This window comes from Phalangium opilio, unplaced genomic scaffold (genome assembly GCF_054372755.1).
Source record: "Phalangium opilio isolate 3A_F unplaced genomic scaffold, DU_Popi_V2 ptg000082l_1, whole genome shotgun sequence".
Lineage (NCBI taxonomy): Eukaryota > Metazoa > Arthropoda > Arachnida > Opiliones > Phalangiidae > Phalangium > Phalangium opilio.
This window is the reverse complement of record NW_028324189.1, coordinates 15208379-15484343: the sequence shown is the minus strand read 5'-3', so window position 1 is coordinate 15484343 and position 275965 is coordinate 15208379. Positions and strand designations below refer to the sequence as shown.

Here is a 275965-nt window from a genome sequence, read left to right as displayed (position 1 = left end):
TGACGAACATTTAATTTTTGGGGTTCCTTGGGGCAATGGTTAGCGCGTTCGGCTGTTAACCAATAGGTTGGTGGTTCGAGCCCACCCGGGAGCGGTTGGTGTGGAATCTCAAATGTAACGTAGAAAGCCAAAGTTTTGCCACAATACCTGACGACCATTAAATTTTTGGGCTTTCTTGGCGCAATGGTTAGCGCGTTCGGCTGTTAACCGAAAGGTTGGTGGTTCGAACCCATCCGGGAGCGGTGTTGTGAGGTCTCAGATGTAACGTAAAATGTCAGAGTTTTTCCACAATACCTGACGAACATTTAATTTTTGGGCTTCCGTGGCGCAATGGTCAGCGCGTTCAGCTGTTAACCGAAAGGTTGGTGGTTCGAGCCCATCCGGGAGCGGTGTTGTGACGTCTCAGATGTAACGTAAAATGTCAGAGTTTTCCCACAATACCTGACGAACATTTAATTTTTGGGCTTCCGTGGCGCAATTATTAGCGCGTTCAACTGTTAATCGAAAGGCTGGTGGTTCAAGCGCACCCGGAAGAGGTGTTGTGGGGTCTCAGATGTAGCGTAAAAAGTCAAAACTTATCCACAATACGTGACAACCATTTAATTTCTGAGCTTCCGTGGCTCAATGGTTAGCGCGTTCGGCTGTTAACCAATAGGTTGGTGGTTCGAGCCCACCCGGGAGCGGTTGGTGTGGGATCTCAAATGTAACGTAGAAAGCCAAAGTTTTGCCACAATACCTGACGACCATTAAATTTTTGGGCTTTCTTGGCGCAATGGTTAGCGCGTTCGGCTGTTAACCGAAAGGTTGGTGGTTCGAGCCCAACCGGAAGAGGTGTTGTAGGGTCTCAGATGTAACGTAAAAAGTCATAACTTATCCACAATACCTGACAACCATTTAATTTCTGAGCTTCCGTGGCTCAAAGGTTAGCGCGTTCGGCTGTTAACCAATAGGTGTGTGGCTCGAGCCCATCCGGGAGCGGTGTTGTGACGTCTCAGATGTGACGTAAAAAGTCAAGGTTTTTTCCACAACACCTGACGACCATTTAATTTTTGGGCTTCCGTGGCGCAATGGTTAGCGCGTTCGGCTGTTAACCAATAGGTTGGTGGTTCGAGCCCACCCGGGAGCGGTGGTGTGGGATCTCAAATGTAACGTAGAAAGCCAAAGTTTTGCCACAATAACTGACGACCATTAAATTTTTGGGCTTCCTTGGCGCAATTGTTAGTGCGTTCGGCTCTTAACCGAAAGGTTGGTGGTTCGAGCCCAACCGGAAGAGGTGTTGTAGGGTCTCAGATGTAACGTAAAAAGTCATAACTTATCTACAATACCTGACAACCATTTAATTTCTGAGCTTCCGTTGCTCAAAGGTTAGCGCGTTCGGCTGTTAACCAATAGGTGTGTGGTTCGAGCCCATCCGGGAGCGGTGTTGTGACGTCTCAGATGTGACGTAAAAAGTCAAGGTTTTTTCCACAACATCTAACGACCATTTAAATTTTGGGCTTCCGTGGCGCAATGGTTAGCGCGTTCGGCTGTTAACCAATAGGTTGGTGGTTCGAACCCATCCGGGAGCGGTGTTGTGAGGTCTCAGATGTAACGTAAAATGTCAGAGTTTTTCCACAATACCTGACGAACATTTAATTTTTGGGCTTCCGTGGCGCAATGGTCAGCGCGTTCAGCTGTTAACCGAAATGTTGGTGGTTCGAGCCCATCCGGGAGCGGTGTTGTGACGTCTCAGATGTAACGTAAAATGTCAGAGTTTTCCCACAATACCTGACGAACATTTAATTTTTGGGCTTCCGTGGCGCAATTATTAGCGCGTTCAACTGTTAATCGAAAGGCTGGTGGTTCAAGCGCACCCGGAAGAGGTGTTGTGGGGTCTCAGATGTAGCGTAAAAAGTCAAAACTTATCCACAATACGTGACAACCATTTAATTTCTGAGCTTCCGTGGCTCAATGGTTAGCGCGTTCGGCTGTTAACCAATAGGTTGGTGGTTCTAGCCCATCCGGGAGCGGTATTGTGACGTCTCAGATGTGACGTTAAAAGTCAAGGTTTTTCCAAAATACCTGACGACCATTTAATTTTTGGGCTTCCGTGGCGCAATGGTTATCGCGTTCAGCTGCTATTCAAAAGACTGGTGGTTTGAGCCCTCCCGGGAGCGGTGTTGTGACGTCTCAAATGTAACATAAAATGTCAGAGTTTTTCCACAATACCTGTCGAACATTGAATTTTTGGGCTTCCGTGGCGCAATGGTTAGCGCGTTCAGCTGTTAATCGAAAGGTTGGTGGTACGAGCCCACCCGGGAGAGGTGTTGTGGGGTCTCAGATGTAGCGTAAAAAGTCAAAACTTTTCCACAATACGTGACAACAATTAATTTCTGAGCTTCCGTGGCTCAATGATTAGCGCGTTCGGCTGTTAACCAATAGGTTGGTGGTTCGAGCCCACCCGGGAGCGGTGTTGTGGGATCTCAAATGTAACGTAAAAATTCAAGGTTTTTCCACAATACCTGACGAACATTTAATTTTTGGGGTTCCTTGGGGCAATGGTTAGCGCGTTCGGCTGTTAACCGAAAGGTTGGTGGTTCGATGCCAACCGGGAGAGGTGTTGTAGGGTATCAGATATAACGTAATAAGTCATAACTTATCCACAATACCTGACGAACATTTAATTTTTGGGCTTCCGTGGCGCAATGATTAGCGCGTTCAGCTGTTAATCGAAAGGTTGAAGGTTCGAGCCCACCCGGGAGAGGTGTTGTGGGGTCTCATATGTAGCGTAAAAAGTCAAAACTTATCCACAATACGTGACAATCATTTAATTTCTGAGCTTCCGTGGCTCAATGGTTAGCGCGTTCGGCTGTTAACCAATAGGTTGGTGGTTCGAGCTCATCCGGGAGCGGTGTTGTGAGGTCTCAGATGTGACGTAAAAAGTCAAGGTTTTTTCCACAACACCTGACGACCATTTAATTTTTGGGCTTCCGTGGCGCAATGGTTAGCGCGTTCGGCTGTTAACCAATGGGTTGGTGGTTCGAGCCCATCCGGGAGCGGTGTTGTGAGGTCTCAGATGTAACGTAAAATGTCAGAGTTTTTCCACAATACCTGACGAACATTTAATTTTTGGGCTTCCGTGGCGCAATGATTAGCGCGTTCAGCTGTTAATCGAAAGGTTGAAGGTTCGAGCCCACCCGGGAGAGGTGTTGTGGGGTCTCAGATGTAGCGTAAAAAGTCAAAACTTTTCCACGATACGTGACAACCATTTAATTTCTGAGCTTCCGTGGCTCAATGGTTAGCGCGTTCGGCTGTTAACCAATAGGTTGGTGGTTCGAGCCCATCCGGGAGCGGTGTTGTGAGGTCTCAGATGTGACGTAAAAAGTCAAGGTTTTTACACAATACCTGACGAGCATTTAACTTTGGGCTTCCGTGGCTCAATGGTTAGCGCGTTCGGCTGTTAACCAATAGGTTGGTGGTTCGAGCCCATCCGGGAGCGGTGTTGTGAGGTCTCAGATGTAACGTAAAATGTCAGAGTTTTTCCACAATACCTGTCGAACATTGAATTTTTGGGTTTCCGTGACGCAATGATTAGCGCGTTCAGCTGTTAATCGAAAGGTTGAAGGTTCGAGCCCACCCGGGAGAGGTGTTGTGGGGTCTCAGATGTAGCGTAAAAAGTCAAAACTTTTCCACAATACGTGACAACCATTTAATTTCTGAGCTTCCGTGGCTCAATGGTTAGCGCTTCGGCTGTTAACCTATAGGTTAGTGGTTCGAGCCCATCCGGGAACGGTGTTGTGAGGTCTCAAATGTAACGTAAAAAGTCAAGGTTTTTACACAATACCTGACGAGCATTTAATTTTTGGGGTTCCTTGGGGCAATGGTTAGCGCGTTCGGCTGTTAACCAATAGGTTGGTGGTTCGAGCCCACCCGGGAGCGGTTGGTGTGGGATCTCAAATGTAACGTAGAAAGCCAAAGTTTTGCCACAATACCTGACGACCATTAAATTTTTGGGCTTTCTTGGCGCAATGGTTAGCGCGTTCGGCTGTTAACCGAAAGGTTGGTGGTTCGAGCCCAACCGGAAGAGGTGTTGTAGGGTCTCAGATGTAACGTAAAAAGTCATAACTTATCCACAATACCTGACAACCATTTAATTTCTGAGCTTCCGTGGCTCAAAGGTTAGCGCGTTCGGCTGTTAACCAATAGGTGTGTGGCTCGAGCCCATCCGGGAGCGGTGTTGTGACGTCTCAGGTGTGACGTAAAAAGTCAAGGTTTTTTCCACAACACCTGACGACCATTTAATTTTTGGGCTTCCGTGGCGCAATGGTTAGCGCGTTCGGCTGTTAACCAATAGGTTGGTGGTTCGAGCCCATCCGGGAGCGGTGTTGTGAGGTCTCAGATGTAACGTAAAATGTCAGAGTTTTTATCACAATACCTGACGAACATTTAATTTTTGGGCTTCCGTGGCGCAATGATTAGCGCGTTCAGCTGTTAATCGAAAGGTTGAAGGTTCGAGCCCACCCGGGAGAGGTGTTGTGGGGTCTCAGATGTAGCGTAAAAAGTCAAAACTTTTCCACAATACGTGACAACCATTTAATTTCTGAGCTTCCGTGGCTCAATGGTTAGCGCGTTCGGCTGTTAACCAATAGGTTGGTGGTTCGAGCCCATCCGGGAGCGGTGTTGTGAGGTCTCAGATGTGACGTAAAAAGTCAACGTTTTTACACAATACCTGACGAGCATTTAACTTTGGGCTTCCGTGGCTCAATGGTTAGCGCGTTCGGCTGTTAACCAATCGGTTGGTGGTTCGAGCCCATCCGGGAGCGGTATTGTGACGTCTCAGATGTGACGTTAAAAGTCAAGGTTTTTCCAAAATACCTGACGACCATTTAATTTTTGGGCTTCCGTGGCGCAATGGTTATCGCGTTCAGCTGCTATTCAAAAGACTGGTGGTTTGAGCCCTCCCGGGAGCGGTGTTGTGACGTCTCAAATGTAACATAAAATGTCAGAGTTTTTCCACAATACCTGTCGAACATTGAATTTTTGGGCTTCCGTGGCGCAATGGTTAGCGCGTTCAGCTGTTAATCGAAAGGTTGGTGGTACGAGCCCACCCGGGAGAGGTGTTGTGGGGTCTCAGATGTATCGTAAAAAGTCAAAACTTTTCCACAATACGTGACAACAATTAATTTCTGAGCTTCCGTGGCTCAATGATTAGCGCGTTCGGCTGTTAACCAATAGGTTGGTGGTTCGAGCCCACCCGGGAGCGGTGTTGTGGGATCTCAAATGTAACGTAAAAATTCAAGGTTTTTCCACAATACCTGACGAACATTTAATTTTTGGGGTTCCTTGGGGCAATGGTTAGCGCGTTCGGCTGTTAACCGAAAGGTTGGTGGTTCGATGCCAACCGGGAGAGGTGTTGTAGGGTATCAGATATAACGTAATAAGTCATAACTTATCCACAATACCTGACGAACATTTAATTTTTGGGCTTCCGTGGCGCAATGATTAGCGCGTTCAGCTGTTAATCGAAAGGTTGAAGGTTCGAGCCCACCCGGGAGAGGTGTTGTGGGGTCTCATATGTAGCGTAAAAAGTCAAAACTTATCCACAATACGTGACAATCATTTAATTTCTGAGCTTCCGTGGCTCAATGGTTAGCGCGTTCGGCTGTTAACCAATAGGTTGGTGGTTCGAGCTCATCCGGGAGCGGTGTTGTGAGGTCTCAGATGTGACGTAAAAAGTCAAGGTTTTTTCCACAACACCTGACGACCATTTAATTTTTGGGCTTCCGTGGCGCAATGGTTAGCGCGTTCGGCTGTTAACCAATGGGTTGGTGGTTCGAGCCCATCCGGGAGCGGTGTTGTGAGGTCTCAGATGTAACGTAAAATGTCAGAGTTTTTCCACAATACCTGACGAACATTTAATTTTTGGGCTTCCGTGGCGCAATGATTAGCGCGTTCAGCTGTTAATCGAAAGGTTGAAGGTTCGAGCCCACCCGGGAGAGGTGTTGTGGGGTCTCAGATGTAGCGTAAAAAGTCAAAACTTTTCCACAATACGTGACAACCATTTAATTTCTGAGCTTCCGTGGCTCAATGGTTAGCGCGTTCGGCTGTTAACCAATAGGTTGGTGGTTCGAGCCCATCCGGGAGCGGTGTTGTGAGGTCTCAGATGTGACGTAAAAAGTCAAGGTTTTTACACAATACCTGACGAGCATTTAACTTTGGGCTTCCGTGGCTCAATGGTTAGCGCGTTCGGCTGTTAACCAATAGGTTGGTGGTTCGAGCCCATCCGGGAGCGGTGTTGTGAGGTCTCAGATGTAACTTAAAAAGTCAAAGTTTTTCCACAATACCTGACGACCATTTAATTTTTGGGCTTCTTTGGCTCCATGGTTAGCGCGTTCGGATGTTAAACAAAAGGTTGGTGGTTCGGGACCACCCGGGTGCGGTGTTGTGAAGTTTCAAATGTAACGTAAAAAGCCAAAGTTTTTCCACAATACCTGACGAACATTTAATTTTTGGGCTTCCGTGTTGCAATGGTTAGCGCGTTCAGCTGTTAATCGAAAGGTTGTTATTTCGAGGCCACCCGGGAGCGGTGTTGTGAGATCTCTGATGTAACGTAAAAAGTCAAAGTTTTTCCACAATACCTGACGAACATTTAATTTTTGGGCTTCCGTGTTGCAATGGTTAGCGCGTTCAGCTGTTAATCGAAAGGTTGGTGGTTCGAGCCCACCCGGGAGCGGTGTTGTGAGGTCTCAGATGTGACGTAAAAAGTCAAAGTTTTTCCATAATACCTGACGGCCATTTATTTTCTGAGCTTCCATGGCTCAATGGTTAGCGCGTTCGACAGTCAATCGAAAGGTTGGTGGTTCGAGCCCATCCGGGAGCGGTGTTGTGAGATCTCAGATGTAACGTAAAAAGTCAAAGTTTTTCCACAATACCTGACGACCATTTAATTTTTGGGCTTCTTTGGCTCCGTGGTTAGCGCGTTCGGATGTTAAAGAAAAGGTTGGTGATTCAGGCCCACCCGGGTGCGGTGTTGTGAAGTTTCAAATGTAACGTAAAAAGCCAAAGTCTTTCACAATACCTGACGAACATTTAATTTTTGGGCTACCGTGTTGCAATGGTTAGCGCGTTCAGCTGTTAATCGAAAGGTTGGTGGTTCGAGCCCACCCGGGAGCGGTGTTGTGAGATCTCTGATGTAACGTAAAAATCCAAAGTTTTTCCACAATACCTGACGAACATTTAATTTTTGGGCTTCCGTGTTGCAATGGTTAGCGCGTTCAGCTGTTAATCGAAAGGTTGGTGGTTCGAGCCCACCCGGGAGCGGTGTTGTGAGGTCTCAGATGTGACGTAAAAAGTCAAAGTTTTTCCACAATACCTGACGACCATTTATTTTCTGAGCTTCCATGGCTCAATGGTTAGCGCGTTCGGCTGTTAATCGAAAGGTTGGTGGTTCGAGCCCACCCGGGAGCGGTGATGTGAGATCTCAAATGTAACGTAAAAAGCCAAAGTTTTTCCACAATACCTGACGAACATATAATTTTTGGGCTTCCGTTGCGCAATGGCTAGCGCGTTCAGCTGTTAAGAGAAAGGTTGGTGGTTCGAGCCCACTCGGGAGCGGTGTTGTGAGATCTCAAATGTAACGTAAAAATTAAAAAAATTTTCCACAATAACTGACGAACATTTAATTTTTGGGCTTCCGTTGCGCAATGGTTAGCGCGTTCAGCTGTTGAAAGAAAGGTTGGTGGTTCGAGCCCACTCGGGAGCGGTGTTGTGAGATCTCAAATGTAACGTAAAAATCCAAAGTTTTTCCACAATACCTGACGGCCATTTATTTTCTGAGCTTCCATGGCTCAATGGTTAGCGCGTTCGGCTGTTAAGCGAAAGGTTGGTGGTTCGAGCCCATCCGGGAGCGGTGTTGTGAGATCTCAGATGTAACGTAAAAAGTCAAAGTTTTCCCACAATACCTGACGGCCATTTAATTTTTGAGCGTCCATGGCTCAATGGTTAGCGCGTTCGGCTGTTAATCGAAAGGTTGGTGGTTCGAGCCCACCCGGGAGCGGTGATGTGAGATCTCAAATGTAACGTAAAAAGCCAAAGTTTTTCCACAATACCTGACGAACATATAATTTTTGGGCTTCCGTTGCGCAATGGCTAGCGCGTTCAGCTGTTAAGAGAAAGGTTGGTGGTTCGAGCCCACTCGGGAGCGGTGTTGTGAGATCTCAAATGTAACGTAAAAATTAAAAAAATTTTCCACAATAACTGACGAACATTTAATTTTTGGGCTTCCGTTGCGCAATGGTTAGCGCGTTCAGCTGTTGAAAGAAAGGTTGGTGGTTCGAGCCCACTCGGGAGCGGTGTTGTGAGATCTCAAATGTAACGTAAAAATCCAAAGTTTTTCCACAATACCTGACGGCCATTTATTTTCTGAGCTTCCATGGCTCAATGGTTAGCGCGTTCGGCTGTTAAGCGAAAGGTTGGTGGTTCGAGCCCATCCGGGAGCGGTGTTGTGAGATCTCAGATGTAACTTAAAAAGTCAAAGTTTTTCCACAATACCTGACGACCATTTAATTTTTGGGCTTCTTTGGCTCCATGGTTAGCGCGTTCGGATGTTAAACAAAAGGTTGGTGGTTCGGGCCCACCCGGGTGCGGTGTTGTGAAGTTTCAAATGTAACGTAAAAAGCCAAAGTTTTTCCACAATACCTGAAGACCATTTATTTTCTGAGCTTCCATGGCTCAATGGTTAGCGCGTTCGGCTGTTAACCGAAAGGTTGGTGGTTCGAGCCCACTCGGGAGCGGTGTTGTGAGATCTCAAATGTAAGTTAAAAATCCAAAGTTTTTCCACAATACCTGACGAACATTTAATTTTTGGGGCTTCCGTTGCGCAATGGTTAGCGCGTTTAGCTGTTAAAAGAAAGGATGGTGGTTCAAGCACACTCGGGAGCGGTGTTGTGAGATCTCAAATGTAACGTAAAAATCCAAAGTTTTTCCACAATACCTGACGGCCATTTATTTTCTGAGCTTCCATGGCTCAATGGTTAGCGCGTTCGACTGTCAATCGAAAGGTTGGTGGTTCGAGCCCATCCGGGAGCGGTGTTGTGAGATCTCAGATGTAACGTAAAAAGTCAAAGTTTTTCCACAATACCTGACGGCCATTTAATTTTTGGGCTTCTTTGGCTCCATGGTTAGCGCGTTCGGATGTTAAAGAAAAGGTTGGTGGTTCAGGCCCACCCGGGTGCGGTGATGTGAAGTTTCAAATGTAACGTAAAAAGCCAAAGTCTTTCCACAATACCTGACGACCATTTCATTCCTGAGCTTCCTTGGCTCCATGGTTAGCGCGTTCGGATGTTAACCGAAAGGTTGGTAGTTCGATTCCACCCGGGTGCGGTGTTGTGAAGTTTCAAATGTAACGTAAAAAGCCAAAGTTTTTCCACAATACCTGACGACCATTTACTTTTTGGGCTTCCGTGGCGCAATGGTTAGCACGTTCGGCTGTTAACCGAAAGGTTGGTGGTTCGAGCCCACTCGGCAGCGGTGTTGTGAGATCTCAAATGTAACGTAAAAATTAAAAAATTTTTCCACAATACCTGACGAACATTTAATTTTTGGGCTTCCGTTGCGCAATGGTTAGCGCGTTCAGCTGTTAAAAGAAAGGTTGGTGGTTCGAGCCCACTCGGGAGCGGTGTTGTGAGATCTCAAATGTAACGTAAAAATCCAAAGTTTTTCCACAATACCTGACGGCCATTTATTTTCTGAGCTTCCATGGCTCAATGGTTAGCGCGTTCGGCTGTTAAGCGAAAGGTTGGTGGTTCGAGCCCATCCGGGAGCGGTGTTGTGAGATCTCAGATGTAACTTAAAAAGTCAAAGTTTTTCACAATACCTGACGACCATTTAATTTTTGGGCTTCTTTGGCTCCATGGTTAGCGCGTTCGGATGTTAAACAAAAGGTTGGTGGTTCGGGCCCACCCGGGTGCGGTGTTGTGAAGTTTCAAATGTAACGTAAAAAGCCAAAGTTTTTCCACAATACCTGACGACCATTTATTTTCTGAGCTTCCATGGCTCAATGGTTAGCGCGTTCGGCTGTTAATCGAAAGGTTGGTGGTTCGAGCCCACCCGGGAGCGGTGTTGTGAGGTCTCAGATGTGACGTAAAAAGTCAAAGTTTTTCCACAATACCTGACGACCATTTATTTTCTGAGCTTCCATGGCTCAATGGTTAGCGCGTTCGGCTGTTAATCGAAAGGTTGGTGGTTCGAGCCCACCCGGGAGCGGTGTTGTGAGGTCTCAGATGTGACGTAAAAAGTCAAAGTTTTTCCACAATACCTGACGACCATTTATTTTCTGAGCTTCCATGGCTCAATGGTTAGCGCGTTCGGCTGTTAACCGAAAGGTTGGTGGTTCGAGCCCACCCGGGAGCGGTGTTGTTAGATGTCAAATGTAACGTAAAAATTCAAAGCTATTCCACAATACCTGACGAACATATAACTTTTGGGCTTCCGTTGCGCAATGGTTAGCGCGTTCAGCTGTTAAGAGAAAGGTAGGTGGTTCGAGCCCACTCGGGAGCGGTGTTGTGAGATCTCAAATGTAACTTAAAAATCCAAAGTTTTTCCACAATACCTGACGAACATTTAATTTTTGGGGCTTCCGTTGCGCAATGGTTAGCGCGTTTAGCTGTTAAAAGAAAGGATGGTGGTTCAAGCACACTCGGGAGCGGTGTTGTGAGATCTCAAATGTAACGTAAAAATCCAAAGTTTTTCCACAATACCTGACGGCCATTTATTTTCTGAGCTTCCATGGCTCAATGGTTAGCGCGTTCGACTGTCAATCGAAAGGTTGGTGGTTCGAGCCCATCCGGGAGCGGTGTTGTGAGATCTCAGATGTAACGTAAAAAGTCAAAGTTTTTCCACAATACCTGACGGCCATTTAATTTTTGGGCTTCTTTGGCTCCATGGTTAGCGCGTTCGGATGTTAAAGAAAAGGTTGGTGGTTCAGGCCCACCCGGGTGCGGTGATGTGAAGTTTCAAATGTAACGTAAAAAGCCAAAGTCTTTCCACAATACCTGACGACCATTTCATTCCTGAGCTTCCTTGGCTCCATGGTTAGCGCGTTCGGATGTTAACCGAAAGGTTGGTAGTTCGATTCCACCCGGGTGCGGTGTTGTGAAGTTTCAAATGTAACGTAAAAAGCCAAAGTTTTTCCACAATACCTGACGACCATTTACTTTTTGGGCTTCCGTGGCGCAATGGTTAGCACGTTCGGCTGTTAACCGAAAGGTTGGTGGTTCGAGCCCACTCGGCAGCGGTGTTGTGAGATCTCAAATGTAACGTAAAAATTAAAAAATTTTTCCACAATACCTGACGAACATTTAATTTTTGGGCTTCCGTTGCGCAATGGTTAGCGCGTTCAGCTGTTAAAAGAAAGGTTGGTGGTTCGAGCCCACTCGGGAGCGGTGTTGTGAGATCTCAAATGTAACGTAAAAATCCAAAGTTTTTCCACAATACCTGACGGCCATTTATTTTCTGAGCTTCCATGGCTCAATGGTTAGCGCGTTCGGCTGTTAAGCGAAAGGTTGGTGGTTCGAGCCCATCCGGGAGCGGTGTTGTGAGATCTCAGATGTAACTTAAAAAGTCAAAGTTTTTCACAATACCTGACGACCATTTAATTTTTGGGCTTCTTTGGCTCCATGGTTAGCGCGTTCGGATGTTAAACAAAAGGTTGGTGGTTCGGGCCCACCCGGGTGCGGTGTTGTGAAGTTTCAAATGTAACGTAAAAAGCCAAAGTTTTTCCACAATACCTGACGACCATTTATTTTCTGAGCTTCCATGGCTCAATGGTTAGCGCGTTCGGCTGTTAATCGAAAGGTTGGTGGTTCGAGCCCACCCGGGAGCGGTGTTGTGAGGTCTCAGATGTGACGTAAAAAGTCAAAGTTTTTCCACAATACCTGACGACCATTTATTTTCTGAGCTTCCATGGCTCAATGGTTAGCGCGTTCGGCTGTTAATCGAAAGGTTGGTGGTTCGAGCCCACCCGGGAGCGGTGTTGTGAGGTCTCAGATGTGACGTAAAAAGTCAAAGTTTTTCCACAATACCTGACGACCATTTATTTTCTGAGCTTCCATGGCTCAATGGTTAGCGCGTTCGGCTGTTAATCGAAAGGTTGGTGGTTCGAGCCCACCCGGGAGCGGTGTTGTGAGATCTCAAATGTAACGTAAAAATTAAAAAAATTTTCCACAATAACTGACGAACATTTAATTTTTGGGCTTCCGTTGCGCAATGGTTAGCGCGTTCAGCTGTTGAAAGAAAGGTTGGTGGTTCGAGCCCACTCGGGAGCGGTGTTGTGAGATCTCAAATGTAACGTAAAAATCCAAAGTTTTTCCACAATACCTGACGGCCATTTATTTTCTGAGCTTCCATGGCTCAATGGTTAGCGCGTTCGACTGTCAATCGAAAGGTTGGTGGTTCGAGCCCATCCGGGAGCGGTGTTGTGAGATCTCAGATGTAACGTAAAAAGTCAAAGTTTTTCCACAATACCTGACGGCCATTTAATTTTTGGGCTTCTTTGGCTCCATGGTTAGCGCGTTCGGATGTTAAAGAAAAGGTTTTTGGTTCAGGCCCACCCGGGTGCGGTGATGTGAAGTTTCAAATGTAACGTAAAAAGCCAAAGTCTTTCCACAATACCTGACGACCATTTCATTCCTGAGCTTCCTTGGCTCCATGGTTAACGCGTTCGGATGTTAACCGAAAGGTTGGTAGTTCGATTCCACCCGGGTGCGGTTTTGTGAAGTTTCAAATGTAACGTAAAAAGCCAAAGTTTTTCCACAATACCTGACGACCATTTACTTTTTGGGCTTCCGTGGCGCAATGGTTAGCACGTTCGGCTGTTAACCGAAAGGTTGGTGGTTCGAGCCCACTCGGCAGCGGTGTTGTGAGATCTCAAATGTAACGTAAAAATTAAAAAAATTTTCCACAATACCTGACGAAAATTTAATTTTTGGGCTTCCGTTGCGCAATGGTTAGCGCGTTCAGCTGTTAAAAGAAAGGTTGGTGGTTCGAGCCCACTCGGGAGCGGTGTTGTGAGATCTCAAATGTAACGTAAAAATCCAAAGTTTTTCCACAATACCTGACGGCCATTTATTTTCTGAGCTTCCATGGCTCAATGGTTAGCGCGTTCGGCTGTTAAGCGAAAGGTTGGTGGTTCGAGCCCATCCGGGAGCGGTGTTGTGAGATCTCAGATGTAACTTAAAAAGTCAAAGTTTTTCACAATACCTGACGACCATTTAATTTTTGGGCTTCTTTGGCTCCATGGTTAGCGCGTTCGGATGTTAAACAAAAGGTTGGTGGTTCGGGCCCACCCGGGTGCGGTGTTGTGAAGTTTCAAATGTAACGTAAAAAGCCAAAGTTTTTCCACAATACCTGACGACCATTTATTTTCTGAGCTTCCATGGCTCAATGGTTAGCGCGTTCGGCTGTTAACCGAAAGGTTGGTGGTTCGAGCCCACCCGGGAGCGGTGTTGTGAGATCTCAAATGTAACGTAAAAATTCAAAGTTTTTCCACAATACCTGACAAACATATAATTTTTGGGCTTCCGTTGCGCAATGGTTAGCGCGTTCAGCTGTTAAGTGAAAGGTTGGTGGTTCGAGCCCACTCGGGAGCGGTGTTGTGAGATCTCAAATGTAACGTAAAAATCCAAAGTTTTTCCACAATACCTGACGAACATTTAATTTTTGGGGCATCCGTTGCGCAATGGTTAGCGCGTTCGGCTGTTAACCGAAAGGTTGGTGGTTCGAGCCCACCCGGGAGCGGTGTTGTGAGATCTCAAATGTAACGTAAAAATTCAAAGTTTTTCCACAATACCTGACGAACATATAATTTTTGGGCTTCCGTTGCGCAATGGTTAGCGCGTTCAGCTGTTAAGAGAAAGGTTGGTATTTCGAGCCCACCCGGGAGCGGTGTTGTGAGATCTCTGATGTAACGTAAAAATCCGAAGTTTTTCCACAATACCTGACGGCAATTTATTTTCTGAGCTTCCATGGCTCAATGGTTAGCGCGTTCGACTGTCAATCGAAAGGTTGGTGGTTCGAGCCCATCCGGGAGCGGTGTTGTGAGATCTATGATGTAACGTAAAAAGTCAAAGTTTTTCCACAATACCTGACGGCCATTTAATTTTTGGGCTTCTTTGGCTCCATGGTTAGCGCGTTCGGATGTTAAAGAAAAGGTTGGTGGTTCAGGCCCACCCGGGTGCGGTGATGTGAAGTTTCAAATGTAACGTAAAAAGCCAAAGTCTTTCCACAATACCTGACGACCATTTCATTCCTGAGCTTCCTTGGCTCCATGGTTAGCGCGTTCGGATGTTAACCGAAAGGTTGGTAGTTCGATTCCACCCGGGTGCGGTGTTGTGAAGTTTCAAATGTAACGTAAAAAGCCAAAGTTTTTCCACAATACCTGACGAACATTTAATTTTTGGGCTTCCGTGTTGCAATGGTTAGCGCGTTCAGCTGTTAATCGAAAGGTTGGTATTTCGAGCCCACCCGGGAGCGGTGTTGTGAGATCTCTGATGTAACGTAAAAATCCAAAGTTTTTCCACAATACCTGACGAACATTTAATTTTTGGGCTTCCGTGTTGCAATGGTTAGCGCGTTCAGCTGTTAATCGAAAGGTTGGTGGTTCGAGCCCACCCGGGAGCGGTGTTGTGAGGTCTCAGATGTGACGTAAAAAGTCAAAGTTTTTCAACAATACCTGACGACCATTTATTTTCTGAGCTTCCATGGCTCAATGAGATCTCGAATGTAACGTAAAAATCCAAAGTTTTTCCACAATACCTGACGACCATATGTTTTCTGAGCTTCCATGGCTCAATGGTTAGCGCGTTCGGCTGTTAATCGAAAGGTTGGTGGTTCGAGCCCAAACGGGAGCGGTGTTGTGAGATCTCAAATTTAACGTAAAAATTCAAAGTTTTTCCACAATACCTGACGACCATTTTATTTTTGAGCTTCTTTGGCTCCATAGTTAGCGCGTTCGCATGTTAAACAAAAGGTTGGTGGTTCGAGCCCACCCGGGTGCGGTGTTGTGAGATCTCAAATGTAACGTAAAAATCCAAAATTTTTTTACAATACCTGACGAAAATTTAATTTTTGGGCTTCCGTTGCGCAATGGTCAGCGCGTTCGGCTGTTAATCGAAAGGTTGGTGGTTCGAGCCGATCCGGGTGCGGTGTTGTGAGGTCCCAGATGTGACGTAAAATCAAAGTTTTTCCACAATACCTGACGACCATTTCATTTTTGAGCTTCTTTGGCTCCATGGTTAGCGTGTTCGGATGTTAAACAAAAGGTTGGTGGTTCGAGCCCAACCGGGAGCGGTGTTGTGAGATCTCCCGGGTGGGCTCGAACCACCAACCTTTCGATTAACAGCTGAACGCGCTACCATTGCAACACGGAAGCCCAAAAATTAAATGGTCGTCAGGTATTGTGGAAAAACTTTGACTTTTTACGTTACATCTGAGATCTCACAACACCGCTCCCGGATGGGCTCGAACCACCAACCTTTCGATTGACAGTCGAACGCGCTAACCATTGAGCCATGGAAGCTCAGAAAATAAATGGCCGTCAGGTATTGTGGAAAAACTTTGGATTTTTACGTTACATTTGAGATCTCACAACACCGCTCCCGGATGGGCTCGAACCACCAACCTTTCGATTGACAGTCGAACGCGCTAACCATTGAGCCATGGAAGCTCACAAAATAAATGGCCGTCAGGTATTGTGGAAAAACTTTGGATTTTTACGTTACATTTGAGATCTCACAACACCGCTCCCGGGTGGGCTCGAACCACCAACCTTTCGGTTAACAGCCGAACGCGCTAACCATTGAGCCATGGAAGCTTAGAAAATAAATGGTCGTCAGGTATTGTGGAAAAACTTTGACTTTTTACGTCACATCTGAGACCTCACAACACCGCTCCCGGGTGGGCTCGAACCACCAACCTTTCGATAAACAGCTGAACGCGCTAAGCATTGCAACACGGAAGCCCAAAAATTAAATGTTCGTCAGGTATTGTGGAAAAACTTTGGCTTTTTACGTTACATTTGAAACTTCACAACACCGCACCCGGGTGGGCCCGAACCACCAACCTTTTGTTTAACATCCGAACGCGCTAACCATAGAGCCAAAGAAGCCCAAAAATTAAATGGTCGTCAGGTATTGTGGAAAAACTTTGACTTTTTACGTTACATCTGAGATCTCACAACACCGCTCCCGGATGGGCTCGAACCACCAACCTTTCGATTGACAGTCGAACACGCTAACCATTGAGCCATGGAAGCTCAGAAAATAAATGGCCGTCAGGTATTGTGGAAAAACTTTGGATTTTTACGTTACATTTGAGATCTCACAACACCGCTCCCGAGTGTGCTCGAACCACCAACCTTTCTTTTAACAGCTGAACGCGCTAACCATTGCGCAACGGAAGCCCCAAAAATTAAATGTTCGTCAGGTATTGTGGAAAAACTTTGGATTTTTACGTTACATTTGAGATCTCACAACACCGCTCCCGAGTGGGCTCGAACCACCAACCTTTCTCTTAACAGCTGAACGCGCTAACCATTGCGCAACGGAAGCCCAAAAATTATATGTTCGTCAGGTATTGTGGAAAAACTTTGAATTTTTACGTTACATTTGAGATCTCACAACACCGCTCCCGGGTGGGCTCGAACCACCAACCTTTCGGTTAACAGCCGAACGCGCTAACCATTGAGCCATGGAAGCTCAGAAAATAAATGGTCGTCAGGTATTGTTGAAAAACTTTGACTTTTTACGTTACATCAGAGATCTCACAACACCGCTCCCGGGTGGGCTCGAAATAACAACCTTTCGATTAACAGCTGAACGCGCTAACCATTGCAACACGGAAGCCCAAAAATTAAATGTTCGTCAGGTATTGTGGAAAAACTTTGGCTTTTTACGTTACATTTGAAACTTCACAACACCGCACCCGGGTGGTCCCGAACCACCAACCTTTTGTTTAACATCCGAACGCGCTAACCATGGAGCCAAAGAAGCCCAAAAATTAAATGGTTGTCAGGTATTGTGGAAAAACTTTGACTTTTTAAGTTACATCTGAGATCTCACAACACCGCTCCCGGATGGGCTACAACCACCAACCTTTCGCTTAAAAGCCGAACTTGCTAACCATTGACCCATGGAAGCTCAGAAAATAAATGGCCGTCAGGTATTGTGGAAAAGCTTTGGATTTTACAATACATCTAAGACCTCACAACACCGCTCCCGGATGGGCTCGAACGACCAACCTTTCGGTTAACAGCCGAACGCGCTAACCATTGCGCAACGGAAGCCCAAAAATTAAATGTTCGTCAGGTATTGTGGAAAAACTTTGGATTTTTACGTTACATTTGAGATCTCACAACACCGCTCCCGGGTGGGCTCGAACCACCAACCTTTCGATTAACAGCTGAACGCGCTACCATTGCAACACGGAAGCCCAAAAATTAAATGGTCGTCAGGTATTGTGGAAAAACTTTGACTTTTTACGTTACATCTGAGATCTCACAACACCGCTCCCGGATGGGCTCGAACCACCAACCTTTCGATTGACAGTCGAACGCGCTAACCATTGAGCCATGGAAGCTCAGAAAATAAATGGCCGTCAGGTATTGTGGAAAAACTTTGGATTTTTACGTTACATTTGAGATCTCACAACACCGCTCCCGGGTGGGCTCGAACCACCAACCTTTCGATTGACAGTCGAACGCGCTAACCATTGAGCCATGGAAGCTCACAAAATAAATGGCCGTCAGGTATTGTGGAAAAACTTTGGATTTTTACGTTACATCTGGGACCTCACAACACCGCACCCGGATCGGCTCGAACCACCAACCTTTCGATTAACAGCCGAACGCGCTGACCATTGCGCAACGGAAGCCCAAAAATTAAATTTTCGTCAGGTATTGTAAAAAAATTTTGGATTTTTACGTTACATTTGAGATCTCACAACACCGCACCCGGGTGGGCTCGAACCACCAACCTTTTGTTTAACATGCGAACGCGCTAACTATGGAGCCAAAGAAGCTCAAAAATAAAATGGTCGTCAGGTATTGTGGAAAAACTTTGAATTTTTACGTTAAATTTGAGATCTCACAACACCGCTCCCGTTTGGGCTCGAACCACCAACCTTTCGATTAACAGCCGAACGCGCTAACCATTGAGCCATGGAAGCTCAGAAAACATATGGTCGTCAGGTATTGTGGAAAAACTTTGGATTTTTACGTTACATTTGAGATCTCATTGAGCCATGGAAGCTCAGAAAATAAATGGTCGTCAGGTATTGTTGAAAAACTTTGACTTTTTACGTCACATCTGAGACCTCACAACACCGCTCCCGGGTGGGCTCGAACCACCAACCTTTCGATTAACAGCTGAACGCGCTAACCATTGCAACACGGAAGCCCAAAAATTAAATGTTCGTCAGGTATTGTGGAAAAACTTTGGATTTTTACGTTACATCAGAGATCTCACAACACCGCTCCCGGGTGGGCTCGAAATACCAACCTTTCGATTAACAGCTGAACGCGCTAACCATTGCAACACGGAAGCCCAAAAATTAAATGTTCGTCAGGTATTGTGGAAAAACTTTGGCTTTTTACGTTACATTTGAAACTTCACAACACCGCACCCGGGTGGAATCGAACTACCAACCTTTCGGTTAACATCCGAACGCGCTAACCATGGAGCCAAGGAAGCTCAGGAATGAAATGGTCGTCAGGTATTGTGGAAAGACTTTGGCTTTTTACGTTACATTTGAAACTTCACATCACCGCACCCGGGTGGGCCTGAACCACCAACCTTTTCTTTAACATCCGAACGCGCTAACCATGGAGCCAAAGAAGCCCAAAAATTAAATGGCCGTCAGGTATTGTTAAAAAACTTTGACTTTTTACGTTACATCATAGATCTCACAACACCGCTCCCGGATGGGCTCGAACCACCAACCTTTCGATTGACAGTCGAACGCGCTAACCATTGAGCCATGGAAGCTCAGAAAATAAATTGCCGTCAGGTATTGTGGAAAAACTTCGGATTTTTACGTTACATCAGAGATCTCACAACACCGCTCCCGGGTGGGCTCGAAATACCAACCTTTCTCTTAACAGCTGAACGCGCTAACCATTGCGCAACGGAAGCCCAAAAATTATATGTTCGTCAGGTATTGTGGAAAAACTTTGAATTTTTACGTTACATTTGAGATCTCACAACACCGCTCCCGGGTGGGCTCGAACCACCAACCTTTCGGTTAACAGCCGAACGCGCTAACCATTGCGCAACGGATGCCCCAAAAATTAAATGTTCGTCAGGTATTGTGGAAAAACTTTGGATTTTTACGTTACATTTGAGATCTCACAACACCGCTCCCGAGTGGGCTCGAACCACCAACCTTTCACTTAACAGCTGAACGCGCTAACCATTGCGCAACGGAAGCCCAAAAATTATATGTTTGTCAGGTATTGTGGAAAAACTTTGAATTTTTACGTTACATTTGAGATCTCACAACACCGCTCCCGGGTGGGCTCGAACCACCAACCTTTCGGTTAACAGCCGAACGCGCTAACCATTGAGCCATGGAAGCTCAGAAAATAAATGGTCGTCAGGTATTGTGGAAAAACTTTGGCTTTTTACGTTACATTTGAAACTTCACAACACCGCACCCGGGTGGGCCCGAACCACCAACCTTTTGTTTAACATCCGAACGCGCTAACCATGGAGCCAAAGAAGCCCAAAAATTAAATGGTCGTCAGGTATTGTGAAAAACTTTGACTTTTTAAGTTACATCTGAGATCTCACAACACCGCTCCCGGATGGGCTCGAACCACCAACCTTTCGCTTAACAGCCGAACGCGCTAACCATTGAGCCATGGAAGCTCAGAAAATAAATGGCCGTCAGGTATTGTGGAAAAACTTTGGATTTTTACGTTACATTTGAGATCTCACAACACCGCTCCCGAGTGGGCTCGAACCACCAACCTTTCTTTTAACAGCTGAACGCGCTAACCATTGCGCAACGGAAGCCCAAAAATTAAATGTTCGTCAGGTATTGTGGAAAATTTTTTTAATTTTTACGTTACATTTGAGATCTCACAACACCGCTGCCGAGTGGGCTCGAACCACCAACCTTTCGGTTAACAGCCGAACGTGCTAACCATTGCGCCACGGAAGCCCAAAAAGTAAATGGTCGTCAGGTATTGTGGAAAAACTTTGGCTTTTTACGTTACATTTGAAACTTCACAAAACCGCACCCGGGTGGAATCGAACTACCAACCTTTCGGTTAACATCCGAACGCGTTAACCATGGAGCCAAGGAAGCTCAGGAATGAAATGGTCGTCAGGTATTGTGGAAAGACTTTGGCTTTTTACGTTACATTTGAAACTTCACATCACCGCACCCGGGTGGGCCTGAACCACCAACCTTTTCTTTAACATCCGAACGCGCTAACCATGGAGCCAAAGAAGCCCAAAAATTAAATGGCCGTCAGGTATTGTGGAAAAACTTTGACTTTTTACGTTACATCTGAGATCTCACAACACCGCTCCCGGATGGGCTCGAACCACCAACCTTTCGATTGACAGTCGAACGCGCTAACCATTGAGCCATGGAAGCTCAGAAAATAAATGGCCGTCAGGTATTGTGGAAAAACTTTGGATTTTTACGTTACATTTGAGATCTCACAACACCGCTCCCGAGTGGGCTCGAACCACCAACCTTTCTTTCAACAGCTGAACGCGCTAACCATTGCGCAACGGAAGCCCAAAAATTAAATGTTCGTCAGTTATTGTGGAAAATTTTTTTAATTTTTACGTTACATTTGAGATCTCACAACACCGCTCCCGGGTGGGCTCGAACCACCAACCTTTCGATTAACAGCCGAACGCGCTAACCATTGAGCCATGGAAGCTCAGAAAATAAATGGTCGTCAGGTATTGTGGAAAAACTTTGACTTTTTACGTCACATCTGAGACCTCACAACACCGCTCCCGGGTGGGCTCGAACCACCAACCTTTCGATTAACAGCCGAACGCGCTAACCATTGAGCCATGGAAGCTCAGAAAATAAATGGTCGTCAGGTATTGTGGAAAAACTTTGACTTTTTACGTCACATCTGAGACCTCACAACACCGCTCCCGGGTGGGCTCGAACCACCAACCTTTCGATTAACAGCCGAACGCGCTAACCATTGAGCCATGGAAGCTCAGAAAATAAATGGTCGTCAGGTATTGTGGAAAAACTTTGGCTTTTTACGTTACATTTGAAACTTCACAACACCGCACCCGGGTGGGCCCGAACCACCAACCTTTTGTTTAACATCCGAACGCGCTAACCATGGAGCCAAAGAAGCCCAAAAATTAAATGGTCGTCAGGTATTGTGAAAAACTTTGACTTTTTAAGTTACATCTGAGATCTCACAACACCGCTCCCGGATGGGCTCGAACCACCAACCTTTCGCTTAACAGCCGAACGCGCTAACCATTGAGCCATGGAAGCTCAGAAAATAAATGGCCGTCAGGTATTGTGGAAAAACTTTGGATTTTTACGTTACATTTGAGATCTCACAACACCGCTCCCGAGTGGGCTCGAACCACCAACCTTTCTTTTAACAGCTGAACGCGCTAACCATTGCGCAACGGAAGCCCAAAAATTAAATGTTCGTCAGGTATTGTGGAAAAATTTTTTAATTTTTACGTTACATTTGAGATCTCACAACACCGCTGCCGAGTGGGCTCGAACCACCAACCTTTCGGTTAACAGCCGAACGTGCTAACCATTGCGCCACGGAAGCCCAAAAAGTAAATGGTCATCAGGTATTGTGGAAAAACTTTGGCTTTTTACGTTACATTTGAAACTTCACAACACCGCACCCGGGTGGAATCGAACTACCAACCTTTCGGTTAACATCCGAACGCGCTAACCATGGAGCCAAGGAAGCTCAGGAATGAAATGGTCGTCAGGTATTGTGGAAAGACTTTGGCTTTTTACGTTACATTTGAAACTTCACATCACCGCACCCGGGTGGGCCTGAACCACCAACCTTTTCTTTAACATCCGAACGCGCTAACCATGGAGCCAAAGAAGCCCAAAAATTAAATGGCCGTCAGGTATTGTGGAAAAACTTTGACTTTTTACGTTACATCTGAGATCTCACAACACCGCTCCCGGATGGGCTCGAACCACCAACCTTTCGATTGACAGTCGAACGCGCTAACCATTGAGCCATGGAAGCTCAGAAAATAAATGGCCGTCAGGTATTGTGGAAAAACTTTGGATTTTTACGTTACATTTGAGATCTCACAACACCGCTCCCGAGTGTGCTTGAACCACCATCCTTTCTTTTAACAGCTAAACGCGCTAACCATTGCGCAACGGAAGCCCCAAAAATTAAATGTTCGTCAGGTATTGTGGAAAAACTTTGGATTTTTAAGTTACATTTGAGATCTCACAACACCGCTCCCGAGTGGGCTCGAACCACCAACCTTTCTCTTAACAGCTGAACGCGCTAACCATTGCGCAACGGAAGCCCAAAAGTTATATGTTCGTCAGGTATTGTGGAAAAGCTTTGAATTTTTACGTTACATTTGACATCTAACAACACCGCTCCCGGGTGGGCTCGAACCACCAACCTTTCGGTTAACAGCCGAACGCGCTAACCATTGAGCCATGGAAGCTCAGAAAATAAATGGTCGTCAGGTATTGTGGAAAAACTTTGACTTTTTACGTCACATCTGAGACCTCACAACACCGCTCCCGGGTGGGCTCGAACCACCAACCTTTCGATTAACAGCCGAACGCGCTAACCATTGAGCCATGGAAGCTCAGAAAATAAATGGTCGTCAGGTATTGTGGAAAAACTTTGACTTTTTACGTCACATCTGAGACCTCACAACACCGCTCCCGGGTGGGCTCGAACCACCAACCTTTCGATTAACAGCCGAACGCGCTAACCATTGAGCCATGGAAGCTCAGAAAATAAATGGTCGTCAGGTATTGTGGAAAAACTTTGGCTTTTTACGTTACATTTGAAACTTCACAACACCGCACCCGGGTGGGCCCGAACCACCAACCTTTTGTTTAACATCCGAACGCGCTAACCATGGAGCCAAAGAAGCCCAAAAATTAAATGGTCGTCAGGTATTGTGAAAAACTTTGACTTTTTAAGTTACATCTGAGATCTCACAACACCGCTCCCGGATGGGCTCGAACCACCAACCTTTCGCTTAACAGCCGAACGCGCTAACCATTGAGCCATGGAAGCTCAGAAAATAAATGGCCGTCAGGTATTGTGGAAAAACTTTGGATTTTTACGTTACATTTGAGATCTCACAACACCGCTCCCGAGTGGGCTCGAACCACCAACCTTTCTTTTAACAGCTGAACGCGCTAACCATTGCGCAACGGAAGCCCAAAAATTAAATGTTCGTCAGGTATTGTGGAAAAATTTTTTAATTTTTACGTTACATTTGAGATCTCACAACACCGCTGCCGAGTGGGCTCGAACCACCAACCTTTCGGTTAACAGCCGAACGTGCTAACCATTGCGCCACGGAAGCCCAAAAAGTAAATGGTCGTCAGGTATTGTGGAAAAACTTTGGCTTTTTACGTTACATTTGAAACTTCACAACACCGCACCCGGGTGGAATCGAACTACCAACCTTTCGGTTAACATCCGAACGCGCTAACCATGGAGCCAAGGAAGCTCAGGAATGAAATGGTCGTCAGGTATTGTGGAAAGACTTTGGCTTTTTACGTTACATTTGAAACTTCACATCACCGCACCCGGGTGGGCCTGAACCACCAACCTTTTCTTTAACATCCGAACGCGCTAACCATGGAGCCAAAGAAGCCCAAAAATTAAATGGCCGTCAGGTATTGTGGAAAAACTTTGACTTTTTACGTTACATCTGAGATCTCACAACACCGCTCCCGGATGGGCTCGAACCACCAACCTTTCGATTGACAGTCGAACGCGCTAACCATTGAGCCATGGAAGCTAAGAAAATAAATGGCCGTCAGGTATTGTGGAAAAACTTTGGATTTTTACGTTACATTTGAGATCTCACAACACCGCTCCCGAGTGTGCTTGAACCACCATCCTTTCTTTTAACAGCTAAACGCGCTAACCATTGCGCAACGGAAGCCCCAAAAATTAAATGTTCGTCAGGTATTGTGGAAAAACTTTGGATTTTTAAGTTACATTTGAGATCTCACAACACCGCTCCCGAGTGGGCTCGAACCACCAACCTTTCTCTTAACAGCTGAACGCGCTAACCATTGCGCAACGGAAGCCCAAAAGTTATATGTTCGTCAGGTATTGTGGAAAAGCTTTGAATTTTTACGTTACATTTGACATCTCACAACACCGCTCCCGGGTGGGCTCGAACCACCAACCTTTCGGTTAACAGCCGAACGCGCTAACCATTGAGCCATGGAAGCTCAGAAAATAAATGGTCTTCAGGTATTGTGGAAAAACTTTGGCTTTTTACGTTACATTTGAAACTTCACAACACCGCACCCGGGTGGGCCCGAACCACCAACCTTTTGTTTAACATCCGAACGCGCTAACCATGGAGCCAAAGAAGCCCAAAAATTAAATGGTCGTCAGGTATTGTGGAAAAACTTTGGATTTTTAAGTTACATTTGAGATCTCACAACACCGCTCCCGAGTGGGCTCGAACCACCAACCTTTCTCTTAACAGCTGAACGCGCTAACCATTGCGCAACGGAAGCCCAAAAGTTATATGTTCGTCAGGTATTGTGGAAAAGCTTTGAATTTTTAAGTTACATCTGAGATCTCACAACACGCTCCCGGATGGGCTCGAACCACCAACCTTTCGCTTAACAGCCGAACGCGCTAACCATTGAGCCATGGAAGCTCAGAAAATAAATGGCCGTCAGGTATTGTGGAAAAACTTTGGATTTTTACGTTACATTTGAGATCTCACAACACCGCTCCCGAGTGGGCTCGAACCACCAACCTTTCTTTCAACAGCTGAACGCGCTAACCATTGCGCAACGGAAGCCCAAAAATTAAATGTTCGTCAGTTATTGTGGAAAATTTTTTTAATTTTTACGTTACATTTGAGATCTCACAACACCGCTCCCGAGTGGGCTCGAACCACCAACCTTTCTCTTAACAGCTGAACGCGCTAGCCATTGCGCAACGGAAGCCCAAAAATTATATGTTCGTCAGGTATTGTGGAAAAACTTTGGCTTTTTACGTTACATTTGAGATCTCACATCACCGCTCCCGGGTGGGCTCGAACCACCAACCTTTCGATTAACAGCCGAACGCGCTAACCATTGAGCCATGGACGCTCAAAAATTAAATGGCCGTCAGGTATTGTGGGAAAACTTTGACTTTTTACGTTACATCTGAGATCTCACAACACCGCTCCCGGATGGGCTCGAACCACCAACCTTTCGCTTAACAGCCGAACGCGCTAACCATTGAGCCATGGAAGCTCAGAAAATAAATGGCCGTCAGGTATTGTGGAAAAACTTTGGATTTTTACGTTACATTTGAGATCTCACAACACCGCTCCCGAGTGGGCTCGAACCACCAACCTTTCTTTCAACAGCTGAACGCGCTAACCATTGCGCAACGGAAGCCCAAAAATTAAATGTTCGTCAGTTATTGTGGAAAATTTTTTTAATTTTTACGTTACATTTGAGATCTCACAACACCGCTCCCGAGTGGGCTCGAACCACCAACCTTTCTCTTAACAGCTGAACGCGCTAGCCATTGCGCAACGGAAGCCCAAAAATTATATGTTCGTCAGGTATTGTGGAAAAACTTTGGCTTTTTACGTTACATTTGAGATCTCACATCACCGCTCCCGGGTGGGCTCGAACCACCAACCTTTCGATTAACAGCCGAACGCGCTAACCATTGAGCCATGGAAGCTCAGAAAATAAATGGTCGTCAGGTATTGTGGAAAAACTTTGACTTTTTACGTCACATCTGAGACCTCACAACACCGCTCCCGGGTGGGCTCGAACCACCAACCTTTCGATTAACAGCTGAACGCGCTAACCATTGCAACACGGAAGCCCAAAAATTAAATGTTCGTCAGGTATTGTGGAAAAACTTTGGATTTTTACGTTACATCAGAGATCTCACAACACCGCTCCCGGGTGGGCTCGAACCACCAACCTTTCGATTAACAGCTGAACGCGCTAACCATTGCAACACGGTAGCCCAAAAATTAAATGTTCGTCAGGTATTGTGAAAGACTTTGGCTTTTTACGTTACATTTGAAACTTCACAACACCGCACCCGGGTGGGCCTGAATCACCAACCTTTTCTTTAACATCCGAACGCGCTAACCACGGAGCCAAAGAAGCCCAAAAATTAAATGGTCGTCAGGTATTGTGGAAAAACTTTGACTTTTTACGTTACATCTGAGATCTCACAACACCGCTCCCGGATGGGCTCGAACCACCAACCTTTCGATTGACTGTCGAACGCGCTAACCATTGAGCCATGGAAGCTCAGAAAATAAATGGCCGTCAGGTATTATGGAAAAACTTTGACTTTTTACGTCACATCTGAGACCTCACAACACCGCTCCCGGGTGGGCTCGAACCACCAACCTTTCGATTAACAGCTGAACGCGCTAACCATTGCAACACGGAAGCCCAAAAATTAAATGTTCGTCAGGTATTGTGGAAAAACTTTGACTTTTTACGTTACATCAGAGATCTCACAACACCGCTCCCGGGTGGCCTCGAAATAACAACCTTTCGATTAACAGCTGAACGCGCTAACCATTGCAACACGGAAGCCCAAAAATTAAATGTTCGTCAGGTATTGTGGAAAAACTTTGGCTTTTTACGTTACATTTGAAACTTCACAACACCGCACCCGGGTGGTCCCGAACCACCAACCTTTTGTTTAACATCCGAACGCGCTAACCATGGAGCCAAAGAAGCCCAAAAATTAAATGGTCGTCAGGTATTGTGGAAAAACTTTGACTTTTTAAGTTACATCTGAGATCTCACAACACCGCTCCCGGATGGGCTACAACCACCAACCTTTCGCTTAACAGCCGAACTTGCTAACCATTGAGCCATGGAAGCTCAGAAAATAAATGGCCGTCAGGTATTGTGGAAAAACTTTGGATTTTACAATACATCTAAGACCTCACAACACCGCTCCCGGATGGGCTCGAACCACCAACCTTTCGGTTAACAGCCGAACGCGCTAACCATTGCGCAACGGAAGCCCAAAAATTAAATGTTCGTCAGGTATTGTGGAAAAGCTTTGGATTTTTACGTTACATTTGAGATCTCACAACACCGCTCCCGGGTGGGCTCGAACCACCAACCTTTCGGTTAACAGCCGAACGCGCTAACCATTGAGCCTTGGAAGCCCAAAAATTAAATGTTCGTCAGGTATTGTGGAAAAACTTTGGATTTTTACGTTACATCTGAGATCTCACAACACCGCTCCCGGGTGGGCTCGAACCACCAACCTTTCGATTGACAGTCGATCGCGCTAACCATTGAGCCATGGAAGCTCAGAAAATAAATGGCCGTCAGGTATTGTGGAAAAACTTTGGATTTTTACGTTACATTTGAGATCTCACAACACCGCTCCCGGGTGGGCTCGAACCACCAACCTTTCGATTGACAGTCAAACGCGCTAACCATTGAGCCATGGAAGCTCACAAAATAAATGGCCGTCAGGTATTGTGGAAAAACTTTGGATTTTTACGTTACATTTGAGATCTCACAACACCGCTCCCGAGTGTGCTCGAACCACCAACCTTTCTTTTAACAGCTGAACGCGCTAACCATTGCGCAACGGAAGCCCCAAAAATTAAATGTTCGTCAGGTATTGTGGAAAAACTTTGAATTTTTACGTTACATTTGAGATCTCACAACACCGCTCCCGGGTGGGCTCGAAATACCAACCTTTCGATTAACAGCTGAACGCGCTAACCATTGCAACACGGAAGCCCAAAAATTAAATGTTCGTCAGGTATTGTGGAAAAACTTTGGCTTTTTACGTTACATTTGAAACTTCACAACACCGCACCCGGGTGGGCCCGAACCACCAACCTTTTTTTTAACATCCGAACGCGCTAACCATGGAGCCAAAGAAGCCCAAAAATTAAATGGTCGTCAGGTATTGTGGAAAAACTTTGACTTTTTAAGTTACATCTGAGATCTCACAACACCGCTCCCGGATGGGCTCGAACCACCAACCTTTCGGTTAACAGCCGAACGCGCTAACCATTGTGCAACGGAAGCCCAAAAATTAAATGTTCGTCAGGTATTGTGGAAAAACTTTGGATTTTTACGTTACATTTGAGATCTCACAACACCGCTCCCGAGTGTGCTCGAACCACCAACCTTTCTTTTAACAGCTGAACGCGCTAACCATTGCGCAACGGAAGCCCCAAAAATTAAATGTTCGTCAGGTATTGTGGAAAAACTTTGGATTTTTACGTTATATTTGAGATCTCACAACACCGCTCCCGAGTGGGCTCGAACCACCAACCTTTCTCTTAACAGCTGAACGCGCTAACCATTGCGCAACGGAAGCCCAAAAATTATATGTTCGTCAGGTATTGTGGAAAAACTTTGAATTTTTACGTTACATTTGAGATCTCACAACACCGCTCCCGGGTGGGCTCGAACCACCAACCTTTCGATTAACAGCTGAACGCGCTAACCATTGCAACACGGAAGCCCAAAAATTAAATGTTCGTCAGGTATTGTGGAAAAACTTTGGCTTTTTACGTTACATTTGAAACTTCACAACACCGCACCCGGGTGGGCCCGAACCACCAACCTTTTGTTTAACATCCGAACGCGCTAACCATGGAGCCAAAGAAGCCCAAAAATTAAATGGTCGTCAGGTATTGTGGAAAAACTTTGACTTTTTAAGTTACATCTGAGATCTCACAACACCGCTCCCGGATGGGCTCGAACCACCAACCTTTCGGTTAACAGCCGAACGCGCTAACCATTGCGCAACGGAAGCCCAAAAATTAAATGTTCGTCAGGTATTGTGGAAAAACTTTGGATTTTTACGTTACATTTGAGATCTCACAACACCGCTCCCGAGTGTGCTCGAACCACCAACCTTTCTTTTAACAGCTGAACGCGCTAACCATTGCGCAACGGAAGCCCCAAAAATTAAATGTTCGTCAGGTATTGTGGAAAAACTTTGGATTTTTACGTTACATTTGAGATCTCACAACACCGCTCCCGAGTGGGCTCGAACCACCAACCTTTCTCTTAACAGCTGAACGCGCTAACCATTGCGCAACGGAAGCCCAAAAATTATATGTTCGTCAGGTAATGTGGAAAAACTTTGAATTTTTACGTTACATTTGAGATCTCACAACACCGCTCCCGGGTGGGCTCGAACCACCAACCTTTCGGTTAACAGCCGAACGCGCTAACCATTGAGCCATGGAAGCTCAGAAAATAAATGGTCGTCAGGTATTGTTGAAAAACTTTGACTTTTTACGTTACATTTGAGATCTCACAACACCGCTCCCGGGTGGGCTCGAACCACCAACCTTTCGATTGACAGTCAAACGCGCTAACCATTGAGCCATGGAAGCTCACAAAATAAATGGCCGTCAGGTATTGTGGAAAAACTTTGGATTTTTACGTTACATTTGAGATCTCACAACACCGCTCCCGAGTGGGCTCGAACCACCAACCTTTCTCTTAACAGCTGAACGCGCTAACCATTGCGCAACGGAAGCCCAAAAATTATATGTTCGTCAGGTATTGTGGAAAAACTTTGAATTTTTACGTTACATTTGAGATCTCACAACACCGCTCCCGGGTGGGCTCGAACCACCAACCTTTCGGTTAACAGCCGAACGCGCTAACCATTGAGCCATGGAAGCTCAGAAAATAAATGGTCGTCAGGTATTGTTGAAAAACTTTGACTTTTTACGTCACATCTGAGACCTCACAACACCGCTCCCGGGTGGGCTCGAACCACCAACCTTTCGATTAACAGCTGAACGCGCTAAGCATTTCAACACGGAAGCCCAAAAATTAAATGTTCGTCAGGTATTGTGGAAAAACTTTGGATTTTTACGTTACATCAGAGATCTCACAACACCGCTCCCGGGTGGGCTCGAAATACCAACCTTTCGATTAACAGCTGAACGCGCTAACCATTGCAACACGGAAGCCCAAAAATTAAATGTTCGTCAGGTATTGTGGAAAAACTTTGGCTTTTTACGTTACATTTGAAACTTCACAACACCGCACCCGGGTGGGCCCGAACCACCAACCTTTTGTTTAACATCCGAACGCGCTAACCATGGAGCCAAAGAAGCCCAAAAATTAAATGGTCGTCAGGTATTGTGGAAAAACTTTGACTTTTTAAGTTACATCTGAGATCTCAGAACACCGCTCCCGGATGGGCTACAACCACCAACCTTTCGCTTAACAGCCGAACTTGCTAACCATTGAGCCATGGAAGCTCAGAAAATAAATGGCCGTCAGGTATTGTGGAAAAACTTTGGATTTTTACGTTACATTTGAGATCTCACAACACCGCTCCCGAGTGTGCTCGAACCACCAACCTTTCTTTTAACAGCTGAACGCGCTAACCATTGCGCAACGGAAGCCCCAAAAATTAAATGTTCGTCAGGTATTGTGGAAAAACTTTGGATTTTTACGTTACATTTGAGATCTCACAACACCGCTCCCGAGTGGGCTCGAACCACCAACCTTTCTCTTAACAGCTGAACGCGCTAACCATTGCGCAACGGAAGCCCAAAAATTATATGTTCGTCAGGTATTGTGGAAAAACTTTGAATTTTTACGTTACATTTGAGATCTCACAACACCGCTCCCGAGTGTGCTCGAACCACCAACCTTTCTTTTAACAGCTGAACGCGCTAACCATTGCGCAACGGAAGCCCCAAAAATTAAATGTTCGTCAGGTATTGTGGAAAAACTTTGGATTTTTACGTTACATTTGAGATCTCACAACACCGCTCCCGAGTGGGCTCGAACCACCAACCTTTCTCTTAACAGCTGAACGCGCTAACCATTGCGCAACGGAAGCCCAAAAATTATATGTTCGTCAGGTATTGTGGAAAAACTTTGAATTTTTACGTTACATTTGAGATCTCACAACACCGCTCCCGGGTGGGCTCGAACCACCAACCTTTCGGTTAACAGCCGAACGCGCTAACCATTGAGCCATGGAAGCTCAGAAAATAAATGGTCGTCAGGTATTGTTGAAAAACTTTGACTTTTTACGTCACATCTGAGACCTCACAACACCGCTCCCGGGTGGGCTCGAACCACCAACCTTTCGATTAACAGCTGAACGCGCTAAGCATTTCAACACGGAAGCCCAAAAATTAAATGTTCGTCAGGTATTGTGGAAAAACTTTGGATTTTTACGTTACATCAGAGATCTCACAACACCGCTCCCGGGTGGGCTCGAAATACCAACCTTTCGATTAACAGCTGAACGCGCTAACCATTGCAACACGGAAGCCCAAAAATTAAATGTTCGTCAGGTATTGTGGAAAAACTTTGGCTTTTTACGTTACATTTGAAACTTCACAACACCGCACCCGGGTGGGCCCGAACCACCAACCTTTTGTTTAACATCCGAACGCGCTAACCATGGAGCCAAAGAAGCCCAAAAATTAAATGGTCGTCAGGTATTGTGGAAAAACTTTGACTTTTTAAGTTACATCTGAGATCTCAGAACACCGCTCCCGGATGGGCTACAACCACCAACCTTTCGCTTAACAGCCGAACTTGCTAACCATTGAGCCATGGAAGCTCAGAAAATAAATGGCCGTCAGGTATTGTGGAAAAACTTTGGATTTTACAATACATCTAAGACCTCACAACACCGCTCCCGGATGGGCTCGAACCACCAACCTTTCGGTTAACAGCCGAACGCGCTAACCATTGCGCAACGGAAGCCCAAAAATTAAATGTTCGTCAGGTATTGTGGAAAAACTTTGGCTTTTTACGTTACATTTGAAACTTCACAACACCGCACCCGGGTGGGCCCGAACCACCAACCTTTTGTTTAACATCCGAACGCGCTAACCATGGAGCCAAAGAAGCCCAAAAATTAAATGGTCGTCAGGTATTGTGGAAAAACTTTGACTTTTTAAGTTACATCTGAGATCTCACAACACCGCTCCCGGATGGGCTCGAACCACCAACCTTTCGGTTAACAGCCGAACGCGCTAACCATTGCGCAACGGAAGCCCAAAAATTAAATGTTCGTCAGGTATTGTGGAAAAACTTTGGATTTTTACGTTACATTTGAGATCTCACAACACCGCTCCCGAGTGTGCTCGAACCACCAACCTTTCTTTTAACAGCTGAACGCGCTAACCATTGCGCAACGGAAGCCCCAAAAATTAAATGTTCGTCAGGTATTGTGGAAAAACTTTGGATTTTTACGTTACATTTGAGATCTCACAACACCGCTCCCGAGTGGGCTCGAACCACCAACCTTTCTCTTAACAGCTGAACGCGCTAACCATTGCGCAACGGAAGCCCAAAAATTATATGTTCGTCAGGTATTGTGGAAAAACTTTGAATTTTTACGTTACATTTGAGATCTCACAACACCGCTCCCGAGTGTGCTCGAACCACCAACCTTTCTTTTAACAGCTGAACGCGCTAACCATTGCGCAACGGAAGCCCCAAAAATTAAATGTTCGTCAGGTATTGTGGAAAAACTTTGGATTTTTACGTTACATTTGAGATCTCACAACACCGCTCCCGAGTGGGCTCGAACCACCAACCTTTCTCTTAACAGCTGAACGCGCTAACCATTGCGCAACGGAAGCCCAAAAATTATATGTTCGTCAGGTATTGTGGAAAAACTTTGAATTTTTACGTTACATTTGAGATCTCACAACACCGCTCCCGGGTGGGCTCGAACCACCAACCTTTCGGTTAACAGCCGAACGCGCTAACCATTGAGCCATGGAAGCTCAGAAAATAAATGGTCGTCAGGTATTGTTGAAAAACTTTGACTTTTTACGTCACATCTGAGACCTCACAACACCGCTCCCGGGTGGGCTCGAACCACCAACCTTTCGATTAACAGCTGAACGCGCTAACCATTGCAACACGGAAGCCCAAAAATTAAATGTTCGTCAGGTATTGTGGAAAAACTTTGGATTTTTACGTTACATCAGAGATCTCACAACACCGCTCCCGGGTGGGCTCGAAATACCAACCTTTCGATTAACAGCTGAACGCGCTAACCATTGCAACACGGAAGCCCAAAAATTAAATGTTCGTCAGGTATTGTGGAAAAACTTTGGCTTTTTACGTTACATTTGAAACTTCACAACACCGCACCCGGGTGGGCCCGAACCACCAACCTTTTGTTTAACATCCGAACGCGCTAACCATGGAGCCAAAGAAGCCCAAAAATTAAATGGTCGTCAGGTATTGTGGAAAAACTTTGACTTTTTAAGTTACATCTGAGATCTCACAACACCGCTCCCGGATGGGCTACAACCACCAACCTTTCGCTTAACAGCCGAACTTGCTAACCATTGAGCCATGGAAGCTCAGAAAATAAATGGCCGTCAGGTATTGTGGAAAAACTTTGGATTTTACAATACATCTAAGACCTCACAACACCGCTCCCGGATGGGCTCGAACCACCAACCTTTCGGTTAACAGCCGAACGCGCTAACCATTGCGCAACGGAAGCCCAAAAATTAAATGTTCGTCAGGTATTGTGGAAAAACTTTGGATTTTTACGTTACATTTGAGATCTCACAACACCGCTCCCGAGTGTGCTCGAACCACCAACCTTTCTATTAACAGCTGAACGCGCTAACCATTGCGCAACGGAAGCCCCAAAAATTAAATGTTCGTCAGGTATTGTGGAAAAACTTTGGATTTTTACGTTACATTTGAGATCTCACAACACCGCTCCCGAGTGGGCTCGAACCACCAACCTTTCTCTTAACAGCTGAACGCGCTAACCATTGCGCAACGGAAGCCCAAAAATTATATGTTCGTCAGGTATTGTGGAAAAACTTTGAATTTTTACGTTACATTTGAGATCTCACAACACCGCTCCCGGGTGGGCTCGAACCACCAACCTTTCGGTTAACAGCCGAACGCGCTAACCATTGAGCCATGGAAGCTCAGAAAATAAATGGTCGTCAGGTATTGTTGAAAAACTTTGACTTTTTACGTTACATTTGAGATCTCACAACACCGCTCCCGGGTGGGCTCGAACCACCAACCTTTCGATTGACAGTCAAACGCGCTAACCATTGAGCCATGGAAGCTCGCAAAATAAATGGCCGTCAGGTATTGTGGAAAAACTTTGGATTTTTACGTTACATTTGAGATCTCACAACACCGCTCCCGAGTGTGCTCGAACCACCAACCTTTCTTTTAACAGCTGAACGCGCTAACCATTGCGCAACGGAAGCCCCAAAAATTAAATGTTCGTCAGGTATTGTGGAAAAACTTTGGATTTTTACGTTACATTTGAGATCTCACAACACCGCTCCCGAGTGGGCTCGAACCACCAACCTTTCTCTTAACAGCTGAACGCGCTAACCATTGCGCAACGGAAGCCCAAAAATTATATGTTCGTCAGGTATTGTGGAAAAACTTTGAATTTTTACGTTACATTTGAGATCTCACAACACCGCTCCCGGGTGGGCTCGAACCACCAACCTTTCGGTTAACAGCCGAACGCGCTAACCATTGAGCCATGGAAGCTCAGAAAATAAATGGTCGTCAGGTATTGTTGAAAAACTTTGACTTTTTACGTCACATCTGAGACCTCACAACACCGCTCCCGGGTGGGCTCGAACCACCAACCTTTCGATTAACAGCTGAACGCGCTAACCATTGCAACACGGAAGCCCAAAAATTAAATGTTCGTCAGGTATTGTGGAAAAACTTTGGATTTTTACGTTACATCAGAGATCTCACAACACCGCTCCCGGGTGGGCTCGAAATACCAACCTTTCGATTAACAGCTGAACGCGCTAACCATTGCAACACGGAAGCCCAAAAATTGAATGTTCGTCAGGTATTGTGGAAAAACTTTGGCTTTTTACGTTACATTTGAAACTTCACAACACCGCACCCGGGTGGGCCCGAACCACCAACCTTTTGTTTAACATCCGAACGCGCTAACCATGGAGCCAAAGAAGCCCAAAAATTAAATGGTCGTCAGGTATTGTGGAAAAACTTTGACTTTTTAAGTTACATCTGAGATCTCACAACACCGCTCCCGGATGGGCTACAACCACCAGCCTTTCGCTTAACAGCCGAACTTGCTAACCATTGAGCCATGGAAGCTCAGAAAATAATTGGCCGTCAGGTATTGAGGAAAAACTTTGGATTTTACAATACATCTAAGACCTCACAACACCGCTCCCGGATGGGCTCGAACCACCAACCTTTCGGTTAACAGCCGAACGCGCTAACCATTGCGCAACGGAAGCCCAAAAATTAAATGTTCGTCAGGTATTGTGGAAAAACTTTGGATTTTTACGTTACATTTGAGATCTCACAACACCGCTCCCGAGTGTGCTCGAACCACCAACCTTTCTTTTAACAGCTGAACGCGCTAACCATTGCGCAACGGAAGCCCCAAAAATTAAATGTTCGTCAGGTATTGTGGAAAAACTTTGGATTTTTACGTTACATTTGAGATCTCACAACACCGCTCCCGAGTGGGCTCGAACCACCAACCTTTCTCTTAACAGCTGAACGCGCTAACCATTGCGCAACGGAAGCCCAAAAATTATATGTTCGTCAGGTATTGTGGAAAAACTTTGAATTTTTACGTTACATTTGAGATCTCACAACACCGCTCCCGGGTGGGCTCGAACCACCAACCTTTCGGTTAACAGCCGAACGCGCTAACCATTGAGCCATGGAAGCTCAGAAAATAAATGGTCGTCAGGTATTGTTGAAAAACTTTGACTTTTTACGTTACATTTGAGATCTCACAACACCGCTCCCGGGTGGGCTCGAACCACCAACCTTTCGATTGACAGTCAAACGCGCTAACCATTGAGCCATGGAAGCTCACAAAATAAATGGCCGTCAGGTATTGTGGAAAAACTTTGGATTTTTACGTTACATTTGAGATCTCACAACACCGCTCCCGAGTGGGCTCGAACCACCAACCTTTCTCTTAACAGCTGAACGCGCTAACCACTGCGCAACGGAAGCCCAAAAATTATATGTTCGTCAGGTATTGTGGAAAAACTTTGAATTTTTACGTTACATTTGAGATCTCACAACACCGCTCCCGGGTGGGCTCGAACCACCAACCTTTCGGTTAACAGCCGAACGCGCTAACCATTGAGCCATGGAAGCTCAGAAAATAAATGGTCGTCAGGTATTGTTGAAAAACTTTGACTTTTTACGTCACATCTGAGACCTCACAACACCGCTCCCGGGTGGGCTCGAACCACCAACCTTTCGATTAACAGCTGAACGCGCTAACCATTGCAACACGGAAGCCCAAAAATTAAATGTTCGTCAGGTATTGTGGAAAAACTTTGGATTTTTACGTTACATCAGAGATCTCACAACACCGCTCCCGGGTGGGCTCGAAATACCAACCTTTCGATTAACAGCTGAACGCGCTAACCATTGCAACACGGAAGCCCAAAAATTAAATGTTCGTCAGGTATTGTGGAAAAACTTTGGCTTTTTACGTTACATTTGAAACTTCACAACACCGCACCCGGGTGGGCCCGAACCACCAACCTTTTGTTTAACATCCGAACGCGCTAACCATGGAGCCAAAGAAGCCCAAAAATTAAATGGTCGTCAGGTATTGTGGAAAAACTTTGACTTTTTAAGTTACATCTGAGATCTCACAACACCGCTCCCGGATGGGCTACAACCACCAACCTTTCGCTTAACAGCCGAACTTGCTAACCACTGAGCCATGGAAGCTCAGAAAATAAATGGCCGTCAGGTATTGTGGAAAAACTTTGGATTTTACAATACATCTAAGACCTCACAACACCGCTCCCGGATGGGCTCGAACCACCAACCTTTCGGTTAACAGCCGAACGCGCTAACCATTGCGCAACGGAAGCCCAAAAATTAAATGTTCGTCAGGTATTGTGGAAAAACTTTGGATTTTTACGTTACATTTGAGATCTCACAACACCGCTCCCGAGTGTGCTCGAACCACCAACCTTTCTTTTAACAGCTGAACGCGCTAACCATTGCGCAACGGAAGCCCCAAAAATTAAATGTTCGTCAGGTATTGTGGAAAAACTTTGGATTTTTACGTTACATTTGAGATCTCACAACACCGCTCCCGAGTGGGCTCGAACCACCAACCTTTCTCTTAACAGCTGAACGCGCTAACCATTGCGCAACGGAAGCCCAAAAATTATATGTTCGTCAGGTATTGTGGAAAAACTTTGAATTTTTACGTTACATTTGAGATCTCACAACACCGCTCCCGGGTGGGCTCGAACCACCAACCTTTCGGTTAACAGCCGAACGCGCTAACCATTGAGCCATGGAAGCTCAGAAAATAAATGGTCGTCAGGTATTGTTGAAAAACTTTGACTTTTTACGTCACATCTGAGACCTCACAACACCGCTCCCGGGTGGGCTCGAACCACCAACCTTTCGATTAACAGCTGAACGCGCTAACCATTGCAACACGGAAGCCCAAAAATTAAATGTTCGTCAGGTATTGTGGAAAAACTTTGGATTTTTACGTTACATCAGAGATCTCACAACACCGCTCCCGGGTGGGCTCGAAATACCAACCTTTCGATTAACAGCTGAACGCGCTAACCATTGCAACACGGAAGCCCAAAAATTAAATGTTCGTCAGGTATTGTGGAAAAACTTTGGCTTTTTACGTTACATTTGAAACTTCACAACACCGCACCCGGGTGGGCCCGAACCACCAACCTTTTGTTTAACATCCGAACGCGCTAACCATGGAGCCAAAGAAGCCCAAAAATTAAATGGTCGTCAGGTATTGTGGAAAAACTTTGACTTTTTAAGTTACATCTGAGATCTCACAACACCGCTCCCGGATGGGCTACAACCACCAACCTTTCGCTTAACAGCCGAACTTGCTAACCATTGAGCCATGGAAGCTCAGAAAATAAATGGCCGTCAGGTATTGTGGAAAAACTTTGGATTTTACAATACATCTAAGACCTCACAACACCGCTCCCGGATGGGCTCGAACCACCAACCTTTCGGTTAACAGCCGAACGCGCTAACCATTGCGCAACGGAAGCCCAAAAATTAAATGTTCGTCAGGTATTGTGGAAAAACTTTGGATTTTTACGTTACATTTGAGATCTCACAACACCGCTCCCGGGTGGGCTCGAACCACCAACCTTTCGGTTAACAGCCGAACGCGCTAACCATTGAGCCATGGAAGCTCAGAAAATAAATGGTCGTCAGGTATTGTGGAAAAACTTTGACTTTTTACGTCACATCTGAGACCTAACAACACCGCTCCCGGGTGGGCTCGAACCACCAACCTTTCGATTAACAGCTGAACGCGCTAACCATTGCAACACGGAAGCCCAAAAATTAAATATTCGTCAGGTATTGTGGAAAAACTTTGGATTTTTACGTTACATCAGAGATCTCACAACACCGCTCCCGGGTGGGCTCGAAATACCAACCTTTCTCTTAACAGCTGAACGCGCTAACCATTGCGCAACGGAAGCCCAAAAATTATATGTTCGTCAGGTATTGTGGAAAAACTTTGAATTTTTACGTTACATTTGAGATCTCACAACACCGCTCCCGGGTGGGCTCGAACCACCAACCTTTCGGTTAATCGCCGAACGCGCTAACCATTGAGCCATGGAAGCTCAGAAAATAAATGGTCGTCAGGTATTGTTGAAAAACTTTGACTTTTTACGTCACATCTGAGACCTCACAACACCGCTCCCGGGTGGGCTCGAACCACCAACCTTTCGATTAACAGCTGAACGCGCTAACCATTGCAACACGGAAGCCCAAAAATTAAATGTTCGTCAGGTATTGTGGAAAAACTTTGGATTTTTACGTTACATCAGAGATCTCACAACACCGCTCCCGGGTGGGCTCGAAATACCAACCTTTCGATTAACAGCTGAACGCGCTAACCATTGCAACACGGAAGCCCAAAAATTAAATGTTCGTCAGGTATTGTGGAAAAACTTTGGCTTTTTACGTTACATTTGAAACTTCACAACACCGCACCCGGGTGGGCCCGAACCACCAACCTTTTGTTTAACATCCGAACGCGCTAACCATGGAGCCAAAGAAGCCCAAAAATTAAATGGTCGTCAGGTATTGTGGAAAAACTTTGACTTTTTAAGTTACATCTGAGATCTCACAACACCGCTCCCGGATGGGCTACAACCACCAACCTTTCGCTTAACAGCCGAACTTGCTAACCATTGAGCCATGGAAGCTCAGAAAATAAATGGCCGTCAGGTATTGTGGAAAAACTTTGGATTTTTACGTCACATCTGAGACCTAACAACACCGCTCCCGGGTGGGCTCGAACCACCAACCTTTCGATTAACAGCTGAACGCGCTAACCATTGCAACACGGAAGCCCAAAAATTAAATATTCGTCAGGTATTGTGGAAAAACTTTGGATTTTTACGTTACATCTGAGATCTCACAACACCGCTCCCGGGTGGGCTCGAACCACCAACCTTTCGATTAACAGCTGAACGCGCTAACCATTGCAACACGGAAGCCCAAAAATTAAATGTTCGTCAGGTATTGTGGAAAAACTTTGGCTTTTTACGTTACATTTGAAACTTCACAACACCGCACCCGGGTGGGCCTGAACCACCAACCTTTTCTTTAACATCCGAACGCGCTAACCATGGAGCCAAAGAAGCCCAAAAATTAAATGGTAGTCAGGTATTGTGGAAAAACTTTGACTTTTTACGTTACATCATAGATCTCACAACACCGCTCCCGGATGGGCTCGAACCACCAACCTTTCGATTGACAGTCGAACGCGCTAACCATTGAGCCATGGAAGCTCAGAAAATAAATGGTCGTCAGGTATTGTTGAAAAACTTTGACTTTTTACGTCACATCTGAGACCTCACAACACCGCTCCCGGGTGGGCTCGAAATACCAACCTTCCGATTAACAGCTGAACGGGCTAACCATTGCAACACGGAAGCCCAAAAATTAAATGTTCGTCAGGTATTGTGGAAAAACTTTGGCTTTTTACGTTACATTTGAAACTTCACAACACCGCACCCGGGTGGGCTCGAACCACCAACCTTTCGATTAACAGCTGAACGCGCTAACCATTGCAACACGGAAGCCCAAAAATTAAATGTTCGTCAGGTATTGTGGAAAAACTTTGGCTTTTTACGTTACATTTGAAACTTCACAACACCGCTCCCGGATGGGCTACAACCACCAACCTTTCGCTTAACAGCCGAACTTGCTAACCATTGAGCCATGGAAGCTCAGAAAATAAATGGCCGTCAGGTATTGTGGAAAAACTTTGACTTTTTACGTTACATCTGAGATCTCACAACACCGCTCCCGGATGGGCTCGAACCAGCTACCTTTCGGTTAACAGCCGAACGCGCTAACAATCGCGCCACGAAAGCCCAAAAATTAAATGGTCGTCAGGTATTGTGGAAAAACTTTGGCTTTTTACGTTACATTTGAGATTCCACACCGCTCCCGGGTGGGCTCGAACCACCAACCTTTTGGTTAACATCCGAACGCGATAACCATGGAGCCAAGGAAGCTCAGGAATGAAATGGTCGTCAGGTATTGTGGAAAAACTTCACATCTGAGAACTCACAACAATGCTCCCGGGTGGGCTCGAACCACCAACCTTTCAGTTAACAGCCGAACGCGCTAACCACAATACCTGACGAACATTTAATTTTTGTTCTTCCGTGGCGCAAAGGTTAGCGCGTTCAGCTGTTAACTGAAATTTTGGTGGTTCGAGCCCACCCGGGAGAGGTGTTGTGGGGTCTCAGATGTAGCGTAAAAATTCAAAACTTTTCCACAATACGTGATAACCATTTAATTTCTGAGCTTCCGTGGCTCAATGGTTAGATCGTTCGGCTGTTAACCAAGAGGTTGGTGGTTCGAGCCCACCCGGTACCGGTGTTGTGGGATCTCAAATGTAACGTAAAAAGCCAAAGTTTTTACACAATAACTGACGAACATTTAATTTTTGGGCTTCCGTGGCGCAATGGTTAGCGCGTTCAGCTGTTAACTGAAATTTTGGTGGTTCGAGCCCACCCGGGAGAGGTGTTGTGGGGTCTCAGATGTAGCGTAAAAATTCAAAACTTTTCCACAATACGTGATAACCGTTTAATTTCTGAGCTTCCATGGCTCAATGGTTAGCGTGTTCGACTGTTAACCAATAGGTTGGTGGTTCGAGCCAACCCGGTACCGGTGTTGTGGGATGTCAAATGTAACGTAAAAAGCCAAAGTTTTTCCACAATACCTGACGACCATTTAAGTTTTGGGCTTCCGTCGCGCAATGGTTAGCGCGTTCGGCTGTTAACCGAAAGGTTGGTGGTTCGAGCCCATCCGGGAGCGGCGTTGTGAGGTCTCAGATTTGACGTAAAAAGTCAAGGTTTTACCACAATACCAACGACCATTTAATTTTTGGGCTTCAGTGGCGCAATGGTTAGTGCGATCAGCTGTTATTCAAAAGACTGGTGGTTTGAACCCTCCCGGGAGCGGTGTTGTGAGGTCTCAGATGTAACGTAAAATGTCAGAGTTTTTCCACAATACCTGACGAAAATTTAATTTTTGGGCTTCCGTGGCGCAATGGTTAGCGGTTCAGCTGTTAATCGAAAGGTTGGTGGTTCGAGCCCACCCGGGAGTGGTGTTGTGGGGTCTCAGATGTAGCGTAAAAATTCAAAACTTTTCCACAATACGTGATAACCATTTAATTTCTGAGCTTCCGTGGCTCAATGGTTAGCGCGTTCGGCTGTTAACCAATAGGTTGGTGGTTCGAGCCCACCCGAGAGCGGTGTTGTGGGATCTCAAATGAAACGTAAAAAGCCCAAGTTTTTCCACAATACCTGACGACCACTTATTTTTTGGGCTTCCGTGGCGCAATAGTTAGCGCGTTCGGCTGTTAACCGAAATTTTGGTGGTTCGAGCCCACCCGGGAGCGGTGTTGTGAGGTCTCAGATGTAACGTAAAAAGTCAGAGTTTTTTCCACAATACCTGACGAACATTTAATTTTTGTTCTTCCGTGGCGCAATGGTTACCGCGTTCAGCTGTTAACTGAAATTTTGGTGGTTCGAGCCCACCCGGGAGAGGTGTTGTGGGGTCTCAGATGTAGCGTAAAAATTCAAAACTTTTCCACAATACGTGATAACCATTTAATTTCTGAGCTTCCGTGGCTCAATGGTTAGAGCGTTCGGCTGTTAACCAAGAGGTTGTTGGTTCGAGCCCACCCGGTACCGGTGTTGTGGGATCTCATATGTAACGAAAAAGCCAAAGTTTTTCCACAATACCTGACGACCATATTATTTTTGGGCTTCCGTGGCGCAATGGTTAGCGCGGTTGGCTGTTAACCGAAAGGTTGGTGGTTCGAGCCCATCCGGGAGCGGTGTTGTGAGGTCTCAGATTTGACGTAAAAAGTCAAGGTTTTTCCACTATACCTGACGACCATTTAATTTTTGGTCTTCTGTGGCGCAATGGTTAGCGCGGTCAGCTGTTATTCAAAAGACTGGTGGTTCGAGCCCACCCGGGAGCGGTGTTGTGAGGTCTCAGATGTAACGTAAAAAGTCAGAGTTTTTTCCACAATACCTGACGAACATTTAATTTTTGTTCTTCCGTGGCGCAATGGTTAGCGCGTTCAGCTGTTAACCGAAACGTTGGTGGTTCGAGCCCACCCGGGAAAGGTGTTGTGGGGTCTCAGATGTAGCGTAAAAATTCAAAACTTTTCCACAATACGTGATAACCGTTTAATTTCTGAGCTTGCATGGCTCAATGGTTAGCGTGTTCGACTGTTAACCAATAGGTTGGTGGTTCGAGCCAACCCGGTACCGGTGTTGTGGGATCTCAAATGTAACGTAAAAAGCCAAAGTTTTTCCACAATACCTGATGACCATTCAATTTTTGGGCTTCCGTGGCGCAATGGTTAGCGCGTTCGGCTCTTAACCGAAAGGTTGGTGGTTCGAGCCCATCCGGGAGCGGTGTTGTGAGGTCTCAGATTTGACGTAAAAAGTCAAGGTTTTACCACAATACCAACGACCAATTAATTTTTTGGCTTCCGTGGCGCAATGGTTAGCGCGATCAGCTGTTATTCAAAAGACTGGTGGTTTGAACCCTCCCGGGAGCGGTGTTGTGAGGTCTCAGATGTAACGTAAAATGTCAGAGTTTTTCCACAATACCTGACGAAAATTTAATTTTTGGGCTTCCGTGGCGCAATGGATAGCGGTTCAGCTGTTAACCGAAAGGTTGGTGGTACGAGCCCACCCGGGAGTGGTGTTGTGGGGTCTCAGATGTAGCGTGAAAATTCAAAACTTTTCCACAATACGTGATAACCATTTAATTTTTGAGCTTCCGTGGCTCAATGGTTAGCGCGTTCGGCTGTTAACCGAAATTTTGGTGGTTTGAGCCCACCCGGGAGCGGTGTTGTGAGGTCTCAGATGTAACGTAAAAAGTCAGAGTTTTTCCACAATACCTGACGAACATTTAATTTTTGTTCTTCCGTGGCGCAATGGTTAGCGCGTTCAACTGTTAACTGAAATTTTGGTGGTTCGAGCCCACCCGGGAGAGGTGATGTGGGGTCTCAGATGTAGCGTAAAAACTCAAAACTTTTCCACAATACGTGATAACCGTTTAATTTCTGAGCTTCCATGGCTCAATGGTTAGCGTGTTCGAATGTTAACCAAGAGGTTGGTGGTTCGAGCCCACCCGGTACCGGTGTTGTGGGATCTCAAATGTAACGTAAAAAGCCAAAGTTTTTCCACAATACCTGACGACCATATTATTTTTGGGCTTCCTTGGCGCAATGGTTAGCGCGGTTGGCTTTTAACCGAAAGGTTGGTGGTCCGAGCCCATCCGGGAGCGGTGTTGTGAGGTCTCAGATTTGACGTAAAAAGCCAAAGTTTTTCCACAATACCTGACGACCATTTAATTTTTGGGCTTCCGTGGCGCAATAGTTAGCGCGTTCGGCTGTTAACCGAAAGGTTGGTGGTTCGAGCCCACCCGGTACCGGTGTTGTGGGATCTCAAATGTAACGTAAAAAGCCAAAGTTTTTACACAATAACTGACGAACATTTAATTTTTGGGCTTCCGTGGCGCAATGGTTAGCGCGTTCAGCTGTTAACTGAAATTTTGGTGGTTCGAGCCCACCCGGGAGAGGTGTTGTGGGGTCTCAGATGTAGCGTAAAAATTCAAAACTTTTCCACAATACGTGATAACCGTTTAATTTCTGAGCTTCCATGGCTCAATGGTTAGCGTGTTCGACTGTTAACCAATAGGTTGGTGGTTCGAGCCAACCCGGTACCGGTGTTGTGGGATGTCAAATGTAACGTAAAAAGCCAAAGTTTTTCCACAATACCTGACGACCATTTAAGTTTTGGGCTTCCGTCGCGCAATGGTTAGCGCGTTCGGCTGTTAACCGAAAGGTTGGTGGTTCGAGCCCATCCGGGAGCGGCGTTGTGAGGTCTCAGATTTGACGTAAAAAGTCAAGGTTTTACCACAATACCAACGACCATTTAATTTTTGGGCTTCAGTGGCGCAATGGTTAGTGCGATCAGCTGTTATTCAAAAGACTGGTGGTTTGAACCCTCCCGGGAGCGGTGTTGTGAGGTCTCAGATGTAACGTAAAATGTCAGAGTTTTTCCACAATACCTGACGAAAATTTAATTTTTGGGCTTCCGTGGCGCAATGGTTAGCGGTTCAGCTGTTAATCGAAAGGTTGGTGGTTCGAGCCCACCCGGGAGTGGTGTTGTGGGGTCTCAGATGTAGCGTAAAAATTCAAAACTTTTCCACAATACGTGATAACCATTTAATTTCTGAGCTTCCGTGGCTCAATGGTTAGCGCGTTCGGCTGTTAACCAATAGGTTGGTGGTTCGAGCCCACCCGAGAGCGGTGTTGTGGGATCTCAAATGAAACGTAAAAAGCCCAAGTTTTTCCACAATACCTGACGACCACTTATTTTTTGGGCTTCCGTGGCGCAATAGTTAGCGCGTTCGGCTGTTAACCGAAATTTTGGTGGTTCGAGCCCACCCGGGAGCGGTGTTGTGAGGTCTCAGATGTAACGTAAAAAGTCAGAGTTTTTTCCACAATACCTGACGAACATTTAATTTTTGTTCTTCCGTGGCGCAATGGTTACCGCGTTCAGCTGTTAACTGAAATTTTGGTGGTTCGAGCCCACCCGGGAGAGGTGTTGTGGGGTCTCAGATGTAGCGTAAAAATTCAAAACTTTTCCACAATACGTGATAACCATTTAATTTCTGAGCTTCCGTGGCTCAATGGTTAGAGCGTTCGGCTGTTAACCAAGAGGTTGTTGGTTCGAGCCCACCCGGTACCGGTGTTGTGGGATCTCATATGTAACGAAAAAGCCAAAGTTTTTCCACAATACCTGACGACCATATTATTTTTGGGCTTCCGTGGCGCAATGGTTAGCGCGGTTGGCTGTTAACCGAAAGGTTGGTGGTTCGAGCCCATCCGGGAGCGGTGTTGTGAGGTCTCAGATTTGACGTAAAAAGTCAAGGTTTTTCCACTATACCTGACGACCATTTAATTTTTGGTCTTCTGTGGCGCAATGGTTAGCGCGGTCAGCTGTTATTCAAAAGACTGGTGGTTCGAGCCCACCCGGGAGCGGTGTTGTGAGGTCTCAGATGTAACGTAAAAAGTCAGAGTTTTTTCCACAATACCTGACGAACATTTAATTTTTGTTCTTCCGTGGCGCAATGGTTGGCGCGTTCAGCTGTTAACCGAAACGTTGGTGGTTCGAGCCCACCCGGGAAAGGTGTTGTGGGGTCTCAGATGTAGCGTAAAAATTCAAAACTTTTCCACAATACGTGATAACCGTTTAATTTCTGAGCTTGCATGGCTCAATGGTTAGCGTGTTCGACTGTTAACCAATAGGTTGGTGGTTCGAGCCAACCCGGTACCGGTGTTGTGGGATCTCAAATGTAACGTAAAAAGCCAAAGTTTTTCCACAATACCTGATGACCATTCAATTTTTGGGCTTCCGTGGCGCAATGGTTAGCGCGTTCGGCTCTTAACCGAAAGGTTGGTGGTTCGAGCCCATCCGGGAGCGGTGTTGTGAGGTCTCAGATTTGACGTAAAAAGTCAAGGTTTTACCACAATACCAACGACCAATTAATTTTTTGGCTTCCGTGGCGCAATGGTTAGCGCGATCAGCTGTTATTCAAAAGACTGGTGGTTTGAACCCTCCCGGGAGCGGTGTTGTGAGGTCTCAGATGTAACGTAAAATGTCAGAGTTTTTCCACAATACCTGACGAAAATTTAATTTTTGGGCTTCCGTGGCGCAATGGATAGCGGTTCAGCTGTTAACCGAAAGGTTGGTGGTACGAGCCCACCCGGGAGTGGTGTTGTGGGGTCTCAGATGTAGCGTGAAAATTCAAAACTTTTCCACAATACGTGATAACCATTTAATTTTTGAGCTTCCGTGGCTCAATGGTTAGCGCGTTCGGCTGTTAACCGAAATTTTGGTGGTTTGAGCCCACCCGGGAGCGGTGTTGTGAGGTCTCAGATGTAACGTAAAAAGTCAGAGTTTTTCCACAATACCTGACGAACATTTAATTTTTGTTCTTCCGTGGCGCAATGGTTAGCGCGTTCAACTGTTAACTGAAATTTTGGTGGTTCGAGCCCACCCGGGAGAGGTGATGTGGGGTCTCAGATGTAGCGTAAAAACTCAAAACTTTTCCACAATACGTGATAACCGTTTAATTTCTGAGCTTCCATGGCTCAATGGTTAGCGTGTTCGAATGTTAACCAAGAGGTTGGTGGTTCGAGCCCACCCGGTACCGGTGTTGTGGGATCTCAAATGTAACGTAAAAAGCCAAAGTTTTTCCACAATACCTGACGACCATATTATTTTTGGGCTTCCTTGGCGCAATGGTTAGCGCGGTTGGCTTTTAACCGAAAGGTTGGTGGTCCGAGCCCATCCGGGAGCGGTGTTGTGAGGTCTCAGATTTGACGTAAAAAGCCAAAGTTTTTCCACAATACCTGACGACCATTTAATTTTTGGGCTTCCGTGGCGCAATAGTTAGCGCGTTCGGCTGTTAACCGAAAGGTTGGTGGTTCGAGCCCACCCGGGAGCGGTGTTGTGAGGTCTCAGATGTAACGTAAAAAGTCAGAGTTTTTCCACAATACCTGACGAACATTTAATTTTTGGGCTTCCGTGGCGCAATGGTTAGCGCGATCAGCTGTTATTCAAAAGACTGGTGGTTTGAACCCTCCCGGGAGCGGTGTTGTGAGGTCTCAGATGTAACGTAAAATGTCAGAGTTTTTCCACAATACATGACGAAAATTTAATTTTTGGGCTTCCGTGGCGCAATGGTTAGCGGTTCAGCTGTTAACCGAAAGGTTGGTGGTTCGAGCCCACCCGGGAGTGGTGTTGTGGGGTCTCAGATGTAGCGTAAAAATTCAAAACTTTTCCACAATACGTGATAACCATTTAATTTCTGAGCTACCGTGGCTCAATGGTTAGCGCGTTCGGCTGTTAACCAATAGGTTGGTGGTTCGAGCCCACTCGGGAGCGTTGTTGTGAGGTCTCAGATGTAACGTAAAAAGTCAGAGTTTTTCCACAATACCTGACGAACATTTAATTTTTGTTCTTCCGTGGCGCTATGGTTATCGCGTTCAGCTGTTAACTGAAAGGTTGGTGGTTCGAGCCCACCCGGGAAAGGTGTTGTGGGGTCTCAGATGTAGCGTAAAAATTCAAAACTTTTCCACAATACGTGATAACCGTTTAATTTCTGAGCTTCCATGGCTCAATGGTTAGCGTGTTCGGATGTTAACCAAAAGGTTGGTGGTTCGAGCCCACCCGGGGGGGGGGGTGTTGTGGGGTCTCAGACGTAGCGTAAAAAGTCAAACCTTTTCCACAATACGTGACAACCATTTAGTTTCTGAGCTTCCGTGGCTCAATGGTTAGCGCGTTCGGCTGTTAACCTATAGGTTGGTGGTTCGAGCCCACCCGGGAGCGGTGTTGTGAGGTCTCAGATGTAACGTAAAAAGTCAGAGTTTTTTCCACAATACCTGACGAACATTTAATTTTTGTTCTTCCGTGGCGCAATGGTTAGCGCGTTCAGCTGTTAACCGAAACGTTGGTGGTTCGAGCCCACCCGGGAAAGGTGTTGTGGGGTCTCAGATGTAGCGTAAAAATTCAAAACTTTTCCACAATACGTGATAACCGTTTAATTTCTGAGCTTGCATGGCTCAATGGTTAGCGTGTTCGACTGTTAACCAATAGGTTGGTGGTTCGAGCCAACCCGGTACCGGTGTTGTGGGATCTCAAATGTAACGTAAAAAGCCAAAGTTTTTCCACAATACCTGATGACCATTCAATTTTTGGGCTTCCGTGGCGCAATGGTTAGCGCGTTCGGCTCTTAACCGAAAGGTTGGTGGTTCGAGCCCATCTGGGAGCGGTGTTGTGAGGTCTCAGATTTGACGTAAAAAGTCAAGGTTTTACCACAATACCAACGACCAATTAATTTTTTGGCTTCCGTGGCGCAATGGTTAGCGCGATCAGCTGTTATTCAAAAGACTGGTGGTTTGAACCCACCCGGGAGCGGTGTTGTGAGGTCTCAGATGTAACGTAAAAAGTCAGAGTTTTTCCACAATACCTGACGAACATTTAATTTTTGTTCTTCCGTGGCGCAATGGTTAGCGCGTTCAACTGTTAACTGAAATTTTGGTGGTTCGAGCCCACCCGGGAGAGGTGATGTGGGGTCTCAGATGTAGCGTAAAAACTCAAAACTTTTCCACAATACGTGATAACCGTTTAATTTCTGAGCTTCCATGGCTCAATGGTTAGCGTGTTCGAATGTTAACCAAGAGGTTGGTGGTTCGAGCCCACCCGGTACCGGTGTTGTGGGATCTCAAATGTAACGTAAAAAGCCAAAGTTTTTCCACAATACCTGACGACCATATTATTTTTGGGCTTCCTTGGCGCAATGGTTAGCGCGGTTGGCTTTTAACCGAAAGGTTGGTGGTCCGAGCCCATCCGGGAGCGGTGTTGTGAGGTCTCAGATTTGACGTAAAAAGCCAAAGTTTTTCCACAATACCTGACGAACATTTAATTTTTGGGCTTCCGTGGCGCAATGGTTAGCGCGATCAGCTGTTATTCAAAAGACTGGTGGTTTGAACCCTCCCGGGAGCGGTGTTGTGAGGTCTCAGATGTAACGTAAAATGTCAGAGTTTTTCCACAATACATGACGAAAATTTAATTTTTGGGCTTCCGTGGCGCAATGGTTAGCGGTTCAGCTGTTAACCGAAAGGTTGGTGGTTCGAGCCCACCCGGGAGTGGTGTTGTGGGGTCTCAGATGTAGCGTAAAAATTCAAAACTTTTCCACAATACGTGATAACCATTTAATTTCTGAGCTACCGTGGCTCAATGGTTAGCGCGTTCGGCTGTTAACCAATAGGTTGGTGGTTCGAGCCCACTCGGGAGCGTTGTTGTGAGGTCTCAGATGTAACGTAAAAAGTCAGAGTTTTTCCACAATACCTGACGAACATTTAATTTTTGTTCTTCCGTGGCGCTATGGTTATCGCGTTCAGCTGTTAACTGAAAGGTTGGTGGTTCGAGCCCACCCGGGAAAGGTGTTGTGGGGTCTCAGATGTAGCGTAAAAATTCAAAACTTTTCCACAATACGTGATAACCGTTTAATTTCTGAGCTTCCATGGCTCAATGGTTAGCGTGTTCGGATGTTAACCAAAAGGTTGGTGGTTCGAGCCCACCCGGGGGGGGGGTGTTGTGGGGTCTCAGACGTAGCGTAAAAAGTCAAACCTTTTCCACAATACGTGACAACCATTTAGTTTCTGAGCTTCCGTGGCTCAATGGTTAGCGCGTTCGGCTGTTAACCTATAGGTTGGTGGTTCGAGCCCACCCGGGAGCGGTGTTGTGAGGTCTCAGATGTAACGTAAAAAGTCAGAGTTTTTTCCACAATACCTGACGAACATTTAATTTTTGTTCTTCCGTGGCGCAATGGTTAGCGCGTTCAGCTGTTAACCGAAACGTTGGTGGTTCGAGCCCACCCGGGAAAGGTGTTGTGGGGTCTCAGATGTAGCGTAAAAATTCAAAACTTTTCCACAATACGTGATAACCGTTTAATTTCTGAGCTTGCATGGCTCAATGGTTAGCGTGTTCGACTGTTAACCAATAGGTTGGTGGTTCGAGCCAACCCGGTACCGGTGTTGTGGGATCTCAAATGTAACGTAAAAAGCCAAAGTTTTTCCACAATACCTGATGACCATTCAATTTTTGGGCTTCCGTGGCGCAATGGTTAGCGCGTTCGGCTCTTAACCGAAAGGTTGGTGGTTCGAGCCCATCTGGGAGCGGTGTTGTGAGGTCTCAGATTTGACGTAAAAAGTCAAGGTTTTACCACAATACCAACGACCAATTAATTTTTTGGCTTCCGTGGCGCAATGGTTAGCGCGATCAGCTGTTATTCAAAAGACTGGTGGTTTGAACCCACCCGGGAGCGGTGTTGTGAGGTCTCAGATGTAACGTAAAAAGTCAGAGTTTTTCCACAATACCTGACGAACATTTAATTTTTGTTCTTCCGTGGCGCAATGGTTAGCGCGTTCAACTGTTAACTGAAATTTTGGTGGTTCGAGCCCACCCGGGAGAGGTGATGTGGGGTCTCAGATGTAGCGTAAAAACTCAAAACTTTTCCACAATACGTGATAACCGTTTAATTTCTGAGCTTCCATGGCTCAATGGTTAGCGTGTTCGAATGTTAACCAAGAGGTTGGTGGTTCGAGCCCACCCGGTACCGGTGTTGTGGGATCTCAAATGTAACGTAAAAAGCCAAAGTTTTTCCACAATACCTGACGACCATATTATTTTTGGGCTTCCTTGGCGCAATGGTTAGCGCGGTTGGCTTTTAACCGAAAGGTTGGTGGTCCGAGCCCATCCGGGAGCGGTGTTGTGAGGTCTCAGATTTGACGTAAAAAGCCAAAGTTTTTCCACAATACCTGACGACCATTTAATTTTTGGGCTTCCGTGGCGCAGTGGTTAGCGCGATCAGCTGTTATTCAAAAGACTGGTGGTTTGAACCCTCCCGGGAGCGGTGTTGTGAGGTCTCAGATGTAACGTAAAATGTCAGAGTTTTTCCACAATACATGACGAAAATTTAATTTTTGGGCTTCCGTGGCGCAATGGTTAGCGGTTCAGCTGTTAACCGAAAGGTTGGTGGTTCGAGCCCACCCGGGAGTGGTGTTGTGGGGTCTCAGATGTAGCGTAAAAATTCAAAACTTTTCCACAATACGTGATAACCATTTAATTTCTGAGCTACCGTGGCTCAATGGTTAGCGCGTTCGGCTGTTAACCAATAGGTTGGTGGTTCGAGCCCACCCGGGAGCGTTGTTGTGAGGTCTCAGATGTAACGTAAAAAGTCAGAGTTTTTCCACAATACCTGACGAACATTTAATTTTTGTTCTTCCGTGGCGCTATGGTTATCGCGTTCAGCTGTTAACTGAAAGGTTGGTGGTTCGAGCCCACCCGGGAGAGGTGTTGTGGAGTCTCAGATGTAGCGTAAAAATTCAAAACTTTTCCACAATACGTGATAACCGTTTAATTTCTGAGCTTCCATGGCTCAATGGTTAGCGTGTTCGGATGTTAACCAAAAGGTTGGTGGTTCGAGCCCACCCGGGGGGGGGTGTTGTGGGGTCTCAGACGTAGCGTAAAAAGTCAAACCTTTTCCACAATACGTGACAACCATTTAGTTTCTGAGCTTCCGTGGCTCAATGGTTAGCGCGTTCGGCTGTTAACCTATAGGTTGGTGGTTCGAGCCCACCCGGGAGCAGTGTTGTGAGGTCTCAGATGTAACGTAAAAAGTCAGAGTTTTTCCACAATACCTTACGAATATTTAATTTTGGTTCTTCCGTGGCGCAATGGTTAGCGCGTTCAGCTGTTAACTGAAATTTTGGTGGTTCGAGCCCACCCGGGAGAGGTGTTGTGGGGTCTCAGATGTAGCGTAAAAATTCAAAACTTTTCCACAATACGTGATAACCATTTAATTTCTGAGCTTCCGTGGCTCAATGGTTAGCGCGTTCGGCTGTTAACCAATAGGTTGGTGGTTCGAGCCCACCCGGGAGCGTTATTGTGACGTCTCATATGTAACGTAAAAATCCATAGTTTTTCTACAATAGCTGACGAACATTTAATTTTTGGGCTTATGTTGCGCAATGGTTAGCGCGTTCGGCTGTTAACCGAAAGGTAGGTGGTTCGAGCCCACCCGGGAGCGGTGTTGTGAGATCTCAAATGTAACGTAAAAATCCAAAATTTTTCCACAATACCTGACGAACATTTAATTTTTGGGCTTCTGTTGCGCAATGGTTAGCGTGTTCGGCTGTTAACCGAAAGGTTGGTGGTTTGAACCAATCCGGGAGCGGTGTTGTGAGGTCTCAGATTGGACGTAAAAAGTCAAGGTTTTTCCACTATACCTGACGACCATTTAATTTTTGGGCTTCTGTGGCGCAATGGTTAGCGCGGTCAGCTGTTATTCAAAAGACTGGTGGTTAGAACCCTCCCGGGAGCGATGTTGAGAGGTCTCAGATGTAACGTAAAATGTCAGAGTTTTTACACAATAACTGACGAACATTTAATTTTTGGGCTTCCGTGGCGCAATGGTTAGCGCGTTCAGCTGTTAACCGAAACGTTGGTGGTTCCAGCCCACCCGGGAAAGGTGTTGTGGGGTCTCAGATGTAGCGTAAAAATTCAAAACTTTTCCACAATACGTGATAACTGTTTAATTTCTGAGCTTCCATGGCTCAATGGTTAGCGTGTTCGACTGTTAACCAATAGGTTGGTGGTTCGAGCCAACCCGGTACCGGTGTTGTGGGATCTCAAATGTAACGTAAAAAGCCAAAGTTTTTCCACAATACCTGACGACCATTTAATTTTTGGGCTTCCGTGGCGCAATGGTTAGCGCGTTCGGCTGTTAACCGAAAGGTTGGTGGTTCGAGCCCATCCGGGAGCGGTGTTGTGAGGTCTCAGATTTGACGTAAAAAGTCAAGGTTTTACCACATTACCAACGACCAATTAATTTTTGGGCTTCCGTGGCGCAATGGTTAGCGCGATCAGCTGTTATTCAAAGGACTGGTGGTTTGAACCCTCCCGGGAGCGGTGTTCTGAGGTCTCAGATGTAACGTAAAATGTCAGAGTTTTTCCACAATACCTGACGAAAATTTAATTTTTGGGCTTCCGTGGCGCAATGGTTAGCGGTTCAGCTGTTAACCGAAAGGTTGTTGGCTCGAGCCCACCCGGAAGTGGTGTTGTGGGGTCTCAGATGTAGCGTAAAAATTCAAAACTTTTCCACAATACGTGATAACCGTTTAATTTCTGAGCTTCCATGGCTCAATGGTTAGCGTGTTCGGATGTTAACCAAAAGGTTGGTGGTTCGAGTCCACCCGGGGGGGGGGGTGTTGTGGGGTCTCAGACGTAGCGTAAAAAGTCAAAACTTTTCCACAATACGTGACAACCATTTAATTTCTGAGCTTCCGTGGCTCAATGGTTAGCGCGTTCGGCTGTTAACCAATAGGTTGGTGGTTCGAGCCCACCCGGGAGCGGTGTTGTGGGATCTCAAATGAAACGTAAAAACCAAAGTTTTTCCACAATGCCTGACGACCATTTAATTTTTGGGCTTCCGTGGCGCAATAGTTAGCGCGTTCGGCTGTTAACCGAAAGGTTGGTGGTTCGAGCCCACCCGGGAGCGGTGTTGTGAGGTCTCAGATGTAACGTAAAAAGTCAGAGTTTTTCCACAATACCTGACGAACATTTAATTTTTGTTCTTCCGTGGCGCAATGGTTAGCGCGTTCAGCTGTTAACTGAAATTTTGGTGGTTCGAGCCCACCCGGGAGAGGTGTTGTGGGGTCTCAGATGTTGCGTAAAAATTCAAAGCTTTTCCACAATACGTGATAACCATTTAATTTCTGAGCTTCCGTGGCTCAATGGTTAGCGCGTTCGGCTGTTAACCAATAGGTTGTTGGTTCGAGCCCACCCGGGAGCGTTATTGTGACGTCTCATATGTAACGTAAAAATCCAGGGTTTTTCTACAATACCTGACGAACATTTAATTTTTGGGCTTCTGTTGCGCAATGGTTAGCGCGTTCGGCTGTTAACCGAAAGGTTGGTGGTTCGAGCCCACCCGGGAGCGGTGTTGTGAGATCTCAAATGTAACGTAAAAATCCAAAATTTTTCCACAATACCTGACGAACATTTAATTTTTGGGCTTCTGTTGCGCAATGGTTAGCGTGTTCGGCTGCTAACCGAAAGGTTGGTGGTTCGAGCCCACCCGGGAGCGGTGTTGTGAGGTCTCAGATGTAACGTAAAAAGTCAGAGTTTTTCCACAATACCTGACGAACATTTAATTTTTGTTCTTCCGTGGTGCAATGGTTAGCGCGTTCAGCTGTTAACTGAAATTTTGGTGGTTCGAGCCCACCCAGGAGAGGTGTTGTGGGGTCTCAGATGTAGCGTAAAAATTCAAAACTTTTCCACAATACGTGATAACCATTTAATTTCTGAGCTTCCGTGGCTCAATGGTTAGCGCGTTCGGCTGTTAACCAATAGGTTGGTGGTTCGAGCCCACCCGGTACCGGTGTTGTGGGATCTCAAATGTAACGTAAAAAGCCAAAGATTTTCCACAATACCTGACGACCATATTATTTTTGGGCTTCCGTGGCGCAATGGTTAGCGCGGTTGGCTGTTAACCGAAAGGTTGGTGGTTCGAGCCAATCCGGGAGCGGTATTGTGAGGTCTCAGATTTGACGTAAAAAGTCAAGGTTTTTCCACTATACCTGACGACCATTTAGTTTTTGGGCTTCCGTGGCGCAATGGTTAGCGCGGTCAGCTGTTATTCAAAAGACTGGTGGTTAGAACCCTCCCGGGAGCGATGTTGAGAGGTCTCAGATGTAACGTAAAATGTCAGAGTTTTTACACAATAACTGACGAACATTTAATTTTTGGGCTTCCGTGGCGATATGGTTAGCGCGTTCAGCTGTTAACCGAAACGTTGGTGGTTCCAGCCCACCCGGGAAAGGTGTTGTGGGGTCTCAGATGTAGCGTAAAAATTCAAAACTTTTCCACAATACGTGATAACCGTTTAATTTCTGAGCTTCCATGGCTCAATTGTTAGAGTGTTCGACTGTTAACCAATAGGTTGGTGGTTCGAGCCAACCCGGTACCGGTGTTGTGGGATCTCAAATGTAACGTAAAAAGCCAAAGTTTTTCCACAATACCTGACGACCATTTAATTTTTGGGCTTCCGTGGCGCAATGGTTAGCGCGTTCGGCTGTTAACCGAAAGGTTGGTGGTTCGAACCCATCCGTGAGCGGTGTTGTGAGATCTCAGATGTAACGTAAAAATCCAAAGTTTTTCCACAATACCTGACGAACATTTAATTTTTGGGCTTCCGTGTTGCAATGGTTAGCGCGTTCGGCTGTTAACCGAAAGGTTGGTGGTTCGAGCCCACCCGGGGGCGGTGTTGTGAAGTCTCAAAAGTAACGTAAAAAGCCAAAGTTTTTCCACAATACCTGACGAACATTTAATTTTTGGGCTTCCGTGTTGCAATGGTTAGCGCGTTCGGCTGTTAACCGAAAGGTTGGTGGTTCGAGCCCACCCGGGAGCGGTGTTTTAAGATCTCAAATGTAACGTAAAAAGCCAAAGTTTTTCCACAATACCTGACGACCATTTCATTCCTGAGCTTCCTTGGCTCCCTGGTTAGCGCTTTCGGATGTTAACCAAAAGGGTGGTGGTTCGAGCCCACCCTGGAGCGGTGTTGTGAAGTCTCAAATGTAACGTAAAAAGCCAAAGTTTTTCCACAATACCTGACGACCATTTAATTTTTGGGCTTCCGTTGCGCAATGATTAGCGCGTTCAGCTGTTAAAAGAAAGGTTGGTGGTTCGAGCCCACTCGGGAACGGTGTTGTGAGATCTCAAATGTAACGAAAAAATCCAAAGTTTTTCCACAATACCTGACGGCCATTTATTTTCTGAGCTTCCATGGCTCAATGGTTAGCGCGTTCGGCTGTTAACCGAAAGGTTGGTGGTTCGAACCCATCCGTGAGCGGTGTTGTGAGGTCTCAGATGTGATGTAAAAAGTCAAAGTTTTTCCACAATACCTGACGACCATTTCATTCCTGAGCTTTCTTGGCTCCATGGTTAGCGCGTTCGGATGTTAACCAAAAGGTCGGTGGTTCGAGCCCACCCGGGGGCGGTTTTGTGAAGTCTCAAATGTAACGTAAAAAGCCAAAGTTTTTCCACAATACCTGACGACCGTTTAATTTTTGGGCTTCCGTGGCGCAATGGTTAGCGTGTTCGGCTGTTAACCGCAAGGTTGTTGGTTCGAGCCCATCCGGGAGCGGTGTTGTGAGGTCTCAGATGTGACGAAAAAAGTCAAGGTTTTTCCACAATACCTGACGTCCATTTAATTTTTGGGCTTCCGTGGCGCAATGGTTAGCGCGTTCAGCTGTTAACCGAAAGGTTGGTGGTTAGAGCCCACTCGGTAGCGGTGTTGTGGAATCTCAAATGTAACGTAAAAAGCCAAAGTTTTTCCACAATACCTGACGACCATTTCATTCCTGAGCATCCTTGGCTTCATGGTCAGCGCGTTCGGATGTTAACCAAAAGGTCGATGGTTCGAGCCCACCCGGGAGCGGTGTTGTGAAGTCTCAAATGTAACGTAAAAAGATAAAGTTTTTCCACAATATCTGACGACCGTTTAATTTTTGGGCTTCCGTGGCGCAATGGTTAGCGCGTTCAGCTGTTATTCAAAAGACTGGTGGTTCGAGCCCACCCGGGAGCGGTGTTTTAAGATCTCAAATGTAACGTAAAAAAGCCAAAGTTTTTCCACAATACTTGACGACCATTTAATTCCTGAGCTTCCGTGGCTCAATGGTTAGCGCGTTCGGCTGTTAACTGAAAGGTTGGTGGTTCGAGCCCACCCGAGAGCGGTGTTGTGAAGTCTCAAATGTAACGTAAAAAGCCAAAGTTTTTCCACAATATCGACGACCATTTCACTCCTGAGCTTCCTTGGCTCCATGGTTAGCGCGTTCGGATGTTAACCAAAAGGTTGGTGGTTCGAGTCCATCCGGGTGCGGTGTTGTGAGGTCCCAGATGTGACGTAAAACGTCAAAGTTTTTCCACAATACCTGACGACCATTTCATTTTTGAGCTTCTTTGGCTCCATGGTTAGCGCGTTCGGATGTTAAACAAAAGTTTGGTGGTTCGAGCCCACCCGGGTGCGGTGTTGTGAAGTTTCAAATGTAACGTAAAAAGCCAAAGTTTTTCCACAATACCTGACGACCATTTACTTTTTGGGCTTCCGTGGCGCAATGGTTAGCACGTTCGGCTGTTCACCGAAAGGTTGGTGGTTCGAGTCCACCCGGGAGCGGTGTTGTGAGATCTCAAATGTAACGTAAAAATCCAAAGTTTTTCCACAATACCTGACGAGCATTTAATTTTTGGGCTTCCGTTGCGCAATGGTTAGGGCGTTCAGCTGTTAAAAGAAAGTTTGGTGGTTCGAGCCCACTCGGGAGCGGTGTTGTGAGATCTCAAATGTAACGTAAAAATCCAAAGTTTTTCCACAATACCTGACGAACATTTAATTTTTGGGCTTCCATTGCGCAATGGTTAGCGCGTTCGGATGTTAACCGAAAGGTTGGTGGTTCGAGCCCATCCGGGAGCGGTGTTGTGAGGTCTCAGATGTAACGTAAAATGTCAGAGTATTTCCACAATACCGGACGACCATTTATTTTCTGAGCTTCCATGGCTCAATGGTTAGCGCGTTCGGCTGTTAACCGAAAGGTTGGTGGTTCGAGCCCACTCGGGAGCGGTGTTGTGAGATCTCAAATGTAACGTAAAAATCCAAAACTTTTCCACAATACCTGACGAGCATTTAATTTTTGGGCTTCCGTTGCGCAATGGTTAGGGTGTTCAGCTGTTAAAAGAAAGTTTGGTGGTTCGAGCCCACTCGGGAGCGGTGTTGTGAAATCTCAAATGTAACGTAAAAATCCAAAGTTTTTCCACAATACCTGACGAACATTTAATTTTTGGGCTTCCATTGCGCAATGGTTAGCGCGTTCGGTTGTTAACCGAAAGGTTGGTGGTTCGAGCCCATCCGGTAGCGGTGTTGTGAGGTCTCAGATGTAACGTAAAATGTCAGAGTATTTCCACAATACCGGACGACCATTTAATTTTTGGGCTTCCGTGTTGCAATGGTTAGCGCGTTCAGCTGTTAATCGAAAGGTTGGTGGTTCGAGCCCACCCGGGAGCGGTGTTGTGAGGTCTCAGATGTGACGTAAAAAGTCAAAGTTTTTCAACAATACCTGACGACCATTTATTTTCTGAGCTTCCATGGCTCAATGGTTAGCGCGTTCGGCTGTTAACCGAAAGGTTGGTGGTTCGAGCCCACCCGGGAGCGGTGTTGTGAGATCTCAAATGTAACGTAAAAATTCAAAGTTTTTCCACAATACCTGACGAACATTTAATTTTTGGGGCTTCCGTTGCGCAATGGTTAGCGCGTTCAGCTGTTAAAAGAAAGGTTGGTGGTTTGAGCACACTCGGGAGCGGTGTTGTGAGATCTCAAATGTAACGTAAAAATCCAAAGTTTTTCCACAATACCTGACGGCCATTTATTTTCTGAGCTTCCATGGCTCAATGGTTAGCGCGTTCTGCTGTTAACCGAAAGGTTGTTGGTTCGAATACCCGGGAGCGGTGTTGTGAGATCTAAGATGTAACGTAAAAATCCAAAGTTTTTTCCACAATACCTGACGAACATTTAATTTTTCGTCTTCCGTTGCGCAATGGTTAGCGCGTTCGGCTGTTAACCGAAAGTTTGGTGGTTTGAGCCCACCCGGGAGCGGTGTTGTGAGATCTCAAATGTAACGTAAAAATCCAAAATTTTTCCACAATACCTGACGAACATTTAATTTTTGGGGTTCCGTTGCGCAATGGTTAGCGCGTTCGGATGTTAAACAAAAGGTTGGTGGTTCGAGCCCACCCGGGTGCGGTGTTGTGAGATCTCAAATGTAAGGTAAAAATCCAAAATTTTTCTACAATACCTGACGAACATTTAATTTTTGGGCTTCCGTTGCGCAATGGTCAACGCGTTCGGCTGTTAATCGAAAGGTTGGTGGTTCGAGCCCATCCGGGTGCGGTGTTGTGAGGTCCCGGATGTGACGTAAAAAGTCAAAGTTTTTCCACAATACCTGACGACCTTTTCATTTTTGAGCTTCTTTGGCTCCATGGTTAGCGCGTTCGGATGTTAAATAAAAGGTTGGTAGTTCGAGCCCACCCGGGTGCGGTGTTGTGAAGTTTCAAATGTAACGTAAAAAGCCAAAGTTTTTCCACAATACCTGACGACCATTTACTTTTTGTTCTTCCGTGGCGCAATGGTTAGCACGTTTGGCTCTTAACCGAAAGGTTGGTGTTTCGAGCCCACTCGGGAGCGGTGTTGTGAGATCTCAAATGTAACGTAAAAATCCAAAATTTTTCCACAATACCTGACGAACATTTAATTTTTGGGCTTCCGTTGCGCAATGGTTAGCGCGTTCCGCTGTTAAAAGAAAGTTTGGTGGTTCGAGCCCACTCGGGAGCGGTGTTGTGAGATCTCAAATGTAACGTAAAAATCCAAAGTTTTTCCACAATACCTGACGAACATTTAATTTTTGGGCTTCCATTGCGCAATGGTTAGCGCGTTCGGCTGTTAACCGAAAGGTTGGTGGTTCGAGCCCATCCGGGAGCGGTGTTGTGAGGTCTCAGATGTAACGTAAAATGTCAGAGTATTTCCACAATACCGGACGACCATTTATTTTCTGAGCTTCCATGGCTCAATGGTTAGCGCGTTCGGCTGTTAACCGAAAGGTTGGTGGTTCGAGCCCACTCGGGAGCGGTGTTGTGAGATCTCAAATGTAACGTAAAAATCCAAAACTTTTCCACAATACCTGACGAGCATTTAATTTTTGGGCTTCCGTTGCGCAATGGTTAGGGTGTTCAGCTGTTAAAAGAAAGTTTGGTGGTTCGAGCCCACTCGGGAGCGGTGTTGTGAAATCTCAAATGTAACGTAAAAATCCAAAGTTTTTCCACAATACCTGACGAACATTTAATTTTTGGGCTTCCATTGCGCAATGGTTAGCGCGTTCGGTTGTTAACCGAAAGGTTGGTGGTTCGAGCCCATCCGGTAGCGGTGTTGTGAGGTCTCAGATGTAACGTAAAATGTCAGAGTATTTCCACAATACCGGACGACCATTTAATTTTTGGGCTTCCGTGTTGCAATGGTTAGCGCGTTCAGCTGTTAATCGAAAGGTTGGTGGTTCGAGCCCACCCGGGAGCGGTGTTGTGAGGTCTCAGATGTGACGTAAAAAGTCAAAGTTTTTCAACAATACCTGACGACCATTTATTTTCTGAGCTTCCATGGCTCAATGGTTAGCGCGTTCGGCTGTTAACCGAAAGGTTGGTGGTTCGAGCCCACCCGGGAGCGGTGTTGTGAGATCTCAAATGTAACGTAAAAATTCAAAGTTTTTCCACAATACCTGACGAACATTTAATTTTTGGGGCTTCCGTTGCGCAATGGTTAGCGCGTTCAGCTGTTAAAAGAAAGGTTGGTGGTTTGAGCACACTCGGGAGCGGTGTTGTGAGATCTCAAATGTAACGTAAAAATCCAAAGTTTTTCCACAATACCTGACGGCCATTTATTTTCTGAGCTTCCATGGCTCAATGGTTAGCGCGTTCTGCTGTTAACCGAAAGGTTGTTGGTTCGAATACCCGGGAGCGGTGTTGTGAGATCTAAGATGTAACGTAAAAATCCAAAGTTTTTTCCACAATACCTGACGAACATTTAATTTTTCGTCTTCCGTTGCGCAATGGTTAGCGCGTTCGGCTGTTAACCGAAAGTTTGGTGGTTTGAGCCCACCCGGGAGCGGTGTTGTGAGATCTCAAATGTAACGTAAAAATCCAAAATTTTTCCACAATACCTGACGAACATTTAATTTTTGGGGTTCCGTTGCGCAATGGTTAGCGCGTTCGGATGTTAAACAAAAGGTTGGTGGTTCGAGCCCACCCGGGTGCGGTGTTGTGAGATCTCAAATGTAACGTAAAAATCCAAAATTTTTCTACAATACCTGACGAACATTTAATTTTTGGGCTTCCGTTGCGCAATGGTCAACGCGTTCGGCTGTTAATCGAAAGGTTGGTGGTTCGAGCCCATCCGGGTGCGGTGTTGTGAGGTCCCGGATGTGACGTAAAAAGTCAAAGTTTTTCCACAATACCTGACGACCTTTTCACTTTTGAGCTTCTTTGGCTCCATGGTTAGCGCGTTCGGATGTTAAATAAAAGGTTGGTAGTTCGAGCCCACCCGGGTGCGGTGTTGTGAAGTTTCAAATGTAACGTAAAAAGCCAAAGTTTTTCCACAATACCTGACGACCATTTACTTTTTGGGCTTCCGTGGCGCAATGGTTAGCACGTTTGGCTCTTAACCGAAAGGTTGGTGTTTCGAGCCCACTCGGGAGCGGTGTTGTGAGATCTCAAATGTAACGTAAAAATCCAAAATTTTTCCACAATACCTGACGAACATTTAATTTTTGGGCTTCCGTTGCGCAATGGTTAGCGCGTTCCGCTGTTAAAAGAAAGTTTGGTGGTTCGAGCCCACTCGGGAGCGGTGTTGTGAGATCTCAAATGTAACGTAAAAATCCAAAGTTTTTCCACAATACCTGACGAACATTTAATTTTTGGGCTTCCATTGCGCAATGGTTAGCGCGTTCGGCTGTTAACCGAAAGGTTGGTGGTTCGAGCCCATCCGGGAGCGGTGTTGTGAGGTCTCAGATGTAACGTAAAATGTCAGAGTATTTCCACAATACCGGACGACCATTTATTTTCTGAGCTTCCATGGCTCAATGGTTAGCGCGTTCGGCTGTTAACCGAAAGGTTGTTGGTTCGAATACCCGGGAGCGGTGTTGTGAGATCTAAGATGTAACGTAAAAATTCAAAGTTTTTCCCACAATACCTGACGAACATTTAATTTTTCGTCTTCCGTTGCGCAATGTTTAGCGCGTTCGGCTGTTAACCGAAAGTTTGGTGGTTTGAGCCCACCCGGGAGCGGTGTTGTGAGATCTCAAATGTAACGTAAAAATCCAAAATTTTTCCACAATACCTGACGAACATTTATTTTCTGAGCTTCCATGGCTCAATGGTTAGCGCGTTCGGCTGTTAATCGAAAGGTTGGTGGTGCGAGCCCAACCGGGAGCGGTGTTGTGAGATCTCAATTGTAACGTAAAAATTCAAAGTTTTTCCACAATACCTGACGAACATTTAATTTTTGGGGTTCCGTTGCGCAATGGTTAGCGCGTTCAGCTGTTAACAGAAAGGTTGGTGGTTCGAGCCCACTCGGGAGCGGTGTTGTGAGATCTCAAATGTAACGTAAAAATCCAAAGTTTTTCCACAATACCTGACGAACATTAAATTTTTGGGCTTCCGTTGCGCAATAATTAGCGCGTTCGGCTTTTAACCGAAAGGTTGGTGGTTCGAGCCCATCCGGAAGCGGTGTTGTGAGGTCCCAGATGTGACGTAAAAATCCAAAATTTTTCTACAATACCTGACGAACATTTAATTTTTGGGCTTCCGTTGCGCAATGGTCAGCGCGTTCGGATGTTAATCGAAAGGATGGTGGTTCGAGCCCATCCGGGTGCGGTGTTGTGAGATCTCAGATGTAACGTAAAAAGTCAAAGTTTTTCCACAATACCTGACGACCATTTAATTTTTGGGCTTCTTTGGCTCCATGGTTAGCGCGTTCGGATGTTAAAGAAAAGGTTGGTGGTTCAGGCCCACCTGGGTGCGGTGTTGTGAAGTTTCAAATGTAACGTAAAAAGCCAAAGTTTTTCCACAATACCTGACGACCATTTACTTTTTGGGCTTCCGTGGCGCAATGGTTAGCACGTTCGGCTCTTAACCGAAAGGTTGGTGGTTCGAGCCCACTCGGGAGCGGTGTTGTGAGATCTCAAATGTAACGTAAAAATCCAAAATTTTTCCACAATACCTGACGAACATTTAATTTTTGGGCTTCCGTTGCGCAATGGTTAGCGCGTTCCGCTGTTAAAAGAAAGTTTGGTGGTTCGAGCCCACTCGGGAGCGGTGTTGTGAGATCTCAAATGTAACGTAAAAATCCAAAGTTTTTCCACAATACCTGACGAACATTTAATTTTTGGGCTTCCATTGCGCAATGGTTAGCGCGTTCGGCTGTTAACCGAAAGGTTGGTGGTTCGAGCCCATCCGGGAGCGGTGTTGTGAGGTCTCAGATGTAACGTAAAATGTCAGAGTATTTCCACAATACCGGACGACCATTTATTTTCTGAGCTTCCATGGCTCAATGGTTAGCGCGTTCGGCTGTTAACCGAAAGGTTGTTGGTTCGAATACCCGGGAGCGGTGTTGTGAGATCTAAGATGTAACGTAAAAATCCAAAGTTTTTCCCACAATACCTGACGAACATTTAATTTTTCGTCTTCCGTTGCGCAATGTTTAGCGCGTTCGGCTGTTAACCGAAAGTTTGGTGGTTTGAGCCCACCCGGGAGCGGTGTTGTGAGATCTCAAATGTAACGTAAAAATCCAAAATTTTTCCACAATACCTGACGAACATTTATTTTCTGAGCTTCCATGGCTCAATGGTTAGCGCGTTCGGCTGTTAATCGAAAGGTTGGTGGTGCGAGCCCAACCGGGAGCGGTGTTGTGAGATCTCAATTGTAACGTAAAAATTCAAAGTTTTTCCACAATACCTGACGAACATTTAATTTTTGGGGTTCCGTTGCGCAATGGTTAGCGCGTTCAGCTGTTAACAGAAAGGTTGGTGGTTCGAGCCCACTCGGGAGCGGTGTTGTGAGATCTCAAATGTAACGTAAAAATCCAAAGTTTTTCCACAATACCTGACGAACATTAAATTTTTGGGCTTCCGTTGCGCAATAATTAGCGCGTTCGGCTTTTAACCGAAAGGTTGGTGGTTCGAGCCCATCCGGAAGCGGTGTTGTGAGGTCCCAGATGTGACGTAAAAATCCAAAATTTTTCTACAATACCTGACGAACATTTAATTTTTGGGCTTCCGTTGCGCAATGGTCAGCGCGTTCGGATGTTAATCGAAAGGTTGGTGGTTCGAGCCCATCCGGGTGCGGTGTTGTGAGATCTCAGATGTAACGTAAAAAGTCAAAGTTTTTCCACAATACCTGACGACCATTTAATTTTTGGGCTTCTTTGGCTCCATGGTTAGCGCGTTCGGATGTTAAAGAAAAGGTTGGTGGTTCAGGCCCACCTGGGTGCGGTGTTGTGAAGTTTCAAATGTAACGTAAAAAGCCAAAGTCTTTCCACAATACCTGACGAACATTTAATTTTTGGGCTTCCGTGTTGCAATGGTTAGCGCGTTCAGCTGTTAATCGAAAGGTTGGTGGTTCGAGCCCACCCGGGATCGGTGTTGTGAGGTCTCAGATGTGACGTAAAAAGTCAAAGTTTTTCCACAATACCTGACGACCATTTCATTTCTGAGCTTCCTTGGCTCCATGGTTAGCGCTTTCGTATGTTAACCAAAAGGTTGGTGGTTCGAGCCCACCCGAGAGCGGTGTTGTGAAGTCTCAAATGTAACGTAAAAAGCCAAAGTTTTTCCACAATACCTGACGACCATTTCATTCCTGAGCTTCCTTGGCTCCATGGTTAGCGCGTTCGGATGTTAACCGTAAGGTTGGTGGTTCGATTCCACCCGGGTGCGTTGTTGTGAAGTTTCAAATGTAACGTAAAAAGCCAAAGTTTTTCCACAATACCTGACGACCATTTACTTTTTGGGCTTCCGTAGCGCAATGGTTAGCACGTTCGGCTGTTAACCGAAAGGTTGGTGGTTCGAGCCCACTCGGCAGCGGTGTTGTGAGATCTCAAATGTAACATAAAAATTAAAAAACATTTCCACAATACCTGACGAACATTTAATTTTTGGGCTTCCGTTGCGCAATGGTTAGCGCGTTCAGCTGTTAAAAGAAAGGTTGGTGGTTCGAGCCCACTCGGGAGCGGTGTTGTGAGATCTCAAATGTAACGTAAAAATCCAAAGTTTTTCCACAATACCTGACGGCCATTTATTTTCTGAGCTTCCATGGCTCAATGGTTAGCGCGTTCGGCTGTTAAGCGAAAGGTTAAGGTGGTTCGAGCCCATCCGGGAGCGGTGTTGTGAGATCTCAGATGTAACTTAAAAAGTCAAAGTTTTTCCACAATACCTGACGACCATTTAATTTTTGGGCTTCTTTGGCTCCATGGTTAGCGCGTTCGGATGTTAAACAAAAGGTTGGTGGTTCGGGCCCACCCGGGTGCGGTGTTGTGAAGTTTCAAATGTAACGTAAAAAGCCAAAGTTTTTCCACAATACCTGACGAACATTTAATTTTTGGGCTTCCGTGTTCGATTTTTAAAAACATTTTCAAAATTGACGTTTCTCGGCCAGAGAAGCACATTTTGAGAATTTTTTGACTATTTTCAAATATAACCACTGAAACCATTATTTTTGTACTTTTTTCTTTAATTCAAGCAAATATAACAATATTCGTTCAAAAAACTGTTCAAATTCAATTTTCAATAAGAAATCGTTGTAACGGATTTTGTTTCTTGAAGAAAAAAACATGCGATTTTTTCGGTACACTTTTGAATGCATTTTTTTCTGGACAAATTTTTGACCGAATTCAGCTTAATTACCTATAAAATACTCATTAAAAGTGATTTCATCTCGATTGATCAATAAATAAAAATGTACCTCGATTTTTAAAAACATTTTCAAAATCGACGTTTCTCGGCCAGAGAAGCACATTTTGAGAATTTTTTGACTATTTTCAAATATAACCACTGAAACCATTATTTTTGTACTTTTTGCTTTAATTCAAGCAAATATAACAATATTCGTTCAAAAAACTGTTCAAATTCAATTTTCAATAAGAAATCGTTGTCACGGATTTTGTATCTTGAAGAAAAAAACATGCGATTTTTTCGGTACACTTTTGAATGCATTTTTTTCTGGACAAATTTTGGACCGAATTCAGCTTAATTACCTATAAAATACTCATTAAAAGTGATTTCATCTCGATTCATCAATAAATAAAAATGTACTTCGATTTTTAATAACATTTTCAAAATCGACGTTTCTCGGCCAGAGAAGCACATTTGGAGTTTTTTTTCACTATTTTCAAATATAACCACTAAAACCATTATTTTTGTACTTTTTGCTTTAATTCAAGCAAATGTAACAATATTCGTTCAAAAAACTGGTCAAATTCAATTTTCAATAAGAAATCGTTGTAACGGATTTTGTTTCTTGAAGAAAAAAACATGCGATTTTTTCGGTACACTTTTGAATGCATTTTTTTTGGACAAATTTTTGACCGAATTCAGCTTAATTACCTATAAAATACTCATTAAAAGTGATTTCATCTCGATTGATCAATAAATAAAAATGTACCTCGATTTTTAAAAACATTTTCAAAATTGACGTTTCTCGGCCAGAGAAGCACATTTTGAGAATTTTTTGACTATTTTCAAATATAACCACTGAAACCATTATTTTTGTACTTTTTTCTTTAATTCAAGCAAATATAACAATATTCGTTCAAAAAACTGTTCAAATTCAATTTTCAATAAGAAATCGTTGTAACGGATTTTGTTTCTTGAAGAAAAAAACATGCGATTTTTTCGGTACACTTTTGAATGCATTTTTTTCTGGACAAATTTTTGACCGAATTCAGCTTAATTACCTATAAAATACTCATTGAAAGTGATTTCATCTCGATTGATCGCAACACGGAAGCCCAAAAATTAAATGTTCGTCAGGTATTGTGGAAAAACTTTGGATTTTTACGTTACATCAGAGATCTCACAACACCGCTCCCGGGTGGGCTCGAACCACCAATCTTTCGATTAACAGCTGAACGCGCTAACCATTGCAACACGGAAGCCCAAAAATTAAATGTTCGTCAGGTATTGTGGAAAGACTTTGGCTTTTTACGTTACATTTGAAACTTCACAACACCGCACCCGGGTGGGCCTGAACCACCAACCTTTTCTTTAACATCCGAACGCGCTAACCACGGAACCAAAGAAGCCCAAAAATTAAATGGTCGTCAGGTATTGTGGAAAAACTTTGACTTTTTACGTTACATCTGAGATCTCACAACACCGCTCCCGGATGGGCTCGAACCACCAACCTTTCGATTGACAGTCGAACGCGCTAACCATTGAGCCATGGAAGCTCAGAAAATAAATGGCCGTCAGGTATTGTGGAAAAACTTTGGATTTTTACGTTACATTTGAGATCTCACAACACCGCTCCCGGGTGGGCTCGAACCACCAACCTTTCGGTTAACAGCCGAACGCGCTAACCATTGCGCAACGGAAGCCCAAAAATTAAATGTTCGTCAGGTATTGTGGAAATTTTTTTTAATTTTTACGTTACATTTGAGATCTCACAACACCACTGCCGAGTGGGCTCGAACCACCAACCTTTCGGTTAACAGCCGAACGTGCTAACCATTGCGCCACGGAAGCCCAAAAAGTAAATGGTCGTCAGGTATTGTGGAAAAACTTTGGCTTTTTACGTTACATTTGAAACTTCACAACACCGCACCCGGGTGGAATCGAACCACCAACCTTTCGGTTAACATCCGAACGCGCTAACCATGGAGCCAAGGAAGCTCAGGAATGAAATGGTCGTCAGGTATTGAGGAAAGACTTTGGCTTTTTACGTTACATTTGAAACTTCACAACACCGCACCCGGGTGTGCCTGAACCACCAACCTTTTCTTTAACATCCGAACGCGCTAACCATGAAGCCAAAGAAGCCCAAAAATTAAATGGCCGTCAGGTATTGTGGAAAAACTTTGACTTTTTACGTTACATCTGAGATCTCACAACACCGCTCCCGGATGGGCTCGAACCACCAACCTTTCGATTGACAGTCGAACGCGCTAACCATTGAGCCATGGAAGCTCAGAAAATAAATGGTCGTCAGGTATTGTGGAAAAACTTTGGATTTTTACGTTACATCAGAGATCTCACAACACCGCTCCCGGGTGGGCTTGAACCACCATCCTTTCTTTTAACAGCCGAACGCTCTAACCATTGCGCAACGGAAGCCCAAAAACTAAATGTTCGTCAGGTATTGTGGAAAAACTTTGGATTTTTACGTTACATTTGAGATCTCACAACACCGCTCCCGAGTGGGCTCGAACCACCAACTTTTCACTTAACAGCTGAACGCGCTAACCATTGCGCAACGGAAGCCCAAAAATTATATGTTCGTCAGGTATTGTTTAAAAACTTTGAATTTTTACGTTACATTTGAGATCTCACAACACCGCTCCCGGGTGGGCTCGAACCACCAACCTTTCGGTTAACAGCCGAACGCGCTAACCATTGAGCCATGGAAGCTCAGAAAATTAATGGTCGTCAGGTATTGTGGAAAAACTTTGGCTTTTTACGTTACATTTGAAACTTCACAACACCGCTCCCGGGTGGGCTCGAACCACCAACCTTTCGATTAACAGCCGAACGCGCTAACCATTGAGCCATGGAAGCTCAGAAAATAAATGGTCGTCAGGTATTGTGGAAAAACTTTGGATTTTTACGTTACATCAGAGATCTCACAACACCGCTCCCGGGTGGGCTCGAACCACCATCCTTTCTTTTAACAGCTGAACGCGCTAACCATTGCGCAACGGAAGCCCCAAAAACTAAATGTTCGTCAGGTATTGTGGAAAAACTTTGGATTTTTACGTTACATTTGAGATCTCACAACTGGTCAAATTCAATTTTCAATAAGAAATCGTTGTAACGGATTTTGTTTCTTGAAGAAAAAAACATGCGATTTTTTCGGTACACTTTTGAATGCATTTTTTTCTGGACAAATTTTTGACCGAATTCAGCTTAATGACCTATAAAATACTCATTAAAAGTGATTTCATCTCGATTCATCAATAAATAAAAATGTACTTCGATTTTTAATAACATTTTCAAAATCGACGTTTCTCGGCCAGAGAAGCACATTTTGAGAATTTTTTCACTATTTTCAAATATAACCACTGAAACCATTATTTTTGTACTTTTTCCTTTATTTCAAGCAAATATAACAATATTCGTTCAAAAAACTGTTCAAATTCAATTTTCAATAAGAAATCGTTGTCACGGATTTTGTATCTTGAAGAAAAAATCATGCGATTTTTTCGGTTCACTTTTGAATGCATTTTTTTCTGGACAAATTTTTGACCGAATTCAGCTTAATTACCTATAAAATACTCATTGAAAGTGATTTCATCTCGATTCATCAATAAATAAAAATGTACTTCGATTTTTAATAACATTTTCAAAATCGACGTTTCTCGGCCAGAGAAGCACATTTGGAGTTTTTTTTCACTATTTTCAAATATAACCACTGAAACCATTATTTTTGTACTTTTGGCTTTAATTCAAGCAAATGTAACAATATTCGTTCAAAAAACTGGTCAAATTCAATTTTCAATAAGAAATCGTTGTAACGGATTTTGTTTCTTGAAGAAAAAAACATGCGATTTTTTCGGTACACTTTTGAATGCATTTTTTTTGGACAAATTTTTGACCGAATTCAGCTTAATTACCTATAAAATACTCATTAAAAGTGATTTCATCTCGATTGATCAATAAATAAAAATGTACCTCGATTTTTAAAAACATTTTCAAAATCGACGTTTCTCGGCCAGAGAAGCACATTTTGAGAATTTTTTCACGATTTTCAAATATAACCACTGAAACCATTATTTTTATACTTTTTGCTTTAATTCAAGCAAATATAACAATATTCGTTCAAAAAACTGGACAAATTCAATTTTCAATAAGAAATCGTTGTCACGGATTTTGTATTTGAATGCATTTTTTTCTGGACAAATTTTTGACCGAATTCAGCTTAATTACCTATAAAATACTCATTAAAAGTGATTTCATCTCGATTCATCAATAAATAAAAATGTACTTCGATTTTTAATAACATTTTCAAAATCGACGTTTCTCGGCCAGAGAAGCACATTTTGAGAATTTTTTCACTATTTTCAAATATAACCACTGAAACCATTATTTTTGTACTTTTTCCTTTATTTCAAGCAAATATAACAATATTCGTTCAAAAACTGTTCAAATTCAATTTTCAATAAGAAATCGTTGTCACGGATTTTGTATCTTGAAGAAAAAATCATGCGATTTTTTCGGTTCACTTTTGAATGCATTTTTTTCTGGACAAATTTTTGACCGAATTCAGCTTAATTACCTATAAAATACTCATTGAAAGTGATTTCATCTCGATTCATCAATAAATAAAAATGTACTTCGATTTTTAATAACATTTTCAAAATCGACGTTTCTCGGCCAGAGAAGCACATTTGGAGTTTTTTTTCACTATTTTCAAATATAACCACTGAAACCCATATTTTTGTACTTTTTGCTTTAATTCAAGCAAATGTAACAATATTCGTTCAAAAAACTGGTCAAATTCAATTTTCAATAAGAAATCGTTGTAACGGATTTTGTTTCTTGAAGAAAAAAACATGCGATTTTTTCGGTACACTTTTGAATGCATTTTTTTCTGGACAAATTTTTGACCGAATTCAGCTTAATTACCTATCAAATACTCATTAAAAGTGATTTCATCTCGATTGATCAATAAATAAAAATGTACCTCGATTTTTAAAAACATTTTCAAAATTGACGTTTCTCGGCCAGAGAAGCACATTTTGAGAATTTTTTGACTATTTTCAAATATAACCACTGAAACCATTATTTTTGTACTTTTTGCTTTAATTCAAGCAAATATAACAATATTCGTTCAAAAAACTGGACAAATTCAATTTTCAATAAGAAATCGTTGTCACGGATTTTGTATTTGAATGCATTTTTTTCTGGACAAATTTTTGACCGAATTCAGCTTAATTACCTATAAAATACTCATTAAAAGTGATTTCATCTCGATTCATCAATAAATAAAAATGTACTTCGATTTTTAATAACATTTTCAAAATCGACGTTTCTCGGCCAGAGAAGCACATTTTGAGAATTTTTTCACTATTTTCAAATATAACCACTGAAACCATTATTTTTGTACTTTTTCCTTTATTTCAAGCAAATATAACAATATTCGTTCAAAAACTGTTCAAATTCAATTTTCAATAAGAAATCGTTGTCACGGATTTTGTATCTTGAAGAAAAAATCATGCGATTTTTTCGGTTCACTTTTGAATGCATTTTTTTCTGGACAAATTTTTGACCGAATTCAGCTTAATTACCTATAAAATACTCATTGAAAGTGATTTCATCTCGATTCATCAATAAATAAAAATGTACTTCGATTTTTAATAACATTTTCAAAATCGACGTTTCTCGGCCAGAGAAGCACATTTGGAGTTTTTTTTCACTATTTTCAAATATAACCACTGAAACCCATATTTTTGTACTTTTTGCTTTAATTCAAGCAAATGTAACAATATTCGTTCAAAAAACTGGTCAAATTCAATTTTCAATAAGAAATCGTTGTAACGGATTTTGTTTCTTGAAGAAAAAAACATGCGATTTTTTCGGTACACTTTTGAATGCATTTTTTTCTGGACAAATTTTTGACCGAATTCAGCTTAATTACCTATCAAATACTCATTAAAAGTGATTTCATCTCGATTGATCAATAAATAAAAATGTACCTCGATTTTTAAAAACATTTTCAAAATTGACGTTTCTCGGCCAGAGAAGCACATTTTGAGAATTTTTTGACTATTTTCAAATATAACCACTGAAACCATTATTTTTGTACTTTTTTCTTTAATTCAAGCAAATATAACAATATTCGTTCAAAAAACTGTTCAAATTCAATTTTCAATAAGAAATCGTTGTAACGGATTTTGTTTCTTGAAGAAAAAAAAACATGCGATTTTTTCGGTACACTTTTGAATGCATTTTTTTCTGGACAAATTTTTGACCGAATTCAGCTTAATTACCTATAAAATACTCATTGAAATTGATTTCATCTCGATTCATCAATAAATAAAAATGTACTTCGATTTTTAAAAACATTTTCAAAATTGACGTTTCTCGGCCAGAGAAGCACATTTTGAGAATTTTTTGACTATTTTCAAATATAACCACTGAAACCATTATTTTTGTACTTTTTTCTTTAATTCAAGCAAATATAACAATATTCGTTCAAAAAACTGTTCAAATTCAATTTTCAATAAGAAATCGTTGTAACGGATTTTGTTTCTTGAAGAAAAAACATGCGATTTTTTCGGTACACTTTTGAATGCATTTTTTTCTGGACAAATTTTTGACCGAATTCAGCTTAATTACCTATAACATACTCATTAAAAGTGATTTCATCTCGATTGATCAATAAATAAAAATGTACCTCGATTTTTAAAAACATTTTCAAAATCGACATTTCTCGGCCAGAGAAGCACATTTTGAGAATTTTTTCACTATTTTCAAATATAACCACTGAAACCATTATTTTTATACTTTTTGCTTTAATTCAAGCAAATATAACAATATTCGTTCAAAAAACTGGTCAAATTCAATTTTCAATAAGAAATCGTTGTAACGGATTTTGTTTCTTGAAGAAAAAAACATGCGATTTTTTCGGTACACTTTTGAATGCATTTTAGACCGAATTCAGCTTAATTACCTATAAAATACTCATTAAAGGTGATTTCATCTCGATTCATCAATAAATAAAAATGTTGCGCAATGGTTAGCGCGTTCGGCTGTTAACCGAAAGTTTGGTGGTTCGAGCCCACCCGGGAGCGGTGTTGTGAGATCTCAAATGTAACGTAAAAATCCAAAATTTTTCCACAATACCTGACGAACATTTAATTTTTGAGCTTCTTTGGCTCCATAGTTAGCGCGTTCGGATGTTAAACAAAAGGTTGGTGGTTCGAGCCCACCCGGGTGCGGTGTTGTGAGGTCTCAAATGTAACGTAAAAATCCAAAAATTTTTTACAATACCTGACGAACATTTAATTTTTGGGCTTCCGTTGCGCAATGGTCAGCGCGTTCGGCTGTTAATCGAAAGGTTGGTGGTTCGAGCCCATCCGGGTGCGGTGTTGTGAGGTCCCAGATGTGACGTAAAAGTCAAAGTTTTTCCACAATACCTGACGACCATTTCATTTTTGAGCTTCTTTGGCTCCATGGTTAGCGCGTTCGGATGTTAAACAAAAGGTTGGTGGTTCGAGCCCACCCGGGTGCGGTGTTGTGAAGTTTCAAATTTAACGTAAAAAGCCAAAGTTTTTCCACAATACCTGACGACCATTTACTTTTTGGGCTTCCGTGGCGCAATGGTTAGCACGTTCGGCTGTTAACCGAAAGGTTGATGGTTCGAGCCCACTCGGGAGCGGTGTTGTGAGATCTCAAATGTAACGTAAAAATCCAAAACTTTTCCACAATACCTGACGAACATTTAATTTTTGGGCTTCCATTGCGCAATGGTTAGTGCGTTCGGATGTTAATAGAAAGGTTGGTGGTTCGAGCCCACTCGGGAGCGGTGTTGTGAGATCTCAAATGTAACGTAAAAATCCAAAGTTTTTCCACAATACCTGACGACCATATGTTTTCTGAGCTTCCATGGCTCAATGGTTAGCGCGTTCGGCTGTTAATCGAAAGGTTGGTGGTTCGAGCCCAACCGGGAGCGGTGTTGTGAGATCTCAAATGTAACGTAAAAATTCAAAGTTTTTCCACAATACCTGACGAACATTTAATTTTTGGGCTTCCGTTGCGCAATGGTTAGCGCGTTCAGCTGTTAAAAGAAAGTTTGGTGGTTCGAGCCCACTCGGGAGCGGTGTTGTGAGATCTCAAATGTAACGTAAAAATCCAAAGTTTTTCCACAATACCTGACGAACATTTAATTTTCGGGCTTCCGTGGCGCAATGGTTAGCGCGTTCGGCTGTTAACCGAAAGGTTGGTGGTTCGAGCCCATCCGGGTGCGGTGTTGTGAGGTCCCAGATGTGACGTAAAAAGTCAAAGTTTTTCCACAATACCTGACGACCATTTCATTTTTGAGTTCTTTGGCTCCATGGTTAGCGCGTTCGGATGTTAAACAAAAGGTTGGTGGTTCGAGCCCAACCGGGAGCGGTGTTGTGAGATCTCAAATGTAACGTAAAAATCCAAAACTTTTCCACAATACCTGACGAACATTTAATTTTTGGGCTTCCATTGCGCAATGGTTAGTGCGTTCGGATGTTAATAGAAAGGTTGGTGGTTCGAGCCCACTCGGGAGCGGTGTTGTGAGATCTCAAATGTAACGAAAAAATCCAAAGTTTTTCCACAATACCTGACGACCATATGTTTTCTGAGCTTCCATGGCTCAATGGTTAGCGCGTTCGGCTGTTAATCGAAAGGTTGGTGGTTCGAGCCCAACCGGGAGCGGTGTTGTGAGATCTCAAATGTAACGTAAAAATCCAAAACTTTTCCACAATACCTGACGAACATTTAATTTTTGGGCTTCCATTGCGCAATGGTTAGTGCGTTCGGATGTTAATAGAAAGGTTGGTGGTTCGAGCCCACTCGGGAGCGGTGTTGTGAGATCTCAAATGTAACGTAAAAATCCAAAGTTTTTCCACAATACCTGACGACCATATGTTTTCTGAGCTTCCATGGCTCAATGGTTAGCGCGTTCGGCTGTTAATCGAAAGGTTGGTGGTTCGAGCCCAACCGGGAGCGGTGTTGTGAGATCTCAAATGTAACGTAAAAATTCAAAGTTTTTCCACAATACCTGACGAACATTTAATTTTTGGGCTTCCGTTGCGCAATGGTTAGCGCGTTCAGCTGTTAAAAGAAAGTTTGGTGGTTCGAGCCCACTCGGGAGCGGTGTTGTGAGATCTCAAATGTAACGTAAAAATCCAAAGTTTTTCCACAATACCTGACGAACATTTAATTTTCGGGCTTCCGTGGCGCAATGGTTAGCGCGTTCGGCTGTTAACCGAAAGGTTGGTGGTTCGAGCCCATCCGAGTGCGGTGTTGTGAGGTCCCAGATGTGACGTAAAAAGTCAAAGTTTTTCCACAATACCTGACGACCATTTCATTTTTGAGTTCTTTGGCTCCATGGTTAGCGCGTTCGGATGTTAAACAAAAGGTTGGTGGTTCGAGCCCAACCGGGAGCGGTGTTGTGAGATCTCAAATGTAACGTAAAAATCCAAAGTTTTTCCACAATACCTGACGAACATTTAATTTTCGGGCTTCCGTGGCGCAATGGTTAGCGCGTTCGGCTGTTAACCGAAAGGTTGGTGGTTCGAGCCCATCCGGGTGCGGTGTTGTGAGGTCCCAGATGTGACGTAAAAAGTCAAAGTTTTTCCACAATACCTGACGACCATTTCATTTTTGAGTTCTTTGGCTCCATGGTTAGCGCGTTCGGATGTTAAACAAAAGGTTGGTGGTTCGAGCCCAACCGGGAGCGGTGTTGTGAGATCTCAAATGTAACGTAAAAATCCAAAACTTTTCCACAATACCTGACGAACATTTAATTTTTGGGCTTCCATTGCGCAATGGTTAGTGCGTTCGGATGTTAATAGAAAGGTTGGTGGTTCGAGCCCACTCGGGAGCGGTGTTGTGAGATCTCAAATGTAACGTAAAAATCCAAAGTTTTTCCACAATACCTGACGACCATATGTTTTCTGAGCTTCCATGGCTCAATGGTTAGCGCGTTCGGCTGTTAATCCAAAGGTTGGTGGTTCGAGCCCAACCGGGAGCGGTGTTGTGAGATCTCAAATGTAACGTAAAAATTCAAAGTTTTTCCACAATACCTGACGAACATTTAATTTTTGGGCTTCCGTTGCGCAATGGTTAGCGCGTTCAGCTGTTAAAAGAAAGTTTGGTGGTTCGAGCCCACTCGGGAGCGGTGTTGTGAGATCTCAAATGTAACGTAAAAATCCAAAGTTTTTCCACAATACCTGACGAACATTTAATTTTCGGGCTTCCGTGGCGCAATGGTTAGCGCGTTCGGCTGTTAACCGAAAGGTTGGTGGTTCGAGCCCATCCGGGTGCGGTGTTGTGAGGTCCCAGATGTGACGTAAAAAGTCAAAGTTTTTCCACAATACCTGACGACCATTTCATTTTTGAGTTCTTTGGCTCCATGGTTAGCGCGTTCGGATGTTAAACAAAAGGTTGGTGGTTCGAGCCCAACCGGGAGCGGTGTTGTGAGATCTCAAATGTAACGTAAAAATTCAAAGTTTTTCCACAATACCTGACGAACATTTAATTTTTGGGCTTCCGTTGCGCAATGGTTAGCGCGTTCAGCTGTTAAAAGAAAGTTTGGTGGTTCGAGCCCACTCGGGAGCGGTGTTGTGAGATCTCAAATGTAACGTAAAAATCCAAATTTTTTTTACAATACCTGACGAAAATTTAATTTTTGGGCTTCCGTTGCGCAATGGTTAGCGCGTTCGGCTGTTAACCGAAAGGTTGGTGGTTCGAGCCCATCCGGGTGCGGTGTTGTGAGGTCCCAGATGTGACGTAAAAAGTCAAAGTTTTTCCACAATACCTGACGACCATTTCATTTTTGAGTTCTTTGGCTCCATGGTTAGCGCGTTCGGATGTTAAACAAAAGGTTGGTGGTTCGAGCCCAACCGGGAGCGGTGTTGTGAGATCTCAAATGTAACGTAAAAATCCAAAACTTTTCCACAATACCTGACGAACATTTAATTTTTGGGCTTCCATTGCGCAATGGTTAGTGCGTTCGGATGTTAATAGAAAGGTTGGTGGTTCGAGCCCACTCGGGAGCGGTGTTGTGAGATCTCAAATGTAACGTAAAAATCCAAAGTTTTTCCACAATACCTGACGACCATATGTTTTCTGAGCTTCCATGGCTCAATGGTTAGCGCGTTCGGCTGTTAATCGAAAGGTTGGTGGTTCGAGCCCAACCGGGAGCGGTGTTGTGAGATCTCAAATGTAACGTAAAAATTCAAAGTTTTTCCACAATACCTGACGAACATTTAATTTTTGGGCTTCCGTTGCGCAATGGTTAGCGCGTTCAGCTGTTAAAAGAAAGTTTGGTGGTTCGAGCCCACTCGGGAGCGGTGTTGTGAGATCTCAAATGTAACGTAAAAATCCAAAGTTTTTCCACAATACCTGACGAACATTTAATTTTCGGGCTTCCGTGGCGCAATGGTTAGCGCGTTCGGCTGTTAACCGAAAGGTTGGTGGTTCGAGCCCATCCGGGTGCGGTGTTGTGAGGTCCCAGATGTGACGTAAAAAGTCAAAGTTTTTCCACAATACCTGACGACCATTTCATTTTTGAGTTCTTTGGCTCCATGGTTAGCGCGTTCGGATGTTAAACAAAAGGTTGGTGGTTCGAGCCCAACCGGGAGCGGTGTTGTGAGATCTCAAATGTAACGTAAAAATCCAAAACTTTTCCACAATACCTGACGAACATTTAATTTTTGGGCTTCCATTGCGCAATGGTTAGTGCGTTCGGATGTTAATAGAAAGGTTGGTGGTTCGAGCCCACTCGGGAGCGGTGTTGTGAGATCTCAAATGTAACGAAAAAATCCAAAGTTTTTCCACAATACCTGACGACCATATGTTTTCTGAGCTTCCATGGCTCAATGGTTAGCGCGTTCGGCTGTTAATCGAAAGGTTGGTGGTTCGAGCCCAACCGGGAGCGGTGTTGTGAGATCTCAAATGTAACGTAAAAATCCAAAACTTTTCCACAATACCTGACGAACATTTAATTTTTGGGCTTCCATTGCGCAATGGTTAGTGCGTTCGGATGTTAATAGAAAGGTTGGTGGTTCGAGCCCACTCGGGAGCGGTGTTGTGAGATCTCAAATGTAACGAAAAAATCCAAAGTTTTTCCACAATACCTGACGACCATATGTTTTCTGAGCTTCCATGGCTCAATGGTTAGCGCGTTCGGCTGTTAATCGAAAGGTTGGTGGTTCGAGCCCAACCGGGAGCGGTGTTGTGAGATCTCAAATGTAACGTAAAAATCCAAAACTTTTCCACAATACCTGACGAACATTTAATTTTTGGGCTTCCATTGCGCAATGGTTAGTGCGTTCGGATGTTAATAGAAAGGTTGGTGGTTCGAGCCCACTCGGGAGCGGTGTTGTGAGATCTCAAATGTAACGTAAAAATCCAAAGTTTTTCCACAATACCTGACGACCATATGTTTTCTGAGCTTCCATGGCTCAATGGTTAGCGCGTTCGGCTGTTAATCGAAAGGTTGGTGGTTCGAGCCCAACCGGGAGCGGTGTTGTGAGATCTCAAATGTAACGTAAAAATTCAAAGTTTTTCCACAATACCTGACGAACATTTAATTTTTGGGCTTCCGTTGCGCAATGGTTAGCGCGTTCAGCTGTTAAAAGAAAGTTTGGTGGTTCGAGCCCACTCGGGAGCGGTGTTGTGAGATCTCAAATGTAACGTAAAAATCCAAAGTTTTTCCACAATACCTGACGAACATTTAATTTTCGGGCTTCCGTGGCGCAATGGTTAGCGCGTTCGGCTGTTAACCGAAAGGTTGGTGGTTCGAGCCCATCCGAGTGCGGTGTTGTGAGGTCCCAGATGTGACGTAAAAAGTCAAAGTTTTTCCACAATACCTGACGACCATTTCATTTTTGAGTTCTTTGGCTCCATGGTTAGCGCGTTCGGATGTTAAACAAAAGGTTGGTGGTTCGAGCCCAACCGGGAGCGGTGTTGTGAGATCTCAAATGTAACGTAAAAATCCAAAGTTTTTCCACAATACCTGACGAACATTTAATTTTCGGGCTTCCGTGGCGCAATGGTTAGCGCGTTCGGCTGTTAACCGAAAGGTTGGTGGTTCGAGCCCATCCGGGTGCGGTGTTGTGAGGTCCCAGATGTGACGTAAAAAGTCAAAGTTTTTCCACAATACCTGACGACCATTTCATTTTTGAGTTCTTTGGCTCCATGGTTAGCGCGTTCGGATGTTAAACAAAAGGTTGGTGGTTCGAGCCCAACCGGGAGCGGTGTTGTGAGATCTCAAATGTAACGTAAAAATCCAAAACTTTTCCACAATACCTGACGAACATTTAATTTTTGGGCTTCCATTGCGCAATGGTTAGTGCGTTCGGATGTTAATAGAAAGGTTGGTGGTTCGAGCCCACTCGGGAGCGGTGTTGTGAGATCTCAAATGTAACGTAAAAATCCAAAGTTTTTCCACAATACCTGACGACCATATGTTTTCTGAGCTTCCATGGCTCAATGGTTAGCGCGTTCGGCTGTTAATCCAAAGGTTGGTGGTTCGAGCCCAACCGGGAGCGGTGTTGTGAGATCTCAAATGTAACGTAAAAATTCAAAGTTTTTCCACAATACCTGACGAACATTTAATTTTTGGGCTTCCGTTGCGCAATGGTTAGCGCGTTCAGCTGTTAAAAGAAAGTTTGGTGGTTCGAGCCCACTCGGGAGCGGTGTTGTGAGATCTCAAATGTAACGTAAAAATCCAAAGTTTTTCCACAATACCTGACGAACATTTAATTTTCGGGCTTCCGTGGCGCAATGGTTAGCGCGTTCGGCTGTTAACCGAAAGGTTGGTGGTTCGAGCCCATCCGGGTGCGGTGTTGTGAGGTCCCAGATGTGACGTAAAAAGTCAAAGTTTTTCCACAATACCTGACGACCATTTCATTTTTGAGTTCTTTGGCTCCATGGTTAGCGCGTTCGGATGTTAAACAAAAGGTTGGTGGTTCGAGCCCAACCGGGAGCGGTGTTGTGAGATCTCAAATGTAACGTAAAAATTCAAAGTTTTTCCACAATACCTGACGAACATTTAATTTTTGGGCTTCCGTTGCGCAATGGTTAGCGCGTTCAGCTGTTAAAAGAAAGTTTGGTGGTTCGAGCCCACTCGGGAGCGGTGTTGTGAGATCTCAAATGTAACGTAAAAATCCAAATTTTTTTTACAATACCTGACGAAAATTTAATTTTCGGGCTTCCGTGGCGCAATGACTAGCGCGTTCGGCTGTTAACCGAAAGGTTGGTGGTTCGAGCCCATCCGGGTGCGGTGTTGTGAGGTCCCAGATGTGACGTAAAAAGTCAAAGTTTTTCCACAATACCTGACGACCATTTTATTTTTGAGCTTCTTTGGCTCCATAGTTAGCGCGTTCGGATGTTAAACAAAAGGTTGGTGGTTCGAGCCCAACCGGGAGCGGTGTTGTGAGATCTCAAATGTAACGTAAAAATTCAAAGTTTTTCCACAATACCTGACGAACATTTAATTTTTGGGCTTCCGTTGCGCAATGGTTAGCGCGTTCAGCTGTTAAAAGAAAGTTTGGTGGTTCGAGCCCACTCGGGAGCGGTGTTGTGAGATCTCAAATGTAACGTAAAAATCCAAAGTTTTTCCACAATACCTGACGACCATATCATTTTCGGGCTTCCGTGGCGCAATGGTTAGCGCGTTCGGCTGTTAACCGAAAGATTGGTGGTTCGAGTCCATCCGGGTGCGGTGTTGTGAGGTCCCAGATGTGACGTAAAAAGTCAAAGTTTTTCCACAATACCTGACGACCATTTCATTTTTGAGCTTCTTTGTTTCCATGGTTAGCGCGTTCGGATGTTAAACAAAAGGTTGGTGGTTCGAGCCCACCCGGGTGCGGTGTTGTGAGATCTCAAATGTAACGTAAAAATCCAAATTTTTTTTACAATACCTGACGAAAATTTAATTTTTGGGCTTCCGTTGCGCAATGGTCAGCGCGTTCGGCTGTTAAACGAAAGGTTGGTGGTTCGAGCCGATCCGGGTGCGGTGTTGTGAGGTCCCAGATGTGACGTAAAAGTCAAAGTTTTTCCACAATACCTGACGACCATTTCATTTTTGAGCTTCTTTGGCTCCATGGTTAGCGCGTTCGGATGTTAAACAAAAGGTTGGTGGTTCGAGCCCACCCGGGTGCGGTGTTGTGAAGTTTCAAATGTAACGTAAAAAGCCAAAGTTTTTCCACAATACCTGACGACCATTTACTTTTTGGGCTTCCGTGGCGCAAAGGTTAGCACGTTCGGCTGTTAACCGAAAGGCTGGTGGTTCGAGCCCACTCGGGAGCGGTGTTGTGAGATCTCAAATGTAACGTAAAAATCCAAAACTTTTCCACAATACCTGACGAACATTTAATTTTTGGGCTTCCATTGCGCAATGGTTAGCGCGTTCGGATGTTAATAGAAAGGTTGGTGGTTCGAGCCCACTCGGGAGCGGTGTTGTGAGATCTCAAATGTAACGTAAAAATCCAAAGTTTTTCCACAATACCTGACGACCATATGTTTTCTGAGCTTCCATGGCTCAATGGTTAGCGCGTTCGGCTGTTAATCGAAAGGTTGGTGGTTCGAGCCCAACCGGGAGCGGTGTTGTGAGATCTCAAATGTAACGTAAAAATTCAAAGTTTTTCCACAATACCTGACGAACATTTAATTTTTGGGCTTCCGTTGCGCAATGGTTAGCGCGTTCAGCTGTTAAAAGAAAGTTTGGTGGTTCGAGCCCACTCGGGAGCGGTGTTGTGAGATCTCAAATGTAACGTAAAAATCAAAAGTTTTTCCACAATACCTGACGAACATTTAATTTTCGGGATTCCGTGGCGCAATGGTTAGCGCGTTCGGCTGTTAACCGAAAGGTTGGTGGTTCGAGCCCATCCGGGTGCGGTGTTGTGAGGTCCCAGATGTGACGTAAAAAGTCAAAGTTTTTCCACAATACCTGACGACCATTTTTATTTTGAGCTTCTTTGGCTCCATGGTTAGCGCGTTCGGATGTTAAACAAAAGGTTGGTGGTTCGAGCCCACCCGGGTGCGGTGTTGTGAGATCTCAAATGTAACGTAAAAATCCAAATTTTTTTTACAATACCTGACGAAAATTTAATTTTTGGGCTTCCGTTGCGCAATGGTCAGCGCGTTCGGCTGTTAATCGAAAGGTTGGTGGTTCGAGCCGATCCGGGTGCGGTGTTGTGAGGTCCCAGATGTGACGTAAAAGTCAAAGTTTTTCCACAATACCTGACGACCATTTCATTTTTGAGCTTCTTTGGCTCCATGGTTAGCGCGTTCGGATGTTAAACAAAAGGTTGGTGGTTCGAGCCCACCCAGGTGCGGTGTTGTGAAGTTTCAAATGTAACGTAAAAAGCCAAAGTTTTTCCACAATACCTGACGACCATTTACTTTTTGGGCTTCCGTGGCGCAAAGGTTAGCACGTTCGGCTGTTAACCGAAAGGCTGGTGGTTCGAGCCCACTCGGGAGCGGTGTTGTGAGATCTCAAATGTAACGTAAAAATCCAAAACTTTTCCACAATACCTGACGAACATTTAATTTTTGGGCTTCCATTGCGCAATGGTTAGCGCGTTCGGATGTTAATAGAAAGGTTGGTGGTTCGAGCCCACTCGGGAGCGGTGTTGTGAGATCTCAAATGTAACGTAAAAATCCAAAGTTTTTCCACAATACCTGACGACCATATGTTTTCTGAGCTTCCATGGCTCAATGGTTAGCGCGTTCGGCTGTTAATCGAAAGGTTGGTGGTTCGAGCCCAACCGGGAGCGGTGTTGTGAGATCTCAAATGTAACGTAAAAATTCAAAGTTTTTCCACAATACCTGACGAACATTTAATTTTTGGGCTTCCGTTGCGCAATGGTTAGCGCGTTCAGCTGTTAAAAGAAAGTTTGGTGGTTCGAGCCCACTCGGGAGCGGTGTTGTGAGATCTCAAATGTAACGTAAAAATCCAAAGTTTTTCCACAATACCTGACGACCATATCATTTTCGGGCTTCCGTGGCGCAATGGTTAGCGCGTTCGGCTGTTAACCGAAAGGTTGGTGGTTCGAGCCGATCCGGGTGCGGTGTTGTGAGGTCCCAGATGTGACGTAAAAAGTCAAAGTTTTTCCACAATACCTGACGACCATTTTTATTTTGAGCTTCTTTGGCTCCATAGTTAGCGCGTTCGGATGTTAAACAAAAGGTTGGTGGTTCGAGCCCAACCGGGAGCGGTGTTGTGAGATCTCAAATGTAACGTAAAAATTCAAAGTTTTTCCACAATACCTGACGAACATTTAATTTTTGGGCTTCCGTTGCGCAATGGTTAGCGCGTTCAGCTGTTAAAAGAAAGTTTGGTGGTTCGAGCCCACTCGGGAGCGGTGTTGTGAGATCTCAAATGTAACGTAAAAATCCAAAGTTTTTCCACAATACCTGACGACCATATCATTTTCGGGCTTCCGTGGCGCAATGGTTAGCGCGTTCGGCTGTTAACCGAAAGGTTGGTGGTTCGAGCCGATCCGGGTGCGGTGTTGTGAGGTCCCAGATGTGACGTAAAAAGTCAAAGTTTTTCCACAATACCTGACGACCATTTTTATTTTGAGCTTCTTTGGCTCCATAGTTAGCGCGTTCGGATGTTAAACAAAAGGTTGGTGGTTCGAGCCCACTCGGGAGCGGTGTTGTGAGATCTCAAATGTAACGTAAAAATCAAAAGTTTTTCCACAATACCTGACGAACATTTAATTTTCGGGCTTCCGTGGCGCAATGGTTAGCGCGTTCGGCTGTTAACCGAAAGGTTGGTGGTTCGAGCCCATCCGGGTGCGGTGTTGTGAGGTCCCAGATGTGACGTAAAAAGTCAAAGTTTTTCCACAATACCTGACGACCATTTCATTTTTGAGTTCTTTGGCTCCATGGTTAGCGCGTTCGGATGTTAAACAAAAGGTTGGTGGTTCGAGCCCAACCGGGAGCGGTGTTGTGAGATCTCAAATGTAACGTAAAAATTCAAAGTTTTTCCACAATACCTGACGACCATATCATTTTCGGGCTTCCGTGGCGCAATGGTTAGCGCGTTCGGCTGTTAACCGAAAGGTTGGTGGTTCGAGCCGATCCGGGTGCGGTGTTGTGAGGTCCCAGATGTGACGTAAAAAGTCAAAGTTTTTCCACAATACCTGACGACCATTTTTATTTTGAGCTTCTTTGGCTCCATGGTTAGCGCGTTCGGATGTTAAACAAAAGGTTGGTGGTTCGAGCCCACCCGGGTGCGGTGTTGTGAGATCTCAAATGTAACGTAAAAATCCAAATTTTTTTTACAATACCTGACGAAAATTTAATTTTTGGGCTTCCGTTGCGCAATGGTCAGCGCGTTCGGCTGTTAAACGAAAGGTTGGTGGTTCGAGCCGATCCGGGTGCGGTGTTGTGAGGTCCCAGATGTGACGTAAAAGTCAAAGTTTTTCCACAATACCTGACGACCATTTCATTTTTGAGCTTCTTTGGCTCCATGGTTAGCGCGTTCGGATGTTAAACAAAAGGTTGGTGGTTCGAGCCCACCCAGGTGCGGTGTTGTGAAGTTTCAAATGTAACGTAAAAAGCCAAAGTTTTTCCACAATACCTGACGACCATTTACTTTTTGGGCTTCCGTGGCGCAAAGGTTAGCACGTTCGGCTGTTAACCGAAAGGCTGGTGGTTCGAGCCCACTCGGGAGTGGTGTTGTGAGATCTCAAATGTAACGTAAAAATCCAAAACTTTTCCACAATACCTGACGAACATTTAATTTTTGGGCTTCCATTGCGCAATGGTTAGCGCGTTCGGATGTTAATAGAAAGGTTGGTGGTTCGAGCCCACTCGGGAGCGGTGTTGTGAGATCTCAAATGTAACGTAAAAATCCAAAGTTTTTCCACAATACCTGACGACCATATGTTTTCTGAGCTTCCATGGCTCAATGGTTAGCGCGTTCGGCTGTTAATCGAAAGGTTGGTGGTTCGAGCCCAACCGGGAGCGGTGTTGTGAGATCTCAAATGTAACGTAAAAATTCAAAGTTTTTCCACAATACCTGACGAACATTTAATTTTTGGGCTTCCGTTGCGCAATGGTTAGCGCGTTCAGCTGTTAAAAGAAAGTTTGGTGGTTCGAGCCCACTCGGGAGCGGTGTTGTGAGATCTCAAATGTAACGTAAAAATCCAAAGTTTTTCCACAATACCTGACGACCATATCATTTTCGGGCTTCCGTGGCGCAATGGTTAGCGCGTTCGGCTGTTAACCGAAAGGTTGGTGGTTCGAGCCGATCCGGGTGCGGTGTTGTGAGGTCCCAGATGTGACGTAAAAAGTCAAAGTTTTTCCACAATACCTGACGACCATTTTTATTTTGAGCTTCTTTGGCTCCATAGTTAGCGCGTTCGGATGTTAAACAAAAGGTTGGTGGTTCGAGCCCACCCGGGTGCGGTGTTGTGAGGTCTCAAATGTAACGTAAAAATCCAAAATTTTTTTACAATACCTGACGACCATTTTATTTTTGAGCTTCTTTGGCTCCATAGTTAGCGCGTTCGGATGTTAAACAAAAGGTTGGTGGTTCGAGCCCAACCGGGAGCGGTGTTGTGAGATCTCAAAAGTAACGTAAAAATTCAAAGTTTTTCCACAATACCTGACGAACATTTAATTTTTGGGCTTCCGTTGCGCAATGGTTAGCGCGTTCAGCTGTTAAAAGAAAGTTTGGTGGTTCGAGCCCACTCGGGAGCGGTGTTGTGAGATCTCAAATGTAACGTAAAAATCCAAAGTTTTTCCACAATACCTGACGACCATATCATTTTCGGGCTTCCGTGGCGCAATGGTGAGCGCGTTCGGCTGTTAACCGAAAGATTGGTGGTTCGAGTCCATCCGGGTGCGGTGTTGTGAGGTCCCAGATGTGACGTAAAAAGTCAAAGTTTTTCCACAATACCTGACGACCATTTCATTTTTGAGCTTCTTTGGCTCCATGGTTAGCGCGTTCGGATGTTAAACAAAAGGTTGGTGGTTCGAGCCCACCCGGGTGCGGTGTTGTGAGATCTCAAATGTAACGTAAAAATCCAAATTTTTTTTACAATACCTGACGAAAATTTAATTTTTGGGCTTCCGTTGCGCAATGGTCAGCGCGTTCGGCTGTTAAACGAAAGGTTGGTGGTTCGAGCCGATCCGGGTGCGGTGTTGTGAGGTCCCAGATGTGACGTAAAAGTCAAAGTTTTTCCACAATACCTGACGACCATTTCATTTTTGAGCTTCTTTGGCTCCATGGTTAGCGCGTTCGGATGTTAAACAAAAGGTTGGTGGTTCGAGCCCACCCGGGTGCGGTGTTGTGAAGTTTCAAATGTAACGTAAAAAGCCAAAGTTTTTCCACAATACCTGACGACCATTTACTTTTTGGGCTTCCGTGGCGCAAAGGTTAGCACGTTCGGCTGTTAACCGAAAGGCTGGTGGTTCGAGCCCACTCGGGAGCGGTGTTGTGAGATCTCAAATGTAACGTAAAAATCCAAAACTTTTCCACAATACCTGACGAACATTTAATTTTTGGGCTTCCATTGCGCAATGGTTAGCGCGTTCGGATGTTAATAGAAAGGTTGGTGGTTCGAGGCCACTCGGGAGCGGTGTTGTGAGATCTCAAATGTAACGTAAAAATCCAAAGTTTTTCCACAATACCTGACGACCATATGTTTTCTGAGCTTCCATGGCTCAATGGTTAGCGCGTTCGGCTGTTAATCGAAAGGTTGGTGGTTCGAGCCCAACCGGGAGCGGTGTTGTGAGATCTCAAATGTAACGTAAAAATTCAAAGTTTTTCCACAATACCTGACGAACATTTAATTTTTGGGCTTCCGTTGCGCAATGGTTAGCGCGTTCAGCTGTTAAAAGAAAGTTTGGTGGTTCGAGCCCACTCGGGAGCGGTGTTGTGAGATCTCAAATGTAACGTAAAAATCAAAAGTTTTTCCACAATACCTGACGAACATTTAATTTTCGGGCTTCCGTGGCGCAATGGTTAGCGCGTTCGGCTGTTAACCGAAAGGTTGGTGGTTCGAGCCCATCCGGGTGCGGTGTTGTGAGGTCCCAGATGTGACGTAAAAAGTCAAAGTTTTTCCACAATACCTGACGAACATTTAATTTTTGGGCTTCCGTTGCGCAATGGTTAGCGCGTTCAGCTGTTAAAAGAAAGTTTGGTGGTTCGAGCCCACTCGGGAGCGGTGTTGTGAGATCTCAAATGTAACGTAAAAATCCAAAGTTTTTCCACAATACCTGACGACCATATCATTTTCGGGCTTCCGTGGCGCAATGGTGAGCGCGTTCGGCTGTTAACCGAAAGATTGGTGGTTCGAGTCCATCCGGGTGCGGTGTTGTGAGGTCCCAGATGTGACGTAAAAAGTCAAAGTTTTTCCACAATACCTGACGACCATTTCATTTTTGAGCTTCTTTGGCTCCATGGTTAGCGCGTTCGGATGTTAAACAAAAGGTTGGTGGTTCGAGCCCACCCGGGTGCGGTGTTGTGAGATCTCAAATGTAACGTAAAAATCCAAATTTTTTTTACAATACCTGACGAAAATTTAATTTTTGGGCTTCCGTTGCGCAATGGTCAGCGCGTTCGGCTGTTAAACGAAAGGTTGGTGGTTCGAGCCGATCCGGGTGCGGTGTTGTGAGGTCCCAGATGTGACGTAAAAGTCAAAGTTTTTCCACAATACCTGACGACCATTTCATTTTTGAGCTTCTTTGGCTCCATGGTTAGCGCGTTCGGATGTTAAACAAAAGGTTGGTGGTTCGAGCCCACCCGGGTGCGGTGTTGTGAAGTTTCAAATGTAACGTAAAAAGCCAAAGTTTTTCCACAATACCTGACGACCATTTACTTTTTGGGCTTCCGTGGCGCAAAGGTTAGCACGTTCGGCTGTTAACCGAAAGGCTGGTGGTTCGAGCCCACTCGGGAGCGGTGTTGTGAGATCTCAAACGTAACGTAAAAATCCAAAACTTTTCCACAATACCTGACGAACATTTAATTTTTGGGCTTCCATTGCGCAATGGTTAGCGCGTTCGGATGTTAATAGAAAGGTTGGTGGTTCGAGCCCACTCGGGAGCGGTGTTGTGAGATCTCAAATGTAACGTAAAAATCCAAAGTTTTTCCACAATACCTGACGACCATATGTTTTCTGAGCTTCCATGGCTCAATGGTTAGCGCGTTCGGCTGTTAATCGAAAGGTTGGTGGTTCGAGCCCAACCGGGAGCGGTGTTGTGAGATCTCAAATGTAACGTAAAAATTCAAAGTTTTTCCACAATACCTGACGAACATTTAATTTTTGGGCTTCCGTTGCGCAATGGTTAGCGCGTTCAGCTGTTAAAAGAAAGTTTGGTGGTTCGAGCCCACTCGGGAGCGGTGTTGTGAGATCTCAAATGTAACGTAAAAATCAAAAGTTTTTCCACAATACCTGACGAACATTTAATTTTCGGGCTTCCGTGGCGCAATGGTTAGCGCGTTCGGCTGTTAACCGAAAGGTTGGTGGTTCGAGCCCATCCGGGTGCGGTGTTGTGAGGTCCCAGATGTGACGTAAAAAGTCAAAGTTTTTCCACAATACCTGACGACCATTTCATTTTTGAGTTCTTTGGCTCCATGGTTAGCGCGTTCGGATGTTAAACAAAAGGTTGGTGGTTCGAGCCCAACCGGGAGCGGTGTTGTGAGATCTCAAATGTAACGTAAAAATTCAAAGTTTTTCCACAATACCTGACGACCATATCATTTTCGGGCTTCCGTGGCGCAATGGTTAGCGCGTTCGGCTGTTAACCGAAAGGTTGGTGGTTCGAGCCGATCCGGGTGCGGTGTTGTGAGGTCCCAGATGTGACGTAAAAAGTCAAAGTTTTTCCACAATACCTGACGACCATTTTTATTTTGAGCTTCTTTGGCTCCATGGTTAGCGCGTTCGGATGTTAAACAAAAGGTTGGTGGTTCGAGCCCACCCGGGTGCGGTGTTGTGAGATCTCAAATGTAACGTAAAAATCCAAATTTTTTTTACAATACCTGACGAAAATTTAATTTTTGGGCTTCCGTTGCGCAATGGTCAGCGCGTTCGGCTGTTAAACGAAAGGTTGGTGGTTCGAGCCGATCCGGGTGCGGTGTTGTGAGGTCCCAGATGTGACGTAAAAGTCAAAGTTTTTCCACAATACCTGACGACCATTTCATTTTTGAGCTTCTTTGGCTCCATGGTTAGCGCGTTCGGATGTTAAACAAAAGGTTGGTGGTTCGAGCCCACCCAGGTGCGGTGTTGTGAAGTTTCAAATGTAACGTAAAAAGCCAAAGTTTTTCCACAATACCTGACGACCATTTACTTTTTGGGCTTCCGTGGCGCTAAGGTTAGCACGTTCGGCTGTTAACCGAAAGGCTGGTGGTTCGAGCCCACTCGGGAGAGGTTGTGAGATCTCAAATGTAACGTAAAAATCCAAAACTTTTCCACAATACCTGACGAACATTTAATTTTTGGGCTTCCATTGCGCAATGGTTAGCGCGTTCGGATGTTAATAGAAAGGTTGGTGGTTCGAGCCCACTCGGGAGCGGTGTTGTGAGATCTCAAATGTAACGTAAAAATCCAAAGTTTTTCCACAATACCTGACGACCATATGTTTTCTGAGCTTCCATGGCTCAATGGTTAGCGCGTTCGGCTGTTAATCGAAAGGTTGGTGGTTCGAGCCCAACCGGGAGCGGTGTTGTGAGATCTCAAATGTAACGTAAAAATTCAAAGTTTTTCCACAATACCTGACGAACATTTAATTTTTGGGCTTCCGTTGCGCAATGGTTAGCGCGTTCAGCTGTTAAAAGAAAGTTTGGTGGTTCGAGCCCACTCGGGAGCGGTGTTGTGAGATCTCAAATGTAACGTAAAAATCCAAAGTTTTTCCACAATACCTGACGACCATATCATTTTCGGGCTTCCGTGGCGCAATGGTTAGCGCGTTCGGCTGTTAACCGAAAGGTTGGTGGTTCGAGCCGATCCGGGTGCGGTGTTGTGAGGTCCCAGATGTGACGTAAAAAGTCAAAGTTTTTCCACAATACCTGACGACCATTTTTATTTTGAGCTTCTTTGGCTCCATAGTTAGCGCGTTCGGATGTTAAACAAAAGGTTGGTGGTTCGAGCCCACCCGGGTGCGGTGTTGTGAGGTCTCAAATGTAACGTAAAAATCCAAAATTTTTTTACAATACCTGACGACCATTTTATTTTTGAGCTTCTTTGGCTCCATAGTTAGCGCGTTCGGATGTTAAACAAAAGGTTGGTGGTTCGAGCCCAACCGGGAGCGGTGTTGTGAGATCTCAAATGTAACGTAAAAATTCAAAGTTTTTCCACAATACCTGACGAACATTTAATTTTTGGGCTTCCGTTGCGCAATGGTTAGCGCGTTCAGCTGTTAAAAGAAAGTTTGGTGGTTCGAGCCCACTCGGGAGCGGTGTTGTGAGATCTCAAATGTAACGTAAAAATCCAAAGTTTTTCCACAATACCTGACGACCATATCATTTTCGGGCTTCCGTGGCGCAATGGTTAGCGCGTTCGGCTGTTAACCGAAAGATTGGTGGTTCGAGTCCATCCGGGTGCGGTGTTGTGAGGTCCCAGTTGTGACAAAAAAAGTCAAAGTTTTTCCACAATACCTGACGACCATTTCATTTTTGAGCTTCTTTGGCTCCATGGTTAGCGCGTTCGGATGTTAAACAAAAGGTTGGTGGTTCGAGCCCACCCGGGTGCGGTGTTGTGAGATCTCAAATGTAACGTAAAAATCCAAATTTTTTTTACAATACCTGACGAAAATTTAATTTTTGGGCTTCCGTTGCGCAATGGTCAGCGCGTTCGGCTGTTAAACGAAAGGTTGGTGGTTCGAGCCGATCCGGGTGCGGTGTTGTGAGGTCCCAGATGTGACGTAAAAGTCAAAGTTTTTCCACAATACCTGACGACCATTTCATTTTTGAGCTTCTTTGGCTCCATGGTTAGCGCGTTCGGATGTTAAACAAAAGGTTGGTGGTTCGAGCCCACCCGGGTGCGGTGTTGTGAAGTTTCAAATGTAACGTAAAAAGCCAAAGTTTTTCCACAATACCTGACGACCATTTACTTTTTGGGCTTCCGTGGCGCAAAGGTTAGCACGTTCGGCTGTTAACCGAAAGGCTGGTGGTTCGAGCCCACTCGGGAGCGGTGTTGTGAGATCTCAAATGTAACGTAAAAATCCAAAACTTTTCCACAATACCTGACGAACAATTAATTTTTGGGCTTCCATTGCGCAATGGTTAGCGCGTTCGGATGTTAATAGAAAGGTTGGTGGTTCGAGCCCACTCGGGAGCGGTGTTGTGAGATCTCAAATGTAACGTAAAAATCCAAAGTTTTTCCACAATACCTGACGACCATATGTTTTCTGAGCTTCCATGGCTCAATGGTTAGCGCGTTCGGCTGTTAATCGAAAGGTTGGTGGTTCGAGCCCAACCGGGAGCGGTGTTGTGAGATCTCAAATGTAACGTAAAAATTCAAAGTTTTTCCACAATACCTGACGAACATTTAATTTTTGGGCTTCCGTTGCGCAATGGTTAGCGCGTTCAGCTGTTAAAAGAAAGTTTGGTGGTTCGAGCCCACTCGGGAGCGGTGTTGTGAGATCTCAAATGTAACGTAAAAATCAAAAGTTTTTCCACAATACCTGACGAACATTTAATTTTCGGGCTTCCGTGGCGCAATGGTTAGCGCGTTCGGCTGTTAACCGAAAGGTTGGTGGTTCGAGCCCATCCGGGTGCGGTGTTGTGAGGTCCCAGATGTGACGTAAAAAGTCAAAGTTTTTCCACAATACCTGACGACCATTTCATTTTTGAATTCTTTGGCTCCATGGTTAGCGCGTTCGGATGTTAAACAAAAGGTTGGTGGTTCGAGCCCAACCGGGAGCGGTGTTGTGAGATCTCAAATGTAACGTAAAAATTCAAAGTTTTTCCACAATACCTGACGACCATATCATTTTCGGGCTTCCGTGGCGCAATGGTTAGCGCGTTCGGCTGTTAACCGAAAGGTTGGTGGTTCGAGCCGATCCGGGTGCGGTGTTGTGAGGTCCCAGATGTGACGTAAAAAGTCAAAGTTTTTCCACAATACCTGACGACCATTTTTATTTTGAGCTTCTTTGGCTCCATGGTTAGCGCGTTCGGATGTTAAACAAAAGGTTGGTGGTTCGAGCCCACCCGGGTGCGGTGTTGTGAGATCTCAAATGTAACGTAAAAATCCAAATTTTTTTTACAATACCTGACGAAAATTTAATTTTTGGGCTTCCGTTGCGCAATGGTCAGCGCGTTCGGCTGTTAAACGAAAGGTTGGTGGTTCGAGCCGATCCGGGTGCGGTGTTGTGAGGTCCCAGATGTGACGTAAAAAGTCAAAGTTTTTCCACAATACCTGACGACCATTTTTATTTTGAGCTTCTTTGGCTCCATAGTTAGCGCGTTCGGATATTAAACAAAAGGTTGGTGGTTCGAGCCCACCCGGGTGCGGTGTTGTGAAGTTTCAAATGTAACGTAAAAAGCCAAAGTTTTTCCACAATACCTGACGACCATTTACTTTATGGGCTTCCGTGGCGCAATGGTTAGCACGTTCGGCTGTTAACCGAAAGGTTGGTGGTTCGAGCCCACTCGGGAGCGGTGTTGTGAGATCTCAAATGTAACGTAAAAATCCAAAACTTTTCCACAATACCTGACTAACATTTAATTTTTGGGCTTCCGTTGCGCAATGGTTAGGGCGTTCAGCTGTTAAAAGAAAGTTTGGTGGTTCGAGCCCACTCGGGAGCGGTGTTGTGAGATCTCAAATGTAACGTAAAAATCCAAAGTTTTTCCACAATACCTGACGAACATTTAATTTTTGGGCTTCCATTGCGCAATGGTTAGCGCGTTCGGATGTTAACCGAAAGGTTGGTGGTTCGAGACCATCCGGGAGCGGTGTTGTGAGGTCTGAGATGTAACGTAAAATGTCAGAGTATTTCCACAATACCGGACGACCATTTATTTTCGGAGCTTCCATGGCTCAATGGTTAGCGCGTTCGGCTGTTAACCGAAAGGTTGTTGGTTCGAATACCCGGGAGCGGTGTTGTGAGATCTAAGATGTAACGTAAAAATCCAAAGTTTTTCCACAATACCTGACGGCCATTTATTTTCTGAGCTTCCATGGCTCAATGGTTAGCAAGTTCGGCTGTTAATAGAAAGGTTGGTGGTTCGAGCCCACCCGGGAGCGGTGTTGTGAGATCTCAAATGTAACGTTAAAATCCAAAATTTTTCCACAATACCTGACGAACATTTATTTTCTGAGCTTCCATGGCTCAATGGTTAGCGCGTTCGGCTGTTAATCGAAAGGTTGGTGGTTCGAGCCCAACCGGGAGCGGTGTTGTGAGATCTCAATTGTAACGTAAAAATTCAAAGTTTTTCCACAATACCTGACGAACATTCAATTTTTGGGGTTCCGTTGCGCAATGGTTAGCGCGTTCAGCTGTTAATAGAAAGGTTGGAGGTTCGAGCCCACTCGGGAGCGGTGTTGTGAGATCTCAAATGTAACGTAAATATCCAAAGTTTTTCCACAATACCTGACGAACATTAAATTTTTGGGCTTCCGTTGCGCAATAATTAGCGCGTTCGGCTTTTAACCGAAAGGTTGGTGGTTCGAGCCCATCCGGAAGCGGTGTTGTGAGGTCTTAGATTTAACGTAAAATCCAAAGTTTTTCCACAATACCTGATGACCATATCACTTTCGGGCTTCCGTGGCGCAATGGTTAGCGCGTTCGGCTGTTAACCGAAAGGTGGGTGGTTCGGGCCCATCCGGGTGCGGTGTTGTGAGGTCCCAGATGTGACGTAAAAAGTCAAAGTTTTTCCACAATACCTGACGACCATTTACTTTTTGGGCTTCCGTGGCCCAATGGTTAGCACGTTCGGCTGTTAACCGAAAGGTTGGTGGTTCGAGCCCACTCGGGAGCGGTGTTGTGAGATCTCAAATGTAACGTAAAAATCCAAAAGTTTTCTACAATACCTTACGAACATTTAATTTTTGGGCTTCCGTTGCGCAATGGTTAGCGCGTTCAGCTGTTAAAAGAAAGGTTGGTGGTTCGAGCCCACTCCATTACCATTGAGCCATGGAAGCTCAGAAAATAAATGGCCGTCAGGTATTGTGGAAAAACTTTGGATTTTTACGTTACATTTGAGATCTCACAACACCGCTCCCGAGTGTGCTCGAACCACCAACCTTTCGGTTAACAGCCGAACGCGCTAACCATTGCGCCACGGAAGCCCGAAAATGATATGGTCGTCAGGTATTGTGGAAAAACTTTGACTTTTTACGTTTCATTTGAGATCTCACAACACCGCTCCCGAGTGGGCTCGAACCACCAACCTTTCTCTTAACAGCTGAACGCGCTAACCATTGCGCAACGGAAGCCCAAAAATTATATGTTCGTCAGGTATTGTGGAAAAACTTTGAAATTTTACGTTACATTTGAGATCTCACAACACCGCTCCCGGTTGGGCTCGAACCACCAACCTTTCGGTTAACAGCCGAACGCGCTAACCATTGAGCCATGGAAGCTCAGAAAATAAATGGTCGTCAGGTATTGTGGAAAAACTTTGGCTTTTTACGTTACATTTGAAACTTCACAACACCGCACCCGGGTGGGCCCGAACCACCAACCTTTTGTTTAACATCCGAACGCGCTAACCATGGAGCCAAAGAAGCCCAAAAAATAAATGGTCGTCAGGTATTGTGGAAAAACTTTGACTTTTTACGTTACATCTGAGATCTCACAACACCGCTCCCGGATGGGCTCGAACCACCAACCTTTCGGTTAACAGCCAAACGCGCTAACCATTGCGCAACGGAAGCCTAAAAATTAAATGTTCGTCAGGTATTGTGGAAAAACTTTGGATTTTTACGTTACATTTGGGATCTCACAACACCGCTCCCGGGTGGGCTCGAACCACCAACCTTTCGGTTAACAGCCGAACGCGCTAACCATAGAGCCATGGAAGCTCAGAAAATAAATGGTCGTCAGGTATCGTGGAAAAACTTTGAATTTTTACGTCACATCTGAGACCTAACAACACCGCTCCGGGGTGGGCTCGAACCACCAACCTTTCGATTAACAGCTGAACGCGGTAACCATTGCAACACGGAAGCTCAAAAATTAAATGTTCGTCAGGTATTGTGGAAAAACTTTGGCTTTTTACGTTACATTTGAAACTTCACAACACCGCACCCGGGTGGGCCCGAACCACCAACCTTTTGTTTAACATCCGAACGCGCTAACCATGGAGCCAAAGAAGCCCAAAAATTAAATGGTCGTCAGGTATTGTGGAAAAACTTTGACTTTTTACGTTACATCTGAGATCTCACAACACCGCTCCCGGATGGGCTCGAACCACCAACCTTTCGATTGACAGTCGAACGCGCTAACCATTGAGCCATGGAAGCTCAGAAAATAAATGGCCGTCAGGTATTGTGGAAAAACTTTGGATTTTTACGTTACATTTGAGATCTCACAACACCGCTCCCGGGTGGTTTCGAACCACCAAACTTTCGGTTAACAGCCGAACGCGCTAACCATTGCGCAACGGAAGACGAAAAATTAAATGTTCGTCAGGTAATGTGGAAAAACTTTGGCTTTTTACGTTACATTTGAAACTTCACAACACCGCACCCGGGTGGGCCCGAACCACCAACCTTTTGTTTAACATCCGAACGCGCTAACCATGGAGCCAAAGAAGCCCAAAAATTAAATGGTCGTCAGGTATTGTGGAAAAAGTTTGACTTTTTACGTTACATCTGAGATCTCACAACACCGCTCCCGGATGGGCTCGAACCACCAACCTTTCGATTGACAGTCGAACGCGCTAACCATTGAGCCATGGAAGCTCAGAAAATAAATGGTCGTCAGGTATTGTGGAAAAACTTTGACTTTTTACGTTTCATTTGAGATCTCACAACACCGCTCCCGAGTGGGCTCGAACCACCAACCTTTCTCTTAACAGCTGAACGCGCTAACCATTGCGCAACGGAAGCCCAAAAATTATTTGTTCGTCAGGTATTGTGGAAAAACTTTGAAATTTTACGTTACATTTGAGATCTCACAACACCGCTCCCGGTTGGGCTCGAACCACCAACCTTTCGGTTAACAGCCGAACGCGCTAACCATTGAGCCATGGAAGCTCAGAAAATAAATGGTCGTCAGGTATTGTGGAAAAACTTTGGCTTTTTACGTTACATTTGAAACTTCACAACACCGCACCCGGGTGGGCCCGAACCACCAACCTTTTGTTTAACATCCGAACGCGCTAACCATGGAGCCAAAGAAGCCCAAAAATTAAATGGTCGTCAGGTATTGTGGAAAAACTTTGACTTTTTACGTTACATCTGTGATCTCACAACACCGCTCCCGGATGGGCTCGAACCACCAACCTTTCGGTTAACAGCCAAACGCGCTAACCATTGCGCAACGGAAGCCTAAAAATTAAATTTTCGTCAGGTATTGTGGAAAAACTTTGGATTTTTACGTTACATTTGGGATCTCACAACACCGCTCCCGGGTGGGCTCGAACCACCAACCTTTCGGTTAACAGCCGAACGCGCTAACCATTGAGCCATGGAAGCTCAGAAAATAAATGGTCGTCAGATATCGTGGAAAAACTTTGAATTTTTACGTCACATCTGAGACCTAACAACACCGCTCCCGGGTGGGCTCGAACCACCAACCTTTCGATTAACAGCTGAACGCGGTAACCATTGCAACACGGAAGCTCAAAAATTAAATGTTCGTCAGGTATTGTGGAAAAACTTTGGCTTTTTACGTTACATTTGAAACTTCACAACACCGCACCCGGGTGGGCCCGAACCACCAACCTTTTGTTTAACATCCGAACGCGCTAACCATGGAGCCAAAGAAGCCCAAAAATTAAATGGTCGTCAGGTATTGTGGAAAAAGTTTGACTTTTTACGTTACATCTGAGATCTCACAACACCGCTCCCGGATGGGCTCGAACCACCAACCTTTCGATTGACAGTCGAACGCGCTAACCATTGAGCCATGGAAGCTCAGAAAATAAATGGCCGTCAGGTATTGTGGAAAAACTTCGGATTTTTACGTTACATTTGAGATCTCACAACACCGCTCCCGAGTGTGCTCGAACCACCAACCTTTCTTTTAACAGCTGAACGCGCTAACCATTGCGCAACGGAAGCCCCAAAAATTAAATGTTCGTCAGGTATTGTGGAAAAACTTTGGATTTTTACGTTACATTTGAAACTTCACAACACCGCACCCGGGTGGGCCCGAACCACCAACCTTTTGTTTAACATCCGAACGCGCTAACCATGGAGCCAAAGAAGCCCAAAAATTAAATGGTCGTCAGGTATTGTGGAAAAACTTTGACTTTTTACGTTACATCTGAGATCTCACAACACCGCTCCCGGATGGGCTCGAACCACCAACCTTTCGATTGACAGTCGAACGCGCTAACCATTGAGCCATGGAAGCTCAGAAAATAAATGGCCGTCAGGTATTGTGGAAAAACTTTGGCTTTTTACGTTACATTTGAAACTTCACAACACCGCACCCGGGTGGGCCCGAACCACCAACCTTTTGTTTAACATCCGAACGCGCTAACCATGGAGCCAAAGAAGCCCAAAAATTAAATGGTCGTCAGGTATTGTGGAAAAAGTTTGACTTTTTACGTTACATCTGAGATCTCACAACACCGCTCCCGGATGGGCTCGAACCACCAACCTTTCGATTGACAGTCGAACGCGCTAACCATTGAGCCATGGAAGCTCAGAAAATAAATGGCCGTCAGGTATTGTGGAAAAACTTCGGATTTTTACGTTACATTTGAGATCTCACAACACCGCTCCCGAGTGTGCTCGAACCACCAACCTTTCTTTTAACAGCTGAACGCGCTAACCATTGCGCAACGGAAGCCCCAAAAATTAAATGTTCGTCAGGTATTGTGGAAAAACTTTGGATTTTTACGTTACATTTGAAACTTCACAACACCGCACCCGGGTGGGCCCGAACCACCAACCTTTTGTTTAACATCCGAACGCGCTAACCATGGAGCCAAAGAAGCCCAAAAATTAAATGGTCGTCAGGTATTGTGGAAAAACTTTGACTTTTTACGTTACATCTGAGATCTCACAACACCGCTCCCGGATGGGCTCGAACCACCAACCTTTCGATTGACAGTCGAACGCGCTAACCATTGAGCCATGGAAGCTCAGAAAATAAATGGCCGTCAGGTATTGTGGAAAAACTTTGGATTTTTACGTCACATCTGAGACCTCACAACACCGCTCCCGGGTGGGCTCGAACCACCAACCTTTCGATTAACAGCTGAACGCACTAACCATTGCAACACGGAAGCCCAAAAATTAAATGGTCGTCAGGTATTGTGGAAAAACTTTGACTTTTTACGTTACATCTGAGATCTCACAACACCGCTCCCGGATGGGCTCGAACCACCAACCTTTCGATTGACAGTCGAACGCGCTAACCATTGAGCCATGGAAGCTCAGAAAATAAATGGCCGTCAGGTATTGTGGAAAAACTTTGGATTTTTACGTTACATTTGAGATCTCACAACACCGCTCCCGAGTGTGCTCGAACCACCAACCTTTCTTTTAACAGCTGAACGCGCTAACCATTGCGCAACGGAAGCCCCAAAAATTAAATGTTCGTCAGGTATTGTGGAAAAACTTTGAATTTTTACGTTACATTTGAGATCTCACAACACCGCTCCCGGGGGGGCTCGAACCACCAACCTTTCGGTTAACAGCCGAACGCGCTAACCATTGAGCCATGGAAGCTCAGAAAATAAATGGTCGTCAGGTATTGTGGAAAAACTTTGACTTTTTACGTCACATATGAGACCTCACAACACCGCTCCCGGGTGGGCTCGAACCACCAACCTTTCGATTAACAGCTGAACGCGCTAACCATTGCAACACGGAAGCCCAAAAATTAAATGTTCGTCAGGTATTGTGGAAAAACTTTGGATTTTTACGTTACATCAGAGATCTCACAACACCGCTCCCGGGTGGGCTCGAAATACCAACCTTTCGATTAACAGCTGAACGCGCTAACCATTGCAACACGGAAGCCCAAAAATTAAATGTTCGTCAGGTATTGTGGAAAAACTTTGGCTTTTTACGTTACATTTGAAACTTCACAACACCGCACCCGGGTGGGCCCGAACCACCAACCTTTTGTTTAAAATCCGAACGCGCTAACCATGGAGCCAAAGAAGCCCAAAAATTAAATGGTCGTCAGGTATTGTGGAAAAACTTTGACTTTTTACGTTACATCTGAGATCTCACAACACCGCTCCCGGATGGGCTCGAACCACCAACCTTTCGATTGACAGTCGAACGCGCTAACCATTGAGCCATGGAAGCTCAGAAAATAAATGGCCGTCAGGTATTGTGGAAAAACTTTGGATTTTTACGTTACATCAGAGATCTCACAACACCGCTCCCGGGTGGGCTCGAAATACCAACCTTTCGATTAACAGCTGAACGCGCTAACCATTGCAACAAGGAAGCCCAAAAATTAAATGTTCGTCAGGTATTGTGGAAAAACTTTGGCTTTTTACGTTACATTTGAAACTTCACAACACCGCACCCGGGTGGGCCCGAACCACCAACCTTTTGTTTAACATCCGAACGCGCTAACCATGGAGCCAAAGAAGCCCAAAAATTAAACGGTCGTCAGGTATTGTGGAAAAACTTTGACTTTTTAAGTTACATCTGAGATCTCACAACACCGCTCCCGGATGGGCTCCAACCACCAACCTTTCGCTTAACAGCCGAACTTGCTAACCATTGAGCTATGGAAGCTCAGAAAATAAATGGCCGTCAGGTATTGTGGAAAAACTTTGGATTTTACAATACATCTAAGACCTCACAACACCGCTCCCGGATGGGCTCGAACCACCAACCTTTCGGTTAACAGCCGAACGCGCTAACCATTGCGCAACGGAAGCCCAAAAATTAAATGTTCGTCAGGTATTGTGGAAAAACTTTGGATTTTTACGTTACATTTGAGATCTCACAACACCGCTCCCGGGTGGGCTCGAACCACCAACCTTTCGGTTAACAGCGGAACGCGCTAACCATTGAGCCATGGAAGCACAGAAAATAAATGGTCGTCAGGTATTGTGGAAAAACTTTGACTTTTTACGTCAAATCTGAGACCTAACAACACCGCTCCCGGGTGGGCTCGAACCACCAACCTTTCGATTAACAGCTGAACGCGCTAACCATTGCAACACGGAAGCCCAAAAATTAAATGTTCGTCAGGTATTGTGGAAAAACTTTGGATTTTTACGTTACATCTGAGATCTCACAACACCGCTCCCGGGTGGGCTAGAAATACCAACCTTTCGATTAACAGCTGAACGCGCTAACCCTTGCAACACGGAAGCCCAAAAATTAAATGTTCGTCAGGTATTGTGGAAAAACTTTGGCTTTTTACGTTACATTTGAAACTTCACAACACCGCACCCGGGTGGGCCCGAACCACCAACCTTTTGTTTAACATCCGAACGCGCTAACCATGGAGCCAAAGAAGCCCAAAAATTAAACGGTCGTCAGGTATTGTGGAAAAACTTTGACTTTTTAAGTTACATCTGAGATCTCACAACACCGCTCCCGGATGGGCTCCAACCACCAACCTTTCGCTTAACAGCCGAACTTGCTTACCATTGAGCTATGGAAGCTCAGAAAATAAATGGCCGTCAGGTATTGTGGAAAAACTTTGGATTTTACAATACATCTAAGACCTCACAACACCGCTCCCGGATGGGCTCGAACCACCAACCTTTCGGTTAACAGCCGAACGCGCTAACCATTGCGCAACGGAAGCCCAAAAATTAAATGTTCGTCAGGTATTGTGGAAAAACTTTGGATTTTTACGTTACATTTGAGATCTCACAACACCGCTCCCGGGTGGGCTCGAACCACCAACCTTTCGGTTAACAGCGGAACGCGCTAACCATTGAGCCATGGAAGCACAGAAAATAAATGGTCGTCAGGTATTGTGGAAAAACTTTGACTTTTTACTTCAAATCTGAGACCTAACAACACCGCTCCCGGGTGGGCTCGAACCACCAACCTTTCGATTAACAGCTGAACGCGCTAACCATTGCAACACGGAAGCCCAAAAATTAAATGTTCGTCAGGTATTGTGGAAAAACTTTGGATTTTTACGTTACATCTGAGATCTCACAACACCGCTCCCGGGTGGGCTCGAACCACCAACCTTTCGATTAACAGCTGAACGCGCTAACCATTGCAACACGGAAGCCCAAAAATTAAATGTTCGTCAGGTATTGTGGAAAAACTTTGGCTTTTTACGTTACATTTGAAACTTCACAACACCGCACCCGGGTGGGCCCGAACCACCAACCTTTCTTTTAACAGCTGAACGCGCTAACCATTGCGCAACGGAAGCCCCAAAAATTAAATGTTCCTCAGGTATTGTGGAAAAACTTTGGATTTTTACGTTACATTTGAGATCTCACAACACCGCTCCCGAGTGGGCTCGAACCACCAACCTTTCTCTTAACAGCTGAACGCGCTAACCATTGCGTAACGGAAGCCCAAAAATTAAATGTTCGTCAGGTATTGTGGAAAAACTTTGGATTTTTACGTTACATCAGAGATCTCACAACACCGCTCCCGGGTGGGCTCGAAATACCAACCTTTCGATTAACAGCTGAACGCGCTAACCATTGCAACACGGAAGCCCAAAAATTAAATGTTCGTCAGGTATTGTGGAAAAACTTTGGCTTTTTACGTTTCATTTGAAACTTCACAACACCGCACCCGGGTGGGCCCGAACCACCAACCTTTTGTTTAACAGCCGAACTTGCTAACCATTGAGCTATGGAAGCTCAGAAAATAAATGGCCGTCAGGTATTGTGGAAAAACTTTGGATTTTACAATACATCTAAGACCTCACAACACCGCTCCCGGATGGGCTCGAACCACCAACCTTTCGGTTAACAGCCGAACGCGCTAACCATTGCGCAACGGAAGCCCAAAAATTAAATGTTCGTCAGGTATTGTGGAAAAACTTTGGATTTTTACGTTACATTTGAGATCTCACAACACCGCTCCCGGGTGGGCTCGAACCACCAACCTTTCGATTAACAGCTGAACGCGCTAACCATTGCAACACGGAAGCCCAAAAATTAAATGTTCGTCAGGTATTGTGGAAAAACTTTGGCTTTTTACGTTACATTTGAAACTTCACAACACCGCACCCGGGTGGGCCCGAACCACCAACCTTTTGTTTAACATCCGAACGCGCTAACCATGGAGCCAAAGAAGCCCAAAAATTAAATGGTCGTCAGGTATTGTGGAAAAACTTTGACTTTTTAAGTTACATCTGAGATCTCACAACACCGCTCCCGGATTTGCTCCAACCACCAACCTTTCGCTTAACAGCCGAACTTGCTAACCATTGAGCCATGGAAGCTCAGAAAATAAATGGCCGTCAGGTATTGTGGAAAAACTTCGGATTTTACAATACATCTAAGACCTCACAACACCGCTCCCGGATGGGCTCGAACCACCAACCTTTCGGTTAACAGCCGAACGCGCTAACCATTGCGCAACGGAAGCCCAAAAATTAAATGTTCGTCAGGTATTGTGGAAAAACTTTGGATTTTTACGTTACATTTGAGATCTCACAACACCGCTCCCGGATGGGCTCGAACCACCAACCTTTCGGTTAACAGCCGAACGCGCTAACCATTGAGCCATGGAAGCTCAGAAAATAAATGGTCGTCAGGTATTGTTTAAAAACTTTGACTTTTTACGTCACATCTGAGACCTAACAACACCGCTCCCGGGTGGGCTCGAACCACCAACCTTTCGATTAACAGCTGAACGCGCTAACCATTGCAACACGGAAGCCCAAAAATTAAATGTTCGTCAGGTATTGTGGAAAAACTTTGGATTTTTACGTTACATCTGAGATCTCACAACACCGCTCCCGGGTGGGCTCGAACCACCAACCTTTCGATTAACAGCTGAACGCGCTAACCATTGCAACACGGAAGCCCAAAAATTAAATGTTCGTCAGGTATTGTGGAAAAACTTTGACTTTCTACGTCACATCTGAGACCTCGCAACACCGCTCCCGGGTGGGCTCGAACCACCAACCTTTCGATTAACAGCTGAACCCGCTAACCATTGCAACACGGAAGCCCAAAAATTAAACGTTCGTCAGGTATTGTGGAAAAACTTTGGATTTTACGTTACATCAGAGATCTCACAACACCGCTCCCGGGTGGGCTCGAACCACCAACCTTTCGACTAACAGCTGAACGCGCTAACCATTGCAACACGGAAGCCCAAAAATTAAATGTTCGTCAGGTATTGTGGAAAAACTTTGACTTTCTACGTCACATCTGAGACCTCGCAACACCGCTAACGGGTGGGCTCGAACCACCAACCTTTCGATTAACAGCTGAACCCGCTAACCATTGCAACACGGAAGCCCAAAAATTAAATGTTCGTCAGGTATTGTGGAAAAACTTTGGCTTTTTACGTTACATTTGAAACTTCACAACACCGCACCCGGGTGGGCCCGAACCACCAACCTTTTGAATAACATCCGAACGCGCTAACCATGGAGCCAAAGAAGCCCAAAAATTAAATTGTCGTCAGGTATTGTGGAAAAACTTTGACTTTTTAAGTTACATCTGAGATCTCACAACACCGCTCCCGGATGGGCTCGAACCACCAACCTTTCGCTTAACAGCCGAACGCGCTAACCATTGAGCCATGGAAGCTCAGAAAATAAATGGCACTCAGGTATTGTGGAAAAACTTTGGATTTTTACGTTACATTTGAGATCTCACAACACCGCTCCCGAGTGTGCTCGAACCACCATCCTTTCTTTTAACAGCTGAACGCGCTAACCATTGCGCAACGGAAGCCCCAAAAATTAAATGTTCGTCAGGTATTGTGGAAAAACTTTGGATTTTTACGTTACATTTGAGATCTCACAACACCGCTCCTGAGTGGGCTCGAACCACCAACCTTTCTCTTAACAGCTGAACGCGCTAACCATTGCGCAACGGAAGCCCAAAAATTATATGTTCGTCAGGTATTGTGGAAAAACTTTGAATTTTTACGTTACATTTGAGATCTCACAACACCGCTCCCGGGTGGGCTCGAACCATAAACCTTTCGGTTAACAGCCGAACGCGCTAACCATTGAGCCATGGAAGCTCAGAAAATAAATGGTCGTCAGGTATTGTGGAAAAACTTTGACTTTCTACGTCACATCTGAGACCTCACAACACCGCTCCCGGGTGGGCTCGAACCACCAACCTTTCGATTAACAGCTGAACCCGCTAACCATTGCAACACGGAAGCCCAAAAATTAAACGTTCGTCAGGTATTGTGGAAAAACTTTGGATTTTACGTTACATCAGAGATCTCACAACACCGCTCCCGGGTGGGCTCGAACCACCAACCTTTCGATTAACAGCTGAACGCGCTAACCATTGCAACACGGAAGCCCATAAATTAAATGTTCGTCAGATATTGTGGAAAAACTTTGGCTTTTTACGTTACATTTGAAACTTCACAACACCGCACCCGGGTGGGCCCGAACCACCAACCTTTTGTATAACATCCGAACGCGCTAACCATGGAGCCAAAGAAGCCCAAAAATTAAATGGTCGTCAGGTATTGTGGAAAAACTTTGCCTTTTTAAGTTACATCTGAGATCTCACAACACCGCTCCCGGATGGGCTCGAACCACCAACCTTTCGCTTAACAGCCGAACGCGCTTACCATTGAGCCATGGAAGCTCAGAAAATAAATGGCACTCAGGTATTGTGGAAAAACTTTGGATTTTTACGTTACATTTGAGATCTCACAACACCGCTCCCGAGTGTGCTCGAACCACCATCCTTTCTTTTAACAGCTGAACGCGCTAACCATTGCGCAACGGAAGCCCCAAAAATTAAATGTTCGTCAGGTATTGTGGAAAAACTTTGGATTTTTACGTTACATTTGAGATCTCACAACACCGCTCCCGAGTGGGCTCGAACCACCAACCTTTCTTTTAACAGCTGAACGCGCTAACCATTGCGCAACGGAAGCCCAAAAATTAAATGTTCGTCAGGTATTGTGGAAAAATTTTGGATTTTTACGTTACATTTGAGATCTCACAACACCGCTGCCGAGTGGGCTCGAACCACCAACCTTTCGGTTAACAGCCGAACGTGCTAACCATTGCGCCACGGAAGCCCAAAAAGGAAATGGTCGTCAGGTATTGTGGAAAAACTTTGGCTTTTTACGTTACATTTGAAACTTCACAACACCGCACCCGGGTGGAATCGAACCACCAACCTTTCGGTTAACATCCGAACGCGCTAACCATGGAGCCAAGGAAGCTCAGGAATGAAATGGTCGTCAGGTATTGTGGAAAAACTTTGACTTTCTACGTCACATCTGAGACCTCACAACACCGCTCCCGGGTGGGCTCGAACCACCAACCTTTCGATTAACAGCTGAACGCGCTAACCATTGCAACACGGAAGCCCAAAAATTAAATGTTCGTCAGGTATTGTGGAAAAACTTTGGCTTTTTACGTTACATTTGAAACTTCACAACACCGCACCCGGGTGGGCCCGAACCACCAACCTTTTGTATAACATCCGAACGCGCTAACCATGGAGCCAAAGAAGCCCAAAAATTAAATGGTCGTCAGGTATTGTGGAAAAACTTTGCCTTTTTAAGTTACATCTGAGATCTCACAACACCGCTCCCGGATGGGCTCGAACCACCAACCTTTCGCTTAACAGCCGAACGCGCTTACCATTGAGCCATGGAAGCTCAGAAAATAAATGGCACTCAGGTATTGTGGAAAAACTTTGGATTTTTACGTTACATTTGAGATCTCACAACACCGCTCCCGAGTGTGCTCGAACCACCATCCTTTCTTTTAACAGCTGAACGCGCTAACCATTGCGCAACGGAAGCCCCAAAAATTAAATGTTCGTCAGGTATTGTGGAAAAACTTTGGATTTTTACGTTACATTTGAGATCTCACAACACCGCTCCCGAGTGGGCTCGAACCACCAACCTTTCTTTTAACAGCTGAACGCGCTAACCATTGCGCAACGGAAGCCCAAAAATTAAATGTTCGTCAGGTATTGTGGAAAAATTTTGGATTTTTACGTTACATTTGAGATCTCACAACACCGCTGCCGAGTGGGCTCGAACCACCAACCTTTCGGTTAACAGCCGAACGTGCTAACCATTGCGCCACGGAAGCCCAAAAAGGAAATGGTCGTCAGGTATTGTGGAAAAACTTTGGCTTTTTACGTTACATTTGAAACTTCACAACACCGCACCCGGGTGGAATCGAACCACCAACCTTTCGGTTAACATCCGAACGCGCTAACCATGGAGCCAAGGAAGCTCAGGAATGAAATGGTCGTCAGGTATTGTGGAAAAACTTTGACTTTCTACGTCACATCTGAGACCTCACAACACCGCTCCCGGGTGGGCTCGAACCACCAACCTTTCGATTAACAGCTGAACGCGCTAACCATTGCAACACGGAAGCCCAAAAATTAAATGTTCGTCAGGTATTGTGGAAAAACTTTGGCTTTTTACGTTACATTTGAAACTTCACAACACCGCACCCGGGTGGGCCCGAACCACCAACCTTTTGTATAACATCCGAACGCGCTAACCATGGAGCCAAAGAAGCCCAAAAATTAAATGGTCGTCAGGTATTGTGGAAAAACTTTGCCTTTTTAAGTTACATCTGAGATCTCACAACACCGCTCCCGGATGGGCTCGAACCACCAACCTTTCGCTTAACAGCCGAACGCGCTTACCATTGAGCCATGGAAGCTCAGAAAATAAATGGCACTCAGGTATTGTGGAAAAACTTTGGATTTTTACGTTACATTTGAGATCTCACAACACCGCTCCCGAGTGTGCTCGAACCACCATCCTTTCTTTTAACAGCTGAACGCGCTAACCATTGCGCAACGGAAGCCCCAAAAATTAAATGTTCGTCAGGTATTGTGGAAAAACTTTGGATTTTTACGTTACATTTGAGATCTCACAACACCGCTCCCGAGTGGGCTCGAACCACCAACCTTTCTTTTAACAGCTGAACGCGCTAACCATTGCGCAACGGAAGCCCAAAAATTAAATGTTCGTCAGGTATTGTGGAAAAATTTTGGATTTTTACGTTACATTTGAGATCTCACAACACCGCTGCCGAGTGGGCTCGAACCACCAACCTTTCGGTTAACAGCCGAACGTGCTAACCATTGCGCCACGGAAGCCCAAAAAGGAAATGGTCGTCAGGTATTGTGGAAAAACTTTGGCTTTTTACGTTACATTTGAAACTTCACAACACCGCACCCGGGTGGAATCGAACCACCAACCTTTCGGTTAACATCCGAACGCGCTAACCATGGAGCCAAGGAACCTCAGGAATGAAATGGTCGTCAGGTATTGTGGAAAAACTTTGGCTTTTTACGTTACATTTGAGACTTCACAACACCGCTCTCGGGTGGGCTCGAACCACCAACCTTTTGGTTAACATACGAACGCGCTAACCATGGAGCCAAGGAAGCTCAGAAATGATATGGTCGTCAAGTATTGTGGAAAAACTTTGGCTTTTTACGTTACATTTGAGATCTTAAAACACCGCTCCCGGGTGGGCTCGAACCACCAGTCTTTTGAATAACAGCTGAACGCGCTAACCATTGCGCCACGGAAGCCCAAAAATTAAACGGTCGTCAGGTATTGTGGAAAAACTTTGGCTTTTTACGTTACATTTGAGACTTCACAACACCGCTCCCGGGTGGGCTCGAACCACCGACCTTTTGGTTAACATCCGAACGCGCTGACCATGAAGCCAAGGAAGCTCAGGAATGAAATGGTCGTCAGGTATTGTGGAAAAACTTTGACTTTTTACGTCACATCTGAGACCTCACAACACAGCTCCCGGGTGTGCTCGAACCACCATCCTTTCGTTTAGCGCGTTCGGCTGTTAAACGAAAGGATGGTGGTTCGAGCCCACCCGGGAGCGGTGTTGTGAGGTCTCAGATGTAACGTAAAAATCAGAGTTTTTGCACAATACCTGACGAAAATTTAATTTTTGTTCTTCCGTGGCGCAATGGTTAGCGCGTTAAGCTGTTAACTGAAAGGTTGGTGGTTCGAGCCCACCCGGGAAAGGTGTTGTGGGGTCTCAGATGTAGCGTAAAACTTCAAAACTTTTCCACAATACGTGATAACCGTTCAATTTCTGAGCTTCCGTGGCTCAATGGTTAGCGCGTTCGGCTGTTAACCAATAAGTTGGTGGTTCGAGCCCACCCGGGAGCGGTGTTGTGAGATCTCAAGTGTAACGTAAAAATTCAAAGTTTTTCCACAATACCTGACGACCATTTATTTTCTGAGCTTCCATGGCTCAATGGTTAGCGCGTTTGGCTGTTAATCAAAAGGTTGGTTTTTCGAGCCCAACCAGGAGCGGTGTTGTGAGATCTCAAGTGTAAAGTAAAAAGTCAGAGTTTTTCCACAATACCTGACGAACATTTAATTTTTGTTCTTCCGTGGCGCAATGGTTAGCGCCTTCAGCTGTTAACTGAAATTTTGGTGGTTCGAGCCCACCCGGGAGAGGTGTTGTGGGGTCTCGACCATTTAATTTTTGGGCTTCCGTGGCGCAATGGTTAGCGCGTTCGGCTCTTAACCGAAAGGTTGGTGGTTCGAGCCCATCCGGGAGCGGTGTTGTGAGGTCTCAGATTTGACGTAAAAAGTCAAGGTTTTACCACAATACCAACGACCATTTAATTTTTGGGCTTCCGTGGCGCAATGGTTATCGCGATCAGCTGTTATTCAAAAACTGGTGGTTTGAACCCTCCCGGGAGCGGTGTTGTGAGCTCTCAGATGTAACGTAAAATGTCAGAGTTTTTCCACAATACCTGACGAAAATTTAACTTTTGGGCTTCCGTGGCGCAATGGTTAGCGGTTCAGCTGTTAACCGAAAGGTTGGTGGTTCGAGCCCACCCGGGAGAGGTGTTGTGGGGTCTCAGATGTAGCGTAAAAATTCAAAACTTTTCCACAATACGTGATAACCATTTAATTTCTGAGCTTTCGTGGCTCAATGGTTAGCGCGTTCGGCTGTTAACCAATAGGTCGGTGGTTAGAGCCCACTCGGTAGCGGTGTTGTGGAATCTCAAATGTAACGTAAAATGCCAAAGTTTTTCCACATTACCTCACGACCACTTCACTCCTGAGCTTCCTTGGCTCCATGGTTAGCGCGTTCGGATGTTAACCAAAAGGTTGGTGGTTTGAACCCTCCCGGGAGCGGTGTTGTGAGCTCTCAGATGTAACGTAAAATGTCAGTTTTTCCACAATACCTCACGACCACTTCACTCCTGAGCTTCCTTGGCTCCATGGTTAGCGCGTTCGGATGTTAACCAAAAGGTTGGTGGTTCGAGCCCACCCGGGAGCGGTGTTGTGAAGTCTCAAATGTAACGTAAAAAGCCAAAGTTTTTCCACAATACCTGACGACCATTTCATTCCTGAGCTTCCTTGGCTCCATGTTTAGCGCTTTCGGATGTTAACCGAAATGTTGGTGGTTCGAGCCCACTCGGCAGCGGTGTTGTGAGATCTCAAATGTAACGTAAAAATCCAAAATTTTTCCACAATACCTGACGAACATTTAATTTTTGGGCTTCCGTTGCGCAATGGTTAGCGCGTTCAGCTGTTAAAAGAAAGGTCGGTGGTTCGAGCCCACTCGGGAGCGGTGTTGTGAGATCTCAAATGTAACGTAAAAATCCAAAGTTTTTCCACAATACCTGACGGCCATTTATTTTCTGAGCTTAAATGGCTCAATGGTTAGCGCGTTCGGCTGTTAATCGAAAGGTTGGTGGTTCGAGCCCATCCGGGAGCGGTGTTGTGTGATCTCAGATGTAACGTAAAAAGTCAAAGTTTTTCCACAATACCTGACGACCATTTAATTTTTGGGCTTCTTTGGCTCCATGGTTAGCGCGTTCGGATATCAAACAAAAGGTTGGTGGTTCGGGCCCACCCGGGTGCGGTGTTGTGAAGTTTCAAATGTAACGTAAAAAGCCAAAGTTTTTACACAATACCTGACGAACATTTAATTTTTGGGCTTCCGTGTTGCAATGGTTAGCGCGTTCAGCTGTTAATCGAAAGGTTGGTGGTTCGAGCCCACCCGGGAGCGGTGTTGTGAGATCTCAGATGTAACGTAAAAATCCAATGTTTTTCCACAATACCTGACGAATATTTAATTTTTGGGCTTCCGTGTTGCAATGGTTAGCGCGTTCAGCTGTTAAGAGAAAGGTTGGTGGTTCGAGCCCACTCGGGAGCGGTGTTGTGAGATCTCAAATCTAACGTAAAAATCCAAAGTTTTTCCACAATACCTGACGAACATTTAATTTTTGGGGCTTCCGTTGCGCAATGGTTAGCGCGTTCAGCTGTTAAAAGAAAGGTTGGTGGCTCGAGCACACTCGGGAGCGGTGTTGTGAGATCTCAAATGTAACGTAAAAATCCAAAGTTTTTCCACAATACCTGACGGCCATTTATTTTCTGAGCTTCCATGGCTCAATGGTTAGCGCGTTCGGCTGTCAATCGAAAGGTTGGTGGTTCGAGCCCATCCGGGAGTGGTGTTGTGAGATCTCAGATGTAACGTAAAACGTCAAAGTTTTTCCACAATACCTGACGACCATATCATTTTGGGCTTCCGTGGCGCAATGGTTAGCGCGTTCGGCTGTTAACCGAAAGGTTGGTGGTTCGAGCCCATCCGGGTGCGGTGTTGTAAGGTCCCAGATGTGACGTAAAAACTCAAAGTTTTTCCACAATACCTGACGACCATTTCATTTTTGAGCTTCTTTGGCTCCATGGTTAGCGCGTTCGGATGTTAAACAAAAGGTTGGTGGTTCGGGCCCACCCGGGTGCGGTGTTGTGAAGTTTCAAATGTAACGTAAAAAGCCAAAGTTTTTCCACAATACCTGACGACCATTTACTTTTTGGGCTTCCGTGGCGCAATGGTTAGCACGTTCGGCTGTTAACCGAAAGGTTGGTGGTTCGAGCCCACTCGGGAGCGGTGTTGTGAGATCTCAAATGTAACGTAAAAATCCAAAGTTTTTCCACAATACCTGACGAACATTTAATTTTTGGGGCTTCCGTTGCGCAATGGTTAGCGCGTTCAGCTGTTAAAAGAAAGGATGGTGGTTCGAGCAGACTCGGGAGCGGTGTTGTGAGATCTCAAATGTAACGTAAAAATCCAAAGTTTTTCCACAAAACCTGACGGCCATTTATTTTCTGAGCTTCCATGGCTCAATGGTTAGCGCGTTCGGCTGTTAAGCGAAAGGTTGGTGGTTTGAGCCCATCCGGGAGCGGTGTTGTGAGATCTCAGATGTAACTTAAAAAGTCAAAGTTTTTCCACAATACCTGACGACCATTTAATTTTTGGGCTTCTTTGGCTCCATGGTTAGCGCGTTCGGATGTTAAACAAAAGGTTGGTGGTTCGGGCCCACTCGGGTGCGGTGTTGTGAAGTTTCAAATGTAACGTAAAAAGCCAAAGTTTTTCCACAATACCTGACGAACATTTAATTTTTGGGCTTCCGTGTTGCAATGGTTAGCGCGTTCAGCTGTTAATCGAAAGATTGGTGGTTCGAGCCCACCCGGGAGCGGTTTTGTGAGATCTCTGATGTAACGTAAAAATCCAAAGTTTTTCCACAATACCTGACGACCATTTATTTTCTGAGCTTCCATGGCTCAATGGTTAGCGCGTTCGGCTGTTAACCGAAAGGTTGGTGGTTCGAGCCCACCCGGGAGCGGTGTTGTGAGATCTCAAATGTAACGTAAAAATTCAAAGCTTTTCCACAATACCTGACGAACATATAATTTTTGGGCTTCCGTTGCGCAATGGTTAGCGCGTTCAGCTGTTAAGAGAAAGGTTGGTGGTTCGAGCCCACTCGAGAGCGGTGTTGTGAGATCTCAAATGTAACGTAAAAATCCAAAGTTTTTCCACAATACCTGACGAACATTTAACTTTTGGGGCTTCCGTTGCGCAATGGTTAGCGCGTTTAGCTGTTTAAAGAAAGGATGGTGGGTCAAGCACACTCGGGAGCGGTGTTGTGAGATCTCAAATGTAACGTAAAAATCCAAAGTTTTTCCACAATACCTGACGGCCATTTATTTTCTGAGCTTCCATGGCTCAATGGTTAGCGCGTTCGACTGTCAATCGAAAGGTTGGTGGTTCGAGCCCATCCGGGAGCGGTGTTTTGAGATCTCAGATGTAACGTAAAAAGTCAAAGTTTTTCCACAATACCTGACGGCCATTTAATTTTTGGGCTTCTTTGGCTCCATGGTTAGCGCGTTCGGATGTTAAAGAAAAGGTTGGTAGTTCAGGCCCACCCGGGTGCGGTGTTGTCAAGTTTCAAATGTAACGTAAAAAGCCAAAGTCTTTCCACAATACCTGACGACCATTTCATTCCTGAGCTTCCTTGGCTCCATGGTTAGCGCGTTCGGATGTTAACCGAAAGGTTGGTGGTTCGATTCCACCCGTGTGCGGTGTTGTGAAGTTTCAAATGTAACGTAAAAAGCCAAAGTTTTTCCACAATACCTGACGACCATTTACTTTTTGGGCTTCCGTGGCGCAATGGTTAGCACGTTCGGCTGTTAACCGAAAGGTTGGTGGTTCGAGCCCACTCGGGAGCGGTGTTGTGAGATCTCAAATGTAACGTAAAAATCCAAAGTTTTTCCACAATACCTGACGAACATTTAATTTTTGGGGCTTCCGTTGCGCAATGGTTAGCGCGTTCAGCTGTTAAGAGAAAGGTTGGTGGTTCGATTCCACCCGTGTGCGGTGTTGTGAAGTTTCAAATGTAACGTAAAAAGCCAAAGTTTTTCCACAATACCTGACGACCATTTACTTTTTGGGCTTCCGTGGCGCAATGGTTAGCACGTTCGGCTGTTAACCGAAAGGTTGGTGGTTCGAGCCCACTCGGGAGCGGTGTTGTGAGATCTCAAATGTAACGTAAAAATCCAAAGTTTTTCCACAATACCTGACGACCATTTATTTTCTGAGCTTCCATGGCTCAATGGTTAGCGCGTTTGGCTGTTAATCAAAAGGTTGGTGGTTCGAGCCCAACCAGGAGCGGTGTTGTGAGATCTCAAGTGTAAAGTAAAAAGTCAGAGTTTTTCCACAATACCTGACGAACATTTAATTTTTGTTCTTCCGTGGCGCAATGGTTAGCGCCTTCAGCTGTTAACTGAAATTTTGGTGGTTCGAGCCCACCCGGGAGAGGTGTTGTGGGGTCTCGACCATTTAATTTTTGGGCTTCCGTGGCGCAATGGTTAGCGCGTTCGGCTCTTAACCGAAAGGTTGGTGGTTCGAGCCCATCCGGGAGCGGTGTTGTGAGGTCTCAGATTTGACGTAAAAAGTCAAGGTTTTACCACAATACCAACGACCATTTAATTTTTGGGCTTCCGTGGCGCAATGGTTATCGCGATCAGCTGTTATTCAAAAACTGGTGGTTTGAACCCTCCCGGGAGCGGTGTTGTGAGCTCTCAGATGTAACGTAAAATGTCAGAGTTTTTCCACAATACCTGACGAAAATTTAACTTTTGGGCTTCCGTGGCGCAATGGTTAGCGGTTCAGCTGTTAACCGAAAGGTTGGTGGTTCGAGCCCACCCGGGAGAGGTGTTGTGGGGTCTCAGATGTAGCGTAAAAATTCAAAACTTTTCCACAATACGTGATAACCATTTAATTTCTGAGCTTTCGTGGCTCAATGGTTAGCGCGTTCGGCTGTTAACCAATAGGTCGGTGGTTAGAGCCCACTCGGTAGCGGTGTTGTGGAATCTCAAATGTAACGTAAAATGCCAAAGTTTTTCCACATTACCTCACGACCACTTCACTCCTGAGCTTCCTTGGCTCCATGGTTAGCGCGTTCGGATGTTAACCAAAAGGTTGGTGGTTTGAACCCTCCCGGGAGCGGTGTTGTGAGCTCTCAGATGTAACGTAAAATGTCAGTTTTTCCACAATACCTCACGACCACTTCACTCCTGAGCTTCCTTGGCTCCATGGTTAGCGCGTTCGGATGTTAACCAAAAGTTTGGTGGTTCGAGCCCACCCGGGAGCGGTGTTGTGAAGTCTCAAATGTAACGTAAAAAGCCAAAGTTTTTCCACAATACCTGACGACCATTTCATTCCTGAGCTTCCTTGGCTCCATGTTTAGCGCTTTCGGATGTTAACCGAAATGTTGGTGGTTCGAGCCCACTCGGCAGCGGTGTTGTGAGATCTCAAATGTAACGTAAAAATCCAAAATTTTTCCACAATACCTGACGAACATTTAATTTTTGGGCTTCCGTTGCGCAATGGTTAGCGCGTTCAGCTGTTAAAAGAAAGGTCGGTGGTTCGAGCCCACTCGGGAGCGGTGTTGTGAGATCTCAAATGTAACGTAAAAATCCAAAGTTTTTCCACAATACCTGACGGCCATTTATTTTCTGAGCTTAAATGGCTCAATGGTTAGCGCGTTCGGCTGTTAATCGAAAGGTTGGTGGTTCGAGCCCATCCGGGAGCGGTGTTGTGTGATCTCAGATGTAACGTAAAAAGTCAAAGTTTTTCCACAATACCTGACGACCATTTAATTTTTGGGCTTCTTTGGCTCCATGGTTAGCGCGTTCGGATATCAAACAAAAGGTTGGTGGTTCGGGCCCACCCGGGTGCGGTGTTGTGAAGTTTCAAATGTAACGTAAAAAGCCAAAGTTTTTACACAATACCTGACGAACATTTAATTTTTGGGCTTCCGTGTTGCAATGGTTAGCGCGTTCAGCTGTTAATCGAAAGGTTGGTGGTTCGAGCCCACCCGGGAGCGGTGTTGTGAGATCTCAGATGTAACGTAAAAATCCAATGTTTTTCCACAATACCTGACGAATATTTAATTTTTGGGCTTCCGTGTTGCAATGGTTAGCGCGTTCAGCTGTTAAGAGAAAGGTTGGTGGTTCGAGCCCACTCGGGAGCGGTGTTGTGAGATCTCAAATCTAACGTAAAAATCCAAAGTTTTTCCACAATACCTGACGAACATTTAATTTTTGGGGCTTCCGTTGCGCAATGGTTAGCGCGTTCAGCTGTTAAAAGAAAGGTTGGTGGCTCGAGCACACTCGGGAGCGGTGTTGTGAGATCTCAAATGTAACGTAAAAATCCAAAGTTTTTCCACAATACCTGACGGCCATTTATTTTCTGAGCTTCCATGGCTCAATGGTTAGCGCGTTCGGCTGTCAATCGAAAGGTTGGTGGTTCGAGCCCATCCGGGAGTGGTGTTGTGAGATCTCAGATGTAACGTAAAACGTCAAAGTTTTTCCACAATACCTGACGACCATATCATTTTGGGCTTCCGTGGCGCAATGGTTAGCGCGTTCGGCTGTTAACCGAAAGGTTGGTGGTTCGAGCCCATCCGGGTGCGGTGTTGTAAGGTCCCAGATGTGACGTAAAAACTCAAAGTTTTTCCACAATACCTGACGACCATTTCATTTTTGAGCTTCTTTGGCTCCATGGTTAGCGCGTTCGGATGTTAAACAAAAGGTTGGTGGTTCGGGCCCACCCGGGTGCGGTGTTGTGAAGTTTCAAATGTAACGTAAAAAGCCAAAGTTTTTCCACAATACCTGACGACCATTTACTTTTTGGGCTTCCGTGGCGCAATGGTTAGCACGTTCGGCTGTTAACCGAAAGGTTGGTGGTTCGAGCCCACTCGGGAGCGGTGTTGTGAGATCTCAAATGTAACGTAAAAATCCAAAGTTTTTCCACAATACCTGACGAACATTTAATTTTTGGGGCTTCCGTTGCGCAATGGTTAGCGCGTTCAGCTGTTAAAAGAAAGGATGGTGGTTCGAGCAGACTCGGGAGCGGTGTTGTGAGATCTCAAATGTAACGTAAAAATCCAAAGTTTTTCCACAATACCTGACGGCCATTTATTTTCTGAGCTTCCATGGCTCAATGGTTAGCGCGTTCGGCTGTTAAGCGAAAGGTTGGTGGTTTGAGCCCATCCGGGAGCGGTGTTGTGAGATCTCAGATGTAACTTAAAAAGTCAAAGTTTTTCCACAATACCTGACGACCATTTAATTTTTGGGCTTCTTTGGCTCCATGGTTAGCGCGTTCGGATGTTAAACAAAAGGTTGGTGGTTCGGGCCCACCCGGGTGCGGTGTTGTGAAGTTTCAAATGTAACGTAAAAAGCCAAAGTTTTTCCACAATACCTGACGAACATTTAATTTTTGGGCTTCCGTGTTGCAATGGTTAGCGCGTTCAGCTGTTAATCGAAAGATTGGTGGTTCGAGCCCACCCGGGAGCGGTTTTGTGAGATCTCTGATGTAACGTAAAAATCCAAAGTTTTTCCACAATACCTGACGACCATTTATTTTCTGAGCTTCCATGGCTCAATGGTTAGCGCGTTCGGCTGTTAACCGAAAGGTTGGTGGTTCGAGCCCACCCGGGAGCGGTGTTGTGAGATCTCAAATGTAACGTAAAAATTCAAAGCTTTTCCACAATACCTGACGAACATATAATTTTTGGGCTTCCGTTGCGCAATGGTTAGCGCGTTCAGCTGTTAAGAGAAAGGTTGGTGGTTCGAGCCCACTCGAGAGCGCTGTTGTGAGATCTCAAATGTAACGTAAAAATCCAAAGTTTTTCCACAATACCTGACGAACATTTAACTTTTGGGGCTTCCGTTGCGCAATGGTTAGCGCGTTTAGCTGTTTAAAGAAAGGATGGTGGGTCAAGCACACTCGGGAGCGGTGTTGTGAGATCTCAAATGTAACGTAAAAATCCAAAGTTTTTCCACAATACCTGACGGCCATTTATTTTCTGAGCTTCCATGGCTCAATGGTTAGCGCGTTCGACTGTCAATCGAAAGGTTGGTGGTTCGAGCCCATCCGGGAGCGGTGTTTTGAGATCTCAGATGTAACGTAAAAAGTCAAAGTTTTTCCACAATACCTGACGGCCATTTAATTTTTGGGCTTCTTTGGCTCCATGGTTAGCGCGTTCGGATGTTAAAGAAAAGGTTGGTGGTTCAGGTTCACCCGGGTGCGGTGTTGTGAAGTTTCAAATGTAACGTAAAAAGCCAAAGTCTTTCCACAATACCTGACGACCATTTCATTCCTGAGCTTCCTTGGCTCCATGGTTAGCGCGTTCGGATGTTAACCGAAAGGTTGGTGGTTCGATTCCACCCGTGTGCGGTGTTGTGAAGTTTCAAATGTAACGTAAAAAGCCAAAGTTTTTCCACAATACCTGACGACCATTTACTTTTTGGGCTTCCGTGGCGCAATGGTTAGCACGTTCGGCTGTTAACCGAAAGGTTGGTGGTTCGAGCCCACTCGGGAGCGGTGTTGTGAGATCTCAAATGTAACGTAAAAATCCAAAGTTTTTCCACAATACCTGACGAACATTTAATTTTTGGGGCTTCCGTTGCGCAATGGTTAGCGCGTTCAGCTGTTAAGAGAAAGGTTGGTGGTTCGAGCACACTCGGGAGCGGTGTTGTGAGATCTCAAATGTAACGTAAAAATCCAAAGTTTTTCCACAATACCTGACGAACATTTAATTTTTGGGGCTTCCGTTGCGCAATGGTTAGCGCGTTCAGCTGTTAAAAGAAAGGATGGTGGTTCGAGCACACTCGGGAGCGGTGTTGTGAGATCTCAAATGTAACGTAAAAATCCAAAGTTTTTCCACAATACCTGACGAACATTTAATTTTTGGGCTACCGTGTTGCAATGGTTAGCGCGTTCAGCTGTTAATCGAAAGGGTGGTGGTTCGAGCCCACCCGGGAGCGGTGTTGTGAGATCTCTGATGTAACGTAAAAATCCAAAGTCTTTCCACAATACCTGACGACCATTTCATTCCTGAGCTTCCTTGGCTCCATGGTTAGCGCGTTCGGATGTTAACCGAAAGGTTGGTGGTTCGATTCCACCCGGGTGCGGTGTTGTGAAGTTTCAAATGTAACGTAAAAAGCCAAAGTTTTTCCACAATACCTGACGACCATTTACTTTTTGGGCTTCCGTGGCGCAATGGTTAGCACGTTCGGCTGTTAACCGAAAGGTTGGTGGTTCGAGCCCACTCGGCAGCGGTGTTGTGAGATCTCAAATGTAACGTAAAAATTAAAAAAATTTTCCACAATACCTGACGAACATTTAATTTTTGGGCTTCCGTTGCGCAATGGTTAGCGCGTTCAGCTGTTAAAAGAAAGGTTGGTGGTTCGAGCCCACTCGGGAGCGGTGTTGTGAGATCTCAAATGTAACGTAAAAATCCAAAGTTTTTCCACAATACCTGACGGCCATTTATTTTCTGAGCTTCCATGGCTCAATGGTTAGCGCGTTCGGCTGTTAAGCGAAAGGTTGGTGGTTCGAGCCCATCCGGGAGCGGTGTTGTGAGATCTCAGATGTAACTTAAAAAGTCAAAGTTTTTCCACAATACCTGACGACCATTTAATTTTTGGGCTTCTTTGGCTCCATGGTTAGCGCGTTCGGATGTTAAACAAAAGGTTGGTGGTTCGGGCCCACCCGGGTGCGGTGTTGTGAAGTTTCAATTGTAACGTAAAAAGCCAAAGTTTTTCCACAATACCTGACGACCATTTATTTTCTGAGCTTCCATGGCTCAATGGTTAGCGCGTTCGGCTGTTAACCGAAAGGTTGGTGGTTCGAGCCCACCCGGGAGCGGTGTTGTGAGATCTCAAATGTAACGTAAATATTCAAAGCTTTTCCACAATACCTGACGAACATATAACTTTTGGGCTTCCGTTGCGCAATGGTTAGCGCGTTCAGCTGTTAAGAGAAAGGTTGGTGGTTCGAGCCCACTCGGGAGCGGTGTTGTGAGATCTCAAATGTAACGTAAAAATCCAAAGTTTTTCCACAATACCTGACGGCCATTTATTTTCTGAGCTTCCATGGCTCAATGGTTAGCGCGTTCGGCTGTTAAGCGAAAGGTTGGTGGTTCGAGCCCATCCGGGAGCGGTGTTGTGAGATCTCAGATGTAACGTAAAAAGTCAAAGTTTTTCCACAATACCTGACGGCCATTTAATTTTTGGGCTTCTTTGGCTCCATGGTTAGCGCGTTCGGATGTTAAACAAAAGGTTGGTGGTTCGGGCCCACCCGGGTGCGGTGTTGTGAAGTTTCAAATGTAACGTAAAAAGCCAAAGTTTTTCCACAATACCTGACGACCATTTATTTTCTGAGCTTCCATGGCTCAATGGTTAGCGCGTTCGGCTGTTAACCGAAAGGTTGGTGGTTCGAGCCCACCCGGGAGCGGTGTTGTGAGATCTCAAATGTAACGTAAAAATTCAAAGCTTTTCCACAATACCTGACGAACATATAACTTTTGGGCTTCCGTTGCGCAATGGTTAGCGCGTTCAGCTGTTAAGAGAAAGGTTGGTGGTTCGAGCCCACTCGGGAGCGGTGTTGTGAGATCTCAAATGTAACGTAAAAATCCAAAGTTTTTCCACAATACCTGACGAACATTTCATTTTTGGGCTACCGTGTTGCAATGGTTAGCGCGTTCAGCTGTTAATCGAAAGGTTGGTGGTTCGAGCCCACCCGGGAGCGGTGTTGTGAGATCTCTGATGTAACGTAAAAATCCAAAGTCTTTCCACAATACCTGACGACCATCTCATTCCTGAGCTTCCTTGGCTCCATGGTTAGCGCGTTCGGATGTTAACCGAAAGGTTGGTGGTTCGATTCCACCCGGGTGCGGTGTTGTGAAGTTTCAAATGTAACGTAAAAAGCCAAAGTTTTTCCACAATACCTGACGACCATTTACTTTTTGGGCTTCCGTGGCGCAATGGTTAGCACGTTCGGCTGTTAACCGAAAGGTTGGTGGTTCGAGCCCACTCGGCAGCGGTGTTGTGAGATCTCAAATGTAACGTAAAAATTAAAAAAATTTTCCACAATACCTGACGAACATTTAATTTTTGGGCTTCCGTTGCGCAATGGTTAGCGCGTTCAGCTGTTAAAAGAAAGGTTGGTGGTTCGAGCCCACTCGGGAGCGGTGTTGTGAGATCTCAAATGTAACGTAAAAATCCAAAGTTTTTCCACGATACCTGACGGCCATTTATTTTCTGAGCTTCCATGGCTCAATGGTTAGCGCGTTCGGCTGTTAAGCGAAAGGTTGGTGGTTCGAGCCCATCCGGGAGCGGTGTTGTGAGATCTCAGATGTAACTTAAAAAGTCAAAGTTTTTCCACAATACCTGACGACCATTTAATTTTTGGGCTTCTTTGGCTCCATGGTTAGCGCGTTCGGATGTTAAACAAAAGGTTGGTGGTTCGGGCCCACCCGGGTGCGGTGTTGTGAAGTTTCAAATGTAACGTAAAAAGCCAAAGTTTTTCCACAATACCTGACGACCATTAATTTTCTGAGCTTCCATGGCTCAATGGTTAGCGCGTTCGGCTGTTAACCGAAAGGTCGGTGGTTCGAGCCCACCCGGGAGTGGTGTTGTGAGATCTCAAATGTAACGTAAAAATTCAAAGCTTTTCCACAATACCTGACGAACATATAACTTTTGGGCTTCCGTTGCGCAATGGTTAGCGCGTTCAGCTGTTAAGAGAAAGGTTGGTGGTTCGAGCCCACTCGGGAGCGGTGTTGTGAGATCTCAAATGTAACGTAAAAATCCAAAGTTTTTCCACAATACCTGACGAACATTTAATTTTTGGGCTACCGTGTTGCAATGGTTAGCGCGTTCAGCTGTTAATCGAAAGGTTGGTGGTTCGAGCCCACCCGGGAGCGGTGTTGTGAGATCTCTGATGTAACGTAAAAATCCAAAGTCTTTCCACAATACCTGACGACCATCTCATTCCTGAGCTTCCTTGGCTCCATGGTTAGCGCGTTCGGATGTTAACCGAAAGGTTGGTGGTTCGATTCCACCCGGGTGCGGTGTTGTGAAGTTTCAAATGTAACGTAAAAAGCCAAAGTTTTTCCACAATACCTGACGACCATTTACTTTTTGGGCTTCCGTGGCGCAATGGTTAGCACGTTCGGCTGTTAACCGAAAGGTTGGTGGTTCGAGCCCACTCGGCAGCGGTGTTGTGAGATCTCAAATGTAACGTAAAAATTAAAAAAAATTTCCACAATACCTGACGAACATTTAATTTTTGGGCTTCCGTTGCGCAATGGTTAGCGCGTTCAGCTGTTAAAAGAAAGGTTGGTGGTTCGAGCCCACTCGGGAGCGGTGTTGTGAGATCTCAAATGTAACGTAAAAATCCAAAGTTTTTCCACGATACCTGACGGCCATTTATTTTCTGAGCTTCCATGGCTCAATGGTTAGCGCGTTCGGCTGTTAAGCGAAAGGTTGGTGGTTCGAGCCCATCCGGGAGCGGTGTTGTGAGATCTCAGATGTAACTTAAAAAGTCAAAGTTTTTCCACAATACCTGACGACCATTTAATTTTTGGGCTTCTTTGGCTCCATGGTTAGCGCGTTCGGATGTTAAACAAAAGGTTGGTGGTTCGGGCCCACCCGGGTGCGGTGTTGTGAAGTTTCAAATGTAACGTAAAAAGCCAAAGTTTTTCCACAATACCTGACGACCATTTATTTTCTGAGCTTCCATGGCTCAATGGTTAGCGCGTTCGGCTGTTAACCGAAAGGTTGGTGGTTCGAGCCCACCCGGGAGTGGTGTTGTGAGATCTCAAATGTAACGTAAAAATTCAAAGCTTTTCCACAATACCTGACGAACATATAACTTTTGGGCTTCCGTTGCGCAATGGTTAGCGCGTTCAGCTGTTAAGAGAAAGGTTGGTGGTTCGAGCCCACTCGGGAGCGGTGTTGTGAGATCTCAAATGTAACGTAAAATTCCAAAGTTTTTCCACAATACCTGACGAACATTTAATTTTTGGGGCTTCCGTTGCGCAATGGTTAGCGCGTTTAGCTGTTAAAAGAAAGGATGGTGGTTCAAGCACACTCGGGAGCGGTGTTGTGAGATCTCAAATGTAACGTAAAAATCCAAAGTTTTTCCACAATACCTGACGGCCATTTATTTTCTGAGCTTCCATGGCTCAATGGTTAGCGCGTTCGACTGTCAATCGAAAGGTTGGTGGTTCGAGCCCATCTTGGAGCGGTGATGTGAGATCTCAGATGTAACGTAAAAAGTCAAAGTTTTTCCTCAATACCTGACGGCCATTTCATTTTTGGGCTTCTTTGGCTCCATGGTTAGCGCGTTCGGATGTTAAAGAAAAGGTTGGTGGTTCAGGCCCACCCGGGTGCGGTGTTGTGAAGTTTCAAATGTAACGTAAAAAGCCAAAGTCTTTAAACAATACCTGACGACTATTTCATTCCTGAGCTTCCTTGGCTCCATGGTTAGCGCGTTCGGATGTTAACCGAAAGGTTGGTGGTTCGATTCCACCCGGGTGCGGTGTTGTGAAGTTTCAACTGTAACGTAAAAAACCAAAGTTTTTCCACAATACCTGACGACCATTTACTTTTTGGGCTTCCGTGGCGCAATGGTTAGCACGTTCGGCTGTTAACCGAAAGGTTGGTGGTTCGAGCCCACTCGGCAGCGGTGTTGTGAGATCTCAAATGTAACGTAAAAATTAAAAAATTTTTCCACAATACCTGACGAACATTTAATTTTTGGGCTTCCGTTGCGCAATGGTTAGCGCGTTCAGCTGTTAAAAAAAAGGTTGGTGGTTCGGGCCCAACCGGGTGCGGTGTTGTGAAGTTTCAAATGTAACGTAAAAAGCCAAAGTTTTTCCACAATACCTGACGACCATTTATTTTCTGAGCTTCCATGGCTCAATGGTTAGCGCGTTCGGCTGTTAACTGAAAGGTTGGTGGTTCGAGCCCACCCGGGAGCGGTGTTGTGAGATCTCAAATGTAACGTAAAAATTCAAAGTTTTTCCACAATACCTGACAAACATATAATTTTTGGGCTTCCGTTGCGCAATGGTTAGCGCGTTCAGCTGTTAAGTGAAAGGTTGGTGGTTCGAGCCCACTCGGGATTGGTGTTGTGAGATCTCAAATGTAACGTAAAAATCCAAAGATTTTCCACAATACCTGACGAACATTTAATTTTTGGGGCATCCGTTGCGCAATGGTTAGCGCGTTCAGCTGTTAAAAGAAAGGATGGTGGTTCGAGCACACTCGGGAGCGGTGTTGTGAGATCTCAAATGTAACGTAAAAATCCAAAGTTTTTCCACAATACCTGACGGCCATTTATTTTCTGAGCTTCCATGGCTCAATGGTTAGCGCGTTCAACTGTCAATCGAAAGGTTGGTGGTTCGAGCCCATCCGGGAGCGGTGTTGTGAGATCTCAGATGTAACGTAAAAATCCAAAGTTTTTCCACAATACCTGACGAACATTTAATTTTTGGGCTTCCGTGTTGCAATGGTTAGCGCGTTCAGCTGTTAATCGAAAGGTTGGTGGTTCGAGCCCACCCGGGAGCGGTGTTGTGAGGTCTCAGATGTGACGTAAAAAGTCAAAGTTTTTCCACAATACCTGACGACCATTTATTTTCTGAGCTTCCATGGCTCAATGGTTAGCGCGTTCGGCTGTTAATCGAAAGGTTGGTGGTTCGAGCCCACCCGGGAGCGGTGTTGTGAGATCTCAAATGTAACGTAAAAAGCCAAAGTTTTTCCACAATACCTGACGAACATTTAATTTTTGGGCTTCCGTGTTGCAATGGTTAGCGCGTTCAGCTGTTAATCGAAAGGTTGGTATTTCGAGCCCACCCGGGAGCGGTGTTGTGAGATCTCTGATGTAACGTAAAAAGCCAAAGTTTTTCCACAATACCTGACGACCATTTCATTTTTGAGCTTCTTTGGCTCCATGGTTAGCGCGTTCGGATGTTCAACAAAAGGTTGGTGGTTCGGGCCCACCCGGGTGCGGTGTTGTGAAGTTTCAAATGTAACGTAAAAAGCCAAAGTTTTTCCACAAAACCTGACGAACATTTAATTTTTCGTCTTCCGTTTCGAATTGGTTAGCGCGTTCGGCTGTTAACCGAAAGTTTGGTGGTTCGAGCCCAACCGGGAGCGGTGTTGTGAGATCTCAGATGTAACGTAAAACGTCAAAGTTTTTCCACAATACCTGACGACCATATCATTTTCGGGCTTCCGTGGCGCAATGGTTAGCGCGTTCGGCTGTTAACCGAAAGGTTGGTGGTTCGAGCCCATCCGGGTGCGGTGTTGTAAGGTCCCAGATGTGACGTAAAAACTCGAAGTTTTTCCACAATACCTGACGACCATTTCATTTTTGAGCTTCTTTGGCTCCATGGTAAGCGCGTTCGGATGTTCAACAAAAGGTTGGTGGTTCGGGCCCACCCGGGTGCGGTGTTGTGAAGTTTCAAATGTAACGTAAAAAGCCAAAGTTTTTCCACAATACCTGACGACCATTTATTTTCTGAGCTTCCATGGCTCAATGGTTAGCGCGTTCGGCTGTTAACTGAAAGGTTGGTGGTTCGAGCCCACCCGGGAGCGGTGTTGTGAGATCTCAAATGTAACGTAAAAATTCAAAGTTTTTCCACAATACCTGACAAACATATAATTTTTGGGCTTCCGTTGCGCAATGGTTAGCGCGTTCAGCTGTTAAGTGAAAGGTTGGTGGTTCGAGCCCACTCGGGATTGGTGTTGTGAGATCTCAAATGTAACGTAAAAATCCAAAGATTTTCCACAATACCTGACGAACATTTAATTTTTGGGGCATCCGTTGCGCAATGGTTAGCGCGTTCAGCTGTTAAAAGAAAGGATGGTGGTTCGAGCACACTCGGGAGCGGTGTTGTGAGATCTCAAATGTAACGTAAAAATCCAAAGTTTTTCCACAATACCTGACGGCCATTTATTTTCTGAGCTTCCATGGCTCAATGGTTAGCGCGTTCAACTGTCAATCGAAAGGTTGGTGGTTCGAGCCCATCCGGGAGCGGTGTTGTGAGATCTCAGATGTAACGTAAAAATCCAAAGTTTTTCCACAATACCTGACGAACATTTAATTTTTGGGCTTCCGTGTTGCAATGGTTAGCGCGTTCAGCTGTTAATCGAAAGGTTGGTGGTTCGAGCCCACCCGGGAGCGGTGTTGTGAGGTCTCAGATGTGACGTAAAAAGTCAAAGTTTTTCCACAATACCTGACGACCATTTATTTTCTGAGCTTCCATGGCTCAATGGTTAGCGCGTTCGGCTGTTAATCGAAAGGTTGGTGGTTCGAGCCCACCCGGGAGCGGTGTTGTGAGATCTCAAATGTAACGTAAAAAGCCAAAGTTTTTCCACAATACCTGACGAACATTTAATTTTTGGGCTTCCGTGTTGCAATGGTTAGCGCGTTCAGCTGTTAATCGAAAGGTTGGTATTTCGAGCCCACCCGGGAGCGGTGTTGTGAGATCTCTGATGTAACGTAAAAAGCCAAAGTTTTTCCACAATACCTGACGACCATTTCATTTTTGAGCTTCTTTGGCTCCATGGTTAGCGCGTTCGGATGTTCAACAAAAGGTTGGTGGTTCGGGCCCACCCGGGTGCGGTGTTGTGAAGTTTCAAATGTAACGTAAAAAGCCAAAGTTTTTCCACAAAACCTGACGAACATTTAATTTTTCGTCTTCCGTTTCGAATTGGTTAGCGCGTTCGGCTGTTAACCGAAAGTTTGGTGGTTCGAGCCCAACCGGGAGCGGTGTTGTGAGATCTCAGATGTAACGTAAAACGTCAAAGTTTTTCCACAATACCTGACGACCATATCATTTTCGGGCTTCCGTGGCGCAATGGTTAGCGCGTTCGGCTGTTAACCGAAAGGTTGGTGGTTCGAGCCCATCCGGGTGCGGTGTTGTAAGGTCCCAGATGTGACGTAAAAACTCGAAGTTTTTCCACAATACCTGACGACCATTTCATTTTTGAGCTTCTTTGGCTCCATGGTAAGCGCGTTCGGATGTTCAACAAAAGGTTGGTGGTTCGGGCCCACCCGGGTGCGGTGTTGTGAAGTTTCAAATGTAACGTAAAAAGCCAAAGTTTTTCCACAATACCTGACGAACATTTAATTTTTCGTCTTCCGTTTCGCAATGGTTAGCGCGTTCGGCTCTTAACCGAAAGTTTGGTGGTTCGAGCCCACCCGGGAGCGGTGTTGTGAGATCTCAAATGTAACGTAAAAATCCAAAATTTTTCCACAATACCTGACGAACATTTAATTTTTGGGCTTCCGTTGCGCAATGGTCAGCGCGTTCGGCTGTTAATTTCTGAGCTTCCATGGCTCAATGGTTAGCGTGTTCGACTGTTAACCAATAGGTTGGTGGTTCGAGCCAACCCGGTACCGGTGTTGTGGGATCTCAAATGTAACGAAAAAGCCAAAGTTTTTCCACAATACCTGATGACCATTTAATTTTTGGGCTTCCGTGGCGCAATGGTTAGCGCGTTCGGCTCTTAACCGAAAGGTTGGTGGTTCGAGCCCATCCGGGAGCGGTGTTGTGAGGTCTCAGATTTGACGTAAAAAGTCAAGGTTTTACCACAATACCAACGACCAATTAATATTTTGGCTTCCGTGGCGCAATGGTTAGCGCGATCAGCTGTTATTCAAAAGACTGGTGGTTTGAACCCTCCCGGGAGCGGTGTTGTGAGGTCTCAGATGTAACGTAAAATGTCAGAGTTTTTCCACAATACCTGACGAAAATTTAATTTTTGGGCTTCCGTGGCGCAATGGTTAGCGGTTCAGCTGTTAACCGAAAGGTGGGTGGTACGAGCCCACCCGGGAGTGGTGTTGTGAGGTCTCAGATGTAACGTAAAAAGTCAGAGTTTTTCCACAATACCTGACGAACATTTAATTTTTGTTCTTCCGTGGCGCAATGGTTAGCGCGTTCAGCTGTTAACTGAAATTTTGGTGGTTCGAGCCCACCCGGGAGAGGTGATGTGGGGTCTCAGATGTAGCGTACAAACTCAAAACTTTTCCACAATAAGTGATAACCGTTTAATTTCTGAGCTTCCATGGCTCAATGGTTAGCGTGTTCGAATGTTAACCAAGAGGTTGGTGGTTCGAGCCCACCCGGTACCGGTGTTGTGGGATCTCAAATGTAACGTAAAAAGCCAAAGTTTTTCCACAATACCTGACGACCATATTTTTTTGGGCTTCCTTGGCGCAATGGTTAGCGCGGTTGGCTTTTAACCGAAAGGTTGGTGGTCCGAGCCCATCCGGGAGCGGTGTTGTGAGGTCTCAGATTTGACGTAAAAAGCCAAAGTTTTTCCACAATACCTGACGACCATTTAATTTTTGGGCTTCCGTGGCGCAATAGTTAGCGCGTTCGGCTGTTAACCGAAAGGTTGGTGGTTCGAGCCCACCCGGGAGCGGTGTTGTGAGGTCTCAGATGTAACGTAAAAAGTCAGAGTTTTTCCACAATACCTGACGAACATTTAATTTTTGGGCTTCCGTGGCGCAATGGTTAGCGCGATCAGCTGTTATTCAAAAGACTGGTGGTTTGAACCCTCCCGGGAGCGGTGTTGTGAGGTCTCAGATGTAACGTAAAATGTCAGAGTTTTTCCACAATACATGACGAAAATTTAATTTTTGGGCTTCCGTGGCGCAATAGTTAGCGGTTCAGCTGTTAACCGAAAGGTTGGTGGTTCGAGCCCACCCGGGAGTGGTGTTGTGGGGTCTCAGATGAAGCGTAAAAATTCAAAACTTTTCCACAATACGTAATAACCATTTAATTTCTGAGCTACCGTGGCTCAATGGTTAGCGCGTTCGGCTGTTAACCAATAGGTTGGTGGTTCGAGCCCACCCGGGAGCGTTGTTGTGTGGTCTCAGATGTAACGTAAAAATCCAAATTTTTTCCACAATACCTGACGAACATTTAATTTTTGGGCTTCTGTTGCTCAATGGTTAGCGTGTTCGGCTGTTAACCGAAAGGTTGGTGGTTCGAGCCCACCCGGGAGCGGTGTTGTGAGGTCTCAGATGTAACGTAAAAAGTCAGAGTTTTTCCACAATACCTGACGAAGATTTAATTTTTGTTCTTCCGTGGCGCAATGGTTAGCGCGTTCAGCTTTTAACTGAAATTTTGGTGGTTCGAGCCCACCCGGGAGAGGTGTTGTGGGGTCTCAGATGTAGCGTAAAAATTCAAAACTTTTCCACAATACGTGATAACCATTTATTTTCTGAGCTTCCGTGGCTCAATGGTTAGCGCGTTCGGCTGTTAACCAATAGGTTGGTGGTTCGAGCCCATCCGGTACCGGTGTTGTGGGATCTCAAATGTAACGTAAAAAGCCAAAGTTTTTCCACAATACCTGACGACCATATTATTTTTGGGCTTCCGTGGCGCAATGGTTAGCGCGGTTGGCTGTTAACCGAAAGGTTGGTGGTTCGAGCCCATCCGGGAGCGGTGTTGTGAGGTCTCAGATTTGACGTAAAAAGTCAAGGTTTTTCCACTATACCTGACGACCATTTAATTTTTGGGCTTCCGTGGCGCAATGGTTAGCGCGGTCAGCTGTTATTCAAAAGACTGGTGGTTTGAACCCTCCCGGGAGCGATGTTGAGAGGTCTCAGATGTAACGTAAAATGTCAGAGTTTTTACACAATAACTGACGAACATTTAATTTTTGGGCTTCCGTGGCGCAATGGTTAGCGCGTTCAGCTGTTAACCGAAACGTTGGTGGTTCCAGCCCACCCGGGAAAGGTGTTGTGGGGTCTCAGATGTAGCGTAAAAATTCAAAACTTTTCCACAATACGTGATAACCGTTTAATTTCTGAGCTTCCATGGCTCAATGGTTAGCGAGTTCGACTGTTAACCAATAGGTTGGTGGTTCGAGCCAACCCGGTACCGGTGTTGTGGGATCTCAAATGTAACGCAAAAAGCCAAAGTTTTTCCACAAAACCTGACGACCATTTAATTTTTGGGCTTCCGTGGCGCAATGGTTAGCGCGTTCGGCTGTTAACCGAAAGGTTGGTGGTTCGAGCCCATCCGGGAGCGGTGTTGTGAGGTCTCAGATTTGACGTAAAAAGTCAAGGTTTTACCACAATACCAACGACCAATTAATTTTTGGGCTTCCGTGGCGCAATGGTTAGCGCGATCAGCTGTTATTCAAAAGACTGGTGGTTTGAACCCTCCCAAGAGCGGTGTTGTGAGGTCTCAGATGTAACGTAAAATGTCAGAGTTTTTCCACAATACCTGACGAAAATTTAATTTTTGGGCTTCCGTGGCGCAATGGTTAGCGGTTCAGCTGTTAACCAAAAGGTTGGTGGTTCGAGCCCACCCGGGGGGGGTGTTGTGGGGTCTCAGACGTAGCGTAAAAAGTCAAAACTTTTCCACAATACGTGACAACCATTTCATTTCTGAGCTTCCGTGGCTCAATGGTTAGCGCGTTCGGCTGTTAACCAATAGGTTGGCGGTTCGAGCCCACCCGGGAGCGGTGTTGTGAGGTCTCAGATGTAACGTAAAAAGTCAGAGTTTTTCCACAATACCTGACGAACATTTAATTTTTGTTCTTCCGTGGCGCAATGGTTAGCGCGTTCAGCTTTTAACTGAAATTTTGGTTTTTCGAGCCCACCCGGGAGAGGTGTTGTGGGGTCTCAGATGTAGCGTAAAAATTCAAAACTTTTCCACAATACGTGATAACCATTTATTTTCTGAGCTTCCGTGGCTCAATGGTTAGCGCGTTCGGCTGTTAACCAATAGGTTGGTGGTTCGAGCCCATCCGGTACCGGTGTTGTGGGATCTCAAATGTAACGTAAAAAGCCAAAGTTTTTCCACAATACCTGACGACCATATTATTTTTGGGCTTCCGTGGCGCAATGGTTAGCGCGGTTGGCTGTTAACCGAAAGGTTGGTGGTTCGAGCCCATCCGGGAGCGGTGTTGTGAGGTCTCAGATTTGACGTAAAAAGTCAAGGTTTTTCCACTATACCTGACGACCATTTAATTTTTGGGCTTCCGTGGCGCAATGGTTAGCGCGGTCAGCTGTTATTCAAAAGACTGGTGGTTTGAACCCTCCCGGGAGCGATGTTGAGAGGTCTCAGATGTAACGTAAAATGTCAGAGTTTTTACACAATAACTGACGAACATTTAATTTTTGGGCTTCCGTGGCGCAATGGTTAGCGCGTTCAGCTGTTAACCGAAACGTTGGTGGTTCCAGCCCACCCGGGAAAGGTGTTGTGGGGTCTCAGATGTAGCGTAAAAATTCAAAACTTTTCCACAATACGTGATAACCGTTTAATTTCTGAGCTTCCATGGCTCAATGGTTAGCGAGTTCGACTGTTAACCAATAGGTTGGTGGTTCGAGCCAACCCGGTACCGGTGTTGTGGGATCTCAAATGTAACGCAAAAAGCCAAAGTTTTTCCACAAAACCTGACGACCATTTAATTTTTGGGCTTCCGTGGCGCAATGGTTAGCGCGGTTGGCTGTTAACCGAAAGGTTGGTGGTTCGAGGCAATCCGGGAGCGGTGTTGTGAGGTCTCAGATTTGACGTAAAAAGTCAAGGTTTTACCACAATACCAACGACCAATTAATTTTTGGGCTTCCGTGGCGCAATGGTTAGCGCGATCAGCTGTTATTCAAAAGACTGGTGGTTTGAACCCTCCCGGGAGCGGTGTTGTGAGGTCTCAGATGTAACGTAAAATGTCAGAGTTTTTCCACAATACCTGACGAAAATTTAATTTTTGTTCTTCCGTGGCGCAATGGTTAGCGCGTTCAGCTGTTAACTGAAAGGTTGGTGGTTCGAGCCCACCTGGGAGAGGTGTTGTGGAGTCTCAGATGTAGCGTAAAAATTCAAAACTTTTCCACAATACGTGATAACCGTTTAATTTCTGAGCTTCCATGGCTCAATGGTTAGCGTGTTCGGATGTTAACCAAAAGGTTGGTGGTTCGAGCCCACCCGGGAGGGGGGGGTGTTGTGGGGTCTCAGACGTAGCGTAAAAAGTCAAAACTTTTCCACAATACGTGACAACCATTTAATTTCTGAGCTTCCGTTTCTCAATGGTTAGCGCGTTCGGCTGTTAACCAATAGGTTGGTGGTTCGAGCCCACCCGGTAGCGGTGTTGTGGGATCTCAAATGTAATGTAAAAAGCCAAAATCTTTCCACAATACCTGACGACCACTTAATTTTTGGGCTTCCGTGGCGCAATGATTAGCGCGTTCGGCTGTTAACCGAAAGGTTGGTGGTTCGAGCCCATCCGGGAGCGGTGTTGTGAGGCCTCAGATGTGACGTAAAAAGTCAAGGTTATTCCCTAACACCTGACGACCATATAATTTTTGGGCTTCCGTGGCGCGATTGTTAGCGCGTTCGGCTGTTAACCGAAAGGTTGGTGGTTCGAGCCTATCCGTGAGCGGTGTTGTGAGGTCTCAGATGTGATGTAAAAAGTCAAGGTTTTTCCACGATACCTGACGACCGTTTAATTTTTGGGCTTCCGTGGCGCAATGGTTAGCGCGTTCAGCTGTTATTCAAAAGATTGGTGGTTCGAGCCCACCCGGGAGCGGTGTTTTAAGATCTCAAATGAAACGTAAAAAGCCAAAGTTTTTCCACAATACTTGACAACCCTTTAATTTTTGGGCTTCCGTGGCGCGATAATTAGCGCGTTCGGCTGTTAAACAAAAGGTTGGTGGTTCGGGCCCACCCGGGTGCGGTGTTGTGAAGTTTCAAATGTAACGTAAAAAGCCAAAGTTTTTCCACAATACCTGACGAACATTTAATTTTTAAGCTTCCGTGTTGCAATGGTTACCGCGTTCAGCTGTTAATCGAAAGGTTGGTGGTTCGAGCCAACCCGGTACCGGTGTTGTGGGATCTCAAATGTAACGCAAAAAGCCAAAGTTTTTTAACAAAACCTGACGACCATTTAATTTTTGGGCTTCCGTGGCGCAATGGTTAGCGCGTTCGGCTGTTAACCGAAAGGTTGGTGGTTCGAGCCCATCCGGGAGCGGTGTTGTGAGGTCTCAGATTTGACGTAAAAAGTCAAGGTTTTACCACAATACCAACGACCAATTAATTTTTGGGCTTCCGTGGCGCAATGGTTAGCGCGATCAGCTGTTATTCAAAAGACTGGTGGTTTGAACCCTCCCAAGAGCGGTGTTGTGAGGTCTCAGATGTAACGTAAAATGTCAGAGTTTTTCCACAATACCTGACGAAAATTTAATTTTTGGGCTTCCGTGGCGCAATGGTTAGCGGTTCAGCTGTTAACCAAAAGGTTGGTGGTTCGAGCCCACCTGGGAGAGGTGTTGTGGAGTCTCAGATGTAGCGTAAAAATTCAAAACTTTTCCACAATACGTGATAACCGTTTAATTTCTGAGCTTCCATGGCTCAATGGTTAGCGTGTTCGGATGTTAACCAAAAGGTTGGTGGTTCGAGCCCACCCGGGAGGGGGGGGTGTTGTGGGGTCTCAGACGTAGCGTAAAAAGTCAAAACTTTTCCACAATACGTGACAACCATTTCATTTCTGAGCTTCCGTGGCTCAATGGTTAGCGCGTTCGGCTGTTAACCAATAGGTTGGCGGTTCGAGCCCACCCGGGAGCGGTGTTGTGAGGTCTCAGATGTAACGTAAAAAGTCAGAGTTTTTCCACAATACCTGACGAACATTTAATTTTTGTTCTTCCGTGGCGCAATGGTTAGCGCGTTCAGCTGTTAACTGAAATTTTGGTGGTTCGAGCCCACCCGGGAGAGGTGTTGTGGGGTCTCAGATGTAGCGTAAAAATTCAAAACTTTTCCACAATACGTGATAACCATTTAATTTCTGAGCTTTTGTGGCTCAATGGTAAGCGCGTTCGGCTGTTAACCAATAGGTTGGCGGTTCGAGCCCACCCGGGAGCGGTGTTGTGAGGTCTCATATGTAACGTAAAAATCCAGAGTTTTTCTACAATACCTGACGAACATTTAATTTTTGTTCTTCCGTGGCGCAATGGTTAGCGCGTTCAGCTGTTAACTGAAATTTTGGTGGTTCGAGCCCACCCAGGAGAGGTGTTGTGGGGTCTCAGATGTAGCGTAAAAATTCAAAACTTTTCCACAATACGTGATAACCATTTAATTTCTGAGCTTCCGTGGCCCAATGGTTAGCGCGTTCGGCTGTTAACCAATAGGTTGGTGGTTCGAGCCCACCCGGTACCGGTGTTGTGGGATCTCAAATGTAACGTAAAAAGCCAAAGTTTTTCCACAATACCTGACGACCATATTATTTTTGGGCTTCCGTGGCGCAATGGTTAGCGCGGTTGGCTGTTAACCGAAAGGTTGGTGGTTCGAGGCAATCCGGGAGCGGTGTTGTGAGGTCTCAGATTTGACGTAAAAAGTGAAGGTTTTACCACAATACCAACGACCAATTAATTTTTGGGCTTCCGTGGCGCAATGGTTAGCGCGATCAGCTGTTATTCAAAAGACTGGTGGTTTGAACCCTCCCGGGAGCGGTGTTGTGAGGTCTCAGATGTAACGTAAAATGTCAGAGTTTTTCCACAATACCTGACGAAAATTTAATTTTTGTTCTTCCGTGGCGCAATGGTTAGCGCGTTCAGCTGTTAACTGAAAGGTTGGTGGTTCGAGCCCACCTGGGAGAGGTGTTGTGGAGTCTCAGATGTAGCGTAAAAATTCAAAACTTTTCCACAATACGTGATAACCGTTTAATTTCTGAGCTTCCATGGCTCAATGGTTAGCGTGTTCGGATGTTAACCAAAAGGTTGGTGGTTCGAGCCCACCCGGGAGGGGGAGGGTGTTGTGGGGTCTCAGACGTAGCGTAAAAAGTCAAAACTTTTCCACAATACGTGACAACCATTTAATTTCTGAGCTTCCGTGGCTCAATGGTTAGCGCGTTCGGCTGTTAACCAATAGGTTGGTGGTTCGAGCCCACCCGGTAGCGGTGTTGTGGGATCTCAAATGTAATGTAAAAAGCCAAAATCTTTCCACAATACCTGACGACCACTTAATTTTTGGGCTTCCGTGGCGCAATGATTAGCGCGTTCGGCTGTTAACCGAAAGGTTGGTGGTTCGAGCCCATCCGGGAGCGGTGTTGTGAGGCCTCAGATGTGACGTAAAAAGTCAAGGTTATTCCCTAACACCTGACGACCATATAATTTTTGGGCTTCCGTGGCGCGATTGTTAGCGCGTTCGGCTGTTAACCGAAAGGTTGGTGGTTCGAGCCTATCCGTGAGCGGTGTTGTGAGGTCTCAGATGTGATGTAAAAAGTCAAGGTTTTTCCACAATACCTGACGACCGTTTAATTTTTGGGCTTCCGTGGCGCAATGGTTAGCGCGTTCAGCTGTTATTCAAAAGATTGGTGGTTCGAGCCCACCCGGGAGCGGTGTTTTAAGATCTCAAATGAAACGTAAAAAGCCAAAGTTTTTCCACAATACTTGACAACCCTTTAATTTTTGGGCTTCCGTGGCGCGATAATTAGCGCGTTCGGCTGTTAACCGAAAGGTTGGTGGTTCGAGCCCATCCGGGAGCGGTGTTGTAAGGCCTCAGATGTGACGTAAAAGTCAAAGTTTTTCCACAATACCTGACGACCATTTAATTTTTGGGCTTCCGTGGCGCAATGGTTAGCGCGTTCGGCTGTTAACCGAAAGGTTGGTGGTTCGAGCCCATCCGGGAGCGGTGTTGTGAGGTCTCAGATGTGACGTAAAAACTCAAAGTTTTTCCACAATACCTGACGACCATTTCACTCCTGAGCTTCCTTGGCTCCATGGTTAGCGCGTTCGGCTGTTAACCGAAAGGTTGGTGGTTCGAACCCATCCGTGAGCGGTGTTGTGAGGTCTCAGATATGATGTAAAAATTCAAAGTTTTTCCACAATACATGACGACCATTTCATTCCTGAGCTTCCCTGGCTCCATGGTTAGCGCGTTCGGATGTTAACCAAAAGGTTGGTGGTTCGAGCCCACCCGGGAGCGGTGTTGTGAAGTCTCAAATGTAACGTAAAAAGCCAAAGTTTTTCCACAATACCTGACGACCATTTAATTTTTGGGCTTCCGTGGCGCAATGGTTAGCGCGTTCAGCTGTTATTCGAAAGACTGGTGGTTCGAGCCCACCCGGGAGCGGTGATTTAAGATCTCAAATGTAACGTAAAAAGCCAAAGTTATTCCACAATACTTGACGACCATTTAATTTTTGGGCTTCCGTGGCGCAATGGTTAGCGCGTTCGGCTGTTAACCGAAAGGTTGGTGGTTCGAGCCCATCCGTGAGCGGAGTTGTGAGGTCTCAGATATGATGTAAAAAGTCAAAGTTTTTCTACAATACCTGACGATCATTTCATTTCTGAGCTTCCTTATCTCCATGGTTAGCGCGTTCGGATGTTAACCAAAAGGTTGGTGGTTCGAGCCCACCCGGGAGCGGTGTTGTGAAGTCTCAAATGTAACGTAAAAAGTCAAAGTTTTTCCACAATACCTGACGACCATTTCATTCCTGAGCTTCCTTGGCTCCATGGTTAGCGCGTTCGGATGTTAACCAAAAGGTTGGTGGTTCGAGCCCACCCGGGAGCGGTGTTGTGAAGTCTCAAATGTAACGTAAAAAGCCAAAACTTTTCCACAATACCTGACGACCATTTAATTTTTGGGCTTCCGTGGCGCAATGGTTAGCGCGTTCAGCTGTTATTCAAATGACTGGTGGTTCGAGCCCACCCGGGAGCGGTGATTTAAGATCTCAAATGTAACGTAAAAAGCCAAAGTTTTTCCACAATACTTGACGACCATTTAATTTTTGGGCTTCCGTGGCGCAATGGTTAGCGCGTTCGGCTGTTAACCGAAAGGTTGGTGGTTCGAGCCCATCCGTGAGCGGTGTTGTGAGGTCTCAGATATGATGTAAAAAGTCAAAGTTTTTCTACAATACCTGACGACCATTTAATTTTTGGGCTTCCGTGGCGCGATTGTTAGCGCGTTCGGCTGTTAACCGAAAGGTTGGTAGTTCGAGCCCATCCGGGAGCAGTGTTGTGAGGTCTCAGATGTGACGTAAAAAGTCAAAGTTTTTCCACAATACCCGGTTAACAGCTGAACGCGCTAACCATTGCGCCACGGAAGCCCAAAAATTAAATGTTCTTCAGGTATTGTGGAAAAACTCTGACATTTTACATCATATCTGAGACCTCACAACACCGCTCACGGATGGGCTCGAACCACCAACCTTTCGGTTAACAGCCGAACGCGCTAACCATTGCGCCACGGAAGCCCAAAAATTAAATGGTCGTCAAGTATTGTGGAAAAACTTTGGCTTTTTACGTTACATTTGAGATCTTAAATCACCGCTCCCGGGTGGGCTCGAACCACCAGTCATTTGAATAACAGCTGAACGCGCTAACCATTGCGCCACGGAAGCCCAAAAATTAAATGGTCGTCAGGTATTGTGGAAAAGTTTTGGCTTTTTACGTTACATTTGAGACTTCACAACACCGCTCCCGGGTGGGCTCGAACCACCAACCTTTTGGTTAACATCCGAACGCGCTAACCATGGAGCCAAGGAAGCTCAGGAATGAAATGGTCGTCAGGTATTGTGGAAAAACTTTGGCTTTTTACGTTACATTTGAGACTTCACAACACCGCTCCCGGGTGGGCTCGAACCACCAACCTTTTGGTTAACATCCGAACGCGCTAACCATGGAGATAAGGAAGCTCAGAAATGAAATGATCGTCAGGTATTGTAGAAAAACTTTGACTTTTTACATCATATCTGAGACCTCACAACTCCGCTCACGGATGGGCTCGAACCACCAACCTTTCGGTTAACAGCCGAACGCGCTAACCATTGCGCCACGGAAGCCCAAAAATTAAATGGTCGTCAAGTATTGTGGAATAACTTTGGCTTTTTACGTTACATTTGAGATCTTAAATCACCGCTCCCGGGTGGGCTCGAACCACCAGTCTTTCGAATAACAGCTGAACGCGCTAACCATTGCGCCACGGAAGCCCAAAAATTAAATGGTCGTCAGGTATTGTGGAAAAACTTTGGCTTTTTACGTTACATTTGAGACTTCACAACACCGCTCCCGGGTGGGCTCGAACCACCAACCTTTTGGTTAACATCCGAACGCGCTAACCATGGAGCCAGGGAAGCTCAGGAATGAAATGGTCGTCATGTATTGTGGAAAAACTTTGAATTTTTACATCATATCTGAGACCTCACAACACCGCTCACGGATGGGTTCGAACCACCAACCTTTCGGTTAACAGCCGAACGCGCTAACCATGGAGCCAAGGAAGCTCAGGAGTGAAATGGTCGTCAGGTATTGTGGAAAAGTTTTGACTTTTTACTTTATATTTGAGACTCCACAACACCGCTCCCGGGTGGGCTCGAACCACCAACCTTTTGGTTAACATCCGAACGCGCTAACCATGGAGTCAAGGAAGCTCAGAAATGAAATGGTCGTCAGGTATTGTGGAAAAACTTTGACTTTTTACATCATATCTGAGACCTCACAACACTGCTCCCGGATGGGCTCGAACCACCAACATTTCGGTTAACAGCCGAACGCGCTAACAATCGCGCCACGGAAGCCCAAAAATTAAATGGTCGTCAGGTATTAAGGAAAAACTTTGACTTTTTACGTCACATCTGAGGCCTTACAACACCGCTCCCGGATGGGCTCGAACCACCAACCTTTCGGTTAACAGCCGAACGCGCTAATTATCGCGCCACGGAAGCCCAAAAATTAAAGGGTTGTCAAGTATTGTGGAAAAACTTTGGCTTTTTACGTTTCATTTGAGATCTTAAAACACCGCTCCCGGGTGGGCTCGAACCACCAATCTTTTGAATAACAGCTGAACGCGCTAACCATTGCGCCACGGAAGCCCAAAAATTAAACGGTCGTCAGGTATTGTGGAAAAACCTTGTCTTTTTACATCACATCTGAGACCTCACAACACCGCTCTCGGATAGGCTCGAACCACCAACCTTTCGGTTAACAGCCGAACGCGCTAACAATCGCGCCACGGAAGCCCAAAAATTATATGGTCGTCAGGTGTTAGGGAATAACCTTGACTTTTTACGTCACATCTGAGGCCTCACAACACCGCTCCCGGATGGGCTCGAACCACCAACCTTTCGGTTAACAGCCGAACGCGCTAATCATTGCGCCACGGAAGCCCAAAAATTAAGTGGTCGTCAGGTATTGTGGAAAGATTTTGGCTTTTTACATTACATTTGAGATCCCACAACACCGCTACCGGGTGGGCTCGAACCACCAACCTATTGATTAACAGCCGAACGCGCTAACCATTGAGCCACGTAAGCTCAGAAATTAAATGGTTATCAAGTATTGTGGAAAAGTTTTGAATTTTTACGCTACATCTGAGACCCCATAACACCTCTCCCGGGTGGGCTCGAAAAACGAACCTTTCGGTTAATAGCTGAACGCGCTAACCATTGCGCCACGGAAGCCCAAAAATTAAATGTTCGTCAGAAATTTTGGAAAAACTGACATTTTACGTTACATCTGAGACCTCACAACACCACTCCCGGATGGGCTCGAACCACCAGCCTTTCGGCTAGCAGCCGAACGCACTAACCATGGAGCCAAGGAAGCTCAGAAATTAAATGGTCGTCAGGTATTGTGGAAAAACTTTGGCTTTTTACGTTACATTTAAGATCCCACAACACCGCTCCCGGGTGAGCTAAAACCTTCAACCTTTCGGTTAACAGCTGAACGCGCTAACCATTGCGCCACGGAAGCCCAAAAATTAAATGTTCTTCAGGTATTGTGGAAAAACTCTGACATTTTACGTTACATCTGAGACCTCACAACACCGCTCCCGGGAGGGTTCAAACCACCAGTCTTTTGAATAACAGCTGATCGCGCTAACCATTGCGCCACGGAAGCCCAAAAATTAATTGGTCGTTGGTATTGTGGTAAAACCTTGACTTTTTACGTTAAATCTGAGACCTCACAACACCGCTCCCGGATGGGCTCGAACCACCAACCTTTCGGTTAACAGCCGAACGCGCTAACCATTGCGCAACAGAAGCCCAAAAATTAAATGTTCGTCAGGTATTGTAGAAAAACTCTGGATTTTTACGTTACATATGAGACGTCACAATAACGCTCCCGGGTGGGCTCGAACCACCAACCTATTGGTTAACAGCCGAACGCGCTAACCATTGAGCCACGGAAGCTCAGAAATTAAATGGTTATCACGTATTGTGGAAAAGTTTTGAATTTTTACGCTACATCTGAGACCCCACAACACCTCTCCCGGGTGGGCTCGAACCACCAAAATTTCAGTTAACAGCTGAACGCGCTAACCATTGCGCCACGGAAGAACAAAAATTAAATGTTCGTCAGGTATTTTGGAAAAACTCTGGTTTTTACGTTTCATTTGAGATCCCACAACACCCCTCCCGGGTGGGCTCGAACCACCAACCTATTGGTTAACAGCCGAACGCGCTAACCATTGAGCCACGGAAGCTCAGAAATTAAATGGTGTCACGTATTGTGGAAAGGTTTTGACTTTTTACGCTACGTCTGAGACCCCACAACACCCCCCCCCCTCCCGGGTGGGCTCGAACCACCAACATTTTGGTTAACATCCGAACACGCTAACCATTGAGCCATGGAAGCTCAGAAATTAAACGGTTATCACGTATTGTGGAAAAGTTTTGAATTTTTACGCTACATCTGAGACTCCACAACACCTCTCCCAGGTGGGCTCGAACCACCAACCTTTCAGTTAACAGCTGAACGCGCTAACCATTGCGCCACGGAAGAACAAAAATTAAATTTTCGTCAGGTATTGTGGAAAAACTCTGACATTTTACGTTACATCTGAGACCTCACAACACCGCTCCCGGGAGGGTTCAAACCACCAGTCTTTTGAATAACAGCTGATCGCGCTAACCATTGCGCCACGGAAGCCCAAAAATTAATTGGTCGTTGGTATTGTGGTAAAACCTTGACTTTTTACGTCAAATCTGAGACCTCACAACACCGCTCCCGGATGGGCTCGAACCACCAACCTTTCGGTTAACAGCCGAACGCGCTAACCATTGCGCCACGAAAGCCCAAAAATTAAATGGTCGTCAGGTATTGTGGAAAAACTTTGGCTTTTTACGTTACATTTGAGATCCCACAACACCGGTACCGGGTGGGCTCGAACCACCAACCTATTGGTTAACAGCCGAACGCGCTAACCATTGAGCCACGGAGCTCAGAAATTAAATGGTTATCACGTATTGTGGAAAAGTTTTGAATTTTTACGCTACATCTGAGACCCCACAACACCTCTCCTGGGTGGGCTCGAACCACCAAAATTTCAGTTAACAGCTGAACGCGCTAACCATTGCGCCACGGAAGAACAAAAATTAAATGTTCGTCAGGTATTGTGGAAAAAATCTGACTTTTTACGTTACATCTGAGACCTCACAACACCGCTCCCGGGTGGGCTCGAACCACCAACCTTTCGGTTAACAGCCGAACGCGCTAACCATTGCGCAACAGAAGCCCAAAAATTAAATGTTCGTCAGGTATTGTAGAAAAACTCTGGATTTTTACGTTACATATGAGACGTCACAATAACGCTCCCGGGTGGGCTCGAACCACCAACCTATTGGTTAACAGCCGAACGCGCTAACCATTGAGCCACGGAAGCTCAGAAATTAAATGGTTATCACGTATTGTGGAAAAGTTTTGAATTTTTACGCTACATCTGAGACCCCACAACACCTCTCCCGGGTGGGCTCGAACCACCAAAATTTCAGTTAACAGTTGAACGCGCTAACCATTGCGCCACGTAAGAACAAAAATTAAATGTTCGTCAGGTATTGTGGAAAAACTCTGACTTTTTACGTTACATCTGAGACCTCACAACACCGCTCCCGGGTGGGCTCGAACCACCAACCTTTCGGTTAACAGCCGAACGCGCTAACTATTGCGCCACGGAAGCCCAAAAATTAAATGGTCGTCAGGCATTGTGGAAAAACTTTGGTTTTTACGTTTCATTTGAGATCCCACAACACCCCTCCCGGGTGGGCTCGAACCACCAACCTATTGGTTAACAGCCGAACGCGCTAACCATTGAGCCACGGAAGCTCAGAAATTAAATGGTTGTCACGTATTGTGGAAAAGTTTTGACTTTTTACGCTACGTCTGAGACCCCACAACACCCCCCCCCCTCCCGGGTGGGCTCGAACCACCAACCTTTTGGTTAACATCCGAACACGCTAACCATTGAGCCATGGAAGCTCAGAAATTAAACGGTTATCACGTATTGTGGAAAAGTTTTGAATTTTTACGCTACATCTGAGACTCCACAACACCTCTCCCAGGTGGGCTCGAACCACCAACCTTTCAGTTAACAGCTGAACGCGCTAACCATTGCGCCACGGAAGAACAAAAATTAAATTTTCGTCAGGTATTGTGGAAAAACTCTGACATTTTACGTTACATCTGAGACCTCACAACACCGCTCCCGGGAGGGTTCAAACCACCAGTCTTTTGAATAACAGCTGATCGCGCTAACCATTGCGCCACGGAAGCCCAAAAATTAATTGGTCGTTGGTATTGTGGTAAAACCTTGACTTTTTACGTCAAATCTGAGACCTCACAACACCGCTCCCGGATTGCCTCGAACCACCAACCTTTCGGTTAACAGCCAACCGCGCTAACCATTGCGCCACGGAAGCCCAAAAATAATATGGTCGTCAGGTATTGTGGAAAAACTTTGGCTTTTTACGTTACATTTGAGATCCCACAACACCGGTACCGGGTGGGCTCGAACCACCAACCTATTGGTTAACAGCCGAACGCGCTAACCATTGGGCCACGGAAGCTCAGAAATTAAATGGTTATCACGTATTGTGGAAAAGTTTTGAATTTTTACGCTACATCTGAGACCCCACAACACCTCTCCTGGGTGGGCTCGAACCACCAAAATTTCAGTTAACAGCTGAACGCGCTAACCATTGCGCCACGGAAGAACAAAAATTAAATGTTCGTCAGGTATTGTAGAAAAACTCTGGATTTTTACGTTACATATGAGACGTCACAATAACGCTCCCGGGTGGGCTCGAACCACCAACCTATTGGTTAACAGCCGAACGCGCTAACCATTGAGCCACAAAAGCTCAGAAATTAAATGGTTATCACGTATTGTGGAAAAGTTTTGAATTTTTACGCTACATCTGAGACCCCACAACACCTCTCCCGGGTGGGCTCGAACCACCAAAATTTCAGTTAACAGCTGAACGCGCTAACCATTGCGCCACGGAAGAACAAAAATTAAATGTTCGTCAGGTATTGTAGAAAAACTCTGGATTTTTACGTTACATATGAGACGTCACAATAACGCTCCCGGGTGGGCTCGAACCACCAACCTATTGGTTAACAGCCGAACGCGCTAACCATTGAGCCACAAAAGCTCAGAAATTAAATGGTTATCACGTATTGTGGAAAAGTTTTCAATTTTTACGCTACATCTGAGACCCCACAACACCTCTCCCGGGTGGGCTCGAACCACCAAAATTTCAGTTAACAGCTGAACGCGCTAACCATTGCGCCACGGAAGAACAAAAATTAAATGTTCGTCAGGTATTGTGGAAAAACTCTGACTTTTTACGTTACATCTGAGACCTCACAACACCGCTCCCGGGTGGGCTCGAACCGCCAACCTATTGGTTAACAGCCGAACGCGCTAACCATTGAGCCACGGAAGCTCAGAAATGAAATGGTTGTCACGTATTGTGGAAAAGTTTTGACTTTTTACGCTACGTCTGAGACCCCACAACACCCCCCCCCGGGTGGGCTCGAACCACCAACCTTTTGGTTAACATCCGAACACGCTAACCATTGAGCCATGGAAGCTCAGAAATTAAACGGTTATCACGTATTGTGGAAAAGTTTTGAATTTTTACGCTACATCTGAGACTCCACAACACCTCTCCCGGGTGGGCTCGAACCACCAACCTATTGGTTAACAGCCGAACGCGCTAACCATTGAGCCACGGAAGCTCAGAAATTAAATGGTTATCACGTATTGTGGAAAGGTTTTGAATTTTTACGCTACATCTGAGACCCCACAACACCACACCCGGGTGGGCTCGAACCACCAACCTTTCGGTTAACAGCTGAACCGCTAACCATTGCGCCACGGAAGCCCAAAAATTAAATTTTCGTCAGGTATTGTGGAAAAACTCTGACATTTTACGTTACATCTGAGACCTCACAACACCGCTCTTGGGAGGGTTCAAACCACCAGTCTTTTGAATAACAGCTGATCGCGCTAACCATTGCGCCACGGAAGCCCAAAAATTAATTGGTCGTTGGTATTGTGGTAAAACCTTGACTTTTTACGTCAAATCTGAGACCTCACAACACCGCTCCCGGATGGGCTCGAACCACCAACCTTTCGGTTAACAGCCGAACGCGCTAACCATTGCGCCACGGAAGCCCAAAAATTAAATGGTCGTCAGGTTTTGTGGAAAAACTTTGGCTTTTTGCGTTACATTTGAGATCCCACAACACCGGTACCGGGTTGGCTCGAACCACCAACCTATTGGTTAACAGTCGAACTCGCTAACCATTGAGCCATGGAAGCTCAGAAATTAAACGGTTATCACGTATTGTGGAAAAGTTTTGAATTTTTACGCTACATCTGAGACCCCACAACACCTTTCCCGGGTGGGCTGGAACCACCAACGTTTCGGTTAACAGCTGAACGCGCTAACCATTGCGCCACGGAAGCCCAAAAATTAAATGTTCGTCAGTTATTGTGTAAAAACTCTGACATTTTACGTTACATCTGAGACCTCTCAACATCGCTCCCGGGAGGGTTCAAACCACCAGTCTTTTGAATAACAGCTGACCGCGCTAACCATTGCGCCACGGAAGCCCAAAAATTAAATGGTCGTCAGGTATAGTGGAAAAACCTTGACTTTTTACGTCAAATCTGAGACCTCACAACACCGCTCCCGGATGGGCTCGAACCACCAACCTTTCGGTTAACAGCCAACCGCGCTAACCATTGCGCCACGGAAGCCCAAAAATAATATGGTCGTCAGGTATTGTGGAAAAACTTTGGCTTTTTACGTTACATTTGAGATCCCACAACACCGGTACCGGATGGGCTCGAACCACCAACCTATTGGTTAACAGCCGAACGCGCTAACCATTGAGCCACGGAAGCTCAGAAAATAAATGGTTATCACGTATTGTGGAAAATTTTGAATTTTTACGCTACATCTGAGACCCCACAACACCTCTCCCGGGTGGGCTCGAACCACCAAAATTTCAGTTAAAAGCTGAACGCGCTAACCATTGCGCCACGGAAGAACAAAAATTAAATCTTCGTCAGGTATTGTGGAAAAACTCTGACTTTTTACGTTACATCTGAGACCTCACAACACCGCTCCCGGGTGGGCTCGAACCACCAACCTTTCAGTTGACAGCCGAACACGCTAACCATTGCGCAACAGAAGCCCAAAAATTAAATGTTCGTCAGGTATTGTGGAAAAAATTTGGATTTTTACGTTACATCTGAGACCACACAACAGCGCTCCCGGGTGGGCTCGAACCACCAACCTATTGGTTAACAGCCGAACGCGCTAACCATTGAGCCACGGTAGCTCAGAAATTAAATGGTTATCACGTATTGTGGAAAAGTTTTGAATTTTTACGCTTCATCTGAGACCCCACAACACCACTCCCGGGTGGGCTCGAACCACCAACCTTTCGGTTAACAGCTGAACCGCTAACTATTGCGCCACGGAAGCCCAAAAATTAAATTTTCGTCATGTATTGTGGAAAAACTCTGACATTTTACGTTACATCTGAGACCTCACAACACCGCTCCCGGGAGGGTTCAAACCACCAGTCTTTTGAATAACAGCTGATCGCGCTAACCATTGCGCCACGGAAGCCCAAAAATTAAATGTTCGTCAGGTATTGTGGAAAAACTCTGACTTTTTACGTTACATCTGAGACCTCACAACACCGCTCCCGGGTGGGCTCGAACCACCAACCTTTCGGTTAACAGCCGAACGCGCTAACTATTGCGCCACGGAAGCCCAAAAATTAAATGGTCGTCAGGTATTGTGGAAAAACTTTGGCTTTTTACGTCAAATCTGAGACCTCACAACACCGCTCCCGGATGGGCTCGGACCACCAACCTTTCGGTTAAAAGCCAACCGCGCTAACCATTGCGCCAAGGAAGCCCAAAAAAATATGGTCGTCAGGTATTGTGGAAAAACTTTGGCTTTTTACGTTACATTTGAGATCCCACAACACCGGTACCGGGTGGGCTCGAACCTTAAACCTCTTGGTTAACATTCGAACACGCTAACCATTGAGCCATGGAAGCTCAGAAATTAAACGGTTATCACGTATTGTGGAAAAGTTTTGAGTTTGTACGCTACATCTGAGACCCCACATCACCTCTCCCGGGTGGGCTCGAACCACCAAAATTTCAGTTAACAGCTGAACGCGCTAACCATTGCGCCACGGAAGCCCAAAAATTAAATGGTCGTCAGGTATAGTGGAAAAACCTTGACTTTTTACGTCAAATCTGAGACCTCACAACACCGCTCCCGGATGGGCTCGAACCACCAACCTTTCGGTTAACAGCCAACCGCGCTAACCATTGCGCCACGGAAGCCCAAAAATAATATGGTCGTCAGGTATTGTGGAAAAACTTTGGCTTTTTACGTTACATTTGAGATCCCACAACACCGGTACCGGATGGGCTCGAACCACCAACCTATTGGTTAACAGCCGAACGCGCTAACCATTGAGCCACGGAAGCTCAGAAAATAACTGGTTATCACGTATTGTGGAAAAGTTTTGAATTTTTACGCTACATCTGAGACCCCACAACACCTCTCCCGGGTGGGCTCGAACCACCAAAATTTCAGTTAAAAGCTGAACGCGCTAACCATTGCGCCACGGAAGAACAAAAATTAAATCTTCGTCAGGTATTGTGGAAAAACTCTGACTTTTTACGTTACATCTGAGACCCCACAACACCACTCCCGGGTGGGCTCGAACCACCAACCTTTCGGTTAACAGCTGAACCGCTAACTATTGCGCCACGGAAGCCCAAAAATAATATGGTCGTCAGGTATTGTGGAAAAACTTTGGCTTTTTACGTTACATTTGAGATCCCACAACACCGGTACCGGGTGGGCTCGAACCACCAACCTCTTGGTTAACATTCGAACACGCTAACCATTGAGCCATGGAAGCTCAGAAATTAAACGGTTATCACGTATTGTGGAAAAGTTTTGAGTTTGTACGCTACATCTGAGACCCCACATCACCTCTCCCGGGTGGGCTCGAACCACCAAAATTTCAGTTAACAGCTGAACGCGCTAACCATTGCGCCACGGAAGAACAAAAATTAAATGTTCGTCAGGTATTGTGGAAAAACTCTGACTTTTTACGTTACATCTGAGACCTCACAACACCACTCCCGGGTGGGCTCGTACCACCCACCTTTCGGTTAACAGCTGAACCGCTAACCATTGCGCCACGGAAGCCCAAAAATTAAATTTTCGTCAGGTATTGTGGAAAAACTCTGACATTTTACGTTACATCTGAGACCTCACAACACCGCTCCCGGGAGGGTTCAAACCACCAGTCTTTTGAATAACAGCTGATCGCGCTAACCATTGCGCCACGGAAGCCAAAATATTAATTGGTCGTTGGTATTGTGGTAAAACCTTGACTTTTTACGTCAAATCTGAGACCTCACAACACCGCTCCCGGATGGGCTCGAACCACCAACCTTTCGGTTAAGAGCCGAACGCGCTAACCATTGCGCCACGGAAGCCCAAAAATTAAATGGTCATCAGGTATTGTGGAAAAGCTTTGGCTTTTTCGTTACATTTGAGATCCCACAACACCGGTACCGGGTTGGCTCGAACCACCAACCTATTGGTTAACAGTCGAACACGCTAACCATTGAGCCATGGAAGCTCAGAAATTAACAGCCGAACGCGCTGACCATTGCGCAACGGAAGCCCAAAAATTAAATGTTCGTCAGGTATTGTGGAAAAATTTTGGATTTTTACGTTACATTTGAGATCTCACAACACCGCTCCCGGGTGGGCTCGAACCACCAAACTTTCGGTTAACAGCCGAACGCGCTAACCATTGCGAAACGGAAGACGAAAAATTAAATGTTCGTCAGGTATTGTGGAAAAACTTTGGCTTTTTACGTTACATTTGAAACTTCACAACACCGCACCCGGGTGGGCCCGAACCACCAACCTTTTGTTGAACATCCGAACGCGCTTACCATGGAGCCAAAGAAGCTCAAAAATGAAATGGTCGTCAGGTATTGTGGAAAAACTTTGAGTTTTTACGTCACATCTGGGACCTTACAACACCGCACCCGGATGGGCTCGAACCACCAACCTTTCGGTTAACAGCCGAACGCGCTAACCATTGCGCCACGGAAGCCCGAAAATGATATGGTCGTCAGGTATTGTGGAAAAACTTTGACGTTTTACGTTACATCTGAGATCTCACAACACCGCTCCCGGTTGGGCTCGAACCATCAAACTTTCGGTTAACAGCCGAACGCGCTAACCAATTCGAAACGGAAGACGAAAAATTAAATGTTCGTCAGGTTTTGTGGAAAAACTTTGGCTTTTTACGTTACATTTGAAACTTCACAACACCGCACCCGGGTGGGCCCGAACCACCAACCTTTTGTTGAACATCCGAACGCGCTAACCATGGAGCCAAAGAAGCTCAAAAATGAAATGGTCGTCAGGTATTGTGGAAAAACTTTGGCTTTTTACGTTACATCAGAGATCTCACAACACCGCTCCCGGGTGGGCTCGAAATACCAACCTTTCGATTAACAGCTGAACGCGCTAACCATTGCAACACGGAAGCCCAAAAATTAAATGTTCGTCAGGTATTGTGGAAAAACTTTGGATTTTTACGTTACATCTGAGATCTCACAACACCGCTCCCGGATGGGCTCGAACCACCAACCTTTCGATTGACAGTTGAACGCGCTAACCATTGAGCCATGGAAGCTCAGAAAATAAATGGCCGTCAGGTATTGTGGAAAAACTTTGGATTTTTACGTTACATTTGAGATCTCACAACACCGCTCCCGAGTGTGCTCGAACCACCATCCTTTCTTTTAACAGCTGAACGCGCTAACCATTGCGCAACGGATGCCCCAAAAATTAAATGTTCGTCAGGTATTGTGGAAAATCTTTGGATTTTTACGTTACATTTGAGATCTCACAACACCAATCCCGAGTGGGCTCGAACCACCAACCTTTCACTTAACAGCTGAACGCGCTAACCATTGCGCAACGGAAGCCCAAAAATTATATGTTTGTCAGGTATTGTGGAAAAACTTTGAATTTTTACGTTACATTTGAGATCTCACAACACCGCTCCCGGGTGGGCTCGAACCACCAACCTTTCAGTTAACAGCCGAACGCGCTAACCATTGAGCCATGGAAGCTCAGAAAATAAATGGTCGTCAGGTATTGTGGAAAAACTTTGGCTTTTTACGTTACATTTGAAACTTCACAACACCGCACCCGGTTGGGCCCGAACCACCAACCTTTTTTTTAACAGCTGAACGCGCTAACCATTGCGCGACGGAAGCCCAAAAATTAAATGTTCGTCAGGTATTGTGGAAAAATTTTTTAATTTTTACGTTACATTTGAGATCTCACAACACCGCTGCCGAGTGGGCTCGAACCACCAACCTTTCGGTTAACAGCCGAACGTGCTAACCATTGCGCCACGGAAGCCCAAAAAGTAAATGGTCGTCAGGTATTGTGGAAAAACTTTGGTTTTTTACGTTACATTTGAAACTTCACAACACCGCACCCGGGTGGAATCGAACCACCAACCTTTCGGTTAACATCCGAACGCGCTAACCATGGAGCCAAGGAAGCTCAGGAATGAAATGGTCGTCAGGTATTGTGGAAAGACTTTGGCTTTTTACGTTACATTTGAAACTTCACAACACCGCACCCGGGTGGGCCTGAACCACCAACCTTTTCTTTAACATCCGAACGCGCTAACCATGGAGCCAAAGAAGCCCAAAAATTAAATGGCCGTCAGGTATTGAGGAAAAACTTTGACTTTTTACGTTACATCTGAGATCTCACAACACCGCTCCAAGATGGGCTCGAACCACCAACCTTTCGATTGACAGTCGAACGCGCTAACCATTGAGCCATGGAAGCTCAGAAAATAAATGGCCGTCAGGTATTGTGGAAAAACTTTGGATTTTTACGTTACATTTGAGATCTCACAACACCGCTCCCGAGTGTGCTTGAACCACCATCCTTTCTTTTAACAGCTAAACGCGCTAACCATTGCGCAACGGAAGCCCCAAAAATTAAATGTTCGTCAGGTATTGTGGAAAAACTTTGGATTTTTACGTTACATTTGAGATCTCACAACACCGCTCCCGAGTGGGCTCGAACCACCAACCTTTCTCTTAACAGCTGAACGCGCTAACCATTGCGCAACGGAAGCCCAAAAGTTATATGTTCGTCAGGTATTGTGGAAAACCTTTGAATTTTGACGTTACATTTGAGATCTCACAACACCACTCCCGGGTGGGCTCGAACCACCAACCTTTCGGTTAACAGCCGAACGCGCTAACCATTGAGCCATGGAAGCTCAGAAAATAAATGGTCGTCAGGTATTGTGGAAAAACTTTGGCTTTTTACGTTACATTTGAAACTTCACAACACCGCACCCGGGTGGGCCCGAACCACCAACCTTTTGTTTAACATCCGAACGCGCTAACCATGGAGCCAAAGAAGCCCAAAAATTAAATGGTCGTCAGGTATTGTGGAAAAACTTTGACTTTTTAAGTTACATCTGAGATCTCACAACACCGCTCCCGGATGGGCTCGAACCACCAACCTTTCGCTTAACAGCCGAACGCGCTAACCATTGAGCCATGGAAGCGCGTTTGACTGTCAATCGAAAGGTTGGTGGTTCGAGCCCACCCGGGAGCGGTGTTGTGAGATCTCAAATGTAACGTAAAAAGTCAAAGTTTTTCAACAATACCTGACGACCATTTATTTTCTGAGCTTCCATGGCTCAATGGTTAGCGCGTTCGGCTGTTAACCGAAAGGTTGGTGGTTCGAGCCCACCCGGGAGCGGTGTTGTGAGATCTCAAATGTAACGTAAAAATTCAAAGTTTTTCCACAATACCTGACGAACATATAATTTTTGGGCTTCCGTTGCGCAATGGTTAGCGCGTTCAGCTGTTAAGAGAAAGGTTGGTGGTTCGAGCCCACTCGGGAGCGGTGTTGTGAGATCTCAAATGTAACGTAAAAATCCAAAGTTTTTCCACAATACCTGACGAACATTTAATTTTTGGGGCTTCCGTTGCGCAATGGTTAGCGCGTTCAGCTGTTAAAAGAAAGGTTGGTGGTTCGAGCACACTCGGGAGCGGTGTTGTGAGATCTCAAATGTAACGTAAAAATCCAAAGTTTTTCCACAATACCTGACGAACATTTAATTTTTGGGCTTCCGTTGCGCAATGGTTAGCGCGTTCGGCTGTTAACCGAAAGGTTGGTGGTTCGAGCCCATCCGGGAGCGGTGTTGTGAGGTCTTAGATGTATTGTAAAATCCAAAGTTTTTCCACAATACCTGACGGCCATTTATTTTCTGAGCTTCCATGGCTCAATGGTTAGCAAGTTCGGCTGTTAAGCGAAAGGTTGGTGGTTGTAGCCCATCCGGGAGCGGTGTTGTGAGATCTCAGATGTAACTTAAAAAGTCAAAGTTTTTCCACAATACCTGACGACCATTTAATTTTTGGGCTTCTTTGGCTCCATGGTTAGCGCGTTCGGATGTTAAACAAAAGGTTGGTGGTTCGGGCCCACCCGGGTGCGGTGTTGTGAAGTTTCAAATGTAACGTAAAAAGCCAAAGTTTTTCCACAATACCTGACGAACATTTAATTTTTGGGCTTCCGTGTTGCAATGGTTAGCGCGTTCAGCTGTTAATCGAAAGGTTGGTATTTCGAGCCCACCCGGGAGAGGTGTTGTGAGATCTCTGATGTAACGTAAAAATCCAAAGTTTTTCCACAATACCTGACGAACATTTAATTTTTGGGCTTCCGTGTTGCAATGGTTAGCGCGTTCAGCTGTTAATCGAAAGGTTGGTGGTTCGAGCCCACCCGGGAGCGGTGTTGTGAGGTCTCAGATGTGACGTAAAAAGTCAAAGTTTTTCAACAATACCTGACGACCATTTATTTTCTGAGCTTCCATGGCTCAATGGTTAGCGCGTTCGGCTGTTAACCGAAAGGTTGGTGGTTCGAGCCCACCCGGGAGCGGTGTTGTGAGATCTCAAATGTAACGTAAAAATCCAAAGTTTTTCCACAATACCTGACGAACATTTAATTTTTGGGGCTTCCGTTGCGCAATGGTTAGCGCGTTCAGCTGTTAAAAGAAAGGTTGGTGGTTCGAGCACACTCGGGAGCGGTGTTGTGAGATCTCAAATGTAACGTAAAAATCCAAAGTTTTTCCACAATACCTGACGAACATTTAATTTTTAGGCTTCCGTTGCGCAATGGTTAGCGCGTTCGGCTGTTAACCGAAAGGTTGGTGGTTCGAGCCCATCCGGGAGCGGTGTTGTGAGATCTCAGATGTAACTTAAAAAGTCAAAGTTTTTCCACAATACCTGACGACCATTTAATTTTTGGGCTTCTTTGGCTCCATGGTTAGCGCGTTCGGATGTTAAACAAAAGGTTGGTGGTTCGGGCCCACCCGGGTGCGGTGTTGTGAAGTTTCAAATGTAACGTAAAAAGCCAAAGTTTTTCCACAATACCTGACGAACATTTAATTTTTGGGCTTCCGTTGCGCAATGGTTAGCGCGTTCGGCTGTTAACCGAAAGGTTGGTGGTTCGAGCCCATCCGGGAGCGGTGTTGTGAGGTCTTAGATGTATTGTAAAATCCAAAGTTTTTCCACAATACCTGACGGCCATTTATTTTCTGAGCTTCCATGGCTCAATGGTTAGCAAGTTCGGCTGTTAAGCGAAAGGTTGGTGGTTGTAGCCCATCCGGGAGCGGTGTTCTGAGATCTCAGATGTAACTTAAAAAGTCAAAGTTTTTCCACAATACCTGACGACCATTTAATTTTTGGGCTTCTTTGGCTCCATGGTTAGCGCGTTCGGATGTTAAACAAAAGGTTGGTGGTTCGGGCCCACCCGGGTGCGGTGTTGTGAAGTTTCAAATGTAACGTAAAAAGCCAAAGTTTTTCCACAATACCTGACGAACATTTAATTTTTGGGCTTCCGTGTTGCAATGGTTAGCGCGTTCAGCTGTTAATCGAAAGGTTGGTATTTCGAGCCCACCCGGGAGCGGTGTTGTGAGATCTCTGATGTAACGTAAAAATCCAAAGTTTTTCCACAATACCTGACGAACATTTTATTTTTGGGCTTCCGTGTTGAAATGCTTAGCGCGTTCAGCTGTTAATCGAAAGGTTGGTGGTTCGAGCCCACCCGGGAGCGGTGTTGTGAGGTCTCAGATGTGACGTAAAAAGTCAAAGTTTTTCAACAATACCTGACGACCATTTATTTTCTGAGCTTCCATGGCTCAATGGTTAGCGCGTTCGGCTGTTAACCGAAAGGTTGGTGGTTCGAGCCCACCCGGGAGCGGTGTTGTGAGATCTCAAATGTAACGTAAAAATTCAAAGTTTTTCCACAATACCTGACGAACATATAATTTTTGGGCTTTCGTTGCGCAATGGTTAGCGCGTTCAGCTGTTAAGAGAAAGGTTGGTGGTTCGAGCCCACTCGGGAGCGGTGTTGTGAGATCTCAAATGTAACGTAAAAATCCAAAGTTTTTCCACAATACCTGACGAACATTTAATTTTTGGGGCTTCCGTTGCGCAATGGTTAGCGCGTTCAGCTGTTAAAAGAAAGGTTGGTGGTTCGAGCACACTCGGGAGCGGTGTTGTGAGATCTCAAATGTAACGTAAAAATCCAAAGTTTTTCCACAATACCTGACGAACATTTAATTTTTGGGCTTCCGTTGCGCAATGGTTAGCGCGTTCGGCTGTTAACCGAAAGGTTGGTGGTTCGAGCCCATCCGGGAGCGGTGTTGTGAGATCTCAGATGTAACTTAAAAAGTCAAAGTTTTTCCACAATACCTGACGACCATTTAATTTTTGGGCTTCTTTGGCTCCATGGTTAGCGCGTTCGGATGTTAAACAAAAGGTTGGTGGTTCGGGCCCACCCGGGTGCGGTGTTGTGAAGTTTCAAATGTAACGTAAAAAGCCAAAGTTTTTCCACAATACCTGACGAACATTTAATTTTTGGGCTTCCGTTGCGCAATGGTTAGCGCGTTCGGCTGTTAACCGAAAGGTTGGTGGTTCGAGCCCATCCGGGAGCGGTGTTGTGAGGTCTTAGATGTATTGTAAAATCCAAAGTTTTTCCACAATACCTGACGGCCATTTATTTTCTGAGCTTCCATGGCTCAATGGTTAGCAAGTTCGGCTGTTAAGCGAAAGGTTGGTGGTTGTAGCCCATCCGGGAGCGGTGTTCTGAGATCTCAGATGTAACTTAAAAAGTCAAAGTTTTTCCACAATACCTGACGACCATTTAATTTTTGGGCTTCTTTGGCTCCATGGTTAGCGCGTTCGGATGTTAAACAAAAGGTTGGTGGTTCGGGCCCACCCGGGTGCGGTGTTGTGAAGTTTCAAATGTAACGTAAAAAGCCAAAGTTTTTCCACAATACCTGACGAACATTTAATTTTTGGGCTTCCGTGTTGCAATGGTTAGCGCGTTCAGCTGTTAATCGAAAGGTTGGTATTTCGAGCCCACCCGGGAGCGGTGTTGTGAGATCTCTGATGTAACGTAAAAATCCAAAGTTTTTCCACAATACCTGACGAACATTTTATTTTTGGGCTTCCGTGTTGAAATGCTTAGCGCGTTCAGCTGTTAATCGAAAGGTTGGTGGTTCGAGCCCACCCGGGAGCGGTGTTGTGAGGTCTCAGATGTGACGTAAAAAGTCAAAGTTTTTCAACAATACCTGACGACCATTTATTTTCTGAGCTTTCATGGCTCAATGGTTAGCGCGTTCGGCTGTTAACCGAAAGGTTGGTGGTTCGAGCCCACCCGGGAGCGGTGTTGTGAGATCTCAAATGTAACGTAAAAATTCAAAGTTTTTCCACAATACCTGACGAACATATAATTTTTGGGCTTCCGTTGCGCAATGGTTAGCGCGTTCAGCTGTTAAGAGAAAGGTTGGTGGTTCGAGCCCACTCGGGAGCGGTGTTGTGAGATCTCAAATGTAACGTAAAAATCCAAAGTTTTTCCACAATACCTGACGAACATTTAATTTTTGGGGCTTCCGTTGCGCAATGGTTAGCGCGTTCAGCTGTTAAAAGAAAGGTTGGTGGTTCGAGCACACTCGGGAGCGGTGTTGTGAGATCTCAAATGTAACGTAAAAATCCAAAGTTTTTCCACAATACCTGACGAACATTTAATTTTTGGGCTTCCGTTGCGCAATGGTTAGCGCGTTCGGCTGTTAACCGAAAGGTTGGTGGTTCGAGCCCATCCGGGAGCGGTGTTGTGAGATCTCAGATGTAACTTAAAAAGTCAAAGTTTTTCCACAATACCTGACGACCATTTAATTTTTGGGCTTCTTTGGCTCCATGGTTAGCGCGTTCGGATGTTAAACAAAAGGTTGGTGGTTCGGGCCCACCCGGGTGCGGTGTTGTGAAGTTTCAAATGTAACGTAAAAAGCCAAAGTTTTTCCACAATACCTGACGAACATTTAATTTTTGGGCTTCCGTTGCGCAATGGTTAGCGCGTTCGGCTGTTAACCGAAAGGTTGGTGGTTCGAGCCCATCCGGGAGCGGTGTTGTGAGGTCTTAGATGTATTGTAAAATCCAAAGTTTTTCCACAATACCTGACGGCCATTTATTTTCTGAGCTTCCATGGCTCAATGGTTAGCAAGTTCGGCTGTTAAGCGAAAGGTTGGTGGTTGTAGCCCATCCGGGAGCGGTGTTCTGAGATCTCAGATGTAACTTAAAAAGTCAAAGTTTTTCCACAATACCTGACGACCATTTAATTTTTGGGCTTCTTTGGCTCCATGGTTAGCGCGTTCGGATGTTAAACAAAAGGTTGGTGGTTCGGGCCCACCCGGGTGCGGTGTTGTGAAGTTTCAAATGTAACGTAAAAAGCCAAAGTTTTTCCACAATACCTGACGAACATTTAATTTTTGGGCTTCCGTGTTGCAATGGTTAGCGCGTTCAGCTGTTAATCGAAAGGTTGGTATTTCGAGCCCACCCGGGAGCGGTGTTGTGAGATCTCTGATGTAACGTAAAAATCCAAAGTTTTTCCACAATACCTGACGAACATTTAATTTTTGGGCTTCCGTGTTGAAATGCTTAGCGCGTTCAGCTGTTAATCAAAAGGTTGGTGGTTCGAGCCCACCCGGGAGCGGTGTTGTGAGGTCTCAGATGTGACGTAAAAAGTCAAAGTTTTTCAACAATACCTGACGACCATTTATTTTCTGAGCTTCCATGGCTCAATGGTTAGCGCGTTCGGCTGTTAACCGAAAGGTTGGTGGTTCGAGCCCACCCGGGAGCGGTGTTGTGAGATCTCAAATGTAACGTAAAAATTCAAAGTTTTTCCACAATACCTGACGAACATATAATTTTTGGGCTTCCGTTGCGCAATGGTTAGCGCGTTCAGCTGTTAAGAGAAAGGTTGGTGGTTCGAGCCCACTCGGGAGCGGTGTTGTGAGATCTCAAATGTAACGTAAAAATCCAAAGTTTTTCCACAATACCTGACGAACATTTAATTTTTGGGGCTTCCGTTGCGCAATGGTTAGCGCGTTCAGCTGTTAAAAGAAAGGTTGGTGGTTCGAGCACACTCGGGAGCGGTGTTGTGAGATCTCAAATGTAACGTAAAAATCCAAAGTTTTTCCACAATACCTGACTGCCATTTATTTTGTGAGCTTCCATGGCTCAATGGTTAGCGCGTTTGACTGTCAATCGAAAGGTTGGTGGTTCGAGCCCACCCGGGAGCGGTGTTGTGAGATCTCAAATGTAACGTAAAAAGTCAAAGTTTTTCAACAATACCTGACGACCATTTATTTTCTGAGCTTCCATGGCTCAATGGTTAGCGCGTTCGGCTGTTAACCGAAAGGTTGGTGGTTCGAGCCCACCCGGGAGCGGTGTTGTGAGATCTCAAATGTAACGTAAAAATTCAAAGTTTTTCCACAATACCTGACGAACATATAATTTTTGGGCTTCCGTTGCGCAATGGTTAGCGCGTTCAGCTGTTAAGAGAAAGGTTGGTGGTTCGAGCCCACTCGGGAGCGGTGTTGTGAGATCTCAAATGTAACGTAAAAATCCAAAGTTTTTCCACAGTACCTGACGAACATTTAATTTTTGGGGCTTCCGTTGCGCAATGGTTAGCGCGTTCAGCTGTTAAAAGAAAGGTTGGTGGTTCGAGCACACTCGGGAGCGGTGTTGTGAGATCTCAAATGTAACGTAAAAATCCAAAGTTTTTCCACAATACCTGACGAACATTTAATTTTTGGGCTTCCGTTGCGCAATGGTTAGCGCGTTCGGCTGTTAACCGAAAGGTTGGTGGTTCGAGCCCATCCGGGAGCGGTGTTGTGAGATCTCAGATGTAACTTAAAAAGTCAAAGTTTTTCCACAATACCTGACGACCATTTAATTTTTGGGCTTCTTTGGCTCCATGGTTAGCGCGTTCGGATGTTAAACAAAAGGTTGGTGGTTCGGGCCCACCCGGGTGCGGTGTTGTGAAGTTTCAAATGTAACGTAAAAAGCCAAAGTTTTTCCACAATACCTGACGAACATTTAATTTTTGGGCTTCCGTGTTGCAATGGTTAGCGCGTTCAGCTGTTAATCGAAAGGTTGGTGGTTCGAGCCCACCCGGGAGCGGTGTTGTGAGATCTCAAATGTAACGTAAAAATTCAAAGTTTTTCCACAATACCTGACGAACATATAATTTTTGGGCTTCCGTTGCGCAATGGTTAGCGCGTTCAGCTGTTAAGAGAAAGGTTGGTGGTTCGAGCCCACTCGGGAGCGGTGTTGTGAGATCTCAAATATAACGTAAAAATCCAAAGTTTTTCCACAATACCTGACGAACATTTAATTTTTGGGGCTTCCGTTGCGCAATGGTTAGCGCGTTCAGCTGTTAAAAGAAAGGTTGGTGGTTCGAGCACACTCGGGAGCGGTGTTGTGAGATCTCAAATGTAACGTAAAAATCCAAAGTTTTTCCACAATACCTGACGAACATTTAATTTTTGGGCTTCCGTTGCACAATGGTTAGCGCGTTCGGCTGTTAACCGAAAGGTTGGTGGTTCGAGCCCATCCGGGAGCGGTGTTGTGAGATCTCAGATGTAACTTAAAAAGTCAAAGTTTTTCCACAATACCTGACGACCATTTAATTTTTGGGCTTCTTTGGCTCCATGGTTAGCGCGTTCGGATGTTAAAAAAAAGGTTGGTGGTTCGGGCCCACCCGGGTGCGGTGTTGTGAAGTTTCAAATGTAACGTAAAAAGCCAAAGTTTTTCCACAATACCTGACGAACATTTAATTTTTGGGCTTCCGTGTTGCAATGGTTAGCGCGTTCAGCTGTTAATCGAAAGGTTGGTATTTCGAGCCCACCCGGGAGCGGTGTTGTGAGATCTCAAATGTAACGTAAAAATTCAAAGTTTTTCCACAATACCTGACGAACATTTAATTTTTGGGGCTTCCGTTGCGCAATGGTTAGCGCGTTCAGCTGTTAAAAGAAAGGTTGGTGGTTCGAGCACACTCGGGAGCGGTGTTGTGAGATCTCAAATGTAACGTAAAAATCCAAAGTTTTTCCACAATACCTGACGGCCATTTATTTTGTGAGCTTCCATGGCTCAATGGTTAGCGCGTTTGACTGTCAATCGAAAGGTTGGTGGTTCGAGCCCACCCGGGAGCGGTGTTGTGAGATCTCAAATGTAACGTAAAAATCCAAAGTTTTTCCACAATACCTGACGGCCATTTATTTTCTGAGCTTCCATGGCTCAATGGTTAGCGCGATCGACTGTCAATCGAAAGGTTGGTGGTTCGAGCCCACCCGGGAGCGGTGTTGTGAGATCTCAGATGTAACGTAAAAATCCAAAGTTTTTTAACAATACCTGACGAACATTTAATTTTTGGGCTTCCAAGGCTCAATGGTTAGCGCGTTCGGCTGTTAACCGAAAGGTTGGTGGTTCGAGCCCACCCGGGAGCGGTGTTGTGAGATCTCAAATGTAACGTAAAAATCCAAAGCTTTTCCACAATACCTGACGAACATTTAATTTTTGGGCTTCCGTTGCGCAATGGTTAGCGCGTTCGGCTGTTAACCGAAAGGTTGGTGGTTCGAGCCCATCCGGGAGCGGTGTTGTGAGGTCTTAGATGTATTGTAAAATCCAAAGTTTTTCCACAATACCTGACGGCCATTTATTTTCTGAGCTTCCATGGCTCAATGGTTAGCAAGTTCGGCTGTTAAGCGAAAGGTTGGTGGTTGTAGCCCATCCGGGAGCGGTGTTGTGAGATCTCAGATGTAACTTAAAAAGTCAAAGTTTTTCCACAATACCTGACGACCATTTAATTTTTGGGCTTCTTTGGCTCCATGGTTAGCGCGTTCGGATGTTAAACAAAAGGTTGGTGGTTCGGGACCACCCGGGTGCGGTGTTGTGAAGTTTCAAATGTAACGTAAAAAGCCAAAGTTTTTCCACAATACCTGACGAACATTTAATTTTTGGGCTTCCGTGTTGCAATGGTTAGCGCGTTCAGCTGTTAATCGAAAGGTTGTTATTTCGAGGCCACCCGGGAGCGGTGTTGTGAGATCTCTGATGTAACGTAAAAAGTCAAAGTTTTTCCACAATACCTGACGAACATTTAATTTTTGGGCTTCCGTGTTGCAATGGTTAGCGCGTTCAGCTGTTAATCGAAAGGTTGGTGGTTCGAGCCCACCCGGGAGCGGTGTTGTGAGGTCTCAGATGTGACGTAAAAAGTCAAAGTTTTTCCATAATACCTGACGGCCATTTATTTTCTGAGCTTCCATGGCTCAATGGTTAGCGCGTTCGACAGTCAATCGAAAGGTTGGTGGTTCGAGCCCATCCGGGAGCGGTGTTGTGAGATCTCAGATGTAACGTAAAAAGTCAAAGTTTTTCCACAATACCTGACGACCATTTAATTTTTGGGCTTCTTTGGCTCCGTGGTTAGCGCGTTCGGATGTTAAAGAAAAGGTTGGTGATTCAGGCCCACCCGGGTGCGGTGTTGTGAAGTTTCAAATGTAACGTAAAAAGCCAAAGTCTTTCACAATACCTGACGAACATTTAATTTTTGGGCTACCGTGTTGCAATGGTTAGCGCGTTCAGCTGTTAATCGAAAGGTTGGTGGTTCGAGCCCACCCGGGAGCGGTGTTGTGAGATCTCTGATGTAACGTAAAAATCCAAAGTTTTTCCACAATACCTGACGAACATTTAATTTTTGGGCTTCCGTGTTGCAATGGTTAGCGCGTTCAGCTGTTAATCGAAAGGTTGGTGGTTCGAGCCCACCCGGGAGCGGTGTTGTGAGGTCTCAGATGTGACGTAAAAAGTCAAAGTTTTTCCACAATACCTGACGACCATTTAATTTCTGAGCTTCCGTGGATCAATGGTTAGCGCGTTCGGCTGTTAACCAATAGGTTGGTGGTTCGAGCCCATCCGGGAGCAGTGTTGTGTGATCTCAAATGTAACGTAGAAAGCCAAAGTTTTCCCACAATACCTGACGACCATTTAACTTTTGGGCTTCCGTGGCGCAATGGTTAGCACGTTCGGCTTTTAACCAATAGATTGGTGGTTCGAGCCCATCCGGGAGCGGTGTTGTGAGGTCTCAGATGTGACGTAAAAAGTCAAGGTTTTCCACAATACCTGCCAACCATTTATTTTCTGAGCTTCCATGGCTCAATGGTTAGCGCGTTCGGCTGTTAACCGAAAGGTTGGTGGTTCGAGCCCACCCGGGAGCGGTGTTGTGAGATCTCAAATGTAACGTAAAAATTCAAAGTTTTTCCACAATACCTGACGAACATATAATTTTTGGGCTTCCGTTGCGCAATGGTTAGCGCGTTCAGCTGTTAAGAGAAAGGTTGGTGGTTCGAGCCCACTCGGGAGCGGTGTTGTGAGGTCTCAGATGTGACGTAAAAAGTCAAAGTTTTTCAACAATACCTGACGACCATTTATTTTCTGAGCTTCCATGGCTCAATGGTTAGCGCGTTCGGCTGTTAACCGAAAGGTTGGTGGTTCGAGCCCACCCGGGAGCGGTGTTGTGAGATCTCAAATGTAACGTAAAAATTCAAAGTTTTTCCACAATACCTGACGAACATATAATTTTTGGGCTTCCGTTGCGCAATGGTTAGCGCGTTCAGCTGTTAAGAGAAAGGTTGGTGGTTCGAGCCCACTCGGGAGCGGTGTTGTGAGATCTCAAATGTAACGTAAAAATCCAAAGTTTTTCCACAATACCTGACGAACATTTAATTTTTGGGGCTTCCGTTGCGCAATGGTTAGCGCGTTCAGCTGTTAAAAGAAAGGTTGGTGGTTCGAGCACACTCGGGAGCGGTGTTGTGAGATCTCAAATGTAACGTAAAAATCCAAAGTTTTTCCACAATACCTGACGAACATTTAATTTTTGGGCTTCCGTTGCGCAATGGTTAGCGCGTTCGGCTGTTAACCGAAAGGTTGGTGGTTCGAGCCCATCCGGGAGCGGTGTTGTGAGATCTCAGATGTAACTTAAAAAGTCAAAGTTTTTCCACAATACCTGACGACCATTTAATTTTTGGGCTTCTTTGGCTCCATGGTTAGCGCGTTCGGATGTTAAACAAAAGGTTGGTGGTTCGGGCCCACCCGGGTGCGGTGTTGTGAAGTTTCAAATGTAACGTAAAAAGCCAAAGTTTTTCCACAATACCTGACGAACATTTAATTTTTGGGCTTCCGTTGCGCAATGGTTAGCGCGTTCGGCTGTTAACCGAAAGGTTGGTGGTTCGAGCCCATCCGGGAGCGGTGTTGTGAGGTCTTAGATGTATTGTAAAATCCAAAGTTTTTCCACAATACCTGACGGCCATTTATTTTCTGAGCTTCCATGGCTCAATGGTTAGCAAGTTCGGCTGTTAAGCGAAAGGTTGGTGGTTGTAGCCCATCCGGGAGCGGTGTTCTGAGATCTCAGATGTAACTTAAAAAGTCAAAGTTTTTCCACAATACCTGACGACCATTTAATTTTTGGGCTTCTTTGGCTCCATGGTTAGCGCGTTCGGATGTTAAACAAAAGGTTGGTGGTTCGGGCCCACCCGGGTGCGGTGTTGTGAAGTTTCAAATGTAACGTAAAAAGCCAAAGTTTTTCCACAATACCTGACGAACATTTAATTTTTGGGCTTCCGTGTTGCAATGGTTAGCGCGTTCAGCTGTTAATCGAAAGGTTGGTATTTCGAGCCCACCCGGGAGCGGTGTTGTGAGATCTCTGATGTAACGTAAAAATCCAAAGTTTTTCCACAATACCTGACGAACATTTTATTTTTGGGCTTCCGTGTTGAAATGCTTAGCGCGTTCAGCTGTTAATCGAAAGGTTGGTGGTTCGAGCCCACCCGGGAGCGGTGTTGTGAGGTCTCAGATGTGACGTAAAAAGTCAAAGTTTTTCAACAATACCTGACGACCATTTATTTTCTGAGCTTCCATGGCTCAATGGTTAGCGCGTTCGGCTGTTAACCGAAAGGTTGGTGGTTCGAGCCCACCCGGGAGCGGTGTTGTGAGATCTCAAATGTAACGTAAAAATTCAAAGTTTTTCCACAATACCTGACGAACATATAATTTTTGGGCTTCCGTTGCGCAATGGTTAGCGCGTTCAGCTGTTAAGAGAAAGGTTGGTGGTTCGAGCCCACTCGGGAGCGGTGTTGTGAGATCTCAAATGTAACGTAAAAATCCAAAGTTTTTCCACAATACCTGACGAACATTTAATTTTTGGGGCTTCCGTTGCGCAATGGTTAGCGCGTTCAGCTGTTAAAAGAAAGGTTGGTGGTTCGAGCACACTCGGGAGCGGTGTTGTGAGATCTCAAATGTAACGTAAAAATCCAAAGTTTTTCCACAATACCTGACGAACATTTAATTTTTGGGCTTCCGTTGCGCAATGGTTAGCGCGTTCGGCTGTTAACCGAAAGGTTGGTGGTTCGAGCCCATCCGGGAGCGGTGTTGTGAGGTCTTAGATGTATTGTAAAATCCAAAGTTTTTCCACAATACCTGACGGCCATTTATTTTCTGAGCTTCCATGGCTCAATGGTTAGCAAGTTCGGCTGTTAAGCGAAAGGTTGGTGGTTGTAGCCCATCCGGGAGCGGTGTTCTGAGATCTCAGATGTAACTTAAAAAGTCAAAGTTTTTCCACAATACCTGACGACCATTTAATTTTTGGGCTTCTTTGGCTCCATGGTTAGCGCGTTCGGATGTTAAACAAAAGGTTGGTGGTTCGGGCCCACCCGGGTGCGGTGTTGTGAAGTTTCAAATGTAACGTAAAAAGCCAAAGTTTTTCCACAATACCTGACGAACATTTAATTTTTGGGCTTCCGTGTTGCAATGGTTAGCGCGTTCAGCTGTTAATCGAAAGGTTGGTATTTCGAGCCCACCCGGGAGCGGTGTTGTGAGATCTCTGATGTAACGTAAAAATCCAAAGTTTTTCCACAATACCTGACGAACATTTTATTTTTGGGCTTCCGTGTTGAAATGCTTAGCGCGTTCAGCTGTTAATCGAAAGGTTGGTGGTTCGAGCCCACCCGGGAGCGGTGTTGTGAGGTCTCAGATGTGACGTAAAAAGTCAAAGTTTTTCAACAATACCTGACGACCATTTATTTTCTGAGCTTCCATGGCTCAATGGTTAGCGCGTTCGGCTGTTAACCGAAAGGTTGGTGGTTCGAGCCCACCCGGGAGCGGTGTTGTGAGATCTCAAATGTAACGTAAAAATTCAAAGTTTTTCCACAATACCTGACGAACATATAATTTTTGGGCTTCCGTTGCGCAATGGTTAGCGCGTTCAGCTGTTAAGAGAAAGGTTGGTGGTTCGAGCCCACTCGGGAGCGGTGTTGTGAGATCTCAAATGTAACGTAAAAATCCAAAGTTTTTCCACAATACCTGACGAACATTTAATTTTTGGGGCTTCCGTTGCGCAATGGTTAGCGCGTTCAGCTGTTAAAAGAAAGGTTGGTGGTTCGAGCACACTCGGGAGCGGTGTTGTGAGATCTCAAATGTAACGTAAAAATCCAAAGTTTTTCCACAATACCTGACGAACATTTAATTTTTGGGCTTCCGTTGCGCAATGGTTAGCGCGTTCGGCTGTTAACCGAAAGGTTGGTGGTTCGAGCCCATCCGGGAGCGGTGTTGTGAGATCTCAGATGTAACTTAAAAAGTCAAAGTTTTTCCACAATACCTGACGACCATTTAATTTTTGGGCTTCTTTGGCTCCATGGTTAGCGCGTTCGGATGTTAAACAAAAGGTTGGTGGTTCGGGCCCACCCGGGTGCGGTGTTGTGAAGTTTCAAATGTAACGTAAAAAGCCAAAGTTTTTCCACAATACCTGACGAACATTTAATTTTTGGGCTTCCGTTGCGCAATGGTTAGCGCGTTCGGCTGTTAACCGAAAGGTTGGTGGTTCGAGCCCATCCGGGAGCGGTGTTGTGAGGTCTTAGATGTATTGTAAAATCCAAAGTTTTTCCACAATACCTGACGGCCATTTATTTTCTGAGCTTCCATGGCTCAATGGTTAGCAAGTTCGGCTGTTAAGCGAAAGGTTGGTGGTTGTAGCCCATCCGGGAGCGGTGTTCTGAGATCTCAGATGTAACTTAAAAAGTCAAAGTTTTTCCACAATACCTGACGACCATTTAATTTTTGGGCTTCTTTGGCTCCATGGTTAGCGCGTTCGGATGTTAAACAAAAGGTTGGTGGTTCGGGCCCACCCGGGTGCGGTGTTGTGAAGTTTCAAATGTAACGTAAAAAGCCAAAGTTTTTCCACAATACCTGACGAACATTTAATTTTTGGGCTTCCGTGTTGCAATGGTTAGCGCGTTCAGCTGTTAATCGAAAGGTTGGTATTTCGAGCCCACCCGGGAGCGGTGTTGTGAGATCTCTGATGTAACGTAAAAATCCAAAGTTTTTCCACAATACCTGACGAACATTTAATTTTTGGGCTTCCGTGTTGAAATGCTTAGCGCGTTCAGCTGTTAATCAAAAGGTTGGTGGTTCGAGCCCACCCGGGAGCGGTGTTGTGAGGTCTCAGATGTGACGTAAAAAGTCAAAGTTTTTCAACAATACCTGACGACCATTTATTTTCTGAGCTTCCATGGCTCAATGGTTAGCGCGTTCGGCTGTTAACCGAAAGGTTGGTGGTTCGAGCCCACCCGGGAGCGGTGTTGTGAGATCTCAAATGTAACGTAAAAATTCAAAGTTTTTCCACAATACCTGACGAACATATAATTTTTGGGCTTCCGTTGCGCAATGGTTAGCGCGTTCAGCTGTTAAGAGAAAGGTTGGTGGTTCGAGCCCACTCGGGAGCGGTGTTGTGAGATCTCAAATGTAACGTAAAAATCCAAAGTTTTTCCACAATACCTGACGAACATTTAATTTTTGGGGCTTCCGTTGCGCAATGGTTAGCGCGTTCAGCTGTTAAAAGAAAGGTTGGTGGTTCGAGCACACTCGGGAGCGGTGTTGTGAGATCTCAAATGTAACGTAAAAATCCAAAGTTTTTCCACAATACCTGACTGCCATTTATTTTGTGAGCTTCCATGGCTCAATGGTTAGCGCGTTTGACTGTCAATCGAAAGGTTGGTGGTTCGAGCCCACCCGGGAGCGGTGTTGTGAGATCTCAAATGTAACGTAAAAAGTCAAAGTTTTTCAACAATACCTGACGACCATTTATTTTCTGAGCTTCCATGGCTCAATGGTTAGCGCGTTCGGCTGTTAACCGAAAGGTTGGTGGTTCGAGCCCACCCGGGAGCGGTGTTGTGAGATCTCAAATGTAACGTAAAAATTCAAAGTTTTTCCACAATACCTGACGAACATATAATTTTTGGGCTTCCGTTGCGCAATGGTTAGCGCGTTCAGCTGTTAAGAGAAAGGTTGGTGGTTCGAGCCCACTCGGGAGCGGTGTTGTGAGATCTCAAATGTAACGTAAAAATCCAAAGTTTTTCCACAGTACCTGACGAACATTTAATTTTTGGGGCTTCCGTTGCGCAATGGTTAGCGCGTTCAGCTGTTAAAAGAAAGGTTGGTGGTTCGAGCACACTCGGGAGCGGTGTTGTGAGATCTCAAATGTAACGTAAAAATCCAAAGTTTTTCCACAATACCTGACGAACATTTAATTTTTGGGCTTCCGTTGCGCAATGGTTAGCGCGTTCGGCTGTTAACCGAAAGGTTGGTGGTTCGAGCCCATCCGGGAGCGGTGTTGTGAGATCTCAGATGTAACTTAAAAAGTCAAAGTTTTTCCACAATACCTGACGACCATTTAATTTTTGGGCTTCTTTGGCTCCATGGTTAGCGCGTTCGGATGTTAAACAAAAGGTTGGTGGTTCGGGCCCACCCGGGTGCGGTGTTGTGAAGTTTCAAATGTAACGTAAAAAGCCAAAGTTTTTCCACAATACCTGACGAACATTTAATTTTTGGGCTTCCGTGTTGCAATGGTTAGCGCGTTCAGCTGTTAATCGAAAGGTTGGTGGTTCGAGCCCACCCGGGAGCGGTGTTGTGAGATCTCAAATGTAACGTAAAAATTCAAAGTTTTTCCACAATACCTGACGAACATATAATTTTTGGGCTTCCGTTGCGCAATGGTTAGCGCGTTCAGCTGTTAAGAGAAAGGTTGGTGGTTCGAGCCCACTCGGGAGCGGTGTTGTGAGATCTCAAATATAACGTAAAAATCCAAAGTTTTTCCACAATACCTGACGAACATTTAATTTTTGGGGCTTCCGTTGCGCAATGGTTAGCGCGTTCAGCTGTTAAAAGAAAGGTTGGTGGTTCGAGCACACTCGGGAGCGGTGTTGTGAGATCTCAAATGTAACGTAAAAATCCAAAGTTTTTCCACAATACCTGACGAACATTTAATTTTTGGGCTTAAGTTGCACAATGGTTAGCGCGTTCGGCTGTTAACCGAAAGGTTGGTGGTTCGAGCCCATCCGGGAGCGGTGTTGTGAGATCTCAGATGTAACTTAAAAAGTCAAAGTTTTTCCACAATACCTGACGACCATTTAATTTTTGGGCTTCTTTGGCTCCATGGTTAGCGCGTTCGGATGTTAAAAAAAAGGTTGGTGGTTCGGGCCCACCCGGGTGCGGTGTTGTGAAGTTTCAAATGTAACGTAAAAAGCCAAAGTTTTTCCACAATACCTGACGAACATTTAATTTTTGGGCTTCCGTGTTGCAATGGTTAGCGCGTTCAGCTATTAATCGAAAGGTTGGTATTTCGAGCCCACCCGGGAGCGGTGTTGTGAGATCTCAAATGTAACGTAAAAATTCAAAGTTTTTCCACAATACCTGACGAACATTTAATTTTTGGGGCTTCCGTTGCGCAATGGTTAGCGCGTTCAGCTGTTAAAAGAAAGGTTGGTGGTTCGAGCACACTCGGGAGCGGTGTTGTGAGATCTCAAATGTAACGTAAAAATCCAAAGTTTTTCCACAATACCTGACGGCCATTTATTTTGTGAGCTTCCATGGCTCAATGGTTAGCGCGTTTGACTGTCAATCGAAAGGTTGGTGGTTCGAGCCCACCCGGGAGCGGTGTTGTGAGATCTCAAATGTAACGTAAAAATCCAAAGTTTTTCCACAATACCTGACGGCCATTTATTTTCTGAGCTTCCATGGCTCAATGGTTAGCGCGATCGACTGTCAATCGAAAGGTTGGTGGTTCGAGCCCACCCGGGAGCGGTGTTGTGAGATCTCAGATGTAACGTAAAAATCCAAAGTTTTTCCACAATACCTGACGAACATTTAATTTTTGGGCTTCCAAGGCTCAATGGTTAGCGCGTTCGGCTGTTAACCGAAAGGTTGGTGGTTCGAGCCCACCCGGGAGCGGTGTTGTGAGATCTCAAATGTAACGTAAAAATCCAAAGCTTTTCCACAATACCTGACGAACATTTAATTTTTGGGCTTCCGTTGCGCAATGGTTAGCGCGTTCGGCTGTTAACCGAAAGGTTGGTGGTTCGAGCCCATCCGGGAGCGGTGTTGTGAGGTCTTAGATGTATTGTAAAATCCAAAGTTTTTCCACAATACCTGACGGCCATTTATTTTCTGAGCTTCCATGGCTCAATGGTTAGCAAGTTCGGCTGTTAAGCGAAAGGTTGGTGGTTGTAGCCCATCCGGGAGCGGTGTTGTGAGATCTCAGATGTAACTTAAAAAGTCAAAGTTTTTCCACAATACCTGACGACCATTTAATTTTTGGGCTTCTTTGGCTCCATGGTTAGCGCGTTCGGATGTTAAACAAAAGGTTGGTGGTTCGGGACCACCCGGGTGCGGTGTTGTGAAGTTTCAAATGTAACGTAAAAAGCCAAAGTTTTTCCACAATACCTGACGAACATTTAATTTTTGGGCTTCCGTGTTGCAATGGTTAGCGCGTTCAGCTGTTAATCGAAAGGTTGTTATTTCGAGGCCACCCGGGAGCGGTGTTGTGAGATCTCTGATGTAACGTAAAAAGTCAAAGTTTTTCCACAATACCTGACGAACATTTAATTTTTGGGCTTCCGTGTTGCAATGGTTAGCGCGTTCAGCTGTTAATCGAAAGGTTGGTGGTTCGAGCCCACCCGGGAGCGGTGTTGTGAGGTCTCAGATGTGACGTAAAAAGTCAAAGTTTTTCCATAATACCTGACGGCCATTTATTTTCTGAGCTTCCATGGCTCAATGGTTAGCGCGTTCGACAGTCAATCGAAAGGTTGGTGGTTCGAGCCCATCCGGGAGCGGTGTTGTGAGATCTCAGATGTAACGTAAAAAGTCAAAGTTTTTCCACAATACCTGACGACCATTTAATTTTTGGGCTTCTTTGGCTCCGTGGTTAGCGCGTTCGGATGTTAAAGAAAAGGTTGGTGATTCAGGCCCACCCGGGTGCGGTGTTGTGAAGTTTCAAATGTAACGTAAAAAGCCAAAGTCTTTCACAATACCTGACGAACATTTAATTTTTGGGCTACCGTGTTGCAATGGTTAGCGCGTTCAGCTGTTAATCGAAAGGTTGGTGGTTCGAGCCCACCCGGGAGCGGTGTTGTGAGATCTCTGATGTAACGTAAAAATCCAAAGTTTTTCCACAATACCTGACGAACATTTAATTTTTGGGCTTCCGTGTTGCAATGGTTAGCGCGTTCAGCTGTTAATCGAAAGGTTGGTGGTTCGAGCCCACCCGGGAGCGGTGTTGTGAGGTCTCAGATGTGACGTAAAAAGTCAAAGTTTTTCCACAATACCTGACGACCATTTAATTTCTGAGCTTCCGTGGATCAATGGTTAGCGCGTTCGGCTGTTAACCAATAGGTTGGTGGTTCGAGCCCATCCGGGAGCAGTGTTGTGTGATCTCAAATGTAACGTAGAAAGCCAAAGTTTTCCCACAATACCTGACGACCATTTAACTTTTGGGCTTCCGTGGCGCAATGGTTAGCACGTTCGGCTTTTAACCAATAGATTGGTGGTTCGAGCCCATCCGGGAGCGGTGTTGTGAGGTCTCAGATGTGACGTAAAAAGTCAAGGTTTTCCACAATACCTGCCAACCATTTAATTTCTGAGCTTCTGTGGCTCAATGGTTAGCGCGTTCGGCTGTTAACCAATAGGTTGGTGGTTCGACCCCATCCGGGAGCGGTGTTGTGAGGTCTCAGATGTGACGTAAAAAGTCAAGGTTTTTACATAATACCTGACGAGCATTTAACTTTTGGGCTTCCGTGGCGCAATGGTTAGCGCGTTCGGCTGTTAACCAATAGGTTGGTGGTTCGAGCCCATCCGGGAGCGGTGTTGTGAGGTCTCAGATGTGACGTAAAAAGTCAAGGTTTTTACACAATACCTGACGAGCATTTAATTTTTGGGATTCCGTGGCGCAATGGTTAGCGCGTTCAGCTGTTAATCGAAAGGTTGGTGGTTCGAGCCCACCCGGGAGAGGTGTTGTGGGGTCTCAAATGTAACGTAGAAAGCCAAAGTTTTTCCACAACACCTGACAACCATTAAATTTCTGAGCTTCCGTGGCTCAATGGTTAGCGCGTTCGGCTGTTAACCAATAGGTTGGTGGTTCGAGCCCATCCGGGAGCGGTGTTGTGAGGTCTCAGATGTGACGTAAAAAGTCATGGTTTTTGCACAATACCTGACGAGCATTTAACTTTTGGGCTTCCGTGGCGCAATGGTTAGCGCGTTCGGCTGTTAACCAATAGGTTGGTGGTTCGAGCCCATCCGGGAGCGGTGTTGTGAGGTCTCAGATGTGACGTAAAAAGTCATGGTTTTTGCACAATACCTGACGGGCATTTAGCTTTTGGGCTTCCGTGGCGCAATGGTTAGCGCGTTCGGCTGCTATTCAAAAGGTTGGTGGTTTGAGCCCATCCGGGAGCGGTGTTGTGAGGTCTCAAATGTAACATAAAATGTCAGAGTTTTTCCACAATACCTGTCGAACATTTAACTTTTGGGCTTCCGTGGCGCAATGGTTAGCGCGTTCAGCTGTTAATCGAAAGGTTGGTGGTACGAGCCCACCCGGGAGAGGTGTTGTGGGGTCTCAGATGTAGCGTAAAAAGTCAAAACTTTTCCACAATACGTGACAACCATTTAATTTCTGAGCTTCCGTGGCTCAATGATTAGCGCGTTCGGCTGTTAACCAATAGGTTGGTGGTTCGAGCCCACCCGGGAGCGGTGTTGTGGGATCTCAAATGTAACGTAAAAATTCAAGGTTTTTCCACAATACCTGACGAACATTTAATTTTTTTGGTTCCTTGGGGCAATGGTTAGCGCGTTCGGCTGTTAACCAATAGGTTGGTGGTTCGAGCCCACCCGGGAGCGGTTGGTGTGGGATCTCAAATGTACCGTAGAAAGCCAAAGTTTTGCCACAATACCTGACGACCATTAAATTATTGGGCTTTCTTGGCGCAATGGTTAGCGCGTTCGGCTGTTTACCGAAAGGTTGGTGGTTCGAGCCCAACCGGAAGAGGTGTTGTAGGGTCTCAGATGTAACGTAAAAAGTCATAACTTATCCACAATACCTGACAACCATTTAATTTCTGAGCTTCCGTGGCTCAAAGGTTAGCGCGTTCGGCTGTTAACCAATAGGTGTGTGGCTCGAGCCCATCCGGGAGCGGTGTTGTGAGGTCTCAGATGTAACGTAAAATGTCAGAGTTTTTATCACAATACCTGACGAACATTTAATTTTTGGGCTTCCGTGGCGCAATGATTAGCGCGTTCAGCTGTTAATCGAAAGGTTGAAGGTTCGAGCCCACCCGGGAGAGGTGTTGTGGGGTCTCAGATGTAGCGTAAAAAGTCAAAACTTTTCCACAATACGTGACAACCATTTAATTTCTGAGCTTCCGTGGCTCAATGGTTAGCGCGTTCGGCTGTTAACCAATAGGTTGGTGGTTCGAGCCCATCCGGGAGCGGTGTTGTGAGGTCTCAGATGTGACGTAAAAAGTCAACGTTTTTACACAATACCTGACGAGCATTTAACTTTGGGCTTCCGTGGCTCAATGGTTAGCGCGTTCGGCTGTTAACCAATCGGTTGGTGGTTCGAGCCCATCCGGGAGCGGTATTGTGACGTCTCAGATGTGACGTTAAAAGTCAAGGTTTTTCCAAAATACCTGACGACCATTTAATTTTTGGGCTTCCGTGGCGCAATGGTTATCGCGTTCAGCTGCTATTCAAAAGACTGGTGGTTTGAGCCCTCCCGGGAGAGGTGTTGTGGGGTCTCAGATGTAGCGTAAAAAGTCAAAACTTTTCCACAATACGTGACAACAATTAATTTCTGAGCTTCCGTGGCTCAATGATTAGCGCGTTCGGCTGTTAACCAATAGGTTGGTGGTTCGAGCCCACCCGGGAGCGGTGTTGTGGGATCTCAAATGTAACGTAAAAATTCAAGGTTTTTCCACAATACCTGACGAACATTTAATTTTTGGGGTTCCTTGGGGCAATGGTTAGCGCGTTCGGCTGTTAATCGAAAGGTTGAAGGTTCGAGCCCACCCGGGAGAGGTGTTGTAGGGTCTCATATGTAGCGTAAAAAGTCAAAACTTATCCACAATACCTGACAATCATTTAATTTCTGAGCTTCCGTGGCTCAATGGTTAGCGCGTTCGGCTGTTAACCAATAGGTTGGTGGTTCGAGCTCATCCGGGAGCGGTGTTGTGAGGTCTCAGATGTGACGTAAAAAGTCAAGGTTTTTTCCACAACACCTGACGACCATTTAATTTTTGGGCTTCCGTGGCGCAATGGTTAGCGCGTTCGGCTGTTAACCAATGGGTTGGTGGTTCGAGCCCATCCGGGAGCGGTGTTGTGAGGTCTCAGATGTAACGTAAAATGTCAGAGTTTTTCCACAATACCTGACGAACATTTAATTTTTGGGCTTCCGTGGCGCAATGATTAGCGCGTTCAGCTGTTAATCGAAAGGTTGAAGGTTCGAACCCACCCGGGAGAGGTGTTGTGGGGTCTCAGATGTAGCGTAAAAAGTCAAAACTTTTCCACAATACGTGACAACCATTTAATTTCTGAGCTTCCGTGGCTCAATGGTTAGCGCGTTCGGCTGTTAACCAATAGGTTGGTGGTTCGAGCCCATCCGGGAGCGGTGTTGTGAGGTCTCAGATGTGACGTAAAAAGTCAAGGTTTTTACACAATACCTGACGAGCATTTAACTTTGGGCTTCCGTGGCTCAATGGTTAGTGCGTTCGGCTGTTAACCAATAGGTTGGTGGTTCGAGCCCATCCGGGAGCGGTGTTGTGAGGTCTCAGATGTAACGTAAAATGTCAGAGTTTTTCCACAATACCTGACGAACATTTAATTTTTGGGTTTCCGTGACGCAATGATTAGCGCGTTCAGCTGTTAATCGAAAGGTTGAAGGTTCGAGCCCACCCGGGAGAGGTGTTGTGGGGTCTCAGATGTAGCGTAAAAAGTCAAAACTTATCCACAATACGTGACAACCATTTAATTTCTGAGCTTCCGTGGCTCAATGGTTAGCGCGTTCCGCTGTTAACCAATAGGTTGGTGGTTCGAGCCCATCCGGGAGCGGTATTGTGACGTCTCAGATGTGACGTTAAAGGTCAAGGTGTTTCCAAAATACCTGACGACCATTTAATTTTTGGGCTTCCGTGGCGCAATGGTTAGCGCGTTCAGCTGCTATTCAAAAGACTGGTGGTTTGAGCCCTCCCGGGAGCGGTGTTGTGTCGTCTCAAATGTAACATAAAATGTCAGAGTTTTTCCACAATACCTGTCGAACATTGAATTTTTGGGCTTCCGTGGCGCAATGGTTAGCGCGATCAGCTGTTAATCGAAAGGTTGGTGGTACGAGCCCACCCGGGAGAGGTGTTGTGGGGTCTCAGATGTAGCGTAAAAGGTCATAACTTTTCCACAATACGTGACAACCATTTAATTTCTGAGCTTCCGTGGCTCAATTGTTAGCGCGTTCGGCTGTTAACCTATAGGTTAGTGGTTCGAGCCCATCCGGGAACGGTGTTGTGAGGTCTCAGATGTGACGTAAAAAGTCAAGGTTTTTACACAATACCTGACGAGCATTTAATTTTTGGGCTTCCGTGGCGCAATGGTTAGCGCGTTCGGCTGTTAACCAATAGGTTGGTGGTTCGGCCCCTGTTTGTCGTAGAGCCGAGATATTAAGCAAAATGTTCGTCAACTTTGGTATCGTCTCACTTATTTTTATTATGTTACTTATGATTTTTGCACTAAACTTTGGAGGCTCATAACTCTTGTTCTACAAGAGATACTGGGATCTCCTTTGGATATGTTATAGTACTCTTTGCTCCCCATACAAGGATACTTTAAACTTGAGGCTACCTCAATATCGTCGTCAACATACTTTTTGTCTCACTTATTGTTAGAAGGTTACTTTTGATTTTTGAAAATATACTTTGCAGGCTCGTAACTCTGTTTCTACTGGAGATACGGGGATGTCCTTTGAGTATGTTATAGACCAATTTGTCCCCCATCTAGCCATACTAAGAATTAGGGCTACGACAAACAGTAGTCGAGTAATTAAGCTAATCGTATACAAACAAACCCCTCCATAGGAAATACATTAGACTAAATTCTGGAGGCTCGTAACTCTGGTTCTACCAGAGATACGGGGATGTAAATAATGTGACCTTGACACAAATGTTCGGATAATTATAAAGGTCTTTGCATGTTCCAAACAAAAAAAAAAAAATTCGTGGTTTCGAACCTGTGGCCTTCCGAGAGTGAGGCGGATGCGATAACCGCTACACTAAAGATATGTTATTATTTTTAATCGAAAGAACAGGGTCAAGTAATTAAGCAATACGTGAACAAACAAACCCCTCCATAGAAAATGCATTAGACTATATTTTGCAGGCTCGTAACTCTGTTTCTACTGGAGATACGGGGATGTCCTTTGAGTATGTTATAGTCCAATTTGTCCCCCATCTAACCATACTAAAAACATTGAGCTACGACAAACAGTAGTCGAGTAATTAAGCTAATCGTAAACAAACAAACCCCTCCATAGGAAATGCATTAGACTATACTTTGCAGGCCCATAACTCTGTGTCTACTAGAGATACGGGGATGTCCTTAGGATATGTTATAGTCCAAATTGTCCCCCATCTAACCATACTAAAAACTTTGGGCTACGACAAACAGGGGCCGAGTACTTAAGCAAAACGTAACGAAACAAACCCCCTCCATAGGAAATGCATTAGACTATAGTTTGCAGGCTCGTAACTCTGTTTCTATTGGAGATACGGGGATGTCCTTTGAGTATGTTATAGTCCAATTTGTCCCCCATCTAACCATACTAAAAACATTGAGCTACGACAAACAGGGGCCGAGTAATTAAGCTAAACGTAAACAAACAACCCGTCCATAGCAAATGCATTAGACTATACTTTGCAGGCCCATAACTCTGTGTCTACTAGAGATACGGGGATGTCCTTAGGATATGTTATAGTCCAAATTGTCCCCCATCTAACCATACTAAAAACATTGAGCTAGGACAAACAGGGTCCGAGATATTAAGCAAAATGTTCGTCAACTTTTGTATCGTCTCACTTATTTTTATTATGTTACTTATGATTTTTGCACTAAACTTTGGAGGCTCATAACTCTTGTTCTACAAGAGATACTGGGATCTCCTTTGGATATGTTATAGTACTCTTTGCTCCCCATACAAGGATACTTTAAACTTGAGGCTACCGCAATATCGTCGTCAACTTATTTTTTGTCTCACTTATTGTTAGAAGGTTACTTTTGATTTTTGAAAATAAATTTTGCAGGCTCGTAACTCTGTTTCTACTGGAGATACGGGGATGTCCTTTGAGTATGTTATAGACCAATTTGTCCTTCATCTAGCCATACCAAGAATTAGGGCTACGACAAACAGTAGTCGAGTAATTAAGCTAATCGTAAACAAACAAACCCCCTCCATAGGAAATACATTAGACTAAATTCTGGAGGCTCGTAACTCTGGTTCTACCAGAGATACGGGGATGTAAATAATGTGACCTTGACACAAATGTTCGGATAATTATAAAAAAAAACTTCGCGGTTTCGAACCTGTGGCCTTCCGGGAGTGAGGCGGATGCGATAACCGCTACACTAAAGATATGTTATTATTTTTAATCGAAAGAACAGGGTCAAGTAATTAAGCAATACGTGAAAAAACAAACCCCTCCATAGAAAATGCATTAGACTATACTTTGCAGGCTCCTAACTCTGTTTCTACTGGAGATACGGGGATGTCCTTTGAGTATGTTATAGTCCAATTTGTCCCCCATCTAACCATACTAAAAATATTGAGCTACGACCAACAGGGGCCGAGTAATTAAGCTAAACGTAAACAAACAACCCGTCCATAGGAAATGCATTAGACTATATTTTGCAGGCCCATAACTCTGTGTCTACTAGAGATACGGGGATGTCCTTAGGATATGTTATAGTCCAAATTGTCCCCCATCTAACCATACTAAAAACATTGAGCTAGGACAAACAGGGTCCGAGATATTAAGCAAAATGTTCGTCAACTTTTGTATCGTCTCACTTATTTTTATTATGTTACTTATGATTTTTGCACTAAACTTTGGAGGCTCATAACTCTTGTTCTACAAGAGATACTGGGATCTCCTTTGGATATGTTATAGTACTCTTTGCTCCCCATACAAGGATACTTTAAACTTGAGGCTACCGCAATATCGTCGTCAACTTATTTTTTGTCTCACTTATTGTTAGAAGGTTACTTTTGATTTTTGAAAATAAATTTTGCAGGCTCGTAACTCTGTTTCTACTGGAGATACGGGGATGTCCTTTGAGTATGTTATAGACCAATTTGTCCTTCATCTAGCCATACCAAGAATTAGGGCTACGACAAACAGTAGTCGAGTAATTAAGCTAATCGTAGACAAACAAACCCCCTCCATAGGAAATACATTAGACTAAATTCTGGAGGCTCGTAACTCTGGTTCTACCAGAGATACGGGGATGTAAATAATGTGACCTTGACACAAATGTTCGGATAATTATAAAAAAAAACTTCGCGGTTTCGAACCTGTGGCCTTCCGGGAGTGAGGCGGATGCGATAACCGCTACACTAAAGATATGTTATTATTTTTAATCGAAAGAACAGGGTCAAGTAATTAAGCAATACGTGAAAAAACAAACCCCTCCATAGAAAATGCATTAGACTATACTTTGCAGGCTCCTAACTCTGTTTCTACTGGAGATACGGGGATGTCCTTTGAGTATGTTATAGTCCAATTTGTCCCCCATCTAACCATACTAAAAACATTGAGCTACGACCAACAGGGGCCGAGTAATTAAGCTAAACGTAAACAAACAACCCGTCCATAGGAAATGCAGTAGACTATATTTTGCAGGCCCATAACTCTGTGTCTACTAGAGATACGGGGATGTCCTTAGGATATGTTATAGTCCAAATTGTCCCCCATCTAACCATACTAAAAACTTTGGGCTACGACAAACAGGGGCCGAGTACTTAAGCAAAACGTAACGAAACAAACCCCCTCCATAGGAAATGCATTAGACTATACTTTGCAGGCTCGTAAATCTGTTTCTACTGGAGATACGGGGATGTCCTTTGAGTATGTTATAGTCCAATTTGTCCCCCATCTAACCATACTACAAATAATGAGCTACGACAAACAAGGGCCGAGTAATTAAGCTAAACGTAAACAAACAACCCGTCCATAGGAAATGCATTAGACTATATTTTGCAGGCCCATAACTCTGTGTCTACTAGAGATACGGGGATGTCCTTAGGATATGTTATAGTCCAAATTGTCCCCATCTAACCATACTAAAAACTTTGGGCTACGACAAACAGGGGCCGAGTACTTAAGCAAAACGTAACGAAACAAACCCCCTCCATAGGAAATGCATTAGACTATAGTTTGCAGGCTCGTAACTCTGTTTCTATTGGAGATACGGGGATGTCCTTTGAGTATGTTATAGTCCAATTTGTCCCCCATCTAACCATACTACAAATAATGAGCTACGACAAACAAGGGCCGAGTAATTAAGCTAAACGTAAACAAACAACCCGTCCATAGGAAATGCATTAGACTATATTTTGCAGGCCCATAACTCTGTGTCTACTAGAGATACGGGGATGTCCTTAGGATATGTTATAGTCCAAATTGTCCCCCATCTAACCATACTAAAAACATTGAGCTAGGACAAACAGGGTCCGAGATATTAAGCAAAATGTTCGTCAACTTTTGTATCGTCTCACTTATTTTTATTATGTTACTTATGATTTTTGCACTAAACTTTGGAGGCTCATAACTCTTGTTCTACAAGAGATACTGGGATCTCCTTTGGATATGTTATAGTACTCTTTGCTCCCCATACAAGGATACTTTAAACTTGAGGCTACCGCAATATCGTCGTCAACTTATTTTTTGTCTCACTTATTGTTAGAAGGTTACTTTTGATTTTTGAAAATAAATTTTGCAGGCTCGTAACTCTGTTTCTACTGGAGATACGGGGATGTCCTTTGAGTATGTTATAGACCAATTTGTCCTTCATCTAGCCATACCAAGAATTAGGGCTACGACAAACAGTAGTCGAGTAATTAAGCTAATCGTAAACAAACAAACCCCCTCCATAGGAAATACATTAGACTAAATTCTGGAGGCTCGTAACTCTGGTTCTACCAGAGATACGGGGATGTAAATAATGTGACCTTGACACAAATGTTCGGATAATTATAAAAAAAAACTTCGCGGTTTCGAACCTGTGGCCTTCCGGGAGTGAGGCGGATGCGATAACCGCTACACTAAAGATATGTTATTATTTTTAATCGAAAGAACAGGGTCAAGTAATTAAGCAATACGTGAAAAAACAAACCCCTCCATAGAAAATGCATTAGACTATATTTTGCAGGCTCCTAACTCTGTTTCTACTGGAGATACGGGGATGTCCTTTAAGTATGTTATAGTCCAATTTGTCCAACATCTAACCATACTAAAAATATTGAGCTACGACCAACAGGGGCCGAGTAATTAAGCTAAACGTAAACAAACAACCCGTCCATAGGAAATGCAGTAGACTATATTTTGCAGGCCCATAACTCTGTGTCTACTAGAGATACGGGGATGTCCTTAGGATATGTTATAGTCCAAATTGTCCCCCATCTAACCATACTAAAAACTTTGGGCTACGACAAACAGGGGCCGAGTACTTAAGCAAAACGTAACGAAACAAACCCCCTCCATAGGAAATGCATTAGACTATACTTTGCAGGCTCGTAAATCTGTTTCTACTGGAGATACGGGGATGTCCTTTGAGTATGTTATAGTCCAATTTGTCCCCCATCTAACCATACTACAAATAATGAGCTACGACAAACAAGGGCCGAGTAATTAAGCTAAACGTAAACAAACAACCCGTCCATAGGAAATGCATTAGACTATATTTTGCAGGCCCATAACTCTGTGTCTACTAGAGATACGGGGATGTCCTTAGGATATGTTATAGTCCAAATTGTCCCCATCTAACCATACTAAAAACTTTGGGCTACGACAAACAGGGGCCGAGTACTTAAGCAAAACGTAACGAAACAAACCCCCTCCATAGGAAATGCATTAGACTATAGTTTGCAGGCTCGTAACTCTGTTTCTATTGGAGATACGGGGATGTCCTTTGAGTATGTTATAGTCCAATTTGTCCCCCATCTAACCATACTAAAAACATTGAGCTACGACAAACAGGGGCCGAGTAATTAAGCTAAACGTAAACAAACAACCCGTCCATAGCAAATGCATTAGACTATACTTTGCAGGCCCATAACTCTGTGTCTACTAGAGATACGGGGATGTCCTTAGGATATGTTATAGTCCAAATTGTCCCCCATCTAACCATACTAAAAACATTGAGCTAGGACAAACAGGGTCCGAGATATTAAGCAAAATGTTCGTCAACTTTTGTATCGTCTCACTTATTTTTATTATGTTACTTATGATTTTTGCACTAAACTTTGGAGGCTCATAACTCTTGTTCTACAAGAGATACTGGGATCTCCTTTGGATATGTTATAGTACTCTTTGCTCCCCATACAAGGATACTTTAAACTTGAGGCTACCGCAATATCGTCGTCAACTTATTTTTTGTCTCACTTATTGTTAGAAGGTTACTTTTGATTTTTGAAAATAAATTTTGCAGGCTCGTAACTCTGTTTCTACTGGAGATACGGGGATGTCCTTTGAGTATGTTATAGACCAATTTGTCCTTCATCTAGCCATACCAAGAATTAGGGCTACGACAAACAGTAGTCGAGTAATTAAGCTAATCGTAAACAAACAAACCCCCTCCATAGGAAATACATTAGACTAAATTCTGGAGGCTCGTAACTCTGGTTCTACCAGAGATACGAGGATGTAAATAATGTGACCTTGGCACAAATGTTCGGATAATTATAAAAAAAAACTTCGCGGTTTCGAACCTGTGGCCTTCCGGGAGTGAGGCGGATGCGATAACCGCTACACTAAAGATATGTTATTATTTTTAATCGAAAGAACAGGGTCAAGTAATTAAGCAATACGTGAAAAAACAAACCCCTCCATAGAAAATGCATTAGACTATACTTTGCAGGCTCCTAACTCTGTTTCTACTGGAGATACGGGGATGTCCTTTAAGTATGTTATAGTCCAATTTGTCCCCCATCTAACCATACTAAAAATATTGAGCTACGACCAACAGGGGCCGAGTAATTAAGCTAAACGTAAACAAACAACCCGTCCATAGGAAATGCAGTAGACTATATTTTGCAGGCCCATAACTCTGTGTCTACTAGAGATACGGGGATGTCCTTAGGATATGTTATAGTCCAAATTGTCCCCCATCTAACCATACTAAAAACTTTGGGCTACGACAAACAGGGGCCGAGTACTTAAGCAAAACGTAACGAAACAAACCCCCTCCATAGGAAATGCATTAGACTATACTTTGCAGGCTCGTAAATCTGTTTCTACTGGAGATACGGGGATGTCCTTTGAGTATGTTATAGTCCAATTTGTCCCCCATCTAACCATACTACAAATAATGAGCTACGACAAACAAGGGCCGAGTAATTAAGCTAAACGTAAACAAACAACCCGTCCATAGGAAATGCATTAGACTATATTTTGCAGGCCCATAACTCTGTGTCTACTAGAGATACGGGGATGTCCTTAGGATATGTTATAGTCCAAATTGTCCCCATCTAACCATACTAAAAACTTTGGGCTACGACAAACAGGGGCCGAGTACTTAAGCAAAACGTAACGAAACAAACCCCCTCCATAGGAAATGCATTAGACTATAGTTTGCAGGCTCGTAACTCTGTTTCTATTGGAGATACGGGGATGTCCTTTGAGTATGTTATAGTCCAATTTGTCCCCCATCTAACCATACTAAAAACATTGAGCTACGACAAACAGGGGCCGAGTAATTAAGCTAAACGTAAACAAACAACCCGTCCATAGCAAATGCATTAGACTATACTTTGCAGGCCCATAACTCTGTGTCTACTAGAGATACGGGGATGTCCTTAGGATATGTTATAGTCCAAATTGTCCCCCATCTAACCATACTAAAAACATTGAGCTAGGACAAACAGGGTCCGAGATATTAAGCAAAATGTTCGTCAACTTTTGTATCGTCTCACTTATTTTTATTATGTTACTTATGATTTTTGCACTAAACTTTGGAGGCTCATAACTCTTGTTCTACAAGAGATACTGGGATCTCCTTTGGATATGTTATAGTACTCTTTGCTCCCCATACAAGGATACTTTAAACTTGAGGCTACCGCAATATCGTCGTCAACTTATTTTTTGTCTCACTTATTGTTAGAAGGTTACTTTTGATTTTTGAAAATAAATTTTGCAGGCTCGTAACTCTGTTTCTACTGGAGATACGGGGATGTCCTTTGAGTATGTTATAGACCAATTTGTCCTTCATCTAGCCATACCAAGAATTAGGGCTACGACAAACAGTAGTCGAGTAATTAAGCTAATCGTAAACAAACAAACCCCCTCCATAGGAAATACATTAGACTAAATTCTGGAGGCTCGTAACTCTGGTTCTACCAGAGATACGAGGATGTAAATAATGTGACCTTGACACAAATGTTCGGATAATTATAAAAAAAAACTTCGCGGTTTCGAACCTGTGGCCTTCCGGGAGTGAGGCGGATGCGATAACCGCTACACTAAAGATATGTTATTATTTTTAATCGAAAGAACAGGGTCAAGTAATTAAGCAATACGTGAAAAAACAAACCCCTCCATAGAAAATGCATTAGACTATAATTTGCAGGCTCCTAACTCTGTTTCTACTGGAGATACGGGGATGTCCTTTAAGTATGTTATAGTCCAATTTGTCCCCCATCTAACCATACTAAAAATATTGAGCTACGACCAACAGGGGCCGAGTAATTAAGCTAAACGTAAACAAACAACCCGTCCATAGGAAATGCAGTAGACTATATTTTGCAGGCCCATAACTCTGTGTCTACTAGAGATACGGGGATGTCCTTAGGATATGTTATAGTCCAAATTGTCCCCCATCTAACCATACTAACAAAGTATAGTCTAATGCATTTGCTATGGACGGGTTGTTTGTTTACGTTTAGCTTAATTACTCGGCCCCTGTTTGTCGTAGCTCAATGTTTTTAGTATGGTTAGATGGGGGACAAATTGGTCTATAACATACTCAAAGGACATCCCCGTATCTCCAATAGAAACAGAGTTACGAGCCTGCAAACTATAGTCTAATGCATTTCCTATGGAGGGGGTTTGTTTCGTTACGTTTTGCTTAAGTACTCGGCCCCTGTTTGTCGTAGCCCAAAGTTTTTAGTATGGTTAGATGGGGACAATTTGGACTATAACATATCCTAAGGACATCCCCGTATCTCTAGTAGACACAGAGTTATGGGCCTGCAAAATATAGTCTAATGCATTTCCTATGGACGGGTTGTTTGTTTACGTTTAGCTTAATTACTCGGCCCTTGTTTGTCGTAGCTCATTATTTGTAGTATGGTTAGATGGGGGACAAATTGGACTATAACATACTCAAAGGACATCCCCGTATCTCCAGTAGAAACAGATTTACGAGCCTGCAAAGTATAGTCTAATGCATTTCCTATGGAGGGGGTTTGTTTCGTTACGTTTTGCTTAAGTACTCGGCCCCTGTTTGTCGTAGCCCAAAGTTTTTAGTATGGTTAGATGGGGGACAATTTGGACTATAACATATCCTAAGGACATCCCCGTATCTCTAGTAGACACAGAGTTATGGGCCTGCAAAATATAGTCTACTGCATTTCCTATGGACGGGTTGTTTGTTTACGTTTAGCTTAATTACTCGGCCCCTGTTGGTCGTAGCTCAATATTTTTAGTATGGTTAGATGGGGGACAAATTGGACTATAACATACTTAAAGGACATCCCCGTATCTCCAGTAGAAACAGAGTTAGGAGACTGCAAAGTATAGTCTAATGCATTTTCTATGGAGGGGTTTGTTTTTTCACGTATTGCTTAATTACTTGACCCTGTTCTTTCGATTAAAAATAATAACATATCTTTAGTGTAGCGGTTATCGCATCCGCCTCACTCCCGGAAGGCCACAGGTTCGAAACCGCGAAGTTTTTTTTTATAATTATCCGAACATTTGTGTCAAGGTCACATTATTTACATCCCCGTATCTCTGGTAGAACCAGAGTTACGAGCCTCCAGAATTTAGTCTAATGCATTTCCTATGGAGGGGGTTTGTTTCGTTACGTTTTGCTTAAGTACTCGGCCCCTGTTTGTCGTAGCCCAAAGTTTTTAGTATGGTTAGATGGGGGACAATTTGGACTATAACATATCCTAAGGACATCCCCGTATCTCTAGTAGACACAGAGTTATGGGCCTGCAAAGTATAGTCTAATGCATTTCCTATGGAGGGGTTTGTTTGTTTACGATTAGCTTAATTACTCGACTGCTGTTTGTCGTAGCTCAATGTTGTTAGTATGGTTAGATGGGGGACAAATTGGACTATAACATACTCAAAGGACATCCCCGTATCTCCAGTAGAAACAGAGTTACGAGCCTGCAAAGTATAGTCTAATGCATTTTCTATGGAGGGGTTTGTTTGTTCACGTATTGCTTAATTACTTGACCCTGTTCTTTCGATTAAAAATAATAACATATCTTTAGTGTAGCGGTTATCGCATCCGCCTCACTCTCGGAAGGCCACAGGTTCGAAACCGCGAAGTTTTTTTTTTGCTTGGAACATGCAAAGACCTTTATAATTATCCGAACATTTGTGTCAAGGTCACATTATTTACATCCCCGTATCTCTGGTAGAACCAGAGTTACGAGCCTGCAAAGTTTATTTTCAAAAATCAAAAGTAACCTTCTAACAATAAGTGAGACAAAAAATAAGTTGACGACGATATTGAGGTAGCCTCAAGTTTAAAGTATCCTTGTATGGGGAGCAAAGAGTACTATAACATATCCAAAGGAGATCCCAGTATCTCTTGTAGAACAAGAGTTATGAGCCTCCAAAGTTTAGTGCAAAAATCATAAGTAACATAATAAAAATAAGTGAGACGATACCAAAGTTGACGAACATTTTGCTTAATATCTCGGCCAATATTTGTCGTAGCTCAATGTTTTTAGTATGGTTAGATGGGGGACAATTTGGACTATAACATATCCTAAGGACATCCCCGTATCTCCAGTAGAAACAGAGTTAGGAGCCTGCAAAGTATAGTCTAATGCATTTTCTATGGAGGGGTTTGTTTTTTCACGTATTGCTTAATTACTTGACCCTGTTCTTTCGATTAAAAATAATAACATATCTTTAGTGTAGCGGTTATCGCATCCGCCTCACTCCCGGAAGGCCACAGGTTCGAAACCGCGAAGGTTTTTTTTATAATTATCCGAACATTTGTGTCAAGGTCACATTATTTACATCCCCGTATCTCTGGTAGAACCAGAGTTACGAGCCTCCAGAATTTAGTCTAATGTATTTCCTATGGAGGGGGTTTGTTTGTTTACGATTAGCTTAATTACTCGACTACTGTTTGTCGTAGCCCTAATTCTTGGTATGGCTAGATGAAGGACAAATTGGTCTATAACATACTCAAAGGACATCCCCGTATCTCCAGTAGAAACAGAGTTACGAGCCTGCAAAATTTATTTTCAAAAATCAAAAGTAACCTTCTAACAATAAGTGAGACAAAAAATAAGTTGACGACGATATTGCGGTAGCCTCAAGTTTAAAGTATCCTTGTATGGGGAGCAAAGAGTACTATAACATATCCAAAGGAGATCCCAGTATCTCTTGTAGAACAAGAGTTATGAGCCTCCAAAGTTTAGTGCAAAAATCATAAGTAACATAATAAAAATAAGTGAGACGATACAAAAGTTGACGAACATTTTGCTTAATATCTCGGACCCTGTTTGTCCTAGCTCAATGTTTTTAGTATGGTTAGATGGGGGACAATTTGGACTATAACATATCCTAAGGACATCCCCGTATCTCTAGTAGACACAGAGTTATGGGCCTGCAAAGTATAGTCTAATGCATTTCCTATGGAGGGGTTTGTTTGTTTACGATTAGCTTAATTACTCGACTACTGTTTGTCGTAGCTCAATGTTTTTAGTATGGTTAGATGGGGGACAAATTGGACTATAACATACTCAAAGGACATCCCCGTATCTCCAGTAGAAACAGAGTTACGAGCCTGCAAAATATAGTCTAATGCATTTTCTATGGAGGGGTTTGTTTGTTCACGTATTGCTTAATTACTTGACCCTGTTCTTTCGATTAAAAATAATAACATATCTTTAGTGTAGCGGTTATCGCATCCGCCTCACTCTCGGAAGGCCACAGGTTCGAAACCACGAATTTTTTTTTTTTGTTTGGAACATGCAAAGACCTTTATAATTATCCGAACATTTGTGTCAAGGTCACATTATTTACATCCCCGTATCTCTGGTAGAACCAGAGTTACGAGCCTCCAGAATTTAGTCTAATGTATTTCCTATGGAGGGGTTTGTTTGTATACGATTAGCTTAATTACTCGACTACTGTTTGTCGTAGCCCTAATTCTTAGTATGGCTAGATGGGGGACAAATTGGTCTATAACATACTCAAAGGACATCCCCGTATCTCCAGTAGAAACAGAGTTACGAGCCTGCAAAGTATATTTTCAAAAATCAAAAGTAACCTTCTAACAATAAGTGAGACAAAAAGTATGTTGACGACGATATTGAGGTAGCCTCAAGTTTAAAGTATCCTTGTATGGGGAGCAAAGAGTACTATAACATATCCAAAGGAGATCCCAGTATCTCTTGTAGAACAAGAGTTATGAGCCTCCAAAGTTTAGTGCAAAAATCATAAGTAACATAATAAAAATAAGTGAGACGATACCAAAGTTGACGAACATTTTGCTTAATATCTCGGCTCTACGACAAACAGGGGCCGAACCACCAACCTATTGGTTAACAGCCGAACGCGCTAACCATTGCGCCACGGAAGCCCAAAAATTAAATGGTCGTCAGATATTTTGGAAACACCTTGACCTTTAACGTCACATCTGAGACGTCACAATACCGCTCCCGGATGGGCTCGAACCACCAACCTATTGGTTAACAGCGGAACGCGCTAACCATTGAGCCACGGAAGCTCAGAAATTAAATGGTTGTCACGTATTGTGGATAAGTTTTGACTTTTTACGCTACATCTGAGACCCCACAACACCTCTCCCGGGTGGGCTCGAACCTTCAACCTTTCGATTAACAGCTGAACGCGCTAATCATTGCGTCACGGAAACCCAAAAATTAAATGTTCGTCAGGTATTGTGGAAAAACTCTGACATTTTACGTTACATCTGAGACCTCACAACACCGCTCCCGGATGGGCTCGAACCACCAACCTATTGGTTAACAGCCGAACGCGCTAACCATTGAGCCACGGAAGCCCAAAGTTAAATGCTCGTCAGGTATTGTGTAAAAACCTTGACTTTTTACGTCACATCTGAGACCTCACAACACCGCTCCCGGATGGGCTCGAACCACCAACCTATTGGTTAACAGCCGAACGCGCTAACCATTGAGCCACGGAAGCTCAGAAATTAAATGGTTGTCACGTATTGTGGAAAAGTTTTGACTTTTTACGCTACATCTGAGACCCCACAACACCTCTCCCGGGTGGGTTCGAACCTTCAACCTTTCGATTAACAGCTGAACGCGCTAATCATTGCGCCACGGAAGCCCAAAAATTAAATGTTCGTCAGGTATTGTGGATAAGTTATGACTTATTACGTTATATCTGATACCCTACAACACCTCTCCCGGTTGGCATCGAACCACCAACCTTTCGGTTAACAGCCGAACGCGCTAACCATTGCCCCAAGGAACCCCAAAAATTAAATGTTCGTCAGGTATTGTGGAAAAACCTTGAATTTTTACGTTACATTTGAGATCCCACAACACCGCTCCCGGGTGGGCTCGAACCACCAACCTATTGGTTAACAGCCGAACGCGCTAATCATTGAGCCACGGAAGCTCAGAAATTAATTGTTGTCACGTATTGTGGAAAAGTTTTGACTTTTTACGCTACATCTGAGACCCCACAACACCTCTCCCGGGTGGGCTCGTACCACCAACCTTTCGATTAACAGCTGAACGCGCTAACCATTGCGCCACGGAAGCCCAAAAATTCAATGTTCGACAGGTATTGTGGAAAAACCTTGACTTTTAACGTCACATCTGAGACGTCACAATACCGCTCCCGGATGGGCTCGAACCACCAACCGATTGGTTAACAGCCGAACGCGCTAACCATTGAGCCACGGAAGCCCAAAGTTAAATGCTCGTCAGGTATTGTGTAAAAACGTTGACTTTTTACGTCACATCTGAGACCTCACAACACCGCTCCCGGATGGGCTCGAACCACCAACCTATTGGTTAACAGCCGAACGCGCTAACCATTGAGCCACGGAAGCTCAGAAATTAAATGGTTGTCACGTATTGTGGAAAAGTTTTGACTTTTTACGCTACATCTGAGACCCCACAACACCTCTCCCGGGTGGGCTCGAACCTTCAACCTTTCGATTAACAGCTGAACGCGCTAATCATTGCGCCACGGAAGCCCAAAAATTAAATGTTCGTCAGGTATTGTGATAAAAACTCTGACATTTTACGTTACATCTGAGACCTCAATTTTTGGGCTTCCGTGGCGCAATGATTAGCGCGTTCAGCTGTTAATCGAAAGGTTGAAGGTTCGAGCCCACCCGGGAGAGGTGTTGTGGGGTCTCAGATGTAGCGTAAAAAGTCAAAACTTTTCCACAATACGTGACAACCATTTAATTTCTGAGCTTCCGTGGCTCAATGGTTAGCGCGTTCGGCTGTTAACCAATAGGTTGGTGGTTCGAGCCCATCCGGGAGCGGTGTTGTGAGGTCTCAGATGTGACGTAAAAAGTCAACGTTTTTACACAATACCTGACGAGCATTTAACTTTGGGCTTCCGTGGCTCAATGGTTAGCGCGTTCGGCTGTTAACCAATCGGTTGGTGGTTCGAGCCCATCCGGGAGCGGTATTGTGACGTCTCAGATGTGACGTTAAAAGTCAAGGTTTTTCCACAATACCTGTCGAACATTGAATTTTTGGGCTTCCGTGGCGCAATGGTTAGCGCGTTCAGCTGTTAATCGAAAGGTTGGTGGTACGAGCCCACCCGGGAGAGGTGTTGTGGGGTCTCAGATGTAGCGTAAAAAGTCAAAACTTTTCCACAATACGTGACAACAATTAATTTCTGAGCTTCCGTGGCTCAATGATTAGCGCGTTCGGCTGTTAACCAATAGGTTGGTGGTTCGAGCCCACCCGGGAGCGGTGTTGTGGGATCTCAAATGTAACGTAAAAATTCAAGGTTTTTCCACAATACCTGACGAACATTTAATTTTTGGGGTTCCTTGGGGCAATGGTTAGCGCGTTCGGCTGTTAACCGAAAGGTTGGTGGTTCGATGCCAACCGGGAGAGGTGTTGTAGGGTATCAGATATAACGTAATAAGTCATAACTTATCCACAATACCTGACGAACATTTAATTTTTGGGCTTCCGTGGCGCAATGATTAGCGCGTTCAGCTGTTAATCGAAAGGTTGAAGGTTCGAACCCACCCGGGAGAGGTGTTGTGGGGTCTCAGATGTAGCGTAAAAAGTCAAAACTTTTCCACAATACGTGACAACCATTTAATTTCTGAGCTTCCGTGGCTCAATGGTTAGCGCGTTCGGCTGTTAACCAATAGGTTGGTGGTTCGAGCCCATCCGGGAGCGGTGTTGTGAGGTCTCAGATGTGACGTAAAAAGTCAAGGTTTTTACACAATACCTGACGAGCATTTAACTTTGGGCTTCCGTGGCTCAATGGTTAGCGCGTTCGGCTGTTAACCAATAGGTTGGTGGTTCGAGCCCATCCGGGAGCGGTGTTGTGAGGTCTCAGATGTAACGTAAAATGTCAGAGTTTTTCCACAATACCTGACGAACATTTAATTTTTGGGTTTCCGTGACGCAATGATTAGCGCGTTCAGCTGTTAATCGAAAGGTTGAAGGTTCGAGCCCACCCGGGAGAGGTGTTGTGGGGTCTCAGATGTAGCGTAAAAAGTCAAAACTTATCCACAATACGTGACAACCATTTAATTTCTGAGCTTCCGTGGCTCAATGGTTAGCGCGTTCCGCTGTTAACCAATAGGTTGGTGGTTCGAGCCCATCCGGGAGCGGTATTGTGACGTCTCAGATGTGACGTTAAAGGTCAAGGTGTTTCCAAAATATCTGACGACCATTTAATTTTTGGGCTTCCGTGGCGCAATGGTTAGCGCGTTCGGCTGTTAACCAATAGGTTGGTGGTTCGGCCCCTGTTTGTCGTAGAGCCGAGATATTAAGCAAAATGTTCGTCAACTTTGGTATCGTCTCACTTATTTTTATTATGTTACTTATGATTTTTGCACTAAACTTTGGAGGCTCATAACTCTTGTTCTACAAGAGATACTGGGATCTCCTTTGGATATGTTATAGTACTCTTTGCTCCCCATACAAGGATACTTTAAACTTGAGGCTACCTCAATATCGTCGTCAACATACTTTTTGTCTCACTTATTGTTAGAAGGTTACTTTTGATTTTTGAAAATATACTTTGCAGGCTCGTAACTCTGTTTCTACTGGAGATACGGGGATGTCCTTTGAGTATGTTATAGACCAATTTGTCCCCCATCTAGCCATACTAAGAATTAGGGCTACGACAAACAGTAGTCGAGTAATTAAGCTAATCGTATACAAACAAACCCCTCCATAGGAAATACATTAGACTAAATTCTGGAGGCTCGTAACTCTGGTTCTACCAGAGATACGGGGATGTAAATAATGTGACCTTGACACAAATGTTCGGATAATTATAAAGGTCTTTGCATGTTCCAAACAAAAAAAAAAAATTCGTGGTTTCGAACCTGTGGCCTTCCGAGAGTGAGGCGGATGCGATAACCGCTACACTAAAGATATGTTATTATTTTTAATCGAAAGAACAGGGTCAAGTAATTAAGCAATACGTGAACAAACAAACCCCTCCATAGAAAATGCATTAGACTATATTTTGCAGGCTCGTAACTCTGTTTCTACTGGAGATACGGGGATGTCCTTTGAGTATGTTATAGTCCAATTTGTCCCCCATCTAACCATACTAAAAACATTGAGCTACGACAAACAGTAGTCGAGTAATTAAGCTAATCGTAAACAAACAAACCCCTCCATAGGAAATGCATTAGACTATACTTTGCAGGCCCATAACTCTGTGTCTACTAGAGATACGGGGATGTCCTTAGGATATGTTATAGTCCAAATTGTCCCCCATCTAACCATACTAAAAACATTGAGCTAGGACAAACAGGGTCCGAGATATTAAGCAAAATGTTCGTCAACTTTTGTATCGTCTCACTTATTTTTATTATGTTACTTATGATTTTTGCACTAAACTTTGGAGGCTCATAACTCTTGTTCTACAAGAGATACTGGGATCTCCTTTGGATATGTTATAGTACTCTTTGCTCCCCATACAAGGATACTTTAAACTTGAGGCTACCGCAATATCGTCGTCAACTTATTTTTTGTCTCACTTATTGTTAGAAGGTTACTTTTGATTTTTGAAAATAAATTTTGCAGGCTCGTAACTCTGTTTCTACTGGAGATACGGGGATGTCCTTTGAGTATGTTATAGACCAATTTGTCCTTCATCTAGCCATACCAAGAATTAGGGCTACGACAAACAGTAGTCGAGTAATTAAGCTAATCGTAAACAAACAAACCCCCTCCATAGGAAATACATTAGACTAAATTCTGGAGGCTCGTAACTCTGGTTCTACCAGAGATACGGGGATGTAAATAATGTGACCTTGACACAAATGTTCGGATAATTATAAAAAAAACCTTCGCGGTTTCGAACCTGTGGCCTTCCGGGAGTGAGGCGGATGCGATAACCGCTACACTAAAGATATGTTATTATTTTTAATCGAAAGAACAGGGTCAAGTAATTAAGCAATACGTGAAAAAACAAACCCCTCCATAGAAAATGCATTAGACTATACTTTGCAGGCTCCTAACTCTGTTTCTACTGGAGATACGGGGATGTCCTTAGGATATGTTATAGTCCAAATTGTCCCCCATCTAACCATACTAAAAACATTGAGCTACGACAAATATTGGCCGAGATATTAAGCAAAATGTTCGTCAACTTTGGTATCGTCTCACTTATTTTTATTATGTTACTTATGATTTTTGCACTAAACTTTGGAGGCTCATAACTCTTGTTCTACAAGAGATACTGGGATCTCCTTTGGATATGTTATAGTACTCTTTGCTCCCCATACAAGGATACTTTAAACTTGAGGCTACCTCAATATCGTCGTCAACTTATTTTTTGTCTCACTTATTGTTAGAAGGTTACTTTTGATTTTTGAAAATAAACTTTGCAGGCTCGTAACTCTGGTTCTACCAGAGATACGGGGATGTAAATAATGTGACCTTGACACAAATGTTCGGATAATTATAAAGGTCTTTGCATGTTCCAAGCAAAAAAAAAACTTCGCGGTTTCGAACCTGTGGCCTTCCGAGAGTGAGGCGGATGCGATAACCGCTACACTAAAGATATGTTATTATTTTTAATCGAAAGAACAGGGTCAAGTAATTAAGCAATACGTGAACAAACAAACCCCTCCATAGAAAATGCATTAGACTATACTTTGCAGGCTCGTAACTCTGTTTCTACTGGAGATACGGGGATGTCCTTTGAGTATGTTATAGTCCAATTTGTCCCCCATCTAACCATACTAACAACATTGAGCTACGACAAACAGCAGTCGAGTAATTAAGCTAATCGTAAACAAACAAACCCCTCCATAGGAAATGCATTAGACTATACTTTGCAGGCCCATAACTCTGTGTCTACTAGAGATACGGGGATGTCCTTAGGATATGTTATAGTCCAAATTGTCCCCCATCTAACCATACTAAAAACTTTGGGCTACGACAAACAGGGGCCGAGTACTTAAGCAAAACGTAACGAAACAAACCCCCTCCATAGGAAATGCATTAGACTAAATTCTGGAGGCTCGTAACTCTGGTTCTACCAGAGATACGGGGATGTAAATAATGTGACCTTGACACAAATGTTCGGATAATTATAAAAAAAAACTTCGCGGTTTCGAACCTGTGGCCTTCCGGGAGTGAGGCGGATGCGATAACCGCTACACTAAAGATATGTTATTATTTTTAATCGAAAGAACAGGGTCAAGTAATTAAGCAATACGTGAAAAAACAAACCCCTCCATAGAAAATGCATTAGACTATACTTTGCAGTCTCCTAACTCTGTTTCTACTGGAGATACGGGGATGTCCTTTAAGTATGTTATAGTCCAATTTGTCCCCCATCTAACCATACTAAAAATATTGAGCTACGACCAACAGGGGCCGAGTAATTAAGCTAAACGTAAACAAACAACCCGTCCATAGGAAATGCAGTAGACTATATTTTGCAGGCCCATAACTCTGTGTCTACTAGAGATACGGGGATGTCCTTAGGATATGTTATAGTCCAAATTGTCCCCCATCTAACCATACTAAAAACTTTGGGCTACGACAAACAGGGGCCGAGTACTTAAGCAAAACGTAACGAAACAAACCCCCTCCATAGGAAATGCATTAGACTATACTTTGCAGGCTCGTAAATCTGTTTGTCGTAGCCCAAAGTTTTTAGTATGGTTAGATGGGGACAATTTGGACTATAACATATCCTAAGGACATCCCCGTATCTCTAGTAGACACAGAGTTATGGGCCTGCAAAATATAGTCTAATGCATTTCCTATGGACGGGTTGTTTGTTTACGTTTAGCTTAATTACTCGGCCCTTGTTTGTCGTAGCTCATTATTTGTAGTATGGTTAGATGGGGGACAAATTGGACTATAACATACTCAAAGGACATCCCCGTATCTCCAGTAGAAACAGATTTACGAGCCTGCAAAGTATAGTCTAATGCATTTCCTATGGAGGGGGTTTGTTTCGTTACGTTTTGCTTAAGTACTCGGCCCCTGTTTGTCGTAGCCCAAAGTTTTTAGTATGGTTAGATGGGGGACAATTTGGACTATAACATATCCTAAGGACATCCCCGTATCTCTAGTAGACACAGAGTTATGGGCCTGCAAAATATAGTCTACTGCATTTCCTATGGACGGGTTGTTTGTTTACGTTTAGCTTAATTACTCGGCCCCTGTTGGTCGTAGCTCAATATTTTTAGTATGGTTAGATGGGGGACAAATTGGACTATAACATACTTAAAGGACATCCCCGTATCTCCAGTAGAAACAGAGTTAGGAGCCTGCAAAATATAGTCTAATGCATTTTCTATGGAGGGGTTTGTTTTTTCACGTATTGCTTAATTACTTGACCCTGTTCTTTCGATTAAAAATAATAACATATCTTTAGTGTAGCGGTTATCGCATCCGCCTCACTCCCGGAAGGCCACAGGTTCGAAACCGCGAAGTTTTTTTTTATAATTATCCGAACATTTGTGTCAAGGTCACATTATTTACATCCCCGTATCTCTGGTAGAACCAGAGTTACGAGCCTCCAGAATTTAGTCTAATGTATTTCCTATGGAGGGGGTTTGTTTGTTTACGATTAGCTTAATTACTCGACTACTGTTTGTCGTAGCCCTAATTCTTGGTATGGCTAGATGAAGGACAAATTGGTCTATAACATACTCAAAGGACATCCCCGTATCTCCAGTAGAAACAGAGTTACGAGCCTGCAAAATTTATTTTCAAAAATCAAAAGTAACCTTCTAACAATAAGTGAGACAAAAAATAAGTTGACGACGATATTGCGGTAGCCTCAAGTTTAAAGTATCCTTGTATGGGGAGCAAAGAGTACTATAACATATCCAAAGGAGATCCCAGTATCTCTTGTAGAACAAGAGTTATGAGCCTCCAAAGTTTAGTGCAAAAATCATAAGTAACATAATAAAAATAAGTGAGACGATACAAAAGTTGACGAACATTTTGCTTAATATCTCGGACCCTGTTTGTCCTAGCTCAATGTTTTTAGTATGGTTAGATGGGGGACAATTTGGACTATAACATATCCTAAGGACATCCCCGTATCTCTAGTAGACACAGAGTTATGGGCCTGCAAAATATAGTCTAATGCATTTCCTATGGACGGGTTGTTTGTTTACGTTTAGCTTAATTACTCGGCCCCTGTTGGTCGTAGCTCAATATTTTTAGTATGGTTAGATGGGGGACAAATTGGACTATAACATACTCAAAGGACATCCCCGTATCTCCAGTAGAAACAGAGTTAGGAGCCTGCAAAGTATAGTCTAATGCATTTTCTATGGAGGGGTTTGTTTTTTCACGTATTGCTTAATTACTTGACCCTGTTCTTTCGATTAAAAATAATAACATATCTTTAGTGTAGCGGTTATCGCATCCGCCTCACTCCCGGAAGGCCACAGGTTCGAAACCGCGAAGTTTTTTTTTATAATTATCCGAACATTTGTGTCAAGGTCACATTATTTACATCCCCGTATCTCTGGTAGAACCAGAGTTACGAGCCTCCAGAATTTAGTCTAATGTATTTCCTATGGAGGGGGTTTGTTTGTTTACGATTAGCTTAATTACTCGACTACTGTTTGTCGTAGCCCTAATTCTTGGTATGGCTAGATGAAGGACAAATTGGTCTATAACATACTCAAAGGACATCCCCGTATCTCCAGTAGAAACAGAGTTACGAGCCTGCAAAATTTATTTTCAAAAATCAAAAGTAACCTTCTAACAATAAGTGAGACAAAAAATAAGTTGACGACGATATTGCGGTAGCCTCAAGTTTAAAGTATCCTTGTATGGGGAGCAAAGAGTACTATAACATATCCAAAGGAGATCCCAGTATCTCTTGTAGAACAAGAGTTATGAGCCTCCAAAGTTTAGTGCAAAAATCATAAGTAACATAATAAAAATAAGTGAGACGATACAAAAGTTGACGAACATTTTGCTTAATATCTCGGACCCTGTTTGTCCTAGCTCAATGTTTTTAGTATGGTTAGATGGGGGACAATTTGGACTATAACATATCCTAAGGACATCCCCGTATCTCTAGTAGACACAGAGTTATGGGCCTGCAAAGTATAGTCTAATGCATTTGCTATGGACGGGTTGTTTGTTTACGTTTAGCTTAATTACTCGGCCCCTGTTTGTCGTAGCTCAATGTTTTTAGTATGGTTAGATGGGGGACAAATTGGACTATAACATACTCAAAGGACATCCCCGTATCTCCAATAGAAACAGAGTTACGAGCCTGCAAACTATAGTCTAATGCATTTCCTATGGAGGGGGTTTGTTTCGATACGTTTTGCTTAAGTACTCGGCCCCTGTTTGTCGTAGCCCAAAGTTTTTAGTATGGTTAGATGGGGGACAATTTGGACTATAACATATCCTAAGGACATCCCCGTATCTCTAGTAGACACAGAGTTATGGGCCTGCAAAGTATAGTCTAATGCATTTCCTATGGAGGGGTTTGTTTGTTTACGATTAGCTTAATTACTCGACTACTGTTTGTCGTAGCTCAATGTTTTTAGTATGGTTAGATGGGGGACAAATTGGACTATAACATACTCAAAGGACATCCCCGTATCTCCAGTAGAAACAGAGTTACGAGCCTGCAAAATATAGTCTAATGCATTTTCTATGGAGGGGTTTGTTTGTTCACGTATTGCTTAATTACTTGACCCTGTTCTTTCGATTAAAAATAATAACATATCTTTAGTGTAGCGGTTATCGCATCCGCCTCACTCTCGGAAGGCCACAGGTTCGAAACCACGAATTTTTTTTTTTTGTTTGGAACATGCAAAGACCTTTATAATTATCCGAACATTTGTGTCAAGGTCACATTATTTACATCCCCGTATCTCTTTTCGAACCAGAGTTACGAGCCTCCAGAATTTAGTCTAATGTATTTCCTATGGAGGGGTTTGTTTGTATACGATTAGCTTAATTACTCGACTACTGTTTGTCGTAGCCCTAATTCTTAGTATGGCTAGATGGGGGACAAATTGGTCTATAACATACTCAAAGGACATCCCCGTATCTCCAGTAGAAACAGAGTTACGAGCCTGCAAAGTATATTTTCAAAAATCAAAAGTAACCTTCTAACAATAAGTGAGACAAAAAGTATGTTGACGACGATATTGAGGTAGCCTCAAGTTTAAAGTATCCTTGTATGGGGAGCAAAGAGTACTATAACATATCCAAAGGAGATCCCAGTATCTCTTGTAGAACAAGAGTTATGAGCCTCCAAAGTTTAGTGCAAAAATCATAAGTAACATAATAAAAATAAGTGAGACGATACCAAAGTTGACGAACATTTTGCTTAATATCTCGGCTCTACGACAAACAGGGGCCGAACCACCAACCTATTGGTTAACAGCCGAACGCGCTAACCATTGCGCCACGGAAGCCCAAAAATTAAATGCTCGTCAGGTATTGTGTAAAAACCTTGACTTTTTACGTCACATCTGAGACCTCACAACACCGTTCCCGGATGGGCTCGAACCACTAACCTATAGGTTAACAGCCGAACGCGCTAACCATTGAGCCACGGAAGCTCAGAAATTAAATGGTTGTCACGTATTGTGGAAAAGTTATGACCTTTTACGCTACATCTGAGACCCCACAACACCTCTCCCGGGTGGGCTCGTACCACCAACCTTTCGATTAACAGCTGATCGCGCTAACCATTGCGCCACGGAAGCCCAAAAATTCAATGTTCGACAGGTATTGTGGAAAAACTCTGACATTTTATGTTACATTTGAGACGACACAACACCGCTCCCGGGAGGGCTCAAACCACCAGTCTTTTGAATAGCAGCTGAACGCGCTAACCATTGCGCCACGGAAGCCCAAAAATTAAATGGTCGTCAGGTATTTTGGAAACACCTTGACCTTTAACGTCACATCTGAGACGTCACAATACCGCTCCCGGATGGGCTCGAACCACCAACCTATTGGTTAACAGCGGAACGCGCTAACCATTGAGCCACGGAAGCTCAGAAATTAAATGGTTGTCACGTATTGTGGATAAGTTTTGACTTTTTACGCTACATCTGAGACCCCACAACACCTCTCCCGGGTGGGCTCGAACCTTCAACCTTTCGATTAACAGCTGAACGCGCTAATCATTGCGTCACGGAAACCCAAAAATTAAATGTTCGTCAGGTATTGTGGAAAAACTCTGACATTTTACGTTACATCTGAGACCTCACAACACCGCTCCCGGATGGGCTCGAACCACCAACCTATTGGTTAACAGCCGAACGCACTAACCATTGAGCCACGGAAGACCAAAGTTAAATGCTCGTCAGGTATTGTGTAAAAACCTTGACTTTTTACGTCACATCTGAGACCTCACAACACCGCTCCCGGATGGGCTCGAACCACCAACCTATTGGTTAACAGCCGAACGCGCTAACCATTGAGCCACGGAAGCTCAGAAATTAAATGGTTGTCACGTATTGTGGAAAAGTTTTGACTTTTTACGCTACATCTGAGACCCCACAACACCTCTCCCGGGTGGGTTCGAACCTTCAACCTTTCGATTAACAGCTGAACGCGCTAATCATTGCGCCACGGAAGCCCAAAAATTAAATGTTCGTCAGGTATTGTGGAAAAACTCTGACATTTTACGTTACATCTGAGACCTCACAACACCGCTCCCGGATGGGCTCGAACCACCAACCCATTGGTTAACAGCCGAACGCGCTAACCATTGCGCCACGGAAGCCCAAAAATTAAATGGTCGTCAGGTGTTGTGGAAAAAACCTTGACTTTTTACGTCACATCTGAGACCTCACAACACCGCTCCCGGATGAGCTCGAACCACCAACCTATTGGTTAACAGCCGAACGCGCTAACCATTGAGCCACGGAAGCTCAGAAATTAAATGATTGTCACGTATTGTGGATAAGTTTTGACTTTTTACGCTACATATGAGACCCTACAACACCTCTCCCGGGTGGGCTCGAACCTTCAACCTTTCGATTAACAGCCGAACGCGCTAACCATTGCCCCAAGGAACCCCAAAAATTAAATGTTCGTCAGGTATTGTGGAAAAACCTTGAATTTTTACGTTACATTTGAGATCCCACAACACCGCTCCCGGGTGGGCTCGAACCACCAACCTATTGGTTAACAGCCGAACGCGCTAATCATTGAGCCACGGAAGCTCAGAAATTAATTGTTGTCACGTATTGTGGAAAAGTTTTGACTTTTTACGCTACATCTGAGACCCCACAACACCTCTCCCGGGAGGGCTCAAACCACCAGTCTTTTGAATAGCAGCTGAACGCGATAACCATTGCGCCACGGAAGCCCAAAAATTAAATGGTCGTCAGGTATTTTGGAAAAACCTTGACTTTTAACGTCACATCTGAGACGTCACAATACCGCTCCCGGATGGGCTCGAACCACCAACCGATTGGTTAACAGCCGAACGCGCTAACCATTGAGCCACGGAAGCCCAAAGTTAAATGCTCGTCAGGTATTGTGTAAAAACGTTGACTTTTTACGTCACATCTGAGACCTCACAACACCGCTCCCGGATGGGCTCGAACCACCAACCTATTGGTTAACAGCCGAACGCGCTAACCATTGAGCCACGGAAGCTCAGAAATTAAATGGTTGTCACGTATTGTGGAAAAGTTTTGACTTTTTACGCTACATCTGAGACCCCACAACACCTCTCCCGGGTGGGCTCGAACCTTCAACCTTTCGATTAACAGCTGAACGCGCTAATCATTGCGCCACGGAAGCCCAAAAATTAAATGTTCGTCAGGTATTGTGATAAAAACTCTGACATTTTACGTTACATCTGAGACCTCACAACACCGCTCCCGGATGGGCTCGAGCCACACACCTATTGGTTAACAGCCGAACGCGCTAACCTTTGAGCCACGGAAGCTCAGAAATTAAATGGTTGTCAGGTATTGTGGATAAGTTATGACTTTTTACGTTACATCTGAGACCCTACAACACCTCTTCCGGTTGGGCTCGAACCACCAACCTTTCGGTAAACAGCCGAACGCGCTAACCATTGCGCCAAGAAAGCCCAATAATTTAATGGTCGTCAGGTATTGTGGCAAAACTTTGGCTTTCTACGGTACATTTGAGATCCCACACCAACCGCTCCCGGGTGGGCTCGAACCACCAACCTATTGGTTAACAGCCGAACGCGCTAACCATTGCCCCAAGGAACCAAAAAAATTAAATGTTCGTCAGGTATTGTGGAAAAACCTTGAATTTTTACGTTACATTTGAGATCCCACAACACCGCTCCCGGGTGGGCTCGAACCACCAACCTATTGGTTAACAGCCGAACGCGCTAATCATTGAGCCACGGAAGCTCAGAAATTAAATGGTTGTCACGTATTGTGGAAAAGTTTTGACTTTTTACGCTACATCTGAGACCCCACAACACCTCTCCCGGGTGGGCTCGTACCACCAACCTTTCGATTAACAGCTGAACGCGCTAACCATTGCGCCACGGAAGCCCAAAAGTTAAATGTTCGACAGGTATTGTGGAAAAACTCTGACATTTTATGTTACATTTGAGACCTCACAACACCGCTCCCGGATGGGCTCAAACCACCAACCTTTTGAATAGCAGCCGAACGCGCTAACCATTGCGCCACGGAAGCCCAAAAGCTAAATGCCCGTCAGGTATTGTGCAAAAACCATGACTTTTTACGTCACATCTGAGACCTCACAACACCGCTCCCGGATGGGCTCGAACCACCAACCTATTGGTTAACAGCCGAACGCGCTAACCATTGCGCCACGGAAGCCCAAAAGTTAAATGCTCGTCAGGTATTGTGCAAAAACCATGACTTTTTACGTCACATCTGAGACCTCACAACACCGCTCCCGGATGGGCTCGAACCACCAACCTATTGGTTAACAGCCGAACGCGCTAACCATTGAGCCACTGAAGCTCAGAAATTTAATGGTTGTCAGGTGTTGTGGAAAAACTTTGGCTTTCTACGTTACATTTGAGACCCCACAACACCTCTCCCGGGTGGGCTCGAACCACCAACCTTTCGATTAACAGCTGAACGCGCTAACCATTGCGCCACGGAATCCCAAAAATTAAATGCTCGTCAGGTATTGTGTAAAAACCTTGACTTTTTACGTCACATCTGAGACCTCACAACACCGCTCCCGGATGGGCTCGAACCACCAACCTATTGGTTAACAGCCGAACGCGCTAACCATTGCGCCACGGAAGCCCAAAAGTTAAATGCTCGTCAGGTATTATGTAAAAACCTTGACTTTTTACGTCACATCTGAGACCTCACAACACCGCTCCCGGATGGGGTCGAACCACCAACCTATTGGTTAACAGCCGAACGCGCTAACCATTGAGCCACAGAAGCTCAGAAATTAAATGGTTGGCAGGTATTGTGGAAAACCTTGACTTTTTACGTCACATCTGAGACCTCACAACACCGCTCCCGGATGGGCTCGAACCACCAATCTATTGGTTAAAAGCCGAACGTGCTAACCATTGCGCCACGGAAGCCCAAAAGTTAAATGGTCGTCAGGTATTGTGGGAAAACTTTGGCTTTCTACGTTACATTTGAGATCACACAACACTGCTCCCGGATGGGCTCGAACCACCAACCTATTGGTTAACAGCCGAACGCGCTAACCATTGATCCACGGAAGCTCAGAAATTAAATGGTCGTCAGGTATTGTGGAAAAACTTTGACTTTTTACGTCACATCTGAGACCTCACAACACCGCTCCCGGGTGGGCTCGAACCACCAACCTTTCGATTAACAGCTGAACGCGCTAACCATTGCAACACGGAAGCCCAAAAATTAAATGTTCGTCAGGTATTGTGGAAAAACTTTGGATTTTTACGTTACATCAGAGATCTCACAACACCGCTCCCGGGTGGGCTCGAACCACCAACCTTTCGATTAACAGCTGAACGCGCTAACCATTGCAACACGGTAGCCCAAAAATTAAATGTTCGTCAGGTATTGTGAAAGACTTTGGCTTTTTACGTTACATTTGAAACTTCACAACACCGCACCCGGGTGGGCCTGAATCACCAACCTTTTCTTTAACATCCGAACGCGCTAACCACGGAGCCAAAGAAGCCCAAAAATTAAATGGTCGTCAGGTATTGTGGAAAAACTTTGACTTTTTACGTTACATCTGAGATCTCACAACACTGCTCCCGGATGGGCTCGAACCACCAACCTTTCGATTGACTGTCGAACGCGCTAACCATTGAGCCATGGAAGCTCAGAAAATAAATGGCCGTCAGGTATTATGGAAAAACTTTGACTTTTTACGTCACATCTGAGACCTCACAACACCGCTCCCGGGTGGGCTCGAACCACCAACCTTTCGATTAACAGCTGAACGCGCTAACCATTGCAACACGGAAGCCCAAAAATTAAATGTTCGTCAGGTATTGTGGAAAAACTTTGACTTTTTACGTTACATCAGAGATCTCACAACACCGCTCCCGGGTGGCCTCGAAATAACAACCTTTCGATTAACAGCTGAACGCGCTAACCATTGCAACACGGAAGCCCAAAAATTAAATGTTCGTCAGGTATTGTGGAAAAACTTTGGCTTTTTACGTTACATTTGAAACTTCACAACACCGCACCCGGGTGGTCCCGAACCACCAACCTTTTGTTTAACATCCGAACGCGCTAACCATGGAGCCAAAGAAGCCCAAAAATTAAATGGTCGTCAGGTATTGTGGAAAAACTTTGACTTTTTAAGTTACATCTGAGATCTCACAACACCGCTCCCGGATGGGCTACAACCACCAACCTTTCGCTTAACAGCCGAACTTGCTAACCATTGAGCCATGGAAGCTCAGAAAATAAATGGCCGTCAGGTATTGTGGAAAAACTTTGGATTTTACAATACATCTAAGACCTCACAACACCGCTCCCGGATGGGCTCGAACCACCAACCTTTCGGTTAACAGCCGAACGCGCTAACCATTGCGCAACGGAAGCCCAAAAATTAAATGTTCGTCAGGTATTGTGGAAAAGCTTTGGATTTTTACGTTACATTTGAGATCTCACAACACCGCTCCCGGGTGGGCTCGAACCACCAACCTTTCGGTTAACAGCCGAACGCGCTAACCATTGAGCCTTGGAAGCCCAAAAATTAAATGTTCGTCAGGTATTGTGGAAAAACTTTGGATTTTTACGTTACATCTGAGATCTCACAACACCGCTCCCGGGTGGGCTCGAACCACCAACCTTTCGATTGACAGTCGATCGCGCTAACCATTGAGCCATGGAAGCTCAGAAAATAAATGGCCGTCAGGTATTGTGGAAAAACTTTGGATTTTTACGTTACATTTGAGATCTCACAACACCGCTCCCGGGTGGGCTCGAACCACCAACCTTTCGATTGACAGTCAAACGCGCTAACCATTGAGCCATGGAAGCTCACAAAATAAATGGCCGTCAGGTATTGTGGAAAAACTTTGGATTTTTACGTTACATTTGAGATCTCACAACACCGCTCCCGAGTGTGCTCGAACCACCAACCTTTCTTTTAACAGCTGAACGCGCTAACCATTGCGCAACGGAAGCCCCAAAAATTAAATGTTCGTCAGGTATTGTGGAAAAACTTTGAATTTTTACGTTACATTTGAGATCTCACAACACCGCTCCCGGGTGGGCTCGAAATACCAACCTTTCGATTAACAGCTGAACGCGCTAACCATTGCAACACGGAAGCCCAAAAATTAAATGTTCGTCAGGTATTGTGGAAAAACTTTGGCTTTTTACGTTACATTTGAAACTTCACAACACCGCACCCGGGTGGGCCCGAACCACCAACCTTTTTTTTAACATCCGAACGCGCTAACCATGGAGCCAAAGAAGCCCAAAAATTAAATGGTCGTCAGGTATTGTGGAAAAACTTTGACTTTTTAAGTTACATCTGAGATCTCACAACACCGCTCCCGGATGGGCTCGAACCACCAACCTTTCGGTTAACAGCCGAACGCGCTAACCATTGTGCAACGGAAGCCCAAAAATTAAATGTTCGTCAGGTATTGTGGAAAAACTTTGGATTTTTACGTTACATTTGAGATCTCACAACACCGCTCCAAATGTTTAACGAAACAAACCCCCTCCATAGGAAATGCATTAGATTATAGTTTGCAGGCTCGTAACTCTGTTTCTATTGGAGATACGGGGATGTCCTTTGAGTATGTTATAGTCCAATTTGTCCCCCATCTAACCATACTAAAAACATTGAGCTACGACAAACAGGGGCCGAGTAATTAAGCTAAACGTAAACAAACAACCCGTCCATAGCAAATGCATTAGACTATACTTTGCAGGCCCATAACTCTGTGTCTACTAGAGATACGGGGATGTCCTTAGGATATGTTATAGTCCAAATTGTCCCCCATCTAACCATACTAAAAACTTTGGGCTACGACAAACAGGGGCCGAGTACTTAAGCAAAACGTAACGAAACAAACCCCCTCCATAGGAAATGCATTAGACTATACTTTGCAGGCTCGTAAATCTGTTTCTACTGGAGATACGGGGATGTCCTTTGAGTATGTTATAGTCCAATTTGTCCCCCATCTAACCATACTACAAATAATGAGCTACGACAAACAAGGGCCGAGTAATTAAGCTAAACGTAAACAAACAACCCGTCCATAGGAAATGCATTAGACTATATTTTGCAGGCCCATAACTCTGTGTCTACTAGAGATACGGGGATGTCCTTAGGATATGTTATAGTCCAAATTGTCCCCATCTAACCATACTAAAAACTTTGGGCTACGACAAACAGGGGCCGAGTACTTAAGCAAAACGTAACGAAACAAACCCCCTCCATAGGAAATGCATTAGACTATAGTTTGCAGGCTCGTAACTCTGTTTCTATTGGAGATACGGGGATGTCCTTTGAGTATGTTATAGTCCAATTTGTCTCCCATCTAACCATACTAAAAACATTGAGCTACGACAAACAGGGGCCGAGTAATTAAGCTAAACGTAAACAAACAACCCGTCCATAGCAAATGCATTAGACTATACTTTGCAGGCCCATAACTCTGTGTCTACTAGAGATACGGGGATGTCCTTAGGATATGTTATAGTCCAAATTGTCCCCCATCTAACCATACTAAAAACATTGAGCTACGACAAACATTGGCCGAGATATTAAGCAAAATGTTCGTCAACTTTGGTATCGTCTCACTTATTTTTATTATGTTACTTAAGATTTTTGCACTAAACTTTGGAGGCTCATAACTCTTGTTCTACAAGAGATACTGGGATCTCCTTTGGATATGTTATAGTACTCTTTGCTCCCCATACAAGGATACTTTAAACTTGAGGCTACCTCAATATCGTCGTCAACTTATTTTTTGTCTCACTTATTGTTAGAAGGTTACTTTTGATTTTTGAAAATAAACTTTGCAGGCTCGTAACTCTGGTTCTACCAGAGATACGGGGATGTAAATAATGTGACCTTGACACAAATGTTCGGATAATTATAAAGGTCTTTGCATGTTCCAAGCAAAAAAAAAACTTCGCAGTTTCGAACCTGTGGCCTTCCGAGAGTGAGGCGGATGCGATAACCGCTACACTAAAGATATGTTATTATTTTTAATCGAAAGAACAGGGTCAATTAATTAAGCAATACGTGAACAAACAAACCCCTCCATAGAAAATGCATTAGACTATACTTTGCAGGCTCGTAACTCTGTTTCTACTGGAGATACGGGGATGTCCTTTGAGTATGTTATAGTCCAATTTGTCCCCCATCTAACCATACTAAAAACATTGAGCTACGACAAACAGCAGTCGAGTAATTAAGCTAATCGTAAACAAACAAACCCCTCCATAGGAAATGCATTAGACTATACTTTGCAGGCCCATAACTCTGTGTCTACTAGAGATACGGGGATGTCCTTAGGATATGTTATAGTCCAAATTGTCCCCCATCTAACCATACTAAAAACTTTGGGCTACGACAAACAGGGGCCGAGTACTTAAGCAAAACGTAACGAAACAAACCCCCTCCATAGGAAATGCATTAGACTATACTTTGCAGGCTCGTAAATCTGTTTCTACTGGAGATACGGGGATGTCCTTTGAGTATGTTATAGTCCAATTTGTCCCCCATCTAACCATACTACAAATAATGAGCTACGACAAACAAGGGCCGAGTAATTAAGCTAAACGTAAACAAACAACCCGTCCATAGGAAATGCATTAGACTATATTTTGCAGGCCCATAACTCTGTGTCTACTAGAGATACGGGGATGTCCTTAGGATATGTTATAGTCCAAATTGTCCCCATCTAACCATACTAAAAACTTTGGGCTACGACAAACAGGGGCCGAGTACTTAAGCAAAACGTAACGAAACAAACCCCCTCCATAGGAAATGCATTAGACTATAGTTTGCAGGCTCGTAACTCTGTTTCTATTGGAGATACGGGGATGTCCTTTGAGTATGTTATAGTCCAATTTGTCCCCCATCTAACCATACTAAAAACATTGAGCTACGACAAACAGGGGCCGAGTAATTAAGCTAAACGTAAACAAACAACCCGTCCATAGCAAATGCATTAGACTATACTTTGCAGGCCCATAACTCTGTGTCTACTAGAGATACGGGGATGTCCTTAGGATATGTTATAGTCCAAATTGTCCCCCATCTAACCATACTAAAAACATTGAGCTACGACAAACATTGGCCGAGATATTAAGCAAAATGTTCGTCAACTTTGGTATCGTCTCACTTATTTTTATTATGTTACTTATGATTTTTGCACTAAACTTTGGAGGCTCATAACTCTTGTTCTACAAGAGATACTGGGATCTCCTTTGGATATGTTATAGTACTCTTTGCTCCCCATACAAGGATACTTTAAACTTGAGGCTACCTCAATATCGTCGTCAACTTATTTTTTGTCTCACTTATTGTTAGAAGGTTACTTTTGATTTTTGAAAATAAACTTTGCAGGCTCGTAACTCTGGTTCTACCAGAGATACGGGGATGTAAATAATGTGACCTTGACACAAATGTTCGGATAATTATAAAGGTCTTTGCATGTTCCAAGCAAAAAAAACTTCGCGGTTTCGAACCTGTGGCCTTCCGAGAGTGAGGCGGACAATTTGGACTATAACATATCCTAAGGACATCCCCGTATCTCTAGTAGACACAGAGTTATGGGCCTGCAAAGTATAGTCTAATGCATTTCCTATGGAGGGGTTTGTTTGTTTACGATTAGCTTAATTACTCGACTGCTGTTTGTCGTAGCTCAATGTTTTTAGTATGGTTAGATGGGGGACAAATTGGACTATAACATACTCAAAGGACATCCCCGTATCTCCAGTAGAAACAGAGTTAGGAGCCTGCAAAGTATAGTCTAATGCATTTTCTATGGAGGGGTTTGTTTTTTCACGTATTGCTTAATTACTTGACCCTGTTCTTTCGATTAAAAATAATAACATATCTTTAGTGTAGCGGTTATCGCATCCGCCTCACTCCCGGAAGGCCACAGGTTCGAAACCGCGAAGTTTTTTTTTATAATTATCCGAACATTTGTGTCAAGGTCACATTATTTACATCCCCGTATCTCTGGTAGAACCAGAGTTACGAGCCTCCAGAATTTAGTCTAATGTATTTCCTATGGAAGGGGTTTGTTTGTTTACGATTAGCTTAATTACTCGACTGCTGTTTGTCGTAGCTCAATGTTTTTAGTATGGTTAGATGGGGGACAAATTGGACTATAACATACTTAAAGGACATCCCCGTATCTCCAGTAGAAACAGAGTTAGGAGCCTGCAAAGTATAGTCTAATGCATTTTCTATGGAGGGGTTTGTTTTTTCACGTATTGCTTAATTACTTGACCCTGTTCTTTCGATTAAAAATAATAACATATCTTTAGTGTAGCGGTTATCGCATCCGCCTCACTCCCGGAAGGCCACAGGTTCGAAACCGCGAAGTTTTTTTTTATAATTATCCGAACATTTGTGTCAAGGTCACATTATTTACATCCCCGTATCTCTGGTAGAACCAGAGTTACGAGCCTCCAGAATTTAGTCTAATGTATTTCCTATGGAGGGGGTTTGTTTGTTTACGATTAGCTTAATTACTCGACTACTGTTTGTCGTAGCCCTAATTCTTGGTATGGCTAGATGAAGGACAAATTGGTCTATAACATACTCAAAGGACATCCCCGTATCTCCAGTAGAAACAGAGTTACGAGCCTGCAAAATTTATTTTCAAAAATCAAAAGTAACCTTCTAACAATAAGTGAGACAAAAAATAAGTTGACGACGATATTGCGGTAGCCTCAAGTTTAAAGTATCCTTGTATGGGGAGCAAAGAGTACTATAACATATCCAAAGGAGATCCCAGTATCTCTTGTAGAACAAGAGTTATGAGCCTCCAAAGTTTAGTGCAAAAATCATAAGTAACATAATAAAAATAAGTGAGACGATACAAAAGTTGACGAACATTTTGCTTAATATCTCGGACCCTGTTTGTCCTAGCTCAATGTTTTTAGTATGGTTAGATGGGGGACAATTTGGACTATAACATATCCTAAGGACATCCCCGTATCTCTAGTAGACACAGAGTTATGGGCCTGCAAAATATAGTCTAATGCATTTCCTATGGACGGGTTGTTTGTTTACGTTTAGCTTAATTACTCGGCCCTTGTTTGTCGTAGCTCATTATTTGTAGTATGGTTAGATGGGGGACAAATTGGACTATAACATACTCAAAGGACATCCCCGTATCTCCAGTAGAAACAGATTTACGAGCCTGCAAAGTATAGTCTAATGCATTTCCTATGGAGGGGGTTTGTTTCGTTACGTTTTGCTTAAGTACTCGGCTCCTGTTTGTCGTAGCCCAAAGTTTTTAGTATGGTTAGATGGGGGACAATTTGGACTATAACATATCCTAAGGACATCCCCGTATCTCTAGTAGACACAGAGTTATGGGCCTGCAAATTATAGTCTACTGCATTTCCTATGGACGGGTTGTTTGTTTACGTTTAGCTTAATTACTCGGCCCCTGTTGGTCGTAGCTCAATATTTTTAGTATGGTTAGATGGGGGACAAATTGGACTATAACATACTTAAAGGACATCCCCGTATCTCCAGTAGAAACAGAGTTAGGAGCCTGCAAAGTATAGTCTAATGCATTTTCTATGGAGGGGTTTGTTTTTTCACGTATTGCTTAATTACTTGACCCTGTTCTTTCGATTAAAAATAATAACATATCTTTAGTGTAGCGGTTATCGCATCCGCCTCACTCCCGGAAGGCCACAGGTTCGAAACCGCGAGGTTTTTTTTTATAATTATCCGAACATTTGTGTCAAGGTCACATTATTTACATCCCCGTATCTCTGGTAGAACCAGAGTTACGAGCCTCCAGAATTTAGTCTAATGTATTTCCTATGGAGGGGGTTTGTTTGTTTACGATTAGCTTAATTACTCGACTACTGTTTGTCGTAGCCCTAATTCTTGGTATGGCTAGATGAAGGACAAATTGGTCTATAACATACTCAAAGGACATCCCCGTATCTCCAGTAGAAACAGAGTTACGAGCCTGCAAAATTTATTTTCAAAAATCAAAAGTAACCTTCTAACAATAAGTGAGACAAAAAATAAGTTGACGACGATATTGCGGTAGCCTCAAGTTTAAAGTATCCTTGTATGGGGAGCAAAGAGTACTATAACATATCCAAAGGAGATCCCAGTATCTCTTGTAGAACAAGAGTTATGAGCCTCCAAAGTTTAGTGCAAAAATCATAAGTAACATAATAAAAATAAGTGAGACGATACAAAAGTTGACGAACATTTTGCTTAATATCTCGGACCCTGTTTGTCCTAGCTCAATGTTTTTAGTATGGTTAGATGGGGGACAATTTGGACTATAACATATCCTAAGGACATCCCCGTATCTCTAGTAGACACAGAGTTATGGGCCTGCAAAGTATAGTCTAATGCATTTGCTATGGACGGGTTGTTTGTTTACGTTTAGCTTAATTACTCGGCCCCTGTTTGTCGTAGCTCAATGTTTTTAGTATGGTTAGATGGGGGACAAATTGGACTATAACATACTCAAAGGACATCCCCGTATCTCCAATAGAAACAGAGTTACGAGCCTGCAAACTATAGTCTAATGCATTTCCTATGGAGGCGGTTTGTTTCGTTACGTTTTGCTTAAGTACTCGGCCCCTGTTTGTCGTAGCCCAAAGTTTTTAGTATGGTTAGATGGGGACAATTTGGACTATAACATATCCTAAGGACATCCCCGTATCTCTAGTAGACACAGAGTTATGGGCCTGCAAAATATAGTCTAATGCATTTCCTATGGACGGGTTGTTTGTTTACGTTTAGCTTAATTACTCGGCCCTTGTTTGTCGTAGCTCATTATTTGTAGTATGGTTAGATGGGGGACAAATTGGACTATAACATACTCAAAGGACATCCCCGTATCTCCAATAGAAACAGAGTTACGAGCCTGCAAACTATAGTCTAATGCATTTCCTATGGAGGGGGTTTGTTTCGTTACGTTTTGCTTAAGTACTCGGCCCCTGTTTGTCGTAGCCCAAAGTTTTTATTATGGTTAGATGGGGGACAATTTGGACTATGACATATCCTAAGGACATCCCCGTATCTCTAGTAGACACAGAGTTATGGGCCTGCAAAATATAGTCTACTGCATTTCCTATGGACGGGTTGTTTGTTTACGTTTAGCTTAATTACTCGGCCCCTGTTGGTCGTAGCTCAATATTTTTAGTATGGTTAGATGGGGGACAAATTGGACTATAACATACTCAAAGGACATCCCCGTATCTCCAGTAGAAACAGAGTTACGAGCCTGCAAAGTATAGTCTAATGCATTTTCTATGGAGGGGTTTGTTTGTTCACGTATTGCTTAATTACTTGACCCTGTTCTTTCGATTAAAAATAATAACATATCTTTAGTGTAGCGGTTATCGCATCCGCCTCACTCTCGGAAGGCCACAGGTTCGAAACCGCGAAGTTTTTTTTTTGCTTGGAACATGCAAAGACCTTTATAATTATCCGAACATTTGTGTCAAGGTCACATTATTTACATCCCCGTATCTCTGGTAGAACCAGAGTTACGAGCCTGCAAAGTTTATTTTCAAAAATCAAAAGTAACCTTCTAACAATAAGTGAGACAAAAAATAAGTTGACGACGATATTGAGGTAGCCTCAAGTTTAAAGTATCCTTGTATGGGGAGCAAAGAGTACTATAACATATCCAAAGGAGATCCCAGTATCTCTTGTAGAACAAGAGTTATGAGCCTCCAAAGTTTAGTGCAAAAATCATAAGTAACATAATAAAAATAAGTGAGACGATACCAAAGTTGACGAACATTTTGCTTAATATCTCGGCCAATGTTTGTCGTAGCTCAATGTTTTTAGTATGGTTAGATGGGGGACAATTTGGACTATAACATATCCTAAGGACATCCCCGTATCTCCAGTAGAAACAGAGTTAGGAGCCGAACATTTAATTTTTGGGCTTCCGTGGCGCAATGATTAGCGCGTTCAGCTGTTAATCGAAAGGTTGAAGGTTCGAGCCCAGCCGGGAGAGGTGTTGTGGGGTCTCAGATGTAGCGTAAAAAGTCAAAACTTTTCCACAATACGTGACAACCATTTAATTTCTGAGCTTCCGTGGCTCAATGGTTAGCGCGTTCGGCTGTTAACCAATAGGTTGGTGGTTCGAGCCCATCCGGGAGCGGTGTTGTGACGTCTCAGATGAAGCGTAAAAAGTCAAAACTTTTCCACAATACGTGACAACCATTTAATTTCTGAGCTTCCGTGGCTCAATGGTTAGCGCGTTCGGCTGTTAACCAATAGGTTGGTGGTTCGAGCCCATCCGGGAGCGGTATTGTGACGTCTCAGATGTGACGTTAAAAGTCAAGGTTTTTCCAAAATACCTGACGACCATTTAATTTTTGGGCTTCCGTGGCGCAATGGTTATCGCGTTCAGCTCCTATTCAAAAGACTGGTGGTTTGAGCCCTCCCGGGAGCGGTGTTGTGACGTCTCAAATGTAACATAAAATGTCAGAGTTTTTCCACAATACCTGTCGAACATTGAATTTTTGGGCTTCCGTGGCGCAATGGTTAGCGCGTTCAGCTGTTAATCGAAAGGTTGGTGGTACGAGCCCACCCGGGAGAGGTGTTGTGGGGTCTCAGATGTAGCGTAAAAAGTCAAAACTTTTCCACAATACGTGACGACCATCTAATTTCTGAGCTTCCGTGGCTCAATGATTAGCGCGTTCGGCTGTTAACCAATAGGTTGGTGGTTCGAGCCCACCCGGGAGCGGTGTTGTGGGATCTCAAATGTAACGTAAAAATTCAAGGTTTTTCCACAATACCTGACGAACATTTAATTTTTGGGGTTCCTTGGGGCAATGGTTAGCGCGTTCGGCTGTTAACCAATAGGTTGGTGGTTCGAGCCCACCCGGGAGCGGTTGGTGTGGGATCTCAAATGTAACGTAGAAAGCCAAAGTTTTGCCACAATACCTGACGACCATTAAATTATTGGGCTTTCTTGGCGCAATGGTTAGCGCGTTCGGCTGTTAACCGAAAGGTTGGTGGTTCGAGCCCAACCGGAAGAGGTGTTGTAGGGTCTCAGATGTAACGTAAAAAGTCATAACTTATCCACAATACCTGACAACCATTTAATTTCTGAGCTTCCGTGGCTCAAAGGTTAGCGCGTTCGGCTGTTAACCAATAGGTGTGTGGCTCGAGCCCATCCGGGAGCGGTGTTGTGAGGTCTCAGAGGTAACGTAAAATGTCAGAGTTTTTATCACAATACCTGACGAACATTTAATTTTTGGGCTTCCGTGGCGCAATGATTAGCGCGTTCAGCTGTTAATCGAAAGGTTGAAGGTTCGAGCCCACCCGGGAGAGGTGTTGTGGGGTCTCAGATGTAGCGTAAAAAGTCAAAACTTTTCCACAATACGTGACAACCATTTAATTTCTGAGCTTCCGTGGCTCAATGGTTAGCGCGTTCGGCTGTTAACCAATAGGTTGGTGGTTCGAGCCCATCCGGGAGCGGTGTTGTGAGGTCTCAGATGTGACGTAAAAAGTCAACGTTTTTACACAATACCTGACGAGCATTTAACTTTGGGCTTCCGTGGCTCAATGGTTAGCGCGTTCGGCTGTTAACCAATCGGTTGGTGGTTCGAGCCCATCCGGGAGCGGTATTGTGACGTCTCAGATGTGACGTTAAAAGTCAAGGTTTTTCCAAAATACCTGACGACCATTTAAGTTTTGGGCTTCCGTGGCGCAATGGTTATCGCGTTCAGCTCCTATTCAAAAGACTGGTGGTTTGAGCCCTCCCGGGAGAGGTGTTGTGGGGTCTCAGATGTAGCGTAAAAAGTCAAAACTTTTCCACAATACGTGACAACAATTAATTTCTGAGCTTCCGTGGCTCAATGATTAGCGCGTTCGGCTGTTAACCAATAGGTTGGTGGTTCGAGCCCACCCGGGAGCGGTGTTGTGGGATCTCAAATGTAACGTAAAAATTCAAGGTTTTTCCACAATACCTGACGAACATTTAATTTTTGGGCTTCCGTGGCGCAATGATTAGCGCGTTCAGCTGTTAATCGAAAGGTTGAAGGTTCGAGCGCACCCGGAAGAGGTGTTGTGGGTACTCAGATGTAGCGTAAAAAGTCAAAACTTATCCACAATACGTGACAACCATTTAATTTCTGAGCTTCCGTGGCTCAATGGTTAGCGCGTTCGGCTGTTAACCAATAGGTTGGTGGTTCGAGCCCACCCGGGAGCGGTTGGTGTGGGATCTCAAATGTAACGTAGAAAGCCAAAGTTTTGCCACAATACCTGACGACCATTAAATTTTTGGGCTTTCTTGGCGCAATGGTTAGCGCGTTCGGCTGTTAACCGAAAGGTTGGTGGTTCGAGCCCAACCGGAAGAGGTGTTGTAGGGTCTCAGATGTAACGTAAAAAGTCATAACTTATCCACAATACCTGACAACCATTTAATTTCTGAGCTTCCGTGGCTCAAAGGTTAGCGCGTTCGGCTGTTAACCAATAGGTGTGTGGCTCGAGCCCATCCGGGAGCGGTGTTGTGACGTCTCAGATGTGACGTAAAAAGTCAAGGTTTTTTCCACAACACCTGACGACCATTTAATTTTTGGGCTTCCGTGGCGCAATGGTTAGCGCGTTCGGCTGTTAACCAATAGGTTGGTGGTTCGAGCCCATCCGGGAGCGGTGTTGTGAGGTCTCAGATGTAACGTAAAATGTCAGAGTTTTTATCACAATACCTGACGAACATTTAATTTTTGGGCTTCCGTGGCGCAATGATTAGCGCGTTCAACTGTTAATCGAAAGGTTGAAGGTTCGAGCCCACCCGGGAGAGGTGTTGTGGGGTCTCAGATGTAGCGTAAAAAGTCAAAACTTTTCCACAATACGTGACAACCATTTAATTTCTGAGCTTCCGTGGCTCAATGGTTAGCGCGTTCGGCTGTTAACCAATAGGTTGGTGGTTCTAGCCCATCCGGGAGCGGTATTGTGACGTCTCAGATGTGACGTTAAAAGTCAAGGTTTTTCCAAAATACCTGACGACCATTTAATTTTTGGGCTTCCGTGGCGCAATGTTTATCGCGTTCAGCTGCTATTCAAAAGACTGGTGGTTTGAGCCCTCCCGGGAGCGGTGTTGTGACGTCTCAAATGTAACATAAAATGTCAGAGTTTTTCCACAATACCTGTCGAACATTGAATTTTTGGGCTTCCGTGGCGCAATGGTTAGCGCGTTCAGCTGTTAATCGAAAGGTTGGTGGTACGAGCCCACCCGGGAGAGGTGTTGTGGGGTCTCAGATGTAGCGTAAAAAGTCAAAACTTTTCCACAATACGTGACAACAATTAATTTCTGAGCTTCCGTGGCTCAATGATTAGCGCGTTCGGCTGTTAACCAATAGGTTGGTGGTTCGAGCCCACCCGGGAGCGGTGTTGTGGGATCTCAAATGTAACGTAAAAATTCAAGGTTTTTCCACAATACCTGACGAACATTTAATTTTTGGGGTTCCTTGGGGCAATGGTTAGCGCGTTCGGCTGTTAACCGAAAGGTTGGTGGTTCGATGCCAACCGGGAGAGGTGTTGTAGGGTATCAGATATAACGTAATAAGTCATAACTTATCCACAATATCTGACGAACATTTAATTTTTGGGCTTCCGTGGCGCAATGATTAGCGCGTTCAGCTGTTAATCGAAAGGTTGAAGGTTCGAGCCCACCCGGGAGAGGTGTTGTGGGGTCTCATATGTAGCGTAAAAAGTCAAAACTTATCCACAATACGTGACAATCATTTAATTTCTGAGCTTCCATGGCTCAATGGTTAGCGCGTTCGGCTGTTAACCAATAGGTTGGTGGTTCGAGCTCATCCGGGAGCGGTGTTGTGAGGTCTCAGATGTGACGTAAAAAGTCTAGGTTTTTTCCACAACACCTGACGACCATTTAATTTTTGGGCTTCCGTGGCGCAATGGTTAGCGCGTTCGGCTGTTAACCAATAGGTTGGTGGTTCGAGCCCACCCGGGAGCGGTTGGTGTGGGATCTCAAATGTAACGTAGAAAGCCAAAGTTTTGCCACAATACCTGACGACCATTAAATTTTTGGGCTTTCTTGGCGCAATGGTTAGCGCGTTCGGCTGTTAACCGAAAGGTTGGTGGTTCGAGCCCAACCGGAAGAGGTGTTGTAGGGTCTCAGATGTAACGTAAAAAGTCATAACTTATCCACAATACCTGACAACCATTTAATTTCTGAGCTTCCGTGGCTCAAAGGTTAGCGCGTTCGGCTGTTAACCAATAGGTGTGTGGCTCGAGCCCATCCGGGAGCGGTGTTGTGACGTCTCAGATGTGACGTAAAAAGTCAAGGTTTTTTCCACAACACCTGACGACCATTTAATTTTTGGGCTTCCGTGGCGCAATGGTTAGCGCGTTCGGCTGTTAACCAATAGGTTGGTGGTTCGAGCCCACCCGGGAGCGGTGGTGTGGGATCTCAAATGTAACGTAGAAAGCCAAAGTTTTGCCACAATAACTGACGACCATTAAATTTTTGGGCTTCCTTGGCGCAATTGTTAGTGCGTTCGGCTGTTAACCGAAAGGTTGGTGGTTCGAGCCCAACCGGAAGAGGTGTTGTAGGGTCTCAGATGTAACGTAAAAAGTCATAACTTATCTACAATACCTGACAACCATTTAATTTCTGAGCTTCCGTTGCTCAAAGGTTAGCGCGTTCGGCTGTTAACCAATAGGTGTGTGGTTCGAGCCCATCCGGGAGCGGTGTTGTGACGTCTCAGATGTGACGTAAAAAGTCAAGGTTTTTTCCACAACATCTAACGACCATTTAAATTTTGGGCTTCCGTGGCGCAATGGTTAGCGCGTTCGGCTGTTAACCAATAGGTTGGTGGTTCGAGCCCATCCGGGAGCGGTGTTGTGAGGTCTCAGATGTAACGTAAAATGTCAGAGTTTTTCCACAATACCTGACGAACATTTAATTTTTGGGCTTCCGTGGCGCAATGGTCAGCGCGTTCAGCTGTTAACCGAAAGGTTGGTGGTTCGAGCCCATCCGGGAGCGGTGTTGTGACGTCTCAGATGTAACGTAAAATGTCAGAGTTTTCCCACAATACCTGACGAACATTTAATTTTTGGGCTTCCGTGGCGCAATTATTAGCGCGTTCAACTGTTAATCGAAAGGCTGGTGGTTCAAGCGCACCCGGAAGAGGTGTTGTGGGTACTCAGATGTAGCGTAAAAAGCCAAAACTTATAAACAATACGTGACAACCATTTAATTTCTGAGCTTCCGTGGCTCAATGGTTAGCGCGTTCGGCTGTTAACCAATAGGTTGGTGGTTCGAGCCCACCCGGGAGCGGTTGGTGTGGGATCTCAAATGTAACGTAGAAAGCCAAAGTTTTGCCACAATACCTGACGACCATTAAATTTTTGGGCTTTCTTGGCGCAATGGTTAGCGCGTTCGGCTGTTAACCGAAAGGTTGGTGGTTCGAGCCCAACCGGAAGAGGTGTTGTGGGGTCTCAGATGTAGCGTAAAAAGTCAAAACTTTTCCACAATACGTGACAACCATTTAATTTCTGAGCTTCCGTGGCTCAATGGTTAGCGCGTTCGGCTGTTAACCAATAGGTTGGTGGTTCGAGCCCATCCGGGAGCGGTGTTGTGACGTCTCAGATGAAGCGTAAAAAGTCAAAACTTTTCCACAATACGTGACAACCATTTAATTTCTGAGCTTCCGTGGCTCAATGGTTAGCGCGTTCGGCTGTTAACCAATAGGTTGGTGGTTCTAGCCCATCCGGGAGCGGTATTGTGACGTCTCAGATGTGACGTTAAAAGTCAAGGTTTTTCCAAAATACCTGACGACCATTTAATTTTTGGGGTTCCTTGGGGCAATGGTTAGCGCGTTCGGCTGTTAACCGAAAGGTTGGTGGTTCGATGCCAACCGGGAGAGGTGTTGTAGGGTATCAGATATAACGTAATAAGTCATAACTTATCCACAATACCTGACGAACATTTAATTTTTGGGCTTCCGTGGCGCAATGATTAGCGCGTTCAGCTGTTAATCGAAAGGTTGAAGGTTCGAGCCCACCCGGGAGAGGTGTTGTGGGGTCTCATATGTAGCGTAAAAAGTCAAAACTTATCCACAATACGTGACAATCATTTAATTTCTGAGCTTCCATGGCTCAATGGTTAGCGCGTTCGGCTGTTAACCAATAGGTTGGTGGTTCGAGCTCATCCGGGAGCGGTGTTGTGAGGTCTCAGATGTGACGTAAAAAGTCAAGGTTTTTTCCACAACACCTGACGACCATTTAATTTTTGGGCTTCCGTGGCGCAATGGTTAGCGCGTTCGGCTGTTAACCAATGGGTTGGTGGTTCGAGCCCATCCGGGAGCGGTGTTGTGAGGTCTCAGATGTAACGTAAAATGTCAGAGTTTTTCCACAATACCTGACGAACATTTAATTTTTGGGCTTCCGTGGCGCAATGATTAGCGCGTTCAGCTGTTAATCGAAAGGTTGAAGGTTCGAGCCCACCCGGGAGAGGTGTTGTGGGGTCTCAGATGTAGCGTAAAAAGTCAAAACTTTTCCACGATACGTGACAACCATTTAATTTCTGAGCTTCCGTGGCTCAATGGTTAGCGCGTTCGGCTGTTAACCAATAGGTTGGTGGTTCGAGCCCATCCGGGAGCGGTGTTGTGAGGTCTCAGATGTAACGTAAAATGTCAGAGTTTTTCCACAATACCTGACGAACATTTAATTTTTGGGTTTCCGTGACGCAATGATTAGCGCGTTCAGCTGTTAATCGAAAGGTTGAAGGTTCGAGCCAACCCGGGAGAGGTGTTGTGGGGTCTCAGATGTAGCGTAAAAAGTCAAAACTTTTCCACAATACGTGACAACCATTTAATTTCTGAGCTTCCGTGGCTCAATGGTTAGCGCGTTCCGCTGTTAACCAATAGGTTGGTGGTTCGAGCCCATCCGGGAGCGGTATTGTGACGTCTCAGATGTGACGTTAAAGGTCAAGGTTTTTCCAAAATACCTGACGACCATTTAATTTTTGGGCTTCCGTGGCGCAATGGTTAGCGCGTTCAGCTGCTATTCAAAAGACTGGTGGTTTGAGCCCTCCCGGGAGCGGTGTTGTGACGTCTCAAATGTAACATAAAATGTCAGAGTTTTTCCACAATACCTGTCGAACATTGAATTTTTGGGCTTCCGTGGCGCAATGGTTAGCGCGATCAGCTGTTAATCGAAAGGTTGGTGGTACGAGCCCACCCGGGAGAGGTGTTGTGGGGTCTCAGATGTAGCGTAAAAGGTCATAACTTTTCCACAATACGTGACAACCATTTAATTTCTGAGCTTCCGTGGCTCAATGGTTAGCGCGTTCGGCTGTTAACCTATAGGTTAGTGGTTCGAGCCCATCCGGGAACGGTGTTGTGAGGTCTCAAATGTAACGTAAAAAGTCAAGGTTTTTACACAATACCTGACGAGCATTTAATTTTTGGGGTTCCTTGGGGCAATGGTTAGCGCGTTCGGCTGTTAACCAATAGGTTGGTGGTTCGAGCCCACCCGGGAGCGGTTGGTGTGGGATCTCAAATGTAACGTAGAAAGCCAAAGTTTTGCCACAATACCTGACGACCATTAAATTTTTGGGCTTTCTTGGCGCAATGGTTAGCGCGTTCGGCTGTTAACCGAAAGGTTGGTGGTTCGAGCCCAACCGGAAGAGGTGTTGTAGGGTCTCAGATGTAACGTAAAAAGTCATAACTTATCCACAATACCTGACAACCATTTAATTTCTGAGCTTCCGTGGCTCAAAGGTTAGCGCGTTCGGCTGTTAACCAATCGGTGTGTGGCTCGAGCCCATCCGGGAGCGGTGTTGTGACGTCTCAGGTGTGACGTAAAAAGTCAAGGTTTTTTCCACAACACCTGACGACCATTTAATTTTTGGGCTTCCGTGGCGCAATGGTTAGCGCGTTCGGCTGTTAACCAATGGGTTGGTGGTTCGAGCCCATCCGGGAGCGGTGTTGTGAGGTCTCAGATGTAACGTAAAATGTCAGAGTTTTTCCACAATACCTGACGAACATTTAATTTTTGGGCTTCCGTGGCGCAATGATTAGCGCGTTCAGCTGTTAATCGAAAGGTTGAAGGTTCGAGCCCACCCGGGAGAGGTGTTGTGGGGTCTCAGATGTAGCGTAAAAAGTCAAAACTTTTCCACAATACGTGACAACCATTTAATTTCTGAGCTTCCGTGGCTCAATGGTTAGCGCGTTCGGCTGTTAACCAATAGGTTGGTGGTTCGAGCCCATCCGGGAGCGGTGTTGTGAGGTCTCAGATGTGACGTAAAAAGTCAAGGTTTTTACACAATACCTGACGAGCATTTAACTTTGGGCTTCCGTGGCTCAATGGTTAGCGCGTTCGGCTGTTAACCAATAGGTTGGTGGTTCGAGCCCATCCGGGAGCGGTGTTGTGAGGTCTCAGATGTAACGTAAAATGTCAGAGTTTTTCCACAATACCTGACGAACATTTAATTTTTGGGTTTCCGTGACGCAATGATTAGCGCGTTCAGCTGTTAATCGAAAGGTTGAAGGTTCGAGCCCACCCGGGAGAGGTGTTGTGAGGTCTCAGATGTAACGTAAAATGTCAGAGTTTTTCCACAATACCTGACGAGCATTTAACTTTGGGCTTCCGTGGCTCAATGGTTAGCGCGTTCGGCTGTTAACCAATAGGTTGGTGGTTCGAGCCCATCCGGGAGCGGTGTTGTGAGGTCTCAGATGTAACGTAAAATGTCAGAGTTTTTCCACAATACCTGACGAACATTTAATTTTTGGGTTTCCGTGACGCAATGATTAGCGCGTTCAGCTGTTAATCGAAAGGTTGAAGGTTCGAGCCCACCCGGGAGAGGTGTTGTGGGGTCTCAGATGTAGCGTAAAAAGTCAAAACTTTTCCACAATACGTGACAACCATTTAATTTCTGAGCTTCCGTGGCTCAATGGTTAGCGCGTTTCGCTGTTAACCAATAGGTTGGTGGTTCGAGCCCATCCGGGAGCGGTATTGTGACGTCTCAGATGTGACGTTAAAGGTCAAGGTTTTTCCAAAATACCTGACGACCATTTAATTTTTGGGCTTCCGTGGCGCAATGGTTAGCGCGTTCAGCTGCTATTCAAAAGACTGGTGGTTTGAGCCCTCCCGGGAGCGGTGTTGTGACGTCTCAAATGTAACATAAAATGTCAGAGTTTTTCCACAATACCTGTCGAACATTGAATTTTTGGGCTTCCGTGGCGCAATGGTTAGCGCGATCAGCTGTTAATCAAAAGGTTGGTGGTACGAGCCCACCCGGGAGAGGTGTTGTGGGGTCTCAGATGTAGCGTAAAAGGTCATAACTTTTCCACAATACGTGACAACCATTTAATTTCTGAGCTTCCGTGGCTCAATGGTTAGCGCGTTCGGCTGTTAACCTATAGGTTAGTGGTTCGAGCCCATCCGGGAACGGTGTTGTGAGGTCTCAGATGTGACGTAAAAAGTCAAGGTTTTTACACAATACCTGACGAGCATTTAATTTTTGGGCTTCCGTGGCGCAATGGTTAGCGCGTTCGGCTGTTAACCAATAGGTTGGTGGTTCGGCCCCTGTTTGTCGTAGAGCCGAGATATTAAGCAAAATGTTCGTCAACTTTGGTATCGTCTCACTTATTTTTATTATGTTACTTATGATTTTTGCACTAAACTTTGGAGGCTCATAACTCTTGTTCTACAAGAGATACTGGGATCTCCTTTGGATATGTTATAGTACTCTTTGCTCCCCATACAAGGATACTTTAAACTTGAGGCTACCTCAATATCGTCGTCAACATACTTTTTGTCTCACTTATTGTTAGAAGGTTACTTTTGATTTTTGAAAATATACTTTGCAGGCTCGTAACTCTGTTTCTACTGGAGATACGGGGATGTCCTTTGAGTATGTTATAGACCAATTTGTCCCCCATCTAGCCATACTAAGAATTAGGGCTACGACAAACAGTAGTCGAGTAATTAAGCTAATCGTATACAAACAAACCCCTCCATAGGAAATACATTAGACTAAATTCTGGAGGCTCGTAACTCTGGTTCTACCAGAGATACGGGGATGTAAATAATGTGACCTTGACACAAATGTTCGGATAATTATAAAAAAAACTTCGCAGTTTCGAACCTGTGGCCTTCCGGGAGTGAGGCGGATGCGATAACCGCTACACTAAAGATATGTTATTATTTTTAATCGAAAGAACAGGGTCAATTAATTAAGCAATACGTGAACAAACAAACCCCTCCATAGAAAATGCATTAGACTATACTTTGCAGGCTCGTAACTCTGTTTCTACTGGAGATACGGGGATGTCCTTTGAGTATGTTATAGTCCAATTTGTCCCCCATCTAACCATACTAAAAACATTGAGCTACGACAAACAGCAGTCGAGTAATTAAGCTAATCGTAAACAAACAAACCCCTCCATAGGAAATGCATTAGACTATACTTTGCAGGCCCATAACTCTGTGTCTACTAGAGATACGGGGATGTCCTTAGGATATGTTATAGTCCAAATTGTCCCCCATCTAACCATACTAAAAACTTTGGGCTACGACAAACAGGGGCCGAGTACTTAAGCAAAACGTAACGAAACAAACCCCCTCCATAGGAAATGCATTAGACTATACTTTGCAGGCTCGTAAATCTGTTTCTACTGGAGATACGGGGATGTCCTTTGAGTATGTTATAGTCCAATTTGTCCCCCATCTAACCATACTACAAATAATGAGCTACGACAAACAAGGGCCGAGTAATTAAGCTAAACGTAAACAAACAACCCGTCCATAGGAAATGCATTAGACTATATTTTGCAGGCCCATAACTCTGTGTCTACTAGAGATACGGGGATGTCCTTAGGATATGTTATAGTCCAAATTGTCGCCATCTAACCATACTAAAAACTTTGGGCTACGACAAACAGGGGCCGAGTACTTAAGCAAAACGTAACGAAACAAACCCCCTCCATAGGAAATGCATTAGACTATAGTTTGCAGGCTCGTAACTCTGTTTCTATTGGAGATACGGGGATGTCCTTTGAGTATGTTATAGTCCAATTTGTCCCCCATCTAACCATACTAAAAACATTTAGCTACGACAAACAGGGGCCGAGTAATTAAGCTAAACGTAAACAAACAACCCGTCCATAGCAAATGCATTAGACTATACTTTGCAGGCCCATAACTCTGTGTCTACTAGAGATACGGGGATGTCCTTAGGATATGTTATAGTCCAAATTGTCCCCCATCTAACCATACTAAAAACATTGAGCTACGACAAACATTGGCCGAGATATTAAGCAAAATGTTCGTCAACTTTGGTATCGTCTCACTTATTTTTATTATGTTACTTAAGATTTTTGCACTAAACTTTGGAGGCTCATAACTCTTGTTCTACAAGAGATACTGGGATCTCCTTTGGATATGTTATAGTACTCTTTGCTCCCCATACAAGGATACTTTAAACTTGAGGCTACCTCAATATCGTCGTCAACTTATTTTTTGTCTCACTTATTGTTAGAAGGTTACTTTTGATTTTTGAAAATAAACTTTGCAGGCTCGTAACTCTGGTTCTACCAGAGATACGGGGATGTAAATAATGTGACCTTGACACAAATGTTCGGATAATTATAAAGGTCTTTGCATGTTCCAAGCAAAAAAAAAACTTCGCGGTTTCGAACCTGTGGCCTTCCGAGAGTGAGGCGGATGCGATAACCGCTACACTAAAGATATGTTATTATTTTTAATCGAAAGAACAGGGTCAATTAATTAAGCAATACGTGAACAAACAAACCCCTCCATAGAAAATGCATTAGACTATACTTTGCAGGCTCGTAACTCTGTTTCTACTGGAGATACGGGGATGTCCTTTGAGTATGTTATAGTCCAATTTGTCCCCCATCTAACCATACTAAAAACATTGAGCTACGACAAACAGCAGTCGAGTAATTAAGCTAATCGTAAACAAACAAACCCCTCCATAGGAAATGCATTAGACTATACTTTGCAGGCCCATAACTCTGTGTCTACTAGAGATACGGGGATGTCCTTAGGATATGTTATAGTCCAAATTGTCCCCCATCTAACCATACTAAAAACTTTGGGCTACGACAAACAGGGGCCGAGTACTTAAGCAAAACGTAACGAAACAAACCCCCTCCATAGGAAATGCATTAGACCATACTTTGCAGGCTCGTAAATCTGTTTCTACTGGAGATACGGGGATGTACTTTGAGTATGTTATAGTCCAATTTGTCCCCCATCTAACCATACTACAAATAATGAGCTACGACAAACAAGGGCCGAGTAATTAAGCTAAACGTAAACAAACAACCCGTCCATAGGAAATGCATTAGACTATATTTTGCAGGCCCATAACTCTGTGTCTACTAGAGATACGGGGATGTCCTTAGGATATGTTATAGTCCAAATTGTCCCCATCTAACCATACTAAAAACTTTGGGCTACGACAAACAGGGGCCGAGTACTTAAGCAAAACGTAACGAAACAAACCCCCTCCATAGGAAATGCATTAGACTATAGTTTGCAGGCTCGTAACTCTGTTTCTATTGGAGATACGGGGATGTCCTTTGAGTATGCTATAGTCCAATTTGTCCCCCATCTAACCATACTAAAAACATTGAGCTACGACAAACAGGGGCCGAGTAATTAAGCTAAACGTAAACAAACAACCCGTCCATAGGAAATGCATTAGACTATATTTTGCAGGCCCATAACTCTGTGTCTACTAGAGATACGGGGATGTCCTTAGGATATGTTATAGTCCAAATTGTCCCCCATCTAACCATACTAAAAACATTGAGCTAGGACAAACAGGGTCCGAGATATTAAGCAAAATGTTCGTCAACTTTTGTATCGTCTCACTTATTTTTATTATGTTACTTATGATTTTTGCACTAAACTTTGGAGGCTCATAACTCTTGTTCTACAAGAGATACTGGGATCTCCTTTGGATATGTTATAGTACTCTTTCCTCCCCATACAAGGATACTTTAAACTTGAGGCTACCTCAATATCGTCGTCAACTTATTTTTTGTCTCACTTATTGTTAGAAGGTTACTTTTGATTTTTGAAAATAAACTTTGCAGGCTCGTAACTCTGGTTCTACCAGAGATACGGGGATGTAAATAATGTGACCTTGACACAAATGTTCGGATAATTATAAAGGTCTTTGCATGTTCCAAGCAAAAAAAAACTTCGCGGTTTCGAACCTGTGGCCTTCCGAGAGTGAGGCGGATGCGATAACCGCTACACTAAAGATATGTTATTATTTTTAATCGAAAGAACAGGGTCAAGTAATTAAGCAATACGTGAACAAACAAACCACTCCATAGAAAATGCATTAGACTATACTTTGCAGGCTCGTAACTCTGTTTCTACTGGAGATACGGGGATGTCCTTTGAGTATGTTATAGTCCAATTTGTCCCCCATCTAACCATACTAAAAACATTGAGCTACGACAAACAGCAGTCGAGTAATTAAGCTAATCGTAAACAAACAAACCCCTCCATAGGAAATGCATTAGACTATACTTTGCAGGCCCATAACTCTGTGTCTACTAGAGATACGGGGATGTCCTTAGGATATGTTATAGTCCAAATTGTCCTTCATCTAACCATACTAAAAACTTTGGGCTACGACAAACAGGGGCCGAGTACTTAAGCAAAACGTAACGAAACAAACCCCCTCCATAGGAAATGCATTAGACCATACTTTGCAGGCTCGTAAATCTGTTTCTACTGGAGATACGGGGATGTCCTTTGAGTATGTTATAGTCCAATTTGTCCCCCATCTAACCATACTACAAATAATGAGCTACGACAAACAAGGGCCGAGTAATTAAGCTAAACGTAAACAAACAACCCGTCCATAGGAAATGCATTAGACTATATTTTGCAGGCCCATAACTCTGTGTCTACTAGAGATACGGGGATGTCCTTAGGATATGTTATAGTCCAAATTGTCCCCATCTAACCATACTAAAAACTTTGGGCTACGACAAACAGGGGCCGAGTACTTAAGCAAAACGTAACGAAACAAACCCCCTCCATAGGAAATGCATTAGACTATAGTTTGCAGGCTCGTAACTCTGTTTCTATTGGAGATACGGGGATGTCCTTTGAGTATGTTATAGTCCAATTTGTCCCCCATCTAACCATACTAAAAACATTGAGCTACGACAAACAGGGGCCGAGTAATTAAGCTAAACGTAAACAAACAACCCGTCCATAGCAAATGCATTAGACTATACTTTGCAGGCCCATAACTCTGTGTCTACTAGAGATACGGGGATGTCCTTAGGATATGTTATAGTCCAAATTGTCCCCCATCTAACCATACTAAAAACATTGAGCTACGACAAACATTGGCCGAGATATTAAGCAAAATGTTCGTCAACTTTGGTATCGTCTCACTTATTTTTATTATGTTACTTATGATTTTTGCACTAAACTTTGGAGGCTCATAACTCTTGTTCTACAAGAGATACTGGGATCTCCTTTGGGTATGTTATAGTACTCTTTGCTCCCCATACAAGGATACTTTAAACTTGAGGCTACCTCAATATCGTCGTCAACTTATTTTTTGTCTCACTTATTGTTAGAAGGTTACTTTTGATTTTTGAAAATAAACTTTGCAGGCTCGTAACTCTGGTTCTACCAGAGATACGGGGATGTAAATAATGTGACCTTGACACAAATGTTCGGATAATTATAAAGGTCTTTGCATGTTCCAAGCAAAAAAAAACTTCGCGGTTTCGAACCTGTGGCCTTCCGAGAGTGAGGCGGATGCGATAACCGCTACACTAAAGATATGTTATTATTTTTAATCGAAAGAACAGGGTCAAGTAATTAAGCAATACGTGAACAAACAAACCACTCCATAGAAAATGCTTTAGACTATACTTTGCAGGCTCGTAACTCTGTTTCTACTGGAGATACGGGGATGTCCTTTGAGTATGTTATAGTCCAATTTGTCCCCCATCTAACCATACTAAAAACATTGAGCTACGACAAACAGCAGTCGAGTAATTAAGCTAATCGTAAACAAACAAACCCCTCCATAGGAAATGCATTAGACTAATTATTAAATTAAATGCTCGTCAGGTATTGTGTAAAAACCTTGACTTTTTACATCACATCTGAGACCTCACAACACCGCTCCCGGATGGGCTCGAACCACCAACCTATTGGTTAACAGCCGAACGCGCTAACCATTGCGCCACGGAAGCCCAAAAGTTAAATGCTCGTCAGGTATTATGTAAAAACCTTGACTTTTTACGTCACATCTGAGACCTCACAACACCGCTCCCGGATGGGCTCGAACCACCAACCTATTGGTTAACAGCCGAACGCGCTAACCATTGCGCCACGGAAGCCCAAAAGTTAAATGCTCGTCAGGTATTGTGTAAAACCTTGACTTTTTACGTCAAATCTGAGACCTCACAACACCGCTCCCGGATGGGGTCGAACCACCAACCTATTGGTTCACAGCCGAACGCGCTAACCATTGCGCCACGGAAGCCCAAAAATTAAATGGTCGTCATTTATTGTGCAAAAACTTTGGCTTTCTACGTTACATTTGAGATCCCACAACACCGCTCCCGGATGGGCTCGAACCACCAACCTATTGGTTAACAGCCGAACGCGCTAACCATTGCGCCACGGAAGCCAAAAAATTAAAAGGTTGTCAGGTATTGTGGAAAAGTTTTGACTTTTCACGCTACGTCTGAGACCCCACAACACCTCTCTCGGGTGGGCTCGAACCACCAACCTTTTGAATAACAGCTGAGCGCGCTAACCATTGCGCCACGGAAGCCCAAAAATTAAATGTTCGTCAGGTATTGTGGAAAAACTCTGACATTTTACGTTACATCTGAGACGTCACAACACCGCTCCAGGGAGGGCTCAAACAAACAGTCTTCTGAATAGCAGCTGAACGCGCTAACCATTGCGCCACGCTAGCCCATAAATTAAATGGTCGTCAGGTATTGTGGAAAAACCTTGACTTTTTACGTTACATCTGAGACCTCACAACACCGCTCCCAGATGGGCTCGAACCACCAACCTTTCAGTCGGTTAACAGCCGAACGCGCTAACCATTGCGCCACGGAAGCCCAAATATTAAATGGTCGTCAGGTATTGTGGAAAAACCTTGACTTCTTACGTCACATCTGAGACCTCACAACACCGCTCCCGGGTGGGCTCGAACCTTCAACCTTTTGTATAACAGTTGAGCGCGCTAACCATTGCGCCACGGAAGCCCAAAAATAAAATGTTCGTCAGGTATTGTGGAAAAACCTTGATTTTACTTCACATCTGAGACGTCACAACATCGCTCCCGGATGGGCTCGAACCACCAATCTATTGGTTAACAGCCGAACGCGCTAACCATTGAGCCACGGAAGCTCAGAAATTAAATCGTTGTCAGGTATTGTGGAAAAACCTTGATTTTTTACGTCACATCTGAGACGTCACAACACCGCTCCTGGATTGGCTCGAACCACCAACCTATTTGTTAACAGCCAAACGCGCTAACCATTGAGCCACGGAAGCTCAGAAATTAAATGTTTGTCAGGTATTGTGGAAAAGTTATGACTTTTTACGTTACATCTGAGACCCTACAACACCTCTCCCGGGTGGGCTCGAACCACCAACCTTTCGGTTAACAGCCGAACGCGCTAACCATTGAGCCACGGAAGTTCAGAAATTAAATGGTTGTCACGTAATGTGTAAAAGTTTTGACTTTTTGCGCTACATCTGAGACCACACAACACCTCTCCCGGTTGGGCTCGAACCAACAATCTTTCGATTAACAGCTGAACGCGCTAACCAATTGCGCCACGGACGCCCAAAAATTAAATGTTCGTCAGGTATTTTGGAAAAACTAACATTTTACGTTACATCTGAGACGTCACAACACCGCTCCCGGGTGGGCTCAAACCACCAGTCTTTTGAATAGCAGCTGAACGCGCTAACCATTGCGCCACGGAAGCCCAAAAATTAATTGGTCGTCAGGTATTGTGGAAAAACCTTGACTTTTGACGTCATCTTGAGACGTCACAACACCTCTCCCGGATGGGCTCGAACCACCCATCTTTCGGTTAACAGCCGAACGCGCTAACCATTGAGCCACGGAAGCTCTGAAATTAAATGGTTGTCAAGTATTGTGGAAAAGTTTTGACTTTTTACGCTACATCTGAGACCACACAACACCTCTCCCGGATGGGCTCGAACCACCAACCTTTCGATTAACAGCTGAACGCGCTAACCAATTGCGCCACGGACGCCCAAAAATTAAATGTTCGTCAGGTATTTTGGAAAAACTCTAACATTTTACGTTACATCTGAGACGTCACAACACCGCTCCCGGGTGGGCTCAAACCACCAGTCTTTTGAATAGCAGCTGAACGCGCTAACCATTGCGCCACGGAAGCCCAAAAATTAATTGGTCGTCAGGTATTGTGGAAAAACCTTGACTTTTGACGTCATCTTGAGACGTCACAACACCGCTCCCGGATGGGCTCGAACCACCAACCTATTTGTTAACAGCCGAACGCGCTAACCATTGAGCCACGGAAGCTCTGAAATTAAATGGTTGTCACGTATTGTGGAAATGTTTTGACTTTTTCCGCTACATCTGAGACCGTACAACACCTCTCCCGGGTGGGCTCGAACCACCAACCTTTCGATTAACAGCTGAACGCGCTAACCATTGCGCCACGGAAGCGAAAAAATTAAATGTTCGTCAGGGATTGTGGAAAAACTCTGACATTTTACCTTACATCTGAGACGTCACAACAACGCTCCCGGGAGGGCTCAAACCACCAGTCTTTTGAATAGCAGCTGAACGCGCTAACCATTGCGCCACGGAAGCCCAAAAATTAAATGGTCGTCAGGTATTTTGGAAAAACCTTGACTTTTTACGTCACATCTGAGACGTCACAACACCGCTCCCGGATGGGCTCGAACCACCAACCTATTTGTTAACAGCCGAACGCGCTAACCATTGAGCCACGGAAGCTCAGAAATTAAATGGTTGTCACGTATTGTGGAAAAGGTTTGACTTTTTACGCTACATCTGAGACCACACAACACCTCTCCCGGGTGTGCTCGAACCACCAATCTTTCGATTAACAGCTGAACGCGCTAACCATTGCGCCACGGAAGCCCAAAAATTAAATGTTCGTCAGGTATTGTGGAAAAACTCTGATATTTTACGTTACATCTGAGACGTCACAACACCGCTCCCGGGAGGGCTCAACGATTTTGAAAATGTTATTAAAAATCGAGGTACATTTTTAATTATTGTTCAATCGAGATGAAATCACTTTCAATGAGTGTTTTATAGGGAATTAAGCTGAATTCGGTCAAACATTTCTCCAGAAAAAAATGCATTCAAAAGTGTACCGAAAAAATCGCATGTTTTTCTTCTTCAAGATACAAAATCCGTGACAACGATTTCTTATTGAAAAATTGAATTTTAACAGTTTTTTGAAGGAATATCGTTACATTTGCTTGAATTAAAGCCAAAAGTATAAAAATAATGGTTTCAGTGGTTATATTTGAAAATAGTGAAGAAATACTCAAAATATGCTTCTTTGGCCGTGAAACGTCGATTTTGAAAATGTTATTAAAAATCGAGGTACATTTTTATTTATTGTTCAATCGAGATGAAATCACTTTTAATGAGTGTTTTATAGGGAATTAAGCTGAATTCGGTCAAAAATTTCTCCAGAAAAAAATTCATTCAAAAAAGTACCGAAAAAATCGCATGTTTTTCTTCTTCAAGATACAAAATCCGTGACAACGATTTCTTATTGAAACATTTAATTTTAACAGTTTTTTGAATGAATATCGTTACATTGCTTGAATTAAAGCAAAAAGTATAAAAATAATGGTTTCAATGAATATATTTGAAAATAGAGAAGAACTACTCAAAATATGCTTCTTTGGCCGTGAAACGCCGATTTTGAAAATGTTATTAAAAATCGAGGTAAATTTTTAATTATGTTCAATCGAGATGAAATCACTTTTTATGGGTGTTTTATAGGGAATTAAGCTGAATTCGGTCAAACATTTCTCCAGAAAAAAATGCATTCAAAAGTGTACCGAAAAAATCGCATGTTTTTCTTCTTCAAGATACAAAATCCGTGACAACGATTTCTTATTGAAAAATTGAATTTTAACAGTTTTTTGAAGGAATATCGTTACATTTGCTTGAATTAAAGCCAAAAGTATAAAAATAATGGTTTCAGTGGTTATATTTGAAAATAGTGAAGAAATACTCAAAATATGCTTCTTTGGCCGTGAAACGTCGATTTTGAAAATGTTATTAAAAATCGAGGTACATTTTTATTTATTGTTCAATCGAGATGAAATCACTTTTAATGAGTGTTTTATAGGGAATTAAGCTGAATTCGGTCAAAAATTTCTCCAGAAAAAAATTCATTCAAAAAAGTACCGAAAAAATCGCATGTTTTTCTTCTTCAAGATACAAAATCCGTGACAACGATTTCTTATTGAAACATTTAATTTTAACAGTTTTTTGATTGAATATCGTTACATTTGCTTGAATTAAAGCAAAAAGTATAAAAATAATGGTTTCAGTCAATATATTTGTAAATAGTGAAGAAATACTCAAAATATGCTTCGTTGGCGGTGAAACGTCGATTTTGAAAATGTTATTAAAAATCGAGGTACATTTTTAATTATTGTTCAATCGAGATGAAATCACTTTCAATGAGTGTTTTATGGGGAATTAAGCTGAATTCGGTCAAACATTTCTCCAGAAAAAATGCATTCAAAAGCGTACCGAAAAAATCGCATGTTTTTCTTCTTCAAGATACAAAATCCGTGACAACGATTTCTTATTGAAAAATTGAATTTTAACAGTTTTTTATAAAAGTATAAAAATAATGGTTTCAGTGATCATATTTGAAAATAGTGAGGAAATACTCAAAGTATGCTTCTTTGGCCGTGAAACGTCGATTTTGAAAATGTTATTAAAATCGAGGTAAATTTTTAATTATTGTTCAATCGAGATGAAATCACTTTCAATGAGTGTTTTATAGGGAATTAAGCTGAATTCGGTCAAACATTTCTCCAGAAAAAAATGCATTCAAAAGTGTACCGAAAAAATCGCTTGTTTTTTTTCTTCAAGATACAAAATCCGTGACAACGATTTCTTATTGAAAAATTGAAATTTAACAGTTTTTTATAAAAGTATAAAAATAATGGTTTCAGTGATCATATTTGAAAATAGTGAAGAAATACTCAAAGTATGCTTCTTTGGCCGTGAAACGTCGATTTTGAAAATGTTATTAAAAATCGAGGTAAATTTTTAATTATTGTTCAATCGAGATGAAATCACTTTCAATGAGTGTTTTATGGGGAATTAAGCTGAATTCGGTCAAACATTTCTCCAGAAAAAAAATGCATTCAAAAGCGTACCGAAAAAATCGCATGTTTTTCTTCTTCAAGATACAAAATCCGTGACAACGATTTCTTATTGAAAAATTGAATTTTAACAGTTTTTTATAAAAGTATAAAAATAATGGTTTCAGTGATCATATTTGAAAATAGTGAAGAAATACTCAAAGTATGCTTCTTTGGCCGTGAAACGTCGATTTTGAAAATGTTATTAAAAATCGAGGTAAATTTTTAATTATTGTTCAATCGAGATGAAATCACTTTCAATGAGTGTTTTATAGGGAATTAAGCTGAATTCGGTCAAAAATTTCTCCAGAAAAAAATGCATTCAAAAAAGTACCGAAAAAATCGCATGTTTTTCTTCTTCAAGATACAAAATCCGTGACAACGATTTCTTATTGAAAAATTTAATTTAAACAGTTTTTTGATTGAATATCGTTACATTTGCTTGAATTAAAGCAAAAAGTATAAAAATAATGGTTTCAGTGATCATATTTGAAAATAGTGAAGAAATACTCAAAGTGGTCTCCCTCCCAAGTACTGACTGCGCTCGACGCTTCTTAACTTCGGTTATCGGACGAGAACCGGTGTATTCAGCGTGTTATGGCCGTTTCTCGAGAGTGCTAGTTAATAATTTGAATTAAATTAAATTTCATCTTTATAAAACAATAACAAAAAGAAGATATGTTTGCTTTTTTCATATTTGGTGGAATTTGAAAGAGGAAACAAAAGTGAAAAAGCCGACGGCACGCAGTATTCCCAAGTACTGTATGCGCTCGACGCTGCTTAACTTCGGTTATCGGACGAGAACCGGTGTATTCAGCGTGATATGGCCGTTGCCGAGAGTGCTAGGTAATAATTCGAATTTAAATTAAGTGAGACAAATTAACCATCATCTTTTTAAAACAATAACAAAAAGAAAATAAGTTTGCTTTTTTCAAATCTATTGGAATTTAAAAGAGGAAAAAAAAGTGAAAAAAAGCCAACGGCACGCAGTGTTCCTAAGTGGTCTCCCTCCCAAGTAGTGACTGCGCTCGACGCTGCTTAACTTCGGTTATCGGACGAGAACCGGTGTATTCAGCGTGATATGGCCGTTGCCGAGAGTGCTAGTTAATAATTTGAATTTAATTAACTTTCATCTTTATAAAACAATAACAAAATGAAGATATGTGTGCTTTTTTCAAATCGGGTGGAATTTAAAAGAGGAAACAAAAGTGAAAAACCAACGGCACGCAATATTCCCAAGTACTGACTGCGCTCGACGCTGCTAACGTCGGCGATCGGACGAGAACCGGTGTTCTCAGCGTGATATGGCCGTTGCCGAGAGTGCTAGTTAAAAATTCGAATTTAAATTAAGTGAGACAAATTAACCTTCATCTTTCTAAAACAATAACAAAAAGAAGATATGTTTGCTTTTTTCATATCGGGTGGAATTTAAAAGAGGAAACAAAAGTGAAAAAGCCAACGGCTCGCAGTATTCCCAAGTACTGACTGCGCTCGACGCTGCTAACGTCGGCGATCGGACGAGAACCGGTGTTCTCAGCGTGATATGGCCGTTGCCGAGAGTGCTAGATAATAATTCGAATTTAAATTAAGTGAGACAAATTAACCTTCATCTTTTTAAAACAATAACAAAAAGAAAATGTGTTTGCTTTTTTCATATCTATTGGAATTTAAAAGAGGAAAAAAAGTGAAAAAGCTAACGGCACGCAGTGTTCCTAAGTGGTCGCCCTCCCAAATACTGACTGCGCTCGACGCTGCTTAACTTCGGTTATCGTACGAGAACCGGTGTATTCAGCGTGTTATGGCCGTTGCCGATAGCGCTAGTTAATAATTTGAATTAAATTAACTTTCATCTTTATAAAACAATAACAAAAAGAAGATATGTGTGCTTTTTTCAATTCGGGTGGAATTTAAAAGAGGAAACAAAAGTGAAAAACCAACGGCACGCAGTATTCCCAAGTACTGACTGCGCTCGACGCTGCTACCAGGGCGATCGGACGAGAACCGGTGTTCTCAACGTGATATGGCCGTTGCCAAGAGTGCTAGTTAAAAATTCGAATTTAAATTAAGTGAGACAAATTAACCTTCATCTTTATAAAACATTAACAAAAAGAAAATATGTTTGCTTTTTTCATATCGGGTGGAATTTAAAAGAGGAAACAAAAGTGAAAAAGCCAACGGCACGCAGTATTCCCAAGTACTGACTGCGCTCGACGCTGCTAACGTCGGCGATCGGACGAGAACCGGTGTTCTCAGCGTGATATGGCCGTTGCCGAGAGTGCTAGTTAATAATTCGAATTTAAATTAAGTGAGACAAATTAACCTTCATCATTTTAAAACAATAACAAAAAAACATGTTTGCTTTTTTCATATCTATTAAAATTTAAAAGAGGAAAAAAAAGTGAAAAAGCCAACGGCACGCAGTGTTCCTAAGTGGTCTCCATCCCAAGTACTGACTGCGCTCGACGCTGCTTAACTTCGGTGATCGGACGAGAACCGCTGTATTCAGCGTGATATGGTCGTTGCCGAGAGTGCTAGTTAATAATTCGAATTTAAATTAAGTGAGACAAATTAACCTTCATCATTTTAAAACAATAACAAAATGAAAACATGTTTGCTTTTTTCATATCTATTAAAATTTAAAAGAGGAAAAAAAAGTGAAAAAGCAAACGGCACGCAGTGTTCCTAAGTGGTCTCCCTCCCAAGTACTGACTGCGCTCGACGCTGCCTAACTTCGGTGATCGGACGAGAACCGCTGTATTCAGCGTGATATGGTCGTTGCCGAGAGTGCTAGTTAATAATTCGAATTTAAATTAAGTGAGACAAATTAACCTTCATCATTTTAAAACAATAACAAAATGAAAACATGTTTGCTTTTTTCATATCTATTAAAATTTAAAAGAGGAAAAAAAAGTGAAAAAGCCAACGGCACGCAGTGTTCCTAAGTGGTCTCCCTCCCAAGTAGTGACTGCGCTCGACGCTGCTTAACATCGGTTATCGGACGAGAACCGGTGTATTCAGCGTGATATGGCCGTTGCCGAGAGTGCTGGTTAATAATTTTAATTTAATTAACTTTCATCTTTATAAAACAATAACAAAAAGAAGATATGTTTGCTTTTTTCATATCGGGTGGAATTTAAAAGAGGAAACAAAAGTGAAAAAGCCAACGGCACGCAGTATTCCCAAGGACCGACTGCGCTCGACGCTGCTAACGTCGGCGATCGGACGATAACCGTTGTTCTCAGCGTGATATGGCCGTTGCCAAGAGTGCTAGATAATAATTCGAATTTAAATTAAGTGAGACAAATTAACCTTCATCTTTTTAAAACAATAACAAAAAGAAAATATGTTTGCTTTTTTCATATCTGTTGGAATTTAAAAGAGGAAAAAAAATGTGAAAAAGCTAACGGCACGCAGTGTTCCTAAGTGGTCGCCCTCCCAAATACTGACTGCGCACGACGCTGCTTAACTTCGGTTATCGTACGAGAACCGGTGTATTCAGCGTGTTATGGCCGTTGCCGATAGTGCTAGTTAATAATTTGATTTAAATTAACTTTCATCTTTATAAAACAATAACAGAAAGAAGATATGTTTGCTTTTTTTCATATCTGGTGGAATTTGAAAGAGGAAACAAAAGTGAAAAAGCCAACGGCACGCAGTATACCCAAGTACTGTATGCGCTCGACGCTGCTTAACTTCGGTGATCGGACGAGAACCGGTGTTTTCAGCGTGATATGGCCGTTGCCGAGAGTGCTAGTTAATAATTCGAATTTAAATTAAGTGAGACAAATTAATCTTCATAATTTTAAAACAATAACAAAAAAAACATGTTTGCTTTTTTCATATCTATTAAAATTTAAAAGAGGAAAAAAAGTGAAAAACCCAACGGCACGCAGTGTTCCTAAGTGGTCACCCTCCCAAGTACTGACTGCGCTCGACGCTGCTTAACTTCGGTGATCGGACGAGAACCGGTGTATTCAGCGTGATATGGCCGTTGCCGAGAGTGCTAGTTAATAATTTGAATTTAATTAACTTTCATCTTTATAAAACAATAACAAAAAAGAAGATATGTTTGCTTTTTTCATATCTATTAAAATTTAAAAGAGGAAAAAAAAGTGAAAAAGCCAACGGCACGCAGTGTTCCTAAGTGGTCTCCATCCCAAGTACTGACTGCGCTCGACGCTGCTTAACTTCGGTGATCGGACGAGAACCGCTTTATTCAGCGTGATATGGTCGTTGCCGAGAGTGCTAGTTAATAATTCGAATTTAAATTAAGTGAGACAAATTAACCTTCATCATTTTAAAACAATAACAAAATGAAAACATGTTTGCTTTTTTCATATCTATTAAAATTTAAAAGAGGAAAAAAAAGTGAAAAAGCCAACGGCACGCAGTGTTCCTAAGTGGTCTCCATCCCAAGTACTGACTGCGCTCGACGCTGCTTAACTTCGGTGATCGGACGAGAACCGCTGTATTCAGCGTGATATGGTCGTTGCCGAGAGTGCTAGTTAATAATTCGAATTTAAATTAAGTGAGTCAAATTAACCTTCATCATTTTAAAACAATAACAAAAAAACATGTTTGCTTTTTTCATATCTATTAAAATTTAAAAGAGGAAAAAAAAGTGAAAAAGCCAACGGCACGCAGTGTTCCTAAGTGGTCTCCATCCCAAGTACTGACTGCGCTCGACGCTGCTTAACTTCGGTGATCGGACGAGAACCGCTGTATTCAGCGTGATATGGTCGTTGCCGAGAGTGCTAGTTAATAATTCGAATTTAAATTAAGTGAGACAAATTAACCTTCATCATTTTAAAACAATAACAAAATGAAAACATGTTTGCTTTTTTCATATCTATTAAAATTTAAAAGAGGAAAAAAAAAGTGAAAAAGCCAACGGCACGCAGTGTTCCTAAGTGGTCTCCCTCCCAAGTACTGACTGCGCTCGACGCTGCTTAACTTCGGTGATCGGACGAGAACCGCTGTATTCAGCGTGATATGGTCGTTGCCGAGAGTGCTAGTTAATAATTCGAATTTAAATTAAGTGAGACAAATTAACCTTCATCATTTTAAAACAATAACAAAATGAAAACATGTTTGCTTTTTTCATATCTATTAAAATTTAAAAGAGGAAAAAAAAGTGAAAAAGCCAACGGCACGCAGTGTTCCTAAGTGGTCTCCCTCCCAAGTAGTGACTGCGCTCGACGCTGCTTAACATCGGTTATCGGACGAGAACCGGTGTATTCAGCGTGATATGGCCGTTGCCGAGAGTGCTGGTTAATAATTTTAATTTAATTAACTTTCATCTTTATAAAACAATAACAAAAAGAAGATATGTTTGCTTTTTTCATATCGGGTGGAATTTAAAAGAGGAACTAAAAGTGAAAAAGCCAACGGCACGCAGTATTCCCAAGGACCGACTGCGCTCGACGCTGCTAACGTCGGCGATCGGACGAGAACCGTTGTTCTCAGCGTGATATGGCCGTTGCCGAGAGTGCTAGATAATAATTCGAATTTAAATTAAGTGAGACAAATTAACCTTCATCTTTATAAAACATTAACAAAAAGAAAATATGTTTGCTTTTTTCATATCGGGTGGAATTTAAAAGAGGAAACAAAAGTGAAAAAGCCAACGGCACGCAGTATTCCCAAGGACCGACTGCGCTCGACGCTGCTAACGTCGGCGATCGGACGAGAACCGTTGTTCTCAGCGTGATATGGCCGTTGCCGAGAGTGCTAGATAATAATTCGAATTTAAATTAAGTGAGACAAATTAACCTTCATCTTTTTAAAACAATAACAAAAAGAAAATATGTTTGCTTTTTTCATATCTGTTGGAATTTAAAAGAGGAAAAAAAATGTGAAAAAGCTAACGGCACGCAGTGTTCCTAAGTGGTCGCCCTCCCAAATACTGACTGCGCACGACGCTGCTTAACTTCGGTTATCGTACGAGAACCGGTGTATTCAGCGTGTTATGGCCGTTGCCGATAGTGCTAGTTAATAATTTGATTTAAATTAACTTTCATCTTTATAAAACAATAACAGAAAGAAGATATGTTTGCTTTTTTTCATATCTGGTGGAATTTGAAAGAGGAAACAAAAGTGAAAAAGCCAACGGCACGCAGTATACCCAAGTACTGTATGCGCTCGACGCTGCTTAACTTCGGTGATCGGACGAGAACCGGTGTTTTCAGCGTGATATGGCCGTTGCCGAGAGTGCTAGTTAATAATTCGAATTTAAATTAAGTGAGACAAATTAACCTTCATAATTTTAAAACAATAACAAAAAAAACATGTTTGCTTTTTTCATATCTATTAAAATTTAAAAGAGGAAAAAAAGTGAAAAACCCAACGGCACGCAGTGTTCCTAAGTGGTCACCCTCCCAAGTACTGACTGCGCTCGACGCTGCTTAACTTCGGTGATCGGACGAGAACCGGTGTATTCAGCGTGATATGGCCGTTGCCGAGAGTGCTAGTTAATAATTTGAATTTAATTAACTTTCATCTTTATAAAACAATAACAAAAAAGAAGATATGTTTGCTTTTTTCATATCTATTAAAATTTAAAAGAGGAAAAAAAAGTGAAAAAGCCAACGGCACGCAGTGTTCCTAAGTGGTCTCCATCCCAAGTACTGACTGCGCTCGACGCTGCTTAACTTCGGTGATCGGACGAGAACCGCTTTATTCAGCGTGATATGGTCGTTGCCGAGAGTGCTAGTTAATAATTCGAATTTAAATTAAGTGAGACAAATTAACCTTCATCATTTTAAAACAATAACAAAATGAAAACATGTTTGCTTTTTTCATATCTATTAAAATTTAAAAGAGGAAAAAAAAGTGAAAAAGCCAACGGCACGCAGTGTTCCTAAGTGGTCTCCATCCCAAGTACTGACTGCGCTCGACGCTGCTTAACTTCGGTGATCGGACGAGAACCGCTGTATTCAGCGTGATATGGTCGTTGCCGAGAGTGCTAGTTAATAATTCGAATTTAAATTAAGTGAGACAAATTAACCTTCATCATTTTAAAACAATAACAAAAAAACATGTTTGCTTTTTTCATATCTATTAAAATTTAAAAGAGGAAAAAAAAGTGAAAAAGCCAACGGCACGCAGTGTTCCTAAGTGGTCTCCATCCCAAGTACTGACTGCGCTCGACGCTGCTTAACTTCGGTGATCGGACGAGAACCGCTGTATTCAGCGTGATATGGTCGTTGCCGAGAGTGCTAGTTAATAATTCGAATTTAAATTAAGTGAGACAAATTAACCTTCATCATTTTAAAACAATAACAAAATGAAAACATGTTTGCTTTTTTCATATCTATTAAAATTTAAAAGAGGAAAAAAAAAGTGAAAAAGCCAACGGCACGCAGTGTTCCTAAGTGGTCTCCCTCCCAAGTACTGACTGCGCTCGACGCTGCTTAACTTCGGTGATCGGACGAGAACCGCTGTATTCAGCGTGATATGGTCGTTGCCGAGAGTGCTAGTTAATAATTCGAATTTAAATTAAGTGAGACAAATTAACCTTCATCATTTTAAAACAATAACAAAATGAAAACATGTTTGCTTTTTTCATATCTATTAAAATTTAAAAGAGGAAAAAAAAGTGAAAAAGCCAACGGCACGCAGTGTTCCTAAGTGGTCTCCCTCCCAAGTAGTGACTGCGCTCGACGCTGCTTAACATCGGTTATCGGACGAGAACCGGTGTATTCAGCGTGATATGGCCGTTGCCGAGAGTGCTGGTTAATAATTTTAATTTAATTAACTTTCATCTTTATAAAACAATAACAAAAAGAAGATATGTTTGCTTTTTTCATATCGGGTGGAATTTAAAAGAGGAACTAAAAGTGAAAAAGCCAACGGCACGCAGTATTCCCAAGGACCGACTGCGCTCGACGCTGCTAACGTCGGCGATCGGACGAGAACCGTTGTTCTCAGCGTGATATGGCCGTTGCCGAGAGTGCTAGATAATAATTCGAATTTAAATTAAGTGAGACAAATTAACCTTCATCTTTATAAAACATTAACAAAAAGAAAATATGTTTGCTTTTTTCATATCGGGTGGAATTTAAAAGAGGAAACAAAAGTGAAAAAGCCAACGGCACGCAGTATTCCCAAGTACTGACTGCGCTCGACGCTGCTAACGTCGGCGATCGGACGAGAACCGGTGTTCTCAGCGTGATATGGCCGTTGCCGAGAGTGCTAGTTAATAATTCGAATTTAAATTAAGTGAGACAAATTAACCTTCATCATTTTAAAACAATAACAAAAAAACATGTTTGCTTTTTTCATATCTATTAAAATTTAAAAGAGGAAAAAAAAGTGAAAAAGCCAACGGCACGCAGTGTTCCTAAGTGGTCTCCATCCCAAGTACTGACTGCGCTCGACGCTGCTTAACTTCGGTGATCGGACGAGAACCGCTGTATTCAGCGTGATATGGTCGTTGCCGAGAGTGCTAGTTAATAATTCGAATTTAAATTAAGTGAGACAAATTAACCTTCATCATTTTAAAACAATAACAAAATGAAAACATGTTTGCTTTTTTCATATCTATTAAAATTTAAAAGAGGAAAAAAAAAGTGAAAAAGCCAACGGCACGCAGTGTTCCTAAGTGGTCTCCCTCCCAAGTACTGACTGCGCTCGACGCTGCTTAACTTCGGTGATCGGACGAGAACCGCTGTATTCAGCGTGATATGGTCGTTGCCGAGAGTGCTAGTTAATAATTCGAATTTAAATTAAGTGAGACAAATTAACCTTCATCATTTTAAAACAATAACAAAATGAAAACATGTTTGCTTTTTTCATATCTATTAAAATTTAAAAGAGGAAAAAAAAGTGAAAAGGCCAACGGCACGCAGTGTTCCTAAGTGGTCTCCCTCCCAAGTAGTGACTGCGCTCGACGCTGCTTAACATCGGTTATCGGACGAGAACCGGTGTATTCAGCGTGATATGACCGTTGCCGAGAGTGCTGGTTAATAATTTTAATTTAATTAACTTTCATCTTTATAAAACAATAACAAAAAGAAGATATGTTTGCTTTTTTCATATCTGTTGGAATTTAAAAGAGGAAAAAAAATGTGAAAAAGCTAACGGCACGCAGTGTTCCTAAGTGGTCGCCCTCCCAAATACTGACTGCGCACGACGCTGCTTAACTTCGGTTATCGTACGAGAACCGGTGTATTCAGCGTGTTATGGCCGTTGCCGATAGTGCTAGTTAATAATTTGATTTAAATTAACTTTCATCTTTATAAAACAATAACAGAAAGAAGATATGTTTGCTTTTTTTCATATCTGGTGGAATTTGAAAGAGGAAACAAAAGTGAAAAAGCCAACGGCACGCAGTATACCCAAGTACTGTATGCGCTCGACGCTGCTTAACTTCGGTGATCGGACGAGAACCGGTGTTTTCAGCGTGATATGGCCGTTGCCGAGAGTGCTAGTTAATAATTCGAATTTAAATTAAGTGAGACAAATTAACCTTCATAATTTTAAAACAATAACAAAAAAAACATGTTTGCTTTTTTCATATCTATTAAAATTTAAAAGAGGAAAAAAAGTGAAAAACCCAACGGCACGCAGTGTTCCTAAGTGGTCACCCTCCCAAGTACTGACTGCGCTCGACGCTGCTTAACTTCGGTGATCGGACGAGAACCGGTGTATTCAGCGTGATATGGCCGTTGCCGAGAGTGCTAGTTAATAATTTGAATTTAATTAACTTTCATCTTTATAAAACAATAACAAAAAAGAAGATATGTTTGCTTTTTTCATATCTATTAAAATTTAAAAGAGGAAAAAAAAGTGAAAAAGCCAACGGCACGCAGTGTTCCTAAGTGGTCTCCATCCCAAGTACTGACTGCGCTCGACGCTGCTTAACTTCGGTGATCGGACGAGAACCGCTTTATTCAGCGTGATATGGTCGTTGCCGAGAGTGCTAGTTAATAATTCGAATTTAAATTAAGTGAGACAAATTAACCTTCATCATTTTAAAACAATAACAAAATGAAAACATGTTTGCTTTTTTCATATCTATTAAAATTTAAAAGAGGAAAAAAAAGTGAAAAAGCCAACGGCACGCAGTGTTCCTAAGTGGTCTCCCTCCCAAGTAGTGACTGCGCTCGACGCTGCTTAACATCGGTTATCGGACGAGAACCGGTGTATTCAGCGTGATATGGCCGTTGCCGAGAGTGCTGGTTAATAATTTTAATTTAATTAACTTTCATCTTTATAAAACAATAACAAAAAGAAGATATGTTTGCTTTTTTCATATCGGGTGGAATTTAAAAGAGGAACTAAAAGTGAAAAAGCCAACGGCACGCAGTATTCCCAAGGACCGACTGCGCTCGACGCTGCTAACGTCGGCGATCGGACGAGAACCGTTGTTCTCAGCGTGATATGGCCGTTGCCGAGAGTGCTAGATAATAATTCGAATTTAAATTAAGTGAGACAAATTAACCTTCATCTTTATAAAACATTAACAAAAAGAAAATATGTTTGCTTTTTTCATATCGGGTGGAATTTAAAAGAGGAAACAAAAGTGAAAAAGCCAACGGCACGCAGTATTCCCAAGTACTGACTGCGCTCGACGCTGCTAACGTCGGCGATCGGACGAGAACCGGTGTTCTCAGCGTGATATGGCCGTTGCCGAGAGTGCTAGTTAATAATTCGAATTTAAATTAAGTGAGACAAATTAACCTTCATCATTTTAAAACAATAACAAAAAAACATGTTTGCTTTTTTCATATCTATTAAAATTTAAAAGAGGAAAAAAAAGTGAAAAAGCCAACGGCACGCAGTGTTCCTAAGTGGTCTCCATCCCAAGTACTGACTGCGCTCGACGCTGCTTAACTTCGGTGATCGGACGAGAACCGCTGTATTCAGCGTGATATGGTCGTTGCCGAGAGTGCTAGTTAATAATTCGAATTTAAATTAAGTGAGACAAATTAACCTTCATCATTTTAAAACAATAACAAAATGAAAACATGTTTGCTTTTTTCATATCTATTAAAATTTAAAAGAGGAAAAAAAAAGTGAAAAAGCCAACGGCACGCAGTGTTCCTAAGTGGTCTCCCTCCCAAGTACTGACTGCGCTCGACGCTGCTTAACTTCGGTGATCGGACGAGAACCGCTGTATTCAGCGTGATATGGTCGTTGCCGAGAGTGCTAGTTAATAATTCGAATTTAAATTAAGTGAGACAAATTAACCTTCATCATTTTAAAACAATAACAAAATGAAAACATGTTTGCTTTTTTCATATCTATTAAAATTTAAAAGAGGAAAAAAAAGTGAAAAGGCCAACGGCACGCAGTGTTCCTAAGTGGTCTCCCTCCCAAGTAGTGACTGCGCTCGACGCTGCTTAACATCGGTTATCGGACGAGAACCGGTGTATTCAGCGTGATATGACCGTTGCCGAGAGTGCTGGTTAATAATTTTAATTTAATTAACTTTCATCTTTATAAAACAATAACAAAAAGAAGATATGTTTGCTTTTTTCATATCTGTTGGAATTTAAAAGAGGAAAAAAATGTGAAAAAGCTAACGGCACGCAGTGTTCCTAAGTGGTCGCCCTCCCAAATACTGACTGCGCACGACGCTGCTTAACTTCGGTTATCGTACGAGAACCGGTGTATTCAGCGTGTTATGGCCGTTGCCGATAGTGCTAGTTAATAATTTGATTTAAATTAACTTTCATCTTTATAAAACAATAACAGAAAGAAGATATGTTTGCTTTTTTTCATATCTGGTGGAATTTGAAAGAGGAAACAAAAGTGAAAAAGCCAACGGCACGCAGTATACCCAAGTACTGTATGCGCTCGACGCTGCTTAACTTCGGTGATCGGACGAGAACCGGTGTTTTCAGCGTGATATGGCCGTTGCCGAGAGTGCTAGTTAATAATTCGAATTTAAATTAAGTGAGACAAATTAACCTTCATAATTTTAAAACAATAACAAAAAAAACATGTTTGCTTTTTTCATATCTATTAAAATTTAAAAGAGGAAAAAAAGTGAAAAACCCAACGGCACGCAGTGTTCCTAAGTGGTCACCCTCCCAAGTACTGACTGCGCTCGACGCTGCTTAACTTCGGTGATCGGACGAGAACCGGTGTATTCAGCGTGATATGGCCGTTGCCGAGAGTGCTAGTTAATAATTTGAATTTAATTAACTTTCATCTTTATAAAACAATAACAAAAAAGAAGATATGTTTGCTTTTTTCATATCTATTAAAATTTAAAAGAGGAAAAAAAAGTGAAAAAGCCAACGGCACGCAGTGTTCCTAAGTGGTCTCCATCCCAAGTACTGACTGCGCTCGACGCTGCTTAACTTCGGTGATCGGACGAGAACCGCTTTATTCAGCGTGATATGGTCGTTGCCGAGAGTGCTAGTTAATAATTCGAATTTAAATTAAGTGAGACAAATTAACCTTCATCATTTTAAAACAATAACAAAATGAAAACATGTTTGCTTTTTTCATATCTATTAAAATTTAAAAGAGGAAAAAAAAGTGAAAAAGCCAACGGCACGCAGTGTTCCTAAGTGGTCTCCATCCCAAGTACTGACTGCGCTCGACGCTGCTTAACTTCGGTGATCGGACGAGAACCGCTGTATTCAGCGTGATATGGTCGTTGCCGAGAGTGCTAGTTAATAATTCGAATTTAAATTAAGTGAGACAAATTAACCTTCATCATTTTAAAACAATAACAAAAAAACATGTTTGCTTTTTTCATATCTATTAAAATTTAAAAGAGGAAAAAAAAGTGAAAAAGCCAACGGCACGCAGTGTTCCTAAGTGGTCTCCATCCCAAGTACTGACTGCGCTCGACGCTGCTTAACTTCGGTGATCGGACGAGAACCGCTGTATTCAGCGTGATATGGTCGTTGCCGAGAGAGCTAGTTAATAATTCGAATTTAAATTAAGTGAGACAAATTAACCTTCATCATTTTAAAACAATAACAAAATGAAAACATGTTTGCTTTTTTCATATCTATTAAAATTTAAAAGAGGAAAAAAAAAGTGAAAAAGCCAACGGCACGCAGTGTTCCTAAGTGGTCTCCCTCCCAAGTACTGACTGCGCTCGACGCTGCTTAACTTCGGTGATCGGACGAGAACCGCTGTATTCAGCGTGATATGGTCGTTGCCGAGAGTGCTAGTTAATAATTCGAATTTAAATTAAGTGAGACAAATTAACCTTCATCATTTTAAAACAATAACAAAATGAAAACATGTTTGCTTTTTTCATATCTATTAAAATTTAAAAGAGGAAAAAAAAGTGAAAAAGCCAACGGCACGCAGTGTTCCTAAGTGGTCTCCCTCCCAAGTAGTGACTGCGCTCGACGCTGCTTAACATCGGTTATCGGACGAGAACCGGTGTATTCAGCGTGATATGGCCGTTGCCGAGAGTGCTGGTTAATAATTTTAATTTAATTAACTTTCATCTTTATAAAACAATAACAAAAAGAAGATATGTTTGCTTTTTTCATATCGGGTGGAATTTAAAAGAGGAACTAAAAGTGAAAAAGCCAACGGCACGCAGTATTCCCAAGGACCGACTGCGCTCGACGCTGCTAACGTCGGCGATCGGACGAGAACCGTTGTTCTCAGCGTGATATGGCCGTTGCCGAGAGTGCTAGATAATAATTCGAATTTAAATTAAGTGAGACAAATTAACCTTCATCTTTATAAAACATTAACAAAAAGAAAATATGTTTGCTTTTTTCATATCGGGTGGAATTTAAAAGAGGAAACAAAAGTGAAAAAGCCAACGGCACGCAGTATTCCCAAGTACTGACTGCGCTCGACGCTGCTAACGTCGGCGATCGGACGAGAACCGGTGTTCTCAGCGTGATATGGCCGTTGCCGAGAGTGCTAGTTAATAATTCGAATTTAAATTAAGTGAGACAAATTAACCTTCATCATTTTAAAACAATAACAAAAAAACATGTTTGCTTTTTTCATATCTATTAAAATTTAAAAGAGGAAAAAAAAGTGAAAAAGCCAACGGCACGCAGTGTTCCTAAGTGGTCTCCATCCCAAGTACTGACTGCGCTCGACGCTGCTTAACTTCGGTGATCGGACGAGAACCGCTGTATTCAGCGTGATATGGTCGTTGCCGAGAGTGCTAGTTAATAATTCGAATTTAAATTAAGTGAGACAAATTAACCTTCATCATTTTAAAACAATAACAAAATGAAAACATGTTTGCTTTTTTCATATCTATTAAAATTTAAAAGAGGAAAAAAAAAGTGAAAAAGCCAACGGCACGCAGTGTTCCTAAGTGGTCTCCCTCCCAAGTACTGACTGCGCTCGACGCTGCTTAACTTCGGTGATCGGACGAGAACCGCTGTATTCAGCGTGATATGGTCGTTGCCGAGAGTGCTAGTTAATAATTCGAATTTAAATTAAGTGAGACAAATTAACCTTCATCATTTTAAAACAATAACAAAATGTAAACATGTTTGCTTTTTTCATATCTATTAAAATTTAAAAGAGGAAAAAAAAGTGAAAAAGCCAACGGCACGCAGTGTTCCTAAGTGGTCTCCCTCCCAAGTAGTGACTGCGCTCGACGCTGCTTAACATCGGTTATCGGACGAGAACCGGTGTATTCAGCGTGATATGACCGTTGCCGAGAGTGCTGGTTAATAATTTTAATTTAATTAACTTTCATCTTTATAAAACAATAACAAAAAGAAGATATGTTTGCTTTTTTCATATCGGGTGGAATTTAAAAGAGGAACTAAAAGTGAAAAAGCCAACGGCACGCAGTATTCCCAAGGACCGACTGCGCTCGACGCTGCTAACGTCGGCGATCGGACGAGAACCGTTGTTCTCAGCGTGATATGGCCGTTGCCGAGAGTGCTAGATAATAATTCGAATTTAAATTAAGTGAGACAAATTAACCTTCATCTTTATAAAACATTAACAAAAAGAAAATATGTTTGCTTTTTTCATATCTGTTGGAATTTAAAAGAGGAAAAAAAATGTGAAAAAGCTAACGGCACGCAGTGTTCCTAAGTGGTCGCCCTCCCAAATACTGACTGCGCACGACGCTGCTTAACTTCGGTTATCGTACGAGAACCGGTGTATTCAGCGTGTTATGGCCGTTGCCGATAGTGCTAGTTAATAATTTGATTTAAATTAACTTTCATATTTATAAAACAATAACAGAAAGAAGATATGTTTGCTTTTTTTCATATCTGGTGGAATTTGAAAGAGGAAACAAAAGTGAAAAAGCCAACGGCACGCAGTATACCCAAGTACTGTATGCGCTCGACGCTGCTTAACTTCGGTGATCGGACGAGAACCGGTGTTCTCAGCGTGATATGGCCGTTGCCGAGAGTGCTAGTTAATAATTCGAATTTAAATTAAGTGAGACAAATTAACCTTCATCATTTTAAAACAATAACAAAAAAACATGTTTGCTTTTTTCATATCTATTAAAATTTAAAAGAGGAAAAAAAAGTGAAAAAGCCAACGGCACGCAGTGTTCCTAAGTGGTCTCCATCCCAAGTACTGACTGCGCTCGACGCTGCTTAACTTCGGTGATCGGACGAGAACCGCTGTATTCAGCGTGATATGGTCGTTGCCGAGAGTGCTAGTTAATAATTCGAATTTAAATTAAGTGAGACAAATTAACCTTCATCATTTTAAAACAATAACAAAATGAAAACATGTTTGCTTTTTTCATATCTATTAAAATTTAAAAGAGGAAAAAAAAGTGAAAAAGCAAACGGCACGCAGTGTTCCTAAGTGGTCTCCCTCCCAAGTACTGACTGCGCTCGACGCTGCTTAACATCGGTTATCGGACGAGAACCGGTGTATTCAGCATGATATGGCCGTTGCCGAGAGTGCTGGTTAATAATTTTAATTTAATTAACTTTCATCTTTATAAAACAATAACAAAAAGAAGATATGTTTGCTTTTTTCATATCGGGTGGAATTTAAAAGAGGAAACAAAAGTGAAAAAGCCAACGGCACGCAGTATTCCCAAGGACCGACTGCGCTCGACGCTGCTAACGTCGGCGATCGGACGAGAACCGTTGTTCTCAGCGTGATATGGCCGTTGCCGAGAGTGCTAGATAATAATTCGAATTTAAATTAAGTGAGACAAATTAACCTTCATCTTTTTAAAACAATAACAAAAAGAAAATATGTTTGCTTTTTTCATATCTGTTGGAATTTAAAAGAGGAAAAAAAATGTGAAAAAGCTAACGGCACGCAGTGTTCCTAAGTGGTCGCCCTCCCAAATACTGACTGCGCACGACGCTGCTTAACTTCGGTTATCGTACGAGAACCGGTGTATTCAGCGTGTTATGGCCGTTGCCGATAGTGCTAGTTAATAATTTGATTTAAATTAACTTTCATATTTATAAAACAATAACAGAAAGAAGATATGTTTGCTTTTTTTCATATCTGGTGGAATTTGAAAGAGGAAACAAAAGTGAAAAAGCCAACGGCACGCAGTATACCCAAGTACTGTATGCGCTCGACGCTGCTTAACTTCGGTGATCGGACGAGAACCGGTGTTTTCAGCGTGATATGGCCGTTGCCGAGAGTGCTAGTTAATAATTCGAATTTAAATTAAGTGAGACAAATTAACCTTCATAATTTTAAAACAATAACAAAATGAAAACATGTTTGCTTTTTTCATATCTATTAAAATTTAAAAGAGGAAAAAAAAAGTGAAAAAGCCAACGGCACGCAGTGTTCCTAAGTGGTCTCCATCCCAAGTACTGACTGCGCTCGACGCTGCTTAACTTCGGTGATCGGACGAGAACCGCTGTATTCAGCGTGATATGGTCGTTGCCGAGAGTGCTAGTTAATAATTCGAATTTAAATTAAGTGAGACAAATTAACCTTCATCATTTTAAAACAATAACAAAATGAAAACATGTTTGCTTTTTTCATATCTATTAAAATTTAAAAGAGGAAAAAAAAAGTGAAAAAGCCAACGGCACGCAGTGTTCCTAAGTGGTCTCCCTCCCAAGTACTGACTGCGCTCGACGCTGCTTAACTTCGGTGATCGGACGAGAACCGCTGTATTCAGCGTGATATGGTCGTTGCCGAGAGTGCTAGTTAATAATTCGAATTTAAATTAAGTGAGACAAATTAACCTTCATCATTTTAAAACAATAACAAAATGAAAACATGTTAGCTTTTTTCATATCTATTAAAATTTAAAAGAGGAAAAAAAAGTGAAAAAGCCAACGGCACGCAGTGTTCCTAAGTGGTCTCCCTCCCAAGTAGTGACTGCGCTCGACGCTGCTTAACATCGGTTATCGGACGAGAACCGGTGTATTCAGCGTGATATGGCCGTTGCCGAGAGTGCTGGTTAATAATTTTAATTTAATTAACTTTCATCTTTATAAAACAATAACAAAAAGAAGATATGTTTGCTTTTTTCATATCGGGTGGAATTTAAAAGAGGAACTAAAAGTGAAAAAGCCAACGGCACGCAGTATTCCCAAGGACCGACTGCGCTCGACGCTGCTAACGTCGGCGATCGGACGAGAACCGTTGTTCTCAGCGTGATATGGCCGTTGCCGAGAGTGCTAGATAATAATTCGAATTTAAATTAAGTGAGACAAATTAACCTTCATCTTTATAAAACATTAACAAAAAGAAAATATGTTTGCTTTTTTCATATCGGGTGGAATTTAAAAGAGGAAACAAAAGTGAAAAAGCCAACGGCACGCAGTATTCCCAAGTACTGACTGCGCTCGACGCTGCTAACGTCGGCGATCGGACGAGAACCGGTGTTCTCAGCGTGATATGGCCGTTGCCGAGAGTGCTAGTTAATAATTCGAATTTAAATTAAGTGAGACAAATTAACCTTCATCATTTTAAAACAATAACAAAAAAACATGTTTGCTTTTTTCATATCTATTAAAATTTAAAAGAGGAAAAAAAAGTGAAAAAGCCAACGGCACGCAGTGTTCCTAAGTGGTCTCCATCCCAAGTACTGTATGCGCTCGACGCTGCTTAACTTCGGTGATCGGACGAGAACCGGTGTTTTCAGCGTGATATGGCCGTTGCCGAGAGTGCTAGTTAATAATTCGAATTTAAATTAAGTGAGACAAATTAACCTTCATAATTTTAAAACAATAACAAAAAAAACATGTTTGCTTTTTTCATATCTATTAAAATTTAAAAGAGGAAAAAAAAAGTGAAAAAGCCAACGGCACGCAGTGTTCCTAAGTGGTCTCCCTCCCAAGTACTGACTGCGCTCGACGCTGCTTAACTTCGGTGATCGGACGAGAACCGCTGTATTCAGCGTGATATGGTCGTTGCCGAGAGTGCTAGTTAATAATTCGAATTTAAATTAAGTGAGACAAATTAACCTTCATCATTTTAAAACAATAACAAAATGAAAACATGTTTGCTTTTTTCATATCTATTAAAATTTAAAAGAGGAAAAAAAGTGAAAAAGCCAACGGCACGCAGTGTTCCTAAGTGGTCTCCCTCCCAAGTAGTGACTGCGCTCGACGCTGCTTAACATCGGTTATCGGACGAGAACCGGTGTATTCAGCGTGATATGACCGTTGCCGAGAGTGCTGGTTAATAATTTTAATTTAATTAACTTTCATCTTTATAAAACAATAACAAAAAGAAGATATGTTTGCTTTTTTCATATCGGGTGGAATTTAAAAGAGGAACTAAAAGTGAAAAAGCCAACGGCACGCAGTATTCCCAAGGACCGACTGCGCTCGACGCTGCTAACGTCGGCGATCGGACGAGAACCGTTGTTCTCAGCGTGATATGGCCGTTGCCGAGAGTGCTAGATAATAATTCGAATTTAAATTAAGTGAGACAAATTAACCTTCATCTTTATAAAACATTAACAAAAAGAAAATATGTTTGCTTTTTTCATATCGGGTGGAATTTAAAAGAGGAAACAAAAGTGAAAAAGCCAACGGCACGCAGTATTCCCAAGTACTGACTGCGCTCGACGCTGCTAACGTCGGCGATCGGACGAGAACCGGTGTTCTCAGCGTGATATGGCCGTTGCCGAGAGTGCTAGTTAATAATTCGAATTTAAATTAAGTGAGACAAATTAACCTTCATCATTTTAAAACAATAACAAAAAAACATGTTTGCTTTTTTCATATCTATTAAAATTTAAAAGAGGAAAAAAAAGTGAAAAAGCCAACGGCACGCAGTGTTCCTAAGTGGTCTCCATCCCAAGTACTGACTGCGCTCGACGCTGCTTAACTTCGGTGATCGGACGAGAACCGCTGTATTCAGCGTGATATGGTCGTTGCCGAGAGTGCTAGTTAATAATTCGAATTTAAATTAAGTGAGACAAATTAACCTTCATCATTTTAAAACAATAACAAAATGAAAACATGTTTGCTTTTTTCATATCTATTAAAATTTAAAAGAGGAAAAAAAAGTGAAAAAGCAAACGGCACGCAGTGTTCCTAAGTGGTCTCCCTCCCAAGTACTGACTGCGCTCGACGCTGCTTAACATCGGTTATCGGACGAGAACCGGTGTATTCAGCATGATATGGCCGTTGCCGAGAGTGCTGGTTAATAATTTTAATTTAATTAACTTTCATCTTTATAAAACAATAACAAAAAGAAGATATGTTTGCTTTTTTCATATCGGGTGGAATTTAAAAGAGGAAACAAAAGTGAAAAAGCCAACGGCACGCAGTATTCCCAAGGACCGACTGCGCTCGACGCTGCTAACGTCGGCGATCGGACGAGAACCGTTGTTCTCAGCGTGATATGGCCGTTGCCGAGAGTGCTAGATAATAATTCGAATTTAAATTAAGTGAGACAAATTAACCTTCATCTTTTTAAAACAATAACAAAAAGAAAATATGTTTGCTTTTTTCATATCTGTTGGAATTTAAAAGAGGAAAAAAAATGTGAAAAAGCTAACGGCACGCAGTGTTCCTAAGTGGTCGCCCTCCCAAATACTGACTGCGCACGACGCTGCTTAACTTCGGTTATCGTACGAGAACCGGTGTATTCAGCGTGTTATGGCCGTTGCCGATAGTGCTAGTTAATAATTTGATTTAAATTAACTTTCATATTTATAAAACAATAACAGAAAGAAGATATGTTTGCTTTTTTTCATATCTGGTGGAATTTGAAAGAGGAAACAAAAGTGAAAAAGCCAACGGCACGCAGTATACCCAAGTACTGTATGCGCTCGACGCTGCTTAACTTCGGTGATCGGACGAGAACCGGTGTTTTCAGCGTGATATGGCCGTTGCCGAGAGTGCTAGTTAATAATTCGAATTTAAATTAAGTGAGACAAATTAACCTTCATAATTTTAAAACAATAACAAAATGAAAACATGTTTGCTTTTTTCATATCTATTAAAATTTAAAAGAGGAAAAAAAAAGTGAAAAAGCCAACGGCACGCAGTGTTCCTAAGTGGTCTCCATCCCAAGTACTGACTGCGCTCGACGCTGCTTAACTTCGGTGATCGGACGAGAACCGCTGTATTCAGCGTGATATGGTCGTTGCCGAGAGTGCTAGTTAATAATTCGAATTTAAATTAAGTGAGACAAATTAACCTTCATCATTTTAAAACAATAACAAAATGAAAACATGTTTGCTTTTTTCATATCTATTAAAATTTAAAAGAGGAAAAAAAAGTGAAAAAGCCAACGGCACGCAGTGTTCCTAAGTGGTCTCCCTCAAAAGTACTGACTGCGCTCGACGCTGCTTAACTTCGGTGATCGGACGAGAACCGCTGTATTCAGCGTGATATGGTCGTTGCCGAGAGTGCTAGTTAATAATTCGAATTTAAATTAAGTGAGACAAATTAACCTTCATCATTTTAAAACAATAACAAAATGAAAACATGTTAGCTTTTTTCATATCTATTAAAATTTAAAAGAGGAAAAAAAAGTGAAAAAGCCAACGGCACGCAGTGTTCCTAAGTGGTCTCCCTCCCAAGTAGTGACTGCGCTCGACGCTGCTTAACATCGGTTATCGGACGAGAACCGGTGTATTCAGCGTGATATGGCCGTTGCCGAGAGTGCTGGTTAATAATTTTAATTTAATTAACTTTCATCTTTATAAAACAATAACAAAAAGAAGATATGTTTGCTTTTTTCATATCGGGTGGAATTTAAAAGAGGAACTAAAAGTGAAAAAGCCAACGGCACGCAGTATTCCCAAGGACCGACTGCGCTCGACGCTGCTAACGTCGGCGATCGGACGAGAACCGTTGTTCTCAGCGTGATATGGCCGTTGCCGAGAGTGCTAGATAATAATTCGAATTTAAATTAAGTGAGACAAATTAACCTTCATCTTTATAAAACATTAACAAAAAGAAAATATGTTTGCTTTTTTCATATCGGGTGGAATTTAAAAGAGGAAACAAAAGTGAAAAAGCCAACGGCACGCAGTATTCCCAAGTACTGACTGCGCTCGACGCTGCTAACGTCGGCGATCGGACGAGAACCGGTGTTCTCAGCGTGATATGGCCGTTGCCGAGAGTGCTAGTTAATAATTCGAATTTAAATTAAGTGAGACAAATTAACCTTCATCATTTTAAAACAATAACAAAAAAACATGTTTGCTTTTTTCATATCTATTAAAATTTAAAAGAGGAAAAAAAAGTGAAAAAGCCAACGGCACGCAGTGTTCCTAAGTGGTCTCCATCCCAAGTACTGACTGCGCTCGACGCTGCTTAACTTCGGTGATCGGACGAGAACCGCTGTATTCAGCGTGATATGGTCGTTGCCGAGAGTGCTAGTTAATAATTCGAATTTAAATTAAGTGAGACAAATTAACCTTCATCATTTTAAAACAATAACAAAATGAAAACATGTTTGCTTTTTTCATATCTATTAAAATTTAAAAGAGGAAAAAAAAGTGAAAAAGCAAACGGCACGCAGTGTTCCTAAGTGGTCTCCCTCCCAAGTACTGACTGCGCTCGACGCTGCTTAACATCGGTTATCGGACGAGAACCGGTGTATTCAGCATGATATGGCCGTTGCCGAGAGTGCTGGTTAATAATTTTAATTTAATTAACTTTCATCTTTATAAAACAATAACAAAAAGAAGATATGTTTGCTTTTTTCATATCGGGTGGAATTTAAAAGAGGAAACAAAAGTGAAAAAGCCAACGGCACGCAGTATTCCCAAGGACCGACTGCGCTCGACGCTGCTAACGTCGGCGATCGGACGAGAACCGTTGTTCTCAGCGTGATATGGCCGTTGCCGAGAGTGCTAGATAATAATTCGAATTTAAATTAAGTGAGACAAATTAACCTTCATCTTTTTAAAACAATAACAAAAAGAAAATATGTTTGCTTTTTTCATATCTGTTGGAATTTAAAAGAGGAAAAAAAATGTGAAAAAGCTAACGGCACGCAGTGTTCCTAAGTGGTCGCCCTCCCAAATACTGACTGCGCACGACGCTGCTTAACTTCGGTTATCGTACGAGAACCGGTGTATTCAGCGTGTTATGGCCGTTGCCGATAGTGCTAGTTAATAATTTGATTTAAATTAACTTTCATATTTATAAAACAATAACAGAAAGAAGATATGTTTGCTTTTTTTCATATCTGGTGGAATTTGAAAGAGGAAACAAAAGTGAAAAAGCCAACGGCACGCAGTATACCCAAGTACTGTATGCGCTCGACGCTGCTTAACTTCGGTGATCGGACGAGAACCGGTGTTTTCAGCGTGATATGGCCGTTGCCGAGAGTGCTAGTTAATAATTCGAATTTAAATTAAGTGAGACAAATTAACCTTCATAATTTTAAAACAATAACAAAATGAAAACATGTTTGCTTTTTTCATATCTATTAAAATTTAAAAGAGGAAAAAAAAAGTGAAAAAGCCAACGGCACGCAGTGTTCCTAAGTGGTCTCCATCCCAAGTACTGACTGCGCTCGACGCTGCTTAACTTCGGTGATCGGACGAGAACCGCTGTATTCAGCGTGATATGGTCGTTGCCGAGAGTGCTAGTTAATAATTCGAATTTAAATTAAGTGAGACAAATTAACCTTCATCATTTTAAAACAATAACAAAATGAAAACATGTTTGCTTTTTTCATATCTATTAAAATTTAAAAGAGGAAAAAAAAATCGAAAAAGCCAACGGCACGCAGTGTTCCTAAGTGGTCTCCCTCCCAAGTACTGACTGCGCTCGACGCTGCTTAACTTCGGTGATCGGACGAGAACCGCTGTATTCAGCGTGATATGGTCGTTGCCGAGAGTGCTAGTTAATAATTTGAATTTAAATTAAGTGAGACAAATTAACCTTCATCATTTTAAAACAATAACAAAATGAAAACATGTTTGCTTTTTTCATATCTATTAAAATTTAAAAGAGGAAAAAAAAGTGAAAAAGCCAACGGCACGCAGTGTTCCTAAGTGGTCTCCCTCCCAAGTAGTGACTGCGCTCGACGCTGCTTAACATCGGTTATCGGACGAGAACCGGTGTATTCAGCGTGATATGGCCGTTGCCGAGAGTGCTGGTTAATAATTTTAATTTAATTAACTTTCATCTTTATAAAACAATAACAAAAAGAAGATATGTTTGCTTTTTTCATATCGGGTGGAATTTAAAAGAGGAACTAAAAGTGAAAAAGCCAACGGCACGCAGTATTCCCAAGGACCGACTGCGCTCGACGCTGCTAACGTCGGCGATCGGACGAGAACCGTTGTTCTCAGCGTGATATGGCCGTTGCCGAGAGTGCTAGATAATAATTCGAATTTAAATTAAGTGAGACAAATTAACCTTCATCTTTATAAAACATTAACAAAAAGAAAATATGTTTGCTTTTTTCATATCGGGTGGAATTTAAAAGAGGAAACAAAAGTGAAAAAGCCAACGGCACGCAGTATTCCCAAGTACTGACTGCGCTCGACGCTGCTAACGTCGGCGATCGGACGAGAACCGGTGTTCTCAGCGTGATATGGCCGTTGCCGAGAGTGCTAGTTAATAATTCGAATTTAAATTAAGTGAGACAAATTAACCTTCATCATTTTAAAACAATAACAAAAAAACATGTTTGCTTTTTTCATATCTATTAAAATTTAAAAGAGGAAAAAAAAGTGAAAAAGCCAACGGCACGCAGTGTTCCTAAGTGGTCTAACTCCCAAGTACTGACTGCGCTCGACGCTGCTTAACTTCGGTGATCGGACGAGAACCGCTGTATTCAGCGTGATATGGTCGTTGCCGAGAGTGCTAGTTAATAATTCGAATTTAAATTAAGTGAGACAAATTAACCTTCATCATTTTAAAACAATAACAAAATGAAAACATGTTTGCTTTTTTCATATCTATTAAAATTTAAAAGAGGAAAAAAAAGTGAAAAAGCCAACGGCACGCAGTGTTCCTAAGTGGTCTCCCTCCCAAGTAGTGACTGCGCTCGACGCTGCTTAACATCGGTTATCGGACGAGAACCGGTGTATTCAGCGTGATATGGCCGTTGCCGAGAGTGCTGGTTAATAATTTTAATTTAATTAACTTTCATCTTTATAAAACAATAACAGAAAGAAGATATGTTTGCTTTTTTTCATATCTGGTGGAATTTGAAAGAGGAAACAAAAGTGAAAAAGCCAACGGCACGCAGTATTCCCAAGTACTGTATGCGCTCGACGCTGCTTAACTTCGGTGATCGGACGAGAACCGGTGTTTTCAGCGTGATATGGCCGTTGCCGAGAGTGCTAGTTAATAATTCGAATTTAAATTAAGTGAGACAAATTAACCTTCATCATTTTAAAACAATAACAAAATGAAAACATGTTTGCTTTTTTCATATCTATTAAAATTTAAAAGAGGAAAAAAAAGTGAAAAAGCCAACGGCACGCAGTGTTCCTAAGTGGTCTCCCTCCCAAGTAGTGACTGCGCTCGACGCTGCTTAACATCGGTTATCGGACGAGAACCGGTGTATTCAGCGTGATATGGCCGTTGCCGAGAGTGCTGGTTAATAATTTTAATTTAATTAACTTTCATCTTTATAAAACAATAACAAAAAGAAGATATGTTTGCTTTTTTCATATCGGGTGGAATTTAAAAGAGGAAACAAAAGTGAAAAAGCCAACGGCACGCAGTATTCCCAAGGACCGACTGCGCTCGACGCTGCTAACGTCGGCGATCGGACGAGAACCGTTGTTCTCAGCGTGATATGGCCGTTGCCGAGAGTGCTAGATAATAATTCGAATTTAAATTAAGTGAGACAAATTAACCTTCATCTTTTTAAAACAATAACAAAAAGAAAATATGTTTGCTTTTTTCATATCTATTGGAATTTAAAAGAGGAAAAAAAAAAGTGAAAAAGCTAACGGCACACAGTGTTCATAAGTGGTCGCCCTCCCAAGTACTGACTGCGCTAAACGCTGTTTAACTTCGGTGATCGGACGAGAACCGGTGTATTCAGCTTGATATGGCCGTTGCCGAGAGTGCTAGTTAATAATTTGAATTTAATTAACTTTCATCTTTATAAAACAATAACAAAAAAGAAGATATGTTTGCTTTTTTCATATCTATTAAAATTTAAAAGAGGAAAAAAAAGTGAAAAAGCCAACGGCACGCAGTGTTCCTAAGTGGTCTCCATCCCAAGTACTGACTGCGCTCGACGCTGCTTAACTTCGGTGATCGGACGAGAACCGCTGTATTCAGCGTGATATGGTCGTTGCCGAGAGTGCTAGTTAATAATTCGAATTTAAATTAAGTGAGACAAATTAACCTTCATCATTTTAAAACAATAACAAAATGAAAACATGTTTGCTTTTTTCATATCTATTAAAATTTAATAGAGGAAAAAAAAGTGAAAAAGCCAACGGCACGCAGTGTTCCTAAGTGGACTCCCTCCCAAGTAGTGACTGCGCTCGACGCTGCTTAACATCGGTTATCGGACGAGAACCGGTGTATTCAGCGTGATATGGCCGTTGCCGAGAGTGCTGGTTAATAATTTTAATTTAATTAACTTTCATCTTTATAAAACAATAACAAAAAGAAGATATGTTTGCTTTTTTCATATCGGGTGGAATTTAAAAGAGGAAACAAAAGTGAAAAAGCCAACGGCACGCAGTATTCCCAAGGACCGACTGCGCTCGACGCTGCTAACGTCGGCGATCGGACGAGAACCGTTGTTCTCAGCGTGATATGGCCGTTGCCGAGAGTGCTAGATAATAATTCGAATTTAAATTAAGTGAGACAAATTAACCTTCATCTTTTTAAAACAATAACAAAAAGAAAATATGTTTGCTTTTTTCATATCTATTGGAATTTAAAAGAGGAAAAAAAAAAAGTGAAAAAGCTAACGGCACACAGTGTTCCTAAGTGGTCGCCCTCCCAAGTACTGACTGCGCTAAACGCTGTTTAACTTCGGTGATCGGACGAGAACCGGTGTATTCAGCTTGATATGGCCGTTGCCGAGAGTGCTAGTTAATAATTTGAATTTAATTAACTTTCATCTTTATAAAACAATAACAAAAAAGAAGATATGTTTGCTTTTTTCATATCTATTAAAATTTAAAAGAGGAAAAAAAGTGAAAAAGCCAACGGCACGCAGTGTTCCTAAGTGGTCTAACTCCCAAGTACTGACTGCGCTCGACGCTGCTTAACTTCGGTGATCGGACGAGAACCGCTGTATTCAGCGTGATATGGTCGTTGCCGAGAGTGCTAGTTAATAATTCGAATTTAAATTAAGTGAGACAAATTAACCTTCATCATTTTAAAACAATAACAAAATGAAAACATGTTTGCTTTTTTCATATCTATTAAAATTTAAAAGAGGAAAAAAAGTGAAAAACCCAACCGCACGCAGTGTTCCTAAGTGGTCTCCCTCCCAAGTACTGACTGTGCTCGACGCTGCTTAACTTCGGTGATCGGACGAGAACCGGTGTATTCAGCGTGTTATGGCCGTTGCCGAGAGTGCTAGTTAATAATTTGAACTAAATCAACTTTCATCTTTATAAAACAATAACAAAAAGAAGATATGTTTGCTTTTTTCATATCGGGTGGAATTTAAAAGAGGAAACAAAAGTGAAAAAGCCAACGGCACGCAGTATTCCCAAGGACCGACTGCGCTCGACGCTGCTAACGTCGGCGATCGGACGAGAACCGTTGTTCTCAGCGTGATATGGCCGTTGCCGAGAGTGCTAGATAATAATTCGAATTTAAATTAAGTGAGACAAATTAACCTTCATCTTTTTAAAACAATAACAAAAAGAAAATATGTTTGCTTTTTTCATATCTATTGGAATTTAAAAGAGGAAAAAAAAAAGTGAAAAAGCTAACGGCACACAGTGTTCCTAAGTGGTCGCCCTCCCAAGTACTGACTGCGCTAAACGCTGTTTAACTTCGGTGATCGGACGAGAACCGGTGTATTCAGCTTGATATGGCCGTTGCCGAGAGTGCTAGTTAATAATTTGAATTTAATTAACTTTCATCTTTATAAAACAATAACAAAAAAGAAGATATGTTTGCTTTTTTCATATCTATTAAAATTTAAAAGAGGAAAAAAAAAGTGAAAAAGCCAACGGCACGCAGTGTTCCTAAGTGGTCTCCATCCCAAGTACTGACTGCGCTCGACGCTGCTTAACTTCGGTGATCGGACGAGAACCGCTGTATTCAGCGTGATATGGTCGTTGCCGAGAGTGCTAGTTAATAATTCGAATTTAAATTAAGTGAGACAAATTAACCTTCATCATTTTAAAACAATAACAAAATGAAAACATGTTTGCTTTTTTCATATCTATTAAAATTTAAAAGAGGAAAAAAAGTGAAAAACCCAACCGCACGCAGTGTTCCTAAGTGGTCTCCCTCCCAAGTACTGACTGTGCTCGACGCTGCTTAACTTCGGTGATCGGACGAGAACCGGTGTATTCAGCGTGTTATGGCCGTTGCCGAGAGTGCTAGTTAATAATTTGAACTAAATCAACTTTCATCTTTATAAAACAATAACAAAAAGAAGATATGTTTGCTTTTTTCATATCGGGTGGAATTTAAAAGAGGAAACAAAAGTGAAAAAGCCAACGGCACGCAGTATTCCCAAGTACTGACTGCGCTCGACGCTGCTAACGTCGGCGATCGGACGAGAACCGGTGTTCTCAGCGTGATATGGCCGTTGCCGAGAGTGCTAGATAATAATTCGAACTTAAATTAAGTGAGACAAATTAACCTTCATCTTTTTAAAACAATAACAAAAAGAAAATATGTTTGCTTTTTTCAAATCTATTGGAATTTAAAAGAGGAAAAAAAGTGAAAAAGCCAACGGCACGCAGTGTACCTAAGTGGTCTCCCTCCCAAGTAGTGACTGCGCTCGACGCTGCTTAACTTCGGTTTTCGGACGAAAACCGGTGTATTCAGCGTGATATGGCCTTTGCCGAGAGTGCTAGTTAATAATTTGAATTTAATTAACTTTCATCTTTATAAAACAATAACAAAAAGAAGATATGTGTGCTTTTTTCAAATCGGGTAGAATTTAAAAGAGGAAACAAAAGTGAAAAACCAACGGCACGCAGTATTCCCAAGTACTGACTGCGCTCGACGCTGCTAACGTCGGCGATCGGACGAGAACCGGTGTTCTCAGCGTGATATGGCCGTTGCCGAGAGTGCTAGTTAAAAATTCGAATTTAAATTAAGTTAGACAAATTAACCTTCATCTTTATAAAACAATAACAAAAAGAAGATATGTTTGCTTTTTTCATATCGGGTGGAATTTAAAAGAGGAAACAAAAGTGAAAAAGCCAACGGCACGCAGTATTCCCAAGTACTGACTGCGCTCGACGCTGCTAACGTCGGCGATCGGACGAGAACCGGTGTTCTCAGCGTGATATGGCCGTTGCCGAGAGTGCTAGATAATAATTCGAATTTAAATTAAGTGAGACAAATTAACCTTCATCTTTTTAAAACAATAACAAAATGAAAATATGTTTGCTTTTTTCATATCTATTGGAATTTAAAAGAGGAAAAAAAAAAGTGAAAAAGCTAACGGCACACAGTGTTCCTAAGTGGTCGCCCTCCCAAGTACTGACTGCGCTAAACGCTGTTTAACTTCGGTGATCGGACGAGAACCGGTGTATTCAGCTTGATATGGCCGTTGCCGAGAGTGCTAGTTAATAATTTGAATTTAATTAACTTTCATCTTTATAAAACAATAACAAAAAAGAAGATATGTTTGCTTTTTTCATATCTATTAAAATTTAAAAGAGGAAAAAAAAGTGAAAAAGCCAACGGCACGCTGTGTTCTTAAGTGGTCTCCATCCCAAGTACTGACTGCGCTCGACGCTGCTTAACTTCGGTGATCGGACGAGAACCACTGTATTCAGCGTGATATGGTCGTTGCCGAGAGTGCTAGTTAATAATTCGAATTTAAATTAAGTGAGACAAATTAACCTTCATCATTTTAAAACAATAACAAAATGAAAACATGTTTGCTTTTTTCATATCTATTAAAATTTAAAAGAGGAAAAAAAAGTGAAAAAGCCAACGGCACGCAATGTTCCTAAGTGGTCTCCCTCCCAAGTAGTGACTGCGCTCGACGCTGCTTAACTTCAGTTATCGGACGAGAACCGGTGTATTCAGCGTGATATGGCCGTTGCCGAGAGTGCTAGTTAATAATTTTAATTTAATTAACTTTCATCTTTATAAAACAATATATATATATAAAACAATTTATTGTTCAATCGAGATGAAATCACTTTCAATGAGTGTTTTATAGGGAATTAAGCTGAATTCGGTCAAAAATTTCTCCAGAAAAAAATTCATTCAAAAAAGTACCGAAAAAATCGCAGGTTTTTCTTCTTCAAGACACAAAATCCGTGAATACGATTTCTTACTGAAAATTGAATTTTAACAGTTTTTTGAATGAATATCGTTACATTGCTTGAATTAAAGCAAAAAGTATAAAAATAATGGTTTCAGTGAACATATTTGAAAATAGTGAAGAAATACTCAAAGTATGCTTCTTTGGCCGTGAAACGTCGATTTTGAAAATGTTATTTAAAATCGAGGTAAATTTTTAATTATTGTTCAATCAAGATGAAATCACTTTCAAAGAGTGTTTTATAGGGAATTAAGCTGAATTCGGTCAAACATTTCTCCAAAAAAATGCATTCTAAAGTGTACCGAAAAAATCGCATGTTTTTTCCTTCAAGATACAATATCCGTGACAACGATTTCTTATTGAAAATTGAATTTTAACAGTTTTTTGAATGAATATCGTTACATTGCTTGAATTAATGCAAAAAGTATAAAAATAATGGTTACAGTGGTTATATTTGAAAATAGTGAAGAAATACTCAAAATATGCTTCTTTGGCCGTGAAACGTCGATTTTGAAAATGTTATTAAAAATCGAGTTACATTTTTATTTATTGTTCAATCGAGATGAAATCACTTTTAATGAGTGTTTTATAGGGAATTAAGCTGAATTCGGTCAAAAATTTCTCCTGAAAAAAATGCATTCAAAAAAGTACCGAAAAAATCGCATGTTTTTCTTCTTCAAGATACAAAATCCGTGACAACGATTTGTTATTGAAAAATTTAATTTTAACAGTTTTTTGATTGAATATCGTTACATTTGCTTGAATTAAAGCAAAAAGTATAAAAATAATGGTTTCAGTGGTTATTTTTGAAAATAGTGAAGAAATACTCAAAATATGCTTCTTTGGCCGTGAATCGTCGATTTTGAAAATGTTATTAAAATCGAGGTACATTTTTATTTATTGTTCAATCGAGATGAAATCACTTTTAATGAGTGTTTTATAGGGAATTAAGCTGAATTCGGTCAAAAATTTCTCCTGAAAAAAATGCATTCAAAAAAGTACCGAAAAAATCGCATGTTTTTCTTCTTCAAGATACAAAATCCGTGACAACGATTTCTTATTGAAAAATTTAATTTTAACAGTTTTTTGATTGAATATAGTTACATTTGCTTGAATTAAAGCAAAAAGTATAAAAATAATGCTTTCAGTGAACATATTTGAAAATAGTGTAGAAATACTCAAAGTATGCTTCTTTGGCCGTGAAACGTCGATTTTGAAAATGTTATTAAAAATCGAGGTAAATTTTTAATTATTGTTCAATCGAGATGAAATCACTTTCAATGAGTGTTTTATAGGGAATTAAGCTGAATTCGGTCAAAAATTTCTCCAGAAAAAAATGCATTCAAAAAAGTACCGAAAAAAATCGCATGTTATTCTTCTTCAAGATACAAAATCCGTGACAACGATTTCTTATTGAAAAATTGAATTTTAACAGTTTTTTGAATGAATATCGTTACATTTGCTTGAATTAAAGCAAAAAGTATAAAAATAATGGTTTCAGTGGTTATATTTGAAAATAGTGAAGAAATACTCAAAATATGCTTCTTTGGCCGTGAAACGTCGATTTTGAAAATGTTATTAAAAATCGAGGTAAATTTTTATTTATTGTTCAATCGAGATGAAATCACTTTTAATGAGTGTTTTATAGGGAATTAAGCTGAATTCGGTCAAAAATTTCTCCTGAAAAAAATGCATTCAAAAAAGTACCGAAAAATCGCATGTTTTTCTTCTTCAAGATACAAAATCCGTGACAACGATTTCTTATTGAAAAATTTAATTTTAACAGTTTTTTGATTGAATATCGTTACATTTGCTTGAATTAAAGCAAAAAGTATAAAACTAATGCTTTCAGTGAACATATTTGAAAATAGTGAAGAAATACTCAAAGTATGCTTCTTTGGCCGTGAAACGTCGATTTTGAAAATGTTATTAAAAATCGAGGTAAATTTTTAATTATTGTTCAATCGAGATGAAATCACTTTCAATGAGTGTTTTATAGGAAATTAAGCTGAATTCGGTCAAAAATTTCTCCAGAAAAAAATTCATTCAAAAAAGTACCGAAAAAATCACAGGTTTTTCTTCAAGACACAAAATCCGTGAATACCATATCTTATTGAAAATTGAATTTTAACAGTTTTTTGAATGAATATCGTTACATTGCTTGAATTAAAGCAAAAAGTATAAAAATAATGGTTTCAATGAATATATTTGAAAATAGTGAAGAAATACTCAAAGTATGCTTCTTTGGCCGTGAAACGTCGATTTTGAAAATGTTATTAAAAATCGAGGTAAATTTTTAATTATTGTTCAATCGAGATGAAATCACTTTCAATGAGTGTTTTATAGGCAATGAAGCTGAATTCGGTCAAACATTTCTCCAGAAAAAAATGCATTCAAAAAAGTACCGAAAAAATCGCATGTTTTTCTTCTTCAAGATACAAAATCCGTGACAACGATTTCTTATTTAAAATTGAATTTTAACAGTTTGTTGAATGAATATCGTTACATTTGCTTGAATTAACGCAAAAATTACAAAAATAATGGTTTCAGTGGTTATATTTGAAAACAGTGAACAAATACTCAAAATGTTTTTCTTAGGCCGAGTTACGTCGATTTTGAAAATGTTATTAAAAATCGAGGTACATTTTTATTTATTGTTCAATCGAGATGAAATCACTTTTATTGAGTGTTTTATAGGGAATTAAGCTGAATTCGGTCAAAAATTTCTCCAGAAAAAATGCACTCAAAAGTGTACCGAAAAAATCGCATGTTTTTTTTCTTCAAGATACAAAATCCGTGACAACGATTTCTTATTTAAAATTGAATTTTAACAGTTTGTTGAATGAATATCGTTTCATTTTCTTGAATTAAAGCAAAAAGTATAAAAATAATGGTTTCAGTGGTTATTTTTGAAAATAGTGAAGAAATACTCAAAATATGCTTCTTTGGTCGTGAAACGTCGATTTTGAAAATGTTATTAAAAATCGAGGTACATTTATATTTATTGTTCAATCGAGATGAAATCACTTTTAATGAGTTTTTTATAGGGAATTAAGCTGAATTCGGTCAAAAATTTCTCCTGAAAAAAATGCATTCAAAAAAGTACCGAAAAAATCGCATGTTTTTCTTCTTCAAGATACAAAATCCGTGACAACGATTTCTTATTGAAAAATTTAATTTTAACAGTTTTTTGATTGAATATCGTTACATTTGCTTGAATTAAAGCAAAAAGTATAAAAATAATGGTTTCAGTGAACATATTTGAAAATAGTGAAGAAATAGTCAAAGTAAGCTTCTTTGGCCGTGAAACGTCGATATTGAAAATGTTATTAAAAATCGAGGTACATTTTTAATTATTGTTCAATCGAGATGAAATCACTTTTTATGAGTGTTTTATAGGGAATTAAGCTGAATTCGGTCAAAAATTTCTCCTGAAAAAAATGCATTCAAAAAAGTACCGAAAAATCGCATGTTTTTCTTCTTCAAGATACAAAATCCGTGACAACGATTTCTTATTGAAAAATTTAATTTTAACAGTTTTTTGATTGAATATCGTTACATTTGCTTGAATTAAAGCAAAAAGTATAAAACTAATGCTTTCAGTGAACATATTTGAAAATAGTGAAGAAATACTCAAAGTATGCTTCTTTGGCCGTGAAACGTCGATTTTGAAAATGTTATTAAAAATCGAGGTAAATTTTTAATTATTGTTCAATCGAGATGAAATCACTTTCAATGAGTGTTTTATAGGAAATTAAGCTGAATTCGGTCAAAAATTTCTCCAGAAAAAAATTCATTCAAAAAAGTACCGAAAAAATCACAGGTTTTTCTTCTTCAAGACACAAAATCCGTGAATACCATATCTTATTGAAAATTGAATTTTAACAGTTTTTTGAATGAATATCGTTACATTGCTTGAATTAAAGCAAAAAGTATAAAAATAATGGTTTCAATGAATATATTTGAAAATAGTGAAGAAATACTCAAAGTATGCTTCTTTGGCCGTGAAACGTCGATTTTGAAAATGTTATTAAAAATCGAGGTAAATTTTTAATTATTGTTCAATCGAGATGAAATCACTTTCAATGAGTGTTTTATAGGGAATTAAGCTGAATTCGGTCAAAAATTTCTCCTGAAAAAAATGCATTCAAAAAAGTACCGAAAAAATCGCATGTTTTTCTTCTTCAAGATACAAAATCCGTGACAACGATTTCTTATTGAAAAATTTAATTTTAACAGTTTTTTGATTGAATATCGTTACATTTGCTTGAATTAAAGCAAAAAGTATAAAACTAATGCTTTCAGTGAACATATTTGAAAATAGTGAAGAAATACTCAAAGTATGCTTCTTTGGCCGTGAAACGTCGATTTTGAAAATGTTATTAAAAATCGAGGTAAATTTTTAATTATTGTTCAATCGAGATGAAATCACTTTCAATGAGTGTTTTATAGGCAATTAAGCTGAATTCGGTCAAACATTTCTCCAGAAAAAAATGCATTCAAAAGTGTACCGAAAAAATCGCATGTTTTTTTTCTTCAAGATACAAAATCCGTGACAACGATTTCTTATTTAAAATTGAATTTTAACAGTTTGTTGAATGACTATCGTTACATTTGCTTGAATTAACGCAAAAATTACAAAAATAATGGTTTCAGTGGTTATATTTGAAAACAGTGAACAAATACTCAAAATGTTTTTCTTAGGCCGAGTTACGTCGATTTTGAAAATGTTATTAAAAATCGAGGTACATTTTAATTTATTGTTCAATCGAGATGAAATCACTTTTAATGAGTTTTTTATAGGGAATTAAGCTGAATTCGGTCAAAAATTTCTCCTAAAAAAAATGCATTCAAAAAAGTACCGAAAAAATCGCATGTTTTTCTTCTTCAAGATACAAAATCCGTGACAACGATTTCTTATTGAAAAGTTTAATTTTAACAGTTTTTTGATTGAATATCGTTACATTTGCTTGAATTAAAGCAAAAAGTATAAAATTAATGGTTTCAGTGAACATATTTGAAAATAGTGAAGAAATAGTCAAAGTAAGCTTCTTTGGCCGTGAAACGTCGATTTTGAAAATGTTATTAAAAATCGAGGTAAATTTTTAATTATTGTTCAATCGAGATGAAATCACTTTCAATGAGTGTTTTATAGGGAATTAAGCTGAATTCGGTCAAAAATTTCTCCTGAAAAAAATGCATTCAAAAAAGTACCGAAAAAATCGCATGTTTTTCTTCTTCAAGATACAAAATCCGTGACAACGATTTCTTATTGAAAAATTTAATTTTAACAGTTTTTTGATTGAATATCGTTACATTTGCTTGAATTAAAGCAAAAAGTATAAAACTAATGCTTTCAGTGAACATATTTGAAAATAGTGAAGAAATACTCAAAGTATGCTTCTTTGGCCGTGAAACGTCGATTTTGAAAATGTTATTAAAAATCGAGGTAAATTTTTAATTATTGTTCAATCGAGATGAAATCACTTTCAATGAGTGTTTTATAGGAAATTAAGCTGAATTCGGTCAAAAATTTCTCCAGAAAAAAATTCATTCAAAAAAGTACCGAAAAAATCACAGGTTTTTCTTCTTCAAGACACAAAATCCGTGAATACCATATCTTATTGAAAATTGAATTTTAACAGTTTTTTGAATGAATATCGTTACATTGCTTGAATTAAAGCAAAAAGTATAAAAATAATGGTTTCAATGAATATATTTGAAAATAGTGAAGAAATACTCAAAGTATGCTTCTTTGGCCGTGAAACGTCGATTTTGAAAATGTTATTAAAAATCGAGGTAAATTTTTAATATTTGTTCAATCGAGATGAAATCACTTTCAATGAGTGTTTTATAGGCAATTAAGCTGAATTCGGTCAAACATTTCTCCAGAAAAAAATGCATTCAAAAGTGTACCGAAAAAATCGCATGTTTTTTTTCTTCAAGATACAAAATCCGTGACAACGATTTCTTATTTAAAATTGAATTTTAACAGTTTGTTGAATGACTATCGTTACATTTGCTTGAATTAACGCAAAAATTACAAAAATAATGGTTTCAGTGGTTATATTTGAAAACAGTGAACAAATACTCAAAATGTTTTTCTTAGGCCGAGTTACGTCGATTTTGAAAATGTTATTAAAAATCGAGGTACATTTTAATTTATTGTTCAATCGAGATGAAATCACTTTTAATGAGTTTTTTATAGGGAATTAAGCTGAATTCGGTCAAAAATTTCTCCTGAAAAAAATGCATTCAAAAAAGTACCGAAAAAATCGCATGTTTTTCTTCTTCAAGATACAAAATCCGTGACAACGATTTCTTATTGAAAAATTTAATTTTAACAGTTTTTTGATTGAATATCGTTACATTTGCTTGAATTAAAGCAAAAAGTATAAAATTAATGGTTTCAGTGAACATATTTGAAAATAGTGAAGAAATAGTCAAAGTAAGCTTCTTTGGCCGTGAAACGTCGATTTTGAAAATGTTATTAAAAATCGAGGTAAATTTTTAATTATTGTTCAATCGAGATGAAATCACTTTCAATGAGTGTTTTATAGGGAATTAAGCTGAATTCGGTCAAAAATTTCTCCTGAAAAAAATGCATTCAAAAAAGTACCGAAAAAATCGCATGTTTTTCTTCTTCAAGATACAAAATCCGTGACAACGATTTCTTATTGAAAAATTTAATTTTAACAGTTTTTTGATTGAATATCGTTACATTTGCTTGAATTAAAGCAAAAAGTATAAAAATAATGGTTTCAGTGAACATATTTGAAAATAGTGAAGAAATAGTCAAAGTAAGCTTCTTTGGCCGTGAAACGTCGATTTTGAAAATGTTATTAAAAATCGAGGTACATTTTTAATTATTGTTCAATCGAGATGAAATCACTTTTAATGAGTGTTTTATAGGGAATTAAGCTGAATTCGGTCAAAAATTTCTCCTGAAAAAAATTCATTCAAAAAGTACCGAAAAAATCGCAGGTTTTTCTTCTTCAAGACACAAAATCCGTGAATACGATTTCTTATTGAAAATTGAATTTTAACAGTTTTTTGAATGACTATCGTTACATTGCTTGAATTAAAGCAAAAAGTATAAAAATAATGGTTTCAATGAATATATTTGAAAATAGTGAAGAAATACTCAAAGTATGCTTCTTTGGCCGTGAAACGTCGATTTTGAAAATGTTATTAAAAATCGAGGTAAATTTTTAATTATTGTTCAATCGAGATGAAATCACTTTCAATGAGTGTTTTATAGGGAATTAAGCTGAATTCGGTCAAACATTTCTCCAGAAAAAAATGCATTCAAAAGTGTACCGAAAAAATCGCATGTTTTTTTTTCTTCAAGATACAAAATCCGTGACAACGATTTCTTATTTAAAATTGAATTTTAACAGTTTGTTGAATGAATATCGTTACATTTGCTTCAATTAAAACAAAAAGTATAAAAATAATGGTTTCAGTGGTTATTTTTGAAAAGAGTGAAGAAATACTCAAAATATGCTTCGTTGGCGGTGAAACGTCGATTTTTAAAATGTTATTAAAAATCGAGGTACATTTTTAATTATTGTTCAATCGAGATGAAATCACTTTTAATGAGTGTTTTATAGGGAATTAAGCTGAATTCGGTCAAAAATTTCTCCAGAAAAAAATTCATTCAAAAAAGTACCGAAAAAATCGCAGGTTTTTCTTCTTCAAGACACAAAATTCGTGAATACGATTTCTTATTGAAAATTGAATTTTAACAGTTTTTTGAATGAATATCGTTACATTGCTTGAATTAAAGCAAAAAGTATAAAAATAATGGTTTCAATGAATATATTTGAAAATAGTGAAGAAATACTCAAAGTATGCTTCTTTGGCCGTGAAACGTCGATTTTGAAAATGTTATTAAAAATCGAGGTAAATTTTTAATTATTGTTCAATCGAGATGAAATCACTTTCAATGAGTGTTTTATAGGGAATTAAGCTGAATTCGGTCAAACATTTCTCCAGAAAAAAATGCATTCAAAAGTGTACCGAAAAAATCGCATGTTTTTTTTCTTCAAGATACAAAATCCGTGACAACGATTTCTTATTTAAAATTGAATTTTAACAGTTTGTTGAATGAATATCGTTACATTTGCTTGAATTAACGCAAAAATTACAAAAATAATGGTTTCAGTGGTTATATTTGAAAACAGTGAACAAATACTCAAAATGTTTTTCTTTGGCCGAGTTACGTCGATTTTGAAAATGTTATTAAAAATCGAGGTACATTTTTATTTATTGTTCAATCGAGATGAAATCACTTTTATTGAGTGTTTTATAGGGAATTAAGCTGAATTCGGTCAAAAATTTCTCCAGAAAAAAATGCATTCAAAAGTGTACCGAAAAAATCGCATGTTTTTTTTCTTCAAGATACAAAATCCGTGACAACGATTTCTTATTTAAAATTGAATTTTAACAGTTTTTTGAATGAATATCGTTACATTGCTTGAATTAAAGCAAAAAGTATAAAAATAATGGTTTCAATGAATATATTTGAAAATAGTGAAGAAATACTCAAAGTATGCTTCTTTGGCCGTGAAACGTCGATTTTGAAAATGTTATTAAAAATCGAGGTAAATTTTTAATTATTGTTCAATCGAGATGAAATCACTTTCAATGAGTGTTTTATAGGGAATTAAGCTGAATTCGGTCAAACATTTCTCCAGAAAAAAATGCATTCAAAAGTGTACCGAAAAAATCGCATGTTTTTTTTCTTCAAGATACAAAATCCGTGACAACGATTTCTTATTTAAAATTGAATTTTAACAGTTTGTTGAATGAATATCGTTACATTTGCTTGAATTAATGCAAAAAGTATAAAAATAATGGTTACAGTGGTTATATTTGAAAATAGTGAAGAAATACTCAAAATATGCTTCTTTGGCCGTGAAACGTCGATTTTGAAAATGTTATTAAAAATCGAGTTACATTTTTATTTATTGTTCAATCGAGATGAAATCACTTTTAATGAGTGTTTTATAGGGAATTAAGCTGAATTCGGTCAAAAATTTCTCCTGAAAAAAATGCATTCAAAAAAGTACCGAAAAAATCGCATGTTTTTCTTCTTCAAGATACAAAATCCGTGACAACGATTTGTTATTGAAAAATTTAATTTTAACAGTTTTTTGATTGAATATCGTTACATTTGCTTGAATTAAAGCAAAAAGTATAAAAATAATGGTTTCAGTGGTTATTTTTGAAAATAGTGAAGAAATACTCAAAATATGCTTCTTTGGCCGTGAATCGTCGATTTTGAAAATGTTATTAAAATCGAGGTACATTTTTATTTATTGTTCAATCGAGATGAAATCACTTTTAATGAGTGTTTTATAGGGAATTAAGCTGAATTCGGTCAAAAATTTCTCCTGAAAAAAATGCATTCAAAAAAGTACCGAAAAAATCGCATGTTTTTCTTCTTCAAGATACAAAATCCGTGACAACGATTTCTTATTGAAAAATTTAATTTTAACAGTTTTTTGATTGAATATAGTTACATTTGCTTGAATTAAAGCAAAAAGTATAAAAATAATGCTTTCAGTGAACATATTTGAAAATAGTGTAGAAATACTCAAAGTATGCTTCTTTGGCCGTGAAACGTCGATTTTGAAAATGTTATTAAAAATCGAGGTAAATTTTTAATTATTGTTCAATCGAGATGAAATCACTTTCAATGAGTGTTTTATAGGGAATTAAGCTGAATTCGGTCAAAAATTTCTCCAGAAAAAAATGCATTCAAAAAAGTACCGAAAAAAATCGCATGTTATTCTTCTTCAAGATACAAAATCCGTGACAACGATTTCTTATTGAAAAATTGAATTTTAACAGTTTTTTGAATGAATATCGTTACATTTGCTTGAATTAAAGCAAAAAGTATAAAAATAATGGTTTCAGTGGTTATTTTTGAAAATAGTGAAGAAATACTCAAAATATGCTTCTTTGGCCGTGAAACGTCGATTTTGAAAATGTTATTAAAAATCGAGGTACATTTTTATTTATTGTTCAATCGAGATGAAATCACTTTTAATGAGTGTTTTATAGGGAATTAAGCTGAATTCGGTCAAAAATTTCTCCTGAAAAAAATTCATTCAAAAAAGTACCGAAAAAATCGCAGGTTTTTCTTCTTCAAGACACAAAATCCGTGAATACGATTTCTTACTGAAAATTGAATTTTAACAGTTTTTTGAATGAATATCGTTACATTGCTTGAATTAAAGCAAAAAGTATAAAAATAATGCTTTCAGTGAACATATTTGAAAATAGTGAAGAAATACTCAAAGTATGCTTCTTTGGCCGTGAAACGTCGATTTTGAAAATGTTATTAAAAATCGAGGTAAATTTTAAATTATTGTTCAATCAAGATGAAATCACTTTCAAAGAGTGTTTTATAGGAAATTAAGCTGAATTCGGTCAAACATTTCTCCAAAAAAAATGCATTCAAAAGTGTACCGAAAAAATCGCATGTTTTTTTTTCTTCAAGATACAATATCCGTGACAACGATTTCTTATTGAAAATTGAATTTTAACAGTTTTTTGAATGAATATCGTTACATTGCTTGAATTAAAGCAAAAAGTATAAAAATAATGGTTTCAGTGGTTATATTTGAAAATAGTGAAGAAATACTCAAAATATGCTTCTTTGGCCGTGAAACGTCGATTTTGAAAATGTTATTAAAAATCGAGGTAAATTTTTATTTATTGTTCAATCGAGATGAAATCACTTTTAATGAGTGTTTTATAGGGAATTAAGCTGAATTCGGTCAAAAATTTCTCCTGAAAAAAATGCATTCAAAAAAGTACCGAAAAATCGCATGTTTTTCTTCTTCAAGATACAAAATCCGTGACAACGATTTCTTATTGAAAAATTTAATTTTAACAGTTTTTTGATTGAATATCGTTACATTTGCTTGAATTAAAGCAAAAAGTATAAAACTAATGCTTTCAGTGAACATATTTGAAAATAGTGAAGAAATACTCAAAGTATGCTTCTTTGGCCGTGAAACGTCGATTTTGAAAATGTTATTAAAAATCGAGGTAAATTTTTAATTATTGTTCAATCGAGATGAAATCACTTTCAATGAGTGTTTTATAGGAAATTAAGCTGAATTCGGTCAAAAATTTCTCCAGAAAAAAATTCATTCAAAAAAGTACCGAAAAAATCACAGGTTTTTCTTCAAGACACAAAATCCGTGAATACCATATCTTATTGAAAATTGAATTTTAACAGTTTTTTGAATGAATATCGTTACATTGCTTGAATTAAAGCAAAAAGTATAAAAATAATGGTTTCAATGAATATATTTGAAAATAGTGAAGAAATACTCAAAGTATGCTTCTTTGGCCGTGAAACGTCGATTTTGAAAATGTTATTAAAAATCGAGGTAAATTTTTAATTATTGTTCAATCGAGATGAAATCACTTTCAATGAGTGTTTTATAGGCAATGAAGCTGAATTCGGTCAAACATTTCTCCAGAAAAAAATGCATTCAAAAAAGTACCGAAAAAATCGCATGTTTTTCTTCTTCAAGATACAAAATCCGTGACAACGATTTCTTATTTAAAATTGAATTTTAACAGTTTGTTGAATGAATATCGTTACATTTGCTTGAATTAACGCAAAAATTACAAAAATAATGGTTTCAGTGGTTATATTTGAAAACAGTGAACAAATACTCAAAATGTTTTTCTTAGGCCGAGTTACGTCGATTTTGAAAATGTTATTAAAAATCGAGGTACATTTTTATTTATTGTTCAATCGAGATGAAATCACTTTTATTGAGTGTTTTATAGGGAATTAAGCTGAATTCGGTCAAAAATTTCTCCAGAAAAAATGCACTCAAAAGTGTACCGAAAAAATCGCATGTTTTTTTTCTTCAAGATACAAAATCCGTGACAACGATTTCTTATTTAAAATTGAATTTTAACAGTTTGTTGAATGAATATCGTTTCATTTTCTTGAATTAAAGCAAAAAGTATAAAAATAATGGTTTCAGTGGTTATTTTTGAAAATAGTGAAGAAATACTCAAAATATGCTTCTTTGGTCGTGAAACGTCGATTTTGAAAATGTTATTAAAAATCGAGGTACATTTATATTTATTGTTCAATCGAGATGAAATCACTTTTAATGAGTTTTTTATAGGGAATTAAGCTGAATTCGGTCAAAAATTTCTCCTGAAAAAAATGCATTCAAAAAAGTACCGAAAAAATCGCATGTTTTTCTTCTTCAAGATACAAAATCCGTGACAACGATTTGTTATTGAAAAATTTAATTTTAACAGTTTTTTGATTGAATATCGTTACATTTGCTTGAATTAAAGCAAAAAGTATAAAAATAATGGTTTCAGTGGTTATTTTTGAAAATAGTGAAGAAATACTCAAAATATGCTTCTTTGGCCGTGAATCGTCGATTTTGAAAATGTTATTAAAATCGAGGTACATTTTTATTTATTGTTCAATCGAGATGAAATCACTTTTAATGAGTGTTTTATAGGGAATTAAGCTGAATTCGGTCAAAAATTTCTCCTGAAAAAAATGCATTCAAAAAAGTACCGAAAAAATCGCATGTTTTTCTTCTTCAAGATACAAAATCCGTGACAACGATTTCTTATTGAAAAATTTAATTTTAACAGTTTTTTGATTGAATATAGTTACATTTGCTTGAATTAAAGCAAAAAGTATAAAAATAATGCTTTCAGTGAACATATTTGAAAATAGTGTAGAAATACTCAAAGTATGCTTCTTTGGCCGTGAAACGTCGATTTTGAAAATGTTATTAAAAATCGAGGTAAATTTTTAATTATTGTTCAATCGAGATGAAATCACTTTCAATGAGTGTTTTATAGGGAATTAAGCTGAATTCGGTCAAAAATTTCTCCAGAAAAAAATGCATTCAAAAAAGTACCGAAAAAAATCGCATGTTATTCTTCTTCAAGATACAAAATCCGTGACAACGATTTCTTATTGAAAAATTGAATTTTAACAGTTTTTTGAATGAATATCGTTACATTTGCTTGAATTAAAGCAAAAAGTATAAAAATAATGGTTTCAGTGGTTATTTTTGAAAATAGTGAAGAAATACTCAAAATATGCTTCTTTGGCCGTGAAACGTCGATTTTGAAAATGTTATTAAAAATCGAGGTACATTTTTATTTATTGTTCAATCGAGATGAAATCACTTTTAATGAGTGTTTTATAGGGAATTAAGCTGAATTCGGTCAAAAATTTCTCCTGAAAAAAATTCATTCAAAAAAGTACCGAAAAAATCGCAGGTTTTTCTTCTTCAAGACACAAAATCCGTGAATACGATTTCTTACTGAAAATTGAATTTTAACAGTTTTTTGAATGAATATCGTTACATTGCTTGAATTAAAGCAAAAAGTATAAAAATAATGCTTTCAGTGAACATATTTGAAAATAGTGAAGAAATACTCAAAGTATGCTTCTTTGGCCGTGAAACGTCGATTTTGAAAATGTTATTAAAAATCGAGGTAAATTTTAAATTATTGTTCAATCAAGATGAAATCACTTTCAAAGAGTGTTTTATAGGAAATTAAGCTGAATTCGGTCAAACATTTCTCCAAAAAAAATGCATTCAAAAGTGTACCGAAAAAATCGCATGTTTTTTTTTCTTCAAGATACAATATCCGTGACAACGATTTCTTATTGAAAATTGAATTTTAACAGTTTTTTGAATGAATATCGTTACATTGCTTGAATTAAAGCAAAAAGTATAAAAATAATGGTTTCAGTGGTTATATTTGAAAATAGTGAAGAAATACTCAAAATATGCTTCTTTGGCCGTGAAACGTCGATTTTGAAAATGTTATTAAAAATCGAGGTAAATTTTTATTTATTGTTCAATCGAGATGAAATCACTTTTAATGAGTGTTTTATAGGGAATTAAGCTGAATTCGGTCAAAAATTTCTCCTGAAAAAAATGCATTCAAAAAAGTACCGAAAAATCGCATGTTTTTCTTCTTCAAGATACAAAATCCGTGACAACGATTTCTTATTGAAAAATTTAATTTTAACAGTTTTTTGATTGAATATCGTTACATTTGCTTGAATTAAAGCAAAAAGTATAAAACTAATGCTTTCAGTGAACATATTTGAAAATAGTGAAGAAATACTCAAAGTATGCTTCTTTGGCCGTGAAACGTCGATTTTGAAAATGTTATTAAAAATCGAGGTAAATTTTTAATTATTGTTCAATCGAGATGAAATCACTTTCAATGAGTGTTTTATAGGAAATTAAGCTGAATTCGGTCAAAAATTTCTCCAGAAAAAAATTCATTCAAAAAAGTACCGAAAAAATCACAGGTTTTTCTTCAAGACACAAAATCCGTGAATACCATATCTTATTGAAAATTGAATTTTAACAGTTTTTTGAATGAATATCGTTACATTGCTTGAATTAAAGCAAAAAGTATAAAAATAATGGTTTCAATGAATATATTTGAAAATAGTGAAGAAATACTCAAAGTATGCTTCTTTGGCCGTGAAACGTCGATTTTGAAAATGTTATTAAAAATCGAGGTAAATTTTTAATTATTGTTCAATCGAGATGAAATCACTTTCAATGAGTGTTTTATAGGCAATGAAGCTGAATTCGGTCAAACATTTCTCCAGAAAAAAATGCATTCAAAAAAGTACCGAAAAAATCGCATGTTTTTCTTCTTCAAGATACAAAATCCGTGACAACGATTTCTTATTTAAAATTGAATTTTAACAGTTTGTTGAATGAATATCGTTACATTTGCTTGAATTAACGCAAAAATTACAAAAATAATGGTTTCAGTGGTTATATTTGAAAACAGTGAACAAATACTCAAAATGTTTTTCTTAGGCCGAGTTACGTCGATTTTGAAAATGTTATTAAAAATCGAGGTACATTTTTATTTATTGTTCAATCGAGATGAAATCACTTTTATTGAGTGTTTTATAGGGAATTAAGCTGAATTCGGTCAAAAATTTCTCCAGAAAAAATGCACTCAAAAGTGTACCGAAAAAATCGCATGTTTTTTTTCTTCAAGATACAAAATCCGTGACAACGATTTCTTATTTAAAATTGAATTTTAACAGTTTGTTGAATGAATATCGTTTCATTTTCTTGAATTAAAGCAAAAAGTATAAAAATAATGGTTTCAGTGGTTATTTTTGAAAATAGTGAAGAAATACTCAAAATATGCTTCTTTGGTCGTGAAACGTCGATTTTGAAAATGTTATTAAAAATCGAGGTACATTTATATTTATTGTTCAATCGAGATGAAATCACTTTTAATGAGTTTTTTATAGGGAATTAAGCTGAATTCGGTCAAAAATTTCTCCTGAAAAAAATGCATTCAAAAAAGTACCGAAAAAATCGCATGTTTTTCTTCTTCAAGATACAAAATCCGTGACAACGATTTGTTATTGAAAAATTTAATTTTAACAGTTTTTTGATTGAATATCGTTACATTTGCTTGAATTAAAGCAAAAAGTATAAAAATAATGGTTTCAGTGGTTATTTTTGAAAATAGTGAAGAAATACTCAAAATATGCTTCTTTGGCCGTGAATCGTCGATTTTGAAAATGTTATTAAAATCGAGGTACATTTTTATTTATTGTTCAATCGAGATGAAATCACTTTTAATGAGTGTTTTATAGGGAATTAAGCTGAATTCGGTCAAAAATTTCTCCTGAAAAAAATGCATTCAAAAAAGTACCGAAAAAATCGCATGTTTTTCTTCTTCAAGATACAAAATCCGTGACAACGATTTCTTATTGAAAAATTTAATTTTAACAGTTTTTTGATTGAATATAGTTACATTTGCTTGAATTAAAGCAAAAAGTATAAAAATAATGCTTTCAGTGAACATATTTGAAAATAGTGTAGAAATACTCAAAGTATGCTTCTTTGGCCGTGAAACGTCGATTTTGAAAATGTTATTAAAAATCGAGGTAAATTTTTAATTATTGTTCAATCGAGATGAAATCACTTTCAATGAGTGTTTTATAGGGAATTAAGCTGAATTCGGTCAAAAATTTCTCCAGAAAAAAATGCATTCAAAAAAGTACCGAAAAAAATCGCATGTTATTCTTCTTCAAGATACA

At 42.9% G+C, this 275965-nt stretch overlaps 69 non-coding genes and 82 pseudogenes across 69 annotated transcripts; 29 read left to right on the top strand and 122 right to left on the bottom strand.

Annotated features, from left to right (window-relative positions):
• Positions 1-6786: 6786 nt before the first annotated feature.
• On the top strand, positions 6787-6859 carry TRNAD-GUC (transfer RNA aspartic acid (anticodon GUC)). Its single transcript has one exon. It is a non-coding gene; the product is annotated as a tRNA-Asp (tRNA).
• Positions 6860-8993: 2134 nt separating this feature from the next.
• TRNAD-GUC (transfer RNA aspartic acid (anticodon GUC)) lies at positions 8994-9066 on the top strand. The gene has a single exon. It is a non-coding gene; the product is annotated as a tRNA-Asp (tRNA).
• Positions 9067-10758: 1692 nt separating this feature from the next.
• On the top strand, positions 10759-10831 carry TRNAD-GUC (transfer RNA aspartic acid (anticodon GUC)). The gene has a single exon. It is a non-coding gene; the product is annotated as a tRNA-Asp (tRNA).
• Positions 10832-12376: 1545 nt separating this feature from the next.
• On the top strand, positions 12377-12449 carry TRNAD-GUC (transfer RNA aspartic acid (anticodon GUC)). Its single transcript has one exon. It is a non-coding gene; the product is annotated as a tRNA-Asp (tRNA).
• Positions 12450-13994: 1545 nt separating this feature from the next.
• Positions 13995-14067, top strand: TRNAD-GUC (transfer RNA aspartic acid (anticodon GUC)). The gene has a single exon. It is a non-coding gene; the product is annotated as a tRNA-Asp (tRNA).
• Positions 14068-15480: 1413 nt separating this feature from the next.
• On the bottom strand, positions 15481-15553 carry TRNAD-GUC (transfer RNA aspartic acid (anticodon GUC)). The gene has a single exon. It is a non-coding gene; the product is annotated as a tRNA-Asp (tRNA).
• A 74-nt stretch (positions 15554-15627) lies between these two features.
• On the bottom strand, positions 15628-15700 carry TRNAD-GUC (transfer RNA aspartic acid (anticodon GUC)). Its single transcript has one exon. It is a non-coding gene; the product is annotated as a tRNA-Asp (tRNA).
• Positions 15701-16215: 515 nt separating this feature from the next.
• TRNAD-GUC (transfer RNA aspartic acid (anticodon GUC)) lies at positions 16216-16288 on the bottom strand. The gene has a single exon. It is a non-coding gene; the product is annotated as a tRNA-Asp (tRNA).
• A 1249-nt stretch (positions 16289-17537) lies between these two features.
• TRNAD-GUC (transfer RNA aspartic acid (anticodon GUC)) lies at positions 17538-17610 on the bottom strand. The gene has a single exon. It is a non-coding gene; the product is annotated as a tRNA-Asp (tRNA).
• A 74-nt stretch (positions 17611-17684) lies between these two features.
• TRNAD-GUC (transfer RNA aspartic acid (anticodon GUC)) lies at positions 17685-17757 on the bottom strand. Its single transcript has one exon. It is a non-coding gene; the product is annotated as a tRNA-Asp (tRNA).
• Positions 17758-18943: 1186 nt separating this feature from the next.
• On the bottom strand, positions 18944-19016 carry TRNAD-GUC (transfer RNA aspartic acid (anticodon GUC)). Its single transcript has one exon. It is a non-coding gene; the product is annotated as a tRNA-Asp (tRNA).
• A 1545-nt stretch (positions 19017-20561) lies between these two features.
• On the bottom strand, positions 20562-20634 carry TRNAD-GUC (transfer RNA aspartic acid (anticodon GUC)). The gene has a single exon. It is a non-coding gene; the product is annotated as a tRNA-Asp (tRNA).
• Positions 20635-22179: 1545 nt separating this feature from the next.
• TRNAD-GUC (transfer RNA aspartic acid (anticodon GUC)) lies at positions 22180-22252 on the bottom strand. Its single transcript has one exon. It is a non-coding gene; the product is annotated as a tRNA-Asp (tRNA).
• A 1692-nt stretch (positions 22253-23944) lies between these two features.
• Positions 23945-24017, bottom strand: TRNAD-GUC (transfer RNA aspartic acid (anticodon GUC)). Its single transcript has one exon. It is a non-coding gene; the product is annotated as a tRNA-Asp (tRNA).
• A 2427-nt stretch (positions 24018-26444) lies between these two features.
• Positions 26445-26517, bottom strand: TRNAD-GUC (transfer RNA aspartic acid (anticodon GUC)). Its single transcript has one exon. It is a non-coding gene; the product is annotated as a tRNA-Asp (tRNA).
• Positions 26518-27472: 955 nt separating this feature from the next.
• Positions 27473-27545, bottom strand: TRNAD-GUC (transfer RNA aspartic acid (anticodon GUC)). Its single transcript has one exon. It is a non-coding gene; the product is annotated as a tRNA-Asp (tRNA).
• A 74-nt stretch (positions 27546-27619) lies between these two features.
• Positions 27620-27692, bottom strand: TRNAD-GUC (transfer RNA aspartic acid (anticodon GUC)). The gene has a single exon. It is a non-coding gene; the product is annotated as a tRNA-Asp (tRNA).
• Positions 27693-29533: 1841 nt separating this feature from the next.
• On the bottom strand, positions 29534-29606 carry TRNAD-GUC (transfer RNA aspartic acid (anticodon GUC)). The gene has a single exon. It is a non-coding gene; the product is annotated as a tRNA-Asp (tRNA).
• A 4634-nt stretch (positions 29607-34240) lies between these two features.
• On the bottom strand, positions 34241-34313 carry TRNAD-GUC (transfer RNA aspartic acid (anticodon GUC)). Its single transcript has one exon. It is a non-coding gene; the product is annotated as a tRNA-Asp (tRNA).
• A 1692-nt stretch (positions 34314-36005) lies between these two features.
• On the bottom strand, positions 36006-36078 carry TRNAD-GUC (transfer RNA aspartic acid (anticodon GUC)). Its single transcript has one exon. It is a non-coding gene; the product is annotated as a tRNA-Asp (tRNA).
• Positions 36079-38797: 2719 nt separating this feature from the next.
• Positions 38798-38870, bottom strand: TRNAN-AUU (transfer RNA asparagine (anticodon AUU)). The gene has a single exon. It is a non-coding gene; the product is annotated as a tRNA-Asn (tRNA).
• Positions 38871-39973: 1103 nt separating this feature from the next.
• Positions 39974-40046, bottom strand: TRNAD-GUC (transfer RNA aspartic acid (anticodon GUC)). Its single transcript has one exon. It is a non-coding gene; the product is annotated as a tRNA-Asp (tRNA).
• A 3083-nt stretch (positions 40047-43129) lies between these two features.
• TRNAK-CUU (transfer RNA lysine (anticodon CUU)) lies at positions 43130-43202 on the top strand. Its single transcript has one exon. It is a non-coding gene; the product is annotated as a tRNA-Lys (tRNA).
• A 3011-nt stretch (positions 43203-46213) lies between these two features.
• TRNAK-CUU (transfer RNA lysine (anticodon CUU)) lies at positions 46214-46286 on the top strand. Its single transcript has one exon. It is a non-coding gene; the product is annotated as a tRNA-Lys (tRNA).
• Positions 46287-48566: 2280 nt separating this feature from the next.
• On the top strand, positions 48567-48639 carry TRNAK-CUU (transfer RNA lysine (anticodon CUU)). The gene has a single exon. It is a non-coding gene; the product is annotated as a tRNA-Lys (tRNA).
• A 1839-nt stretch (positions 48640-50478) lies between these two features.
• TRNAK-CUU (transfer RNA lysine (anticodon CUU)) lies at positions 50479-50551 on the top strand. The gene has a single exon. It is a non-coding gene; the product is annotated as a tRNA-Lys (tRNA).
• Positions 50552-54446: 3895 nt separating this feature from the next.
• TRNAS-GCU (transfer RNA serine (anticodon GCU)) lies at positions 54447-54519 on the top strand. Its single transcript has one exon. It is a non-coding gene; the product is annotated as a tRNA-Ser (tRNA).
• Positions 54520-61649: 7130 nt separating this feature from the next.
• TRNAK-CUU (transfer RNA lysine (anticodon CUU)) lies at positions 61650-61722 on the top strand. The gene has a single exon. It is a non-coding gene; the product is annotated as a tRNA-Lys (tRNA).
• Positions 61723-63118: 1396 nt separating this feature from the next.
• TRNAK-CUU (transfer RNA lysine (anticodon CUU)) lies at positions 63119-63191 on the top strand. The gene has a single exon. It is a non-coding gene; the product is annotated as a tRNA-Lys (tRNA).
• A 4200-nt stretch (positions 63192-67391) lies between these two features.
• TRNAD-GUC (transfer RNA aspartic acid (anticodon GUC)) lies at positions 67392-67464 on the bottom strand. The gene has a single exon. It is a non-coding gene; the product is annotated as a tRNA-Asp (tRNA).
• A 663-nt stretch (positions 67465-68127) lies between these two features.
• Positions 68128-68200, bottom strand: TRNAD-GUC (transfer RNA aspartic acid (anticodon GUC)). The gene has a single exon. It is a non-coding gene; the product is annotated as a tRNA-Asp (tRNA).
• A 27085-nt stretch (positions 68201-95285) lies between these two features.
• Positions 95286-95358, bottom strand: TRNAD-GUC (transfer RNA aspartic acid (anticodon GUC)). The gene has a single exon. It is a non-coding gene; the product is annotated as a tRNA-Asp (tRNA).
• A 368-nt stretch (positions 95359-95726) lies between these two features.
• TRNAD-GUC (transfer RNA aspartic acid (anticodon GUC)) lies at positions 95727-95799 on the bottom strand. The gene has a single exon. It is a non-coding gene; the product is annotated as a tRNA-Asp (tRNA).
• A 1103-nt stretch (positions 95800-96902) lies between these two features.
• Positions 96903-96975, bottom strand: TRNAD-GUC (transfer RNA aspartic acid (anticodon GUC)). Its single transcript has one exon. It is a non-coding gene; the product is annotated as a tRNA-Asp (tRNA).
• A 369-nt stretch (positions 96976-97344) lies between these two features.
• Positions 97345-97417, bottom strand: TRNAD-GUC (transfer RNA aspartic acid (anticodon GUC)). Its single transcript has one exon. It is a non-coding gene; the product is annotated as a tRNA-Asp (tRNA).
• Positions 97418-97638: 221 nt separating this feature from the next.
• Positions 97639-97711, bottom strand: TRNAD-GUC (transfer RNA aspartic acid (anticodon GUC)). The gene has a single exon. It is a non-coding gene; the product is annotated as a tRNA-Asp (tRNA).
• Positions 97712-98080: 369 nt separating this feature from the next.
• Positions 98081-98153, bottom strand: TRNAD-GUC (transfer RNA aspartic acid (anticodon GUC)). Its single transcript has one exon. It is a non-coding gene; the product is annotated as a tRNA-Asp (tRNA).
• Positions 98154-98374: 221 nt separating this feature from the next.
• TRNAD-GUC (transfer RNA aspartic acid (anticodon GUC)) lies at positions 98375-98447 on the bottom strand. Its single transcript has one exon. It is a non-coding gene; the product is annotated as a tRNA-Asp (tRNA).
• An 810-nt stretch (positions 98448-99257) lies between these two features.
• TRNAD-GUC (transfer RNA aspartic acid (anticodon GUC)) lies at positions 99258-99330 on the bottom strand. Its single transcript has one exon. It is a non-coding gene; the product is annotated as a tRNA-Asp (tRNA).
• A 9308-nt stretch (positions 99331-108638) lies between these two features.
• Positions 108639-108711, top strand: TRNAK-CUU (transfer RNA lysine (anticodon CUU)). The gene has a single exon. It is a non-coding gene; the product is annotated as a tRNA-Lys (tRNA).
• Positions 108712-112163: 3452 nt separating this feature from the next.
• On the top strand, positions 112164-112236 carry TRNAD-GUC (transfer RNA aspartic acid (anticodon GUC)). Its single transcript has one exon. It is a non-coding gene; the product is annotated as a tRNA-Asp (tRNA).
• A 1062-nt stretch (positions 112237-113298) lies between these two features.
• Positions 113299-113371, top strand: TRNAK-CUU (transfer RNA lysine (anticodon CUU)). Its single transcript has one exon. It is a non-coding gene; the product is annotated as a tRNA-Lys (tRNA).
• Positions 113372-116823: 3452 nt separating this feature from the next.
• On the top strand, positions 116824-116896 carry TRNAD-GUC (transfer RNA aspartic acid (anticodon GUC)). Its single transcript has one exon. It is a non-coding gene; the product is annotated as a tRNA-Asp (tRNA).
• Positions 116897-121974: 5078 nt separating this feature from the next.
• On the top strand, positions 121975-122047 carry TRNAD-GUC (transfer RNA aspartic acid (anticodon GUC)). Its single transcript has one exon. It is a non-coding gene; the product is annotated as a tRNA-Asp (tRNA).
• Positions 122048-123152: 1105 nt separating this feature from the next.
• TRNAD-GUC (transfer RNA aspartic acid (anticodon GUC)) lies at positions 123153-123225 on the top strand. Its single transcript has one exon. It is a non-coding gene; the product is annotated as a tRNA-Asp (tRNA).
• Positions 123226-124770: 1545 nt separating this feature from the next.
• TRNAD-GUC (transfer RNA aspartic acid (anticodon GUC)) lies at positions 124771-124843 on the top strand. Its single transcript has one exon. It is a non-coding gene; the product is annotated as a tRNA-Asp (tRNA).
• A 1441-nt stretch (positions 124844-126284) lies between these two features.
• TRNAK-CUU (transfer RNA lysine (anticodon CUU)) lies at positions 126285-126357 on the top strand. Its single transcript has one exon. It is a non-coding gene; the product is annotated as a tRNA-Lys (tRNA).
• A 17811-nt stretch (positions 126358-144168) lies between these two features.
• TRNAD-GUC (transfer RNA aspartic acid (anticodon GUC)) lies at positions 144169-144241 on the bottom strand. Its single transcript has one exon. It is a non-coding gene; the product is annotated as a tRNA-Asp (tRNA).
• A 2274-nt stretch (positions 144242-146515) lies between these two features.
• On the bottom strand, positions 146516-146588 carry TRNAK-CUU (transfer RNA lysine (anticodon CUU)). The gene has a single exon. It is a non-coding gene; the product is annotated as a tRNA-Lys (tRNA).
• Positions 146589-147735: 1147 nt separating this feature from the next.
• Positions 147736-147808, bottom strand: TRNAD-GUC (transfer RNA aspartic acid (anticodon GUC)). Its single transcript has one exon. It is a non-coding gene; the product is annotated as a tRNA-Asp (tRNA).
• A 1105-nt stretch (positions 147809-148913) lies between these two features.
• Positions 148914-148986, bottom strand: TRNAD-GUC (transfer RNA aspartic acid (anticodon GUC)). Its single transcript has one exon. It is a non-coding gene; the product is annotated as a tRNA-Asp (tRNA).
• A 6741-nt stretch (positions 148987-155727) lies between these two features.
• On the top strand, positions 155728-155800 carry TRNAD-GUC (transfer RNA aspartic acid (anticodon GUC)). The gene has a single exon. It is a non-coding gene; the product is annotated as a tRNA-Asp (tRNA).
• Positions 155801-157641: 1841 nt separating this feature from the next.
• On the top strand, positions 157642-157714 carry TRNAD-GUC (transfer RNA aspartic acid (anticodon GUC)). Its single transcript has one exon. It is a non-coding gene; the product is annotated as a tRNA-Asp (tRNA).
• A 74-nt stretch (positions 157715-157788) lies between these two features.
• Positions 157789-157861, top strand: TRNAD-GUC (transfer RNA aspartic acid (anticodon GUC)). Its single transcript has one exon. It is a non-coding gene; the product is annotated as a tRNA-Asp (tRNA).
• Positions 157862-158816: 955 nt separating this feature from the next.
• TRNAD-GUC (transfer RNA aspartic acid (anticodon GUC)) lies at positions 158817-158889 on the top strand. The gene has a single exon. It is a non-coding gene; the product is annotated as a tRNA-Asp (tRNA).
• A 5659-nt stretch (positions 158890-164548) lies between these two features.
• Positions 164549-164621, top strand: TRNAD-GUC (transfer RNA aspartic acid (anticodon GUC)). Its single transcript has one exon. It is a non-coding gene; the product is annotated as a tRNA-Asp (tRNA).
• A 1841-nt stretch (positions 164622-166462) lies between these two features.
• TRNAD-GUC (transfer RNA aspartic acid (anticodon GUC)) lies at positions 166463-166535 on the top strand. The gene has a single exon. It is a non-coding gene; the product is annotated as a tRNA-Asp (tRNA).
• A 74-nt stretch (positions 166536-166609) lies between these two features.
• Positions 166610-166682, top strand: TRNAD-GUC (transfer RNA aspartic acid (anticodon GUC)). The gene has a single exon. It is a non-coding gene; the product is annotated as a tRNA-Asp (tRNA).
• Positions 166683-167637: 955 nt separating this feature from the next.
• Positions 167638-167710, top strand: TRNAD-GUC (transfer RNA aspartic acid (anticodon GUC)). Its single transcript has one exon. It is a non-coding gene; the product is annotated as a tRNA-Asp (tRNA).
• Positions 167711-169252: 1542 nt separating this feature from the next.
• On the top strand, positions 169253-169325 carry TRNAS-GCU (transfer RNA serine (anticodon GCU)). The gene has a single exon. It is a non-coding gene; the product is annotated as a tRNA-Ser (tRNA).
• A 29294-nt stretch (positions 169326-198619) lies between these two features.
• On the bottom strand, positions 198620-198692 carry TRNAS-GCU (transfer RNA serine (anticodon GCU)). The gene has a single exon. It is a non-coding gene; the product is annotated as a tRNA-Ser (tRNA).
• Positions 198693-200234: 1542 nt separating this feature from the next.
• Positions 200235-200307, bottom strand: TRNAD-GUC (transfer RNA aspartic acid (anticodon GUC)). The gene has a single exon. It is a non-coding gene; the product is annotated as a tRNA-Asp (tRNA).
• Positions 200308-201262: 955 nt separating this feature from the next.
• TRNAD-GUC (transfer RNA aspartic acid (anticodon GUC)) lies at positions 201263-201335 on the bottom strand. The gene has a single exon. It is a non-coding gene; the product is annotated as a tRNA-Asp (tRNA).
• Positions 201336-201409: 74 nt separating this feature from the next.
• On the bottom strand, positions 201410-201482 carry TRNAD-GUC (transfer RNA aspartic acid (anticodon GUC)). The gene has a single exon. It is a non-coding gene; the product is annotated as a tRNA-Asp (tRNA).
• Positions 201483-225114: 23632 nt separating this feature from the next.
• On the bottom strand, positions 225115-225187 carry TRNAH-GUG (transfer RNA histidin (anticodon GUG)). Its single transcript has one exon. It is a non-coding gene; the product is annotated as a tRNA-His (tRNA).
• A 5887-nt stretch (positions 225188-231074) lies between these two features.
• LOC149652412 (5S ribosomal RNA) lies at positions 231075-231193 on the bottom strand (annotated as a pseudogene).
• A 598-nt stretch (positions 231194-231791) lies between these two features.
• LOC149652411 (5S ribosomal RNA) lies at positions 231792-231910 on the bottom strand (annotated as a pseudogene).
• Positions 231911-232505: 595 nt separating this feature from the next.
• LOC149652410 (5S ribosomal RNA) lies at positions 232506-232624 on the bottom strand (annotated as a pseudogene).
• Positions 232625-232761: 137 nt separating this feature from the next.
• On the bottom strand, positions 232762-232880 carry LOC149652409 (5S ribosomal RNA; annotated as a pseudogene).
• A 137-nt stretch (positions 232881-233017) lies between these two features.
• Positions 233018-233136, bottom strand: LOC149652408 (5S ribosomal RNA; annotated as a pseudogene).
• A 362-nt stretch (positions 233137-233498) lies between these two features.
• On the bottom strand, positions 233499-233617 carry LOC149652407 (5S ribosomal RNA; annotated as a pseudogene).
• Positions 233618-233740: 123 nt separating this feature from the next.
• Positions 233741-233843, bottom strand: LOC149652406 (5S ribosomal RNA; annotated as a pseudogene).
• Positions 233844-233977: 134 nt separating this feature from the next.
• Positions 233978-234096, bottom strand: LOC149652405 (5S ribosomal RNA). Its single transcript, XR_016371430.1, has one exon. It is a non-coding gene; the product is annotated as a 5S ribosomal RNA (ribosomal RNA).
• A 123-nt stretch (positions 234097-234219) lies between these two features.
• On the bottom strand, positions 234220-234338 carry LOC149652404 (5S ribosomal RNA; annotated as a pseudogene).
• Positions 234339-234475: 137 nt separating this feature from the next.
• LOC149652403 (5S ribosomal RNA) lies at positions 234476-234594 on the bottom strand (annotated as a pseudogene).
• Positions 234595-234728: 134 nt separating this feature from the next.
• On the bottom strand, positions 234729-234847 carry LOC149652402 (5S ribosomal RNA; annotated as a pseudogene).
• Positions 234848-234985: 138 nt separating this feature from the next.
• Positions 234986-235104, bottom strand: LOC149652401 (5S ribosomal RNA; annotated as a pseudogene).
• Positions 235105-235241: 137 nt separating this feature from the next.
• Positions 235242-235360, bottom strand: LOC149652400 (5S ribosomal RNA; annotated as a pseudogene).
• Positions 235361-235961: 601 nt separating this feature from the next.
• On the bottom strand, positions 235962-236080 carry LOC149652399 (5S ribosomal RNA; annotated as a pseudogene).
• Positions 236081-236203: 123 nt separating this feature from the next.
• LOC149652398 (5S ribosomal RNA) lies at positions 236204-236306 on the bottom strand (annotated as a pseudogene).
• A 134-nt stretch (positions 236307-236440) lies between these two features.
• On the bottom strand, positions 236441-236559 carry LOC149652397 (5S ribosomal RNA). The gene has a single exon (XR_016371429.1). It is a non-coding gene; the product is annotated as a 5S ribosomal RNA (ribosomal RNA).
• A 123-nt stretch (positions 236560-236682) lies between these two features.
• Positions 236683-236801, bottom strand: LOC149652396 (5S ribosomal RNA; annotated as a pseudogene).
• Positions 236802-236938: 137 nt separating this feature from the next.
• LOC149652395 (5S ribosomal RNA) lies at positions 236939-237057 on the bottom strand (annotated as a pseudogene).
• A 134-nt stretch (positions 237058-237191) lies between these two features.
• On the bottom strand, positions 237192-237310 carry LOC149652394 (5S ribosomal RNA; annotated as a pseudogene).
• A 138-nt stretch (positions 237311-237448) lies between these two features.
• On the bottom strand, positions 237449-237567 carry LOC149652393 (5S ribosomal RNA; annotated as a pseudogene).
• Positions 237568-237704: 137 nt separating this feature from the next.
• On the bottom strand, positions 237705-237823 carry LOC149652392 (5S ribosomal RNA; annotated as a pseudogene).
• Positions 237824-238420: 597 nt separating this feature from the next.
• Positions 238421-238539, bottom strand: LOC149652391 (5S ribosomal RNA; annotated as a pseudogene).
• Positions 238540-238677: 138 nt separating this feature from the next.
• On the bottom strand, positions 238678-238796 carry LOC149652390 (5S ribosomal RNA; annotated as a pseudogene).
• A 137-nt stretch (positions 238797-238933) lies between these two features.
• LOC149652389 (5S ribosomal RNA) lies at positions 238934-239052 on the bottom strand (annotated as a pseudogene).
• A 123-nt stretch (positions 239053-239175) lies between these two features.
• LOC149652388 (5S ribosomal RNA) lies at positions 239176-239294 on the bottom strand (annotated as a pseudogene).
• A 123-nt stretch (positions 239295-239417) lies between these two features.
• LOC149652387 (5S ribosomal RNA) lies at positions 239418-239520 on the bottom strand (annotated as a pseudogene).
• A 134-nt stretch (positions 239521-239654) lies between these two features.
• On the bottom strand, positions 239655-239773 carry LOC149652386 (5S ribosomal RNA). Its single transcript, XR_016371428.1, has one exon. It is a non-coding gene; the product is annotated as a 5S ribosomal RNA (ribosomal RNA).
• Positions 239774-239896: 123 nt separating this feature from the next.
• Positions 239897-240015, bottom strand: LOC149652385 (5S ribosomal RNA; annotated as a pseudogene).
• Positions 240016-240152: 137 nt separating this feature from the next.
• LOC149652384 (5S ribosomal RNA) lies at positions 240153-240271 on the bottom strand (annotated as a pseudogene).
• Positions 240272-240868: 597 nt separating this feature from the next.
• On the bottom strand, positions 240869-240987 carry LOC149652383 (5S ribosomal RNA; annotated as a pseudogene).
• A 138-nt stretch (positions 240988-241125) lies between these two features.
• Positions 241126-241244, bottom strand: LOC149652382 (5S ribosomal RNA; annotated as a pseudogene).
• Positions 241245-241381: 137 nt separating this feature from the next.
• Positions 241382-241500, bottom strand: LOC149652381 (5S ribosomal RNA; annotated as a pseudogene).
• Positions 241501-241622: 122 nt separating this feature from the next.
• On the bottom strand, positions 241623-241741 carry LOC149652380 (5S ribosomal RNA; annotated as a pseudogene).
• Positions 241742-241864: 123 nt separating this feature from the next.
• On the bottom strand, positions 241865-241967 carry LOC149652379 (5S ribosomal RNA; annotated as a pseudogene).
• A 134-nt stretch (positions 241968-242101) lies between these two features.
• LOC149652378 (5S ribosomal RNA) lies at positions 242102-242220 on the bottom strand. The gene has a single exon (XR_016371427.1). It is a non-coding gene; the product is annotated as a 5S ribosomal RNA (ribosomal RNA).
• Positions 242221-242343: 123 nt separating this feature from the next.
• LOC149652377 (5S ribosomal RNA) lies at positions 242344-242462 on the bottom strand (annotated as a pseudogene).
• A 137-nt stretch (positions 242463-242599) lies between these two features.
• On the bottom strand, positions 242600-242718 carry LOC149652376 (5S ribosomal RNA; annotated as a pseudogene).
• A 134-nt stretch (positions 242719-242852) lies between these two features.
• On the bottom strand, positions 242853-242971 carry LOC149652375 (5S ribosomal RNA; annotated as a pseudogene).
• Positions 242972-243109: 138 nt separating this feature from the next.
• Positions 243110-243228, bottom strand: LOC149652374 (5S ribosomal RNA; annotated as a pseudogene).
• A 137-nt stretch (positions 243229-243365) lies between these two features.
• Positions 243366-243484, bottom strand: LOC149652373 (5S ribosomal RNA; annotated as a pseudogene).
• A 597-nt stretch (positions 243485-244081) lies between these two features.
• Positions 244082-244200, bottom strand: LOC149652372 (5S ribosomal RNA; annotated as a pseudogene).
• A 138-nt stretch (positions 244201-244338) lies between these two features.
• Positions 244339-244457, bottom strand: LOC149652371 (5S ribosomal RNA; annotated as a pseudogene).
• A 137-nt stretch (positions 244458-244594) lies between these two features.
• On the bottom strand, positions 244595-244713 carry LOC149652370 (5S ribosomal RNA; annotated as a pseudogene).
• A 362-nt stretch (positions 244714-245075) lies between these two features.
• On the bottom strand, positions 245076-245194 carry LOC149652369 (5S ribosomal RNA; annotated as a pseudogene).
• A 123-nt stretch (positions 245195-245317) lies between these two features.
• On the bottom strand, positions 245318-245420 carry LOC149652368 (5S ribosomal RNA; annotated as a pseudogene).
• Positions 245421-245554: 134 nt separating this feature from the next.
• On the bottom strand, positions 245555-245673 carry LOC149652367 (5S ribosomal RNA; annotated as a pseudogene).
• A 137-nt stretch (positions 245674-245810) lies between these two features.
• Positions 245811-245929, bottom strand: LOC149652366 (5S ribosomal RNA; annotated as a pseudogene).
• A 362-nt stretch (positions 245930-246291) lies between these two features.
• LOC149652365 (5S ribosomal RNA) lies at positions 246292-246410 on the bottom strand (annotated as a pseudogene).
• A 123-nt stretch (positions 246411-246533) lies between these two features.
• On the bottom strand, positions 246534-246636 carry LOC149652364 (5S ribosomal RNA; annotated as a pseudogene).
• Positions 246637-246774: 138 nt separating this feature from the next.
• Positions 246775-246893, bottom strand: LOC149652363 (5S ribosomal RNA; annotated as a pseudogene).
• A 138-nt stretch (positions 246894-247031) lies between these two features.
• Positions 247032-247150, bottom strand: LOC149652362 (5S ribosomal RNA; annotated as a pseudogene).
• Positions 247151-247287: 137 nt separating this feature from the next.
• On the bottom strand, positions 247288-247406 carry LOC149652361 (5S ribosomal RNA; annotated as a pseudogene).
• A 597-nt stretch (positions 247407-248003) lies between these two features.
• Positions 248004-248122, bottom strand: LOC149652360 (5S ribosomal RNA; annotated as a pseudogene).
• A 136-nt stretch (positions 248123-248258) lies between these two features.
• Positions 248259-248377, bottom strand: LOC149652359 (5S ribosomal RNA; annotated as a pseudogene).
• Positions 248378-248513: 136 nt separating this feature from the next.
• Positions 248514-248632, bottom strand: LOC149652358 (5S ribosomal RNA; annotated as a pseudogene).
• A 597-nt stretch (positions 248633-249229) lies between these two features.
• On the bottom strand, positions 249230-249348 carry LOC149652357 (5S ribosomal RNA; annotated as a pseudogene).
• Positions 249349-249485: 137 nt separating this feature from the next.
• On the bottom strand, positions 249486-249604 carry LOC149652356 (5S ribosomal RNA; annotated as a pseudogene).
• Positions 249605-249966: 362 nt separating this feature from the next.
• LOC149652355 (5S ribosomal RNA) lies at positions 249967-250085 on the bottom strand (annotated as a pseudogene).
• Positions 250086-250208: 123 nt separating this feature from the next.
• On the bottom strand, positions 250209-250311 carry LOC149652354 (5S ribosomal RNA; annotated as a pseudogene).
• Positions 250312-250449: 138 nt separating this feature from the next.
• On the bottom strand, positions 250450-250568 carry LOC149652353 (5S ribosomal RNA; annotated as a pseudogene).
• Positions 250569-250705: 137 nt separating this feature from the next.
• Positions 250706-250824, bottom strand: LOC149652352 (5S ribosomal RNA; annotated as a pseudogene).
• A 137-nt stretch (positions 250825-250961) lies between these two features.
• LOC149652351 (5S ribosomal RNA) lies at positions 250962-251080 on the bottom strand (annotated as a pseudogene).
• Positions 251081-251677: 597 nt separating this feature from the next.
• LOC149652350 (5S ribosomal RNA) lies at positions 251678-251796 on the bottom strand (annotated as a pseudogene).
• Positions 251797-251933: 137 nt separating this feature from the next.
• Positions 251934-252052, bottom strand: LOC149652349 (5S ribosomal RNA; annotated as a pseudogene).
• Positions 252053-252414: 362 nt separating this feature from the next.
• Positions 252415-252533, bottom strand: LOC149652348 (5S ribosomal RNA; annotated as a pseudogene).
• A 123-nt stretch (positions 252534-252656) lies between these two features.
• LOC149652347 (5S ribosomal RNA) lies at positions 252657-252759 on the bottom strand (annotated as a pseudogene).
• Positions 252760-252897: 138 nt separating this feature from the next.
• Positions 252898-253016, bottom strand: LOC149652346 (5S ribosomal RNA; annotated as a pseudogene).
• Positions 253017-253154: 138 nt separating this feature from the next.
• On the bottom strand, positions 253155-253273 carry LOC149652345 (5S ribosomal RNA; annotated as a pseudogene).
• A 137-nt stretch (positions 253274-253410) lies between these two features.
• LOC149652344 (5S ribosomal RNA) lies at positions 253411-253529 on the bottom strand (annotated as a pseudogene).
• Positions 253530-254126: 597 nt separating this feature from the next.
• Positions 254127-254245, bottom strand: LOC149652343 (5S ribosomal RNA; annotated as a pseudogene).
• Positions 254246-254382: 137 nt separating this feature from the next.
• LOC149652342 (5S ribosomal RNA) lies at positions 254383-254501 on the bottom strand (annotated as a pseudogene).
• A 123-nt stretch (positions 254502-254624) lies between these two features.
• Positions 254625-254727, bottom strand: LOC149652341 (5S ribosomal RNA; annotated as a pseudogene).
• Positions 254728-254864: 137 nt separating this feature from the next.
• On the bottom strand, positions 254865-254983 carry LOC149652340 (5S ribosomal RNA; annotated as a pseudogene).
• Positions 254984-255346: 363 nt separating this feature from the next.
• Positions 255347-255465, bottom strand: LOC149652339 (5S ribosomal RNA; annotated as a pseudogene).
• Positions 255466-255588: 123 nt separating this feature from the next.
• LOC149652338 (5S ribosomal RNA) lies at positions 255589-255707 on the bottom strand (annotated as a pseudogene).
• A 137-nt stretch (positions 255708-255844) lies between these two features.
• On the bottom strand, positions 255845-255963 carry LOC149652337 (5S ribosomal RNA; annotated as a pseudogene).
• Positions 255964-256327: 364 nt separating this feature from the next.
• Positions 256328-256446, bottom strand: LOC149652336 (5S ribosomal RNA; annotated as a pseudogene).
• Positions 256447-256568: 122 nt separating this feature from the next.
• LOC149652335 (5S ribosomal RNA) lies at positions 256569-256687 on the bottom strand (annotated as a pseudogene).
• Positions 256688-256823: 136 nt separating this feature from the next.
• On the bottom strand, positions 256824-256942 carry LOC149652334 (5S ribosomal RNA; annotated as a pseudogene).
• Positions 256943-257305: 363 nt separating this feature from the next.
• LOC149652333 (5S ribosomal RNA) lies at positions 257306-257424 on the bottom strand (annotated as a pseudogene).
• A 124-nt stretch (positions 257425-257548) lies between these two features.
• On the bottom strand, positions 257549-257667 carry LOC149652332 (5S ribosomal RNA; annotated as a pseudogene).
• A 136-nt stretch (positions 257668-257803) lies between these two features.
• On the bottom strand, positions 257804-257922 carry LOC149652331 (5S ribosomal RNA; annotated as a pseudogene).
• A 360-nt stretch (positions 257923-258282) lies between these two features.
• Positions 258283-258401, bottom strand: LOC149652330 (5S ribosomal RNA; annotated as a pseudogene).
• Positions 258402-259002: 601 nt separating this feature from the next.
• LOC149652329 (5S ribosomal RNA) lies at positions 259003-259121 on the bottom strand (annotated as a pseudogene).
• A 123-nt stretch (positions 259122-259244) lies between these two features.
• LOC149652328 (5S ribosomal RNA) lies at positions 259245-259363 on the bottom strand (annotated as a pseudogene).
• A 137-nt stretch (positions 259364-259500) lies between these two features.
• LOC149652327 (5S ribosomal RNA) lies at positions 259501-259619 on the bottom strand (annotated as a pseudogene).
• Between the last annotated feature and the right edge of the window lie 16346 nt (positions 259620-275965).